Source organism: Arvicola amphibius, chromosome 10, assembly GCF_903992535.2.
Source record: "Arvicola amphibius chromosome 10, mArvAmp1.2, whole genome shotgun sequence".
NCBI lineage: Eukaryota > Metazoa > Chordata > Mammalia > Rodentia > Cricetidae > Arvicola > Arvicola amphibius.
The window spans coordinates 102,502,500-102,790,857 of record NC_052056.1 but is presented as its reverse complement, the minus strand read 5'-3'; the positions used below and the strand labels follow the sequence as shown (position 1 = coordinate 102,790,857).

General features: G+C 45.7%; 5 protein-coding genes across 7 annotated transcripts; 2 read left to right on the top strand and 3 right to left on the bottom strand.

The window, feature by feature from the left end:
- Window positions 1-15,495: 15,495 nt before the first annotated feature.
- Window positions 15,496-106,989, top strand: Baiap2l1 (BAR/IMD domain containing adaptor protein 2 like 1). Its single transcript, XM_038344697.1, has 14 exons — window positions 15,496-15,801; window positions 51,114-51,189; window positions 56,806-56,892; window positions 87,852-87,913; window positions 88,013-88,084; window positions 88,714-88,851; window positions 89,728-89,880; window positions 92,359-92,526; window positions 93,367-93,514; window positions 95,655-95,862; window positions 96,427-96,504; window positions 98,339-98,531; window positions 104,844-104,881; window positions 105,457-106,989. Exons 1-14 carry the CDS (start codon window positions 15,751-15,753, stop codon window positions 105,530-105,532), a joined length of 1,548 nt encoding a protein of 515 aa, XP_038200625.1. The 5' UTR covers window positions 15,496-15,750; the 3' UTR covers window positions 105,533-106,989.
- Window positions 106,990-107,102: 113 nt separating this feature from the next.
- Bri3 (brain protein I3) lies at window positions 107,103-116,424 on the bottom strand. The gene is made up of 3 exons (XM_038344698.2): window positions 116,161-116,424; window positions 115,777-115,879; window positions 107,103-107,504 (listed from the first exon to the last, which is right to left on the bottom strand). The coding sequence occupies exons 1-3, from the start codon at window positions 116,300-116,302 to the stop codon at window positions 107,372-107,374; spliced, it is 378 nt and encodes a 125-aa protein (XP_038200626.1). The 5' UTR covers window positions 116,303-116,424; the 3' UTR covers window positions 107,103-107,371.
- A 42,936-nt stretch (window positions 116,425-159,360) lies between these two features.
- Tecpr1 (tectonin beta-propeller repeat containing 1) lies at window positions 159,361-187,105 on the top strand. 2 transcript variants are annotated; one of them, XM_038345423.1, is made up of 25 exons: window positions 159,361-159,497; window positions 163,412-163,646; window positions 163,753-163,935; window positions 164,163-164,285; window positions 164,790-164,915; window positions 166,796-166,970; window positions 167,060-167,160; window positions 168,540-168,641; window positions 170,701-170,846; window positions 172,736-173,241; window positions 174,103-174,248; window positions 175,270-175,425; window positions 176,077-176,226; window positions 176,316-176,473; window positions 177,801-177,928; window positions 178,930-179,032; window positions 181,378-181,474; window positions 181,559-181,638; window positions 182,529-182,585; window positions 183,403-183,583; window positions 184,012-184,147; window positions 184,979-185,071; window positions 186,307-186,413; window positions 186,504-186,623; window positions 186,752-187,105. In XM_038345423.1, the coding sequence occupies exons 2-25, from the start codon at window positions 163,422-163,424 to the stop codon at window positions 186,851-186,853; spliced, it is 3,501 nt and encodes a 1,166-aa protein (XP_038201351.1). In that variant the 5' UTR covers window positions 159,361-159,497; window positions 163,412-163,421; the 3' UTR covers window positions 186,854-187,105. The 2 variants fall into 2 exon arrangements, with proteins under 2 accessions (XP_038201351.1, XP_038201352.1); XM_038345424.1 differs by lacking the exons at window positions 159,361-159,497; window positions 163,412-163,646; window positions 163,753-163,935; ... (1 more) ...; window positions 164,790-164,915; window positions 166,796-166,970 and having other exon boundaries at window positions 167,121-167,160; window positions 172,736-172,760; window positions 172,871-173,241.
- Window positions 187,106-191,144: 4,039 nt separating this feature from the next.
- On the bottom strand, window positions 191,145-191,750 carry Bhlha15 (basic helix-loop-helix family member a15). Its single transcript, XM_038344369.1, has one exon. The coding sequence runs from the start codon at window positions 191,748-191,750 to the stop codon at window positions 191,145-191,147; it is 606 nt and encodes a 201-aa protein (XP_038200297.1).
- A 4,334-nt stretch (window positions 191,751-196,084) lies between these two features.
- Lmtk2 (lemur tyrosine kinase 2) lies at window positions 196,085-286,716 on the bottom strand. Of its 2 annotated transcripts, none has more exons than XM_038346001.1 (14): window positions 286,337-286,716; window positions 260,237-260,361; window positions 255,180-255,324; window positions 245,504-245,577; window positions 240,889-241,007; window positions 239,755-239,842; window positions 227,331-227,464; window positions 218,803-218,887; window positions 217,288-217,409; window positions 211,101-211,250; window positions 206,627-209,573; window positions 200,140-200,272; window positions 199,508-199,747; window positions 196,085-198,170 (listed from the first exon to the last, which is right to left on the bottom strand). In XM_038346001.1, exons 1-14 carry the CDS (start codon window positions 286,437-286,439, stop codon window positions 198,142-198,144), a joined length of 4,494 nt encoding a protein of 1,497 aa, XP_038201929.1. In that variant the 5' UTR covers window positions 286,440-286,716; the 3' UTR covers window positions 196,085-198,141. The 2 variants fall into 2 exon arrangements, with proteins under 2 accessions (XP_038201929.1, XP_038201930.1); XM_038346002.1 differs by having other exon boundaries at window positions 286,343-286,716.
- Between the last annotated feature and the right edge of the window lie 1,642 nt (window positions 286,717-288,358).

Here is a 288,358-nt window from a genome sequence, read left to right as displayed (position 1 = left end):
AGGGCATGGCTTAGTGGTAGACCACCTGCCTAGAAAACCCCAGTGAGGGGCTGGGGTGTGGTGCAGTGGTAGAGCACCTGCCTAGAATCCCCCAGTGAGGGGCTGGGGTGTGGCTCAGTGGTAGAGCCCCTACCTAGAATCCCCCAGTGAGGGGCTGAGGGCATGGCTTAGTGGTAGAGTGCTTTCATAAATGCACTGGGCCCTGGGTTCAATACCAAGCAATACTGGGTGACAGAACCAGCTCAGCAAAGGAAAGTGTTTTGAGTGGAGGCAGCAAACAAAGAAAGAAAAATAATTCAACTTCAGATACAGCTGCATAGGAGCTGCTTAGCCTGCCAAGAGGGTGGAAATATAAAGAGATTTGATGCTCCAGGCTTGGAGCTTGAAGGTGGGAGGTGGGAGAGAAACACTCAGGAGCTCTTTCTTCGAGTTGTAATCTCTGTTAACAGTGGAGATCAAAGGTAACCTCAGAGGGGACAGGGCAGAGACAGCTGCAGGACCCGTGACCTCCCAGGACCTCCTCCTAGCCAACAACCCCAGCAGTGGCTTGGCTTATTCTGCACATTCCAAGCATGGACTCACACCTGGTAGCCTGGAGCCTGGACAGCTGTAGCTAGAGACCGGCTCTCAAGGGAAATTTGATCTCTCGCTACCCCCTCAGGGTCATTTGAAGTACTGCCCACCCCCACTCCTGGTGATAAGAGACAAGCCTGGGACACGCTGTGACTAGCCCTGGGTCACAAGGTCAACAGGGAGTAGGCATTTGCCAGACCGTCTTCTCCCGAGTAAAGAACACTTGATGTGTGCTCATAGCCTGTTACACTCTGATAGCAGTAGCGTTGTTGTTGGTGGTGGTGGTGCCTGTTTGTGTCTCTGTGTGTGTCCATCCGTGTGTGTGTGTGCATGTGTGTGTGTTCACCATGTCACAAATGGGACAGATTCTGTCAGCCCACACTCCAGGTGGGGGAAAGGTGGTTTCTTTCTTTTTAAGAAATTGTTCTTCACAATTTCATACATAAACACGAAATGCTATATCATTGTATCCCCACCCCCTTATCCATGCTTAGATCTTCTCCTTCTACCTCAACTCTTTCTTCTTGCCAAAAAGTCATCCTTTCTACTATTTTTGGTGCCCCACTGCGTTCAATTGGAGTTGCCTGCATGAGCTTGGGTGGGGGTTATTTACTTGAGCAAGGACAACTTACCTGTAGCTAAACCACTGAGAAAGTAACTAGATAAGCTTCCCTGGGAGGGTGTGGCCTCCTGATCCCCTCCTCCTCTATCTGTGATAGAATGTTGATGGGCCCAGTCTTGTACAGGGACTGCTGTGAGCTCATGGGTACAACTGCCTTGTCATGTCAGAAAGATGGTGTTCCAGGACACTCCTGGGGGAGGTGGCTTCTTCTTGTAGCCATCCTTAACACAAGCTTGGAAAGGATGCAAATGCTAGCCCTTGCTCCCAGAAGCTATGCTTATGTAGAATAACCCACTGATTCTACACCCTGAAGTCTGCTTAATTCACCATCAATTCGGTCAACTCAGGTACAAGGAAATGCAGACACCCAAGTATTTATCACCTTCATGTCAAACATCCGAATGTTCGAGACCTAAGGAGCTCTGAAGGATGTTCCATGTCATAAGTCTTACCTACTGGAGTAGCGAGCTAGCCTAGTGAGTACCGTGTTAGTCATGTAAGCATGAGTACCTGAGTTTGATCCCCAGCACCCACATAAAGCTAGGTGCCGTGTCATGTCCTGTAAGCCTAGCACTGGGGAAGGAGAGATAAGAGGAGTCCCGGAAGCTTGTTGGCCGTTAGTCTAACTGAATTGTTGAGTTCAGGAGAGACCCTGGGTCAAAATATATAGAGAGCAGTTGGGAAGACAGCTAAAGTTGTCCTCTGACTTCTACACACCAAGAGTGTGTGTGTGTGTGTGTGTGTGTGTGTGTGTGTGTGTGTGTGCACGCATATACTTTTTGGTTTCAGTCTGGTCTCCTTTTGTTTTCAGACAAACGTTATTATAGCAAGAGAACTCTTTCTGGGGATCGTGAACTAATATAAGGGGCCAGAGATGTGTCTCATCGTTTCACCAAATATTATGCAAGTATCTTCCCATTTGAGGACTTCTAAAAATAGTATTATTCTTGATGCTAATTCTTGGGAAGTCTCACAGTCCTAATTAGTAAACGACTTGAAGCTAAGTGGGTGGTTTCTCTTTACAAGGATTCTATTTGACAGCTGGGAAAATGGCTCTGAGACCCACTCACTAGAAAACCGGATGTAAAAAGGATGCCCATCGATTGCAATGAAATACAAAGTACTTTTCAGAGAGTGTCTTAAAGATATGAACTCAGGGCCAGTCGATGGCTCAGTGGATCCTCCTGAAAAGCTTGAAGGCTTGAGTTCAATCTCTGGACCCAGCTGGTGGAAAAAGAATCAAGTCGCATAAGTTGTCTTCTGACCTTCACACTCATGCTGTGGAACGCTGTGGAACCTTCACCTAGACACACAAATAAAGAAATCTAAATTGTAAAGAATTATTTTAAACCGGGCAGTGGTGGTGCATGCCTTTAATCCCAGCACTTGAAGGCAGGGGCAGATGGATTTCTGTGAGTTCAAGGCCAGCCTGGTCTACAAGATCTAGTTCCAGGACAGGCTCTAAAGCAACACAGAGAAACTCTGTCTTGAAAAACCAAAACCAAAAAAAAAAAAAAAAAAAAAAGAATTATTTTAAAGTATATGAACTCAGACTGGTGAGGTGGCTAAGATATTTGATGCTAATCCTGGCAACCTGAGTTTGATTCCCTGGAACCCAGGTGGTAGAAGAAAAGAATCAGCTCCCACAAACTGTCCTTCAGCTTCCATCCTTGAGCCATAGTACATGAGTATCCACACAAATAAATAAACAAGTGAAATAAAAATTTTTTAAAGAATATGAACTCATAGACAATACAAGATTTTTCAGGATAGCCTGTTTTGTTTTGTTTTGTTTTAGATCAGATTTATATCAAAACACTGGCTTCAAACTCAAGACCCTCCAGTGTCGGTGTCTATAGGACTGAGGTTACACCAGAGAGCTGTGCCACCAGCCCAAGTCTCTTAGTCAGTGTTCTGTTGCTGTGAAGAGACACCATGACCATGGCTCTTATAAAGGAAAGCATTTCACTGGGACCTGCTGACAGTTTCAAAGGTTTAATCCATTGTTATCATCATGGGGAGCATGGCGGCAAGCAGGCAGGCACGGTACTGGAGAAGTAGCCGAGAGTTCTGCAGGCAGCAAGAACAGAGAGAGCTACCTGACCTGGCTTGGACTTTTGAAAAATCTCAAAGCCCACCCCTCAGTGATATACTTCCTCCAACAAGGTCACACCTCCTAATCCTTTCAAATAGTGCCACGCCCTGGTGACTAAGTATTCAAATCTATGAGCCTTCAGGGGTTGGGGGGGCCATTCTCATTAAAACCACCACACCAAGCTTAAGGCATCTACTTAAAAAAAGAAAATATTTGTTTATTATTTTTTATATGTACGAATGTTTTGTCTACATGCATGTATGGGCACTATGCACATGCTTGGTGCCCAACCACAGTGTCAGAAGAAGTGCTGAATCCCCTGGGATGGAGGTACAGCTGTGAGCTGCTATGTGAGTGCTAGGAATCCAGCCCAGGTCTCTGCGAGAGCTCCAAGTGCTCTTAAGTAGAGCAGTTAACCATAAGCTCTTGTTGCTCATGCAGAGGATCGGGGTTTGATTCCCAGCTCCTGTGTGATGGCTCGCAGCTGTCTATGACTCCAGTTTTCAGGGGGATCAGATGGCCTCTTCTGGCCTCAAAAGGCACCATGCACCCACAAGGTACACATACATACACACATGCAGGCAAAATAGTCGTATATATAAAATAAATCTTCAAAAAATTAATCTACATATGGTGGTATTCATTTGTAACCCCAGCACTTCAGGGTAGAGACAGGAGGATTCCAGGGATTCACTGGTCAGCCAGTCTCTGGGTTCAGAGACTCAAAAAATAAGGTGGAAAGAGATTAAGGAAGACGTCTTGATGTCAACCTCTGCCTTCCACACAAGCCCGCATGTGTACCTGCACACGCATGAACATACACATATCACATGTGTGCTTTCTCTCTCTTTCCTTACTACTGATGCAAAGTTAATAGCTGTCTCAGACTCCTGGCACCCTTGCAATCCCTCCTATGATGATGTACTGTATCCTTGTGCTCCCTCCTATGATGGGCTGTACCCTTGTGTTCCCTCCTATGATGGACTGTACTCTTGTGTTACCTCCTATGATGGGCTGTACCCTTGAACGGTGAGCCAAAATAGCCTCTGTCATGATTAGTATCAGCTTCAACTTAACACACCCTGAGTTACTTATGAAGGAGAAGCCGCCTCATCGGACCAGCCAGGGGCAACATCTGTGGGCCATTTTCTTGATTACAAATGATGAAGAAGGACCCAGCCCACTGTGTCTAGTGCCGCGCCTGTGAAGGTAGGTCTGGGCTGGATAAGAAAGGAAGCGAATGAGCTAAGGGGAAGCCAGCCAGTAAGCAGCATTCCTCCAGGGTCTCTGTTTCAGTTTCTGCCTCCAGCTTCCTGTCTAAGTGTCTGCCTTGATGATGGACTATGGCGTGCAAACGTAAGCCAAATAAACCCTTTCCTCCTAAACTGGCTTTGTGACAGAGAAGCGAACAAAGGCACGCTCCTTCCTTCAGCTGCTTTTGTCAGGGATTACTTCATCACACCAACCAGGAAAATCACGGTTTCACCCTTCTGTACCGTTTGGATATGTTGGAATATTCATGATGTTCATCTGTGTTGATTTCAAGCCAAACACAAATTCTTCCAAATTTTAGGAGCAATACAGATGACCCTTGGAAGCCTTCCATACCCTTGGGTTCAGCCAACCGTGAATTGAAAACACTCCGTACAGAATATGCACAGGCATTTTCCCCATTATTCCCTAGATAGCTCAGTTTCTCTTCCTAGTACTGTGATAAATTTACCATGAGAAAAGCAGCTAAAGGAATAAAATGTCTGCTCTGACCCCCAGTTCAAGGGTGCAGTCCATCATGGTAGGGAAGTCAAGGCAGTAGGGCCATGAGACAGCGGGTCACATCACATCCACAGTCAGGAAGCAGAGAGAGAGAGAGAGAGAGAGAGAGAGAGGCATATTGTTACTCAGTTCCTGTCTGTACTTATAAAATCTAAAATTCCAGCCAGGCAGTAGTTCCAGCCATGGTGAGCAGGTCTTCTTATACCTCAACATGATCAAGATGATCTCTTTAGGCATATAGGCAGACCCAGAGACCCATCTTGTAGGTGATTCTAGATTCTGTCAAATTAGCAATTAACACTAGCATACTAGACAATATAATATGATAAATTTTTACTTAGTATTCACGTCACATTAGGGATTATAAGTTATTTGGAGATCATTTAAAGTATAAAGGAGCAAGCTGAGGCCATAGGGATATAGCTCAGCTAATAGAGTGCTTGCCTAGAATGCCCAAAGCCCTGTGTTCCATCTCAGCACCAAGTGGCACATACCTGCAATCTTAGCACTTGGGAGGTGGATGCAAGGGTGTCAGAAGTTCAAGGTCATCCCTAGCTACGTAGAAAGTAGAATACCAGCCTAGAATACATGAAACACTAACAAAAAAATGGAGAAAACAAAAATGGTGACGATGTCTATAATCCCAGCACTCTGGAAGCCGAAGCTGGAGACTTGTTTGAGGCCAGCCTAAGGTATATAACAAAGAGATAAATAAAAATAAACGAAATACTGCCGATATTAAAGAACAAAGTAAAGCCAGCAAAATGACTCAATGGATAAAACACCTACTGTGTAAGCCTATGGCCTGAGTTCAATCCACAGTAAGAAAGGACTGCCTTCTGAACGCTGTCTTCTGACCTCCACAAATGTGCTGTGGCGCACACACGCTTATAAAGTAAACATTTTATTACTTGTGTAGATATGAGTACCACAGTGTGTGGAGGCCAGAGGAAAACTTTCAGTTGTTTCTCTCCATTCACTGTTTGGATCCAAGGGATCAAACTCAGGATATCAGATTTGGCAGCAAGGGCCCTTACCTGCTGAATCATCTTACTGACCCAACTTAAAAATAATAGTAATAAAACATAAGTTCTATGCAAAGACTATATGCTTTTCTGTATATATATATACATATATATATATATATATATATATATATATATAAAGTTAGAAGCTGAATATACACAAGAATCCTAGAATCAATTTTCACAACTCCAAAGGACAGCAAGGTGTGTCATTGAAGAATGTTTTAGGTGCAAAGAACAGAAAGCTAGGAGCTCACTATGTATGGGACTCTATGGATCCATCTCTCCCATTAGCTAATTAATCTCTCCCTTTTTATTTTTCTGGTACTGGGGACTGAACCCAGAGACTCATGCATGATAAACAAGTACTTATTTCTGAATAAGTCTTCAGCCCCTCACTGGGGGATTCTAGGCAGGGGCTCTACCACTGAGCCACACTCCAGCCCCTCACTGGGGGATCCTAGGCAGGGGCTCTACCACTGACCTGCATCCTACCTTGCTAATCACAACTTGTATTTAACTTTGCTTGTTGCTTGAAGCTTACATAGGGTGACTACTCTTTACAAGCTCATATGTTCTGGAAAGGCACAGAAGCAGATCTCCATTAACTGGTTCTTTGACCAGGATGCATCTTAAAAGCAAAGAGGCAAGAAAAGCACATATTTTCAGCTCTGTAGCAGAAAGGAGGAACTGACCTATGCACCTTATATTCCTGTTTCCAACCTGACTCACGCTACAGCGATAAAGGATTTTTAAAGATTTCAAATGCCACAAATAATGCACAAATTGCATGCCTGCAATTGGCGAATGCATCTTAGTAGTGGATATGGAAATAGTGAAGTTCTTTCCGCCATGAGTTTATTGCTCCTATTTCTGGGCCCGTGGTACTTCCTGACATCATCGCCAAACTCCTGCTAAAACTTTTATGGTGATCAGATACCGATGGGACGATAATTGGCAAAGTCTGCCATTCTGTTCACTCCTACTCAGCAGAGTCTCCATTGATTCCTAAGAATCCTTGCTCTCTTCGGTCAATGTCAATATGTTGGGGACTTTTAAAAAGAAACACATAAATTAAAACTCAAGGTTTTGCTTAATTATTTATAATTGTATGCATTCGCCCTAATGTTTTCTGCTGAATTTCAAGATCCACGAGGTTGTTCTAACTTCTCCCTTTCAGCAGAATGGTCACTTGGTTATTACCCTTCTAGGTTCACAGAAATTTAAAGAGATTTATGAGGGATGGTGGTACTCAGGGCCACAAGTCATGGCGGAATGAATTGCTAGAAATGCCGAGGTCCAGCACGAGAAAGAGTGGCACCTAGGACGCAGACACAAACGTAGGTTTTTGCTCGGGGGAGGGGGTGGTTTGAGATGGTGTCATATGGCTTGAACTTTTGTATCTCATGCCTCCTCTTCTCAAAGCGTTAGGATCACAGACACGTAGACTCACAGGCCACGTACAAACACAGACGAATGGCAAGATGGGTTTCAAATGGAACCTCAGTGTATCTTGCGTCGCTAGCTTTGCTCTCCTTGAAAGAGAACTGAATGGGACTTGGGAAATGGCTCAAAAGGTAAAATGCTTGCCTCGAAAGCCTGAGAACCTGAGGAACCACATAAAGACAGGACAGGGCCATGCGTGTCTATAATCTCAGAACTGTGGGGGTAGGGACAAACAGATCCCAGAATTTGGTGGCCAGTCTAGTAAAGTCAGTAAGCTCCAGGTTCAGAGAGAGACTCCAAATGTCTCCAAAAGTAAGCTAGAACCTGGCGTGGTAGCAATTGCCTTTAATTCTAGCACCCAAAAGGGGAAGATTGGTTGTCTATGTACCTGGCTCAATTTATTTCTGCAAAAATAATTCATGTCAACATTTTCCATGTCCTCTTTCATTAACCATAGTGACATACACCCATAACACACTGCATAAATAATCCAGCAGTCAAGAAGCTGTGTTCTGGCTGGGCAGTGGTAGCGCACACCTTTAATTCCTGCACTAGGGAAGCAGAGGCAGGCAGATCTCTGTGAGTTCAAAGCCAGCCTGGTTTACTAGAGCTAGTTCCAGGACAGGCTCCAAAGCTACTGGGTGACATAGGTAATTCAGAGTCAGCTATGTCAAACAAAGACCCACTGAAAGATACCATGGTTCTAGAACTTCCTGCTCTTGTTTAGCTGGGAAAAATAACAAGCCTGTGTGAGAGACTTGAGGTCCCCATAAGAAAGTTTACAAGAGGGATCCAATCTTTGGAGTTTAGTAAACAGAGAACATACATTCACTTAGTGGGGAAAGTCTAGACCTTTCTCTGCTACTATTTGCCCACAGGGGAGAAAAAGAAAATCTCAAGACAAGGCAATTGAGGTTAGGCCTCAAAGACAGACTTCCTCAAATTCTCTAGACTGTTTCCCTGCAAGATAAAGCGTAGAGGAATTTTCAAGACAGACCAGCGTCTCTTCCTTTCTGACCTTGGAAGAGCACGAAGAATGTTCAGGTTATCTTGCTGACTCTCTTTGTTAGTGCACCTGGAGACAAAGATTTCACATTCAGATCTCTGCACAGGCGACTAATGGGAAAGAAAGGGCCGGAGAGTGAGAGTAACTTGAAGACCAACTCCCCTATTCCAGGAGCGAGAAACTGAAGCCCAAGAAGTGAGGAATGTTCCGCCTGCTGCTGTGTGCTGATAAACACAAACACGAACCCGATCTCTCGGCTTCTTGTCCTGGACTTATCACCCCACACACCATCTCGAGTGAAAACAACAAAGGCCTTTCAGGTTTCCGGCAGGCAGGACGATCCAGAATTTGTCAGGAGACAAAGATTTGAGGTGATGGACAGAATGGCTCAAAATGTTTGAGTACGTGGCTCAGCTTGGAAAAAAAAAACCCAAAGGATAAGCTAGGGAGGTGGTTCAGCCAGCAAAGCACTGACTGCGCACGCGTGAGGACCTGAGTTCAGATCCACTCATGCAAACATTTGAATGCTGCGGAGTACATATGTAATGCTGGTGCTGGGGAGGTAGAGGGGTGAGTATATGGGGCTTGTGAGCCAGTTAGTCCAGCTGGATCAGTGATTCCCAGGTTCAACAATCGAGCCTATCTCAAAAAATAAAGTGGAGAACAATTGAGGAAGATATTTGATGCCAACTCTGGCCTCCACGTGTGCACACATGTTGTGTGCATACCCATGCACCAAACACATACACAGACGTGTACACAAGCATGAGGAACTAACTTTGGGCTCCCAAAATCCATGTAAAAGAGCCAGGCATGGTGGTATGCACCTGTAACCCCAGTGCTGGCAGCAGGGAGAAGAAAGGTAGATTCCTGAATGAACATCATTGGGCAGCCAGCTAGGCAAATTGATAAGCAAATTAATGAAGAAAAAAGTGGACAGCAATTGAGGAAGGACACCTGACCCTAGCATCTTGCAGCTACACAAAAGAACACTCATGTGCATGTGCTCCTATACACACATGAACACACATGTGTACATGCTCCTATACATACATGTGCACACACATGTGCACATGCTCCTATACGCACATGTGCACACACTCATGCTAACAAATACATACAGCACATACACTCCTTAGTCACACTTGCAGAGTGCTTTTTGCCATAGGTGGTAACATTTACAGGTTCCCAGGATTCCTACAAGGACTTCTGGGCAGTGGTGGCACACGCCTTTAATCCCAGCATTCAGGAGACAGAGGCAGGCAGATCCTCGTGAGTTCAGCCTGATCAAGTTCCAAGATAGCCAGGGTTATACAGAAACCCTGTCTCTGAAAAGAAAAAAAAAAGGTGGAGAGAAACTTCTTTGGGGGACCATTTTCACTCAGCCTGTCCCAACCTGAGATGAGTGTCATCAGAATTAAAATAAAATGCTCTGACAGAGAAGACCTAAAATGCTACTTCTGGAAGAGTCTCTCTGAAAGTGCATCTGAGCAGAAATTCAAAAGACCAGAGACAATTAAGGGACCAAGGCCGAGAACATTCCAGGTAAAAAGAAAAACTAGTGAAAACCCTACAAGAGGAACAAGGTTGACATGGGGAAGAAGTGAAATCCCAAAGCTTCCAACTGTGGTTCTTCCCAAGAATACAACAATCTTCAGCTCACCCCTGATGACTGTGCTTGGCAGGGATCTCTCTGGTCATAAAATCATGTGGAATTTTACAGGCACATGCTCCAGAGGCAGAGAGCCTCGGAGCAAAGGCACAGGAAGTTCAAGAGAAGGCCAACCTGCTTGTTTTCATTGGGATCATCAAGGTCTTACTGGCTAGTCTGGAGAAATGGCTCTTTGGTTAAGACTGCTTGCTGCTCTTACAGAGGACCCGAGTTTGATTCCCAGCACCCATATCAGGCTGCTCATACAACCTGTAACTCCAGTTCTAGGGTATGGGAGTTTGAAAGAAAACAGCCCCCAAAGGGAGCGGCACTATTAGGAGGTGTGACCTTGTTAGAGGAAGTGTGTCACTGTGGGGGTGGGCTTTGAGGTCTCTTTTGCTCAAGCTTCCCTCAGTGTGACTGTCAGTCAACTTCCTGTTGCTTGCAAGATGTAAGACTCTGAGTTATTTCTCCAGCACTACATCTGCCTGCACACCGCTATGCTCCCCACCATGATGTTAATAGACTGAACTTCTGAAATCGTAAGTAAGCCCCTTATAAGAGTTTTCACGGTCATGACAACTTCACAGCAATAGAAACCCTAACTAAGACAAAGGGATCTGAAGGTCTCTTCTGGCCTCCAAGGAAAATCCCCCCCACACACACATGTAAATAGAAATAAAGTAAATTACCTTTAATCCCAGCATTCAAGAGGTAGAGGCAGGTGGATCTCTGTGAGTTCAAAGTCAGCCTGATTTACATTGTGAGTTCCAGGACAGTCAGGGCTACCCAGAGAAACTCTGTCTTCAGAAAAAAAGAAAGTGAATAAATAAAGTAAAGCCTTTAAAAATAAACAAAAGGTCGTATTGGCATTACCACTGCCATCTTTTGAGTGAATGTGTGTGTTGTACAGCTGTGTGTGCACTAATATGTGGGTATGTATACCCATGTGTGCGGATGTGGAAGGCAGAGGTTGACGCCAAGTATCTTCTTCAACCACTCCCTACTTTATTTATTTATTTGTTTGTTTGTTTGTTTGTTTGAGAAAGGGTCTCTCTGAACCTGGACTTTGCCATTTTAATTGCTCTAGCTCCCCGGGGAGCCCCACTGATCTCCCTGTCATTCTTCTGACCCAACCCTACTTTCAGCCCTAGGTTTTTTTAGGGGTTGGTGGAGTTTTTGTTGTTGTTTTGCGCTCTCTCTCTCTCTCGCTCTCTCTCTCTCTCTCTCTCTCTCTCTCTCTCTCTCTCTCTCTCTCTCTCTCTCTCTCTCTCTCTCTCTCTCTCTCTGTGTGTGTGTGTGTGTGTGTAGATGCCAGGGATCCTAACTCATGTGTTCAAGTTTGCACGACAAACATTTTACCCACTGAGCCACCTCCAGGTCCTACAATTACACCTTACAAACTATGTCAACATAAACAGGACATTTGATTACTTTAACTGAAGCAAGAGCCATGAGAGGACACAATAGTTCCCTGCCCGTGGGGAAGTGCTTTGCTAACATATTAAGAGGCTGGATGGCTAAGGGTTGGGGGAAGGTGGATTTCTCGGCACTTACTGCACTGAGAAACAAGACGACGGTGGCCAGCCCACCTTACCTTCTACTGAGTCACTCCTTTCTATCGATTGACGTTCTCCCATTCTTGATGAGCACTGTAAAGTCCAAGAACATCTAAGACCTCACGGGTTCTCAAGTGTGCGTGCAATCAGCAAATACCCTTGATGAGTCTAAATGGACTTTTTGAGATTTAGCCCACCTTTTTGCCTATGGCATGATCAGCTGTACCTCTATTACAGCTTTCAGCTCAATCCTTGAATTCTGACTTCTGCACATACATTAAAAATGAGTCCAGTCCAATTCACTCTACCTCCCAACAACCTCCACCCACATACACACATACTCAGAGTACCTGGCACTGAGAAAATAATCAATATCCACTTGCTCCTTTGTTCAACAAAGACCTCCTAGGTTAAATAACTCGTGCCTTGCCTGGAGCTTGGGTTGGAAGCCTTATGCTTGATTTCTAGACAGATTTAAAACTAACCATTCTTTGTTGTTGTTGTTGTTGTTTGGCTGGTTAGCTGGTTGGTTTGGGTTTCTTGTTTGTTTTGTTTTGTTTTTCAAGACAGGGTTTCTTTGTGCAGCTTTATCCTGGAACTTGTTCTGTAGACCAGGATGGCTTCAAACTCAGAGATCTGCCTGCTCCTGTCTCCCAAGCGCTGGGATTAAAGGCATAAGCCACCACTGCCTGGCCAGAAGTCTACCACCTGGCTAAAGCTGACTAGCCCTACTCTAGAGTTATAGTTCAGGGGTTGAGTGCCTGCCTAGAATCCCCCAGTGAGGGTCTAGGGTATGGCTTAGCAGTAGAGCATTTGCCTAGTGTAAGCAAGGCCCCGGATTCCATTTGGGGCACCATTAAAAAAAATACAAAATTGGCCATTCTCAAAAGATTTTCAGGAATCAGAAAGATCATAACGAGGAAGTTATTTCCATAAAGTTGAGTTAAATATGCCCTGATAATCTGTGCAAGGATTTGCATACAATTAAGAACCTGGGTCTCTGATCAAATTCCACCCTTGGCAATCTAACTGGGCCATCTGAGAGCCTCACTGGCTTTATGACGGCTTGTTAATCTGTCCTCTCTGTCTCCGAACTGGTGCTGCCAAGCTGTGGGGTGCTAGAGGTTAAGCTTCTGCTCTCTCTCTCCAGCTCCTGGGATGACTGCCTGGCAGTGGAGGGTGGAATGACCTCATTCATCAGAAGGAAGGCACAGTGAGGCGTTCTGAGACAAAAGTTGACCTGCCAAGGTAAGACAAGGATTCTCAAGTCCAAATAAAAGCCAGCAGACACGCTTGGTGAACCCTAATATGTAATGGGGGTAATTATAGGGTCCTGCTTACCACCCCACACATGGCAAGTGAAGCCCGGTGGCACATTTCCTGAGCCAGGCTGCTGGAGATCCATTAAAGAAACAGGGAGCTTCTCCCCTTGCCCACAACCTAGGTCCGATATGTTATTTCCTCCCACACGCAACACGCATTTTGTTCCCAAGCCAGATATGTTTTATAGCTTGCAAAACGTGATAAGACTGCCCCAGAGTCCAAGTGCTTCTGTCTGTTCTAAGTCCAGAGGAGCTCGTACTTTCCGTTTCCCTCTGGGCCACACAGTGCTCTCTTTGTGTGTATTTCCTGGTGAACTTTATCCCAGAGCAGTTTAGAAGTTTCAGATCCTAAGAGCTCATAGACAAAGCAATCGTACCTGGACAGCTTTTAAAACTAAGATCCCACTCTTATTAAGTGCAAGTCTCAAATGCTAGGCAGTGTTTCCTGCTAAGAGGAGGCGGCTGTGGGTGCCTGGAGTCTGGTTTACCTCAGTCCTAGACGGGTACTCCAGCGCATGCCCACAGTTGGACAGGGTGTGACTGGGTGAAGACAGAACAGGAAGCACCAGGAGGAACTAGAGAGGTGGCTCCGTGGTTAAGAGCGCTGGCGGCTCTTCCAGAGGACCCAGGTTCAATTCCCAGCACCCACATGCTGCTCACCGCCATCTGTAATCTCAGTCTGCTAACCTCTCAGGGCACCAGGCATATACATGTTGTACAGGCAAAGCGCGTGTATACATAAAATAAACACTTTTAAAAAGCCACACACCTCCATAGCCTCTGCAAGGTGAAAGGAGAGCAGACATCCTCAGCACCTCAGCTGACCATAACTTTAAAAAGTGCTGCAACAGGGAATTGAGGTGGGCCAGTCTGGAAAGTGCTGCCATGCAAGCCTAGGGACCTGAGTTCGATGCCCAGAACCCATGCAAAATAAATGAATAAATAAATAAGCTATAAATGGTAGGTTGTAATTCCAGTGGGAAACAGATGGATCCTTGGGTGCTTGTGGAGACTTGATGGCCATCAGTCTAGCCAAACTGACTGCTCCAGTAAGAGACTCTGTCTCAAAAAAAAAAAAATGACGCCTATGGTTGACTTCTTTTTTTAAAAAAATATTCATTTATTTATTATGTATACAATATTCTGTCTGTGCGTGTGTCTGCAGGCCAGAAGAGGGCACCAGACCCCATTACAGATGGTTGTGAGCCACCATGTGGTTGCTGGGAATTGAACTCAGGACCTTTGGAAGAGCAGGCAGCGCTCTTAACCACTGAGCCATCTCTCCAGCCCTATGGTTGACTTCTTGCATAACACACACACACACACACACACACACACACACACACACACACACACTTTTTTAACAATCTTGTGATTTACATAGTTGTAAGGCATGGAATTTTAAGTCATTCTTAATGCTCTGTTATTCCAGGAATCTGAGCTTGGCATCAATTACGTTTTTGACACGTCCCAAGTTTCCAAAATGACAGGTTGGTGACTCCTTTCTTCCATCCATAAGAAGCTGTGTCCTAAGGAACTTGGAGGGGAGCAGACAAGAGTCAATCAGGGAAATCGACACATGTGTGGAACACCCTCTTCTCACAGTCCCCTAAAGGGAAGAGTGCTCCGAGGATTCGCCTGCGAAGGGCGTGGGCCTCGAGCTTTCAGGGCCAGCACCTTGTGTAGAACCCAAGACCAGAGACCTAGTCGCCCTAGGTTCAAGTTTTGCTTAAAAAGTACTGCGAGAGTGAGGGTAGGGGCGTGGCTGGAATCTAGGAGGGCCACCCCGCCAGCCTCTGGAGAGAAGCCCTGGCCCCTTGGGTCCAAGCGCTTAAGGCCCCCTGATGGATCCCCAGGGTCCACTGCACCCACCTCGCCTCGATTCAACCTCGCCCACCAACGACTACCAAGACCCCTCTATCCGCTGCCTGCCTGAGCTGGAGCCTCTCAGCCCAATCCATGCTCGCTTCAGCGCGGTCCATCAGTCTGCAGTCTGAGAGGCAGAGTCCACCGGCTCTCCTCTCTGTCCTACCACTCTGGCGGCCTCAGCTGGGGCTGCAGCCGCCACCCGGGCCCACCTCGTTTCGGCCACGCCCACCCGCCATCCAAGCCACGCCCAGCAGGCCGTTTCGGGCGGGGAAGGGACGCGTCCCCTCCCGCTGGCCTCCCAACGCCACCCCTCCCCACCGCCCCGGCTGAGGCCAATCAGCCCCGAAGGCGGGCTGGGCTCCAGCCCCGCTCTGCAAGCCTCCAGGCCACGCCCACCGAGCTCCACAGGTCTCTTCCCGGTCCCCGCGGCGGCCTTAAGAGAGGCCGCCCCGCCCACTCCGGCCTACCCACCCTAGACCCCGCCCACCTCAGGTGGGGCTGCCCCGCCCCCTGGTCGCCCAGCCCCTCCCATCCCGCCCGCCTCAGGTGGGGCTTGCCCGTCCCTTCGCTCGTCCCAGCCGCGTCAGGCTACGTTTACCTCGCCGCTCCTCGCGGCTCGAAGCGCTGCAAAGTTTTGACATTTTGGCAGCGGAGACGCGCGCTGGCTCTCTCCTGCTGGCGGCTGTGGCGGCGGCCGACTCTCGAGGGCTGCTCGAGTCGCAAGTCCTAGGCGCTCCCGCCGCCCGGAGTCCGGCGGCCACGAGGCCCCGCCGCGTCCTCCCGCGCTCGCCCTCCCGGAGGCTGCAGCCATGTCTCGGGGGCCGGAGGAGGTGAACCGGCTCACGGAGAACACGTACCGGGTAAGCGTGGGACTCTGAGGAGGAGCTCGAGAGCGGTGCAGGGAGGTCTGGGACCCCGTAGAATCGGGGTTCGAGGCTGAGGGCGGAGGCTGGGAGGCCCAGAGACTTGGGGACTCCAGGGTACGAGGCCAGGAAAGTGCGCCCCGCCAAGCAGCTGACCCTTGTCGCCAGCGGGGGTAGGTCGAGATTCTTTCTCACTTTTGAGATAAAGTGGGGACTTTACATGGGAAAGGTCTCTCCTCCCCCGCAGGGCTCTCGCAGACGCCCAGGGGACCCGCACATTTCCCGTGGTGGGAGGAAGGGGGTTGGAGACATGGACGACAATCTGTGGGGTCCTCGGGATCCCCCCCCCCACTTCTCTTTGTGATCAGTGACTGTGCTGGTCTGACCGCTGGGACTAAACCCTTCCCAGATCCAAAAGAGGAGAGAGAGAGAAAAAATAAAAAGACAGGCTCGAGTTTCCGCGAAGAAAAGAAAGCGCTCAAGAATGTAGGGGAGAAACTCCTCCGTAATTAGGAATCCATCGCCAGGTGAGCCTGGCTCCCTCAACTCGGAATTTTCTAGGCTGCCAGCGAAATTGCTCTTGGGGAAGACTTGAGACGCCTTCCCCCCTCTTGGACTCTTTCATACCGTAGCTTTTAAGTTTAATTTGGCTTTTTTTTTGTTGTTACCGTTTTGGCAGTTTTATGCATGTATGCGACGTTAGGATCTTGTTCGGTCGCGTTTGGCTTTTCCTACGTCCATGATTTGGGGAGGTTGTTGGAGTCAGAGAGCACGGAGATTTTAATAAGAATTGACCTAAGCTAGCAGAACGCATGGTGATTGGTCGTTTAACTTGCATGTTATGTGAGAGAATTTTTCCAGAAACAGACATGGGATTAGTGGCCAGTTTAGTAAGTTTAAGTACTTATAAATGAATTCCATTTGAAATAAGATACGCGTTTAATCATATGCTATTAATAGAATACAAAACAACTTTTGTTTTAATTCCACTTAGGCCCATGGAACCCTAGAGATTTAAAGTTCTCTAAATTTACATGTAGCCATGGTTAAAGCCTACTCTTCGGTCATTTCTGTAATTTTTTTTTTTAATCCCTAAAATGGAGTTTCTAGATTTGCAAGGTCTGAGTGAGTTCCTGAAGTGAGAATTTATTGTCTTGTTGGAAAATCATTCTAAAGCAGCATGAAAATATTTTCAAAATTCATTGGCGTTAAAATTTATCAACTCCCTTCATCTGTGTATTATAACACTTAACATGGATTATACTTTATAGGTAGATATTATTTTTATTATTATTATTATTTTGGAGGTCCGCAACTGTAACCAAAACTTGTTCCTACTGGTGTGTTTCCTTAATAAATGGCAATTTTTAGAAAAAAACAGAAATTTGGATGTTAATTTAAAACCTTCTATTTGGGTTGAGATTGTCCATACTTAGATGATCTAAATGACTGGAGGTGTACAGTGCTGATTGAGTATGTAAGTAAACCTGTCTAACACTTTAGCCTCTGGAGAGACGAGTTCCTCAGATGAGAGTTAAGGAAAAAGTGTGACTGAGGGGATGTAGGTAATTGTTTATGTGTGTGATCTGAGTATCTGCTTCAGGTAGAAAGCCCTAAAGTTTCTCAAACACACCGATTGTTTATCTTGCTGGTCTGGAAAGAAAATGTCATCTTGAGACAAGCAATTGGTCACTCTACTGCTCTTTTTCCTCACTTCTGACTGAGAAATCTTTGGTGGGGTGTGCCCAAGCAAATTGCAGTGCCGCAAATGTTAACCACCTTGGCATGTCTTTTTAGCCACAGAACTGGAGCAAGATGAAAATTGTCGATTTCGTTGTTTTAGTTATCCATATTTGTAAACATAAGGCATAGTAAATTCTTCTTAGGATATTTTGTTGTTCTAATTTATTTAGAGACAGGGTCTCACTATGTAGGCCTAACTGGCCTGGAATTTGATATGTAGACTAGGTTGGTCTTAGATTCAGAGCCTCTTTTCTCTGCCTCCTCCCAAGTGCTAGGATTAAAGGGCTAGGTTTTTTGCTTTTGTTTTTTCCTCTTTTTTTTTGGAGCCACTTTTGTTTATGTAGTCTAGGCCAGCCTCACTATGTACCCCAGGCTGACCTCAGCCTCCTCAGAGCTGGGATTTAAAGTGCGTACCGCCACATTGGCTCATGGTTTTTGAAAGGTTATAGTAGATTGAAGATCAGAGACCCGTGTTTTATTGCTCTTCGTTCCCAGGTGTTGAAAACATGTCTCAAGCTTGCTAAATGTCAATTGATTTTAACCAGCTTTTCCTTAAAAATCATAGTACTAGACAGAAGGTTAGATTTTACATTTCCTGGAGTGACTAGACGCCAGAAAAACCTTTTATCATAATCAAAGCTAAAAACAAATAAGTGCAATATTGTCAAAATTCTACTGGCAGTGTTGGTGAATGTTCTTTTAAAAACAGATTTCCCTTTGTGTTACCTAGCAGTCTACAGTATTTTACTAATAGAAACACAACCTATCCAGGTGCGATTACAAAGGCCACCTGCAAATAAGATTTAATGTCTTGCCTGTCTGGGTTTTAGTTGTGTGTATGTTTTTTTTTTAAAATATATACTCAAATATCTCTTAAATAAAGGAATAAATTCTTTGGAGCAATGGGAAGTTGGTAGTGTTATCCTCTATACAGTATCAGATATCCTTAAATATATATTTATACATTGGCTTAGTTTTTTTAAAAACAGTACTTAAACAAATGATTGCTGGATCGTCGTGCTAACTCCCAGAAGGATGTGTGTTTTACTGCCTCATAAACAAATAGCATGATAATGAGCCCTGAAATATGAAATACTGCTGATAATTTGAGTTTAGCCAAAGATCCCAATCCTTTTCCCATGTTAGTCTATAGTGTGCCCATAATTGCTCTCAAAACTTTCTTGTGATTTTGCAGTTTCCTGATGAATTCATGCTTTAATGGATGAGGATGAAATAAAGTTCAAAAAACTTTGCTTAAGAGGAACCACAACCTTCCTAGCAGTTGGAAATTTTGTTTGTTTGTTTGTTTTTGTTTTTGTTTATTTTGTTTTTTCGAAATAGGGTTTCTCTGTACTAACAGTCCTGGCCGTCCTGGAACTTGATTTGTAGACCAGGCTGGCCTTGAATTCACAGAGATCAGCCTGTTTCTGCTGGGATCAAAAGTGTGCACCATCACATCCCCAGCTCTATATGAATCTTCTAGTGAGTGAAGGCGGGAACTGACACGCAACAAAGGAAAGAGGGAAAGGAACGTAGACAAAATCTTTTTCTATTGCCACTAACATAATAAGATTCATTGTATTAAAGAACTGAGGTGCAGTGTATATAGCTTAGGGGAAGAGTGTGTGTGTTTGTGTGTGTGTGTGTGTGTGTGTGTGTGCATATATGCATACATACAAAAGCTGGAGATATGGCTCAGCATTTACTGCTCTTCCAGAGGACTTGAATTTGGTTCCTAAACCCATAGAGGATGACTCACAACTGCCTGTATCTCTTAGTTCAGGAGATATGATGCCTCTGGTCATCAAGGCACCTATGCTTATATGTGCACATACTCATACAACTTAACATAATAAAAAATAAGTCATAAGTCTTTAGAACAAACAAAATCAAATATACAGTACATTTTTAAAAGAACTAACATTAACACCAACTGTAATTTCAAAAGTTCTTAGATTGTAATCCTTTTTAGGTCTTCGCAAAATTATTTATAGTGCCAAGGAATAATTTAGAGTGATGTGTGTGTGCATGTGTGTGAGCGGTGGAGAACAGAGGTCTACAACAAGCATCTTCTTCAATCACTTTCCACCTTGTTTTTGAGACATGATCTCTCAATGAGCATGGAGGTTCAACATATTGGCTAGATTGGCTGGCTAATGAGTCCCAGACATCCTCCTGATTCTTTTTCACCAGTGCTGGGATTTCAGGTGCACACTGCCTCCTTTGACTTTTTATGTGGTCGCTAGGGAGTTTAAACTAAAGTTCTTTTTTGTTTGTTTGTTTTGTTTTGCTTTGCTTTTGAGACAGAGTTTCTCAGTGTCGCTTTGGATCCTGGCCTGGCCTGGCACTCACTGTCACAGAGATCCACCTGCCTCACAGTAAACTAAAGTTCTTATACTTATGCAAAAACAAGTTACCTACCAAGTAATTTCCCAACCCCCAAATTTAGTTTTCAAAATAATTATGCCAGGCATGGTGGCACATACCTCTAGTTCCAGCACTTGGGTGACAGAGAAAGGCAGGTGGATCTCTGTGAGTTCAAGGCCAGCTTGGTCTGGAAAGTGGGTTCAGGCTAGCCAAGGCTACACAGTAAGACCCTCCCTGTCTCAAGGGGAAAGATACAATAAAATGTTTCACATAAAGCAGTCAGTAAATTTCAACTTTTCAAGAAGGCCTGTTTAATTCTCTTAAAATAACCAGTCTATCTCCCCACCCCACCTTAAGCTACTTTACCTTTCCGCCCATAAAATTTACAACTGTAGAATACAGTATGAGATGTGTTTATTCATTATGTTTGTTCATCTGTCTTTCCTCCCCAGCGGGAATGTGAGCTGCACACGGTAAATAACTCTGTTTTGTTGTATTTCAAGCACCTAGAACAGTTCCTGGTTTGAAGGTGTATTTGTTGAACCAGTGCACAGTCAATCAATTTAAGTGTTTAATCCTTTGTTCAGATTTCTGCTCCCTCCCTTGACATTTGCATGAAGTGCTTTGTATCATTATACTACTACCCAAAGGTAGATGTGGAAGTTGTGTTATCATTTCTTAAAGATTTTATTTAACCCAAACCCTCACCAGCTACAGCACTCAGGAGAACGGGCCCTGCTCCTCACTTGGGCAGCACAGTAGAGTTGACCCTGTAGACAGGGGCACTGGTAAGCCAGCCCTGAGAGCCTGAGAGGGGTATAGCTGGTACTGCTTCCCTTGTCTGTGGTGTGGTGGTGGGGGCGAAGGAAAGATGCCCTCCCCCGATGCCGCTACCACCTTCAGCTTTTGAGGGAGCTGACCCTCCCCCGTTTACCAGCTTTACTCAGGAAAGCAGGCTCTGCACCTCGCCTGGGCAGCACAGGGGAACTGACCCTGTTGATGGGGGCACAGGTGAGCTGGCCTAGAGAATATGAGTGTGGGAGGTCTGGTTCTGCCCCATATGGCAGTATGGGCTAGGGAGAGATGTCCTCCTGCCCCTCAACTCCTGAGGCATGTAGGAGAGCCAGTCCTGAGGTCATAAGAGTGGGAGAGATGCCCCTGCCTCCCCCCACCACCACCATCTTGCAGCACTTGGGAGAGTGCAGGCCTGTACCTCTCCTGGGAAAGCTATGAGCATGGGAGAGCTGTGCCCACTACTCATCTGTCATGTCAAGATGTGGGTGGGGGAGAGATGCCCCCCTTTACTCCCCACCCTCACCACTGTGACAGAGGAGGGAACTGACCCTGTTGGCAGAGGCGTGGGTGAGCTGGCCGAGGGTATGAGAGTGAGATAGCTGGCCACACCCTTCTAGTCTGCCCTGTGGTGGTGAGGATGAGGGAAAGATGCCTCCCCCTTTTGCCCCTGCCACCTGTGGTAGGCGTGAGAACTAACCCTCCCCCTTACCGACTGCAGCACTTGGGAGAGTGGGCCCTGCACCTCACCTGGCAACGTAGTAGAGCTGTGTTCAAATGGTGTAAGTGTGAGAGAGCCGACCTTGAGAATGTGAAAGCCAAAATGGGCCTTGCCCCTACTCATTTCTGCAAGGGGTGAACTAGCAAGGGCAATGGTGGAGAGCTCATCTTGGTGGTGTAGACAGGACTGATCAACCCTGCAACTACCCAGGCCCATAACCAGGGTTATGAGTTAGCCCATCCCAACATGTACCCCATCTGTGATCTACTGGAGCACAAGAAGGGGCTGGTCCTGCAGACCCAGTGCTTCAGGATCTTCACAACACAAGACAACAACAGAATATTCAAGAGGAGTCCCAGTAAGGACCCAGCATTGATAGTGTAGCAGAAACCAGAGGTCTCAAACCAGACTCTTTGCAACAAACACTTGCACATAAGGATAAAAGGGCTTACTGTGTGGCTCAACATGTCACACTACAGCTTCTGTGATGAGATTTTTTCCTTTTTTCTTTCTTTGTTTTTTTCTTTTTAATTTAATTCAAATTTTTTTGGGGGGGAGATTACAAGGGCAGAGGGATTATACAAAGGGATGGGAAATGAATAGAATCGAGATGCGTGATGTGAAAAACACAATAAATAAAAAGAAAGTTTAGACAAAGAAACAGAAAAATTTTTTCTTGAACTTTTTATTTTATGTATATGAGTGTTTACCTGAATATATGTGTGTACACCACATGCATACCTGGTATCTGTAGAGCCTAGAAGAAGGCATCACATCCTCTGGAACTGGAGTTACAGGCAGTTTTGAGTTACCTTGAGGGTGCTGGGAGTTGAGTCCCATCCTCTGCAAGAGCAGTGAGTACTCTTAACTGCTGAGCCATCTTCAGCACCAACCATTTTTAAGTTGAGAAACAGACCTGGAGTCTGAGTAACCAGCTTCAGTCATCCCATTGCCTCTGAATAGTGATTGTGTCTGGTGACTAACAAGTATACACACCAAATACATTTTTGTAATTTGGTCATCTAAAATGTCACTGAAATTTTCTCTTTTCTGGAAATTCATCATCATAGACATGTTTTGAACAAACCGTTAAGAAATGGAGATACATTTGTTCTCTTACTGGGTAGAGCAAACCATCTGGGCATGTTGTTCCCTTGTTTATCTTCTCAGCTTGAGTTTAATGGAGGTTATATAAGGGGTCTGCTTGGTTTCCAGAGTGGATAAACAAATCTAGTATATAAAGCTTTATAAGAACCCTGTCTAGGGCTGGAGAGATGGCTCAGAGGTTAAGAGCACTGGCTTCTGGCTGCTCTTCCAGAGGTCCTGAGTTCAATTCCCAGCCAACCACATGGTGACTCACAACCATCTGAAGTGAGGTCTGGTGCCCTCTTCTGGAAGGAGGCATATATGTAGACATAATACTATATATAATAAATAAATCTAAAAAAAAAAGAACCCTGTCTAACTGAGCATACTGGCTTACTCCTTTAATCACAACACTGGGGAAGCTGAGGCAGGAGAATAGCTGTGAGTTAAGAACAGCCTTGGCTACAGAGTAAAACACTGTATCAGAAAAGTGAAAAGCAAGTGCTGGAGAGATGGATGGCTCAGCAGTTAATTAAGAGTGCATAATGTTCCTCCAGAGGACCCAAGTTTGGATCCCAGCACCCTAGTTGGATGGCTCACAACTCCTTGCAACTCCAGCTCCAAGGTATCCCATGTCCTCTTGTGGCCTCTTAGGGCACCTGCATACACATGTTGTGTGCACACAAACACACACAAATAAAAATAAATCTGTTTTAAAAATCCGTAGCTTTTTTTAAAAGTCCAAAAAAAAAAAAAAAGAAAGAAAGAAAGAAGAAAACTGCCCTCTGAGGTGTACTTATTTCTGTTGCTCTGTACTCTATTTGGCATCTCTGTGTTTTCCTAGAACTCTTCTTCCTTCAGGTATCCTAAAGATAAAGTGAGATTTGCAGAAGTCTGAACAACTTGCTCTTAGCTATCCAGTGACTGAAAAGGGGATCTGATATGAGAACCCTGTGCAAGGGAACAATAGGAAGAGTTGCTAGGTATTGAATATGAATGGGAACAGCCCAGTAATTTAGCTTTTTGTTTGGTAAAATAAAAATATTTTTGTTTGGTAAAGTAAAAATAAAGGGAACAAACAATAGTTTGTCTTTTGCTAGCAAAACATGTTTTTGTTTCTAATGAGTTTTACAACTCTGGTAACATGGCTGTGCAGTATCCTTTATTGTGACGTGAGAGAAGGTGGGCCAACTTAGAGCAATGGCATCCTCTGTGAGTTTTAGGTAGCTTTTAAGTTTATATTTGTGACACTTTTCAGTACTTAACATTATGTCTGGCCTTGCATAGACTTGCAAAGGAAACCTAGTGTGCATGGAATTAATTGTGAGGATTTTTTTTTCTTCAGCATTCCATGTGGATGTTTATTCTACAGTTACAAAGTAAAATCTATCACAAAACTGCACTAACATTGACTTAACTTACCTGTGACACAGGTATTCACAAAGTAAACACTATGTAACTGGTACCCAGATCAAGAAGTGAACTAAGACAAGCCCCACTGAACTGCCCTTGTGTTATCTTCTGGTCACTATACAGCATGGGAAGTCACTCTTCTAACCTCTAATGATATTTGTTGTTTTAGCTGTCTTTTATTCAATATTGTTATCAGATTCATCCATGTTGGTACTTTAATTGTCATTGTTCATTCTTGTTGCTGATTGATATTTTACCATCAGAATATATCACAGGCATTTTTGGGTTGTTTTCAGACTTCTCCAGGATGTCACAAATGATGCTTTATAACACTTTATAATGTCTGATAGGCATACACCCTTGTATTTCTTGGGTATGCACACAGGAGTAACTCGACTTAAGTGTGAGGCATTTAGATCTTGAAATTTAGTAGGAAGTACTGAGTTGTTTTCCACAGTGGTTGTACTGGTTGACTCCCCCAACTTCCCTGTATTCAGCCTATGAAAGTTCCAGTAGCTCTGTATGTAACCTTGCCCAAAATCAATATTGTTGTTGGTCTTTCTTCATTTTTGCTCTCTGATTAGTATGTGTAAATGAAAATTTGACATTTAAAATGTTTGCCCCAGGTCTGCTGATGATCTGTTTCTGTGCAAGATCTTATATAGATCTGGTAGGAGACACTTGTCAGAGACAGAGTCAGGACCTATCGTGATTTTGGGTCTTGGGCTCTATTGTTAATAGTTTTCACTATAGTAAAACACTAACTTTATTAGAGACTACATTGTCATAGCTGGATACATTAGAAAGTTTTATTATGAAAGAGATGCCCAAGACCTAGATGAGTTCTATTTAAATACACTTGGATAGAATGTAGAGTTTCAGTCAACTGGATTTTCTTGCTCATTGAATGTTAATGAAGGTACCTTTCTATATAACTTTTCTTGGAAATGTACAAATTTTGTTTGGGTACTGTAAGCTAGTTTTTAAAAGCAGTTTCAGTGAGTTACAGTGTAATCAAGAAATTTCAGTGCTGGTATCTACTAAAGGAAATGTTTTGTGTCTCTGTCTTATCTGATTCATTCTCTCTCTCCCCCTCTCTATGTGTGTAGGAAGAGCATGTGTGTATATATTGTGTGGATGTATACATATGTGTATACATGTATTTGGAGGCCAGATGTCAACATCAGGTGTCATCTTCAGTTACATTTCACTGTATTTTTTCAGACAGGGCTTCTCACTACATCTGGAGCTCACTGATCATGCTAGACTGGCTGACCAATGAGCTCTTGGGATACGCTGTCCTTGGGTTTACAGACTTGGATGCCACACTTGTTGTTTACATACATAGTGTTGAGAGATCTCAACTCAGGTCCTCATGCTTACTTGATAGTTACTATATCCACTAAGCCATCTCTGTAGTCCAGGAAATGTTTTGTTTGGTTGTTTTGTGCTTTTTGTTCTTTGTTGGTTTGTTTTTGAGACACAGTCTCACTATGTAAATTCTAGACTGGCCTGGAATTCACTATGCAGCCTGGCTGACCTTGGGCTTACAGTTTAAAGGCCTGGCCTCACCACACCTGGCCAGAATGTTTCTTTTAATTGGAGTCCTTATCCTGATTGTTTTGTAATTGTATGTACTTGAAAGCAAGTCCTGAAAAGTACACCTTTCTGCATCTCCCACAATGTTTTATGTGTTTGTCAAGTTAAGAGAATTTTAAAACTATTTTTCTCTTCTAGAAGACTATTTTAAAAGTTTCTATGAAAATTCTAAAAATAAGTCATCCAGAATCTCATAATGCATAGATAATACTAGCTGTTGTAGTCAACTCTTTCCAGTACATATTTCCATGTCCGTGTAGCATGAATAATAAAAACCCAGAGACAGATATTGGGACTCAAGCTGAAGATCAGAAAAGCAAAGCAGCCAAGCATTAGAAAGATCTTGCCTCTACCGAGGCTCAGACAAACAAAGGGAAGACCCAGCAATGCTCTCCACCAACCTCAAACTCCACACTCCACCAAGTTCCTGTTTCTTTCCAGCCTCCTCCACTCAGCCATATTGCTCCTGTCTCTACCTCCCTGGTTCTGGGATTAAAAGTGTGTGATCCCAAGTGCTGGGACCACCTTTGTGTGAGCTCTGTTTCTCTTTTAGACTGATTCAGTGGCCTTGAACTAACAGATCTACCTGCCTCCGTTTCCCAAATCCTGAGATTAAAGGTGTGTGCCACTATTCCCTGGTCTGTGTGGCTGACTAGTATGGCTGCCTTGCCCTCTGACCTTCGGGCAACCTTTATTTATTAAAACACAAATAATATACCACTACTGTATTTTTCCTTTTTTGTCTAAAATAAAAAGGCTATAACTAATATAAGAAAAACTATATACAATAAGTACAATAACTTTTTGCAATATATACAGGCAATAAATACATTAACAATGTCTAGTCCGTTTGCATTTGACAAATTGAGAGAAAATACTCCATATCTATCCTATCTTGGCAAGTCCAAAGTCATCATTTTGATGACTCTACAGTATTCTGAAATTCTTCATGATTTATTGATCTAGCTCTGTTGTTAGATATAGATCATTGCCAGTACTTTGCTATTAAGACACTGCAGTAGGCATGGCTGCATATAAACCCCAATCTAGGTTGATCTGAAAGTTAAATTCCCAGAAGGGAGCTGTAGGTCCAAAGGTTGCTGCATTTTAAAGCAAATATGCATCACATAATGTTGTAATATGAGTTGTGTGAGTATACCTTACCCTGAACTCTAGTCAGTTACAGAGATGTTTTAAAACCACTTCCTTTTTAATCCAGAGAGAGACAGAGATTTTATGTGTTTATGGTAGAAAAACACACCTATCAACAATATATAGAATATAGACATTGTCTAGAACACCTGAGATTTCATTTCTACTACAATTAGTGTAATTTGGAACGTATGGTATTTACAGAGTAATCACATGGCATTGTGAACAATCAGACCTCTATGGGCTCTATGCTTCTGTTCTTGTTTTCATCAGTCTTAATTTAGTGTTTTCTGTTTCTCTGCTTTGATTCTCTTTCTGGTTAGTCACTGACTTTAACAGTTACCTCAAATCTTTGTTGATAAAGGCGAAACAAGTGTAAATGAGATAAAATGTTTCAGTTTTCTCTCCCTTTCTGGCAGTGGGATGGGGCTGGGGTTATGTTGTTGGTATGCTCCCAAAACAGGGAGTAAAATAGATGAGCAAACCTTCAAGATCTAAATGGTTGTTTACAGGCTGAAGAATGTGCATATTTGGCGGTGTAACAGCAGGGGGTTGAGATGCCCTCCAGTTTGTTGCTTCAACTGCTTTACTTATTTGCCATCTTGGAGATTGAAAGTCCTAAAGTAGTAACAATCCCTTCACTATAAAATTTACAGTAACAGCTGGAAAGGGGACTCTACTCTAGTTTAGGTTCTAGCACCAAGGACTCAGTTGCCTATAATTCCAATATCTGGTGAGCCAACACCCTCTTCTGTCTTCCACACTCACTGCACTCACATGTATACATGTGCAAACACACACAAAATTTAAAAATAAAATCTTTAAAGTAACAAAAAAGTTAAGTGGAAGGCAGCAGGAAACAAACTTGCCCTTTCTACACTCTTACCTTCTTGAGTATTTACAATTTTTGTATCAAAATTTACTTTTTAAGATTTTCTCTGTGTATGTGACAGCACACCCAAGAAGGTCAGAGAACTAGGAATTGGTTCTTCCACTATGTGAGTTCCAGAGATCAAACTTAGCTTGAGTTAGGGTTGGTTAGCAGGTTAGAAAGCAAGTGCCTTTACCCACTGAACTTCTCTTTGGCCCTGAAATGGTTACTTTTATGTTTCACCAAAAATAAGCAGAAATAGACATATAGATTCCATTTCAATTAAATATATTGTAACTGAGGTAAAACTTGTTGCTTGCTACTTGTTTTGTAAGTTAACCTTTAAACTTTAAAATCTTAAAGTCTTATATTTTTTTCTCTTAAATTTTACGTATAGGGATATTTGAGATGCTTACTAATCTGAAACTACAATTGCAACAGAAATTAAATTGAAAACATTCAAAGTACAATTCTTAAGACTGTTTTTAAAGTTTTTCCCGTTGCCAATAGTTTTCTAGGTTCACCTGTATACTGGACAGGTTCAAAACTAGTGATAACCTGTGAAAAGTATGGGAAGTTCATCTGATAAGAGCACACTGCTTAGGACAGACACAGGGATGATAGGTGTATAGGTTAGGACAGATGACATGTCACAGCCACTCCTCTTAAGTGCAGAGCTGGTCCTGTGACTTACTAAGAAAGAACAGGCAACATTCCTGTCACTTTCAGATGCTTGTCAGAGTCTGGTTCCTGGGACTGCAGGTAATAAACAGTTTATTTCTGACTGAAAAAAATCCTCAAAAAAAAACCCAGGAAAATGATAATTCCTTCTACTTAAGTTGTGTTATGATTATTTTAATGAAATTTTAGTGATTGGGCTGGAGGTATGGCTCCTAGTATAGGGCTCATTTTCCTAGCTTGAGTGAAGGTCTGGGAAAACGGCTCAGTGGGCAAGAAAGCTTGTGAAAGCATGAGAAATTGAGTTCTGATCCGGTGCCCATATAAAAACCCAGGAATGGCCACATGCTTGCACTGTGGAGGGTGAAGACAGGAGCATGGCAGGAACCACTGGCCACTAGCCTAGCTAGCTCTACTACTTGTCTCCAGAAAAGAAGGCAGTGAAAGAGCAGAATACCCCATCCTCCTGGCCTCCATGTGTGCACAGGCACACAAACCACTTACACACAGGTGTTCATACATCACACACACATATGAACATACACAATTAACAAATTTTAATTTGTTAGCATGAGTGTCATTACTTGGAGTAGCTTGAGGTAAAGGATATCAACCATGTTAGTACATTGCATCTCTAAGTGTGCAAAATATTTTAAACATGTAAAACCTGATTTTTTTTCTTCCTTTTCTTGGTGTTTTGTTTGGTTTTGTTTTCAAGACAGGTTTCTCTGTGTAAGAGCCTTGGCTGTCCTGGAACTCGCCTTTGTAGACCAGCTGGCCTCAAACTCACAAAGATCACCCTGCCTCTGCCTCCCAAGTAATGGGATTAAAGGAGTGTGTTACTGGTGTAGGAGGTATTTTGTATTTGTGTTGTTTTTATTAGTTAATAACGAAAACCTGGTTCTTACTAAAGATCTATCAAAATGTTGTGCCCATTAAGAAGATTTCTTCAGTTGACCAATGTATCTATTATGTTATCCCACATTTGACACATTTGATACACTTAATGCCATCTTCCTCTGTTTGCCTTATGCTTCAGTTTTCTCTTCTATAAATAAAGACAATAATGTGCTTCAGGGCTGGAGAGATAAATCAGTGGTTAATAGCACATACTGCTCTTATAGAGAACCCAAGTTCAATTCCCAACACCCATGTCAGGTGACTCACAACCCCTTATAACGCCAGTTCCAGGACAACTGATGGTTTCTCGACTCCACCAGGCACCTGCAGTCACAGGCACACACACATACATAATTTAAAAACAATTTTAAAAATAGTGTCTACTTATGAGGTTACTCCTAGGTTCAAGTGTGGTAGTAAAATAATGTCAGACACGTGGTAGGTGTTCAGTTAATGTTAGCTGTAGAAGTAGTGTGTGTTAACTAGACTGCAATCATCATGCAAACATTGATTTCCTACCTTTTTTACTGATATTCTCAGTATCTAGAGGAGTGAGTGGTGCATGGATTGAGCTAGATAAATATTTGATAAAAGATCAGTGCTGAAATTATCAGCACACATTTCCCCTACGTTAGTTAACTATATACTTCTTCAGCAATCATTTTAATCCTTCACTGTTCTAAGACAGGGTAATACTCAGAGATACCCGTATGTACAGTCTTCAGGATGAATACTGAAGACTGGTACTGATCACATTCTGTAGCACAGTTAAAAACCCAGAGACAGAAACTGAGGTTCAACCTGAAGGTCAGAAAAACAGAACAGCCAACTACTGGCACTTACCACTACCTCAGTCCAATATGGCGATTCTGCCTCCAGGAATCTCAGAATGAGGCTGTGAGTGAGAGCTGTCTCCTCCTGTTTTATATACCTCTCTAGTGCTGGGATTAAAGGGGTGCGCCATTGCCCCCTTGTTTTCACGGAAATCAGTGTGGGTACCGAGATTAAAGGTGTGTGTCACCGCTACCTGGTCTGTAAGGCTGATTAGTACAGCTGTTTTACTCTCTGAACTTCCGGCAAGCTTTATTTATTAAAGTACAAATGAAATATCACTAAAACATTCTGGTGACCTAAATTGTTACTTGCTCCTTAACCAAGGGGACTGAGAAAGTGGCAATAATAACAACTGCCTTGTTTCAAGCACCTGTTGTCTGTTATACTTCTACCAAGCTTACCACAAGCATCCAAGCATCAGCTATTTCCTGAATTACCACAGCTGTGCCCAGGTGCTGTGGTCACCACCAGAAACCACAGTGGAGAGTAAAGCAACAGGGTCTGCATAGCTAATGACAGAACAATACTGCCAAAGCGTCACACTTCCAGCTCTTGCCCTCAGCTTCGAGTGCCAGCGATTGATTGTTTCTTTGACCTGTCCCAGAAGGGTGCTGCCTTTTTATGTTCATTTCTTTATTTTTCTTAACTTTCTTTTTCTTTTTTGTGTTTTACTAGGGATAACATCACAGCCTCCTGCATGCTAGCCTGTTTTCTACTGAGCCATACTCCCAGATGCTCTACCACTTGAGCTACATTCCAGTACTCTTTTTTACTTTCTCTTTTGAGGTAGGGGCTCATTAAATTTCTCAGGCTGACTTTGAACTCAAGTTCTTCTTGCTTCAGCCTCCTGAGTAGCTAGGATCCCCAGACCTAGTCCGAGGCCTTGCTTGTCTGTTCATTTCTTTGGATTTTGTTTCCAAATTGGGCAAAAGGAAATGATTATGCTTGAGAGGGGTGGTGTGTGTTTGTTTGTTTGTAGCAATCTGTAAGAAGTTTTTGAGACAGTGGATATATGAAAGAAGAAGATGAGAAACAAAAATTACATACTTTCTGGGCTGTGGAAATGGCTCCATGGTTAAGACTGTACATAATGCCCTTGCAGAGGACCCAGGTTCAGCTCCCTGCACCCACACTGGTAGCTAACAACCACCTGTAACTCCAGATCCAGGAGATCAAAATTCACAAGTACATACCAACACTCAACACAGTACATACACATGAATCTTAAAAAGCATATATTTAAAATAGATTTTTATTCTCTCATCCTTCAATTTAAGAATATAAGTAAAGATTGTGAGCTGTCTTAAAATTACTTGATTATCAGCTGGGCAGTGGTAATACATGCCTTTAATCCCAGCGCTCAGGAGGCAGAAGCAGGTGGATCTCTGTGAGTTTGAGGCCAGCCTGGTCTTATAAGAGCTAGTTACGGGACAGGCCCCAAAGCTACAGAGAAACCCTGACTTGAAAAATAACAACAACAACAAATTACTTGATTATCTAAAATTTTTTTCTCTTGATTACAAGGGTTGCAATTTTTATGCACATTAGAATGATCAGTCTCTTTCATGGGGACTCATTAGAGTTATTCCACACATTACTGTACTTGGAAGGAACTGGTGAACTTAAAACAACAAACAGTACTTGTATGAAATGAGTGTGCTTTGATCTGATAAAGTTCCTGTTGCTGTTAAGTACTTTGGGGATTTCTAAACAAATTCAGCCTAGCATATGAACCATCCTTTCCTGCAAATCCATTGTTTGCTTTTTTTTTTTTTTTTTTTTTTTTTTTTTTTTTTTTTGTCTTAGTCTGTCACTCTGGCTGGCCTGGAACTCACTATGTAGGCAGACTAATCTGGAATTTATAGAATTCCTCCTGCTTTTGCCCTCCAAGTGCTGGGATTAAAGCTACACCTGACTTATTGCAACTTTTTATACCAGGACATGACCTTTTAAAAACAGCAAGCAGGCACGTAAGATTATTTAACCAGATAATCTAGTGTACTCCTAGACAGTTATTTGAAACCCATGAATTACTCAATTATTATTTCTTTAATGCCTGCCTTCAAAAAAAAATGGGGGTATGTGTGTATGCAATGACACACTTTTAGAGGTTAGAGGACAATATTCTGGAGTTGGTTCTCTCCAGTTTGTGGGTCCCAGGAATCAAACTTAGATTACTAGGCATAGTGGCAAGCCCCTTTACCTGCGGAACCATCTCACTCACCCCCATATAAGACTTTTCTGTGATAAAGTTATCTATTTCAAGTGATATGCAAGTAACATTTAAAATATTTGTATGTATACAGCGTGTGTGTGTGTGTGTGTTTGCATTGCATGGGTATGTGTGAGCATGAATACATGTGAATGAGTGCAGTTGTGTGTCTATCATGACACACATACGGAGATCAGAGGACAGCCTCCCATGTCTGTCCTGACCTTGCTTGGGACAGGTTTCTGTTGTTTTGCTACTGTTTAGGCCAAGCTATCTGTCCTGGAAGCTTCAAGGGATTGTCCTATCTTTACCTTCTGTCTCCCCATAGGAGTGCATTGGGATTGCAGATACTGCACTGCATAGCCAGCTTTCATGTTAGTTCGTGGGGGTTCAAATTCAGGCCTTCTTTCTTGCACTGCAAGTAATAAGCTTATCTTCCTAGCCCAGTATTTTCATTTTTACCCTTTTCCATCTCCTATTTGGATTGCCTTGGTATTTTTTATACCCATTTTTCTATTTGGCCATCAACTGGAATTCTCTTCATTCATCTTATATATGAATGGAGCTAGCATAGGATCACTCTTGATGTGGGCTTCTAATAAAGGTTGTATAAAAGTCTAGTTTTTAGTGTTGTTTTAAATATCTCAATGGGAGGACTTTACAGAGTTAGTAGAATGAAATTTAAGTATACATGTTCTCCAGTTCTTGATATAATCACCTGTACATGAATTATGAAGAAAGGCTTAGAATAATTCTTCCCTGACACAAATATTAAACTCTAATGTTTAAAGTAAAATATAATTTTTTAAATATTTACTTATTTATTATGTATACAATATTCTGTTTGTGTGTATGTCTGCAGGCCAGAAGAGGGCACCAGACCTCATTACAGATGGTTGTGAGCCACCATGTGGTTGCCGGGAATTGAACCCAGGACCTTTGGAAGAGCAGGCAATGCTCTTAACCACTGAGCCATCCAGCCCGTAAAATATAATTTTTATATTTATTTATTTGTTATGTATACAATACTGTCTGTGTGTATGCTTGCATGCCAAAAGAGGGCATCAGACCTCACTACAGATGGTTGTGAGCCACCATGTGGTTGCTGGGAATTGAACTCAGGACCTTTGGAAGAGCAGGCAATAGCTCTTAACCTTTGAGCCATCTCTCCAGCCCAGTAAAATACAATTTTCTAGACTGAACCAGATGGTTGTGAAGTCAGAATACCTATGCATGCCTCTCTAAGTTACTTTGGTTATTTAATTTTTGTTTAGGGGGGCCAATGCCTTGCTAGGCCAGGCTGGAACTCTGATTTTCCTGCCTCAGTCTCCCAAGTATTGTCATTATTGGCATATAATACCACACTTGATTATTTCCTTCCATGTTTTTTGTTTTTGTTGTTGCTCTTTTTTTCATTAAAATCATGTGTGTCAGCAGAAATATGCCAGTGTGTGTGTGTGTGTGTGTGTGTGTGTGTGTGTGTGTGTGTACCAGAAGACACTTCTGGAAGTTCTCTCCATGTACCATGTGTGTTCCAGGGATCAAACTTAAGTCATCAGGCTTGATTACAAGCACCTTTACCTGCTCAGCCGTCTCACCAACCTTTGTTTTTTTGTCCTTAAGTATAGTCTTACAATGTAGCCCTAGCTCCTGGAACTCAGACTATGTAGACTATGTAGCCTTGAACTTGACATGATTCTCTTGGTTTCTTTACTTTCTGGGTGCTGGAATTACAGATGTTCCCTTCCACATCACCTATATTATTCAAAAATAATAATTGAGAACCTAGATTTTCTATGTTAGTAAGATGATTTGGTTGCTCTGAAAAATAATTTTCTTGGCAGCCCTGAAAATTTTACTCAAAAAGTAGGAACAGCTGTAGCTTCCTCATTCCTACCTCTGTGATGGAGGAGACTTTTTGTTTGTGCTTTAACTTCAGACAAGTCTTTGTTGCCTAAACAAGTAGGGAATAGGGGATATATCACAACAATCTGTTTCTTTATTGTTTATTTGAAGTTGGGTCTCATATAGCCCAGGCTGATTCATATAATAGAAGCTAGCCTTGAATTCCAGATCTTCCTGTCTCCACCTCCCAAGTGCTGGAATTGCAGGCCTACACCACTACAACTGTTTTATATGGTGCTGGAAATGAACAAAGCATGGTATGCAAGCACTCTACTAACTGAGCTATATACTCGTCCCCAAAAATTGTTTAGGCAATAGAAGTTCATGGAAGCTGAATTGCACCTGACAATGCAGACCTTGTGTTCTGGGTGATCACACTGGCTTCTGATTTCTTGATTGATTATTGGTAATCTCAGGACATAAGAGGTGCTCCTTTGACTGCTCAAAAATATTCTTCTGAACAGAAAGCCATCCCTGTACTTCCTGTCCACTGTCCCTGTAGCTTCTTTTCACTCAGGCTATGTGGCTAGGGACAGATCCCTGTGAGCCTATGGGACCTCATATGTGACCTTTGCACCTAGAAGAACTATTTTTGCAGAAAGAGTTCTGTGTAACCAAAACTGGATTATGGAAGATGGGAAAATAATGTTGAAGTTATAATGAGTGATCAATGGAGGCTTTTCTCTGGGGGCTGGGTGTTTCCTATGGAAATTCCCTTTATAGAAGGACACAGTAAGGTTATATTTTCTGGAAGAAAATGTTTGCCAAACACCTTCTCCACTCATAGCTGGAAAGACAAATGCTACTCCAGCAGATCTGACTCAAAATGGATTTGTTGACCATTTTCTGCTAATGGGCCAAATTGATTTTTACTGTGGGAGAGGAGGCAGTTGCTGCAGACAGCGACATGAGCATAAACACTTTACAGGCTGAGAGTACTTTCTGCTCATCCTGAACCAGTGTTCAATAAGGACAGTGGGTGACCTTATCTTGAGACATCTCACTTCGACTGGGAAGACAGCTCAATAGGCAAGCATGAGAATCTAGGTTTGATCCCCAGAACACACACTAATAATAATAATAATAATAATAATAATAATAATAATAATAATAATAATAATAATAATAAAAACAGGCATGGTGGTGCACACTTATAATCGCACTGGGGAAGAAAAGGCAAGCAGATCTTGGGGGCTCTTTGGCCAGCTGTCTATTCTAATCATGGGCCCCAGGATAGTGACAGAATGTCTAAATAAATAAATAAGGTGTGCAGTACCTAAGGAATGCCTGAGGTTGTTCTCTGGCCTACACACACACACACACACACACACACCACAGCTAGATCATCTATCTGTATGTGGACTGTTTAGCTACAACCAAGGAATAAGCAAATGCATTGTGCTGTCTCATAGCCTTAAGGATGTAGAGTGAATCTTTAGCAAAGTGATTTTACTTTTCTAAGCTGTCAGTTTCTTTTTTTTTTTTTTTAACATTTGCTTGTTGAGGGAGTCATATGTGCCATGGTGCATATATGGACATCAAAGGACAACTTTCAGGGATTCTTTCTTACCTTCCACCATGTAGGTTCCAGAAATTGAATTCAGGTCATCAGGCTTGGTGGCAAATGCCTTTATTCACTGAACCACTCCCCACCTTTCAAAGGGTTTTTGTGTTTGCATCTTTTTTAATGTGTTGTTTTTTTTAAAGGCTTTATAGAGTTATAATTTACATAGTACAAAATTCACTCATTTAAAACATATACATTCTTCATGCCCGTTTGCTGTGATTCCTCTCCCCCTTCCCTCCAGTTCTAGGCAACCAACACTGTATTTTCCCTCTATAGGCCTATCTTTTCTGACCTGATGGGGTAGCTGTAATCTCAGCACTCTAGAAGCTAAGAGAGGAATTGCAAGTTTGAAGCCATTATGGGTTACCTAATGAGAACCAAGCTAACCTGGGCTGTATAGTGAGACCAGGTCTCAAAATAACAAAAAAGCAATTGTCTTTTCTGATTATTTCTTATAGAGTCTTCATCTCTGGTTATTTTATATACATGGCAATGTCCCTGTCTCCTCCTCTTTCTGGTACTGCAGATTGAAACCAGGGCCTACATACTAGACAAATGTTATACCTTGAAGCTACCTCCTCAGCCCAATTTGTGGTCTTTTGTGATTGGCTTCTTTACTGAGCATAATAGAATTCACCCATGCTGGAGTTTGCGTCTTACTTGATGCCTTTTAATGGTCAAATAATATTTCATTGTATGAATACACCACATTTTGTTTTTATAGTCACTAGTCAATAGACATTTAGATGGTTTCTAATAAGGTACTCTTTTTAAGAGACATGTTATTGGTAATAAGGTGATTTAAATGACAGGAAGGACACAGGGTTTGGAAGCAAAACACAAGGAAAGCCCTGCTATTTTCAGATTTTGCAAGCCTGTTAAACCTTAGTAGATAGAGGACAGAGCCTTGTAGCTTTTATGATTCTCTAGTGAAGCTTTTACTTTGAGTTAATGAAGTTGCAAGCAGTGGCCCCATTATCTCATGCTTGATCTTCATGGCTAATTGGCCCACTGGGCAATTGTGTCTGTAGTGGTTGTGTTCAGATGTGCCTGTGGAGCTGAAAGGACAGCAAGCAGGGGATCCAGCATGAACACATACGTCTGTATATGCTAACTTCTAAAACTGCCACCTCATTCACTGTGAGACATTGAGGGTTGGCACTGCTCCTGTTCCTGATAATAGCTGTGCAGTGGGGGTTAAACTCAGGTCCTTGACCTTAATTCACATGTACTTTCAAATAGGTGACTGGGAATAAACAGATAGGTAATATCATGTAAGTAATGAGGAAGATGCAGGAGTGTAGCGAGGGTGAAGGAGAGGAAGGCTGCAGTTGCTGCTGTCTGTGGGAAGAAGAGAGTCAGGGTAGGTAGCTGAGAGATGAGCCGAGATCCAGTGGGCTGGTCTACAGCCACAGCCCTCATCTGGGAGGAGCAAGTACTGTTCCCCATGGAGGAGTTGATTTGGCACATTAGACTTGCAGCTTATGAAGAACCTGGAGCTCAATTCTGGGGTGGAGTGTGGAATTTCAGTTGCAGGGGATGGCCCAATTTGAAGTATCTCTTCCTCATACCCTGCCGCTAAAATACCAAAAATTAAACTAAGAACTGAAGATAAATCCATCAGATTTTATTATATTATATTGTGTCTCTTCTGTGTAGTTTGGGTTTTTGTTTGTTTCTGTTTTGAGGTACTGGGGATGAAACCCAGGGCCTCATGTATATAAGACAAGCTCTACCAACTGAGATGTAAGTCCAGTCGCCAGATATATAGACTTTTAATACTGACATTGGAAACAGCTTTTGAAATTTTTGTAGCAGTCTTGCCCTTTATCTATCAGGTGGAAAACAGTATGATAATTGAAAATATTGGCAAAGTGTGGCAAAATAGTATTTTGTGTAGCAATTATGGGGTACAAATTGCTGCAGCCAGTTATTTCCAGTTTGGTGGTTTATCACATACTCTGTCTCAGAAATTCTGTTTTTACTTAAGTTCTTATCCCTGCATAGAGGAGTCATACAGTTTATTACTGCATTAATGGTAGCACAAGCTTGCAAGAATCGACTTGCCACTCAGTGAACAAAATGCAATGTTTTTATATGATGAGTATGTGTACATTTGTATGTGTTTCCATTAAAAAGTGCAAAACGTTTTAGGAAGCTGACTTATTCTGGGAGGTGGTGAGTGAGCACTGTAGGGCTGGAAGGTGACGTAGTCTCCAAGTATCACAGTGACAACTCAGTTTTGGTAAGGCCTTTCAGCTGATTAGATGACATCCACCCAGAAGTGCATTTGCCATCTGTTAGTAGATATATTAACCATATCTATAAAATACTTCTGTGGCAATTTCTCAGAGTTAACTATCTGGATACTGTAGCTCATCCAGGGGAACACCTAACACTGTCATAGTGAGATATTGTTTGTAGAAATAAACTCAGTCCACATATATCCACGTGGCCTTGTCTCAGAAGCATAACCTTGAATAAAAAAAAAAAAAAGATGAGTGAAACGAAGTGGATCATACCACAAATTTTTCTCATTCAAGTATTATTTCACTATATAAAACAAAAACATCTCTTATGACTAATATATGTGTATATAAAGGTATAAATGATAGACTAGAAAGTTATCAGTAGTCTTGATTACAGATTCCCTGTGGACTAGCATGGGGTCATTAAAGCACCCAGTGATTTTTGTCTGCAGTAGTGTAGCTTCTAGCAAACAGGACCATGAAGACAATGTTTTAGCCTTTAGTAAATAATTCCTGTCAAGACTAAGTGACTGTGGGGTGTTTTCCTTTTATACCTTTTTAAAAAATATGTGTTTGAGTGTACATGTACATACATGTGTGAGATCAGAGGACAGCTTGCAGGATTCAGTTCTTCCAGCATGTGGGTTCTGGAGACCAAACTCAGGTCAGTGAGCTTAGCTGCAAACACCTCTCTACCTGCTTAGCCTACCTTGCTGGCTCCAGATTCTTTTTTTTTTTCTTCCTTCTTTTGTTCTGTTTTTAAAGGGAAAGAAAAGAAGGAGGAGATTAGAAATACTCACGAATGAGTATGGATCATGATGCTATTAGAAGGTTAATTATAGTCACAAAAAATGGGTAGTAAGAGTCTAAGAAAATATCAAAAAATACTGTAGACTTTTCAATAATTTCTCATAATGCAATGCTCTGACATCATGAAAGCATTTTTATCTCAGTGTTTTTCACAACACACTTGAAGAAACTATTGAGGTACCAGGGTGAAAGGAAAAGTTGGCAGTAAGACCTTCTGCTGCCCACAGAGTGTTTACTAAGATTTAAGATGTAATGCCTCAGAGTTCCTGAATCTCATCTGTGAAGTGGGATAACTAATAACCATGAGGCTGAGATCAAATAAGATCCAAGTCAAATGTTGGGTATAGAGCCAGGAATATAACTCCATGAGTGTTAGCAGCTTTTTCACATGAAAACAATAAATAATCAAAGCTTCCCAGGCTGAGTAAACTAGATAAAGAATACCTCCAACTTTCTGTGATTAGCTCCTTCTCTGGATATTTTGTGATCATGACCTCTCTCACCCTGATAATGACATTTTGAGGTAGGAGAGCTGATGTATTTGTTTCCGTGTTACCTAGATTCCTGACTAAACAGGAATGACCATCTGTTTGAAGATTGACCAATATTTTAGAGCTTTGCTCTTGAAATATTAATTACTATTGGGTCAGTATGTACCAAGCCTTGAGTATTATGAAGAGTGTGTAAGTGCTCTCTAGAGCTGGGGGTGTGGCTTAACGGCACAGTGTTTGCCTAGCTTGCAGGAGGATCTGGGTTTGCTCACAGAACTACAGAAATAGATATGTAACAAAACAAATAAGTGCTCCATGATGTTAGATTATCATTCAGTCTTCATGCTTCTTAGGAAATGAAAATTAATCACTATTTACATTTAGTAAAACAGACTAAGACTCAGAAATTTTAATTATTCAAAGTGTGCCTTGTCCCCAACACTTGCAGTCCCATTCATTGCTCCTATGATGGCATGTTACAGATTACAGACAATGCAAATTGTATATAATGCCATTTGATGGATAATATGATAGGACAGATTTATGGGAGCCAAACGTTATTTATATTTGACAGGGAACATTTATTTATCATGGTTTTTCGAGACAGGTTTCTCTGCGTAACAGCCTTGGCTGTCCTGAAACTTGCTTCATAGACCAGACTGGCCTTGAACTCACAGAAATCCTCCTGCCTCTGCCTCCAGAGTGCTGGGATTAAAGATGTGAGCCACCACAGCCAGCAACAGGGAGCATTTTTGAGTATACCTATTTGAAAAAAGTTTTGTTTGTTTTGTTTTGCTTTTTGAAACAAGATCTTGCTGTGTAGTGGTTGTCCAGCCTGTCCTCCATCTTTCAATCCTCCTGTCTCAGCCTCCTAAGTGTCAGGCATGTATCACCACAGCTGGCTCAAATAAGTACTTCTGGTCTAGCTTAATGCCTTAAAAAGCCCACGTTTCCTTGACTATGCTTGTGTCCCACATCCATGATGGGCATGAACAATGTGACTCTTGTGACATCTGTTGGCCCTCAAGCAGTTGTGTCTGTGCCAAATTTGCTTACTAATACTTTCCCCAAGGCAAAAGAGGTAATCAAATATTGGCAGAGTTAGGACAGGAACAGCAGCTTCCAGCAACACTCAAGGAAGGAGGAAGAAAAGTTTTCTTCAAATGAAGCATTAAGTAACCCTGGTTGATCCCTGTTATAGATATTCTTGCCACACAACCTTAAAATCTGTCTCTATTCATACAAGGGATTGTATAAAATGACATAAAATTCCAAGCTGTAGAACCTGACATTTATTTAGAGATTTGTAAATCCCTTGAAGATTATCTTCTGTAAATATTATTCACATTTTTAACTGCAAATGACAAAGTACTGAAATATTCAACAGTTTTCCCTTTGTCCTGTAGAGATCAGTCTCAGAAACTTAAGAACTGTTTAGCTTCACTACTGAGCAACTCATACTCATGTGTTTTTAAAAATTATCAACTAAGTATCCCTGTTAGTTTGTGCATAGTTCTGTGTTGGTAAAGTTGAGGTCTTTTTTATTCTTTAATTTTATGTGCATTGGTGCTTTGTCTGCATTTGTGTCTGTCTAAGGGTGTTAGGTCCTTGGAACTGAGCTACAAACAGTTGTGAACTGCCATGTGGGTGCTGGGAATTGAACCCAGGTTCTCTGGAAGAGTAGTCAGTGTTCTTAACCACTGAGCCATCTCTACAGCCCCATGGTAAAGTTGAAGTCTTAAAAAGCCAAATGCTGCCAGGCAGTGGTGGCGCACGTCTTTAACCCCAGTACTTGGGAGGCAGAGACTGCCAGATCTCTGTAAGTTTGAGGCCAGCCTGATCTACAGAACAAGTTTCAGGACAGCTAGAGCTATAGAGAAACCCTGTCTGGAGGTGGGGAGAACCAAATGCTAAGGAAATTAAAAATCTTAATATTGAATACTTGTCTTATTGAATTATTATCTGTACCTATGTGAGGCAGGGGAAATGACTTAGTCAGACTAGCAAGAATGGGAATAGGCTCAGCTTATTTCTGGTTTTTGTTTTGTATTGTTTTTTGTTTGTTTTGCTTTGGCTTAGTTTTTAAATTTTGTTTTTATTCATGTGTGTCTGTGTCTGCAGGGGCCAAAAGACAGCATCAGCTCACCTTTGAATTGGAATTACTGATGGTTGTAAGCTGCCCAATATTAGTGCTGGGAACTAAGCGTAGTAAACACTCTTAATCAGTAAGCCTTATCTCCAGCCCCATGGGTTTTTTCATTATATAGCTCTGGCTGACTTTGAACTCACTATGTAGACCAGACTGGCCTCAAATTTCAGTGATCTTTTTGCATCGGATCTATGCCACCACTATACCTACCTGTCTTACTTTATCTGTTTATTAACTTTACAGTGATAATGATTAAGGACTATATGCATGCTAGGCAGATGCTTTACTAGTGAGCTCAATCCCCAGCTCTTTAAATTTTTTTTTTTATTTTGAGACATAGTCTTGCTAAATTTCTCAAGGTATCCTTGAACTCTCCCTGAGTAGCTCAGGCTGCCTCCCACTTTCAGTCCTCCTGCCTCCACCTCCAGAGTAGCTGGGACTGCAGATGTGTGCAGTTACAGCAGTTTATCTTAAATAGCCATCCTTTCTCCAGAGCTACTGAGGTTTTTTGTTTTTGTTTTTTTGTTTTTTTTATGATAGAACCAAACCCCCTTCACATCAGATTTGGCACAAGGAGAATTATATTACCAGTGGATTAGCTAGAATTTATATTGTAACTGTAGGTATTCATACTTTCTGAATGGAAAAGAAACATTCTAGTGGAAACTGATTTGATAAATTATACTAATTGTCAAGTAGTAGTTGTTGAGTACTTACTAAGTTTAAAAAAAAAAAACAAAAGTAGTGTTTCTTGGCTCATTTGTATCTTTTCCATTCACTTTGAAATATCGTCTTATGTATTCCGTTTTTTTCCTCCAAATTTGAAATGGAGTTGGTCGTTCCTGCTAAGAATCCTCCAGTACAGACTTTGCCACAGCTCTTAGCAAACCTGGCTACAACCCTAGCCTTTGACCCATTGACTGCCTTCCTAAAAAACATGGGTTAATTCAACACACAAGTGCACTGGCTGCTGCTGCTGTAACATTTTGCAGATTTCACAGTACAAAGGCAGTGTTGCTTTTTTGTTCTTGGGTTTAAAAATAACTTGTACTTCAGCTAAAATAACTAGATTAATGGCCAAAAGCCAATATAGAAATGGATTTTCCATGGTTGGAAGGGGCCAACATTTCTGTTGTTAACCCTAAATAACAAAGAATTAAAATAAACTACACTTAGCCGGGCGGTGGTGGCGCACGCCTTTAATCCTAGCACTCGGGAGGCAGAGGCAGGCGGATCTCTGTGAGTTCGAGGCCAGCCTGGTCTACAAGAGCTAGTTCCAGGACAGGCTCTAAAAAAGCTGCAGAGAAACCCTGTCTCGAAAAACCAAAAAATAAATAAATAAATAAATAAATAAATAAATAAACTACACTTGTTGAATTTATCCAGCTTAAGAACTCTTGTTTTCTTCAAAGCTGGTTGTGTAGTCTTAAGTTTCAGTTAAAAATCTATGAATTGTTTAGATAGTGATACTTATTTCTTGGCCTTTTAGATAAGATTGTGTGTGTGGATAGTGACTTATGTATGATGTTCACTGTTCATCATAAGATATTAGAGTTAATAAGTATTTGAAGAAATTTTTTGTTTTTGTTTTTCGAGACAGGGTTTCTTTGTAGTTATGGATCCAGTCCTGGAACTAGCTCTTGTAGACCAGGCTGACCTTGAACTCACAGCCTCCTGTGAGTTCCTCACAGTGCTGGAATTCAAGGCATGCACCACCACCGATTGGCTTCAAGAATAATATTTTAAAAAAATCAAATTATGAGCCAAGTGTGGTTATCACACCTTTAATCTCAGTTCTTGAGAAGCAGAGGCAAACAGATCTCAGAGTTCAAGGCTAGCCTGGTTTACATGGTGAGTACCAGGGCCAGCCAAAGCTACGTGGAGAGACAGGACTGGGAGGAATAGGCTTCTTTCTTTCTAGAATTTTCCTGTTCTCATCACCCCGCCTCTACTTCCTGTCTGGTTGACCTGCCTGGCCAGTCAGCATTTATTTAAAACATGATTGACAGAATACAGACAATTATCTTGCACCACTAGGATTACACTTTACACCACTTTGCCCAGTGTATTTGTAGAACTGGAGATGGAACCCAGGGTTTTATGTTTACTAGACAAATGTTCTACCAAGTAAGCCACATCCCCATGAAATTATTAGATTTTAAGAATTATTGAGTTCTCCTAGATTGCTGATGGGATGGCAGAGTGACCTAGCTACTTTGCCGACAGGCCTGGCAGCATCTCATAAAGTTAAACATGCACCTACCCTGTGATGCAGCAGTTGAACTCCTGTGTATTTATCCTAGAGATATAAAAACTTACGTCCATACACAAACCTGTACATGATCATTCATACCAGCTTTAGTTAGAATAACCCCAAACTGGAGACAACCCAAATGCTCTTTGCTATATAAATTGGTAAGGAAAGTGTGATATATCCATACCCTGAAACATAGCTAGCACCTAAAAAACAGAAAAGAGAAATAGGCTATAGATACACCTACGACGTTGTATACTTTTTAAAGGCATTGCACTGAGTGGAAAAACTGCTCTCTCAAAAGGTCACATAATGTATGATTCCATTTACATAGCATTCTCATAAGAGCAGAGTTAGAGGTGGGTGGGGAAGGATGACTAGGAAGGGACACAGATTTTTGCCTGCATTATGATTGAGGTGATGACTGTGCAGATCCATATACATGATAAAATTTTGTACAGATAGTCCTCTCTGAAAACAATAACGAATACAAAGATTGGCCCATAGTGTTGTACAAGTAGCTTTTTAATGGGTTTGAGAATGTACTGTGGTTATAGAAAATGTCATTATGGGAGCTAAGGGAAATTATGTCTAGGAACAATGTGTTTTGTGGTTTTCATAGTGTGTGTATGTGTTTGCATGTGTATGATGCATGAGTGTAAACATGTACATGACATAGCATGTGTCAGAGAATGGCTTTCAAGAGTTGTTTCTCTTCTTCCACCATGAGTTCTAGAAGTCAAACTCAGGTTATCAGGCTTGTGCAGCGAGTGCCTTTATCTGCTGAGCCATTTTACCAACATATATTTGCATATATATTTTTTAATAACTCCTTATGAGGCTTAACCTATACTAGATCAATAGCAGCTGTGTCTACAGATATACAGTACTAGTTACTAAGGGTTCATCTTGAAAAGAACGGAGCCAGAGGCTTTGGGGGCTTCTTGGCCACTTAAAGACCTAGGACAGCTGCCTGCTTCAGTGATACAAGATGGGTGGATTTCCAATTAGGCTAAGCAGAGTCACTATTATGTTTTTCTTTTCCCTCTGATAGAAACACACACACACACACCACATAAATCTACATATAGTGCAGAGATCTAAACAGGACATCTGTTGACAAAAAAAAATCTAAGGAGAATTTGGGCAGTATGGCTGGAGAGATAGCTTAGTTGGTAGAGTGCTAGCATAGCATGCATGAAACATTGAGTTCTATCCCTAGCACTACATAAATTGGACATAGTGATAATATGCACCTGTAATCCCAACACTTGGAAGATCAAGGCAGTGGGATCAGAAGTCCCAGGTTTTCCTTGGCTACATAAAAAATTTGAAGCTTATGCTGGGCGATGGTGGCGCACGCCTTTAATCCCAGCACTCGGGAGGCAGAGGCAGGCGGATCTCTCTGAGTTCGAGACCAACCTGGTCTACAAGAGCTAGTTCCAGGACAGGCTCCAAAGCCACAGAGAAACCCTGTCTCGAAAACAAAAACAAAAACAAAAAAAAAAATTTGAAGCTTATCTAAAGTACATAAGACATGTGAGGGAGGGAGGGAGGGAGGGATGAAGGGTGGAAAGGAAGCAAGCAAGCAAGCATCATGGGAGTAATAGAGTGGTGGCCGGCTTACAGGTACTCAAAGGATCTATAGAGAAGTATTTGGAGTAAGTGAGCCATTCACCCTAGGACCCTAATGGCCAAGAATAGAGACAAGGGCACACAGGGCTGGTATAGAAGTATGTATGCATAAAATGTTGAACTCCCATTCCCTTCCCTATCCCAGCTGACTAGATCTCTTCTGCTTGCAGACCAGAGATTTAATCTGAGGGCATGTTGGAGCTTGGGCCTTAAAAACATCAGAGGTAAAACTCCACAGACGAATTTGGCAGACAGTGATTCGGTATTCTCTGGTTCTCAACCCCCATTCATGACTGTAGAAAGGCTAACTATCTGTTGGATGCTCTCCTTTCTACATGATGACTGGGAATTAGCAATGTCTCTGTAGAAATATCAGCCCTGAGTGCTATCCATGACCAGACTCCCCATGTACTTGCTGTCTAGATACTGTGATTGAAGTCACTCATCAACCCTAATCTTTGCAGCAGCAAGAAGGGCTTTACTTGTAAAGATCAATTGACTTATTTAAAAAGAAGTGTGTGTGTGTGTGTGTGTGTGTGTGTGTGTGTGTGTGTGTGTGTGTTTACCACATGTGCACAGGTGCCCACAGAGTCCAAAAGAGAACATCAGATCCCCTGGGCCTGGAGTTAGTAGCAGTTTTTACCTGCCTGGTATGATCACTGAAAACTGAATCTGAATCCTCTATAAGAGCAATATGTGTTCTTAACCACTGAGCTATTTCTCCAGCCCCCAAACTGACTTTAAAGATCACCAAAAGTAGCCAAGATGGTGGTGCATGCCTTTAATCCCAGCATTCAGGGGACAGAGGCAATCTGGTTTATATAATGAGTTTTAGACCATCCAGGGTGACATAGTGAGACCCTGTCTTTTAAAATAAATAAATCAATCACTAGAAGAGAAGCATGGGTGGCACACACTTATAATCCCAGCACTCTTGAGACTGAGATAGGAGGATTGTGAGTTTGAAGCAGCCTGAGCTAGAGAGAGAAAGAGTGAGAGACTGACCTTGTCTCAAACAAATAGAGGCTAGAAAGATGGTTTAGTAGTTAAGAGCATTGGCTGCTCCTCTAGAGGACTGGGGTTAGGTTCCCAGCACCCACATGGTAGCTCATAACCATTTGTATCTCAAGTTCATGGGATCCAACACTCACTCTTCTGATTTTTGTGAGCACCAGACACACATATGGTACAGAGACATACATTCAGCCAAAATACTCATGCACATAAAACAGTAAAATAGTTTTTAAAATTAAATAAACAAAAAATAACACCAGAAGTTGGATAAAAGCCTTTAGTTGGATTTTTAAAAAAGTAATTAGGAGATGATGCCATGGGGAACTAAGCTAGAATACCAACACCTACAGCTTCTCAGAGAAGACACAGCATCATAAGCCAAAACTGGAATGGTGATTTTAAAAATGGAAAGAGTTAGATACTTAAGAACTCTTAGAAAAATTACATTTATGTACTTTATACATCATCATACATGCATACATATTTAAAAGCACTTTATGACCAAGCAGTTATGACGCACACCTTTAGTCCCAGTACTTGGGAGGCAGAGGCAGGCAGATTTCTGTGGCAGAGTCCAGCCACAGAGTTCCAGGACAGCCAGGGTTATTATACAGAGAAACCCTATATTGAAAAACCATAAACAAACAAACAAGTAAATAAAAAAAGAATATACACATACCTGTAATCCCAGCACTCAGAAGGCTGAGGGAGAAGGATCATGAGTTTGAGGCCAGCCAGGGCTACTAAGCAAGACCTTTTCTCAAAAGAAAACAAAATCAAAAGCTTAAAAAAGAATAAAAGAGTTAGGATGGAAGAAGATACCAGAAAGTGGAAAGTCCAAATGGATTAAAGACCTCAACATAAAGCCAGCCACACTGAACCTTATAGAAGAGAAAGTGGGAAGTACACTTGAACACATTGGCACAGGAGACCACTTCCAAATATAACCCCAGTAGCACAGACACTAAGAGCAACAATTAATAAATGGGGCCTCCTGAAATTGAAAAGCTTCTGTAAAGCAAAGACACAATCAACAAGACAAAACAACACCCTATACAGATTGGGAAAAGATCTTCACTAACCCCACATCAAACAGAAGTCTGATCTCCAAAATATATAAAGAACTCAAGAAATTGGTCATCAAAAGATCACATAATCCAATATAAAAATGGAGTACAGACCTAAACAGAAAACTCTCAACAAGAGGAATCTAAAATGGCTGAAAGACACTTAAGGAAATGCTCAACATCCTTAGCCTTCAGAGAAATGCAAATCAAAACAACTCTGAGATTCCATCTTACACCTGTAAGAATTGCCAAGATCAAAAACACTGATGACAACTTATGCTGGAGAGGTTGTGGGGTAAAAGGAACTCTCCTACATTGCTGGTGGGAGTGCAAGCTAGTACAGCTGCTTTGGATGTCATTGTGGTGATTTCTCAGAAAATTAGGAAACAACCTTCCTCAAGACCCAGTAATACCACTTTTGTGTGTATATCCAAAGGATGCTCAATCGTGCCACAAGGACATGTGCTCAACAATGTTCATAGCAGCATTGTTTGTTATAGCTAGAACCTGGAAACAACCTAAATTCTCCTTGACTGAAAAATAAGGAAAATGTGATACATTTACACAATGGAATACTACACAGCAGAAAAAATAACAACAACTTGAAATTTTCAGGCAAATGGATGGAGCTAGAAAACATCATTTTGAGTGAGGTAACCCAGACACAGAAAGACAATTATCACATGTACTCACTCATAAGTGGTTTTTAAACATAAAGCAAAGAAAACCAGCCCACAAATCACAATCCCAGAGAACCTAGACAACAATGAGGACCCTAAGAGAGACTTACATAGATCTAATCTACATGGGTAGCAGAAAAAGACAAGATCTCCTGAGTAAATTGGGAGCATGGGGACCTTGGGAGAGGGTTGAAGGAGGGGAAGAGGCAGGGAAGGGAGAAGGGAGGAGGAGAGAAAAATGTAGAGCTCAAAAGAAAGAGAGAGAGAGAGAGAGAGAGAGAGAGAGAGAGAGAGAGAGAGAGAGAGAGAGAGAGAGAGAGAGATAGGATGTAAAGTTGAAGATTTTTTCAGGTGAAGAACATAAAGACTGTGAGGAAATAGAGAAAAGGTAATGTTAGATAAATATAGAATGCATAAAACCTTCACCTGGCCAGGTGGTATTGGTGGTGCACGCCTTTAATCCCAGTACTCAGGAGGCAGAAGCAGGTGGATCTCTGTGAGTTTGAGGCCAGCCTGGACTACAAAGTAAGTCCCAGGACAGCTAGTGCTACACAGAGAAACCCTGTCGTCGTCCCACACACACACACAAAAAAAAGGTCATCATCTGGGCTCCAAAAGAAACAAAAAATAAAACAAGCATTTTCCAGATTTGACAGACCTGTTTTCCACATGGCTAGAAGTAATCAAGCATCTCATAAAATAAGTGGGAAAGATACCAAAAATGAAGCAGACCAATGTTTGATTTTACAACATAGGGATAAAGAGTTGGCTTCTAAAACAAAGCTTTAAAGAAGGGGAAGTCTGAAGTCAGGATATGGCTCAGTCAATAAAGTGCTTGCTTGCAACCATGAGTATCTGAATCTGGGTCTCCAGCAGCCACAGAAAACTCAAGCACAGATCCCAGTCCTGTGCAGGCAGAGACAGTTGTGTCTCTGGGTCTTGCTGGCCAGCTAGTCTAGCTGAATAAAAGACCCTGTGTCAAAACTCAAGGTGAGGCATAATAGAGAAAGACACCTGTTATAGTAGCAAAAGTAACAGCAGCATCTTAAACATTCTGAGGAAGACAGGTCAGTATGTCGTATGCTGCCCAGCAATACAGCAAATAGATGTCAAGGTAAAAGTAGTTGCAGGGATAGGAAAGGCACTTGCTACCATGCCTGATGACCTGAGTTTGGTCCCCAGAGTTCACATGGTGTAAGGGGAGAAATGGCAACCATGGATTGTTCTCGGACCTCTATATGTGCTGTGGCACTTGCAGTTCGTCCTCTCCCTCCTCCTCCACACACAATAAAGAAATAATTTTAAATTTTTAAGTAGTTTCAGACATGTGGGGCCACAAATACACCTCTCACATTATTCTTACATCAATTTTGGAGAATAATTCCCAGCAAAATGGAAGAAAGTAGACAGTGTGACTAGAGCTTTTGTTTGTTTGTTTTCAAGACAGGGTCAGGATTTCTCTGTGTATCCCTGGCTGTCCTGGAACTAACTCTATTGACCTCAAACTTGAGATCTGCCTGCCTCAGCCTCCCTAGTGCTGGGATTGAAGGTGTGGGCCACCACCACCCAGCTGAGAATGAGAGCTCCAATTATAGGCAGCCAGATTGGAGCATGCAAGGATAGCAGCCTGGCAGACTTGGGGGAAGTCAGGTAGGGCTGAGAGAGAGGACAGAAAGTCTTTGGAGGTTCCAGGAGGGGAAAATGAGATGGGAAGTCAGCTGGCTATTCTGTATGTTTGAGAAATAAAATTGGTAGGCCTGTGCTTGGCCTGACACTGCATGAGAATGGATTAGGTGGATACATAGAAGCAAGAGGGAAGAGGAGCAAGCCAATTATTAATTCCAGGAAAAACAAAAAAGGCATTACTAAGAAAGGAAATGTGATCTTTAGAACATTCCTTGAATTGTAGGATCCAATATTTACAGCCACAATAAATACGAGTTGTTGGTTACATTGGAAGGGAGTATAGCAGAGAAGTAAGTCCTCCTGAACTGTAAGAGGTTGCCAGAGTCAGTCTGAAATTGAAGATGAGTGAACAGTTAAATGGGGGTATATAAAGGGGAGAGTAACCATGTGATTGGAAGTATTCTTGGGGGTAATAGCAAGGATGGAGAAAGCATGAGGTGTGGGCTTTTTAATTGTGATTTTAATCACTATTCAATTACTATAAGTTGTCATTCATCCTCTATTCCCAATTACTAATGCAGAGCCTTTTTTTTCCCTGAAGGATGTGAAGCTTCTGACTCATTGAGTGTTGACTCATTTTCCATCTTTTATCATTTGGTCCCTACGATACTATATACATGGAAGAAGGGGTGGGGAGACCTGAGTGGTCCATTTGGAATGATGACTATAGGACAGCTTGTTGATCCAAGATGGAACAGATAGCTAAGTCATCATATGATAATGTGTTCTTGGTCATAAAGTCCGCACTCTGGGAGTGGCTTATCGGCTGTACTCTATAGGTTTAGACAAAATGAAAGTAAGATTGAAAGTTTCTAAATACTCGATAACCAAAACATTATCCTTAATTATAAATTAAGTTGAGGTAGCCGTGCAAGCAGACTATTTCGTAATGCTAGAGTGAGAGCCATGAACAATCTACTTGTACCAGAGAGAATTCTTTGGACTCCAGGATCAGAGCCCCCATGGGGTGTGGTAGAGTTGTGAATGTCTGCCGAGTGTGGGCAGTCCTTGGGCAACTGAAAATGCTGGGTTATATCCTCCTTACTGCTTGTCTGTTGGGTCAGAAAATCAAGTTCATTGGGATTCTTACATCTGCATTATTTGTAGGCTAAGAATTTGGCTCAGTTAGCATTTGTGAAGTCCTAGGTTTGATCCCCAAAACTATAACCTAGGCATAGTGGAACACATCTGTAATTCTAACACTTGGGAACTGAAAGCAGGAAGGACAGAAGTTCAAGGTCATCTTTGGATCCCTAACAAGTTCAGGGCAGCCTGGGGATTCCTGAGACCTTGTCTGGAAAGAAAAGAAAAGAGGATTTGAGACTTTATTGTTAGTATGTTGTATCATATAGGAATTCTAGGCCTCATAGTGATAGACTCTAGTCGTCCCTCTTTTGTTTATTGATCTGTTTGTTTTGTGTGTTTGTTTGACAGAATGTTATGGAACAATTCAACCCTGGGCTACGAAACTTAATAAACCTAGGAAAAAATTATGAAAAAGCAGTGAATGGTAAGTCTTTTAATTTTTTTCTAAATTAATGTAAAGCACGTAAAATCTATTAATATTTTATTTATCTTTAAATACTTAACATTGCATTTTAAAAATCTAAGTGGAATTTTTTATAATTTATCTACAGGATTTTTGTAATGGCAATGCAGGATGGTACTAATGTATTTGAAATGAGTTAAGTAATTGTGAAAGTACTATAAGTAACATTTTAACTTTAAAATCATGCTTTCTGATATACAAAATTAGGCTTTATCATTTCCATGAACTTTTCTACTTTTGGTTTTTTTTTTTTCTTGTTTTTTGAGGCAGCGTTTATCTGTATAGCTTTGGAACCTGTCCTGGAACTCGGAACCTGTCCTGGAACTCACTCTGTAGACCAGGCTGGCCTCGAACACACAGAGATCTGCCTGCCTCTGCTTCCCGAGTGCTGGAAATAAAGGCATGTGCCGCCACCACCTAGCTAGAAGAATTTCTTGCCTTTAAATAGATTTCTTTTGTTTGTTTGTTTGTTTGTTTTGAGGCAGAATCTCACTTTGTAACACAGGTTAGCCAGCCTTTGAACTCAGGAAATCCCCATTCCTACCCTCCCAAGTGCCAGGATCGCAACTGTGAGCCACTATAATACCTTGCTGATATATCATTTTTTATAGTAACATGAAAAGTAATATTTTTAACCTCAATAGAAGAACATCTACGTTAAAAGTTGTGCTTAAATTATCATTTCAAAGTAAATTCTTCATTAAAACTGAATTTGAAGGCATAAACTTCAACCGTTGATCTTTGCCTCTCTTCTGGGGCCCAGGTTGTTAGCTTTCTTGAAAAGGTTTTCACTGAGAAGACTGATAAGCAGCTATTGCTGCACTGCTACTAAAAGCGAATGCTATTAGAATACATTGCTAACCACCCTCAACCATGGCCCAGCAAGACAGTGTACTGCCTACGCCCTGAGCTGTGGATGGCAAGGAACATGGTAGTTGCAGTCACTGGAAAAGTAGACTGGATAGCTGTGCATTTTTATCTGCAGTTTTCAGTACCAGGAAATAAAACAGGTCTGGGATCTTGCTTCTCTTCCCAACAATGTCTTTATCTTCTCCAGGCTCCTTCCCTCCTCTGAGAGCAAGAGGCTGGCCTTACTGCTGTCCCTTGGTGATTGCTTAATCACTGGGCCACAAAGTCATCACTGTCTCCAGTCCTCACAGGGAAAGCACTATAACTGTTTTATTTTTTTATTTATTTATTTTTTTACTGTGTAGCCTGAACTGCTTTCCGAGGCAGAGTTATAGACTAAGTGAACTGCTTGCAGCTTAGCTTCCTGTTAACAAGATTTCTCCCCAAAGGGCTCTTACCACTTCACCACCTCCTAGAGATGGTTCCTTACTTGATAAGTATTCCCAGAACTTCTGCAGGCCATCTGGTTTAGTTGCTGAAGCCACTGATAATTTTAGATACATTTATAAAGTGCTTGGTAAGAATTTGTAGTACATATGAGGATGTCAGCCACAAGTGCAGTCAGTAGATTATAAAGGTGGAATGACAAGTGAATGGCTGAGAGAGCAATCTAGACTATTGTCAACAGGGATCTGTTTAGGAGTGATTGGTGTGGATCGGAGCAGGCAGGAAACCTTACAAGAGCTTGAGGTAACTAATAGATAGGAGATATCAGCAGACAGACACTGCTTCAAGCAGAAAAAAATGAGCACTGGGCGCCACACTAAACTGGGGAGAAGTAGGACTGGACAATGTCAGCTTAGCCAAGCATTGCAGTGTTTATAGCACCAGGCACCTACGATTGTACAAAATACTGCAGCCACCCACAGGCTTGGTGGCTTAAGATGCTACTTTCTATTTCCCCTGGAGTCTCAGGACTCCTTCCTCTGCGGGCTTGACTTACTCTGTCCTCGGATGGTCTTCTTCCATCAAAACCACACTGAGCCTTTTCTATAGCAGCACTAGCCTTACTCATTTACTGAGTTCCTGTGTAAACCATGCTTGTTGGTATCACAGTGGCCAAAACAAGTTCCATGGTCAGTGTCTCAGGAAGCCACAGACTGGAAATCTGGAGGGGTATAGTTCATTGAAACTATTACTATAAAAATCTATCATGAACTCGTGGAATGTGGGCTTGTGAGAGATCCATTGAGGCTTTAGTAGAACAATAATCCAATAAAACTATATTTTAAGAAAAATATTATCAGCCAAGCATGGCACATGCCTTGAATGCAAGCACTTGGGTGCCAGAGGCAGGTGGATCTCTGTGAATTCGAAGCCAACCTGGTCTACATAGTATGTTCCGAGGACCACCAGAGCTATAATCACTAAAATAGAATTCATAGGTTTCCTAAAATAGTAAGAAGCAGAAACTCACAAGGTGGGGCAAGTTTATCAAAATACTATTTTATTTATTAGTTCTGGATAAATTTCATGGTTTTTAAGTTAATTTATTATAAAAAAGCTAATATTTTTTTAAATGTGAAAAGGCAAAAAAATTATAAAAGCAAAGCTACGTTGAAAGACTGAGAAGGTTGCATGTTTTTAAATATAAGTCAACAGTTAATGAAAAATAATCTCAACATGTGGGTGTAAACCAGAAATTTTAACTGTTGTGTAATCCTGAATGCAACTCTCCCACTAATGTGCTCTTCGGTTTATCAGTACTTTACAATTTAAACCTCTCATTTGAACTTCATCTATTGACTTGACATTTTGCTGGCAACACACTTGTTTTTAGGTGGAGTTGCTTCTTCCTCGGTTCCAGCTAAAGCACTATGATTTAGAGCTGAGGAAGTGAAGTACCTCAGCGGGAGTGGTGTACACTGTGGCTGACTCACATTGACCTTGGGGACAGCCTGAAGTGTCTCTACTCCACTCCCTTGGCAAAAGGAACTGATAACATTACCCACCAGTGTCTTAACATTGTCAATAGATTAGCTAAGTAATGACTTGAAAAGTCTATATAAATGCTGCCTGTTATTGTTAATTACTCTGTAAGTTCTTCTCCAGTCTTATAAAATAGTAATATAGCAGAACATTGCATTTCTTAAACTTACATGAAGATACAGTAAAAAACCTTAATTTATATTTTTAAAAACTATAGTAAATGCTGAAATATTTAAAAAAAAAAAAACTACAGGAATTTGACCTGTAATACCTTTACCTACACCTATACATGACAAATTATCTGATCTTTTAAAATATTTCCCCATAAAAGTCCACCTTTTAGGTCTGGTGGTGTAGCTTAGTGGTAGAGTGCTTCCTTAGCATCTGAGAATTAAAAATACAAATAGGGGCTGGAGACATAGCTTAGCAATTGAGAATCTTGCTTGTCTTGCAGAGGACCTGAGTTCTGATCCCATCACCATCAGGTAGCTCACAATTGCATTCACCTCCAACTCCAAGGGACTCAGTGTCTTCTTCTGGCGTTTGTGGGTACCCGCATATACATGACATATTTACACACAGACATTCACATACTTATAATTTTCTATCTTAATAAAAAAAATAGGGACTTGGAAGATGGCTTAGACCATCTCAAGAGAACCTGAGTTTGCTCTTCACCATCTATGTAAAAATATCAGGTATAGTGGCACAGCCTTGTAATTCCAACACTTAGGAGGTAGAGACAGGTAGATCACTGGGACTCATTGCTCAGTCAGTCTAGCCTAATTGGTTAGCTCCAGGCCAATGAGAGACCCCGTCTCAAAGGAGGTGGACCATGTTCCCAAGGTTGTCTTCTATCTTCCACATATGCATTCATGAGTGTCTGTAAACATACACAATAAATAAATAACAACCTACTTTTTAGCCTGGCCTGGTGGCATAGGTTTGTAATTCCAGATACTTGGGAGGCTAAATAAAGCCAGGAGTATTACGAGGTCAAGGGTATCTTAGAAAACTTAGTTGAGATCCTGTCTCAAAATGAAAATTACAATAGAAGGACTGAGGATGTATCTCAGTGGTAAAGCACTTACTATTCTGTGGGTAAAGAGAATGGGCCAGGAGGCCCCTTTAGTCCAAGTTCTGTGCTCACCAGAGCTCCAGGGGAAACTGATTTCTGTGTATGAAGGCAATCTCTGAGTTTAGAGGAAGGGTAGAGACTGTTTTCCCTCCAGAGTGACACTGATTTTGGCTGAATCTTGTTAAAATGCTTGCCTGTCATACACCATTCTCAAACTGAATTGCCTGTAAAGCAAAAGAAGCCAGGCTGTCATTTATCCTCCCACTCCAGCTTTATTAGAGAACTTTACAGAAGGGGTAGCCTTCAGCTCCACTGGGGCACATACCCTTCAGAGTCAGTTTGAAGGAGAAAACAGTTTTGAAGTTTTTAATTTGATTATTTTAAATTGTGTATATGTGTGTGAGTTGAGGGTGCCCACAGAGGCTGGAGATGTTGGATCCCTTGGTGCTTGAGTGGTTGTGAGCCTCCCAACATGGGTGCTGGGGGAACCGAACCTGGGTCCTCTGCAAGAATAGTATGTATTCTTAACTGCTAAACTATCTCTCCATTTTAAAAAATATTATTTATTTTTTTAATTATAGAAACATTTTTAGCATGATGAGAACCTAGCTTCTGTTGCAGTAAAACCTTTGCTTGTTTCTGCTGAAAGGAAAAGGAAGGAGAATTATTTTTTTAGATAAGTCTGTAACTTTTTGGTTTTTTAAGACAAGGTTTGTCTGTGAAACAGTCCTGGCTGTCCTGGAACTTGCTTTGTAGAACAGGCTAGCCTCGAACTCACAGAGATCTGCCTGCCTCTGCCTCCTGAGTGCTGGGATTAAAGGTGTGCACCATGATGGCCCGGCAATGCTAATGTATTTCAGATTTCAAAGATTTTTTTTTTTACCACAGTAACAAGAATGTTGGTTAGTTGTGACTCAGATTATTTTTTTTACAGTATTAGGGATTGAGCCTAGGGCATAGTGCATGCTAGGCAAGCTTTCTGCACTGAGCCATGCCTCCAGCCCCTCACCAGGGATTCTAGGCAATCACTCTTTACAAGAGTCCCATCAAGTTCCCCAGGCTGGCCTTGAACTCACTCTGAAGCCTAGCTAGGCTTTGAATTCCTCCTGCCTCAACCTTCTGAGTAGCTGAAATTATTGTCCTATACTACCAGACGTGGCTCTTTTTTATCTTTGTGGGGCTGGGGAGGGGTGTTTGTTTGTTTGTTTTGAGACAGGGTTTCTCTGGAGCTTTGGAGCCTGTCCTGGAACTCACTCTCTATACCAGGCTGGCCTCAAACTCACAGAGATCTGCCTGTCTCTGCCTCCCAAGTGCTAAGATTAAAGGCGTACACTACCACTGCCCGGCATGACCTGGCTCTTTTTTAATAGAAAAAAAATGTGCTTTCATGAGATGGGTTCCTAGGCCACTGTACCAGGACTGCTCGAGCACTGACATGGCTGATCTGTTTGTTCCCAAAATGTTTCTGTCCCAGTGTCTGCTTGATGTCAGGAACACACCCTGGAATTGGCATCAGGATCAGGCAGGGTCTTATAACGTCATCTGCCAAAACAGTCTGGTCTAGAACTTCTTGTAGTCAGAGGCACACTGGGATGTTGAACCTGTGTTACTTCCTCCTTTCCTTTCTGAGTAATGATTTTGTGTATCACATTCCTGTCTAGCTATGATCCTGGCTGGAAAAGCCTACTACGATGGAGTGGCCAAGATTGGTGAGATTGCCACTGGGTCTCCTGTATCAACAGAACTAGGTGAGCTGTCATCCATTTTTACAAAAACCTAGCCTGCTGTCCTAGGAGTTTGATAAGAGTCTTCCAGGGGTGGGCGGTGGTAGCACACACCTTTAATCCCTTTACTCGTGGGGCAGAGGCAGAAGGATCTCTGTGAGCTCAAGGCCAGCCTGGTCGAGAGAGTGAGTTCCAGGATAGACTCCAAAACTACACAGAGAAACCCTGTCTCAAAAAATAAATAAATAAATAAGTATGTCAGGTAGCTCAGACCAGGAACACAAAAGGACTGGTTGGGCACTGTAGTTTGTTTACCCTGGCGCTTGAAAATAGAGGTGTTTTTGGAGGGCAGGCCAAGCCTAGAGGGGCCTAGGGGCAAGGTAGAGGCCCCTTCCCAGGCCTTTTAGAAACTCTGCTCCTGCCTTTGCTGCCTGGGTTCTGGCCTGTCACATCAGGTCCCTGAAGTTTCAACTTGAAGAACGGTGACCTACATTTTGAACCAAGGTGGGTGAGAAAGGCCTCTGACCAGGCCAAGTGCTTCCGGTGACTCACCTTGTGGAAAATGACTCCTTGACTCCTTTATGCTGTGCTCTTGGCTCCCACTCCTTCCACAGTTGCCCTTGGTTGTGATTTTTCCGGTTTTGCTGGTATGAATGGATCCCCTGTGCAGGCAAGGAGGGTAGCCACACCCTGGGCAGCCCCCACCACAGCCAAGGGAAGCTGGGCTTCTATTTACAGAGCTAATGCTGCTGCACTGCGGTCATCTCCTCAGGCAGGGCCATTTTGCCAATAAACCCACGTGTCACTCTCATCTTTAAAATTTATGGACTATGTTTTTCTTGTATGGATGCTAGGAATTTGCTTTAAGGATTCTGAAAAACATAGTGAAGCATGTATGTGTGCCTGAAGTGTGACATGTCCATCTCTACTCGGTGTCTTGAGACTTTTCAAACTTGCCTGAGGAAATCACTGACCCTGCTCAAAGGCTGGAACAAGCTAGAAGCTTGATGCTGATGGCAGGGTGTGGGACAGGCTGGGTTCGTGTTTTCCAACTGCTTTATGCCTAAAAGTTGGTGAGGCAGTAGACAAAAGGCACAGTGTACATCTGCGGTGATGTACATGATGAGGAAAGGCACAGTGTACATCTGCAGTGATGTTACATGATGAGGAGCGACACTGCCGTGTTTCACAGAATCCATCACATGTGGTTTTTGAAACCCCAGCTCGTGTTCTGTGGATGTGGTAACATGATGACCGGTAGCTCTCTGAAGCACCATCAGTTTAATGACACGCAGCTGCCTTATATAGCAGATAGCAATGTTTTAGATATTTGGGGTTCTAGAAACAACTGAGATGATAATAGGTTCCAAAAATAAGCTTAAATTAAAAAGAAGCATCCCATTGTGCCAGGCAGCAGGAGAAAAAAAAAGTATGACCCTCACATTAAAACATATGGTGCTGTGACTCACCACCATTCAGCTTGCCATTTTAATGTTTTATGGGTCTTGCCACTGTTTAAATAAGACTTCTGTTCCACACCTTACTTTATTCAGCTTCAAGTTCATAACATTGAATCAGCTATTTCCACAGTAACAGTGTTGTTATAAACACAGCCTTGAAGCTCCAGTTTCAGGGGAAGCATATTGTGAAGGTGAAGGTCCTTCTGTGAAGAGGAAATGGAAGTAAAGGCCCTTTCTAGTTTACTTTGTTTCAAGTTGTCCTCCTGCTTATGTCTACTGTCTCAGAGTTACTAGTGTTTTGTTTTGGTTTTTTTTTTTTTTTTTTTGGCCTATTTATGGCTTTCCCTAGATAAGAAGTTCACCTCGGCAAGCCTTGTTTTCGGGAACCTAATAACTACTTTTGACTTGCATATTTTCTTTTGATAGTGTTTAAAATACCATCCTTTATCCATTTAATTCCCAGTATGGAAGAGTAGCAGAAAATTTACATATTTTCAAAAAGTAGGTGAGGAAGAAGGAGAAAGAAGGACTAGAGAAATGTGAATAAAATACTTGGCACACGAGCATGAGGACCTAAGTTCAGATCCCTAGCCCTCCTGTAAAAGCAGAGTGTGGCAGCACATACTACAATCCCATCACTAGGAAGGAGGCAGAGACAGGCATCTCCCCTAATAGGTGAACTCCAGATTTGGTGAGAGACCCTGTCTCAAAAATAAAGTGGAAAAGCTTGTAATAAAGACACATGATATCAACCTCTGACCTTCACAGACATGCACACATGCTCCCAGATACCTGTATACACCCCTCTCCCAAAAGAAAGAATAAATAACCAAAGGTAAATTTTGTTTCCCTCATTTTCCTACTATTTTTATGTGATTTGGGTACTGGTACTCATAACCTTATGAAACATAAAGTTTATTTAAAACTGTCTTAGTTTGGTTTCTATTGCTGTGATAAAACACCCTGACCAAAAGCAACTTGGGGAGGAAAAATATATTTTGATTATATTTCTATATCACAGTTCATCATCAAGAGCAGTCATGGCAGAACCTTAAACAAGGCAGGGACCTAGAGGCAGAAGTTGTTACAGATCTGCTTATTGGCTTGCTCTTCATGGTTTGCTCAGCCTAATTTCTTGTACCACCAAAGACCACCAGTCCAGGGATGACACTGCCTGCAGTGAGCTGAGTCTTCCCACATTAATCATCAAGGAAGAAAATATACCACAGGCTTGCCCATAGACCGACCTAGTTGGGGCATATTATTATTATTATTATTATTATTATTATTATTATTATTATTATATTGAGCTCTACATTTTTCTCTACACCCCTCCCTTCTCCCCTCCCCTTCAGCCCTCTCCCAAGGTCCCATGCTCCCAATTTACTCAGGAGATCTTTCTTTTTCTACTTCCCATATAGATTAGATCTATGTATGTCTCTCTTACGGTCCTCATTGTTGTCTAGGTCTCTGGGATTGTGATTTGTGGGCTGGTTTCCTTTGCTTTATGTTTAAAAACCACTTATGAGTGAGTACATGTGATAATTGTCTTTCTGTATCTGGGTTATCTCAGTCAAAAATGATGTTTTCTAGCTCCATCCATTTGCCTGCAAAGTTCAAGGTGTTATTTTTTTCTGCTGTGTAGTACTCCACTGTGTAAATATACCACATTTTCCTTATTCATTCTTCGGTCAAAGGGCATTTAGGTTGTTTCCAGGTTCTGGCTATGACAAACAATTCTGCTATGAACATTGTTGAGCACAGGTCCTTGGGGCATGGTTGAACATCCTTTGGATATATATCCAAAAGTGGTATTACTGGGTCTTGAGGAAGGTTGTTTCCTAATTTTCTGAGAAATCACCACACTGACATTCAAAGGGGTTGTACCAGCTTGCACTCCCACCAGCAATGCAGAAGTGTTCCCTTTACCCCACAACCTCTCCAGCATAAGTTGTCATCAGTGTTTTTGATCTTGGCCATTCTTACAGGTGTAAGATGGAATCTCAGAGTTGTTTTGATTTGCATTTCTCTGAAGGCTAAGGATATTGAACATTTCCTTAAGTGTCTTTCAGCCATTTTAGATTCCTCTGTTGAGAGTTCTCTGTTTAGGTCTGTACTCCATTTTTTTCATTGGATTATGTGATCTTTTGATGACCAATTTCTTGAGTTCTTTATATATTTTGGAGATCAGACTTCTTTCTGATGTGGGGTTAGTAAAGATCTTTTCCCATTCTGTATAGGCTGTCATTTTGTCTTGTTGACCATGACCTTTGCTTCACAGAAGCTTTTCTTAATTGAAGTTCCTTCTTTCCAGATAACTGTGTCAGGTTGACACAAAACAAGCCAGCACAAAGACTAAGGAGAAGCCAGGCATGGGGACACATGCTTGTAATCCCAACACTTTGGAAGCTAAGGCAAAAGGATCACAAAGTCAACCTGGGCTATATAGTGAGTCTCTGTCTCCAAAACAGGGAGAAGAACTGGGGCTGGCAAGATGGCTTAGCAATAATGGTGCTTACTGCTGGCTGACAATCCGAGTTCAATTCCAGGGACCCATATGGTAGAAGAAGAGAACTGACTCCTAAAGGTTGTTCTTTGACCTCCACCTATCCTATGGTCTGTGCCCACCCACCCACCCACCCACACACAATTAATGTAAATTTAGGAAAACTTTAAATGAAGGATTGGAATACAGCTCAGGGATACAGTACTTGGCTAGCACACAGTTTTGTCCCAGCACAGAGACTACAGTATAACTTCAGTGAGACCATGGATCATTTCAAGTTTTTCATTCAGCGAGTCTTTTGAATTAACTTCTGTTGGTAAAGATGGAGTGGATTTTTAACTATAGATGGTTCTGTTTAGGCTGTTGCTATGTGAATAATTTAGTATGCTTTTGCTCAAACATAACAAATGTCCAGCCTACCGTGATTTAAGCAATAGGCATGTTTATTATTTCATGTAGGGCCAGGAGCAGCAAGTTCCTGCTTAGTTAATCATCACCAAGAACTCAGATTCTATCTCTTTTTCTTGTCTTCATACCCATTTCCTCATGGCACCAAGATGGCTACCAGTCTGATTATCATATGTCTTCTCATTGTCTGCAAATACAGGAAGTAAAATGTCTTCTTGGGTGTGTCCTTTTATGAAGGAAGAACCCTTGCCCAGAAGCTCCAGCACACACCCTTCTATGTTCCACAACCCAGGTTAGGTCACACTCATCCATTTCCAGCTGCCAGAGGAGATTCCTTGTTGTGGCTGGCTGAGGACTGCAGAGGAAAGGACACAGCTGTTGGGAGACAGCCCTGATAGCAGGCATCTCTGGCATTAATGATCTGGTTTCAGTAGTTTGGGTGAAGGGGAAGACATTACACAAATGTTTCCGGAAGACATTTGTGGTGCTTTTGCATGTTACATGTGTCTCTGATTGGAATGGAGTTTTTTCCTTCCCATGTGGGCTGGCATGTATTTGCCCAGCAGTTGTATACATCAGACTTTGTCACTTGTTCTCCTAGGTCCATTGCACTTCTTTTTCCATAAGACCACAGCTATCCTTCCCATCTGCTTCTGTTTAGAGACAAGAATCTAAGCAGGAAGGAAGAAGGACATTGGGGATTTTTTGTTTCTTCTACCTACTGAGTTTTATTGCTCACCTTTGACTGCCTTGTGACCATGAACTCCAAGGTATTTTCCTTGCGTCAGCCTCCTGTTCAGTAGCTGCTTTCCTCTGTGATTCCTGCAGCCTTGTGATATGAAAATTAAGGGAATAGAGAAAAGTTAATAACATCACCCATAAAGTTACTGCTGTGCACAACTATCTACCATTACCATATGCCTGTATAGTCTCTTCTAGTGAGTGTGCTGTTGGATACCGTTTTTTTTTTCTAGCCCACTTTTCCCAGTGAGACATATAAGACCTGTCTCCAGTCACGTTGTAGAAGTAATAGCCCATACTAAGGGCTTGCTGTGAGCTAGGCTCATGCCCAGCATTTCACACACAGTTATCAAATGTGGAGGGCATAGGTGCCTTCTATCTTTCACAAGCAAGGCCTAGAAAGTGAGGTGATTTGTCTCAGATCGCTTAGTTAGTTGGCAGTCTGACTTTAGAACCTTTTTTTAATTATTTATTTATTTTTATTTTATGTGTATTAGTGTTTTGCCTATATATATATATATATATATATATATATATATATGTGTGTGTGTGTGTGTCTGTGTGTCTGTGTGTCTGTGTGAGGGTGTCAGATCTTGGAGTTATAGACAGTTGTCACCTGCCATATGGGTGCTAAAAATTGAACCTAGGTCCTCTAGAAGAGTAGTCAATGAATACTCTTAACTACTGAGCCATCATCTTTCTAGCCCAGAATCTGAGTTTTTTTACCTCTCTGTACGGCATTAAAACACATGGGAGAGGAAAGGGCCAGGCCAGGAGCCACTGAATTCTCAACCTTAGGATCCTTTTTGGAAAAGAGGCTAAGCCAAGCACAGTGGCACACAACTGTGATCCCAGCACTCAGGATCCCAAGTTCAAGGTTAGCCTGAGCTACATGGTCATATCCTAACTCAAAATGGGGGTGGGGTGAGGAGTGGGAGCTGGCAAAATGCACTTACCATCAAGTCTGAAGACCTGAGCTTGCTCCCTCGAACTTACATGGTAGAAGGAACAAACCAATTCCTGCAAATTGACTTTTGACAATCATATGCATACACACTGTGGCAAGTACTGCCCATCCCCCAGCCTCTCAAATTTTTATGTAATTTTAAAATTTAAAAAAGGGAGAAAATTGTCAAAGGTAATATTAGTGGCAGAGTAGGCCTGGCCAGTGTATTTAGTAGTGACCAGTTCTCCTGGAAAAGGATGTTTTCCCTCAGGTGTATCTGTTAACAACAGGAGTCAAGGAGTTAGAGACATGTAAATAACAAGTAAGTCACACACATATGCATGCCCAACAGTGTCTTTTACTGTTCACCCAAATTTGGGACTCATAAATTCTCACTGAAAATGTGGGATGGATTCTTCCCCCATCACCCGATGTCCTTAGTCATTCATTCATTCCTGGGTGAGTTTTTTCTGGATGATCTGCAGGTGCAGTGTTCCCTTAGGGGTGGCTGCTAGGCCTAAGAACAAACTTAGAAATGACCTGCTTTGCAGAAGTAAGAGATTACCCACCTCCATGGTGACCACAATGAGTCACTTTCCCTGGAAATGTTCTTTGTAGCCAAACAGAGCAAGACTCAAGAAGCCCAAGATACCTTTGGAGGTGGACAGGTCTAGCTGCCTTCATTGTAGAGTGTACACCATCCAGCTATAGCCTGGGAAAGACCCTGTGTGAAGGACAGTGAAGGCAGGCTTTTATCAAACTGAGACCTCCAGGTGGGAGGCTACCTGTCACTTAGAGACCTCCATAGAGTTTGTGTTGTCAGTTTGCTGCTGTCTATGGGTGCAGCAGAGCTTGAGCAACACTTGACCTTTATGGGTGGATTGGGCGAACTTAAAGGAGGTGAAGGCCATGCTGTGCAGGTTGTTTGAAGAGGAAATGAGATAATGTGCCTCCCAGCCACTAAAGTATCAAAGACTATAAAGATGCCTCTAGTCCCCACTTTACTTCACAAACATTTGGAAACTCAACAGATTTCTAGTGTTTGTCCTTGATATTCTTTTCATCTGTCATGTAATGTGAGTTTGTAAGAATACACATTTTTCCATGATGATGCTTTTTTATGTATTTGCACATTTGCGTACACACACAGAGAGAGAGAGAGAGATTAAAATAAAAAACAAATGGGAAAACAATGGCTTATAACCAAATACCAATGCAATTGATAAGGTATAGCAGACTGAGCCAGTTGCCCTGCTCTCTTTCAGCAGACTCTGCATATGCAACCACAGGAACTAAAAGAAGCCTAGATTTATGGCATAATTGAAGGAAGTGGTTGTGATAAAAAGGATGAAGATGTTTCTGAGAAAATGATGCTAGCAAAATCCCTTCACATGAAAGGAACTCCTCAAGACATTTTGCAACACCATAACCACAAAGGAAGGAGCATTAGAGGCTTTTTGTGATATCTACTGTGAAATATATTTTTGGTCTTTGTTCAGCTTACCAGCACAGACCTTCTTACCTTTTGACTCTCGGTCTCTAGAGGGCTAAGTCTTTGTATGCTAAGGGGCTGGCTTACAACTGGGACTCCTGAGGCTCAAGATGGGGGCTGTTTGCCAGCAAGTGATTTAACCAGTCATAGTTTCTAAAAGAAGGATTAGGTTGAGGATAGCCCTAGATAGGTGAACACAAGTTGGCTCATGGAGCATAGTGCCCAGGGAGGAACTGGGAGCCTGTCCCCTTGCTCTGAGTCTCTCTCCAGGAGTCCTTGCTTTCTTTTTCTTTCTTCTCCTTACTTTCTTTTTTTCTTTTTCCTTCATTTCTTTTTGTTGTTGTTGTTATTGTTTTTGTTTGTTTTTTGAAACAAGTTCTCTGTGTAGCCCTGGCTGTCCTGGAACACACTCTGTAGACTAAACTGGCCTCAAACTCAGAAATCCATCTGCCTCTGCTTCTTGAGTGCTGGGATTAAAGATGTGTGCTACCACTGCCCAGCCAAGAGTCCTTTATAATGAACCAGTAATGTTTACCTGTTCTGGGAGACACCCTCCCCATTGCCAAACCCTTGGAAGACAGGATGGGAACTCCAGTTTATAGCTGGTGGGTGAAAGTGTAAGAGATAATCTGCTTTTTACCAGCTGTGAAATAGGATTAATTTTGTGAGACTGAGCTCTCAGCTGGTGGAATCTGTCGCTGTCTTCAGGTAGACAGTGTCAGAATTGAATTTGAGGCCACACAGTTGTCATCCAGCACAGAACTGCTTTCTGGGTGTGTGTGTGAGAGAGCATCGTCACAAAACATTTTGTGTTTTGAAGATATAAGAAGAATTTGAGTTTGCCTTTCCTACCCTCCCCCCCCCCCATATTGGATATTAAACCCGCAGCTTTGTACATGCCAGGCAAATGTAGCTCTACCTCTGAGCTACATTACCTATCTTTCTCATACATATCTAAGCATATCCAAACTTAGAAAGGGTGTGACAGTTTGTTAAAGCCAGAAAAGATGTTCTAGGTCCATATCTGAAGTTATATGAGAAGACAGCAATTATTCCTGAGTAATTGCTTTTGTTTGTTTTGAGACAGGGTCACACTATGTAGCCCAGGCTTTCCTCAAACTCTTGCCGCTCCTGCCTCAGCCTCTCAAATGCTGAGATTTACAAGTGTGTGCAACCATACCTGGTTTACCCTAAACCAGCTTTGAAACAAGAAATTAACTGGTATGGCGGTACCTACCACCCAAGTACTCAGGAGTCTAAGGCAAGAGGATCACACGTTTAAAAACCACAAGTCTGAGGCCAGCCTGGGCTATATAGTAAGACTCTGCTCAAAAGAACAAAAAATAAAAACAACAAATTAACTTTAGGTCTTAATGTTTCTAGTGATTTAAGTTACATATTAAGACAAAAGAAAAGATACTGGGTACAAAATTGAATTGATAGAATGCTTGCCTAGCACACACACACACAAAGCCCTGGGTTCAGTCCCCAAACAGCATAAAAACAGGCATCGTGGCATATGCCTGTAATCCTAGCACTTTGTTAGGAGGAGAAAGATCATACATTCAAGATTCTTTTTCTTTTGTTTAGATTTATTTACTTATTATATATACAGTGTTCTGCCTGCATATATGCCTGCAGGCAAGAAGAGGGCACCAGATCTCATTAGAGATGTTGTAAGCCAACATGTGGTTGCTGGGAACTGAACTCAGGACCTTTGGAAGAGCAGGGTAGTGCTCTTTACCGCTGAGCCATCTCTCCAGCCCATATCTGGGGTTATTCTTAACTACACAGTGAGTTTTCATACCAGCCTGGGCCACATGAGACTTCATCTCAAAAAACAAAACAAAACAAAACAAAAACCTTAACATCATGCAGGTATTTAAACGTGAGTGATCGTGTCAGAGGTTTGGTAGGAAAAACTGTTTCTTACTGAGTGCCTGGGCTTAACAGACATTAACAATTGAATTCCAGCAACCACAGCACTCTAAGGAAATCAATCCTTAACTACTTGGTGTTGCTGGAACAGACTCAGAGCTCTGTAGTTTTGTAGACAGGATTCAGCAGGTAAAGTGGTCTAATCCATTGTGTTTAATTGTTAAATAATAACTTACAGGGTCAAATTTGTGGCTTCAGGCTGCCAGGGTGTGACCTATAGTCACACAGATAAAACTTGATACCACATCTACTGCTGAAGTTGTACCTTTGTATGTAAGGTATATTAAAGTACCTTTAATACGTAAGAGGGAAGTGCAGTGTAAGACAGCAGGCTTGTCTCTTACGTAAGCAGCACTCATTTTTTTTTTTTACTTTTTTATTCTTCTGTCATATGTTACTTCCTGACTGCAGTTTCTCCTCTTCCCCACCCCACTCCTACCTCCCCTCTCCTCCAGATCTACTCTCCGTCTGTCTCCTCTCAGAAAAGAGAGGTCCTCCCAGGGACAGCAGCCAATCATGGCATAACATACTGCTATAAAACAGGCATATCACATCAAGGCTGGATGAGGCAACCCAGTAGGAGGAAAAGGGTCCCATAGGTAGGAAAAGAGTCGGCAACCACCCTATTCCCATTGTTAGGAATCCCACAAGAACAGCAGGCTATTCAGCTGTAACATATGCAGAGGACATCGGTCAGACTCCTACAGGCTCCCTGATCTCTGCAAGCCCCTATGAGTCCCAATTAGTTGATTCTGTGGGCCATGTTCTCTTGGTGTCGCTGACCCCTCTGGTTCCTCTTATCCTTCCTCCCCTCTGCAGTACTCCCTGAGCTCCACCTAATGTTTGGCTGTGGGACTGTGCATCTGTCCCCATCAATTGCTGGATGAAGTCTCTCTGGTTTCTTTGATGAGGATTCTGCTAGACTCCAGTCCCAGAACACTCTGCAGGCAGGACAAGCTGTAGGTCAAAGGTTTTGTAGCTGGATTGGTATCCCAATCCCTCTACTAAGGCCTTGCCTGGTTACAGAAGATGGCCAGTTTAAATCCTTCATTACGAGGAGTCTTTGCTAGCATTGCTCTCACAGTTTCTGTGGAGTTTCCATTACACTAGATTTCCACCTCACCTCTGAAATGGCCCCAGTTCTAGTCATTTCTCCCAGTATCATACACACACTTGATCCCTCCTGTTCCCAACCCCTCCTGCCCATAGTCCACCCACAAAATCTGTTCTATTTCCCCTTCCTAGGGAGATCCTTTCACACACTCCCCTTAAGTCTCCTTTCAAGTTCCATCCATTTGTCTGCAATTTCATGATGTCATTGTTTTTAACAGCTAAGCAATACTCCATTGTGCTGCATTTTCTTTATTCATTCTTTAGTTGAGGTGCAGCTAAGTCATTTCCAGTTTCTGGCTATTATGAAGAAGTCTGCTATGAACATAGTTGAGCAAATGTCCTTGTGGTAGGATGGAGTGTCCTTGGGTATATGCCTAGGAGTGGTATAGCTGGGTCTTGAGGTAGATGGATTCCCAGTTTTCTGAGAAACTGCCATATTGATTTCACAACACTTATTTTTAAAACTTAGAAAATACTAAAAACATTGAAAGAGAAAATAGAAGATGACCAGGAGAAAGTGTTTTAGAAAATATTTCAAAAAGCATCTGGGTTTTTTTGTTGTTGTTGTTTATTTTTTTATCTTTTAAGTAGAAAAAAAAGTAAAGGTTGTTTGTGCTTATTTAAAATATAAAATCAAAATACAGGCTTCTGGAAATTTATAACCTTGTTTTGATTTTCTTTTTTGGCATCTCACCATTACATAAATTTAGACAGTGTTATTTTGCTCTAATTTAGTAAGCTATTCCATTATTTTGGGTTATGTCTTTAATTTCTTTTTACAGTTTATTTACTTATTTATTTGTGTGTGTGCATGCACTCAAACTTGTGCAATACATGCGTGCTTAGACACATGCTGGTATGGAGAGTAAACGACAATTAGGGAATAAGGGAATCAGTTCTTTCCTTAAACAATGTAGGTTCCAAGGATTGAACCCAGGTTGTCAGGTTTGGTGGCAGGCACTTATAGCCACTGAGCTATCTTCCCAGACCCCAAACCAACTTCTTAAATTGGAAACAAAATAGATTTTTCTTCTAATCAGTATACTGAAAAGCCACAGGCTTCCTCTTTCCTCTTTCCCCCTCTTGACTTTGGAGACGGTCTCATGTAGCTCCAGCTACCCTCCAGCTCAAAATCTTCCCATCTTAACTTTCTGACCGCTGGAAATACAAGCATATACCACTGTACCAGTTTGTGTTTTCTCTTACTGATTTTTAAATTGATAGCCTTTAGTTTTAAAAGATAGAACTAGGAATGATGGCACACACCTAAATCAGGAGCTTACTTACAAAGATTCTTCTGTCTTTGGCTGCTCTCCACATTTCCCCAATGCTAGGGCTGTTATGCAGATGCTGGGAATCTGGATTCAGATCCTCATACTTGCATGGCAAACATTTTATCCACTGAGCCATCTTCCCAACCTGGCATATTTTTTTAAAAATTGTTTCTTCATATTCATTTTCTGCTTTTTTTGTTTTTGCTTTTTGTTTTGTTTGTTTGTTGTTGTTGTTTTCGAGACATGGTTTCTCTGTATAGCCCTAGCTGTCTTGGAACTCACTTTGTAGACCAGGCTGGCCTCGAACTCACAGAGATCCACCTGCCTCTGCCTCCTGAGTGCTGGAATTAAAGGCATGTGCTGCCACCATCACCAATTTAGTTTTTTATTCATCAGAAAGATAGTTTTCTGATGTGACAGTCAGATAATCCTGTCATCATTACTCAGTGAAATAAAGATACTGTTAAGCACACAGCTACCATAGGGCCAGAAACTTTGGGACTATTTAAAGCATGACTACTTATTTCAGCATGTGTGTCACGTGCACATGTGCATGCATAGGAAATTGGAATTCAACTTCAGGTGTTCGGGTGCAGCTATGGTTCCCCTGAACAATTCTTTTTTCTTTTTTGAGACACTATGGAGACCAGGATGGCCTTGAGCTCACAGAGATCCATTTATTTCTATCTCCTAGGGCTAGGATTGAAGATGTGTGCCACTATACCTGGGTATGTTGTTTGAGAGAGGATTATTCACTGAATCGGGAGCTTACTGGCTAGTAAGCCCTCAAGAGTCTTCTGTCTTTGGCTGCTCGCCACATTTCCCCAATTGGAGGTAGATGACACATGCACCATGGCCTGTGAGCAGAGGCCAGAGGACAACTTGCAAGAGTTGATTTCCCACTTCCCATGTGGGTTTGGGTAATTGAACTTGGGTTGTCAGACTTGGCAGCAGGTGGCTTTATCCAGCGTAATAAAACACCTGATATAAGCAACTTAAAGGAGGAAGGGTTTCTTTAGGCTCACGGGCTTTGGTCTCTCATGATCACAGAAGCTGTGGCAGAGTTATAGCAATGCAAAAGTGTGGCAGAGGCTCTTCACCTCTTAGTAGATCAGGAAGCAGTGAGCTTGTGCCAGAACTAGACAAAGCTATATCCTTCCAGACCCACCACCAGAGACCCACTCTACTGGGTAGGTTCCTTATCCAAAAGGTTCCACAGCCTCCCAGAATAGCACCATCAGCTGGGGACTGTGTGTTCAAACACATGCACCTGCAAGAGGTATTAAACATTTGAACCTGACAGGCCACATAGAGGTGAGGTTGTGAGATCCTCAATAGTTTAGCATTTATGCTGCCTGATTCCTCTGACATATATCCTACATTTGAATCTGAAAGACCATCACCTGTCTTTCATTATACTTTATCATTTTGCCCATCCTCTGAGTCTTTGAGTTTGGAAGCACACAAACAGAAAATTACCCTGTTTCAACCCATCTTTCACAATTTGTTAAATTGGTCTTTGGTCTTTTTCTCCTAGAAGACTGCCTCAGGAGGGGGTCAAAGTAATGGCCTATCATGTTGAGGGACACAGTGTTTTAAAAGGTAGTGGATAACAATGTTAGCAAAGATGTAACAAGCCAGGTGTGGTGGTACATGTCTTCAGTCACAATGGTTGGGTGGTAAAAGCAAGCTAATCTCTGAGTTTGAGCAGGCCTAGTCTACACAGTGAGTTCAAGTCAGTCAAAGAAACCTTCTCTCAAAAATAAAATACAGAAAAACCGAAGATCTCATATATTGTTGATAGGTATGTAAAATGGAACAACAATGTTGTAAAAAAGTCTCAGTTCCTTAAATTCTCATGTGACACAACAATTCTGCTTCTTAGATACATATGAGAAATGTAATGTATGGCATCGCATGATCTAAAACATTAATTACAGTTGATGATTAAAAAGTCAATTTGTGATCCATCCCTTAATGAAGTATTATTTAGCCATGAATAAATGGAGAACTGATGCATACTGCCACATGGTTGAGCCTCTAAAACATGCTAAGTCAAAGAAGCCAAATAAAAGGACCATATATTGCATGGTTACATTTATATGACATATCCAAAAACATTCATAAACAAACACAACAGAATTTGAGGTTTCAGATGAGGATTGGTTACCTAATGAGTAGTGGAATTCTTTTGGTGTGGTAAAAATGTTTGTGGACTAGGAAGTGGTGTGGGTTGCACGGCACTGTGAATATACTAAGTGTTACTATTTACATTTTAGGGTACTTTACTGATAGCAACAACAAAAAGTAAGTTAGGTTGGAGAGACGGCTCAGCAACTGAATACACGTGCTACTTCTGTAGAGAACCCAAGTTCAGTTCCCAGCACCCACAGCAGTCAGCTCACAATCACCTGTAACTCCAGCTCCAGGGGATCTGAGACCTCTGACTTCCACAGGCATTTACATTCCCCCCCCACAAGCGTCCACCCGTCCGTATGTCCATGTGTCCGTGTGTGTGTGTGTGTGTGTGTGTGTGTAAAATTGAAAGTGAAAAATTTTAAAAGAGCTGGCAACCTCTGTGCTCATGTCTCAGGAATGGTTGTGAGGCTGGGTGAAGGCATCCTAGGATTCCTTAAGCAAGAACTCCCAGATGGACAGAACAGAGGAGAGCTGGCAGCAGGAACCAACATCTTACACATCTTAACCATCTCTTACCTGGGCTCATTGATAAGCTTTTCGTGAGACAAGGATATAAGAAGAAGAGTTAGAGATAAGCTATAAAAAAAAATGCTTGAGGGCTGGAGAGATGGCTCAGAGGTTAAGAGCATTGCCTGCTCTTCCAAAGGTCCTGAGTTCAATTCCCAGCAACCACATGGTGGCTCACAACCATCTGTAATGGGGTCTGGTGCCCTCTTCTGGCCTGCAGGCATACACGCAGACAGAATATTGTATATATGATAGATAGATAGATAGATAGATAGATAGATAGATAGATAGATAGATACATACATACATACATACATACATACATATTTTTAAAAATGCTTGATTGGCTAAGTGAGTTGACATGGGGTATTGGATTCCTCTCTAGGGATCAGTTTTGTTTTGAAACTGTGGCCATCTTTTGCTGTAGACCTGGTCTTCACCTACAACACTATAAAGGGATTATTAAAATATAGACATACATGATTTGATTTGAGATTGGAGTAAAGAGTAACAAGAGTTACAGAATTTCATGGGAATAGATGATCCCACTTACATGGGAGTGGCAGAGAAACTGAAGTCTGAGGATGTTTAATGGGCTACAGAGTAGTTCAAGAATCTGTGCTTTCTCTTAGGGCAGTCTCCACTTATCTGGGTATTGGAGCTTGTTAAGAGGATCATGGGAAATAATGTGCAAAAGAAAAATGGAACCTTGTTTCTTGGTGATTTTGTATGCATCATCTCAAATTGAGGAATTAGTATTAATGGCACCAAAGGTTGGGAGTTATTAGAAACTGACTCATTTTAGGAGCATGGGTTCAAAGGTACAAATTACTAGATGAGTAAGGAGGCACATTGAATAGCAGACACTTTATAACCATGACCTGCACCTCACAGGCCAGCAATCTACTCCTGTGACTCCGCAGGGCCCCAGGACTGAGGCGTCACTCAGGCACAGCTTCCACTTTGGTCAGGATAGGATTTGTGGCACACCATTACATTAATCAATTCATTGTTTTCTTTCTCTCCTCCCTTTCTCATTATTCTACTCCTGTTTTGTTGTTTTTGTCCTAACACACATATATACACACGTGCACGTGCGTGCATACACACACACTTGCACACACACACACTCAGGACATGGTGGTGCATACCTTTAAGCCCAGCACTTTGGAGGCTGAGACAGCCAGATCTCTGAGATTGAGGCCAGCCTGGTCTACAGAATAAGTTCTTGGTCTACATAGCAAGTTCTAGGACGTCCTACAGGGAGAAACCTTGTCTTGGAAAAAATGAAAACAACCATTGTGCTGCACACCTTTAATACCAGCATTTGGGAGGAAGAGGCAGGCAGATCTCTGAGTTCAAGGCCAGCCTGGTCTACAAAGTAAGTTACAGGACAGCCACAACTATTACACAGAGAAACATTTTCTCAAAAAAACCAAACAAAAACAAAAACCAGGTAGGTAGATCTCATGTAGTTCAGGTTGACTTCAAACTCTTTGTAGCTAAAAATGACCCTGAACTTCTGATCCTTCTGCTTCTACTTCCTGAGAGCTTGGATTACAGGTAAGTGCTACCGTGCCTAGCTAATGTAGTGCTGGCAGTAGACCCTGAGACCTCATATGCTAGGTGAACAGTCTACCAACTGAACTACATCTCCAGCCCTTGCTTTGGTATTTTGTAGCCCAGGCTGGCCTCAAACTTACCGTGTAGCTAAGGATACCCTGGAACTTCTGATCCTCCTCCTTCAGCTTTCTACGTACAAGCACAAAGATTATAGATGTGTACCACGGTGCTTGTTTTATATGCTGCTGGAGGTCTAATTTAGGACCTCGCACATACCCAAGCATCATTCCACCAACTAAGCTCTATCCCCAGCTTTTCTCTAGTTCCTGAGCCAGGGCCTTGCTATGTAGCTCAGCGTGATCTCAAATTCAAAGCCCTCCCACCTCAGTCTCTCCTGAGTCAGCCTGTACCACCATGCCTGGCTCTGATTAAATATTTTAATTTTATCACTTTTATTCTGTACTCAATCCAGCTTAATTTCCCATTCATATTAATGCTGTATAACTTACAAGTCCTCTGGGATGTTGAAAATGACATACTTTGATTTTGTAATGAAAATTAAAACCTACATTCTAAAAAAAAATTTATATCCTGGCTGAAAAATAAACCTAATAAACATCAAATTTAGTTTTTCTCTTTATTATCTTAAAGTGTCTATTTTTACACAATTAAACCCATGGCTATAAATAATTTTGGTCAGCCCTCTTTTTCTAGGGAATCTTCAAAGTTGCTATGTAGTCAAGGATGACCTTGAACTTCTGATTCTTCTGCCTTTACCTCTCAAGTGTTTGGATTACAGGTGTGTGCCACTATGCCCTGTGTATGTGGTTCTAGTACCTGGGACTGACCCCAGAGTTTTATGCATGCTAGGCATGTAGCTCTACCAACTGAGCCACATCCTGGTGCCCTCAAGCCTTTAATGAGAGGTAAGATTCATTCTGACTATTTCTGAAACTTACATTTTTAACATTTTTATTAATTAATTTTTTGGTGCTGGTAAACCCAGGGCCTCACACCTTTACTTGGAGTGATAAACAATTTGTTGCTTTTCTTTTTTTTTTTTTATTTGCCACTACTAAGGATTAAACCTAGGACCTCATGAATGTTGGCCAAATGCTCATCCACTGAGCTATCGTCCCCATTGGTGGTATTCACTATTTTTGATGGCTGTCTATATTTCACTCTAAGTTTTGCTCTGTTGGAGCTGGATGATAGAGAGGAAGAGAAGCGCTGTGGTACTGAGGAGGGGTGGGACTTCTTTGTTCTTGGCTCGTAGAAAAAACTGGACAGAGGAAAATTCATTCTGTGTATTCTGAAAAAAACATAAAACTAAAATACCAGCTGGTAATCAAGTGATAATGGGAGTGTTTTCTTTCCTATTTAGTTTAATAATATTTTAGATATACTTATTTCACTTTATCCATATGAATGTTTTGCCTACACACGTACATGTATGTGTGCCATGTGCATGCTTGTTAGGTCCTTTGGAACAGGAGTCATGGATAGTTGTGAGACATCATATGAGTTCTGGGAATCTGGTCCTCTGAGAAGAATGGACTGCTCTTAACCTAAGTTATCTCTCCAGTGGACAGTAGTAGACACGTGGTGTAACACGTCAGGTGATGGATGAGGAGTATTCAGTGATGGATGAAAGGATGGAGTGGATGCTGGGCGGTGGTGGCGCACGCCTTTAATCCCACCTCTCGGGAGGCAGAGGCAAGCGGATCTCTATGAATTCGAGGCCAGCCTGGTCTACAAGAACTAGTTCCAGAATAGGCTCCAAAGCTACAAAGAAACCCTGTCTCAAGAAAGAAAGGAAGGAAGAAAGGATGGAGTGGAATTGCTTTTGCTGGCAGTAGGCAACCTGTATTAGGGAAGGTATATCGTGAGGTGGATGTCTGACACAAACATTCCAGTGAAAACCTGCAAATATAAAGGTCCTGGGATAGGCCTCTGTCCTTGGGGAAACAAGGAAATCAGGAAGGGGTGAGCTCTGAAGATAAAGAAGGTAAGAAGGTAGACCAGGACATGGGAGTGTGGGCCAAGGTAAGAACTTGGACTTTCAACCTGAGTTGGAGGTATAGGCTCTGAAGGTGATGAACCTGGGAATGAAATGATCAAACTTAGATTTGTAAAGGCTTTTCCTGGCTTCTGAATGAAGAATAAATGGTAAAAGGTAGAAATGAAGAAGCATGGTACAAGACTGATATGCCAGACCAGGTGGGACAGGATGGTGGTTGGGGGTGGAGGTGGAGACAGAGACAGTTGTTTGCTGGTCCACTGATCACCTTAGAAGTTCTGGGTACCTGTTTTACCAGTTGGAGATGCTGAGCCTTTCCCTACAAACCTGAGTCTGGAGACCCTTGTGTGGCCCTGTGACCAGGAGAGCCCTGTTTCACCAGCCCAACAACAGGGATGATAACTAAGCCAGTGTTTAACTTCCCTGGATCTGAAATGTGACCATTCTCGAAGATCACAGTGTAGCACACTCTTTCTTCTTATGGTCTTCCCATTTGATTGTCACTAGGTCCTAGAAGGGGTTTCTGTCAGGTCTCACAGGCTCAGCTGGCTGCATAGGACAAGCTAGAAATAGTGTGCTTCTCAGCCAAGCCCAGGAGCCCAGACATCTTGAAAGTCTGCCCTCTGATGAGAATGTGGGGTAGACAACAGTCATGTACCCTGTTTTTAATCTGTTTCAGGGCTTCTGTATTTGTAGGTGAGCTAGGAAACCAGCAGACTTCAGTGGATTCTTGGAGAGGCAATTCTACCACCTTGGTTGACCTCCATTGCTGTCCATTCACTCAGAGCTGAAACAGCTTCAAGGACCAGTCCAAGCCCTTAGCCTCTGCATGCCTCTATGATACTGCCTAACTTGGTGCAGGACAATTCTATATTCTGTCAATTATATTTTAAATAAACACTGATTGGCCGGTAGCCAGGCAGGACATATAGGCAGGAAAACCAGACAGGAAGTAAAGGTGGGACAATGAGAACAGGAGTATTCTGGAAAGAAGGAAGCTCTTCCCGGAGTCCTGTCTAGACACCGAAGAAGCAGGATGTGACCTGCCCTGCTGAAAAAGGTACTGAGCCATGTGGCTAACATATACAAGATTAATGGGTTAATAGAAGTTACAAGAGCTAATAAGAAGCCTGAGCTAATGGGGCAATCAGTTTATAACTTATATAGACCTCTCTGTGTGATTATTTGGGGGTAAGCTAGCTGGACGGCCAGGGAGACAAGCAGGTCCTCCTGTTACACTAACTTTCCATAGTTCTATTTTTAGACAATAATTCAAATGTTCTAGTATTTTGTTTTGTAAAATTTTATTACATTTTATTTTGTGTACATATATATATATACACACACACACACACACACACACACACACACACACACACAAGCGTGCCATGTATGCATGTAAGAGTCAGAGGACAACTTGTTAGAGTGGTTCTGTTCTCTTATTTTGGGGGTAGGTGTTTTTTTGGTTTTTTGAGACTGGGTTTCTCTTAGCTTTGGAGCCTGTACTGGAACTCGCTCTTGTAGACCAGGCTGGCCCAGAACTCACAGAGATCTGCCTGCCTCTGCTTCCCGAATGCTGGGATTAAAGGCATGTGCCACCACCACCCGGCTGGATCTGTTCTTCTAGTGTGAGTCCTCACATCATCATGCTTGGCGTCAAGTCCCTATGCCCATTGAGCCTTCTCATCATCTCACCAATCCAGAGTATTTTGATGTTGAGACTTTGCCTCCCACATCCTGGGAATGCTGTTCATTCACAGCAGTTCAGCATTAGTTACTGTGCAGCATGTTGCTAAAATCCCTAAAACAATGTAAAGAGAAGGAATTACTGATTTGAGCATGTTTTCAGCAGTGACAGTCATGAAAGAAAAAGCGTGAAAGAGCAGAGTAGGCACATCATGGCAGCCAGAAAGCAGAAAAAAAAAGATTAGAGGAAGTAACCAGGGCAAGATATACACCCCAAACACAGTCCAAAGGACCTTCTTCCATGAGGTAGGACCTACTTTTCATCACTTTCTAGTAATGCCTTCATAGTATGAATCCATCAAGGGATTAATCTGTTAATTAATTCAGAGCCTTCCTGACTTAATACTCTCTGGAAATGTCCTCCTGGACACCCAGAGATGAGTTTTCAATCCAATCAAGTTGACAGTGAAGGTAAACAGTCATAGGAACCCAATAGAGCAAACCTAATTTCCCTTCCCTGTGAGTTCTTGACTCATAATTGAATCAAGGCTACCTAGTGGTCAGAATCACAAACTCAGAGTCCAACATAAGTCTCGCTCTCAGTGAAAATCTTTCAACTTCTCAAAACCTCAGTAAAATCCTCAGGGGTTAGTGAGATGGCTGGACCCAAGTTCAGTTCTAAGCACCCATATTGGCCATTTGTAACTACTGTTTCAAAGGATCTGATGCCTTCTTCTAGCCTTCCCAGGAACCTTCACACATGTGGCACATCCACACACACACACAGACACACACAAATAAAATAAAACAAAAACAGAAATGTGTGCAATTCCAGATGTAGTGTTGTTTAGGCCTTGAATGAAAATGCCTACAGTTAATTGACTTCATCATCCAAAATGGACCATTGTCATCCTCATTCATGATTGATAGCATACCTGTTTTCATTGTTGTCAGCATCACAGTGGATATATTTGAGTAAATAAGGAAAATGAATCATTAATGTTTATTCACCTCATTTGAAATCATTTATAGAGCACACTGCTCTTTTGATGTTGTTGTATTTTACATTAAGATATAAAGAAAACAATTACCATTTCTATATGAAGACAAACTTGATAAATTTCTTCTGTGTGATACACAGTTTATACATTTCAATAAATTTATTTTTCTTTTGGGCCAGCAAGGTGGCTCAGTGGGTAAAAGCACTCTGCATACAAGCCTGGTGACCTGATCCCCAAAACTCACATGAAGGTGGATGGAGAGAACTAACTCCCCAAAATTACCCTCTGACTTCCATATATGTGTCATGGCATGCACACCGATATACCGTGCATGCACAATAATAATAAAAATTTAAAGTATTATTTTGGCTAAAATAAAAATAGTACATTAAATTTTGGCTGGCAAGATGATTCTGTGGATTTGCCATACAAGCATGAGGACTTGAGTTTGGATCCCCAGAATCCAGATAGGCTGGACATGGTAGTGTAGAAAGAGGCAGAAACAAGAGAGTCCCTGGAAGCTCCAGAGCCAGCTAGTCTGGTGTTGCAACTGTGAAGAACACAGACTGTTTCAGAAAAGACAAAAACGGTGAAGCCCTACACTTGAGGCTGTCTCTGGTCGCCACATATGTATGCTAGCACTCACATGAGCACATACACATAGATACATCATACACACAAACATGTTAAATAAGAAATTCACCTTAAGTAATATCACAAGTCTTGTGTGTAGCTTGCTATACTTGTGAACAGCGAGTAGGCTAATTGGCTTAATTGTTAAAGTCAAGTGTGAAATATTCAGTTTGCTTTCAGAATCAGCTTATCAAGCTGTCGTAGCTAGGGTTTCTGTTGCTGTGACAAAACACCATGGCCAAAGAGCAAGTTGGGGAGGAAAGGGTTTATTTGACTTATACTTCCGCATTGCTGTTCATCACTGAAGGAAGTCAGGACAGGAACTTAAAACGGCAGGATCCTGAAAGCAGGAGCTGGTGCAGAGGCCATGGCAGGGAACTGCTTACAGGCTTGCTTCCCATGGCTTGCTCAGCCCACCTTCTTATAGAACCCAGGACCAGAAGCCCAGGGATGGTACCACCCACCATGGACTGGACACTCTGCTATTGATCACTAATTGGGAAAATGCCTTACAGCTGGATCTCATCAAGGCTTTCCCTCAACTGAGGCTCCTTCCTCTGATGACTCTAGCTTGTGTCAAGTTGACACAAAACCAGCCAGTACACAGGCCAGTGACAAAAATGTCACCTAAATCCTGTATCTCTCTTCTGGTTTTGAAAATTTGCTCCTAATTTTTAAACAATACTTGACTGTTAGGTATACCACTAAATCCTACTATTTACTATTCCATTCTGTAGACCTGGTATTGTGTAGCTGTTGTGTTCCATACCTCCCTGAGACTTGATTTTTAAAATACCCAGAGGGGTGTTGTTAACTATTTTTGTTTTTTTTCTTCTTTTCAGCTTATTTTTTAGTGCTTCCACCTTACAGAAAGAATAGATCTTGAATTGTGTCCATATATCCTCTTTACCCTCCACTCAGGCTCCTCATTTTAAACATCTTGCTTTGTATGGTACATTTGTTGAGAGGGTGATTGGTAACAGCACTGGTAAGCTATCATTTGCTAAATGCTTCAGTTTACATTAAGGTTCATGCTACATTCTGTTAATTTGGCTAAGTGTATACTATCATTCTGTCACTACCTACAGCCTCTGATTGCCACTGATCTTTTCACACTGTCTCTGAAGTTTTTGCTTTCCTAGAATGTCATGTAGTTGGGATCATAGAATATTTGAGTTTTGTGGTCTGTGTTCCTCAGCCATCCATGGTCCATCACTAAACAATGCACATTTAAGGTTACTTCATGCACGGTGTTTCCCCTTCTGATTCAACACTGACCCTTCACCACTGTCCCACATCACACGGAAGTACTGTGCCATGTATCACTAGCCCAGCAAAAGATCAAAAGTGAAAGCTCAAAGTGCAGTTTCTATTAAAACATGTTGCACGTTTCTTTCACACCATTAAAAAAAAAAAACAGAAGACAGACTATTTCTATCTAGTAATGAGGCAACAGTGTCTCCTCTTCATCTTGGTGGCATTGCTGTCACCAGTCTCAGTTATCCACAAACTAAAACCACTTGGTACCTTTTTTCTGTTAGGAGTGTGCAGCCATTTTAACTGAAGTTATTTTGAGAGGGTCTTATGTAGCCAAAGGCTGGCCTCATGCTTGCTCTGTAACAGAGATGACTTTGAACTCCTGATCCTCCTGTCTCTACTTCTTTAGTGCTGGGATGATGGGCATGTATCACCATACCCAGTTTTATGTGGTACTGGAGCCCAACCACAAGGCTTCTTGTCCATGTTAAGCAAGCATTCTACCTACTACCAACTGCACTACATCCCCAGTCCCTAAGAATAATTTTTACAAAGCTGGGTATGGCAGACGTGCCTATAATCACAGGCTGACATAGGGGGTTATGAATTCAAGAACAGCCTGGCCAAAGAATGAAACCCTGTCTCCAAAAAAAAAAAAAAAACAAGAAGAAGAAGACAGAAGAAAAAATATTCTATTACCTTTATTTCTTTAACATTATCCTTTTATTAAACGTTCTTTATGTAGTTCTGAATTTCTGACCTACGATGTTTCTCTGAAAAAGGTCTTAACATTTTCTGCAATGAAGCCTACTGGTGACAGATTTTGTCTGAAAAAAATCAGCTGGGCAAAGTGGTGCTCTCCTAATCCCTGCACTCAGGAAGCAAAGGCAGATAGATCGCTGTTAGTTTAAGGTTAGCCTGGTCTACATAGCAAGTTCCAAGCTAACCAGGATAACATAGAGAGACCCTATGTCAACACACACACACATTCATTCTCTCCCCATCCCCCCTGCTCCGTGTGTGTGTGTGTGTGTGTGTGTGTGTGTGTGTGTTTCTTGTGTATTTAGAGGATAATTTTGCTAGACAAATGAATGTTAGGTGGTGAATCTTGGAATTCTTAGATATTTTTTAGTTTGTGAAGCCCTAGCTGCCCTGTTGTTCACTACATAGCCCAGCTAACCTTGAGTTATGGTAGTCCTACTTCAGGTGTTTTGAATCCTGGGATTGCAGGGTTAGGGTTATATGTCACCAGGCTGCTTGCTTTTCTTATACTATATAGACCAAGCTGGGCTAGAATTTGCAATCCTCTTCTCTCTGTCTCTGAGTGCTGATATTCCATGCTTGCACCACCATGGCCCACTTTACACTCTGGTAAGTGGTTTATGAGAGGAAGTCTGATGTAACTGTTATCCTGTTGCTCTCCAGCCTTGGCATTTCCCACCCTCTGGCTTCTTCCAAGAATGTGTGTTTATCTTTGGTATTTAGCAGTTGGTGTGTGATACACTGAGGTGTCCGTATTTCAGTGTCTGTTCTGTGTTCTCTGAGCTTTCTGGGTGTGTGAGTTGATATGTCTTTAGGTTTGGAAAATAGTCTCCAACACCACTGCTTTGATGATTTTTTCACTCCACCCCTTTTTCTCTCTGGCTTTGCCTTTATTGGTGTTTTATCCTTCTAATTGCACACGGCTCTTGGATATTTTGTTCCATTTTTCATTCTTTCCTTTGTATGTCAGTTTTGGAAGGTTGCACCAACATATCTTTAAGCTCATTGGTTCTTTTAAGCTCATGTGTCCAGTCTCCTGGAAAGCCAGAACTTCAGAGGCATTCTATATCTCTGTTTTTATCATTTTCTTTGAGTATTTATTCGAGTTTCGATCTCTGAGTACATTTCTTATCTGTTCTCACACGTCACTCAGTTTTCCCAGTAGAATCCTTGGCATATCAACCATAGTCGTTAGTCGTTTTGTTTTGTTTTGTTTGAGGGTATGTCAGGCTCTTACTGTGTAGCCCAGGTTGGCCTAGAATTTACTGTGTTCCTCAGGCTGTCCTTAAACTGGCAGCCCTGAATACTGAGACTATTGGTGTGCATTGTTACACCCAACTAAGTTAACAGTCTTGCAGTTTCAGAATCACCATATCTAAGTCTGGGTCTGATGTCTGCCTTGTCTCTTCAGATTGTGTTTTTCCTCAGTGTGTTTAGTTTTGTTAATGAAAATTGAATATACCAGGAAATAGGAACAGTGGAAGCTAGGCCTTGGTGGAAAAGTTGTTTATCTGACTAGGAGTTGGGATATATTTAATGTTGGGTGTAGCTATAACTGTATCAAAGGTTTTTTATTTTTCCTCTTCTCATGGTGTCGTTCTTGTGGAGTCCGTGCCTTGCAGCTCTTCAGTTGTACCCAGGAAGGACCCTTTCCTGGGGCCCTATTGATGATGTGTCTTGGGAAAGGAAAACTCCATTCCTTTATCTTCAGTGGTAATCTTGAGTTGTTTTGTGAAAGTTTTGGACAACCTGAATACCTGGAATCTGACTTTTGGAAGCGCTTCTTAGCTTTTCTTTCCTCTCAGTGAGAAAGCTTCATCTTCTTCTTCTTTCTTTTCCTTTCTCCTTCTCCAAAACTAAATAGATAAATGAGAGGCTGGTGAGAGGACCTAGTGGGAAAAGACATGTATGCCTGACTAAGTTTGATATCTAAAACCCACATAGTAAAAGAATGAACTCCAACCAAGTTGTCTTCTGACCTCCACATGGGTGTACACCACACTCCAAATAAATTAATGCAATTTTAAAATCTAAATAGGTGAGTTTCATTCAGTTAAAGTATGGTAGTGTAAACCTCTTATAAATGCTAACTGGGGGTTGAGGGTAGTCAGGACTTTGAGATGTCAGATTTTTATTCTTGTTAGAATACTATTTAGCCATTTTGCATCTGGTGTATATCAAATGTGAGCACACTGGTCATTTTCCTCTCACTTCTGATATAAAGGTACTGTCTGACTTGTAGTTCACTATTGGATTTTTAAAAATATTTCTCTTAGCAAGCAATCTTAGAGGAAAACTTCCAGGCTATGCAATATCTTCTTCCTCATCCTAAGTTTTGCATCTGTTAATGGTTTTTGCTCTATACAGTCTTTACTGTGATGGTGGCAAAATGGTGATTTCCCAAGTCCAGCAGCCTCTCCACTGATTGGTACTTGACATTTTACTTTTGACAGGAGCATTGTTGTCCCTGGACTATCTGTTGATGTGGACTCACAGATTCCTGGTTTTTTTGGGGGGGGGTTTGGTTTTTTGTTTTATTTTTTGGTGATTTATAGTTTATTACCATCCTTACCATCCTTCACTGTTCTGATGCTCAGATTAGGAATATCCCACGTTTGACCAAGCTGACTCTTGTGACATATACCTCCTTGTCATTTATTTGTTTATTTGGGGGAACACTGGAAGAATAATTATATGATGACTACAAGACATTAATTAGAACTGTAGCACTTCAGTTGGTTAAGCCAAGAATGAGACCCATTTAAGCTCTGTTTCACACACATGTTATTTGTGGGGTTTTGTTGCTGTTGTTTGTATGGTTAGTTGGCTGGGATTTTGTTGTTGTTGTTTTGGTTTTGTTTGTTTGTTTCCAGGACAGGGTCTCTCTGAGTAGCCCTGACTGTCCTGGAACTCACTTTGTAGACCAGGGTGACCTTGAACTCAGAGATCCACCTGCCTCTGCCTTCCGAGTGCTGGAATTAAAGGCATGAGCCATCAGGCACAGCTTCATGCTGCTATCTGTATAGCACAGTACTGATCAAAGGGGAGCCACTTGCCTGCCTCCAGGGCCTGAGATTTCTTCTTAGAGGCAGTAGAGCATCTCCAGTATACTCATGTGTTTGTGGTTAAGTATGGGTGATTTGGATCTCCAGCTCACATACCTGTTTCCTTAGCATAATATCTGTGTGCTTTGCTTTTATCTTCATTGTACTGTTAAAATTTTTATTGCATTTTATTTATTTTGTGTGTGGAGGTCAGAAAAGAACCTACATGAGTTCTTTTTTTCCCCTCTACCAACTGGTCCCAGGGCTTGAAGTTGTTGCCAGGCTTGGCAGCAAACACCTGTACCTTCTAAGCCCTCTTTTTAGCTCTCATTGCATTTTCTCCACATCACATTTGCTATCTGTAAAAATGTCAGAAAAACTATCCATTTCCCAGTGACATTTTTTGTCATTTTCAATTCAGTCTGCACAGTATGACTTTAGACCAGTAGTAGGTTGGCTTCCACACGACTGTTTTATTGCCTGATTCCACTTGTAGTAACACGTAGGAAGTGGCCTGTGACTCAGCCATTACTCTGTACTCTCTAGAAATAACAAATGTGTTGTAATTATCTGTGATCAGATATAAATGGAAAGAGTTGGGCTTGGTTTTCTTTTCTTTCTTTTTTTTTAATGTCTGCCTGAATTCAGCATGTGTTCTTTGCCTCTGTCCTTGGCAGGCTCCTTCTGGCTCCTCCACATTCTTACTGTGAATTGGTAAAGACTTATCTCACTGAAACATATTAATAGACCAGCTGGGTGTGGTAGTGCATGTCTGTAATCCCAACACTTGGAAGATAGAGGTAGAAAGATTGCAAATTTGAAGACATTTTGGGCTATATAAATATAACAAGACCCTGTGTCAAAGAAATAACTAACTTCCCAATGGGAGCTGAGTACTTGCCCAACAAGCCAAGCTGTGGGTTCCATCTGCAGTACTACCCAGAAAAAAATATCAATAAAAGTATTTCAAACAGGGGCTGGAGAGATGGCTCAGCAGTTAAGAGCATTGTGGGCTCTTCCAAAGGTCCTGAGTTCAATTCCCGGCAACCACATGGTGGCTCACAACCATCTGTAATTAGGTCTGGTACCCTCTTCTGGCCTGCAGGCATACACACAGACAGAATATTGTATACATAATAAATAAATATTTTTTAAAAAGTATTTCAAACAAAAAGTATCTCATACCAATAAAATTCTTTAAGTTTTGTTATTTAACATTTCAACGCCACATTGCCTACTGGCCACATGAATATCCTTATATAACTTTGTCCAAAATATTGGATACATTTCTTCATAGTTCCTAAAACCTAGAATAATACTGCCATTTGCCATTATTGCTATGAGCATTATCTAAGTTGAGTTTGTGAATGTGAAATGTGTACATATTTTACCTAAATTCCTTTGAGCCAGCGCTGTGGCTCAGTGGTACAGCACTTGCCCAGCATGGGTGAGTACCCCAGTTCCATTTCCAGTGCTGCAAAAATGTTTAATTTTAATAATAAATTCCTTATTATTGCACCCTTAAGAATCTAATTTATTCAGACTGAGTCACATGGCTGTAATGATACGAATTTCTTCCTGAAATATTGGCTCCAAACCTGAAAAGAAGAAGGAATGGATTGGTGCAGCATGCAGCCACAGCTTCCTGTCGGGGCATGTGCTCTGTTCTGCTCTGTTTGAATCTGGGTTGTACTTTCTCAGCTCCTCCCTCAATGTTCTCTGAGTCTTTTCCCTTCTCAAATATAATTCATGAAAAAGTAGGTTAGAAGATGAAGAGTGAATCACCACAGAAACAGAACATTTTCAAACCTGAAGTAAAACTTGTTCATTTGGAGAGTAAACATCTGTGGACTTACTCATTTTATCAATAAACATCTGTGGATTGAACCTAAAGGTAGTTTCGTGTTCTGTTTCAAGGTATGCTTTGGCAGTTTGCACAATCATAGCTAAGGTGTGTTTCAGTCAATCCTTAAAACCAAGGACTCCAGGGTTACCACTGGAAGACCAACTTTGGAATGCCACAAACCATGAGGGATAAGAATAACAAGGTCAGGGGTTCCCGTCCTACCACTGTGAATGGCTCATTTCATTGAACTTGTCTGCAGTGGCAGAAACCAAACAGGAGTTTGGGCAGGGAACCCATGTGTCAGTGGGCTGGATCAGGAAGGCAGAGCACTGAGTTCAGAGCTGTGCTTAACACACAACATGTTGCTCTGAGGTCCACATTTGAGTGGGACTGCGGAAACACAGTTCAGGAAGGGTCATATAAGAAAGAAATGTGACCGCTTTGCTTTCCACCAGAATTCTTCTGATGGGATGGTTTCAGCCAAAATATTTTTAGATTTTTTTTTTTCCTTAAGATTCAGCTTGCCAAGAACTAAGTGCTTAGTTTTCAAATAATTGAACTGGATCTTATTTGGGTTTTTTTCTCTCCAACAAGGAATTGTTTATGGTTCAAAATAGATATAAAGGTAACTATGAATGTTTCCGTATCTGAAATGACATAGTAATGTGGTTATATTCTTGGCCAGCTTGCAGGCTTCTCATTTGTTTTTCATATTAACTTTTGGGAATTTTGATGGCACCATTAGGGTGGGAAGCTAATGAACATGGTAGGTTAAAAAAATCTGAATACTGAGCATGATTCTGCCACAAGTAAGTCTCCTTTATCCAGCACATTGTCTGGCTAGAACTTTAAGTTCACAGAGCTTAGGGAATAATGTATCTCCCCGGATCCTGATGGCTTGTGACCTCTCCAGGTTATATTTCTATAGGCGGTTCTCTGTGCCCACCATACCCAAAGTTTACACAGCACTTGTTCATAGAGGCCTTTGGCTTGTAGCTCATGAGTCTGTTTATCTGGAACACCGTGGGGAGAACAGGGAGGCTGCTTTCTTTGCTTTTAGAAAGATCCCAAGCACCAAATAAAGTTGACCCAGAAGAGAACATACTCCAGAGAAATAAGAGCACAAACAAGTGATGGAGTGAAGGAGGGAGACTCTCCTGAGACGCAGAGCCATCTGGATCTGTGTGGGGACCAAGGAGAATCCTTCCACTTCTGATGAGTGCACTTAGGAAGTATGTCTGTGACTTCATGGTTTGTTTAGTGTGTCTTCTCCTCAGGGTAGGACAAGCATAGTTGTGGCCTAAAAAAGTAGTGTTTGTAAGGTTCATTCATGTTCTTCCCTCAAGGTGGCCCAGTGGATGGCACCAATGCACAATAAGTGACCCTTCATCATGGGCATGACACATGGATGAGAGGTCTTTCACCATGACAGGCTGGCTGGGGACAGGTGGATTAGGAGGCACAGTGAGCTCACTCTTATACATGGAACACCCAAGTCTGGGAGGAGACTGGATTTCTGAGATGGAAGATGAGGGAGGGGCTGGGCTGGCCTGGCAGATCTGAGAAGCAGCTGTCTGCAAATGCTCCTGAAAGCACTTGTACAGTCGTGACAGCTGAGGCCATGAGGTCTCTTCCCTTATTCTATCAGGGCCCTACTGTGCCCTCCTTTCCCATCCACAGCTGTTCAGCTTGCCATAAAAATACCTTTGGATCTTGCTACTGACCTGTAGAGCAATCCACCAGTATATTCTGTAGTATTTTCATAAAGCAGTGGCAGTCATTCCAAATGTGTCCTTCTGTTTTCCTGCTTGTATGCATCAGACTGGTGTGGTTTCTGAGACAGGTAGGTTGACAGAGAGGTCTGCCCTGGAACATTTCTCTGTTGCAGAGACTCTGTCCTCCCAGGAGATCAAAGGTGGAACGCTGTGGCTGCTACAGTTTCCCCTTGTGCTGATATTTTCCAGAACAAATATAGGAACTAAGATGAGAAAAAGAAGATGCCTTTTCTCTGTGATGAGCAGATAATCAGATTACTCTGAGGATTAGATAAAAATAAACCTTCCGTTCCTATAATTAGTTATTGTGTTGACTGAGTTAATCTTTTGTAAGAGAATTCAAACTCAGGGCTGGAGAGACAGCTCCATAGGTAAGAGCGAATACCAGCGCTGCCCTTTCAGAGAACATGAGTTGGAATCTTAGCCCCAGCTATCAGGTCTCCAGATTTGACACCCTAGCCTGTCATCCATGGGCACACACACGTGGCACACATTTACATAATCATATAAACAAAATCGAAAATCTGTTTTAAAAAGTTAAATCTTTATAGGATTTGGCTGAGGGAGTGAGTAAAATAGACCAGCGTGAAACCAAGAACAGAGTAGGTGCTCTTAACCCAGGTAGGAAGTTAGTTCACAGGGTTCCTCTGAACCTTCCTTGGGGAGACATCACACCCTATACTTGTCTTGGGGTTTACTGTTTGGATCCCCTAAGGCAACCTTGTATCGTTTGCTTCCACTATTTTGTTTCTATTTATTTCTTTGCAAAACCATGCCATGGATTCCCCTTATGTGTCTGGTTTTGTTCACAGGCCATGTCCTCATAGAGATTTCCAGCACCCACAAGAAACTCAATGAGACTCTTGATGAAAATGTACGTGGACAGTTGTTATATTTTAAAATGTGTTTTTAAAAATTTTGCTTAAAACTCAAATATGATGTGAATATTTTTAATTTTCATTTTTGTCAACAGTTCAAAAAATTCCATAAGGAGATTATCCATGAGCTGGAGAAGAAGACAGAGCTTGACGTAAAGTATATGAATGTGAGTGCAGTTTTCATCCACCCTGGCTGACACCTGAGCACTCAGCCTAGGAGAACTTTGACACACACCACACACACACACTTTTGAGCAGTTGCACATGTTCACTGTAGGTCTTGAATTGTAAATCATATAACAGCTGTGTGTGTGTGTGTATGTGAGAGAGAGAGAGAGAGAGAGAGAGCAAGAGAGCAAGAGAGAGCGAGTGCATGTGTGCATGTATGCTGGAGATGGAACCCGGGGCTTAACATACACGAGGTAAGCACTCTGCCACTGAGTTAAATCCCCAGATCTTTAGTATTATTTGTGTATTCATCAAAGCACTGACTATCAAGTGTCTAAAAACCTTTGAAAAAAGAGGGAATTAAAAAGACAAGACATTTTTATCTTTAGAGAGAGCTGCTTATAAACAGAAACATTAGAACTAACAACACCTAAGAACGCAAGTGGAATGTGGATCTTCAAGAGTAGATGTAAGAATGGTGTGGACTGGCATTCTTAAGCCCCAGCCAGAATGAAGCCATATGGGTGCGAGGATGTCAAAGCCAGTTAGCTACGCACGGTGAAGTGTGAGCAGAAGTGACTCACGGCAGCTTGCGTGGTGCCACAGTAAAACAACATTTGACTTACAGGCTACTCTGAAAAGATATCAAGCAGAACACAGGAATAAATTAGATTCTTTGGAGAAATCTCAGGCAGAGTTGAAGAAGATCAGAAGAAAAAGTCAAGGAGGACGAAATGCACTCAAATATGAACACAAAGAAAGTGAGGTGAGCTTTTCGGCGATATTTTCCTTTGTCAGTCATTGTATGTACAGTTTAAGGGGAGGCTTACTTCAATCAACTATACCATATCACTCCCTCTGTGCTACTGCTGAGGTGAAATATAAGCATTCCACGCTGAATGGTGGCACATGCCAGTAATCCCAGCTCTCTCAAGGCTGAGCTGGAGAGGACTTAAGTTCTAGTCTAGTCTGTGCTACATGATGAGACCCTGTGTTGAAGAAAAGAAAAACAAAGCATATGTAATCTGACTTAGTATTGCAGGGTTTTCCAGAATTAACATAATAGCATATAGAACTTATTGGCATCTCCCCTTAACTCAGTGAAAAGAAGGGGACCTTTGTGATTAACATGACTATCCCTCCTGTTTGTTTGAGATAGGGTCTCACTGTGTAGCCTGGCTGGCCTAGAACTCACAGAAATCTGCCTGTCTCTGCCTCTCAAATACCCGTATTAAAGGTGTGTACCACCATGCTTGACCTAACTGTCCTCATTTTACCATGGGAAAATGAGGCTTAGGTTAAATCCTATGGTTGGTACCTGGAACTGTGATCAAAACTGAAACTTTCTAGTTCCAATTTATCTTTCAGTAGAAGAGAGTCATTCCTAGAGTAGTTATATGATGCCAGCTGCTCAGTGGGGAATGTAAAACCTTCAGTAACCTTTCTCTACACATGAGTCAGTATCTTAATAACGATGAGTATTTGCTCAGGCCAGGTTACAAGTATTATGTCCCGTGTTTATCTGCATTTAGTGTTTACTCTATAATCAAAGTAAACTGGGTATAAAGATGGCAAGTGATAAATGTTATGCCTTGCAGCAATCTGATGCCTTCTGTCATGCTTCTATTGTTTACTTTCATAGTATGTGGAGACTGTTACTTCTCGCCAGAGTGAAATTCAGAAGTTCATTGCAGATGGCTGCAAAGAAGCCCTGCTTGAGGAAAAAAGGCGCTTCTGCTTTCTGGTGGACAAGCACTGTAGCTTTTCCAATCACATACACTACTATCACCGGCAGGTGAGTGTGCAACAGACTGCACTAAGTGTGGCAGTAACTTTATCTTATACTCAAAAGCCCTGAGATTCCTCTCCATACAGATAAGCACAATATAGAGCAATGGGCCTTTACGGAAACACAGGTGGAATGAATAATCAAATAAATACTTATCATTAATTTCATAATTTATCCATATTTAAAACCCCTTGTAGGAAAAAATGACACATTTGGGGGCCCCAGTTGTAACTCGGTTGGTAGAGTGCTTGCCTAGCATGCACTGGGTTTTATTCCTAGCACACAAGGTCATCCTCAGCTACAGGGTGAGTGAATTGAGGCCAGCCTGGGCTATGACTCCAAAACAATAAAAAGACACATTTTTTAAAAAGTCAACTTTTGGTAGGCTATGCATCTCGAATGTCACTGTTTTGACTGGGTCCAATCTCTGGGTGGTTCTAGATGATCATAGTTTGTTTGTTTTTCCCTCTAATTCTCTTGGGCCTATGTAAGCATCCCTAGCTAGCATGATTGAAGTCAAACATTCACTGTTGTTCATAAGCAAGTGATTTAAGAGAGAGTTCCAGAATATGAGTTCTGCTGTAGTAAAAGGAGCAAGGGCTGCTTCCCGCCGCCCGGCTAGCTTAACCCCGAAATAATTACACAGAAACTGTATTCATTTAAACACTGCCTGGCCCATTATTTCTAGCCTCTTATTGGCTAACTCTTACATATTCATTTAACCCATCTCCATTAATGTTTATCGCCACTTGACTGTGGCTTACCGGCATGAGTCTAACCAGCGTCCATCTGGGAGAGGAGAGCCATGGCGTCTGCCTGACTCTGCTCTTCTTCCCAGCATCCTGTTCTGTCTACTCTGCCCACCTAATTTTCTGCCCTATCAAAAAGCCAAGGCAGTCTCTATATTTAACCAATGAAAGCAACATATAGAAAGAAGACCCTCCTACACCATTCTGCAAGCGCTAGAACGTAAGTCAACTCTTTCTCAAGGGGAGAAACCTGGCCTGAGTGTGCATGTGTCACATTCTGTAAAAGTTTTGTAACTTGAAGGATATGCAACTTCCTAGTCCAAATACTTGAGATCTAAAATGGCTATAATAAAAAAAAAAAGTGCTGTCTCCGGTGCTCATTTTCATGTCTGCCCTAGTGTCGATGCATCTGTGGACACCCACGGTGCATTTACATGAGTAGGTTTAGAAGCATGCGTACTTCCTTGATGAGGGATTCCTGCTGTGGCAGAATGACAAGGTCACAGCTGCAGAGGGATAGAAGCAACCTTGAGTTTCCATCGTATGGCAATGCCCCACTATGTCTGGTAACCTGGGATGTTTTCAGAAAGCTGTAGTTACTGACAAGGTCTTTCTTAGACTTAACCTTGGGTCCCAGTAGTATTCTGTAGAACAACATAGACCAATCCTGCTTCTTTTTTATACCAGAAGCTCCTTCAGCTATTTGAAAACTGCTTTGTGATTTCCCCCTTGTTGCAGATAGTCCTAGTCCTTCCCTTAGCCAGTGCTAGTAAGTGGTCTTCATTATGCCACTCCCCAGCTTGTCAGGATCAGAAGTGGTTGGTGTGAGTTTAAAAAGGAGAACAGTGTTGTTGCCATGCAAATAGCTTCAGGGATGGAACCCTACTTCTTTCTCCATCCAGAATGCTGCCCTGGAGAGGGAGTTCACTGAAAGGTTTTGAGAACCTCTGAGAGTCCTGCTGCAGGAGCAGAGCCTGGTTTATGGGAGCAGGAATGGCTTCTCAGCTTCAGCCTCCAGAGCTGCAGTGTTTAGCTCTGCCTATTTATTTATCTGTCTTTGTGCTGCCACCTAACTACTGTGCAGAATCTGTTAGACAGTGACAAGAGCATCCCTAAGCACATACTCATCCCTGCCTGCTCCCTCCCATCCTCACCACTGAATCTACAAACTCTTCCCCACAGGTGGACTTCCTGGAACAGAGTCTGATTCATTTGCCTGACAGTTTCACTCCTGCGTCTCTTATCGCAAGAGGTGTTGATTTTAGAAGGACTGGTGGGGAGATGGTGATTGTCCTTTCCAGGGCCATCTGGAAAATGAAAGATTCACATATTGGTTGCTCAGCTCCTCCCTTTAGCTTTTGAATGGTTTTATTGTTTTGGTTTTGAGATGTACATAAGCACACACACATCTCATGCATACCAAGCATGTATTCTGCCTCTGAGCTACTCCCAGCCCCAACAGGATTCTTAATCATTTATGGTCCTATGTTAACTGGAAGTTCTGTATTCATGCTGAGAAAGCAGGTAAGTTCCTATTAGGTCCTGAACCTGCCTCCTCAGCAGTCAAGACACAGTAGGTGTTCATAGTTGCTTAAACTGCCTGCTGAATTAGACTCCAAGCCTCCACTCTGGATACAAGTCTTAATACATCAGTAGAGATGATGTTTGAGACAGCTTTTATCAGCAATTCAAACAATGCACTTTTGTCTTTAATTTGTTTCTTCTGGATTAATAGTCTGCAGAATTACTTAATTCCAAGCTGCCCCGGTGGCAGGAAACCTGTTGTGATGCCACAAAAGTACCAGAGAAAATCATGAACATGATAGAAGAGATCAAGACGCCCATCTCCACCCCAGTGTCCGGGACACCACAGCCTTCACCCATGATCGAGAGAAGCAAAATGGTAGGAATCAGTCCCCTTTTGTATGTTTATTAGTATGAGTCATATTGACCTAGGGAGCGGGACTGGTCATGGTGGTAGACACCATGAGCCCTCCTTTCCTATTCCTAGACCCCATTTCCTCACCTTCCCCATCTTCCTTTAGAACTAGAATTGACTGCAAATGTTTTAGACTGTTTAGCACTGTTATGTTCTAGAAATGTTATTGCTGCTGTATTTCAACGTTATAAATTTATTACCAATGAATGCAGTATAGACGTCTGAGAGAATAGACTAAAAAACTCTGATACCACTCAACACCTGGAAGAATGCAGCAGAAGGATCATAAGTTTGAAGCCAGCCTAGACTATATAGTGAGACCTTTATCCAAAAGAAGAAGAAAAGAAATATGTCTGAGAATTGCTTCAAAATAATGCAGACTTTGCTTGGGAATCTGGGTCAGGGCATACATGATACTCAATTGTTATTGAAGCTATGTGTTTAACAAATTAATATAACACATTCAAAATTCTTTCAAAAAAATTGTTTTGAATGTAAACACCTATAGCCAAGTAATGCGCAAAAGGGAGCCTATCTAGACGTGGTGGCTTGCACTTGTAATTCCTCCTTTGTCTTTGGAGGCAGAGACAGGCAGCTTTTCATGAGTTTGAGTACAGCCTGATCAACACACGGAGTTCCAGACTAGCCAGGACCACATAGTAAGACTCTAAAATAGTTTTTTTAATTAATGATACTTTTCAAATAATTCACAACTAAGAGTGGAGGTTTCTGCCATATGATAAAAAGCAATCCTAGAAATCTGTATTGGCCTAATATTAGACTAATAAAGATTTGTTTCTACAGATTGGGAAAGATTATGACACTCTTTCTAAATACTCACCAAAGATGCCCCCTGCTCCTCCAATCAAAGCCTATACCAGCCCTTTGATTGATATGTTCAATAACCCTGCAACAGCTGCACAGAGTTCAGAAAAGATAAGCAACTCAGCAGGTAAGAGATTTAGCTTGATTTCTTTTATGGAAACTTATTCAATTGTTTAATTTTTTAAATATGTTTTTATTTATGTGTATGTGTGGGATAGGAGTGTGTGCCACATGTGTGCTAATACTCTTGGAGGCCAGGAAAGGGTGTTAGATCCCCTGGAGATAGAGTTGCAGGTGATTGTGAGCCACTGAGTACAGATGCTAAAACTAAATCCAGGTCCTCTGCCAAAGCAGGAAGTACTTTTAACCTCTAAACCATCTCTCTAGCTCCCTTTTTACATTTTAAAAATAATTTGTCAAATTTTTTGATAATTGTACTGTGAAGGAAAGGCAGACATACGGGTATAATGGATACATACAGCCGTGGCTTTGAATAACCTACACCTCAAAGAAATAAAGCTGGAGCTGAGAATGGACCTCCACAGCAGGACATTTGTCTAACATGAGTGAAGCCCTAGAGACCATGAGACATTTGATAAGTGATGTTTTTATCACACTAATTCTATCTACTGATAGATGTCTACAGAGTAAATATATTGTTGAGAAGTGTTTTAGGTTTTTATTTTAATGAGAACTTTCATTTTACTTTATACGCTCTTCTCATCACACAGAACCTAGGCAATTTTTTTTCTTAATTTTTATTTTTTTACATATAGGTGTTTTGCCATGGGTGTCAGGTGCCCTGGAACTGTAATTACAGACAGTTCTGAGCTGCCATGTGGGTGCTAGGAATTGAACTCAGGTACCTCTGGACCTGTTCTTAACTACTAAGCCATCTCTCGTGCCCCCCAAAATTTTTTTAATCATGTGTGTCTGTGTGGGGATATGCACATGAGCACAGTGCTTATGGAAGCCAGAAGAGGGGTAGGATCTCTTGGAACTGGAGTAAGAGGCAGTTTGAGCTGCTTGCCATGGGTGCAAGGGACTTAATTCAGATTCTCTGCAAGTGCAATATTTGTTCTTAACCAACAAGTCATCTCTCCAGTCTAAGAAGTGTTGTATTTAAAAATAAACAGGATAGATGATGATAATTTAGTTTCACACAGTGTTGCATATCTGATAATTCCCTCAGTACAAATCTGACGGCAGTCAGGCTGCACCTGGAGAGAACCGAACCCACAGACTGTACTCTTCAGTTGTAGGGAGGATGAGAGGTTGAGACAAAAGATTTCTACAAAGACAACCAGGATTGCTCAGCAAGGGAAAATAATAACTTGTAGTTATTTGCTTTTGAAGAAAGTTAAAGTATATAATTCATTCAAATAACTGATTCTTTTTGGTAAAAAGCCAAATGAAAATCCCTGGCAGATTTAGTTCTGAGATAATAGAGACATGTTAAGGAATAGCAAAATTTGTGTTGTAATTGTTACAAAGATACAATAATAAAGCAGGTATTTAAAATCCCCATGCCAGTTTCCCATTTTCTGGGGTGGTACATACCAGCCTATGTTTAAGTTTAGAGACAGTAGTGGCATAGTGCCCAAGTATAGGTGCTTATAGACTCAGCTGCCCCCAGTGGCTATAGCTGCCATTTGCCAGTTGTGAGCTGGACGGACCAGTCTTGGAACTCTTTTGGCCTCAATTCCCTAGTCTGTCAATATCAGCAGACTCAGAGCCTTCTTCTGGAGGCTGGCTAGTGGCTGTATAGCACTGAGATTCTTGACATATTCTCAACCAAGGGAACTCAGCAGCTCACATGTATGTGCTCAGGTGAGAAGCCAGAACACCAGCATTTCCAACTCACTCCTTTTTTCTTGTAGCACAAAAGAAAGGCAGTGGGTCTAAGCTGTTGCCTCAGCTGTCTCTGTGTTCCACACTGAAAGAGCATGAAGTGTGGGCATTCACCAGTGAAAAAGTGGGCCTGGCTGCCATGGTGTAGGTGAAGCTAGCGTGCTGTGCTGGCTTCTCCTCTTACAAGTGCTCTGGGCTGCAGGGCTCCTCTGACCTCTACAAAGGCCTCCAGGCTTGAGGCATACCTGTTTCCTCCTCGTGGGCAATGTGAAAGGCCTGGAAATAGGCCAGAATTTATGTTTCCATAAAAGGATCGTGTGGGCACGATACAGAAACAAATGGTTCCCGGGGATACTCTTCGAACTTGCCTGCTGACATTCTCTGAATTATCATCATTCCCATGCTCACTTCAACAGACACTTCAGAAGATCCCAGTTTACAAAGATCGGTTTCTGTTGCAACTGGACTGAACATGATGAAGAAGCAAAAAGTGAAGACCATCTTCCCTCACACTGCTGGCAATAACAAGACTTTACTTAGCTTTTCCCAGGGGGACATCATCACACTGCTCATCCCTGATGAGAAGGACGGCTGGCTCTATGGAGAGCATGACACCACCAAAGCGTGAGTTGGCACGAACCTATCTGCACCAGGTTCAAATGGCCCTCACGTCTGAGAACCACTGTCGTTCCTGTAAACTACAAGTTGTCTGTGGGTGTAGTTGTCTGTGTGTATAGTTTGGGCAGCTGCTGTTATTACATCACAAGCTAGTTTGTGCATGTATAGGTGAACTCGATGCAAGAATAGATTATCAAATCATATTATGTCACTGCTGACAAAAGGCATATTTTTATATATATTTGTGTGCACGTGCATGTGTACACAAATATATGTGTGTGTGTGTATATATATATATATATATATATATATATATATATATATATATATATATATATATGTATGTAGAGGTAGGAGAACAACTTCCAGGAATCTGTTCTCTTCCTCCAGCGTGTGGATTTCAGAGATCAGATCATCAAGCTATTACGACACCTGTAAAAGCTTCCATTTCATTCAGCCCATTTGTGAGTGGCTAGCCTACCCGAGCTGCCATCAGGATGTCCCCAAATATAAGTACTACTTATGTGCCTGCCTCAAGTATCACAGATGGGTCTCTTTCTTTACCTTTAGGAGGGGTTGGTTCCCATCATCATATACAAAGTTGCTGGACGAAAATGTGAAGGAATCAGTGTCTGTGCCTACACCAAGGTAGGGGACTATGGCCCAGCTCTCCGAGAATCTGAAAACTTAGAGCTACAACCTAGATGTGCAGCCACGTTGGAATTAACCTTCAACACGTAACAGGACATCTGCTTCTCCCCTGTTTCTTTGGTCCATGAGCTTCCCTGGCTGTCTGCTGTGACAAGCTCCTCAGCCACCAGCTCCTCCGCCCTCCCTGTCCCCACCAGATGCAGAGCTACATCCCCAGCTCCCGTCTGCTGTTTCTCAGCAGCAGCCCTGACACTGTGCAGTTCTTGACCCGTGCTGTCTCTCCTCTGTGGGTCCTTTCTCCGTTCACCACATAGGCACTCGTGCTCCTCGGAATCCATCCTCAGTCCTCCTGTGTTCCCTGGGCTATTTCATCTACTTCTTTTTTCCACATTTCATTTATTAATTTTTGTGGGAGAAGCTGGTGCTACATACAGCACATGTGTAGAAGTCAGAAGACAACCTGCAGGAAGGAGTCAGTTCTTTCCTTCCATGATGTGGGCTCTAGGGCTCAGACTCAGGTTGTCCAGCTTGGCACTGGCCTCACTGAACAACTCACTAGCCATGTTTCATTTACCTTTACACTTGCAACTACACCAATGGACCTCCCTTGTCACCTCCATGCTGATAAACCCCAATTCTTCAGTCTAGGTTGTGACAACTAAAAATAGGCGTCTTGGAGCTGGAGAGACGGCTCAGCGTTTAAGAATGCATTCTACTGCTGTAGAGGACCCAAGTTTAGTTCTCAGTCAGGTGGCTCACAACTGATAAACATACATTTAAAATCTTAAAAAAAAAAAAAAGCCATCTTTTAGAGACAATCCCAAGTGCTTTAAATTGCTTACCACAGTGAATTCTCTCAACCCTGTAAAATAGGGCTCTACTTTAAAAGTAAGGAAACTAAGGCACAAGAAAGTTTTAAGAACTGGCTCAAAGCCAGGTGGTGATAGCACATGCTTCCCTTTAATCCCAGCACTCGGAAGGCAGAGGCAGGCGGATCTCTGTGAGTTCGAGACCAGCCTGGTCTACAAGAGCTAGTTCCAGAACAGGCTCCAAAGCTACAGAGAAACCCTGTCTTGAAAAACAAACAAACAAAAAAGAACTGACTCAGGGACATCCAGCTAAGAGTACAGGACCAAGACTGAAACTCAGTCATAACTCACCCAGATTGAAATGTGGCTATTTCTAGCTGGCTGCCCATGGACTCTCAGAAATAACACGTCCACACTGAACTTTACCATAACTCCCTCGTGTATACTACTCTCCAGCCTCTGGACCCTCAGATGCCATGCTCAGCATCCCTCAGGCCCTCTCCGCATAAACCATCTCCATATGTTCCCCTCTAGCAGAGTCTAAAAATGCCATTGTACCAAGAAGGAAAAACTATCCTTTTAGGAAGGAGGTAAGAGTTGTCTTTTGAGACAGTCTCAATACCGAGCAAATGTATATAAGCATGCACACTTAATGCATATAAACCACTACGTATGTATATAGTGCTGTGCTGTAATTCCCTCTTCACTTTTTTTCATATGAATGGATGTTTTGATTTCATGTATGTTTGTGCACCATATCTGTGCACAGTGCCTTCAGAGGCTAGAAGAAGCTCCAGATCCCTGGAACTGGAGTTACAGATAGTTGTGATCCACCATGAGGATGCTGGGAATCAAACTGGAGTCATCTGGAAGAACAGCCAGTGTTCTTAACTGCTGAGCCATTTCTCCAGCCCTGACACATCCTTACTACGGTTAATAGTCTTGGCCATGGGATGTTTGGGTCACAGGGGTGCAAGCTGCATGACCTCATCTAACTTGACTTCCTAACCTTTGTCTTTAAGCCCTGCTCCAGTGAGAAGCATCAGTACTGTGGACCTGACTGAGAAGAGCAGTGTTGCCATCCCACCTCCTGACTACCAGGAGAGCCCGACCATGGGAGCCACCTCAAACAAGAGAGCAGATGCTCCCAGGACGACTACTACTTCTACTTTCAAAGCCCCAGTGTCCAGACCAGATGCCACACCCACGTCTCCTGTGAGTGCTGACGAGAGGCCCTAGCTCTGTTCATAGTTGATGGGGGATGAGAGCATGGGGTTCTCTTCTTCAAAGACACATGCTCTCCCTAACTCCCCAACTCTAAGCCTGCTTTCTTGCCTTTTTACTTTATCTTGTGCAGGACAATTGAATTGTTTGCTTGCTGGGTCTTGTTGGAACTTTCATGTCTCCTTGCTTTTGCCTTAGTCTTTTATTTTCAATCCTCTTCCTCTGCATTTTTTTCCTTTCCTGTTGTTTTCTGAAAAGGAGAGTGGCTAAGCTTTAAAATAGGGACTTTGTGCTGGCCGATGTGCAAACACTGTCTTTAATCCTTAACTGATCCTGAGAAGGAACGTGCAGGGTTTGGTCTCCTAGCCACCTCTTTGCCCTTGGCAACTGCAGGTGGAGTGTCTACAGAGCACCTGGCACAGTGTGGGCTCTAGACAAACAGGTGAGGGCCCTGCTCCTTTGGAGGTTAGATCCTAGTGCTTGGGAGCAAATAAAAAACCCAAACAGGTTAAAAGCCATGCTGAGAATGAGAATAGGGGGAGGTACTAATGGATAGGGTGACATCCTGGATGGATGTGACAGGTTAAATTTGTTTAGTTCAGCATCACAAGATAGAGCCCTGAGAAAGGCGGAAAAAGAAGAATCATTCAGAGTGGGGAGCTGGGCCTAGGCCTCCGGGGATTCCACTGAGAGCAGCATGCTGGGATGGCCTTCAAACTGCCTGGAGAGAGCTAGCAAGACCTTCAGCCAGAGCTTGTTGAGAAGCAAAGGCAGCTTACTAGATGCATTCCTGCATCTGAGAATCAGCCCTTCTGTCCCAAATGCAGGATACTTCCAGGACAACAGGCATCATGGGGCTATGGTATATGTGGCTATGGTCTCTCTGAAGTGACATTCAAGCTGTGACAGGAAAGAACCACTGTGCAGAAGTTCCTGGAGATGTCTGTGAGGCAGAGAGCAGAAAGTTTAAACATTGTGTGTGATGTACATACACAGGGAATGTAGCTAGGGGTGGTGACTGGACTTCCCCTGATGTTCCTCTCCAGTGGAAGTAGAAGAGGAAAAGATGGAGAAAGGATGGCTGAGAGTCAGATGCATCCAGGCTAAGAGCTTGTACATCCTCAGTGTCCAGTCTGAGAAGACAGGGCAGGCATTGTCTTGGCCAGTGTGTCCTACCTAAGTTTCTGGTTGCTTACTTAATTATCATCAGCTGCTGTGGTGGGTCCAGGTATCAAGCAGGTTGACAAACTAAGAGTGAGTTCGTGTACACCACAGGAAAGCAGGAGGTGGGCCATACCATGCACCCATTAAAGCTGCTGGCAGTGATTGGAAATTGTCACTGTGCTTCTCAGCTGCTCAAGCTCAGAAGTATGATAATGAGTAGAATCATGTGTAGCTTATTGATGGCCTTCATTCTGAGAAATGTATCATTGGAAGTCTTACTGACTGCAAACTCAGGACATCATACACAGTCTGGTGCTTCTCACCATACAGTCTATCGTCACAGGAGAGGCCTCAAGCATGACCGAATGGTTGGGGATTAACTGAGGTCATAGTACTGGAGTGGGAGGATTGGGGACTCGGGGGTGTTTGTGAAGGCATGGCTATGGTTGCTGAGACTGTGATCCATACCGGCTAAAGAGGTTCCATGGGATGTGAATGGGATGGGGTAGTAGCAGGTATCTCTTTGAGAACAGCATGGAGAAAACTGGAAGGAGGCTGAGGAGTGAGTGGCAGAGAATAGGAAACAGAGCTAGACTCTTGGGAGAATGAGCAGCTGAAAGTGTGCGCACCGCTGCAGCACAGCCAGGTGTGGACAGAGCCAGGGGGAACCAGAGCCTCCGCCGCTTGTGTTCACCACGGCTTCCTCACTGACCCTTCCCCAGTGTTCCTCTTGCAGCAGGTACAACTGAGTCCACGCCACTGTCTACTGCTTGTCTTCCTGTTAGGTTTTACAATCGTAGGATCCTTTCTATAGAGCAAGTGTATACTCCCCATTCCTCAGAAGGGGTGCAATTCCACAGTTCGTTGACAGCAAACACCAATTACAAGGTAACTTTTGTTCAGCAGTACATGGTGCTCAAGTGCGGATCTCTCAGCACCACTCAAAAATATAAAAGGATGAATTCTGTTTGGTTTTCTGAAAGCTAGAAAAATATTAAAGAAAAAGTTTTAGTAATATGTATATTTCCAGGATATGATTAGCATTCAATTATATTTATTCTTGATACAGATTTAAGTAAATATAGATACAAGGATGGATGATAGCTATTTTCACCTCCTGACCCAACCTGACACCCACACATAATGGAATCACAGCATTTCTCCTCCCGCAACCAATTGAGCTGCTGCTCCTGGACCCAGCTGTGAGCTGGCCTGGCCAGACACAATGGTGAAACGGGTTACAGGGCCGTGGGAAATGGAGGAAACTGGGAGGACAGAAGAATGACAACCACTTCCTAGGTCTGCAGTGGATTGAGAAACAGAGCTGTAAAGTCTCTAGCTCTGTTTATCAGTACAAGGAGGGGAAGGGAGCTGGGAGCTCTGACTGATAAGGCACATTCCACTTCTCCGCTGTTTACCAAGGACCTGATAGGGTGCAGGATTGCCTTTCTGATCCAAAGGATAATGGAAAATACCAGCTAGTAAAAGTCAAGTCACTAGAAAATAATGGGGAGGTGGCTCGGTTGTTAGAGAGCTTGCGTGGACTGAATAAAGCTGTGGGTTCCATCTCCAGCATGGTTAGCCTGGGTTGCTGGTTGGGGGGAGGGGGGGCGGTAGGCACTAGGCTTTCAAAATCCAAAGGTGGAAATACTTCAGAGTCTCCCTACCCAGGCTTAAATCCCACTAAGGATGTTTACAGTAACCCCTACATAAATGCAAAGTGCTTCACAGTTACAGGGCGAGATTAGATGATGGGTTTGTACTGCGTTTTTACCACTCACAGAAAGAACAGACACTTCTTGAATATTCCAAGCTCCTATGCATACCATAGAGAGAACTGCCAATCTTCCACTGACACTGCTACCAACTCAAATCAGGAGTCCTAGGAGCACAGCTAGGGAAGCAAAAGGACCCCCTGCCATCAGCAACAGAACAGTGCTGCTTCAAAGAGGGCGACTAAGGGGCAAGTGCAGTGGAGAAGCTTCCTGAATACACCCTGTTCAGATGTTCCTGGATTTTTGCTATGGTGGTGATGTCCTGCATCACCTAATTTATGGCACATCCTAGCTTAGTGAGCCAGCATACTGCAGAGTGCCTGAAGCTGCATCTCAGCAGTAACTCCAGGATCCCAGTACAGGAAAAAACTGTATCCCAAATTCACTGTAGTTTTCATGCCATTTAAAGCAATCACGCCAAACCACCTTAAGTCTGGCCTTGTCTATGTTTGATTTCCAAGTAAACACTTTATTTTTTTTTAATTTCCTCTGCTCCCCTCCCCCCTCTATCCTCTCCCATGGTCACCATGCTCTCAATTTACTCAGGAGATCTTGTCTTTTTCTACTTCCCATGTAGTTAGATCCATGTATGTCTCTCTTAGGGTCCTCTTTGTTGTCTAGGTTCTCTGGGATTGTGAATTGTAGGCTGTTTTTTCCTTGCTTTATGTCTAAAAGCTACTTATGAGTGAGTAATATGATAATTGTCTTTCTGGGTCTGGTTACTTCACTCAATATAAGTAAAACACTGTATTAAAGGATAACATACACATGTGCATGAACACACAAGAATAACACATAGAATATACAACATTGTTTTTCGTTTTTTTTTTTTTTTTTTAAAAAAAGAGTCATAGAGCCCACACTAGCCTCAAACTTGTTGTGTAGCCAAGAATGACCTTTAATTTCCGATCCTCTTGCCTCCACCTCCAGTGCTGAGGTTACAACTTGGTGCCACCATGGCCAGTTATACAGTGCTAGTAATGGCTCCCTGGGTCTAGTGCATGACAAATACTCTACCACCTGAACAGTATTCCTAGATCTTTTTGGGGGGAGTGGGTAGGGGAATTGAGGTATGATCTCATTATGTGGCCCAGGGTGGCCTTGAGCTCTTCTTTCTTAGCTTTTCAAGTACTAGGCATATGGGTGTTGGATACCACACCTGCCCTTAAAATGAATTTTCTCGAAGTGATTATCCAATCAGCAACAGATTAACAAACAACATTCTCAGATCCTCTGTGCATTCCCCACACAGTTACTGGTTTTACTCCAAGACCAGGATCCCCATGTCCTGGCACTGAGGTCTCATAAGGACAGAATGGATGAAAGTCAAGAGCTATTCTGTTGGACTTTTGGGCATTTTTACTTGGGGCTACGAGAGGCCTGTCCAGAGTATGCTGTTCTCTGGGGCCACATGGACACACTTTACTTTCAAGGATTTGCTGTGTTGTTTCTCCGACTTAGTGTGCTGAGTACTGAAGCATCCTGGCTCCTTAAAAGGCCACTGAACTGGTAGTTCTAGGAGGGCTAAGCGCAGGCGATGTCAGGAAGAGAGCTTTCTGGTTTCCAGTCGAAGTTATGATGCTGTCCTCCTCACGGTCACACAGGATAGGACAGTGTTTTGTACAGGAGTGTCCAATGGGAAAGTTAGGTAGCCTGGCTGCTCTTCTGGTCTGACTTCTGGGCGCCAAGAGGCCCCTTGCAGACCGGCTGTTGCCTGGATTGCTGCTCCAGGCAGTCCAATCATGCCAGCAATTTGAGCAGGCAACTGGCAGGACCTCCTGATGCTCTTTAAAAAGAAATCATAAGTCGGCTCTTAATCATCCCTATCATAAGAAGTTACATCAGAAATGACTATCCAGAGGCCTGCTAAAGAAGCTGAGTGCTCTGCAGGAAGAAATCACTTTTACGGCACTTCAAGCCTGATTAAGATGTGCCAAGCCAGGCAGTCGCTTTGTGCTTGTGATGAGTATACACTGAGTCCTGAGCTAGATGACTGTGCTAGAGAAGCCCAGGGGCTGAGGTCACACAGCCCACGGCCTGCAGCCTGCCCCTGTCTGATAGTATATCGGCTCACTGTGAAAGCGATCCTGCCCTGCAGGAGACCTGGCCCAGGACCTCAGCCTCAGAACTCGCATTAGAAAATGAGTTGTTTGCTTTGAACCTACATGTGCCCAAGACTGCCTGGGAAGCTTTCTAGGCACGTGAAGACAGCTCTGGTGCTTAAGATGGTATTCTACTGCCCTCTGCTGGGCGGTGCTCAGCCAGCGCTCTCTTAGAGGAACGACAGGTGATTTGAGACTGCAAGATTTTTAGAATTCTGGAAAAGAGGTACAGACACACCAGTTCCAAAGATGTTGGAGGGAGGTGGAAGCTCAGAGCCACACCCCTGCAGGATTTTGACAGATCCTTGATTCAGAATCCCCAACCCTTGTCTCCCTGCTTCCCTGGGATTGAGCCCAGACCTCTTACAAACTAGGTTAAGTGTGCTACAAAGCCACACCCCAGGTTGTCAGATGACCGGCTCTAGCAGTTAGCATCAGTCTCCCAAACCAATTTGCTATTACTTTCATGTCATCATTGAGGATTCCACTCCAAAAATAAAGGCATGGGGCAGGGGAGGTAAGTGGAGGGGGAGCCCACAGTCACTAATACCATACTATAGCTTGGGTCTGAAACACATCTGTGTTTTCCTTTCGTGCCATAGTGCTGTTGCTCAGTTTAATTTGGTATAATTTGGTAAGATCTGAGTTCCTGTGAGCATTCAGGATGTTCCATGCTGACCTGCATGAGCACTGCTGCCATATTTCAAGGCACCTCTTTATTCCACCTTCTGATACACAAAAGGCCCTTGACAATCTAAAACATTTTCTCTTCTTCACTTCTTTGGAAATAATTTAGACGTCAGGAGATGCTTTTAAACATGAATAGCTTTAAAGATTTACTTTTATGTGTCTACATGTATGTTTGAACACATGAGTACAAATTCAAGAAGTCTGATGCCCTGGAGGTGCAGGTGCGTGTGAGCATTTGTATAGGGACTGGGAGCTGACCTCAGGTCCTCTACAAAAACAGCGTCCTTCAAGGTGGTGGTGGCCCACACCTTTAATTCCAGCATTCGGGAGGCAGAGGCAGGGGGATGGATCTCTGTGAGTTTGAGGCCAGCCTGGTCTACAAGATCTAGTTCCAGGACAGGCTCCAAAGCCACAGAGAAACCTTGTCTCGGGGGGAAAAAAAAAAAAAAGTAGCATCCTTCACTGAACTCTCCAGCTCCACCAGAGGCTTTAAATCTAATTTTGCATGTCTTTATCTTTGGGTCTTATAAAAATGTTCCAATTTCAATCCTTCCATAATCTGTCTTTTCCAGAGTGATGCAAATGGGACCGCAAAGCCACCATTCCTCAGGTATGTATAACCTAGTAATGGAGTCAATGTAATGTGGCTTGCTCTGCTAAGGAAGTGGCCAGTATTATCCCCCAACGGCCCTTCATGGAGACTGAGGAAACTGGTTTTAGACAGTGGGGTGTAGAGCAGCATGGTTCAGCTCTAACCCATTCCATGGGGCTCCTTCCATCAGACTCTTGTGTGGCCTGCTCTCTAGATACCTGTGTATTCAAGTCCAGGATTTGAATGTAGTGGGAAGATGGCTCAACGAGTAGAGTCCTTGCTGCACAAGCATAAAAAGGACCTGAGTTCAAATCCCCAACACACATAGAAAAGCAGGATATCACAGTAAACATATGTAACCGCAGTACCATAGAGGAAGACAGGCAGATTCTGGGTACTCGATACCAACCCATAAAACAGTGAATTCCGGTCTCAAAATAGAAAGTGGAGTATGATAAAACACCTAATAATGACATTGGCCTGCACATGTGGGCAAGCACACTGTTGTGTGCATACACCCCCATATACATAACATCTAATTCCTGTTCTAAAGCAGTACTTATATTCTTTCTTCCTCCTTTCCTCCCCTATAGTGGAGAAAACCCCTTCGCTACTGTGAAACTCCGGCCAACAGTGACAAACGACCGATCAGCACCAATCATTCGATGAAGATGGAAAGGATCCTCTAGTCCCTCTAGCTGAGTTCTCACCTAAGATGATAGGTTCCTAAACGGGTGCAGGCACTGTCCAAGTTTCAGACGGTGCCTGATTTCAATGAACCCCACTTGAGCAAATCAATGTATTTTCTCAGTTTAAGAGAACTGGATTTACACTTTTTGTCTTTAAGGTAAATGAGTAGCTTAGTGAACAGATCAATCATTTGAAATATTTCCTTCCTTTTCTATTCAAAAAGCAGTAAATTTGGTTCAAGTTCTTTTAATTTTTATTTTTAAGGAAATAGCCAGAATAAGGGATAGTCTTATCTATGCTTTTGTGCCTGGCTTTCTGTAGCTGAATGCAAAAAAGACCAGAGTTTTATTTCATAAAGCCTGTGCTTTTAAGTAGCATTATGATGCTCATCTAAGGAAAATATGTAAGTTTGCATCAGAGCATGCAAATATAGTAAGCAATATAAATTATAAAGCTGTATTAAATATAATTTTTAAATGACTTAATTTTAAACCTTTTTGATTAAACAAATGTGTAACAATTGAGAATTCCGACCTCAATTGACAGGCATTGCTGCAGAATGCTGAGATAGTCTGCCCACCTCATTGGTACTTGTAAAATTATCTTCAGGAGCTACTAAGTTCAGTGGTTAACAGCAAGGGTCTAAGTACATCTCTAAAGCTTGGTGACACATCTGAGGGTCAAGTTTCTCCATTTTTCAATCAGGTACTGGCCTGTAAACAGCACTTGTGAAGCCTGGTGACTGGTGGTCAGGAGGGCCAGGGCACTATTGCAGCCTGACACTGTCCCACACTCAAGACTTCTGGCTGAGACCACTGCACAGTCTTGAGTCCAGGATCAGAGTCTGTCCCTACCTGCCCAAGATGTAGACCTATTCTGGAATGGCAATTAAAACCCACATCCAGGCAAGTCACTATGGACCGGAGCTTGCTGCTTACCAGATTCTTGAATCTCATAGAAATCATTTTTCCCAAGCTGGAATTGGGTTTGTGTATATATGAAACTCTTTCCAGCTGGGCCAAGCAGTGCCCGGCTCACGTGGAAGGAGAAACCTGCTGGTCCCCATGAAGGGCAAGTGGTTGGGCCTGCCCATGCCAACACTCTCCCTAGATCACAAAGTCAGGGTCATGCCCTGTCGTGTCTGTATTAGGCAGGTATCCCAGCCTGATGGGGAAAAGGCCAGATTTCAAACACAGTCCCTGTGATCAACACGTAAGTAAAGATTAAGGTAGAAAGCCCTGTGTTTTCACCAATAGAGAACAAGCCAAGTGTGGCTTTTGGACATTTGAAGAAGGGAGTGCACTGAGAACTCACACCCTTCCTCTGAGGTGTGCTCTCCCTCACAGGGTCACTTACCTTGGGACTCACGCTCCAGCTCTGCAAACACCAAGGTGACTATTGTTTGATGCTGATAATAAAGGAGAGTCTGAAACACATGTTCTGAGCCATAAGTGTTACCTTAGGACTGGAAGATAGCCACGGGTGGCCTTTGCAAGTGTGAAGAGGGGCAGTGTGTAAAAACACTGGGCAAGCAGAGCAAGCTACACAATGGTATGAATCTCATTTATTTAAAACAGTATCTCTCACCATTCTCAAATTGAAGACTGCAAAAAATAGAAGCAGTGCTTTCTTGAGTTATCCTTAACCTCGGGAGCAGTTTGCTGCCTTCTTCCACCTCTGCGAGTCAGCACAAAAGCCAAGTCTATCCCACCACACTTTACAAAACAGTCCTGAAGCTTAATCAAATAAAACTATTGTACACAACATTTACATTAGAAAAGATAGCTGAATGTAGGAAAACTGGTTGTGTTGTTCCCTTTAAGTAAAGACTGCTCCACAGTTGGGGCATCTTCGCTTCCTCAATGCAAAGCAGCAGATGAACCCAAAAGGAAACAGGACAATGGCCAAGAAGATGCCCAGGCAGGTGAAGCAGTACTCCAGGACACCAACCCTGCAGAGAGAAGCACCAAGTTAGGACCCCAAGCCTGATAACCCATGAGACGTCACCCCCCCCCCAATACACACACACACAATCTACACTGGGTGCCTGCCTGACTTGCAGGGGTAATGTGCTGGGAATGGCGCGCACACACACCCAGTGACAGCCCAGGGCTGGACTGTTCAGAACTGGCTGGAGCCAGTATAAACTGCCACTGCTACTGAGGGCATCCTGGGCAAACTCAAAGAACACAGTGAAAGGTATCACCTAATGCAAATACAGGCAAGAACTTTCCATTGGTCACAGTCTTACAAAAAGGGGTAAGCTGGGGCTGGTGAGGTGGCTCAGCTGTAAAGGCACTTGCCACAAAAACCTGATGACCCAAGTTCGATCCCCTCAATCCCTGGGACCCACATAAAGGTAGAAGGAGAGAACCAACTCCATGAAGTTGTTCTCTGACTTTTGTCTTCATGATACAACAGAAAAACAAGAGTGAAGCAAATGAGTCTACACCTCTGGAAAATAAGACACCCCGAAAATGAAACCTACCCTAGAGTATCTGCTGTGCTGGGAACAGAAGCCAGCCAGAGCCTCCTGAGTAGCCAAGTGCTCTGTCCCCAGACCCAGAGTGTTTCCAGTGCTGAAATGCTATAGGTCTCTTTGCTGTCCTCTAAGGGACACTGTTAAAAGTGATCATTTGGTTGGTGTAAAGACCAGACTCAGGTCAGCTGTAAGTCTACGGGGCTGAGGTGATGGCTCAGTGGTTCAGAGCACTGGCTCCTCCTCTAAAGGACCTGGGCTCAGGTCCCAGCATCCACATGGCAGTTCACAACTGTCTATAAATCCAGTTCAGGGGATCCAACACCTTCACACAGATGTACATGCAGGTAAAAAAATGCCAATGTACATAAAAATCAATTAATCCTTTAAAAATACAGAAAGACAAAGGACATGAAAAACCTGTATCAAGCATGAAAACAGGTCCAGTGACCTGATGCTGTCTCAGTCACATGTCACCTTTTCTCCCCGTGACCCAGACTGGCCTGAAACTCTGGCTCCTCCTGCCTCAGCCTATTAGGATTCCAGGTCTTTGTCACCATAGGTAGCTCAAGGGCCTTCTCTCCATTCCCAAAGGTAAGAAGCAGAGCTCCAAAGGCTCCTCTGAAAAGTTCTAGACACCAAGTCTCACTTCTACCAAACAGACTCCCACACACTTCTCCCAACAGGGACCCCCATCCAGTGCTCTAGGCACAAGTCCATGAGCAGGGCACACTGCTGGGACAGAGAAGGAATTGAGCCAAGACCAAGATGATAACACGACGAAGAGGGGGGCTGCTGAAGAGACACTGGGTGATACGGGAGCTGCAAAGGTCACAGGGTTCATCAGGGCTATCACAGGGACAGCAAGCTGCCTGGCTGACCCTGCCTACTCCGTTCCCACTGGGTAGGAATGGTGGAGGAGTTAGCGAGGAGTCCCTCCCAGCATCCTCTTATCTCTCCCCATGGTTTTAGACACAGCAAACTGTCCTTTAGACCACATTGGCTACTCCTTTCACTACTCATGGGGAGAGTAGGAAAGTGACAGCTTAAACAAAAGACCAAACAGATGAGAGCCAAAACTGAGGGCTTCCTAGGGCCATGGCAAATAGATCCAGATACTTTGAGAATTTTGTTTTCAACTGCTTAGAAGACAAGGCAAACTCCATGCCAGCCTCCCCTATCTATCAAGAGAAGCCTCCAGAAACAAACCTTTGGTGGGGACAGTAAGCCCCAAAGCACTTTGCACACACAGCACCTGAACCCTGAGAAGCTCTGCAGGTAAGGAGCTCTGGACAGGCAGGTTTGGAAAACAACCTTCCTCTCCACTTCTGGGAGCTTTCCACTCCAACTCATTCAGAGTTTCCAATACCTTTGAGCTAGTTAACACTCCTGCTGCTGGGCTAGCCCAGAGCACAGGGGAAACCAAACCCTGTTCTAAGGCAGCATCAATCAGGATATGCCTACATTTGTGTCAGCAAAGCTACCTCTTGTGTAATTTGGGGGTGGGGGCATTAAAACAGGGTCTCTGAAACTCCTTATATAACTGAGGATGACTTTGAGCCCCCACCTCCCTCCACCTCCCAAGTTCTGTGCCACCAAGGTCTGTCCTCATATGACTCTTACAAAAGTGTCTCTTCCTATCACAAGTTCACCACGTCACCACACTTCCTTAGCCTATCCAAAGACTGGGCAGGTCTTCTCCACCAGAATGCTGCTACATTCGCCAATGGTGAGACTGGCGAAAGACCCAGCTGAAAACTACCTGAGGCTGCTGTGCTGCCCTTTGACGGCAGCTGTCCCGAGGCACAGGTGGCTAGGGCCCTGGGCCTAGACATGTTCTGGCTGGTAGACGACCATTTGGTCCTGACCCATAAGGGCATTCCTGTCAGGGTCTCGTCCTTCTATTTTTCCTAGTACCTTCACAACTGTCCAATCGCTAGGTAAAGTTCCAAGAAATACTGGTCTGCATATTCCAGTTAGAAAATATATCATGAAATTGGGTATAGTTGTGTGTATTCATAATCCCAGCAGTCAGGAGGTAAAGGCAGGAGGATCGAAGTCCAAGGTTATCCTCACACAGCAAGTTAGAGGCCAGCCTGAGCTACATAACACATTGTCTCAAAAGGTTAAGAAGGAAAGAGAAAAAAGAAAATTCCCACAAAAGAGCATTGGGTCACAGGAAGCAAATCTTGCTTTCTGATTGGGTCACCAGGAGCTCTGAAAGAAACCAGGGACCTCAAGACCTTCAATACTCAAGAAAAGAGACAGGCGCACCTGCCAAGTAACTCCCAAGGAAGGTGCAGAGCTCAGAAGGTGCCAGTGGCTGGGCACTGTAAGATCATGCCGGGGGTAAGGGACTGGGGTGGGCTCTCATGTTGCCCTGCATCTCATCTACATGAGTGTCCCAGCTGTAAGTTACTGCTGTATTTTGGGGTAAGCCTTCTAGAGTAGCAGCATACCCCAACCCTGTTGTCCCTTCCTCTTAATGCTCCATCCAGACCACAAGCCAGTGACTCAGATGCAGAACTAGGAGCCAGGATGGCAGGTCACTCTTCTGAGCACTCTGTCATGGCTCTTACTGCCTGATGCACAATTACCAGAAGTAGCCAGGTCCAGACCCCTCTCATCTTCTGAACCCTTTAACTGTGCTAACTTCACCAACAAGAGAGCGCCACAGCAGATCCAGCTGACTTGTTGCTGTTGGGCCTCCAGGCACTGAGAAAATTCAAAGCATTAGTCTTCACATACTTGGGGGTCCCTGCAAGCCCCACACTTTCTGTCAGAGACTCAGAGCTGGGAAGCAATGCCACCTTCTGCTGACTCCATCCATAGTCAGGAGTGCCAGACTTGGTACTACCGAGAACCTCATGCTCCCTAGGGAGCCTTCCCCTCAGCTTGCTCAGGGATGCTCAGCTATGCCTCTAGGAAAAGTGAGGATGTTCCTTCAGCCACACCATGTGAGGACCAGTCACCTAAGGATTTTTTTTGCACATCTGCCAGCAACCAAGAGTCTGACTGGAGACTCACATATCTTCATCCCACAAAAACCAACCTGAACCCAAATTCTAAGCAGGCTTCAATGGACTAGAGGGATGGGGAAGAGAGACCTGTCCCGGCCTTCTATCTTTAGCAGTGAGCAAGAGAGCACACGCCCCAAGATCCCAAGCTCTCAACCCACAATTCCAAATGACCAAAGCTCTGGAAACAGAGCTTTTCCTAAAGCAGGAGCAAGCCCAACCTAGATGCAGCTGACCTGAACGTCTGAGGTAATTTATTCTGTTTCGTTGTTTGCTCTCCATAGCCCTGACTCTTCATGTAGACCAGGCTGGCCTCAAACTCACAGAGATTCACCTGCCTCTGCCTCGCAAGTGCACCACTGTCCAGGCTATTTATAGTCTTACTATATCCACTTAACAGGAAGAGTCATGTCTTACTGCAAAAACACTAACATTCTAACTTCAGTTCTGCCCCAGATCTCAAACGGAACATTGGCAAAAGTTTTAGTTCTAAAAGCCAACACCTGACTCCAGAAACACAGTATGGCCTCTAAGCCAACCTATATTCGGCAAAATGCTACAGGCTCCTGAGGTGGCAATAGCACTAAGTGAAGACCCTGTGCAAGAGAATAGCTGCTGCCTTCCAGCTTGCCTGTCCCCAACAGCCTCACCTTCTCTACAACCTCCAAAAGGCTCTACCAGAACAAGTTTCAACTCTTTCAACTGGCTCAGAATCCAAGCCACGCCTCCTGGCAGCACCTGGACCGCCCCTCCCCCACCCATAACCAGTCACATGGAAAGGGGAGGAAATAGCACAGCTAATTAGGAAAATAACTTTGAAAGCCTTTACTTCTTTAACCCCTAACTGGAGCCTCCACAAACAAGGGGCCACTCAACCCTGACACCTGCCAGATAGGTTGGCTGCAGGAGGGAAGTGGACAGAGGAGGGAGGGAGCCCTGAGCTGCAGGAAGATATGCAACCCTGGAGGGTCCCAAGGGCCAGGTACCTAGCAAGAAAGAGCTACCCTGACCCCTCCCCTGTGTCCTTACAGCACCCCACCCCACTCCACAGGTACAACCTGGCCCCATCTTACAGGCTGATGAGGTCAGAGCTGCACCTGAGGTCAGCTGTGGCCGTGTGGCAGGGATCCAAGCGCAGTCAGGATCCCTGGGTCTGGCTTCAAGAGTTCAAGTAAAACTCCAAGCCCAGTAGCCCTGAGGCACCCTTTAGCCCTGGGAACCACCTGCAACATTCCTAGAACTAGAAGGACAACATCCCAGGAAAAGGGATGCCAAGGTTTCCTCCACCAGCTACTGACTGGTGAGAGCTCCCAACAGAGCCACCAGACAATATAGTCTCCACTCCAGAGAGCAGCACCCTGATGTGGGCAGTTCACCAGGACCTCCCCCAAAATATCCTGCCACCTAGACACATGCCTCAAAGCCCAACTGTCAGGCATAGCCTTGAGTGTTCACAGTAAGAGAAAAGAAGGCTAGGGCATGTTCCCTCGGGCTCCCAAGACTCAGATTTGTACCATTCACACCGCCAGAGCTGGTAGGCCCCAGACAGGACTGGGAGACAAAGCGGGTCTCCCTCAGACTTTATACCTTGTCCAGCACTCAGCCAGGACACCAGCCTCCACCTCCTGTCAGGCATGGCCAGCCCCTTCACCTCCTTCCTCAGCCACAGGTGGGGCAGAGCAGGTCTTCCGCCACCCACTATTATTAGAAACCCAAGATTGCCGCTACCCCATCTTCTCCAGATTCTCTGCCACCTCATGTTCTCTCCAACACCCAAACCCACATCAACCCGCAGGGGCTTTCATATCAGCCGCCCTTATACCAGTGACCCAGGGCTGTATCCAGACTCCGCTCTCCCCTGGATTTCTTCCTGCCTCTCTGGTCACCTCCAAAGCTAAATACCCAATAACAGCTCAGCCAGTATGCACGAGGAGTCTGTGCCTGCCAGGCTGTGAACTCACAGCCCTGCCACTCACCCCTGTGCATGCCCGTTCCCGTTGTGACCAGCACTCCCAGGGCACGCTGATCAGCTTCACCTGCCTGCATCTAGGGACAACCCCAGCCCTAGGAGCGGAAAGGCGACTGCCTCAAGAGAGCCAGGACCTTTGTAGATACATGGTAGGCTGCAGGTGGGGCAGGAAAACCTAGGAGGGCTGGAAGCAGCCCAGATGGGGATGAGAGAATCACTTCTTACAAATGTCTATAAAGGGAAGATGGAGTCAGGCTGCTTAACTGCAACTCAGACAGAATGGCAAAGTGACAAGCGACACCGGCTTCTTATGCCAAGTCTCACTCAGAGGGAATCACAGACGTGTGACTTGGACAAATTCCTGCCAAGCCACTAGGGAGAGAAGGGACAGGGCCTGGCAAGCTACATCTGGAAGAACGAAAGCTTGGTCACATGAGATGTGTCCTATCTCTCAGCCCTAACAAGCTAGGCAGGAGCAGACTCAACCTTTACAGCCTGGATGTCCCAATCCCAGGAACACACATACTCTCTCCCTAAACCAAAGGCAAAGTTGGCCACCCCATCTTGTGTTGCCCATCCTGCTGACCTCTACCCCCTGCTCAGGAGAGGGAGCCCCCACTCCCTGCATGCCTGCTTTTGTAATGATAGGAATCAGCCTTGGAGCCAGAGGCTAGCAGTACTATGAGCAGCCTGCAGGGATTCCAGGGGTACATAACAGCCTGTTCCTCCCAGCCAAGACACAAATGGTCTGGGATGATCCAAGAGTGGTCACTGTTTTAAGGGTCAGGCACCCCCAAACTTGTCCTCAAAGAACCCAGCTTCCTTAATGCTGAATGCCTCCACCCAGAGGCACAGAGGAGTTCCCAATTCCCAAAGAAGGGAGCCCTCACAAGAGCCCAAGACCTTCCTGAGAGGGCAGTGGACACAGCCCAACCTTGTCCCACACTCTGCAGGACTGAAGAGCCCCACGAGTAGAAGCCACAAGCACGCAGAACACCACAACTCATGTCCCAGGGAGAGAAAGTGCTCTACCCAGCAGGAACCCAGTCTGCAGCTGGGTACTCCACAGTTCTCAGTTTGGATTACCCTGGCTCCAGAGGCTCTAGCAGCCATACTGCCCTGCTGCTGGTCTCCCTGCTCCCCTTCTCCAAGCTCAGACATCTGGGCCAAGCAGAGCCTCATGGGAACACCCCTGTCCACTGAGGGAGAAAAAACCAGCTGCACGTGGTAGGGCCAGTATCTGGATCCAGTTCCTCAACCAGCTGGTGGCTGGACAAAGCACAGACATGAAATCCTTGAGAGGCCCCCTCCACTGCCACACCTCTCCCCATTGCCTTCCTTCTGCTGGACAGCCAGCCTAACACCTCCTTAAACTTGAGGATCGTCTAGTATTTGCCATCCTTAGGGCTCTGAGGCCCCCAGGGACTAGACTCAACACCAACAGGAAGGCTTCCCATTTCCCACCTCCGTGCAACTGCAACTCCCCCTGTTCCCAATGGCTCTCTGCACAGGGGACCCCTTATTGATTCCCTTGCTCAACAAACCAGGAGCATCTCCCGATCCATGATTCCTCTTGTCTACCTGGTGTGCCTCAAGCCGGAAGGTGAAACTCTTGCAGAGAACTGCCCTCTGGAGGCAGCCAGCAAGACTAAACTATCAGGGTGCCCACCTACTGTTGGAGGGAGCAACTGATTCCTACCCCGTTGCCCTTCTCCTCCACCATCTCCAAAAGCCAGAAGTCAGCCGGGTTAACGACCCCATCAACAGTGCCAGGCAGACACCCCACCTTGAGTCTGCACTTGGGTTGCCGAATGAGGACTCTAACCAGCCTGCCCTCTCCTTCCCCAGGCACATGATCATCCCTGAGGGTCGGTCCAGTGTCTTCCACCCTCAGTCATCTGTGAAGCCACTCTCGAGTTTCTAAAATCATTAACTTCCCCATGGCTCCACTCTCCGCCTCTGAAACACACTTTTGAAATGATGTCTAAGTCCAAACAAGGGTTTCTTAATCCCGTCTCGCAGACTTGAACTTCCTCCTCCCAGACAAAGGCTGAAGCCCTGCCCTGCGCATCTAAGGGAGAGGCCAAGTCTTACTTGGAAGCCGACTCCTCAATGCCGGCCTCCAACGAGCCTGGCTGCATCTCTCGCCTTACATAAAAGTCCTCACAAAGTTTCTGTCCGCTCCAGTGTGGGGATATGGAAAAACAAAAACACAATCCAGGCCTGAACAAAGAAGCACCGGGTTTCCTCCTGGGCCAGCTGGTGGCCCGGAGTTGTTAAGTCCTGGTCTGCATTCTGCACCCTCTCAGCCTGGCTACTTGGCTCCCCCAAGTCCTTAGGCATACAAGCCAGCGGACTCAAGTCCCAACACCTCCTTAATAGGATTCAACTGTAACAGTACACTAGCGGAAATTGGGGGGAAACCAAAATAAACCTTGATTCGCTGCGGATCCCAGAACCAGGGAGGAAAGACCATCAGCCTCCATTGTTAACATTCCTGCGTCCCACGCACTAGGGGTGCCATGCCTCCCAAATGCACTCAACTCCCCACAGGAAAAGGGAACCCATCCTTTTGCCGCATAAAGTAAATTCAGAGCCAGGGGTGTGTGACCCCACCTTCTCCCACGGCAGTCCCTCGCCTGCGGGACTCCCTCGCAGACGGGATCCCGGCTGTGACCCCACCCCATCCCACCCCCGCTGGTCTTTTGCAAGATCCCGGCACGTGCGTCGTCCGCCACCCCCAGGCTTAAGGACTTACCTGCAGACAGGGCAGCCTCCGACCACGACGATGGAGTTGGCAGGATACCGGGTGACCGTTCGACTGTGGATGTTATAGACCCGGGGGTGGCTGGTGGGGATCCCTGTGGGAGCGGAGCGCAGATGAGCACCGGGCGTTCTTGGCCCTCCTCCTCCTCCCTCCCCCTAAGACCCCGTCCTCCCCGCCTCCAGCAGGGCCGAGCGCGCCTGCGGGTGGGCTCTAGAAGCCAAGTGCAAACCCTTCGACACAAAGTTCACGGCCACCCGGGCAGGGCCTGGCCGGGCAGGGCGCTCTGGGTAGCAGCTGCCCCTGCAGGCCCGCGCCGGGACAGCGCGCCGCTCAGCCAGCAGGCCGCTCGGGGACCCCGCCGAGTCGCGGGCCCACCTGTAACGAGGTAGGGGTAGGGCGGCGGCGGGGGTGCGGTGGGGATGGCCCCGTAACCGTGCGGGCCGCACGCGTAGTCGCCCTGGCCGGCCTCCAGGTTGTAGGCGGGCGGGCGCTCCTGCAACAGGGGCTTGTGGTCCATGGCGGCCCCAGGGGCCGCGCGCCCGCCAGCTCCGGCCCGGCTCGCTTCCTTCGGCCCGGCGGGGATGGCGGCGGGAGCAGCGACGGCTGTGTCCCGAGCAGCTCGGCCCAGTGAGGCGCGCGCCGGGCGGGGCGGGCGCGCCAAGGGTTCCCCGCCCTCCCGCCGGTCACAAGACCGGGGTCACGTGGGCGGGGTGGGGCGGGGATGTGGGCGGGGTTTGGGGGAGGGCGTCTTAAAGACGCCTCGCTCGGCGGCGGGTGGTGGGGTGTTGTCCTCGTTCGGTCCCGCCCATCTCGTAGGATCTTAGGCTTCCAGAGCAGTTCTGACACCCTGCCACGGCTGGATACCCAATAAGATCCTGGTCATTTTTATATGTTTGTTTAAAAAAAAATATTGGTTACATTTATTTGTGTGTGTGTGTGTGTGTGTGTGTGTGTATGTGTGTGTTTATAAGAGTGGGCACGCATTTGGAAATCAGAGAATAACTTTCGAGAGTGGGTTCCTGCTTTCCATAGCTTTCCACTGTATGGGTCCTGGGATAGATAGGCTGTCAGGTTCAGCGGCAGGCACACTGTCCTTCACCCACTGGGCCACTTTGCCACCGCCGCCCCCATCCGCTTCCCCCCCCCCTTTGGACTTGGGCTCATGCATCTCAGGCTGGTCCCGATCTCACTACTATGTAGCTCAGGCCTCTGTCTCCCAAAGTCTGGGCAACCTTGCGGGTTCCTGATCACCATTTTAAACCCTCAATTCTCCTCCCCACCCCCTCCCCGGACCCAGCGCTGGGGTCACCACCCACTGGGAGGGGCCAGGTGAGCCCCACCCAAGTCACGCCCCTGCAGTGTAGCTACGGTGCAAACACACTCTCGGTGGAGGTGAGAGCTCACCTGAGTACACGCCCACTAAAGCCTACTCAAACGCAGAGTGTTGTTCCTCTCCCATTTTGATTAATTAAGTCATTTTCAGGGGCTGTGGCCACTAATTAGAAATAACTACCCCGCTTGGAAGCACCCTAAACTATGCACCTGCCGTGTGTCCTTCAAGTTCTCTAATCTTTTCTGGCAGCCTGCCCAGGTACATGCTGGGTTTAAGTGGAAATGTGGCTCCCTACAAGAGGACAGTGGCCTGACGCAGGCCCGTGCTCGGGTGCAGTCTCTGTACATGGCCGTTGTCATGCCTCTAGCTGAAGTATTCCCAAACATGGTACTTGGTTGGTTGGTTAGTTAGGAAGACTGGGAGCTGTGCCTATACCTTAGTTGACAGAGTGCTTGCCTAGCATGAATGAAGCCATGGGTTCCATTTCCAGCACTACATAAACCAGATACGGTGGTGCATGCTTGTAATCCCAGCACCTGGGAGATGATGCAAGAGGACCAGAAATTCAGTGACGCCCTCTACTACACGCAAGTTCAAGGCCAGCCTGAGCTACAGAAGACCACGGCTTCAAAACCAACCAAACCAAAAAGGAATATTGGAACATTTAGAACCCTTCCCATTTGCTGAGTGTTTCCAGGGTCTTGCTTTGGCAACACTTCCCACTTCCTGTTCTTTTTTTATGTGATCCATGTTTGGATCCACGGTTGGGATAACTACAACTTCTCAGAGATTCATTTTGTATTTATTTATTTCAGACTTGTGATACTGCTGTAATCTGCCCAGAATGGGATTAGAAACCTGTGCTGCTATACTTTAATTACTTTTTTTGTTTTTGTTTTTTAAGGCAGGGTTTCTCTGTAGCTTTGAAGCCTGTCCTGGAACTTGCTCTGTAGACCAGGTTGGCCTCGAACTCACAGAGATCCGCCTGCCTCTGCCTCCAGAGTGCTGGGATTAAAGGCGTGCGCCACCACTGCCTGTCTCACTTTAATTACTTTTATGTTAGCAAATTAACAGAAGGAGCTTCTCCACTTAGGGCCTCTGACATCCCTAGCCATGGCTTTGACCCAGTTATGGCACCAGTGAGGAGTCCTTCCCCTGGAGCAGGCCTCAGAGAGCATCTGGTTCCCCCTGTAACAGACTTGCTGCTCTTGGACCACTGAGAACATCTTGCCAGCCCTGTTCTGGGTGCTGTGTGCACACAGGATCCATATCTGGGGAACTCAGAAGAAACTCGCATCCCCTTATAACATGTTCTTCCAAACCCATTCCCATTTCCCTCCCTGTTCTGTATGGGTCATTTTGCCCATCATCTCATGAGAACTGAGAGGCCAGCCAATCCCTTGACCAATAAACAGAGAGGACATCAAATTTGAGCAGTGGTGGTGCTCGCCTTTAATCCCAGCACTCAGGAGGCAGAGACAGGTGGATCTCTGTGAGTTCGAGGCCAGCCTGGTCTACAAGAACTAGTTCCAGGACAGGCTCCAAAAGCTACAGAGAAACCCTGTCTCAAAAAAAGCAAAACAAAATAAAAAAAAAAATGAAGTTGTGTCTGTCTGTCGTCTGTCTGTCTGTCTGGTGGAGAATTGGGAGTTCAGAGCCATCTGTCTGTTTGTCTCAAAAGACACCCAATGCGTCTTTTGACCAAAAAACTTCATGTTTGCTAGGTGAGTGCTCTACCAACTGAGCAACACATCCAGCCCTGGGATCCATCCCCAACACTGGATTAACCAGGCAAGATAGGTCAAGCCTCTAATCCCCTCACTCTAGAGTGGAGGCTGGAGGGTCAAAACTTCCAAAGCCATCCCTGGCTAAACAGCAAGCTCAGAGCCAGCCTAAGCTACTGGAGACTGTGTCTCGACAACAGAAGAATTTGGCTGATGGAGCATGGCTAAGAGCTTTAGAAGAAGCAGAGCTGATGCTTGGGGTGGGGGTGGGGGCGGCAGTTAGAGACCAAAGGCTTGAGCAGTGTAACCCCCTCTCCAGAGGAGCCTGGGATGCAGCACCAACCCTATCGTCATGAGAAGTGGGTTCATCCCAGGCTGCTCCACTGTGACCTCCCGGATGGTGACTTTGCTTCAAGGAAGGAAGGAAGGAAGGAAGGAAGGAAGGAAGGAAGGAAGGAAGGAAGGAAGGAAAGAATCTATATTCATTATTGTTGTGTGAATGACGGGAGGGTGCATGCCCCATGATATGTATGTCAGTCAAAGGTCAAAGAACTAGCTGTGGACATTTCTTTCCTTTTACTTTTTTTTTTTTTTTTTTTTTTTTTTTTTTGGTTTTTCGAGACAGAGTTTCTCTGTGGCTTTGGAGCCTGTCCTGGAACTAGCTCTTGTAGACCAGGCTGGCCTCGAACTCATAGAGATCTGTCTGCCTCTGCCTCCCGAGTGCTGGGATTAAAGGCGTGCGCCACCACCGCCCGGCTTTCCTTTTACTTTTAAGTGTGTTCCAGGGACTAAATTCAGGCCACCAGGCTTGCTCAGCAAATGCCTTTATTCACGGAGCTATCCGGTCAGCCTGAGATACTCCTTATTTATTGTCCCTGCCTTTGGAAAGCTTTCCTATCAGACACTATATACATTAGTAGACTTCAATTTAAAAGTCAGTTTCCTTTTGTCTCAGGCCCGTGTTTGCTGATCAAACCCCAGAGAAAACCACAGGTTCTGGTTCCCTAAGAACGCTTCTACGTAAGGGTTCCATCCCATGAATGCTGGAGATGGGGTGGAGGGTGTTGGTATTTCCCAGTGTAGCCTTGAAGAAAGTCACTCACCAACAGAACCCTCACGAATGTTTACATACTGGGGCCACATTCACGCCTGAGGGGACAAAGATGCCGCTGAATGGGGACACAAAACAGCGTCAGGTAGGGAGTCAGAGAGTAAAATGAAAACTGCAGGAGTGAAGGGATAGGAACAGCCACAGGCAGCAATGAGCCTGGGCGTCCTAGGACTCTGGGGCTCAGTGTCTAGCATAGAAGCCATGGGGAGTGACCCTAGGGACCAGAGCAAGAACTTCCCAGGCAAGGACAAGAGCTTCCCAAGAAGCACAAGGTACAATCCCAAAATGTGAACAGCAGGCAGTTCCATGCTATGCCTCTGAGTCTCTTGGGGTGGGTGGCCTGAAAGCGTCCCCAAGAGACAAAAGGGAAGTGGACGAAGACACTAGAGTGAAGAAAGCACCTTGAAGGTTCTGACTGACCGCAGGACTGCACGGGTTTGTTTTGTTGTTGTTTGTTTTGTTTTCAAGACAGGGTTTCTCTGTGTCGCTCTCGTGGTCCTGAAACTCGCTTCGTAGACTGGACTGGCCTCAAACTCACAGAGATCCGCCTGCCTTTGTCTTCCAAGTGCTGGGATTAAAGGTGTGCAACACCACCACCACCACCACCTCCCCCCCTCCCGGCAATTACATGGGTTTCAACAGCGGTGAGCATCAGTTTTGCATATCGGAAGATGAGCAACCAGTGCCTACAGCCATCGCCGTCCTGAAGTCACCTAGTCTCTGAAGCTGAGCAGAGTCAAGCCTGGTAATGGATGGGTGAGAAAAATGGCAGGCAGCAACAAAGGTCAGGGAAATTGAGAAGAAAGGAAAATGAAAAATTCCTATTAAAACTGACCTTTCCAGGGGTAGCAGCACGCACCTGAAATCCCGGCGATCAGGAGGCTGAGGCAGGAGGATCTAGATGAGTTCCAGGCCAACAAAACCCCACCTGAAACAAAAAGACTGGGAACTGCCTAGGAAAGCCACCAAACTGGCGACTGGGATGCTCATCAGGATTGAGGCTAGATGGTGGGAGATAGGTGGCTGGCGCCTGGCTGTGCACAGCAGGGAAGCTGTGCTGGGGGAAGAACCAGACAGATCCCCGGGTCTGTGAACTTGAGCTGAGCAGTTCCCTAAGAGACACCTAAAAAAAGCTGGGAGTGGCTTTTGTTTGAGCAGGCGCTGGGAACATCCCCCTCCTTTTATGGCATTTTGGTTTGTTTTGGTCTAGATATGTATTTATGCGTAGGAGTATTTCCCTTGCATGTGTGCCTGTGTTCTGTGTGCCTGTGTTCTGTATGTGTACCTGGTGCCTGTAAAGGCCAAAAGAGTGTGAGGTCCCCTAGAACTGGAATTATAGATGGTGGTGAGCCACCATATGGTTGCTGAACTAGGAACTCGACCCAAGTCCTCTGCAAGAGCAGCCAGTGCTCTTAAGCACTGGGTCATCTCTCCATCTCTCCAACCAGTCTCTCTTGCTCTCTCTCTCTCTCTCTCTCTCTCTCTCTCTCTCTCTCTCTCCTCTCTCTCTCTCTCTCTCTCTCTCTCTGTGTGTGTGTGTGTGTGTGTGTGTGTGTGTGTGTGTGTGTGTGTGTGTGTGAGTTGGGGGTAGTAGTTTGGAGACAGGGTCTTCTGTAGCCCAGGCTGACCTGAACTCACCCTGTAACATAACAAAGGATGACCTTGACCTCCCTATCTTCCTGTCTCCACTGCCCCAGTGCTGGGATTACAGGCACACGACACTATGCCTGGTTTAATATCATCCTTGCTGAAAGGGCTGGAACATTTCATAGTCAGAGTCACTCGAGCGCATACACATAGCATAGTGTTGGTGTATCCAGCATGAAATGAGACCGTCACCTGCTTTGGGCACTGACGATGTAACAACCTGCAGATGAAGTTACTAAGAAGTGATGCCAAGGGAATGAACAGGCTCGAGGAGATGGGAGGCAGTGAGAATGGGGGAGTGGCTTGCAGCTGTCCTCCAGTGTTTGGAGTAGCTAGTTCAAAAGGGGACATTTGACCAAAGACAGACTAGAGAGAGTAGCCGTGTACGGCGGTGCCACATCAGACCTCTGATCCCAGCATGTGGGAGGTAGGGGCATGAGAAGCAAGAGTTCAAGACCATCCTTAGCAACATAGAAAGTGTGAGGATAACCTGGGCTACAAAGACCTTGTTACCAAAATAAATAAATAGGTAAATAAACAGATAAAGGAGGAGGTGCTGCTGGATCCGCCAGTAAAGGGAGGATTTGAGTCTGCATCCTCACACCCACATAAAAGCCAGAAAAATGTGGTGTGCGCCTGCGATCCCAGCACTAGAGAGGCAGAAACGGAGCAGGATGGGGGTGGGCAGGTGGGCAGGCGGGGAATTCCTGGAGCTCACTGGCCAGCCAGCCTGGCCAAATGGATGAGACCCTGGTTAAACCAGAGACTGTGTCTTAAAAAATAGATGGAGCTGGGTGGTAGTGATGCAAGTCTTTAATTCCAGCAGCCAGGAGGCAGAGGCAGGAGGATCACTGAGTTCAAGGCCAGCCTGGTCTACAGAGCAAGTTCCAGGGCAGCTAGGACTACTCAGAGAGACCCTGTCTAGAAGAGAGAGAGAGAGAGAGAGAGAGAGAGAGAGGGAGAGCAATCAAGGAAGACACCTGACTTCAACCTCTCTTCTCCACATTGACACTTGGGTAAGGGCAAACATATAGACACAGATATAGACACAGATACACACACACACACACACGCACACACACTTAAAACAAGAAAATGAAACCATCAGGTGGTGGTGGGGCACACATTTAGTTCCAGCAATCGAGAGGCAGAGGCAGGTGGATCTCTGTGAGTTCAAGGCCAGCCTGGTCTACAGAGCTAGTTCCAGGACAGGCCCCAAAGCTACAGAGAAGCCCTGTCTCAGAAAAGAAAGGAAGAAAGAGAGATAGGGGGGAAGAGAAGGAAGGAGGGAAGGAGGGAGGGAGGGAGGGAGGGAGGGAGGGAGGGAGGGAGGGAGGGAGGGAGGGAAGGAAGGAAGGAAAAATAAAATGAAACCATTGGCCATGTAGAGATGGAAGAGTTTAAGCTTGCTCACTTGTTTGATGTGGGCAAACAACAGATCACTTGGAAAGTGATAGGATTCAGCAGGGCAAGGAGGGGAATGATGGGTAAGGGGATAGAGTCCTGTACACAGCAGGGACAGTCCCCTGAAGGGTGGACTGTTTTCCCACAGAAGGGTACGTAAAGGTGCTAGGACAGATATCACTCCCTCTCTAACCCTTCCCTCTTATCCCACCCCCTTTCTTCCCTTGCTCTCCTCCCTCTCCCTCCTACTGGGTGCTAGGTAAGCACTCTACCCTGAACAACATCCCCAGCATGGGAGAGCTCTCCCAAGTGCTGCTAAATCCTCCACGAAGTTGGGAACAAAGCCAGAAGCTGAGTCTGAGACCAGAGGGGGAAATGTAAGAAGCAGACGGTTATGGGATGCCCCAGAATAGGAGTCTGCGCAGGCAAGAGGAAGAATTACAGCGTAATCATGGAACCACATGAGGCAGTAATGTAGCCATCCAGGTAGACGGGGAAAAGTTCCCAAGACACCTGTGCCCCTCCTTCCCGGCCATCATGCTGGTGAATCAATGGATCTTAAAGAATTGGAATTTCGCAGGAAACCTCATACTGAGGCATTGTGAAAAATGCCCCCCATAGGTGCATAAGTTTGAATACATGGTCCCCAGTAGGTGGAACTGTTTGGGAAGGATTAGGAGGTGTGGCCTTGTCAGAGGAGCTGTGTCCCTAGGGGTGGGCTCTGAGGTTTCCAAAGCCCGCACCATTCCTAGTTAGCTCTCTGCCTTGTCCTTGTGGATCAGAAGTGACCTCTCGGCTGCTGCTCCAGCACCATGCCTGCCTGCCTGCCGCCATGCTCCCCACCGTGATGGTCATGGGTCATGGACACACCCTCTGACACTGTAAGCTTCCAATAAATGCTGTCCTCTGTAAATAGCCTTAGTGTCTCTTCACAGCAATAGAGAAGTTAACTAAGCCACTGGAGAAAGAAAAGGCTGAAGCCCGGGAGACTGAGGTGGCGCAGTCTTCCTGAAGGATGCACATCGCTGCGGAGGGGCTTGGAACTAAAAAGCCTTGCCTCCTTCCCATTTGCTCTCTCTGATTCCTGCTGGCAGTTAAGGGCGTGAACTCTCAGCTTCCTGCTCCAGCTGCCACTCCTGCCACTGGCTGCCACACTTCTCTATCACAATGGAACCCGCTTATCGCCCCGGAACCATAAGCCAAATACAGTCTTCTCTGTGTTGCCTTGGTCATGCTGTTGTTGCCATAGCAACAGGGAGTAACTAATGCAACTTCTTAAGGGGGACACATTAACTGTCATGTCATTAGCCATGTTTATCATCTTGGGGACTTTCAAGTTACATCTCAAAGACTTGCTAAAGGCTTTCCTTCCTCCCCCCCCCCTCTCTCTCTCCTCTTTCTTCTCTCTTCTCCCATTATCGTCTCTTTCTCTCTCTCCCTTTCTCTCTTTCTCCTCCCTTTCCTCTTTCTCTGAGACAAGGTGTCACGTGGCCTTCTAAGTAGCCAAAGATGACCTTGAACTTCTAACCTTCCTGCCTTCACCCCCAAGTGGTGGGATTATCGCTGTGCACCACCACACACGGGTTTTGGTATTGAAACCTGGACTCAGGGCTTCGTGATGGTGGCAGCCAAACACGCTACCAACTGAGCACATCCCCACCCCCTTCTTTCTGACAAGTGAGATGACAGAGCAGCTGCGGAGGTGACTTGCATGGAGTCATGATCTGATAAAGAAAAACCAGGAGGCCCTAGGCTTGCACAAGGCTTAGGGCTGATCTTCTCCTGCACTGGGGTTTCTGGTGGGAGTCCTAGAAAGTTGCAAGGTCCAGCTGGGGAGGGAGAAAGGCTTTAAGGAAACGTGACTAATTGTGCTGGAATCTTTACCTTTTAGCTGGAGAGAGCATTCAAGCAGGCACCTGGATGAGGCTCCTTTCCATTCACGTCCCCATAATACCCTTGTCTTTCCAACCCGTCTCATTGGAGACCAGAAGTCAACCATCCAGGTGTGGGCTGGGCTTCTTTCCCTTCAGAGGTCTTAGGAACAACCCTTCCCATCATTTCTAGTACCTGCTGACTCCAGATTCCGTGGCACACAATAATTGCAAATGCCTTTAAGCCCTAGCCTCAGGCCTCTCTGGGCCCCTCCTCCTATAATGACACCAGGCATTGTTTGCATTCAGGGCTCAAGCTTGACATAGAATGGCCTTGTCGTGTCCACGCACACGTGCCCAAGCCTTACCCCTCCCAGGGAGCGTCCTCATATAGCCGGGATCCCACTGCCCTGTGTCACTGGCGCGGCTGAAGTCAAGGTATACTAAAGAGAGCCATTAGTGTCCTCCCTTCAGCTGTGGGGTTATAGAAACAATGGTCTCCAGGGAATTGGGACTTCCCCACAGGGTCTCAGAATGAGGAGAGGGAAAGGCTGAAACCCCAGGTGCCAGCCGGAGGGGGGGGGGCTTACCCTAACACTTGTTAACCACCCTGAACGGGACAATGATGGGTCCGTGACAAACAGGGGCACGCCTTGACCAGGATTTCTTGGCTATGCATAATTCTTGACCCCTATTTAGACATAAACCTCAGAAACTGGAGAGATGGCTCAGTGGTTAAGAGCACTGGTTGCTCTTGAAGAGAACTTGGGGACAATTGCCAGCACCCACAAGGCAGCTCACAGCCATTTCTAACTCCAGTCCCAGAGGATCTGATGCCCTCTTCTGGCCTCTGCGAGAACTGTATGCATGTGGTACACAGAGGTACATGAAGGCAGGACACCTTTTCACATAACATAAAAATAATTAAAACAAAAAAATGAAAATGTCCCTGAAAGTGGAGCTTGGGGTCCCCAGACCTCTTCATTTGTTCCTTTTCCCAATGTGGCCGTACCGGATAACTCTCTTCTCTGCTTTTCATGATTATCTAATTAGCTAGTGCATCTTGTTAGCTGGTATTGAGGCTGGGTCACTTATCAGGACTTCTTTAACCCTAAAAACCCCAGTAACCGTGATTTGGGTATGTTGGGAACTGTTCACAGCATGTCCTGTGATTTATGTTTTCTGGCCTCTTTCAGGATCATCTCATGGAAGTAAACATCAGCGCCCCCTAGCTGTTTGCAAAGGAAGCTCAGGCACAGACAGCTGTTGCTGTTTCAAGGAACCCTTACCTAAGACTACACCATGTTGCTCTGTACCATCAAATGTGCAATATGGAAACACTGGTGACTGTGTGGGGTGGTGTGGTGTGTGTGTGTGTGTGTGTGTGTGTGTGTGTGTGTGTGTGTGTGTGTGCGCCTGCCCTTGCATTACTAGGGAATGAACCCTGGGCCTCATGCCCGCCAGCTAAATTACCACTGAGCTATACACGGCCAGCCCTCTTCCTAGCTGGTATTACCTGTAAGTCCAAGAAGCTAGCCTACCCTTTTTACTACTTTGAGACAGGGTCTCACTAAGTGGCCCAGGTTGTGGTCTTGATCTTACTCCGTAGCCCAGCCAGGCCTTAAACCGTGATCCTCCTGCCTCAGCCTTCTGAGTAGCTGAGATTACAAGTCTGTTTCACCAGACTGGCTGGCCACTGGTTCTACGAGAAATGCATTCTTATAGGATAAGATGGGATTTGCTTCATTTCATTGAATCTTCTTTGGGCTGGGGACGTCACTTAGGGATAGGGTGTTTGCGGAGCACGCAAAAGGACTCCGCACCAAAAGGAAAATCAAAATCAAAATAAGGGCTAGAGATGTCACTGAGTTGACACAGTGACTGCCTAGACTTCATCAAGCTACCCTCAGCACCTGTCGAGCCTTGTGTGGTGGCATGCAGCCATAATGCCAGCGCTCAGGAAGTAGAGGCAGGCCGAGGAGAAGGTCAGGTCATCCTCTCCCGAGTAGCCTGCCACCTAGTGGATCGGAAGCCAGCCTGGGGTACATGAGACCCTGCCATTCGTAAGGCCTATGTATATTTTTCTGATAACTTTAATTCTATTCTTTATCCATTTATATTACCTGTCACACAAATTTATTTTTTTTTTAGTATTGCCATTTCTACTAAAAACAAATGCAACTTTGATTTTGAGCAGTGCATATAAATGTTTTCTAAGAAGGGCAGCAAGAGGGGATCTGTACAGATGGAGGATGTGCTGGGGGCTGGGGGCTGTCATCCTCCAGACCTGGACAGTCACTGTGACTGTCCTCACAAAGATCATGCCCTTCCCTTGCATGCTCTTGAGGAAGCGCTGATAACCCATCACGTGGACTTCTTGGCACATACAGGAACTGGGTACCTCACATGGCTGGGACTGTGACCAAAAGAGAAAAAAAAAAAAAGGAGAAGGAGGAAGCCTAACGTCAAAAGCCAGCACTGGAACCAATTACAAGTGCCTGGCTTGGGGAAGGACATTACCAAATATTTGCTGAATAGCAGCTAAATGTTTATCTTAGATAAACACTTCGGGGTTTTATGATAAGCTTGGTGTGAGCTTTACAATTGTACTGGGCAAATATTTCCAAGTATTTTATAAATTAAGCATATTGGCTTCTACACGACACACAAAAGTGTCTTTTTGCTGTCGGGTGGTAAATCTTCCATAAGTCAAGGAGCCAGGGACGTGGCTCCAGAGGTGAAGCGCTTGCTCTCCCAGCATGACGACCTGCCTTTGACCCCAGGATACACATGAAAAGGCCAGGCATGGAGGCCAAGGCTTGAACTACCAGCACTGGGGAGACAGAGACAGGCAGATCCCAGCCAGCCTAACCTATGAGACAAGACCCAGGCTAGTAAAGGACCTCGTCAGAAAACACAAGAGCAATCCTGAGGAACACCACAACACAAGGTTAACATCCAGCCACACATGCTTGCATCCCCCATATATAACTGTACCCATATGCACACACATGCATGCACAAACACATTTACAATCTTTTCCAAGTCACATATATACATATTCAAATGTACATAATGCCCTTTGTTGTTCCCCTTTCTCTGTGGGCATTAAATCCAAGGCCTTGGCACCCTGGGCAAGCACTCTACCCACTGAGCTGTGCCCCGATCTTCCCAGATTTCTTGATTGAGGGACAGAGAAGGTCCAAGGACATTTCAACCAAATTTAGATGTTGAGGCAGGTAAGGTGGAGGGAGAGATCCGGAACTGACATACAATGGGTTCTCGTCAAGAATGTTCTAGGGGGGCTGGAGAGATGGCTCAGAGGTTAAGAGCATTGCCTGCTCTTCCAAAGGTCCTGAGTTCAATTCCCAGCAACCACATGGTGGTTCACAACCATCTGTAATGGGGTCTGGTGCCCTCTTCTGGCCTGCAGGCATACACACAGACAGAATATTGTATATATAATAAATAAATAAATATTAAAAAAGAATGTTCTAGGCTAGCGGTCTCCTGTATAATTTGGGCAAGCAACTGAGCTCCCTAAACTGGAGATATCAAATCCTTTGAGTATTAGAACAGTTTCCTGGGCTGGGAGAGGGCTCATCAGTAAAGAGCCTGCCATGATGACCTGAGTATAGTTACCTAGGACACATGTTAAAAGCCAGGCATGGGGTACAAACCTGTATTCCCAGGCTCATTGATCAGCCAGACTAGCTAGACAAACTCAAGACCAGTGAGTGCCTGTCTCAAAAAAAAGGTCTGAGGCTTGAGAGGAAGCTGAGAGGTTGAGAGCACCTGCTATACAATCATGATGATCAGACTTTGGATTCCTGCACCCATGTTACAGGCCAGGTATCCCATGTATGCCTTCACCCCAGCTCTGATGAGAGGATATCTGGGCTTGCTGGAGCTCCTGCCCAGAATCCCCCAGTGAGGGGCTGGGGTGTGGCTCTGTGGTAGAGCATCTGCCTGGAGTCCCCCAGTGAGGGGCTGGGGTGTGGCTCAGTGGTAGAGCACCTGCCTAGGATCCCCCAGTGAGGGGTTGGGGTGTGGCTCAGTGGTAGAGCACCTGCCTAGAATCCCCAGTGAGGGACTGGGGTGTGGCTCAGTGGTAGAGAACCTGCCTAGAATCCCCCAGTGAGGGGCTGGGGTGTATCTCAGTGGTAGAGCACCTGCCTAGAATTCCCCAGTGAGGGGCTGGGATGTGGCTCAGTGGTAGAGCCCCTGCCTAGAATCCCCCAGTGAGGGGCTGAGGTGTGGCTCAGTGGTAGAGAACCTGCCTAGGATCCCCCAGTGAGGGGCTGGGGTGTGGCTCAGTGGTAGAGCCCCTGCCTAGAATCCCCCAGTGAGGGGCTGGGGTGTGGCTCAGTGGTAGAGCCCCTGCCTAGAATCCCCCAGTGAGGGGCTGGGTGTGGTCATCAGTAGAATGTTTGCTCAGCATATGTTAGGCCCTGGGTTGATGCAGAGTGCTACAAGAGGTTTCTTTGTGTTTAATTTACAGTAGTAGCAGGAAACCTGAAGGGGCACACTGTGACCAATTACTGATTTTGGTGACAAACATGGATCCTCTTTGTTTGGGGAAAGCAGACAAGGGACCAGTTCCCATGAGACAAATAACTCATGACTTTAGGTCCATAAGGATGTCAAGGACCCAACCTGAAAATTCATACAAGATTCTTCAAGGGTGGGTGTGGCTAAAGATCCTGATGTCTTTCTCACAGCCATTTCTTAAGATTGCAGAGCCACCCAGAACTAATCCCCAAAGTCAGGGGATCTGAGATGGTGCTGGCATGGGGCCTTAGCTTTGGGAAACAAGTGAGCTTGGGGAATCCTTGTGGGAGGGTCTTTGACAGGAGAGGATGCCACAGGCTCGGGTGGTGACTCAGCAGGAAAGAGCACTTAACTCTACAAGCATGAGGACCTGAGTTCAAATCCCCATATTCCTACATTAAGTCAGGCATGTCGCTGTGCATGCTTGTCACCACGGTGCTGTGACGAGCAGAGACTGGAGGATCACTGTAATGGTCTGGGTGAGACGTCCCTCCTAGTGTCAGGCGTTTGGACCCTAGGTCCCTAGTGGTGGTGCTGTTTGGGACATGTGGCCTTGCTGAAGGAAACACATATCTGGGGGCAGGCTACGAGGCTTCAAAGACTCAGTTTCCCAGTTTGCTCTACTTCCTTCTTGTGCTTTTGAGATGTGAGCTCTAGGCTGTTCCTATAGGATGCCACGTCTACTGCCTACTACCACGTCAATGCCACGATGGACTCTCGTCCCTCTGGAACCAAAACCCCAAATAAACTCTCCCTTCGATCAGCTGCTTTGGTCATGTTTTTGTTGTTGTTGTTGTTGTTGTTGTTGTTGTTTTGTTTTGTTTTGTTTTGTTGTTCTTTCAAGACAGGGTTTTTTCTGTGTAACAGACCTGGCTGTCCTGAAACTCACTCTGTAGACCAGGCTGGCCTCGAACTCACAGAGATCCACCTGCCTCTGCCTCCCGAGTGCTGGGATTAAAGGCGTGCGCCACCACCGCCACATGGTGTTTTATCATAACAGTAGAAAAGTCACTAAGACAATCCCCGCGGCTCGCTGGCCCCTAGCCTAGCTCCGGGTGAGAGACCCTGTCTCGAGAAAATGAGGTGGAGAATGTTAGATTAGGTCACCCAAAGTCCTCTGGCCTCTGTGGCTGACACAGATACATGTGCATACACTACACATATGTAACACACACACACGCACACTAGAGGGGGGGTACCATGATAAAGGGACTGAGAAAAAAAAACACCTGCTTTTCCTGTCCCTTCTCACTCCCACCAAGTGTCTTCCCCAACCAGGCCTCCCGAGCCTCAGCCCAGGGCCTCATACCTGCTTCCTGCACTGTGGTGCTCATGGCTAGTCCCCGTAAGATGCCCAGGAGTGGCCAGAGGAAGTCTGAGGTTGGGCCAGGAAAAGCTCCCTTATGTTCCAGCAGCTGACCGGCAGTGACCAACATGAAGGAATGACCCCAAAGGCCAGGGAGGCAGAGTCATATCATTGAGAATGCGGGGGAGGCAGGGAGGAACTGGGCAGGCCGGGCCTCGCAGGGGACAGAATGTGGCCTCACAATCCTGCTCTGTGCCAAGGTTCTTAGGTTCTGAGCTCGCTCCGGTGCGCAGGGGGTGACAGCAGCTCAGATATTTCATCCCTCTGCCAAGAGATGTGATACAACCCATGATTCAGGCGGGGACCGTGGAGCCATCATGTGATAAGCTGCCTCCATGCAGTAGAGACAGGGTCCAGTGTCAGCCTTTAGTCCCGGAAAGGTCAGAGTGAAAGGTAAGAGCTGCAGCCTTATGCACAAGGAGGCAGAAATAGCCCTGAGGTTCCATGAACGGAACCAACAATACAACATTATATAACAATTTCATGAGGCCCAGCAAGGTGGTGCGCACCTCCAAATGCAGCACTCAGGAGGCAGGAAGAGAAAGATTTCAACCTTCAGAGCAGCTAAGGCTTTATGAAGGGACTATCTCCGAATAAATAAACACACACACACACACACACACACACACACACACAATTACAGTCACACATACACACACACCATACACATACATACCCTGACACACATATACCCGCATATACACGCACTCACACACACAAACACACATCTTTCCTTCTGAAGATCTGATAATTGCGTTTATGAAAATATAGCGAGAAAAGGCAGACTAAGAAGAAAAAAAAGGCTCATTTCTCTCCACGTACACAGCCCTGGGAACCATGCAAAATAGAAAGCTCAAATGAAGGGGTGGGGCGCAGGGGGTGTGTCTCAGCCAGCAGCATTTCCCAAGTCTTGGGTTCCATCCCCAGCACCATGCAAACCTGACAGAGTGGCACAAGCCTGTCATCCCAGTCTTTTGCGAAGTGGAGGCCAAAGGATGCAAAGTTCAAGGTCATCCTTGCTCACACAGTGGGTCTGAGGTCGGTCTGAACTATATGAGACTGTATTTTAAAGGAGGGGGGAGACAGATGTTTAAAGCTTAACCGCACTCTTCAAAGGGGTTATGGTAGTTGGAAGGAGCAATCAATTTTCCCTGGGGGCTGTGCTGGTTGGTTTTGTGTGGACACAATCTGGAGTCAGCAGAGAGGAAGGAGCCTCAGCTGAGGAGATGCCTCCATGATATCCAGCTGTAAAGCATTTTCTCAATTAGTAATTGATGAGGAGAGCCCAGCCCATGGTGGGTGGTGCCATCCCTGGGCTGCTGGTCCTGGGTTCTATAAGAAGGTGAGCTGAGCAAGCCATGGGAAGCAAGCCTGTAAGCAGCTCCCTACCATGGCCTCTGCATCAGCTCCTGCTTTCAGGATCCTGCCCCGTTTGAGTTCCCGTCCTGATTTCCTTCAGTGGTGAACAGCAATGCTGAAGTGTAAGCCAAATAAATAAGCCCTTTCCTCCCCAACTTGCTCTTTGGCCATGGTGTTTTGTTGCAGCAACAGAAACCCTAGCTAAGACAGGGGAGAGTGTGCCCAGAGAACAGACAACGGTTGGGACAAATCTCCCGGGGTGAGGACGGCTCCAGATGGGTTGGTTTTCAGAGTTTCCTTGTCGGCTCTAGCTTTTTTTTTTTTTTTTGGTTTTTCAAGACAGGGTTTCTCTGTAGCTTTGGAGCCTGTCCTGGAACTAGCTCTTGTAGACCAGGCTGGTCTCGAACTCACAGAGATCCGCCTGCCTCTGCCTCCCAAGTGCTGGGATTAAAGGTGTGCGCCACTGCTGCCCGGCTCGGCTCTAGCTTTATCTTCTTCATTGACTGAGGAAATTTTAGGAAGTCAACTGGAGACAGTTATGTGTTCTGTGGTCTTGTTTCCCTTGCAGATTCTTTTTGTTTTGTTTTTGTACCCTGGGCTGCCCTCAAATTTACAATGTAGCCCAGGATGACTCTGCAGTCCTGATCCTCCTATTTCCATCTCCCAATGGCACCACCGTGTCTGAATCATACGGAGCAGCTGATGGAACACAGGGCTTTGTGCATGCTAGGCAAGCGCTCTACCCGAGCTCCCGTCTCAAGAGCACCTGGAGAACTTCACAGCGCCACAGACACAATGTCTACCTTCTGCCATATGACAGTGTGCGTACCTGTTCTCTAGACGGTGGGCTGCACGCGGTGGTGGAGCCTGATACTCCCTCCTTGCTTTGATGAGGTTATTGACTGTGTTAGTTACTGTAACCAAAACACCCAAGAACAACTTACAGGGAAGAACCATGTCAGAGGTATCATTCTGTGTTAGTTACTTTTCTCCTGGCTGTGACCAAATGTAGTGGGGAGCAGTGGGCCGTGTTCCCACGGCCCTGCTCCTGGCCCCCTGACTAGCTTATGCCCTGAAATAACAACACACAAATTGTATTCTTTTAAACACTGCCTGGCCCATTAGTTTCAGCTTCTTACTCACATCTTGATTAACCCATATCTAATAATCTGTGTAGCACCACGAAGTGGTGCCTTACTGGGAAGATTCTAGCGTATGTCCATCTTGGGCCGGAACTTCATCGCATCTGGCTCAGAGAGGAGAGGCATGGCATCTGACTAACTTCCCAGCATTCTGTTCCGTCTACTCCACCCACCTAAGGGCCGGCCTATCAAATGAGCCAGGCAGTTTCTTTATTAACCAATGAAATCAACTCAAACAGAAGACCCTCCCACATCAACCAAATACCTCACAAGAAGCACTTTAAAGAAAGGGATGTTTGGGGCTGGAGAGATGGCTCAGCAGTTGAGTGCTGACCTTTCTTCCAAAGGACCCAGGTTCAATTCCCAGCACCGACACAGCAGCCCACAACCAGAGCAAAACCCCAATGAACATTAAAAAAAAAAAAAAAAAACAAGAAAGGGGTGACAGAGAAGGCATGGCTCTGTCATGGTGCAGTGGCAGGAGCAGAGACAGCGGTCACACTGCAACCACGGGGGAAGGGGAGAAGTGGGGGGAGGCTGGTACTCACTATTTTCTCCTTTTCATCCCACAGGATGGTGCCACCTGTATCCAGCTTTGGTCTTTCTCTTTACTGTTTCTGGAAATACCCTCATAGTCACGCTCAAAGGAGTGTTTCCGTAGAGATTCTAAATCCCCTCAAGTTGAGAACCAAGGGACTGGTGAGATGGCTCTGTGTACCCAGTTGGTGCCAGGCCTGGGGTCCTTGGGATCACATGGATGAAGGAAACTTCAACTCTGAGAGTTATCCTGTGATGCCTCACACACACACACACACACACACACACACACACACACACATTTTTTTTTTAATTTATGTAGAATTTAAAGTCGACAACCAAGATGAAGGATCACATAACCGTGGTGGGGCAGCACAGCAGAGGGGAGCAGCCAACAGCAGGGGGATAGGGACAGCCAGAAAGCAGAGGGTGGGGAGAAAGCAAAGGCGCGGGGTGACACACAGACCCAAGCACAAGCCCTGAGTGACCCTCTTCATCCTGCCAGACTTTCTGAAGTTCCATAGTTATCTACCTCGTTTTAACACTTGCCGGGAGAAGACACCTTGGCAACAAGGATGTAAGGGAAGAAACATGTTTTTGTTCACAGTCCCAGGTTTCTGTCCATCAGGTTGGAATTTATTTGCTTGTTTGTTTGTTTGCTTATTTGTTTTTGAGATAAAGTCTTATGATCTCCTGGTTGTCCTGGAGCTTACTGCGTAGACCAGGCTGGCCTAAACATTCACAGAGATCCACCTGCTTCTGCCTGCCTGGTGTTGGGACTAAAGGTGTGAACCCATTTTTATACAACCCAAGACTCAAGCCCAAAGAATGATATCACCGTCCTTTGGGGTGGGACCTTCCCACCTCAATCAATGGCGTCACGGCCAGCTCAACCTTATCTAGAGACCCACTCACAGGTGTTCCTAGAGCCTTGCCTCCTTGGTGACTTAAGTTGACAGTGGAGATTACACATCCATCACACAGCCTCTCAAAATGGTGCCCGCGCATGGGGACCAAATGCAACAGGAGCCCGGGAAGGACACTGCAAATTCAAACCACAACACTGCTCCATCTCTCATCCTTTTCTTTTCAGTTGTTTTTACTGAACTATATCTTTTCCTCGCTCCCCTCCCCTCCCATCCCTTCCCCTTCTACCCTCTCCCGTGGTCCTCATGCTCCCAATTTACTCAGGCCATCTCTCATCTTGACTGTGGCTGCAACATGACCAGAGGCTTCCAGCTCCTAGTGCCTGATTTCCATGCAACGATGGGCTGCATCCTCACACTGTGTAGGAGACCTTGTCCTGAGGATGACTCTGAAGCAACAGTGAGTTAGCGGGACCCCTAGGCAGGTCACCAAAGACATCAGGAATGGTGAAGGCACAGCCCAGCCCTGCCACCAGCAGCACTAGAGCTGGGTCCCTGAGGACCACAGGAAGGATGAGTCAGCTTGGAGTAGATGTATTTCTTCTATAAATACTGGTACTAGAGGTGGAGAGGGCTCAGCAGTGGAGGACATGTTCTGTTCTTACATTGGACCTGAGTTGCTTTCTCAGCACCCGCGTCAGGCAGCTCAGAACCACTTGACACCCCAGCTCCAGGGGATCCAACACCCTTCATAGCCTTTGAGGGCAGCTACACTCAAATGCACATCCTCACACAGACACACACACACACACACACACACACACACACACACACACAGAGAGAGAGAGAGAGAGAGAGAGAGAGAGAGAGAGAGAGAGAAACATAATTGCAAGTAAAAATCTTTTAAAAAAAAAACTGCATCTAATCCCAGCACTTGGGAGGCAGAGGCAGGTGGATCTCTGTGAGTTCAAGGCCAGCGTGGCCTACAGAGTGAGTTCCAGAACAGCCAGGGCTACACAGAGAAACCCTGTTTCAAAAGACCAAAACACAAACAACAACAACAACAAAACCTTGTCTTACAGGCCAATTTTTAAAAACCATTATTTCTGGCACATCTAAAGTCTGTAAGACTATTAAATTATTTCTCTTCAACAGTTTAACCTGCAGCAATACATGTGGTATAAACACAACACTTGTTACATAACCAAATAAAGGCATGTGCTGACATTAAAACCACAAAACCAAATCCCAGGTTTAAATCTCAATTAAAGAGCTAGAGAGATGGTTCGGTTGTTAAGAGCACTGGCTGCTCTTCTGGAGGACCCAAGTTTAATTCCTAACACCCACAGCGCAACTCACAACTGTCTGTAACCCTAGTATAGTGGATCTAACACCGTCTTCTGGCCTGAGGGCACAAGGCACAAAAGTGGTACATAGACATACAGCAGGCCACACCCAAAGGGGGCTGGGGAAACAGTTCAGTGGTTAGCAGTTGCTGCTGTCCCAGAGGTCCCAAGTTGGGACCCCAGATATGGGTCCCAGCACCTATATCAGGCAGCTAGCTCATCACTGCCAGCTCCAGGAGCACCTACATACAACTGGCTAGCAGGCAAAGGTGGATAGGCAGATATACAGATACACACACTAAATGTGGGGGACTTATTTTTGTTTCTGAGACACAGTCTCACTGTGTAGTCTTGGCTATCCTGGAACTCTCTATGTAGACTGGTCTAGCCTTAAACTCACAGTGATCCACCTGCTTCTACCTCCTAAATGCTGGGATTAAAGGCATGTGCCACCACAAACCAGGGGGAAGAGGGACTCTTCATTGAGAATGTATTTCCATAAGGTTAGCCTGTAGGCAGATCTGAGGGATATGATCTTGATTAATAATTGCTGTGGGAGGGCCGAGCCCACTGTAGGCTGGTCTTGTTCCCATGGTCCTGGGTGGTATAAGAGAGCAGGCTGAGCAAGTCATGAAGAGCAAGCCAGGGAGCAGTGTTCCTCCATGACCTGCTTCAGTTCCTGCCTCCAGGTCCCTGCCTCAGGCTCTTGCCCCGACTTCCTTCAGTGACGACTGTGACCTGAGAATTCTAAGATGAAGTAAACCCCATTCCCCCCAAGCTGCTTTTGATCGTAGTGGCATTTTATCACAGCAACAGAAATGCTAATTAAGACAAGTAGTGGCCGGAGACCATAACACAAACCCAAACCGACATACTGAGGAAGATTCACCACACCTGACCCAATTCCCTTTTCTCCAAATCACTTTGACTACCGACCCCATCTCTGAACACTCAGCAGTGTGTGGGAACTTCCCTTTAACCTCAGTTCTCAGGACTGTGCTGACAAGGGACTAAGAGGGGACAAGACACACAAGTGTATTGTGTGCACAGCGGGGAGTATGATCACCCGTGAACCCCAGTGAAGCTCGGAGCTCATGTCTTCCTGAATGGGGAAGAGAGAGGAACAATGGTGAGTAAATGGACCGAGAATAAAGAACGAGGGGGCCCAGGAAACGGAAATGAACTTGTAAATGGTTTTCTTGAATGTGTGTGTGTGTGTGTGTGTGTGTGTGTGTGTGTGTGTGTGTACATATGGGGGGGAGAAGTGAGCACTGAGTATCAAGTGCTGAGTGATTGATGGAGGATTCTCATTGGCTAATAAACTGCCTTGGCTTTTTGATAGAGCAAAATTTAGATAGGCAGAGTAGACAGAACAGGAAGAAGGAAGTGAGGTAGATGGCTCAGTCAGATGCTACGCCTCTCCTAAGTTAGACAGACTGCCGTGCCTCTGCTCAGTGAGACAGATGCCACATGCGATGAAGCCAGCCACCAGGTCAGGCGTGCTGAATCTTTCCCGGTAAGACACCACTTTGTGGTGCTACACAGATTATTAGATATGGGTTAGTCAAGATGTGAGTAAGAGGCTGAACCTAATGGGCCAGGCAGTATTTAAAAGAATACAGCTTCCGTGTAATTATTTCGGGTAAAGCTAGTCTGGCATCACGGGAGCCGGGCAGGAATGCAGCCCTCCGCTCCCATTACTACAAGTGAAGCTAGGGTTTGCTGGCCAGTGTGCACTTTGATATATTAATAGGCACCTCAGTTAGCCATCTGTCCCAGGTCTCTGAGACATAAGTATGTAAGCACACGTGGCCTGGTGAGGCCAGAGGACAACCTCAAGTGTCATCCGCAGAAACACTGCCCACCTCCTTTGAGACAGGGTCTCTCACTGATCTGGAGCTCACCCACTTGGCTAGGCTGGCTCATCAGCAAGTCCCTAGTCCTTCCTGTCCCCACCTATCCCGCACAGGGATTGTAAGAATGTGCCACCATGCCCGGCTTTTTACACTGATACTGGGAATCCACACTTGGGTCTTCATACTTGTGTACACTTTACCAAGGGAGCCCGCTCCCCAGCACCTATAAATTGTTACCTTTGGCATCCGAAGGAGTCTAAGATGGGCATTATCTTTTGACAAATCTGCCTGGGCCCAGCTGCAGCCTTAAGGCCTTTTCCATGACCATGAGACTTCAGAGGGAGAGGACTGTGTCTGCTTTGACAGATGGAGCCTCAAGGCCGAGAAAGGAATTGCGGAGACCTTCCTTCACTTGTCCTGTAGGAGACAAAGGATCAAAAGACAAAGAGCTGGGGAGGCAGTTCAGTGGGTGACAGCACTTGCTTGGCAAGCATAAAGATCCAAGTTCAAATCCCCGTCACACACATGACCAAATAAAAAAGTCAGGCATGGCCACAGAAACCTGTAACGCCAATGCTAGGGGGCAGAGATAGGATCGCTGGAACTTGCTGACTCTAAATTCAGCAGGAGACCTGATCTAAAGGGAATAGGGCAAAGAGAGACAGAACAGGGCTCCCGACACCCTCCTCTAGCTCCATGCGCACACGCATGTGAATGTACACAGAAGTGGGAGGTTAGAGTGTCATGAGTTCTAAGACGACTGCCCCAGCCAGCATGTCAAAGTCCTCCATCTGGGCCATGACCTCCAAGACCCAGCGCTAGCAATTACAGAGCACCAGAAGTACCTGAAGGGCTATGCCATGGATAAGCATGGTGAAGCTTGCCTACGACTCCAGCACTTCAGGGACTGAGGCAGGATCATGTCAAGTCGAAGACCAACCTAGGATATATTGTGAGACCCTGTCCCACAGGGAGCTGAGAAGCGAAGTAGCAACAAGCTATCCTGAAGTGGACATTCCTACACTTCCCCTTAACAGATGATTATTACCACCTGGAAGGAAGGGCAGTGACAGGAAGTATAAAAGAGAAATTAGGGAACATGCCAGGCGTGGTAGTGCACATCTTTAATCCCAGCACTTGAGAAGAGAAGGCAGATCTCTGTGAGTTCCAGGTCTGCTTTACATACCAAGTTCCAGGACAGCCAGGATTGCAGAGTAGGACCCTGTCTCAAGAAGAGAGAGAGAGAGAGAGAGAGAGAGAGAGAGAGAGAGAGAGAGAGAGAGAGAGAGAGAGGGAGGAGAGACAGAGAGAGAGAGAGAGAGAGAGAGAGAGAGGAGAGAGAGAGAGAGGAGAAAGAAGAGGGAGTGAGGAGGGAAGAAGGAAGGGGGAAGAGGGAGGGAGAGAGGGAGGGAGGCAAAAGGAAAGAATGAGGGGAAAATATCTCACAAGGGCCCCTTTACTCCTAAAACATACATTCAAGGGGCTGAGGAGATGCTTAGCAGAGAAGTGTCTGCCATGCAAACATGAGGATCTGAGGTGGAGGTCCCTGAATGCACTGCGGGGAAGGGGCAAGCGCTTGTAATCCCAACACTGGGTAGGCAAGACAGGTGGACCCCTGGGGCACACTGGCCAGCCAGCTTACCCTATTCAGTGAGTTCCAGGTCAGTGAGAGATCCTGCCTCCAGAACTAAGAGAGCATTCCTGAGGAACAAGAGCCTAAGTCAGCTTCTGGCTTCCACATGGACAGGCACATACATGCAGCTGTACCCACCCCCCACCCCCACACCCAGATAAACCATATACGTGATGACAACAGAAGGCTCAAGGAGAAGGTATTAGTCACCTTTTGACAAAATGGCTGAGCAAAGGTTTAGTCTGTGCTGGGCTGCTTCACCGCTAAAGGCCTGTGGGGAGGGTGTGGCAAAGTAAAGCTCTCACCTCACCTCAGGAACCCCGGATTCTGAGGGATGGAGATCGGGCAAGGAAGAACAGGGACAAGACAGTCCTGAGGGCTGGAGAGATGGTCTGGTAGCTACGAGTGTTTATTGCTCGCACAGAGGGGTCAGGGTTCAGCTCCCAGCACCCTTAACTGCTGCTTTATTAAGGGAACGGGCTCTGAAGAGCCCAAGAAGAATATAGAAATGTAGATTCCAGAAATAAGAATGTTGAAATAGAGAAATATAAAGTTGTCAGCTTAGGAGAATGAGAGCAGACTGTCAGCAGAGCTTAAGGATTAACTATTAACAGTGGGTTACTCCACTTTACAACCCATAGTTCTATTTGCGAGGCTGAAGTGGCCCTCTGCAAACTCAGGCTTGCTCTGCAAACTGAGGATCGGCTTTTAGATAAGCCCCCATCACTCATGACCAGAAATTGTGAGCTGAGTTAACTTTCAAATGATGGGATGTACGTGACTTTTGACTTTTTGGTGTTATATTGTCCCATACGCTTTCCTGTTATGCGAAACTGGCAGTGTCAGGGGAGGTGCAGAGCCTTGGTAAACACTATCAAGGAATGACAGGGGAAACGATGGGCTAAATACAAACACTAGCTTAACTGAAAAACTCTGTTAATGGAAATTGCAAAGAAGGGCAATTTTTATCTGAGTTTTATCTTGAGATTGTAAAATTCTTTTGTTATTACCCAATGCTTGCTATAAAAGAAGGAGCTCAAAAACCAGCCTTTGCCACAGCCTTACAAGTCCATCTCTGGCTGTGGTGTCAGCTAGCTGATAAGTTTTTCGTGCCCCATGGAGATTTGTTTTTTTTTATTTTTATTTTTTTTTCCGGAATAAAGTTTGCTTCTGGTTTACTAGATTTTGGTGGCCTGTCCCCATCTTTGTGTGACCCAGCAACTCTTCTCTGGCCTCCACAGATATGTGCACACACGGTGCATATAAACTCATACAAGCACATACACATATACTGTTGGGGACTGTGGACCCCACACCCTGAATTTTCTGTAACCCCCTGACTGCCAGAGTAAACAACTTGTTTTCCTATGCTTGCAGCAGCTGCGGAAGGTACTGGTCTCTCTGTCTGTGTGTTTTAATCTCCAGCTCCTTGCCTGACTCGTGAACCGTACATTGGGCATTGAACAGGCATTGTGCTACAAATGGAGACACCCCCCTTCCAGCGAGATCAGGAACTAGGGATCCCTGAGAGATCACCCTCGGGAATGGTAAGGGTAAACTGAAGATGGGTACCTGTTTCTTCATCCCGACTCTTGCCTGATAGCGGTTCCAGGTGGTGCAGGGCGCCACAGGAGGCACAGCTGAGATGGGGAACTAGCGACTCTGAGGGACGCCCTCCCTCCAGAAGACTGGCCAGCAGGAAAGTAATTAAGAGGAGGCGGGAGAGTGAATTGAAGGCCTCGAAAAGATGGAATGTGCACAGAGAGTCTGGATTATGAATATTATTATGTTTTCTTTTAATTTTTTTTTTTTTTTTTTTTTTTTACTGGAGAGAGACATTTGATTCTGGGGACTGCTAAAAATGAGGTAGCTTGATTTCAAAATATGGGACTAAGGATTTGTTGCTTTGGAAAGGAAGTTCTGCTTTTGTTTCCACAGAAGATGAGAATCTGTGGAATCCTTCCAGGCTAATGTTGTTTGTGGACCAAGACCCCCATCAAGGGTTGCTATGAATACCCTCAAAAAAATTACTTTGCCCAACTAACAGCAGGAAGTAGTTTAGAGAGAATGATGCCCAAATTCCCTAAATGATTGTTTACTGGAGGTTGTGGGGCCAAGGGGGATGCCATAGGTGGCAGCAGTGCCAGGAACCATGGCGGGAGCAAGGCATCTCGACAAATGCTGGAGCCAAGGTGAGCCGGAACGGCCTAGACCCCGCTGGAATGCCGGTCGGTGCTCAGCTTATGGAGAAGGCGGTTCTGTGTGCCTAAGAGTTTGCGGCGCCAGCAGCACCCAAGAGTTTGCAGCGTAAGCAGCCAGCTTTCCTGCAGGACCCGAGGGACTTGCGCAGGAGCCCAAGCCGTGGAAGGCCGGCTCCCAGCAGCGGCAGGAGGCACATCATCCTGGCCCAGTCAGTGCCTGGCCTGGCGGAGCTGCCCTGGCCAGTAGCGGTGGCGCACACAGGTAGGATTTGCTGAAGGAGGCAGAGGCAGGAGGATCTGGAGTTCGAGGATGACCCCCTTTCCCTGCGGGGCTTCCTCTTCTCCTCTAACCTTATTTGGAGAGTGTCCCTAAACTCAGGTGCCTGACCTTATTTGGGGGATGACAGAGCTCCCTGCAAACGCTGCAAGACTTAGCACTTAAGACTCCATCTTCCCTCCCACCCAGATGATAATCAGGTGCTGTATTATGACCAACCAACCCTTCCCACCTGTGACTCTAAATTCTTCCCATCATACTCGCGGCCATCCAAGCCCTGCTCATCCCTCCACTCCCTTTGCCCTCGTGGGCCGGTGGCCAACAACCCCGAGGAAAGGGGACTCATAGTCTAGCTGGGCAGTGGTGGCGCACATCTTTAATCCCAGTACTTGAGAGGCAGAGGCAGGCAGATCTCTGGGTTTGAGGCCATCCTGGTCTACAGAGTGAGTTCCAGGATAACCAGGACTACACAGAGAAACCTTGTTTTGAAAACCCCAAATAATAAATACGTAAATAATAAAAAATATAGTTTTCGATGGCCCATCTCTCGGCAGCCTCCAAGAACTTACCTTCCACAGTTTCTCCCATTTCTCAGCAGTCTATCCGTTCCGAAACCATCAACGGCTGCTAATCCACCGATTAGATCTGCACTCTTCTAACCCAAGCATGTGCCCAAAGTCTCACTTCTGAACACCACATTGAAGACCGAGCCTTCAATATAATACTTCATAGCTAAGCCCTAACAGAAATTCAATCATCTTATCTTTAAAACACGGGGGCCGGGGAGACAGCAAGTCAGCAAAGCACTTGGCTTGATAAGGACCTGAGGGTGACCTTGGATTTGTGACCCTCCTTCCTCCATTTCCGGAGTGCCGGGGTTATAAATGTGGGTCACATAGTATGTGCTAGACAATGAGCTGGAGCATAGGGGTGAGAACTCCAGCAATGGAGCTACGACCCCAGCTCCTCGTGCCTTGGGGAGAAAAAGCAACCTACCTTCTGGGGCTGGCGAGATGGCTTAGTGGTTATGAGCACAAGCCGCTTCCCCAGAGGACCCGGGGTTCAGTTCCCAGCACCCACAAGGCAGCTCACAACCATCTGTGACTCCAGTTCCAGAGGATCCAATGTCCTCTTCTGGCCTCCGGGGCACTGAACTCACCTGGGGTACATACATACAGGAACCCGGAGGGTGTGGGGGGGGAAGGCAGCTCACAACCATCTGTGACTTCAGTTCCAGAGGATCCAATGCCCTCTCTGGCCTCTGGGGCACTGAACTCACCTGGGGTACATACATACAGGAACCCGGGGGGCGGGAGGGGGAGGACTTCTTCCAGTGACACCTGATGGATGGATGTTTGGAAATAAGCTCCTAGACAGCGTATGGAAGCCCAACGCCAATCCGTATCCTGCTCTGTGTCTTCTGCTGGCCGTTTCTCAGCAGCATCCTTCACGACGCACGAATCAACCGTGGAAAGAAAACCTATGACAAAAGCAACTCTTAGAGGGGATTTTAGAACGGATTGGTGGGTTAAGGAAGGACTCGGACACTATGCATCGGCTGCCTAGGAACGGGTGCTTTGGTCATGACCTTCACTTTAATGCCTGGCAGCTGGAACAAAGGGAACAACCAATATCATCGCTAGCTGGATTCAGCTGTCAACTTGACACAAACCTAGAGTAACCTGGAAGAGGGAACTTCAACTTATGAATTAATGCCAGCAGATTGGCTTGTGACCTTATCTGACCTTATCTCCCCCCCCACCCACCCCGAGACAGGGTTTCTCTGTGTAACAGCTCTGGCTGTTCTGGAACTTGCTTTGTAGACCAGGCTGACCTCGAACTCACAGAGATCCACCTGCCTCCACCTCCCAAATGCTAGGATTGGAGGTGCCCAGCTTTGGGGTCTTTTCTTAATTGCTAATAAATGTAGGAGGGCCCAGCCCACTATGGGTGTTCTCTAGGCTGTGGGACCTGGGCTGTGTAAGTAGCTAAGCAAGTCAAAAGATGGTATACAGTGTTCCTCTGCAATTTCTGCTTCAAGTTCTTGCCTTGGGTTCAGGTCTTGGCATCCTTCGATGATGGACTGTATAACCTACAAGCCAAATGGCATTCTCCATCTCTGGAGTTGCTTTTGGTCATGGCGTTTATCACAGCACGAGAAGTAAATCAGGAGAACCAGTCAATGACACTGTGCCCAGAGGATGCTGGCACACCAAGGCTCCGATCTGCCCCTGCTGTCTTCATCTCTCCTTCACAGCAGGTACACATTGATTTAGAGCTACTGGCACTGCGAGGGCAGCCTAAGGGAATAACACAGGGCAGGGTTCTGAGTTACACTTGTCCAGCACATGCCAGGCTCTGGGTTGATGCCCAGCATGGCAAAAAAAAAAAAAAAAAGACAGGATAGAGAGATGGCTGTTAGTGATGTGCTTGCCTTGCAAGCATGAGGACTCGACTTCAATTCCTAGAACCCACGTAAAATAACAGGTACAAAGAAGCACATGTGTGATCCCAGCCCTGGAGCAGCAGAGGCGGGGATCCTCAGAGATAACTGGATGCACATGTGTGATCCTCGCCCTGGGGCAGCAGAGGCAGGACCCTCGGAGCTCACTGGGTGCACAGCTGTGATCCCAGCGCTGGAGCAGCAGAGGCGGGAATCTTCCATCCAGCCAGTCTACCCTAATCAGTAAGTGAGAGATACTGCCTTAAAACATAAAGTGAAGGGTGACTGAAATACTTGGTGTTGAGCTCTGACCACCCCCCACACACAATCAGACACACACACACACACACACACACACACACACACACACGGAAGTGATTCTCAGCCAAGTATGACGCTACACACCTGTTATCTCAGCAGTTAGGAGGCTGAGACAGGAGGATTACCAGTTTGAGGTCAGCCTAATGTACATAGTAAAGTTTATGACAGGGGCTGGAGAGATGGCTCAGTGGTTAAGAGCATTGCCTGCCCTTCCAAAGGTCCTGAGTTCAATTCCCAGCAACCACATGGTGGCTCACAACCATCTGAAATGAGATCTGATGCCCTCTTCTGGCTTGCAGGCAGACACACAGACAGAATATTGTACACATAATAAATAAATAAAATATTTAAAAACAAAAAGTTTATGACAGTCTGGGCTACAGGGTAAGACCCCCACGAGAAAATGAAGCGTGGCTGGGCTGTGGAGGCACGTACCTCTAATTCCAGCACTCAGGAGGCAGAGGTAGTTAGGTCTCTGTGAGTTTGAGGCCAGCCCGGTCTACAGAGAGTTCCAGGACAGCCAGGACTACACAAAAAAACTCTGACTCGAGAAACAGAAAGAAAGAAAGAAAGAAAGAAAGAAAGAAAGAAAGAAAGAAAGAAAGAAAGAAAGAAAGAAAGAGAAAGAAAAAGTGAAGTGTGAAGGGAAGAAGGGAGCTAGAGATGAGCTCAATTTGCAGAGTTCTTGCCTAGTGTGCATGAAGCCCCCATTACACACCTGTGATCAGAACACTTGGGAGGAAGGGCAGGAGGATCAGAAGTCATCATTGACTATCGGTGAATTCCGTTGTTCAACCTTGATTTCTACATGTACAAGTGTGTGTGTATTTAACAACGTCTACTTCTTGGGTGGAAATCCTCCCACCTACAGGGTTATAGCCAAGGCACTCAGTAAAACACCACCCACAAAGATTATCCTTTCTTAGGGAGGTTTGAATGAGAACGGCTCCCATAGGCTCATCTATTTGAATGCTTAGTCACAGGGAGCGGCACTATTTGAAAGGATTAAAAGGATTAGGAGGTGTGGCCTTGTTGGAGGAAATGTGTCACTGGGGATGGGTTCTGAGGTTTCAAAAACCCATGCCAAGCCTCGTCTTTCTCTCTCTGCCCACGAATCAGGACGCAGCCCTTAGCTAGAGCTCCAGTGCCTGCCTGCTTCCCGCCAGGAATGGACTGACCCCGAACCCTGGCAGCAAACCCCCAGGAGATATTTTCTCCTACAGTAGGGGCCTTGGACAGGGTGTCTCTTCACAGGGACAGTGACTGGGAATGAGAAAGGGAGTAACCTAGCTGCATACTGATGGGGGATCTACTATACTTGACAACTTCTCAGCCTGTTTGCAAAATCTGGCCCGCATTCCAACGTGTCCATTTTGCATTGTTCTTGAGACAGATGGCATGTGCTAATTCAAATGATGAAACTATTGAGAAACTTTCATTTTCCTTAGTTTAGGACGACCACAGTGCTGCGTAATCACAGATCTTCAGCTCCTCCAGCTAAAAGCTGTCACTGTTTAAACCACCAGCTGCCTCTCATGAGATGAGATAAAGGACTGCCCTCTCGTTTCTTTCCTGTTGCTGTCATTCTTTAAAAAAAAAACTCTCACAACTAAATCTGTGAATAAACAAACAAACAAACAACCAAGCCTGGCGGTGGTGCACATGCCTTTAATCCCAGCACACTCAGAGGGCAGAGACAAGCAGATCTCTGTGAATTCGAGGCCAGCCTGGTCTACAGAGTAAGTTCCAGGACAGACTCCAAAGTTACAGAGAAACCCTGTCTGGAAAAAACAAAAATGTCAACAAAACAAAACAACAACAACAACAAAAACAACAGAAAAACAAAAAAGTATTATCCATCATGGTGGGAAAGTGAAGGTCGCAGGAGCTTGAAGCAGCCTGTCACACCGCAGCCTGTCACACCCCCATCCAGTCAGGGAGCAGAGAGGTGAATCCATACGATGCTCAACTCTTCTGCTCCAACCGTACAGGACCCCAGCCAGGGGATGGCACCACCCACAGTGGGCAGGTCTTCCCACCTCAGCACAATCGAAACAATCCCCTACAGGCACACCCAGAGGTCTAGCTCCCAAGTGATCTTTTATAAAAAAAGATTTATTTATTTATTTTCTACATATCATTCTGCCTGCCTGTATGCCTGTGCACCAGAAGAGGGCACCAGATCCCATTATAGATAACTGTGAGCCACCATGTGGTTGCTGGGAATTGAACTCAGGTCCTCTGGAAGAGCGGCCAGTGTTCTTAACCTCTGAGTCATCTCTCCAATGTCCCAAGTGGTTCTTTATTCTGCCAAACTGACATTTAGGGCTGGAGAGATGGCTCAGTGGTTAAGAACACTGCCTGCTCTGCCAAAGGTCCTGAGTTCAATTCCCAGCAACCGCATGGTGGCTCACAATCACCTGTAATGAGATCTGGTACCCTCTTCTGGCCTGCAGGCATACATGCAGACAGAATACTGATAATACTGTATACATACTAAATAAATAAATCTTCAAACTGACATTTAACGCCAAATGCACATGTACATAAGTCCCCTATGCTCACAGGGACTTATTGATAAATTATAATAACAAAAGCTCCTACACTGAATCCCACAGCCTATAGAACTACCCGTTTACAGCGCACTGTTGGGAGATGAAATATACCATTATGTGATCCTCTACTCTGTGATCATTTATACTGGAAACGTCTTCATAAAAGCCCTTTCATCCTCATAGACCACATTATGAACTCTTTTTTTTTCAAATAATTTACTTTTACTTTTTGTGCATTGGTCTTTTTCCTGCATATGTGTCTGTGTGATGGTGTCAGGTCCCCTGGAACTGGAGTTACAGACATATGTCTGCCATGTGGGGGCTGGGAATTGAACCCCGGCCCCCTGGAAGAACAGCCAGCACTCTTAACTGCTGAGCCATCTCTCCAGCCCCCACATTAGGAATTCTTAACTATCCCTTGTGCCCCGAAAGTAATGAGACAGACCTACAGATCTATGTCTCACTTAAAGAACACTGTCCTAGGGGCCCACAAGCAGGAAGACCTGAACTGAGATTCCAGTACCCACAAAACATCTGAATGTGGCAGTGTGTGCCTGTAACCCCAGCTCTGGGGAGGCAGAAACAAGAGGATTCTGGGGGCTTGTTACCCATCAATCTGGCAAAATAGCAAGTTCCAGGTTCAACGCCTCAAAAGATAAGGTGGAGAAAAACAGAGCAAGCTATCCAAAATTGACCTCGGGCCTCTTCTAGCAATCCCTCCACATGCAGACATAAGTGTGTAACACACATACACACACACATACACACTCACACACACACATGAGACTGTCCCAGTGTGAGTGGTTCACCAAAGCCCCTGGAGAGTCCAGGTTAAAACCACTACACGTGTGGCCAATACATGACCATCCCTGAAAAAAAAATAAGGCTGTGGAAGTAGGCCGCTCTCTCAAGACAGGAGAGAGAACTGTAACAATCCTTCCCATTACCTCTGTATGACCAAGTGCTCACAGGGCTCCTGTCTTCTGTTGTACTCTTTATTAGATCCGATACATTGTCTCTTTATTAGGTCCAATACATTATGTAACCATCTCTCTTGGCGAGGTGATAACTAAATGACAATGGTGTTTGTTGGACAGCCCTCCCTGATGGGCACCAAGGCTAAGACCTGACCTTCCCCGGCCCTGACTCCTGGCTGCTCATTATATTATTTGGACTTTGTGTTTCTGCAACGGATATCTGAGGACAGTAGTTTACTTACTTACTTACTTTCTTTCTTTTTTTAAGACAGGGTTTCTCTGTGTAGCTCTGACTGTCCTGAACTCTCTCTGTAGACCAGGCTAGCCTTGAACTCACAGAGATCCTCCTGCCTCTGCCTCCCAAGTGCAGAGAGTACCACCCCTATGTATGAGGAGAGTAACAAAACAAGTGGAGATTTTTTTTTAAAAAATTATTATGTATACAGTGTTCTGCCTGCATGTATGCCTGCAGGCCAGAAAAGGGCACCAGATCTCATTATTGATGGTTGTGAGCCACCATGTGGTTGCTGGGAATTGAACTCAGGACCTCTGGAAGAGCAGCCGGTGCTCTTAACCACTGAGCCATCTCTCCAGCCCCAACAGGTAGAGATTTTTATTCCAGCTCACAGGTTTGGTGGGTTCAGTCCAAGGTTTGTGGCAGATTGCATTGGACCTGGGGTGCAAGGAGCAACACAGTGGCAGGAAGAAGCTGTTCACATCGTGGCAGGAAGAAGCTGTTCACATCACAGCAGTCAGGAAACAGACAAACAGGCAGGGTCCAGGGCAAGATCTACCCTTCAAAAATACATCCCTGGAGCCGGGCGGTGGTGGCGCACACCTTTAATCCCAGCACTCGGGAGGCAGAGGCAGGCGGAGCTCTGTAAGTTCGAGGCCAGCCTGGTCTACAAGAGCTAGTTCCAGGACAGGCTCTAAAAAAGCTGCAGAGAAACCCTGTCTCGAAAAACCACAAAAAAAAAAAAAAAAAAAAAAAAAAAGGGACAAAAATACATCCCTGTAACCTACTCCCTCCAGACAGGTCCCACTGCCTAAAAAGTATCTTTTGCTTCTTGGTACTGTGTCACAGCCAGGCAATGTGGTGACACACCTAGCACGCAGGAGGCAGAGGCAGGCAGATCTCTAAATTCAAGGTCAGCCTGGACTAGAGAGTGAGTTCCAGGACAATCAGAACTACACAGAGAAATCCTGGGGCGGGGAGATTATGTCACTATATAGCCCAGACTGGCCTTAACTCAAGATCCTCCTGCCCCAGCCTCCCCAAGTGCTAAGATTACAAATGTGTGCTACCATGTGTAGTTCTATGAGCCCTGATGTGAAGTCGGTGCCTTATGAGTTCATCTCTAATAGCGCCACCTGCTGGGAAACATGCGCCAATACAGGGCCTTTTTGTAGGGACATCATAGCCACAGGTTAGCAACTCTCCATTTAGTCATTTCTTTCTTCCAGCTTTAAAAAACTTACTGGAGCCAGCGGTGGTGGCGCACGCCTTTAATCAAAGCACTCAGAGGCAGAGGCAGGCAGATCTCTGAGTTCGAGGCCATCCTGGTCTACAGAGTGAGTTCCAGGACTGCCAGGGCTACACAGGGAAACCCTATCTTGAGAGAGAGAGAGAGAGAGAGAGAGAGAGAGAGAGAGAGAGGGAGGGACGGAGGGACGGAGGGAGGGACGGAGGGAGGGAGGGAAGGGAGAGAGGGAGGGAGGGAGAGAGAGGGGGACGGAGAGAGAGGGGGACGGAGGGAGGGAGGGAAGAAAAGAAGGAAAGGAGGGAAGAAGAAAGAAAAAAAGAAAATAAAAACTCCTTGGAAATGATCCTTTCTACCTCTACAAGCCAAGGGACCTAAAAAACAAAAAAAAAAAAAACAAAAACAAAAATACAACACAAGGGCTGGGCATGTTGGCTCCTGCCTGCAATTCCAGTACTCAGGAAGCCTACAGGAAGCTCGCCACATACTTAATCCTAAGAAAAGCAAAGCAGCCGGGCGGTGGTGGCGCACGCCTTTAATCCCAGCACTCGGGAGGCAGAGGCAGGCGGATCTCTGTGAGTTCGAGACCAGCCTGGTCTACAAGAGCTAGTTCCAGGACAGGCTCCAAAGCCACAGAGAAACCCTGTCTCGAAAAAAAAAAAAAAAAAAAAAAGAAAAGCAAAGCAAACAAGTTAACTAATCAAACACATACATGGGGCTGGGACATAGATCAGCACCGGCCTAGGATGTGCAAAGTCAGGGGCTGTCTCCAACACAACACACACACACCACGCTAACCAAAATTTGATCTTTGATGTTTCCCATATTAGCAGAAAAGACTACAAGTGAGGTTTGGGGAGACGGCTCGGTTAAGTGCTTGCCATGCAGATACAAGGACCAGGGACTGGATCCCCAGCGCCCAGGGGAAAAAGCCAGTGCCGCCTCGTGCCTGTGATGCTAGTGTGAGTGCCGTGGGAAGAGGAGGGCCCTCGAGCTGCTAGCCGGTCAGGGCAGCCATGGGATGAGCTCCAGGTTTAGTGAGACCCTGTCTCAAAAAATATGGTGGAGTGGGCTGGAGAGATGGCTCAGCAGTTAAGAGCACTGCCTGCTCTTCCAAAGGTTCTGAGTTCAATTCCCAGCAACCACATGGTGGCTCACAACCATCTGTAATGAGGTCTGGTGCCCTCTTCTGGCCTGCAGGCATACACACAGACAGAACATTGTATACATAATAAATAAATAAATATTTTAAAAAAAATATGTGGTGGAGTAATTGAAGAGGCCACCTGACATTTGATGTCTGGTCTCCAAACACATGCATACACAGGCACGGTTTCTTTGACGCCTACCTGGGGATAAAGAGTTAGCTCAGCTTGCACGAAGTTCAGGGCTCCATCCCCAGCACTGCATAACCGCCTGCAATCCAGCACCCAGGAGGTGGAGGCAGGAGGATGAGGAGCTAACAGTCATCCTGAAGCATGGAGTGAGTTTGGGGTCAGCCTTGGGCTACATGAAACAGCACTTCAAAGTCTTGTGGGGAGGGAACCCGGGAGATGGCTTGGTCAGTAAAGTGCTTGTCACGCAAGCCTGAAGACCCAAGTTAGAGCCCCAGCATCTACATAAAAAGCCAGATGCTGCACTGTAATCCCAGTACTGGGAGGCAGAGGCAAGACACCCAATGCAAACCACTGCCTTACGCACACACACAACCGCCACACACATATAATGCACACAAAAAAAAAATTTTCCAGAGTGTTCTTATGAACTGTAGAGAAAGTTATATCCCCAGGGTAGGGAGTGACAAAAGCCCCAGTTCTCTCAACAGCCCAGTCCCTAAAATAAGGAAAAAGGTCTGGATGTAGGCCAATCAGACACTCGAGGCTTTGACTTGAGATGTGGCTCAGCAGGGTCCAAACACACGAGCCAATGGGGGCCATGCTCGTTGACACCGCCACAGGGACCACGTCTAGACTCATGCACTCTGATGTCTCCTCCAGTTGCATTCTTCTGCTCTCCCATGTGTCTGTAAGATTTCTTTTAAGTTTTTCCTCTTCCCAAAAACGACTACTATGTTGCTGACCTCAAGACCTGCCTTGGGAAGTGTGGAGGCTCACAATGGATCATTGTGGAAACGCTCACCTGCTGGCTGGGTGACACAGATCCGGAGTGTCCTGCCTGCCTAAAATTGCTGTCTGAGGCTCAGCAGGGCAGAAACCAGGGTTTCATCAGCCTCCATGGAGGTGCGTCCTGCCCGCAGCAGCAGTCAATGGGACTCCATTTCTGTGCTGGAGTTTGGGATTGAAAAAAAAAAATCACCGTTTAAGTCAATGACACGAAGTAAAGCTTGTGCCGGAGGCTGGGGAGATGGCAAGCTTGCTGCGCAAACATGAAGATCCGAGTTTGGATCCCCAGCACCCACGTATAGACTCAGGTGTGTCAGCGCAGATCCATAATTGTAGTACAAGGGCAGTTGAGAAAGGAGGATCCCTAGCGCTGGCCAGCCAGTCAAGCTGGGTTGCTGAGATTCAGTGAGAGACCTTTGCTGAAATGCTAAGGTGGAGGGTTGGTGAGATGAAGAGTAACATCAAGACAAAACCAAACCTCGGATATGACAGCATGTGCCTAAAAATCTCGGTGCTCTTAACAGAGGTGGGAGGTAGGCAGAGCAGATTCCTCCAAGTCAGCTAGCCTGGTGTCCAAAGTACAGAACCAGAGGTTGCCTCAGAGTGAAAGGCAAAGATGAACACCTAGCAGTGCTCTCTGATCTCCACAAGGGTGCTGTAGTATGTCCCGTGTTCCCAGAATGCACACAAGATTTAAAAGAGGTAGTGAGCCAGGCATGGTGGTACACGTCCTCGATTCCAGCACTCAGGAGACAAAGACAGGCAGATGTCTATGAGCTTAAGGATAGTGCGGTCTACAGAGCAAGTTCCAGGCCAGCAGAGACAGTGAGACCCTGCCTCACAAATAAAATAAAAGTAAGTTGCTGAAGGGTTGGCTCAGTGATGAACATTTGCTGCTCTCGCAGAAGATCTGGGTTTGGTTCCTAGCACCCACATGGTAGCTGTCTTACTTCCTTTACTATTGCTGTGACCAAGGCAATTTAGAAAGGCAAGCATTTAATTTGGGGCTTGCTTACAGTTTCAGAGGGTGAGTCCATGATCTTCCTAGAAGGAAGCATGCCCACAGGCATGCATGGTACTGGAGTGAAGAGATTACATCCTGATCCAAACGTGGGAGGCAGAGACAGCTAACTGGAATGGCACAGGCTTTTGAAACCTTAAAGCCCACTCCCAGTGACACACCTCCTCTAACATTAAGGCCACACCTTCTGATCTTTACCAAACAGTCCCACCAACTGCAGATCAAGCATTCAAAGATATGCACCTATGGGGGCCATTCTCATTCCAACCACCACAGCGGCTCACAACCACCTATACTCCAGGTGCAGAGGATCTGACACCTTTTTCTTTTCTATTTCCCAACTCTTTTTAAAAATGATTATCAAGTCAGGCAGCGGTGGTGCATGCCTTTAATCCCAGCACTTGGGAGGCAGAGGCAGGCAGATCTCTGTGAGTTCGATTCCAACCTGGTCTACAGAGTGAGTTCCAGGACAGCCAGGGCCACACAGAGAAACCTCGTATTGAAAAACCAAAAGGCAAGCAAGCAAACAAGCAATCACCATTTAGGTCAATAACACGAAGTAAAACTTGTGCAGGAGGCTGGGGAGATGGTAAAGTCTGCCATGCAGACACGAAGATCTGAGTTTGGATCCCCAGCATCCACACACACTGGGGTGTGTCGGCGCAGACCTATAATCGTAGTACAAGGGAGCCTCCCCCAACCCCTCAAAGATCCTCCCCACTTCCTGACCGATCAAACTTCATGTTCTTTCTCTTAAAAAAAAAAAAACAAACAAACAAAAATCAAAACAAACAAAATAGGACAAAATGAAACAAAAACTCCACACACACAAAAAAAGCACAGCATCCGTCTTGTGTTGGTCAACTGCCCCGTGCGTGGGGGCCTGCGCTGGAATGTGGTTGATAGTGAATGGACTTTCTCTTCCCAGCAGTATCAACGGCAAATCGCTTCTTGGTTAGGAATGGGACTCTGTGTCCACTCGCCCTTCCTTCTCAGAGCTGGGACTTCTGATCCCCTTTTCTGACCTCCACAGGCACCAGACACAGCACGCACACGGTGCACACAGTTAAAATATAAAAAAAACACAACTGAAAAACAACAAGATCTAAGAAGTATTGGAAGCCAGCTGATGTCCACGAACGCTGCCCTCACACACGTGCGTGTACACACCACAAACACACAAACGCTTGTGCAAACGATTATAGGAAACCACAAAAGAAACTCAGTTCCAAAACCTGGTTTATTTGACAAATTACATTTCTTGTGTAAAAACAGAATACAGATGTTTGCATGTTCTGTTTCTTTACCCTGTGAACAACGAGGCATCAAAGCCAGGGTCCTCAGACCAGACAGACAAGGGCTGCACCGCTGAGCTCCATGCCCAGCCCCAGAGAGGCTGTCTAGGTAAGTATACCACAGCTGGAGATGCGGTTCAGTGGCAGGACACTGCCTAGTCCGTGTGCAAGGACCTGGACTGGATCCCCAGCATTGCCAGAAAACAAAAGCAGCAAAAACTGTTTCATGAACTACAGCTTGGTGTTGAGTACACTGGCATGCTGTAAGAATCAAACCACAAGAGCGAGCTTTAGCCTCCAAGTGAACGCACAGGGATGGGCGGCAGCTGGTGCACACACACCGGGAGCCCCAGTTAAGGGCGAGTGCAAGTTTTATTTCCCTCCCATAGAGTAATTTAACCTCCTACTCCTGACCCTTGTACTTCCAGCACAGACCTGATCGGTTATCCTTCTTAACCCTTCACTGGCCCGTCTTTATTCACACAGCTCAAGCCCTTACAGTTGCCTTCCTTCCTTCTTGCCTCCTCTCATTTCTTTCTTTTCCCGCTGCACCTTTTCAGCTCTTGGTGAAAGATCTCTTGGCCAATTCGAATAAGGCACTGTGCTAATACAGAATCTGTAAATCCTGTCAATGCATGCTCCATTCACCATTCTTGAGGGACTTGGTAATGAGGTAGGGAAGGTCCTGCACGTTCTCATGCACCCTGAGTGGCTACTATTGACTTCCAGGCTTGGCCCGCTGTTGTCTGTATGTTAGAAGGTTTGTGGTTTAATTTTTTTAATTATTATTTTTAGAAATAAAAAAATTAATTCTTTTGTTTTTCTCTTCCTCTTTTTCCCCAGGGTGGGGACCAGGGATTAAGCCCAGGGCCCTGTGGGTTGTAGGCTATATCACCAGTCAAAACTACCACGTTTTACCTGGGTATAGTGGTGCATGCCTTTAATCCTAGCACCTGGGAGGCAGAGGCAGGCGATCTCTGCAAGTTCTAAGCCAGCCTGGTCTACATGGCGAGCTCCGGGACAGCCAGAGCTACATACTCAGAGCCTATCTCAAAACAACAAACACAAAATCCCTTCCTCGGGGTGTTCTGATCACATTAGATGTGCCGATGTGGGTGCACACACACACTGTGTCTGTAACCCTCTCTGTGAGCTTTCCCCAGCCAAGGACAGACGGACACACACTTTCAATCTCGTTTTATTTATTTTTCATGTTGTTTGTATGTTCTCACACATATGTGGGGGGGGGGTCCATTTAGAGGCCAGAGCAGAGGGTGTATTTGGACTCATACTTCAAGAGTACAGTCCACATTGGCAGAGAAGTGCCAGTTACCAGTTCTGGGAGAGGGCGATGAGCCAGTGTTTCCCCTAAAGTATTTCTAGAACTCTCACTAGGCAATAAGCAATGACGGCCAAGTGACCAGAACCTGATTACACAGAAAAGTTAGGAAGGGAGTTTGGTGGCGGAATACTTGCCTAGCATGTGCAACACCCTGGGTTTAATCCCCGACACTGTAAGAAAATCATAGATCCAGGAGGCATAGCGACATTCTGGATGCCACCACAGACCTTCCTCCGCCATCCTCTCAACAAGAGGCAAGCGATAATGTGCCTTTACAGCACAGACTCAGAGCCTGAGCGACTCACGACGTAAGTGACCGAGCTGCAACTTGATTAAGCAGAGAAGTGGCGAGATTCAAACGGAGAAGAACAAAAAAAGTATGGAGAAAGTTAAGAGACTCCGGAGGGTTGGGGCGTGGCTAACGGCACTTGCTGGGCAAGCTTAGAGACCAAAGTTTGATCTCCAGAATGCACGTAACGGTAGAGGGAGAGAAACCAGCTCTACAGTTATTCTCTGACCTCTACACAGGCACTGTGGGATATCATGCACACACACAATAATAATAAAATAAAAATGTCAAAATATAGAAACATGTCAGATGTCATGGTGCAGCCTGGAATCACGGCACTCCTGGGGCTGAGCCAGGAAGACTGCAAGCTCAAGGCGAACCCGAGCTATACAGTAAAGTCCATCCCACCCTGGGCGAACCCAGTGAGATCCTGCGTCAAAAAACTAACTAGGCAAGCCAGCAAGATGGCCCAGAACTTAAAGGGACTAACAACCTGAATTCGATCCCACGTGAGATCCACATGGTGGAAGGAGACCCAAGTCTGCTAAGCTTTGACCTCCACACCTGTGCCGTGGTACGTGTGTGATGTAGGTGTGTCTTCTATCTATCTGATGATTTCATTGGTTAATTAATAAAGAAACTGCTTGGCCTGATAGGTTAGAACATAGGTGGGTGGAGTAGACAGAACAGAATGCTGGGACTGAGGCAGATGCCTCGGGCAATCACTATGCCTCTCCTCTCTGAGCCAGATGAGATGGAGCCAGCCACCAGGTCAGACATGCTGAATCTTTCCCAGTAAGACACCACTCATGGTGCTACACAGATTATTAGATATGGGTTAGTCAAGATGTGAGTAAGAGGCTGAAACTAATGGGCCAGGCAGTGTTTAAATGAATACAATTTGTGTGTTGTTATTTCAGGGCATAAGCTAGCCAGGTGGCCAGGAGCTGGGTGGCAGGAACGCAGCCTGCTGCTCCTACTACATGTGTGCATGTGTACACAGACATACACATATAAAATAAATCATGTTATAAGGGGAAGAAAAGGACCCTAAAACTAGCCAGGGGCTGAAGAGGCGGCTCTGACATTAAGAGCATGGGCTTTGCAGTCATGAGACCCAGAATTCAGAGCCAACGCTCACTTAGCAAGCCAGGTGTCTCTGCAAATGCCCGTTAACTCCAACCCCAAGGTGAGTAGAGACATGAGAATCTCTGGGGCTTACTGGCTTCCAGCCTGAGACAGTGAGTCAGTCCTAGATTCAGGCAAGGCCCTTGTCAGAAGACAGGCAGAAGGTGACAACAGAGGACACTTGATGCCCTCTTCAGGCCTGTGTGAGCTATATAGAAGTGCACACCTGCCCCCCACCTGTGTGAGCTATACACAAATGCACACCCGCCCCCCCCACCCATGTGAGCTATATGCAAGTGCACATCCCCACACACATCTGCATACATTCTCTCACACATAAACAAAATTAGATCTAAACACTAATTTAAAAATAGAGAATTAAAAGCGACAACTATGCTTTCTGATGAAGGCTAGAACAGACTTCTGACAAACTTCTGAGAAAATCAACTCTGCAAAATTCGAAAACCCAGGGAGTGGAGGGGGTGTGGACCCATAGGTCAGGAAACAGCACACAAGCACTGCCAGGGGTCCTTGGTGATCTCACCAGTGCAAACTGGGGACAAAGAAGAAGACTACAAGTGTCACAGACAATAGGACCCAGGTCTTCCTAGGACCACGCTAATGCTTGTGCGGTGCAGCAGACAGTAGCCTAGTCTCAGAGGAACCACCCCCTCTGCCTCTGAGACCTTATGATTTGAAAGAATTCTCCCCATATCTCCACGCTGAATCCTCCATCTCGGCGGTACAGGGCAGACGCCACCAACCAACTCAGTATTCGCAAGGAGCCTGTGCTTTTCCTCCCCTGGAGTTGTCTGTCTCAGCTTCCCGCACATGACATCTGCTTCCTTGGAAACGGGGCAGAGGCCTGGAGAGAAGGCATGGTGGTTCAAAGAGCACTGTTGCTCTTGCAGAGGACCTAGGTTCGTTCCCAGCACCCTCAGAGCGGCTCACAGCACCAGTTCCAGGGGATCCAGTGCCGGTTTTTGACCTCTTCAGGCACTGCATGCAGGCACACGGTGCACAGACATACATGCCGAGAAAAACTCTCATACACATAAAAGTTTTTGGAAGAATCAAGAAAGAAGGAGGGCGTATGGTCAACCTTCCAGTGCTGCAGCAAACACCTGAGATAACTGACAGAGGAAAGGTTGCTAGGGGTGATGGTGCGCGCCTGTGATCCTAGAACTCGGGAGGCTGAGGTAGGATGACCCTGGGTTCAAGGTCAGCGTGGGCTACGTAGCAAAACTCTGTCTCAAAAGCAAATGCATAAATGCTTGTTTGGGCTCACAATTTTGTGAGCCCATGGCTCACAGTGTTGCTCTTAAGTCCCTAGCAAGGCAGCATACCATGGCAGAAGCACATGACAGAGCAGAACCGGGCTGAAGCTCTTGGCTTGTTTGGATTACTGGGGAGGTCAAAGTGTGTTGCAGAATGAGGTCCTCGGAGGAAAGCAGCTGCCATGGTCATCAGATGCACGCTAGAGGAGACGGCTGACGCTCCCTCAGAGGCGATGGGGTCACAGGACCTGAGCTTTCGGTTGCCTCCCGGCCCCGCCCCCAGGCATTTATAAGCCATTCTGCCCTAACTGCACGGGATCTTAGGAGGTGCTAGAGTACACAGGGTATAGGGAAGCAAGCTATCAGCTGTGATGCATAGAGACTATCAGGGGCCCAGCTTCAGGGTCACTCGCTCTCATCCACGCTCTGTAAGTAAGCCCCATGAACTCCCTGGTTCCACAGGATGAACTTGCGTGCAATCGGTTTGGTCGGTCATTGGGACCTTACCGGGAATAGGAAGGCATTTTTTGACCTCTCTCCTGGGAAGGAATTCTTGCAACAAAGTGGGAAGACATCAACACATCCAGGGAACAACACTCACACATCGACATTAACTTTATGCTCCATCGATCTAGATTATCAACGGCAAACGCAAGAGACGGAGCAATAAATACTCTGATGCCACGGTACAGTCATAAAAGTCACGTTTCCAGTCTGTACTCAGAGCTACTTTCTAGTTCCGAGGGCTCCATCGAGTCACGTGCCCTTCTCTGCCGGTCTCGGGCCAGGCGCGCCCGCACACGCCCGCGATCCTCAGGTCACCTTACACTCTGCGCTCCAACATGCTACCGGCCTGCCTCTCCTTCTCGCCTGAGGTACTCGCGTCTACACCGGCCTGTTCCGCTACCGCAGCCGGGGCTTGAGAGACAGAGAACGCAGCAACCCGCACCTAGTCTCATCAGACGTCGCTCGCAGCCAGCCGGCCGGCCGGACCAAGCGCGACCTCTGGAGTGCGCATGCGTGCGACCCAGCGCCGGTGAGCTCGCCGCTGAGCGCAGCGGTCTACCGAGGGCTCCCTGGCAGTTGCGTCACTGTGAGTTTGACCAATCAGAGCTGAACTGACCATTGCTTCCGGCCCGCCCTCTCGCCTGAGGCCGGGGGAGGACCCGGCGGTAGCTATATCCTAGGAGTTCTGGAGCAGCCGCTAGGAACCCGCCCCGCCGGGCGTGGGCCCAGGTAAGTGCAGCGCGGTGTCCCCGAAGCATCGGTGACAGGACCCTGGGGACTCCTATTCGGGGAGATTGGGGCGGCTCAGAGCAGAGGAGCCTCCGGTTTCCCGCTCCCCCTCCTCCATTGGCTGCGTTTGCTGGGACGATCGATAGAGGGAGAGGGACTGTACCTGTGTTCTCTGCTGCACGCCTGCAGGGCACCACCCCATCCTTGCCTCGAACCCCCAAACGCCAGCCCCGGGACCCGGTTTACAGCACGCCCCCACTGCAGCCTTAGGACCGCAGCGATCTAAAGGAGCCGGTCGCTGAAGCCTGAATGATTTAGAGAAATAGAGCGTCCAGGGGCCTGTCTGTCTTCTCTCTTGACGTTGTTGGGAGCAAATCTGCTTGTCCTGGGATTAGTGTAGGCAGATGGTCAGGGCCCTATAGCTCCGTCATACGCTCCTGACGGCAGTGCGGGGACCCACCTGTCGCCCAAGTGCAGGAACTGGATACAAGCCAGGTTGCCTCCTGCCCGCTGGGGCTGGGCTCACTCTATTTATTCTCCAGGGAGGGCTCCCACTCCCATACAAGCTCTGCTATTTCCTGTCTTCTCCTTTCATCCTAATGTCGCTTTGGAGCCAGCAAACAACTTTAATAGCCAGTGCACACCAGATAGGAGTGGGGGTGTAATAGAAAAAGAGGGAGCCCTAAGGTAGATTTGGGAGAAGTAAACATGTGCATGCTTCCTTGTGCAGTGTTGTGGCTTCTAGGGCATCTACCCCTACTTACCCTGGGCGCTCGCTCTCTCTCTCTCTCTCTCTCTCTCTCTCTCTCTCTCTCTCTCTCTCTCTCTCTCTCTCTCTCTCTCTCTCTCTCTCTCTCTCTCTCTCTCTCTTGTCTGTGCGGATGCACACGTGGAAGTGGAGGCCAGAGGTCAACCTGCACCTCCTACCTTGCTGTTTTATAGACAGGGTTTCTCGTTAGCCTGGGGCAGCTGATTAGGCTAGGCTGATGGGCCAGGGAGCCCCAGGGATCCATCTCTCCAGCTCTGGGATTATAGGCAAGTATCATTATGCCTCACTTAAAATTTTATTTTACATTTATTTAGTGTGTGTGTGTGTGTGTGTGTGTGTGTGAGAGAGAGAGAGAGAGAGAGAGAGAGAGAGAGAGAGAGAGAGAGAGCGCACGCTCGCGTGCATGCGCGCGCACGCTCGCCATGTCTCACATGTGGAAACCGGAAGAGAACTTGCAGGTGTGGATTCTCCTCTTTCACCTTGTGAGTCCCAGGGTTCAAACTTAGGTTGTTCAGTTTGACAGAAAGTAACTGACCCAATCAGCCATCTGGCTGACCACGCCTCCCCCGCCCCCAGGACACACTTTAAAAAAAAAAACCATGAGTTGAACTCAGGTCTTCCTTCTTACAAGGCACTTGACCAACTCAGCCATCTTCCCAGCCCTCATTGTTTTTGTTTTTTTGAGACTTGGGACTCACTATGTAGGCCAGGCTAGCCTTCCAGGTGCTGAGAGTATGGCAATGCCAGGCTTTTTTTTGTCTCCGAAAGGATCTGGGAAGAAACTAACCCAGAAAGGCAAATGGCTTTTGTGGTGAGTCCTTTTAACCAAGTTACAGCTGCTTTCAGAGGTTTGTGGTGAAGTAGAGCTTGCGTCCATGGGAGATGTTCCCTCTCCCCATCCCTTCTCTTCTGCGAAAACAATGATGGTATCTTAGGATCCCAGGATCACAAGACCTCCACACACCCACGTCAAGAGTCCTGTGACCTAGTGACCCAAGCCAGGTTGCATGGTGATCTCACAGGAAGTGGCATGTGACAAGTTGGGAGAGCATCCTGTGGAGGCAGACAGGAGTTGTGGTTGGCCACGGATGTTTACCCGGTGTGGCCTTTAGCTCTGCTGTGACTGGTGCCTGAGTTCCCACTCGGAAGGGAGTTCATGACTACAGCCCCCACTCCATCCTGGTTCTACAGCCAAGTGTTCTTCCATTAGCTGCCCAGAAGGCTCAATTATGTCTGGAAGAAAATTAGTGCTTAGTCATTTCTCTGAAGGAAAATGTTTCAAATATAGCTTTACCTTTTGAGCTCAACCTTCAGGCTCAGCTTGCCTTAATTGGTTGCTTATACATTGAATTGGGAATTGTTTTTGGAGGAGGGGGCATTGAGACAGAATCCTACTATGTAGATTCCAGGCTGGCCTGGAAGTCCTCATCCTATTTCTACTGCTTGTGTGCTGAACTACAGGAATGTACTGTCTTGGCTGGCTTGAATTTTATTTTCTTATTTATTTAGGTTTTTCTAGACAGGGTTTCTCTGTGTAGATTTGGAGTCTGCCTTGGAACTCTCTCTGTAAACCAGGCTGGCCTCAAACTCACTGAGATCCACTTGCCTCTGCCTTCCGAGCGCTGGAATTAAAGACATGCACCACCATTGCCCGACCCGACTTAATTATTTTCTGGGTTTTTTTTTTTTTTTTTTTTTGAGATAGGGTTTCTCTGTAGCTTTGGTGCCTATCCTGGAACTAGGTCTTGTAGACGAGGCTGGCCTCAAACTCACAGAGATCCACCTGCCTCTGCCTCCCAAGTGCTGGGATTAAAGGCATGTGTACCACCACCCAGATTTACTTTCTTTCTTAAAAAAATTACTTTTTAAATTTACTTGTTAATATTTTGTGTGTACGCGTGCATATACTTATAGTCAGAGGGTAACTTTTGTATAGTTGGTTCTCTACTTCTGCCTTTATGTGGGTTCGGGAAGTTAAACCCACATTGCCAGCCTTGTGTGGCAAATGGCCTTTACCTACAGAGCCATGTTGCCCACCTCTGGCTTGACTTTCCTCCTCAAGAGACTGAAACCTGGTGAGACAGCAAACACCAGTAATCCCAGCACAAGGGAGGCTGAGGTAGAAAGATTGTGGGGTACAGGCCAGTCTGGACTATGTAGTGAGACCTTGACTCACATGTATCAACAAAAACTCAGATGAGCGATTAGTGGTTGTATATCAAGGGCCATCAGTGGCAGTCACAGAGGTCATACTGGGTCCTGAACAGTGTTTACCATACATTCTCTGTCTTTGTTACCTCGTTTAGTTCTTAGGAAGTAGGTCCCCCTCCTGAAGTCTCTCTCTGCTTCAGGTCATGGGTGTTCCTCAGAATTTGTCCCTGCCTGCCTCTGGGCTTCCTGTTCCGTATCCCTGCCACTTCCTTTGCAACCTGTATCCTCCTTTGTCTGTGAGGCTCGCTGGGTTCCAAAAGAGCCGGTCTTGCCTGAGGCAGATGCTCCTATTTTCAGATTTGTTCTATCTCCAGTCCTCAGTACACTGGCAGTTCCTTCTGGAGCGCCCCCGTGCCTGCAGCAGAGTAGAGCAGCTTGGCACAGCCTGGAGGTCCCTAAATAACCTTACCTACTTTCCCAGTACTCTCTCGACAGGGTCTCAGGTAGCCCAGGCGGGCCTTCAGCTCGACTTTCTGAGTGTTGCGATTACAGGGATGCGCCACTGCGTGTAGCCTGTAGGATGCTGGGGATAAACCCCGCTCTTTGTGCGTGCTAGGAAGTACCGCATAAACCGGGTGTGGTGGGGCACACCTGTAACCTCAGTGCTTGGGAAGCACTGAGGAGGATCAGAAGTCAAGATCATCCTTGCTACAGAGAAAATCTGAGAACCCTGAGATCAACCCTAGGGTACGTGAGATCCTGTCTCAAATGTAAAGAGGCAGAGCATCCCTAAAATGAGAAAGAGGCGAAGAGAGAAGTTTATACTGGGAGACACGCTTTGCTTTTGGTTGCTATGGGGACTGCTTGCTTGTCTCTTGGGACCTCATTTTGCCATGTGTAGCACGATACAGCCACCGCACAAGGTTCTCGTGATGTCCCTGGTCCAGGAGTCAGAACACTGATACCTTTTCTCTTGTCCCTGTCTTCCCCACAGCGCTGCAACCATGCCCGCCTCTGTGCTGTGGGCAGTGGACCTCTTCGGGAGAGTGTACACCTTGTCCACGGCTGGCCAGTACTGGGAGCTTTGCAAGGATGTCCAGATGGAGTTCAAGCGGGTCAGTGCAGCCACCCAGTGCTGCTGGGGCATCGCCTGTGACAACCAGGTCTACTTGTACGTGTGTTCCAGTGATGTACCCATCCGCCACCGAGAGGAGGCCTATGAGAATCAGGTAGGGGTGTGTGTTGTGTGTGTGTGTGTGTGTGTGTGTGGTTGCTGAGGTGGTCCACCCCCATCTGGCTTGTTCCTAATACCATCTCCGTGTCCCCTGGCCTCAGCGTTGGAACCCCATGGGAGGCTTCTGTGAGAAGCTCCTGCCGAGTGACCGCTGGTCGTGGAGTGACGTGAGTGGGCTCCAGCATCGGCCGCTGGATGGGGTAGCACTGCCCTCACCACACTGGGAATGGGAATCGGACTGGTACGTGGATGAGAACTTTGGAGGGGAGCCCACCGAGAAAGGGGTAGGTGAACTCAGAACCCTCCGTGGATGCCTCTCGGGCTCAGCTTGTCCCCCAGTGCCACCCTCCCTGCTGGTGTCCAACTTCTAGCTATGGGTGTCTAATCTGCTAGCTATGGGATTGGACACCCTGTCCCCTCCTTCCCTCCCTTTATCCCTCCACCTTCCCATTCCTCAGAATCCACCCCCTCCCCCGCCAAGCCAGCTAAGGCTCCAACCTTGGTATTTCAGGGGTGGACATACGCTATGGACTTCCCTGCCACCTATACTAAAGACAAGAAATGGAATTCATGTGTGCGGAGGCGAAAGTGGATCCGGTATAGGAGATACAAATCCCGGGACACCTGGGCCAAGGTCTTTCTGCCTCAATGGGGCATGGGGGTGGAGCATAGGGTCTCTGGTAGGAGGGTTACAAGGATTGGCATCTTCATTCATCCCCCCATCGGGGCAGAAGGGGACACCATACCCACCCTAGGACCTGGGTTTTGATTTGTTTGCTGCCACAGAGCCTTGTAGCCCTACAAGTCCCCTCATTTGGGAGACGGCCACATAGGGGCCAAAGTTAGCACAGAACTTGTCCTTTCTTAGGCTTCCCATCCCTGACCAGGGCTCTAGTCTTGGTCCCATGACCCAGCTCAATAGCAGTGGCTCAGGTCTGGCGTCTGATGAAGGGGACAGAATAGAGGGTACCCATGGCCAGCTCCACAGGCCTGCAGGCTTATGGTTGTCTTTTTCATGGAGTCAGGCAGCATGGACCACGCTGAGGATAGAAAGACTTGGGGAGAGGCAGGAGAGAGAGGGGGACACAGTACAGGTCACCAGGTGATGACAGCCATTGCTTCTCACCCTTTGTTTCAGATCCCCTCAAAGGATGACCCCAAGGAACTCCCCGACCCCTTCAATGACCTGTCTGTGGGAGGGTGGGAGATCACAGAGGAACCTGTGGGCCGCCTGTCTGTGTGGGCCGTGTCCCTGCAGGGAAAGGTAAGTCACTACCACTGTGCCCAAGATCTGACATGGCAAAGGAGGCTGGCTGCTGTTTGGACTGGTGCCGGGGTTTCCCAAGGTAGGGGAAGAGAGCTCATTGCCTCCTGTCCTTGGAACTGGGACTTCCTGCACAGGCAGAGAGTTTCCAGACTCCACAATACCCTGGAAGCCTTGGGACCTGTCCCTCATCCTAGCTCACTTCAGGCTCAGATGTAATCAATTCTGTCTCTTTGGACGGATTCTGGGCTCCCTGCCAGCTCCTTCCTCCAGTCTCCAGGAGGGTTGTGGATATGTGGATGGGTGAGGGTGTGTAGCTCGATGGATAGGGGTGGGTATATGGATGGAGGGGTGATGGATGGATGGATGGTAGGTAGATGTGAATAGACGGCAGAAAACTCGTGGGTGGGTGGATAGATGACAGGTAGATGGATAGGCTAGTGGCAGGACAAATGGATGGGAAGTGAGTAGGGGGATGAGGAGTGGGTCGAGTGTTGATTGGCTGGATATGGGCGGTTGGATGCATGGTGTGTGGGTTGGGGTAGATTGATGGTAGGTGGGTGGATGCATGGATGAGTGGGTGGGTAGATGAATGGATGGACAGATGGATGTATGGATGGGTAGATGGTAGATGTGAAGATTGGTAGGTGATGGATAGATGCATATTTAGAGAGAATTCTTTTCTCAGAGAGTTTCTGAGAAACGCCAAGCCTGGATGGCAGCAGGAACACAGATGGTCCCAAGCATAGGGGTCTGATGCCTTCCTTGTAGTTTTAGGTCTTGTTTTAGGATTGTTCAGTAACTCCTGCATTAACCAGATTAACCACAAGTCACCACTGACTTTGGAACAGTCAAAGCGGATTATTTTTAGCAGGTTTAACTTTGGCTGGGGTCATGCTCTCTCAGGTTTAGGGGAAGCACAATCATTTCCTCTGAGCCCTTCTGGAGGGTGGTGGAGAGGGCCCAAGCAGGGTGAGAACCCTAGCTCAGGACTTCCACCCGGATGCAAAGAGAAGGTAGAATAGGGGCCACACACCTGTGTTTGTGTTCCCGAGTGTCAGCTGCGAGCCAGTATCACCCAGTACCACTCTTGTGCTCCAGAAGAGGTGACCCCAGGACCCTGTGCTCCGCAAGGGAGAGGCTTGTTCCATGAAGCTGCCTACTTGGTAGCAAAAGAGAGGCTTCCCAGGGCTGATCCTGCAGAGCCCATCCTAAGGGTAGATTGGCAAGAACAGAGAAGTTAGAGCCCCGAGTCCAAAGATGGCTCTGTGGACCCGTTCTTCCCTCACCTCCTTTACCTGAACTGAATCAATGATGTAGTTCTGTGCTGTCATCCCCAGCTACACGTCCTATTCTGTAGGCCCTGTTCATACATGACCATGCACAAACAATAGCATGCATACATACACACACACATACACACATACAACACTACTTTTGAGAGTCCCTCTCTCCGGAGTCGGGGTAACTATTATCAAGAAAGTAACGGACAGCAATCCTTGGCAGAGATATGGGGAAAGAGGAATTTCATTGTTTTGGTTGAAGAAGAAAAGAAGTGGACATTTTAGACATTGGGCTTCCCTGAGCTTAAACCACCAAGACCCTGCCTTGGCTTGTGACAGGTGTCCTGGGAGCACATAGCCACTAGGGGGCACAGGTGTCATGGACTGCCTGGGAGCTGCTGAGCGCCCCATGCTGACACTGAAATCTGCTTATAGACCATCTCACAGGTCTGCCTCTCTAGACCCGCCACAGCCCAGGCTGTGCACTTTCTCACAGAGGTGTGTTTGTGAAGGGAGGGTGTGAGTTTGTCAGAGACCCCATGTGCGGCCTGTGCAGGTTTAGCCATGTAAATACCATGTTTTCTTCTCCTCTCCCAGGTGTGGTACCGAGAGGATGTCAGCCACCCCAACCCAGAAGGCTCCTCCTGGTCTCTTGTGGACACCCCAGGGGAGGTGGTCCAGATAAGCTGTGGGCCCCACGACCTTATATGGGCCACCCTCTGGGAAGGGCAGGCCCTGGTCAGAGAAGGAATCTGCAGGAACAACCCAAAAGGTAGCCAGTCCCATCACAGGAAGCGGGGCGGTTTCTGTCCAGAATCTTGGCTGACTGGGGCTACCTGGGGTCTCTTTGGGAACTGGCAGGAAGTTCCTGGTCCATAGTGGAGCCTCCTGGGTCTGAAAATGGTATCATGCACGTCTCCGTGGGAGTCAGTGTGGTCTGGGCCATCACGAAGGACCGCAAAGTAAGAGCTGAGGGCTGGAACTGGGCTATATAATGGTGCCATTTAATACCAAGGGTTTCTGTTCCTGTGAGGTCGTCTAAACCCACTGCATAAATCCTGTGAGTTTGCCTTTTCCCTTTGAGATGGTATCCTAAACTTAGTATGTAGCAGAGGCTGGCCTTCAGCTCCCACCCCTCCCGCTCAGATTATAGACATGTACCATCATACCTGACTGTGGCAGTGCGGGGACCAAACTCTGGGCTTCATGCATACCAAGCAACCTCTCTACCATTTGAGCCTCTCCCGCAGCCCCTGCTGTGAGCTTTTCCTGCTGTTGAAATCATCACCCATCTCCAGGGTATTTGATGCTATGGTACCCACACTCACATCCCTGGACTAAAATGCTGAACAACCATGTTTATTGTTCCATAGGTCAACCATTTCAGATAATTAGAAGCCAATATGTCACCCCATTAACCTCAGCCAATTAAATGTCTTTCTCTTCTCCTTTGTCACATTATCAGAGGCAGGTCCAGTCAAATTAGCCAGTTGTATATGCTTTTGTGAAATCTATGTGTCCATCTATCATCTCTGCCTGTCGTGGTGCTGGGAAGGAAGCTAGGGCCTTGTACATTGTGGGTTCATTCTAACTAAATGTAGGGGCCATTCCTGTCAACCAGGACCTTAAAAGGGTTTTCTGGAATGAGCCAGTAAGGTGATTCGGTGGGTAAAGATGCCTGCTACCAAGCCCGTCGACCTGAGCTCAGTCCCCAGGATGCCCATGGTAGAAGGAGAGAACCAACCTCCACGTGCAAGCTACGATGCATGTCCCTCTCTGTCCCCTGTCCAAGTAAATAAGTAAAAACACAATGAAAAGCTCCCCTCGGATTCTGAGGTGGCTCAGTTGGTAAAAACTTGCTTTGCTATCATGAGGACCTGAGCTCCAGCCCTAGAACCAATGTTAAAGTGCTGGGCTTGCTGATGTGTTAGTGTGTGCCTGCGATCGCAGTGCTGGGTGGGCTGGTGTGTTAGTGTGTGCCTGCGATCCCAGTGCTGGGCGTGCTAGTGTGTGCTAGTGTGTGCCTGCGATCCCAGTGCTGGGCGGGCTGGTGTGTGCCTGCGATCGATTGCAGTGCTGGGAGGTGGGAACAGATGGATCCCAGAGCTTACAGACCAGTCAGTCAAGCTTCCTTGGCAAGGTCTAGGCTGGTGAGAGACCCTGTCTCAAAAAAGCAAGGTGGATGGCACCTGTGGAATAACAGATGTGGTTGTTCTCTGCCCTGCACACATGCCTGCATGCTCGAAGACACACACACACACACACACACACACACACACACAGACACGGACTTCTGTCTCCAAAGGTCTCCAGGGATACATGCATCTTTCTGATTTTGCAGGTGTGGTTCCGGAGGGGCGTCAACTCTCACAACCCCTGTGGCACCAGCTGGATCGAGATGGTTGGGGAGATGACAATGCTGAACGTGGGGTTGAATGACCAGGTGGGTGTGCACATGGCTCATGGGACTCCTAGCACAGCCTGTCCGCCTGCCACCCTACTGTCCCTGCTTCCCCCTCAAGGGTTCCAGATGGGCACAGTGAGGAGTCTGAGGGTTCAATGGGGCCTGGGGGACTGGTGTGCTATAGTCCTGGCTTCTCTGTTTGGCTCAGGGTCACTTCACTTAGGACCCTCGAGGGCAGTCTGCTGGTGAGGAAGGGTGGGGCAAGCACCCTAGATATAAGAAGGTAGCATGAGGGGACATTGAACATTGGGTTTCTCCTCTTTGACTCAGCGATGCCATGTTCTTCTCATGGATGTCAGTATGACAACGTTTCCTTCCTCCTAACGAAATGCAGTTTGGGGCTGGAGAGAATACTTAGTGGTTAAGATCACTGGCCGCTCTTCTGCTGGACCCAGGTTTGATTCCCAGCACTGTGTGGCTCACGGCTGTCTATCTCCAGCTCTGAGGGGTCCAGCCACTTCTTGTGACCTCTGCAGTCACTAGACACATATGTGGTTGGTACACAGACATACATTCAGACAAAATAGACACGTAAAATAAAATAATGGGCGCTGGAAATGGCTCAGAGGTTAAGAGCACTGACTGCTCTCCCAGAGGTCCTGAGTTCAATTCCCAGCAACCACATGGTGGCTCACAACCATCTGTAATGAGATCTGGTGTCCTTCTCTGGCCTGCAGGCCATACGTGCAGGTAGAACATTGTATACATAATAAATAAATAAATCTTTAAAAAAACAATAAAAACAAAAACCAAACAGTAAAATAATGGTTTTTTTGTTTGTTTTTGTTTTTGAAGACAGGGTTTCTCTGTATAACCCTGGCTGTCCTGAAACTCGCTCTGTAGACCAGGCTGGCCTCTTAATTCAGAGATCCTCCTGCCTCTGCTTCCCAAGTGCTGGGTTTAAGGGTGTGCACTACCACCACCCAGACAGAAAATAATTTTTAAAAAGATAATGAGGTGTTGGAGTAGTGGCTCAGTGGTAAAGAGTTCTTACTTAGTACTCTCCCAGAGGACCCTGGTTGAGTTCCCAGCACCCACATTGGGCAGCTCATAACTGTCTATAACTCCAGTTCCTGGGGATCACCACATTCTTCTGGCCTCTGCAGTCATGCGCACTCCTGTGGTGCACAGAAACCCATTCAGGGACACGCATACTTATAAATCAATAATTTTTTACACATCCCTAATACCACATAAAACCGGGTGTTGTGCACACCTGCAATCCCAGCACTAGGGAGGTAGAGGTAGGAGGATCAAAAGTTCCAGGTCATCCTTGGTGACCTAGCAAGTTCCAGCCCAGCCTGGGCTATGTGAGGTCCTGTCTCAAAGAATAAAACAAGAGCCTGGAGAGATGACTGAGCAGCCCAAGTTCTGTTCCCTGCCCATTTGGGGGCAGCTCACAACCACCTGTAACCAAGGGATCCAATGCCTTCTTCTGGCCTCCATGGGCCCCTGCATTCATATGCACATACCTACACATATACACACAAAAAACACACATACCTACACATATACACATAGTACACACATACCTACACATATACACACAAAAAACACACATACCTACACATATACACACAGTACACACATACCTACACATATACACACAAAATACACATAATTAAAATTGTCTTAACTAAGACAAAGCACTGAGTGGACTTTGTCCCAGCTCAGCATCTGTCACCCCGCTGTCTACTCTGTATCCCATAGCCCCACTCTTTAGGGACCTAGAGCCAGGCTCTGACTCTCCTGGATTGGCTGCAACCCCTCCCTTCCCCCAGCCCTGCCAACCTTTCCTGTCTGGATTTCTGGATTTCTGCATCTCCTGGATATCTTCAGTCATTTACTAATCCCCACCAGACATCCCTAGCCCTGGCAAACACTCACACATGCCCCCAATGTCACCATAAGAGAACTCCTGCCTGCTTTAGCATACCTGTCCTACAGCCCTGCTGAGCACTCCTGGACCCTGGCAGAAGGGATGAGAGGTCCAGGTGTGTGCCCAGCTGCCTCTCAGCAGCACCCCTATCTGTTCTAGGTCTGGGGGATCAGCTGTGAGGACCGAGCTGTGTACTTCCGACAGGGTGTCACCCCCAGTGAGCTCAGCGGGAAGACATGGAAGGCCATCATTGTGGGCCGAGAAAATGACCGGTCACATTCTGGCAGCTCATCCAGTCTCCTCAGGTGACACGGGGCAGCCGAGCGCAGAGGAGCTGGGTGGGACAGACTGTCTGTGGCCCCATGGGGTACAAGGCCAATGACCTGCAAGAGATCAGTCTTTACCAGACGATTGTGAGTTCTAGACCAGCCCGAGCTGCATAGTAAGACTTTGTTCCAACAAAAACAAAAAGAGAAAAGAGAAACTTCTGTAACTAGGTGTCCTAATTGTATCTCCATTGCTGTGATAAAGCACTTTTACCAGAAGCGGTTTCGTGGAGGAAAGGGTTTATTTCATCTTACAGGCCATGGTCCATCATTGAGAGAGTCAAGACAGGAACTCGAAGGCAGGCCTGTTTGCTGGGCCACATATTGAACATTACCTCTGAGTAAAGAAGTGACAGCCGAGCGACGAGTTACAGCCTGAACCGTGTAGGAACGCTGCTTGCCAGCTGGCCTATTCGCACATGCCTATATAATAGCCCAGGACCACTTGCCCGGGGAGTGGTGCTGCCCAGAGTGGGCTGGACCTTCCTATATCAATTAATAGTCAAGACTCCTCCACAGCCTTGCTCACAGCCCGGTATGATCTAGGCAGTTCTTCAGCTGAGAGTCACCTCCCAAATGACTGATTCTAGGCTTCTCAGGTTGACAGGTAGAGAGAACCAAGACAGTAGGTAATGGGAACAGTTGCACAAATTTTAAAGTAGTCAGTGCATCCCAGAGATGGTAGAACACACCTGTAATCCCAGCGCTTGGGGATGCGGAGGCTGGAGGGTCACATTCAAGGTCATCCTTGGCTATGTAGTGACTACGAAGCTAACGCCCTGTTTCAAAACAGCGACTAGAAGAAAGGGCAGCTTTAGCTGGGCGCAGTAGCATGGGCCTTGTAATCCCAGCACTCAGAGGTAACTTAGCTAGGTCATCTTAAAATAGAAAAGTACAGCAGGGCGGTGGTAGCACATGCCTTTAGTCCCAACACTCAGGAGGCAGCCTGGTCTACAGAGCAAGTTCCAGGACAGCCAGGGCTACACAGAGAAATCCTGTCTCAAAAAACCTAAATAAATAAATAGAGAGGGCTGGAGGTGTAGCTCTTTGGCAGACCACTTTCCTAGCCCTGGATTTAACCCTCACTTCTACAACAATAATACCACCAACAAAAGCAGCAGAAGAAAAACCCTCAGATGTATTTGACCCTAATCAAAAAGATACCAGAGAGCTGGTGATGTCACTCAGCTGGAGCAGTGCTTGTCTGTCCTGCACTAAGGCCATGCTCAACACCACGTGACTGGGTGGGTGTGGTGGTACACACCTGTAATCCCAGCATTTGGAAGGTGGAGGCAGGAGAATCAGGAGTGTAAGCTCATCCATCGTTACATAATGAGTTTGAGACCAACCCCGGGATACATGAGACGCTGTCTCCCAAACAAAACAAAGCAACAAGGTACTCCGGTTGAGTGTGGTGGTATATCCCTGTGATCCTAGCATTTGGGATTGCTATAAATTCAAGGGGAGCTTGGGCTACTGAGTGAGTTCCAGGCAACGTGGAATATAGCCTGTCTGTGTACTGGAGGATGACCTTGATCCTCCTACCTCTACCTCCCTTGCGCCCAGTTTTATGGGGTGCTGCTGAAGATCAAACTCAGGGCTTCACCCATTCCAGGCAAGCACTTTGCCTGCTGATCTACATCCCCAGCCCATCTAGAAACAACAGTAAACACACACACGTCTCAACCCTTTGATCTGGGATGGGATGGGATCTTCAGACCCTGGGAAGCACAGTCCACGTGTGCTGTACAGGGGCGGTAGACAAGAGCTCAGTGGGCTTGTGACTTGACTCGATTCACCCAGTTACATTAGTTGCGGTAGTGAAACATCTTCCACCAGAAAGTGAGTTTGTCCTGTTTCGTCCCCAGTGCCGGCTGCTTCTTCGGGGATGAGGTGAGGGGCAGTGGTACAGAATCTGCACCCAGCGATACCGATGCCTCCTCGGAAGTCGAGAGACAGGGCCCTGAACAACCTTTCCCCAAAGAATCTTTGGACAATTCCAGGAACCTTAAAGGGAGCTTGTCCAAGGGCCCCGAGGTCAGCAGGAACCCTGAGCAGAGCATGGAGAACACCTGCCCGGCTGAAAGTGAAGGGAAGGCCCCTCAGGCCTCTAGCGCTGATGAATGCCATGGCCCAGCCTCCACACCAGCCGAGCTGCCCTGGACCAACATTGACCTCAAGGAGCCCAAGAGAGTGTCTAACCAGCCAGCTGCAGGCTTTCCTGAGACGACCGGCCTCTCCTCCCTGGGGCCCTTCCCACTGGGCATGGAGGAGCCATATGGAGCAGATGACCATCCCCTGTGGGCCTGGGTGTCTGGAGGTGGATGCGCAGTGGAGGCAGGCTCTGTGCTCAAGTGGTTCACTGTCCAATCAGGTAAGGGGGCTCATGGGACTAGTGTATCCAAAGCATCCCTGCGGGTGTCTGTGGGTGCCTGGGGTATAGGTTAGCCTGAGAACCGCAGCGGGCTCACCAACCTACCTGGAGCCTCTGTGTTCAACCTTACCCAAGGCATTGGGCCAGTCTTTGGCCTTCTGAGGCGCCAAGGAGGAAGGCTCACACAACAGTTTGTAAGTTGGAACTTTCTAGCAAAGACAGGTAGATTGGAGCCGGGAAGATGTTTTAGTGCGGGCATGAGGACCTGAGTTCGGATCCCTAGAGCCCTTATAAAAGTGGAGGATAGCAGTGTATGCCTGTAACCCCAGTGCTGGGGGCTCACTGGCCAGGCAAGTAAAATAGTGAGCGATCTGGTCTCCAAAATAAAAAAGGTAAGGCAGAGAAATTATTGAAAAAAGAGAGAGAAAAGATACTCTACCATCAGCACACACACAAAAAGAAGGAAGGAAAGAAAAACAACATTTTTAAAGGCTGATTTTGGGATTGTGGTAGTTCCCTTTCTCACTGCTGGGCAAAACACCCACCAGGGAGGGTTTAGGAGGGACGGTTTATTTTGGCTCATGGTTCAGGGATACAGCCCATCTTGGTGAGGGGGTCACATTGCTTCCACAGTCAAGAAACAGGGATGGATGCTATTTCTCCTTCTTACTCAGGCTGGGGCCCCAGCTCATGGACCCACACTCAAGGTGGGTCCGCCCATCACAGTTAACCCTGGCTGGGGCTGGGTCCTGTCAGGATGGACCATCATAGGGACAGGGGTACAGGGAGCCGGAGCCACATTAGCCTCCCGTCCAGCTGCAGGCAGGATGATACCCGGCCTGAGGCTCTGGCCTCTTGCAGGCCTGTCCCCCTCAGTGCAGACGCTGTCCCTGTCCATCACACCCGCCCAGACCGCTGCCTGGAGGAAGCAGATCTTCCAGCAGCTCACGGAGAGGACCAAGCGGGAGCTGGAGAGCTTCAGACACTACGAGCAGGCTGTGGAGCAGGTAGGCCCAGCTGGCCCTGCCACACTCTCCCTGTGTGTTTAGAGACAGGGTCTCCCTCTGCCCCCCCGCGCTAGCCTAGAACACATCCTTTAGCCCAGGTTCGTGTCCCATTGGTCATCCAACTGCCTCAGCCTCCTGAGTGCTGGGGTCACAGACACTCGCTGCCACACTGGCCCCCGCTCCTTTAGTGATTGCTTCTTGGCTGTGTGCCAGCCCCGATGTGGGGTGTTAAGAGTGGACACTTGGCTGTATGCCAGCCCCGATGTGGGTGTTAAGAGTGGTCACTTGTCCCACATGCCCAGCAGTGCTTCCAGGCCCCAAGGATAAGGAATCCAGCTGCTGGTTCATTCACCCATCCTGAAGGACCTGTCTTGGGGTCCCACCACCTTCAGGACACCCTGTGGGTCCTGGGAAGCCAGCATCCTCAGAAGGCGATGGACAGGGAGGAGACAGGCAAACCGTGTCAATTTGCCTGTCCCCCCACAGGAACCTAAACTTCCAGTTGGGGTATTTTGATGAATTGGATCAGGATGGAGTTGTAGACAGTCACTGCCATCCCAGGGTCACCCTTCTTGGCATACCCCATGCCCTCAGAAGCAGAGACCCAATCTCGGATGCCATAGTCAGGCCAGGGAAAGAGAAATTAAATAGAACACAAGAAGTCTTGGGTAGGCTGGCCCAGAAGCTTGGGGTCTGACCCAGGCAGCCTGAGACTTTGATCACCAGCATTGACTCCCTTTCAGACTTTGGCCAGATGTGACTTCTTCCTTGAGCCTCAGTTTCCCTAACCAGACGGTGGGCTAAAGATGTGTCCACTCTGGGAGACTGATGAGACAGCTGCGTATCTGGCGCCACCTAGTGTCCAATTGTGGCACTGACATTAATGGACGAGAAGCTGGGAGGGTGGACTCAGAACATGGGGAAATGGGGAGACCCAGGGCTAGAATAGCTAGCTAGCTCTAGGGCTCTGGGAAAGAGCTGCCTGTGACCTCTCCCCTGCCCCCGGTTGTCTGTGCCACAGTCGGTGTGGGTGAAGACTGGGTCCCTGCAGTGGTGGTGTGACTGGAAGCCCCACAAATGGGTGGACGTCCGTGTGGCCCTGGAGCAATTCACAGGGCATGACGGGGCTCGAGACAGCATCCTCTTCATCTATTACATGGTCCATGAGGAAAAGAAGGTACGGGGTGGGACGCCCTTGTCAGGGGAGGAGGGCCATCAAGAGCCGGTTTTCCATAGAGGGCATGTGGAGTAGGCCCTTGAAGCGTTTACTGCAGAACCTGTCCTCACTGGCAAAGCCCGGTGTGGGCACATGTGGCCTCGCCAAACCAGCACCCCTCTGACAACAGCCGATTTTATTTTTTAATCCAAACACCACTGTATATTTTCCTAGTCCTTTGTGTTTTGAAACAGAGCCTCACTAGGTTAACTAACTAGGCTGGCTTGGAACTCACCAGGTAGCCCAGGATGGCCTTGAACTCACCATCCTTCAACAGCACCCTCCCAGGCGCTAGAGTCACATGATTGACTCATGCTTGGTCAGACTTGGCCTCTGAGTTGAGACTGGAGGTTGAGGAGACGAATCCTAGGCTCACGTGTGCCAGGCAGCCAACTTAGAGCATGCTTTAGGAGGGGTGGGTGGGAAACGGCTCTTACGCACCCCCATGCCTGGTCTGTGCGGTGCTGGGGATTGAACTTGGTGCGTGCTAGCCCTCTCTGCACTGAGCCACAGCTTCAGCACTAGCAAAGGGGTCATGGGACCCAAGAACGAGGACTAGATGAGGGTCCCCGCCTAGGATGGCAGCCTCACCGTGCTCCCCCATCCCAACAGTACCTACACGTGTTCCTGAATGAGGTGACCGTGCTGGTGCCCGTGCTTAATGAAGCCAAGCACTCCTTTGCCCTCTACACCCCCGAGAGGACGCGGCAGAGGTGGCCTGTGCGCCTGGCTGCCGCCACCGAGCAAGACATGAACGACTGGGTGAGTGATGGGATCCAGTAGGGCTTAGTGAGAAGAAAGCACCCAGGCCTCAGCATGCCCAGCAGTGACCAGCTGTGTGCCCACGCCAGCTCGCCCTGCTCAGCCTGTCGTGCTGTGAGAGCCGGAAGGTCCACGGACGCCCGTCCCCACAGGCCATCTGGTCTGTCACCTGCAAGGGTGACATCTTTGTGAGCGAACCCAGCCCAGACCTGGAAGCCCGTGAGCACCTGCTGCCCTGCGACCAGATGTGAGTGGGCTGTGCCCTGAATGGACCCGGTGCCTGGCCTCTCACACCCCCACCCAGTCCTGAGGCCCCAGATCCTGTGTTTCTAGAAAGGGCTCCCCTAGCTGGGCCTGAACCAACATAGTGCAGCTTCTTATTGACCAGCCAGAATAGTGGTTAGCTATTTTCCTGGGCCCTGAGACCCGCTGGGCCTGTTCAAGGCTGGGCTCGGAGCTCAGTGGTAGCCTGGGGTACTTGGAGTGTGGTGAATGGGATCTGGTCCCACCCAACGGGCTTCCGAGGCAGAGAAACCACATCTCCCTCACCAGACCTGAACCTGGTGGCTCAGTCCCTTCCCAGTCTGCTGAGACCCTGTAGTGTGAACGCCCTGGAAGCAGAGAGGACAGGGAGGAGCTTGGAGTGTCTAAGGGTGGAAGTCTTGGGGGTGGGGCAGAGAGAGACTCCTGGAAGAGTGAGGATGAGCTCCCATTGCCTTTAGATATACAGGACCCCAGAGCAGGGGTTTCTCTGTTGGGGTCTTTTAAGCTATGGAGAGGGGTAGGACACTGAGTATTTCAGTTGTCAGAGTATTTGCCTCGAATGTAGGAACCTCGGGCTCAACCCTCAGTACCCCATACACTGAGTATAGCCACACATGCCTTTAGCCCCAGCACTCAGAGGTAGAAGCAGGAGGATCAAAAGTCCAGGCTTATACTTGGCTGCATAGTGAGTCTGCGGCCAGCCTGGTATCCATGAGAAATGATGCAGAGGTTCTGAAGGGACAGGTAGGACAAGACTCTGGGGAGGAAGAGGATGGGTGAGGACTGCTGGGGAAGCCCCGGACTCCCTTCTCAGTGACCACAGCCCTATCCCGGAATCATAGACCGAATGTCCCATGGGTAGCCAATGCAGAAAACCAACCCACCTTCCTGCTTTGGAGGCAGCTGTCCCCAGGTAGCCTCCCTAGGATGGCTTGGAAGCCAGCTGGCCACACTGTTCCTTGCACAGAGGATTAAATGGCACATTCCCTGCTCTTTGCCATGACATTTAAGCCTGGCTGCATCTAGCACACTGTGACCAACCCCAACTCCACTTCCCAACTCCGAGAAGGGAGCGTTGTGAATTAGATTACTGAGGCCTGTCCCATGGCCAGTGTGGCCCAGGGGTGAGGGGGACAAACTCTTAGGGACACCCTGTCTCTTGTATGCCACTCCGTGCCCTCTCTAGAATTGGTTAACTCAAACAACCGAGTGGTTGTCTGTTGTACTGCATGGAGGCCTCAGACCTGTAGTGTCTGGCCAAGCGAGAGCTGCTGGGTAATCGGGCTGAGTGGCTTTTATCACCCTTACAGGTTCTGGCGGCAGATGGGAGGCCACCTGCGGATTATAGAGGCCAACAGCCGAGGTGTGGTGTGGGGCATTGGCTATGACCACACAGCGTGGGTATACACAGGCGGCTACGGCGGAGGTTGCTTCCAAGGTGAGGGTAACCCAGAGCGCCCGAGGCTGGCAAGATTAGCTCCCCAAACCTCTGACCATAACCTCCCCTAATCCCATCTGGCTACCCTTTCCAGTGCCCAGAGCTGCTGTCCCCCCAGGCCAATCTCTGGCACTTGAGAACCTAGAGAGTAGGCCTGGCCTCTGAGATGCCCTCTGGGACTCCACCAGCAGAGCAGACGAACTTGAAGGTTCTGGAACAGCAGCTGTCAAGGTCCTCTAGTGTGCTCAGCACCTCATTCCATAGGTGAACTCACAGAGTACTTTGGGGTAGCCCCAGAACCCACGCTCCCTGATTGTGCCAAATTCCAGAGTACTTAGAGAACGTGGGCCATCCCCACCACTGGTGTCACCAAGTTGAGACAAAAGAGAATTCTGAGGGCATTTTCTATGCCACAGCCCTGACACCCCATGGTAGAGAAGCAGCTGACCCTGGAGAACTGTGGTTCACCAAGACCACAGAAACCTCCAACCTCACAGGCCAAAGAACGTCCCTGAGCTTGAGGCAGGGACGACTCTGGTCTCTGCTCTGTCTTTGAGGTCATCCGGACTCACAGAGGTCGTCTACGTGGGCCAAGGTAGCTTTGCTAGTAAGGTGAGCTGGGCAGGAACCTACTTGGCACGAGACAGGAAGACAACAGGGCAACAGGGACTCTAAGGATGGAGGGGGCCGGGTGTGCTGTGGCCCTACTGTGGGAAGGAGAGGCCAGCAGATCTCTGTGCGTTCGAGGCCGGTCTGGGACATACAGCGAGGCCCTGTCGCAGATCTCTCCCATGGAAGCTATGCGGTCCCAGAGGAATTGGGAACACACAGGAGATAGAAACCCAAGCGAGGCTGGACTCTTTGAGATCAGATAACCCAGCTCAGCCTCCCTGGCTCTGATCTGTCCTCCTGACTGGTTTCAGACAGAAAGGCCAAGTCCCTGGCTGCAGCCTCAGGGCTAATGTGGCCTGGGCCCCAGCAGCCTCTTCTGTCTTCTCCAGGCCTGGCCAGCAGCACCAGCAACATTTACACACAGTCAGACGTGAAGAGTGTCTACATCTATGAGAACCAGCGTTGGAACCCTGTCACGGGCTATACCAGCAGGTGAGTGCATTATGGAGGCTGGCGGAAGGTGCTGTCTGGCCCAGGCCACAGCCCTGACAAAAGCTGAGTAGCAAAGTTCGGCATAGCCTGGAGCTGTGGTCAAAGCCTCCAGCCTGGAAGTTACTCGATGGTGTGTCCTGTTTAGATGTGTGAGCGAGTGAGCGCATGTGTGTGCACATGTGTTCATGCAGAGCGTGCACATGTTTGTGTGGGCACACGTGTATGTGAAAGCCACCAAGCTCAGGTGTCATCTGCACCTCCCAGTGCTGGGATTTCAAGTATGGACCGCCGTACCCAGGGTTGGGGTTTTTTTTTTCCTCTCAGATTTATTTTACTTTTAAATGTGTGTGCGTGCATGTGCACGTGCATGTGCAAACACGCACAAGTTTGTGCACATGAGTGCAGGTGTCCATAGAGGCCAGAAGAGTGCTGAACTCCTAGAGCAGGACTTGCAGGCTGTTGTGACCTCCTAACGTGGGTGCTGGGAACTAAACTCAGAGCCTCAGCCAGAGCAATAGGAGCTCATAATCCCTGAGCCATTTCAGCCCCTGCACAACTTTATATATGGGTTCTGTGGGCTGAAATTGAGTCCTCGGGCTTGCAAGGAAGTCTTTTACCAACTGTTTCCACGGACTCTTCCTTTCTTCTCAAACCCTGTCTCTATAGAAAGATGGCTCGGGGGAGGGGGAGGAGTGCATCTTGCCAAAGACCTGAGTTTGTTTACTACATGAACGGCTACTAACGTGGTCTCCTTTAACTCCAGCTCCAGGGGATCTGACACTCTCTTCTGGCCCTTGGAGGCACCTGCACCTACACAACTACATGGCACATTCACACATAGACACACACAGATACACATACACAACTGCACGGCACATTCACACACAGACACACACAGATACACATACATAACTATTTCTTGGTTTTTCAAGACAGGGTTTCTCTGTGTAGCTCTGGCTGTCCTGGAACTCACTCTGCAGACCAGGCTGGCTTTGAACTCACAGAGCTTCACCTGCCTCTGCCTCCCGAGTGCTGGGATTAAAGGTGTGTGCCACCACACCTGACTAGGGATACATTTTTTTTTACATTTTTACCTTAAACCTTTGGAACTGGGTACAGTGAGTGACTGTGCCTTGTAGTCCAGAGCTCAGGAAGCTGAGGCAGAAGGATCTTTGTAAGTTCAAGACAGCTTTGGCCACCTCGTGTGGTCCAGGACTATAAAGTGAGAGGCCGTCTCACAAAACAACCAAACCAAAACCCTTTTGGGAAATCCTAGTAGTGGGCGGTCACAGCTACCCAGATCACTCAGTTTGGTGATTGTCACACCAAAGCCGGCACAGGCAGCTTATGAATGAAGGGACACCAATAGGTCTCTATAAGACTCATAAGTGGGCACTGAAATTTGAAGTCCCAGGGAACTGGAATTACAAATGTGTGCCACTGCCCAGCTTTTTTTTTTTTCCTTGGGGCTCAATTCCTTATGCTTTCAGGGTGCATTCTTCGCTGGCTGAGCCATTATGTGCCCTCCAGCCCTAAAGTTCCTCTCCTTGTGAGGATGCCAACTTTATTAGCTTAATGGTCATTCTAATGACATCACAAAGTACCTGAAAGAAAGAAGAGAGAGCCAGGCAGTGGCGGCATACGCCTTTAATCCCAGCACTCAGGAGGCAGAGGCAGGCGGATCTCTGAGTTCGAGGCCAGCCTGGTCTACAAGAGCCAGGTCCAGGACAGGCTCCAAAGCTACAGAGAAACCCTGTCTCAAAAAAAAAAAAAAAAAGAAAAAAGAAAAGAAAAAATAGATCTTGACTCTGACTGCACATTAGGTTAGAGCCTTCATGGCCTAAGTAAACCGGAGATGCTCAGAAGGGCTTTGATTACTCTCTTCGGTGTCTCTCAGTGTAAGCAAGGTAGCAAGATTAATCATCATCAGCCAGGGCTACACAGAGAAACCAACAGAAAAGATTAGCCATCATCTCCATCTAAGGTCCCATCCATGGGTACTGACTGAGGGCTGCAACATCTCGTGGTTTGGGGCACACCTATTAAGGCCATAACCTAAGGGAAAGAGCCAACTCCCAGGCCACACGGTGAGCCATAGCCTCAGTAGATGGCTAGGCTGTTATGACCCAGGCCCTGTGGTGGACACAAGGTTTAGTCTCCCTGCTCTGGGACAATTCTGGTTTTGTCCGTCATCCTGTTATGTGAGTGGGTCTAGAGGTGGCTTGTTCAGGGGGTTCTGCCATGTCCCCAGCTGGAGTGCGGTATGAGCCCATTACGAGGAACATCTGCGCAGAGCGGCTGTTGGGAGTCCTCTCTCATCACCCTACATCTGTGTCCTGCTGCAGGGGTCTGCCCACCGACCGGTACATGTGGAGTGACGCCACGGGGCTGCAGGAGTGTACCAAGGCTGGCACGAAGCCGCCATCCCTGCAGTGGACGTGGGTGAGTCCTGCCTCCCTGTGTCTGCAGGGTCTGTGGGTCTTGAGGGAGGGAGTCTCCGGTTCACCCTGACTCACTCTTCTCCAGGTCTCTGACTGGTCTGTGGACTTCAGTGTCCCCGGCGGCACCGATCAGGAAGGATGGCAGTATGCCAGCGACTTTCCTGCGTAAGCATCTGAGCCGTGAGCCTCTGGGGCTGGGACCCTCTGCCCAAGCCTGGAGGAGTAGCAGAACCCACCCCAATGTTGTTATCTCACCTGCTTCAGGGTCAGGGTGGGAGGGCCCATGGGAAGCGCTGCCTGTACCCCTGGTTGTAGTCCATGGCTTGAAGGTTCAGACAAGGCCCAAGAGTCTCATGGAGGGCAAGGCGAACCTTGGGAGCCCCCTGGGGAATCTGGGGAGCTGTAGGCCAGGCCCTGAATGATGGGTGATGGGAGGGGCAGCATGAGGGGGAGCAGGAGTCCTGGGAAGCCAGGTGGTCTGTTAGGCTTGGGGGTGCCTCAGGTGGTAAAGGGCTTGCCTTGCCAACACGGGACCTGGGTTTGACCCCTACAACCCACTCACATACAGGTAATTCCAGCTCTGGGGAGGCGAGACAGGAGGGTCCCCGGGGCCCACTAGTGAGCCTACCCTATCTCAAAGATGTCAGGGTTGCGGGGAGTAGAAAGTGCCCAGTGAATGACAGCCAAGGTTATCCTCCGGCCTCCGTGTGTATCAGGAGCCTCTGAGGCTGGCTCAGGCCCCTCAGTACAGATGTCCAAACAGAACAGTGAACCAGAAAAACCTAAGCCAGGGCCCCAGCGGGATGGCTTCTGAGCAGACTTGGGGTGAGAACAGGCTCAGAGCTGCTGAGCCCACCCTCTAGACCGCTGCTGCCCTGCCCAGGCTTCGGGGGGCCCCCCCAAAAGCTGCGTTTCAGACCCAGCACACTGAGGCAGCTGGAGAACTATCTGGCTGCTCCTCTGCTTATGTGACCTAGAGTTGGGGGTGTGTGCAGTGTCACTTTCTAGAAAGTTCCACGAAGTGATCGTGATTGCACCATTTCTTCCTCTTGCAGCTCTTACCATGGCTACAAAACCATGAAGGATTTTGTCAGGAGAAGGTGCTGGGCCAGGTGAGAGACAGAACTGCAGGGTAGTGGGTTCAGGCCCCCTTTCTGCCTCTAGGCCTAGGGAAGGGGACGCTGGCTTCTCTCGAGCCAGATCTGCTGGCCTCTGACTTGAGGCCCCAGGAAAGAAGCAAGGAGGGAGGGAGGAAACCAGAGTCAAAGTAAATGTCAACCCAGGAAATGCCCCGGGCTCCCTGCGCTCTGCTTTCTGAAGTGTGCTCTGAAGAACAAATAAGAGAAATGTCACTGGCTGGGCTCTGCCGTAGGTTGGAGGGAGAGCTGGGAGGAAGGGCAGGGGACAGATAGGAGCCCATCATTGCCACCCACTGGGTGCTCCACCCCTCTGCTAAGCCCAGGAGTCTGTAGTTTACCCCTAGCCCTGTCTGGGTCGTTCGTCTCGGCTTCTGCGTGCTGGGTTGTGCCTGTGTCAGCTGCAGGCAGTGATGAGCGGTGGTGTGGCTGGGGGCCTGCTGTCACACGGGCAGTGATGGGCAGGGACGTGGCCTGGGGCCTGCTGTCACACGGGCAGTGATGGGCAAGGACGTGGCCCAGGGTCTGCTGTCACACGGGCAGTGATGGGCAGGGACGTGGCCTGGGGCCTGCTGTCACACGGGCAGTGATGGGCGGTGACGTGGCCCAGGGTCTGCTGTCACATGGGCAGTGATGGGCAGGGACATGGCCTGGGGCCTGCTGTCACACGGGCAGTGATGGGCGGTGACGTGGCCCAGGGTCTGCTGTCACACGGGCAGTGGTGGGCAGTGATGTGCCCCAGGACCTGCTGTCTCAATGATCCCTTGACTCAGGCTCGTATTTCCCTGAACAGAAAATGCAAGCTGGTGACCAGTGGGCCGTGGCTGGAGGTGGCCCCTATTGCCCTTGGCGATGTGTCCATCATCCCAGAGAGTGCGGATGCGGGTGGGCGAGGCCACAGCATTGCACTGTGGGCTGTCAGTGACAAGGGGGATGTCCTGTGCCGCCTGGGCGTATCCGAACTCAACCCCGCGGTGAGCACCGGCCTTCTGGACATCAGGATTCCCTCTGGAGAGGCACCTGGCCTGAGGTTTCCCCAGACCTGCCCAGAACGGGTCTCCATAGTGGGAAGATGTCATATGTAATCCAAATAAGGCAGGCAGTGCCAAGCATACGGCTGGCATGGAGAGTCGCCATCTCTCCAGGCCTGGGAGTAAGGGGGGCGGGCAGCAGGGTCCGGGTGACACAATGGCTCCTCAGCACCCTTGATGACATGCACATGCTGTCGTCTTTCCTTTTAGAGGCCTGGGTCCAGGGGCTCAGCAGTAGACCAAGGCAGACTGTAGCTAGGCGAGGTCAGACCACCCTGGACACCTCCTGGGCAGGCTTAGGTGCCTCAGAGGAGGAGGCCAAGGTGGTCCCGCTGGCCCCTGAGCCGTCTCCCTTGCCCTTCCATCTCCAGGGTTCCTCCTGGCTACACGTTGGCACTGACCAGCCCTTCGCCTCTGTCTCCATCGGGGCCTGCTATCAGGTGTGGGCTGTGGCCAGGGATGGCTCTGCATTCTACCGGGGTTCTGTGTCTCCCTCTCAGCCAGCTGGTGAGTGGCACCTACCTCCTACCTCTAGCCCCATTCCGATGGAGTATGGGAAGGAAGTTTTCCGTTAAGATGGTGGGTGGGGGGCTGGAGAGATGGCTCAAAGGTTAAGAACACTGCTCTTCCAGAGGTCCTGAGTTCAATTCCCAGCAACCACATGGTGACTCACAACCATCTGTAATGAGATCTGGTGCCCTCTTTTAGTCTGCAGGCATACACGCAGACAGAATACAGTATACACAATTTTTTTTTAAAAAAAGGAAAACTTTTAAAAAATTTTAAAAAAAGATGGTAGGTAGGTCTCTTATTTAATTCAGAGGGCTTCCTCTGGATCAGGCCCAGGTGTGAGTTGGGCTCCTCACTCAGAGGCCACCTCACCCACACAGGGACAGTCTGGAATAGCACCTCTGGTGAGGGCTCCTGAGCTGTGGGACCATCCTTATTATCTGGGGGCATGAGCCATGCTGGCCTTTTCTTTGCTGGGTTTTGCAGGGGGTTGAAGGGTGGCCACTGAGTTCATCTCCCAACTGTGTGCCAGGCTAGGCACCTTTGTGTCCCATGGATGAGGTGGGCTTGGTATCAGAGCCTAGGTTGGACCCCAGAGGACTCTGAGCAAACCTGGGATACTGGGTGAGTGGCAGAGCCTGAGGTGGCCTTCTGTGACCCCCAGCTTACACACTGAACCCCAGCCACACATTTGTTTAGCTGGAGTTGAAGGCTGGCTGCAAGGTCTCAGCCTGCTGTGAGCTTCGGGGCACTAGACAAGCCTGGGCCTGGGCTCACAGGTGTGGGGGGGTCTTCCAATAACCTCCTGAGTCAGCTTTCCCCTCACAGGTGACTGCTGGTACCACATCCCCTCTCCTCCCAAACAGAAGCTGACACAGGTGTCCGTGGGCCAGACATCAGTATATGCCTTGGATGAAAACGGCAAGTCATTTGAGAGGCTGCATGGTCAGTGGGGAGGATGGGGTCCCAAGAGGGCCCCGCTATGATCACAACCAGGCCACCAGTATGCTGGAGTGACATCCCTTCTCAAAGACCCATTGGAAGTGTCCAGACCTGTGTTGTTTCCCTAGGGACAAGGAATTTTAGCTATTATGTTACCCTCCTGCACTGTGGTTACCATGGAGACAGGGCACTGGAGCTCTGCCCAGTCTTCACCCCCAGGAGTCATGCAGGCAGGGTCTGGACCAAGGCAATCAGTAAAGCCCCTCGGACCCTGCATGAGGCCAGAAATGTCAGCTCAGAGCCAGTCTTGGTCCCCTCCCCGACTTACTCCGATGTGTGAGCAGCCCCAGATGCATCTAGAGCATCATCTAGCCATGCCTGGGTGTGGAACAAGGAGCCCCATAGGCAGCACAGGGCCATTTCTGATCCCTGTGTCCCCTCTGACAGGGCCCTAGCTCATTCTTCTCAAGATCTTACTGATTGTCTTGATGAGACGGGTAGGAAAGGCAGAATCAAGACTTTGGAGCCATGGTAGCACTGGGAGGCAAGAGGAGCAGAGTTCAGGCCATCCTCAGTAAATTCAGGGCCAGCCTAGAACACATGAGACCCCATCTCGAAAGCATGAAGGCAGGCGTGGTAGAGCATGTCTTAGAAGCTCTGTCCCGGAAAGGCTGTGTCAAAAGGATCATTTAGAGGGTGTCCTGAGCTACATAGTACGATCCCCTCTCTCAAACCCTGGAGAAAACGCACAGCTCAGTCGGTAGGGCACCTGCCTTGCACACACAAAGTACCACACACCCTGGGTGTGGTTTGCACACCAGTGATCTCAGGATTCGGAGATGGAGGCAACAGGATCGGGAGTTCAAAGCCAGCCTGGGCTACATGAGGCTCTGAAAAAGAAAAGAAAACAAAAACAGTCTTGGAGCCCAGGAGTTAGATCCAGATCCGGTTTTCTTTTTATTTGCTTAAAACATTCTTTGTCCTTGGCTTCTCCCTCAGAGCGGCTGAGGCTGTCAGCTCCAAGAGGCACAATGAGACGATTATGAAGCCTAGCACACAGAGAGACAGGGCTGGCTATGGCCCAGGTGCCTGGCTGTGGGTCATCAAGAGCCCTTGGGTGTGAGGGATTCGAGGGGGAGTTGGGGTTGACCCCACAGCATGCCAAGATGGGCCAAAAAGACCTTGCTGATGACCTTGGTTGCTTCTCCGTCCAGGGAACCTGTGGTATCGAGCAGGGATCACCCCCAGCTATCCGCAAGGCTCCAGTTGGGAGCACGTGTCCAACAATGTGCGCAAAGTGTCTGTGGGCCCGCTGGACCAGGTGAGGGGCACAGCGGGCGACTGGCGGCAGGGACAAGGGTGCTCCTCCCTCTACAGCTGGGCCAGGAGCTCCAACCAAGTTCTGTTCCAGGTCTGGGTGATAGCCAACAAAGTCCAGGGGAGCCATGGCCTGAGCCGGGGGACAGTGTGTCGTCGCATGGGTGTCCAGCCTCGGGAACCCAAGGGGCAGGGCTGGGACTATGGCATTGGAGTGAGTACACTGGCCATCTGGGACGGTTTTGTGGCACCGTGTGCACCAGACTCGACTTGCGGGTTGGTGGGAAAATTTTGGGGAGAAAGAATACTTGGGTTCTAAGTGACATGACTTTCTGCTTGTAGGGAGGCTGGGACCACATCTCTGTCCGGGCCAATGCCACCATGGTACCCAGGAACGTGTCCAGGGAACAGGAGGCCCATGGTCAAGGTCCCGTTTACTGCTGAGGCCTCTCCTCACCCAGAGGCAAGGATGGTTGGAGCCTGAAGGACCAGAACCGAGCCTTTCTTGTGTCGTATGAGAGGGCGTCACCCAGGCCCACACACGTTCAGGGAGTCAGGCCCAAGTGGGCTATTTCTGAAGCACTGACAGAATGCCCGAAGATGTGAAACCGCGAGCACACCCACGCGTGTTCCAGTCTGTGAAGGATGCTGTGGGGGAAGAGTGGAGACAACTACTGCCTGGGCCCTCAACCCTGGTCCCTCTGTGTTAGGCCTCCCAGCTTTCCAGGCCAGAAGCACAGAGCCCTCCAGAAATTCTGGCCCTTGAGAGGCAGATCTGGGGAGGGGCCCTCCTCATCACCCCCAAGTCACCCCCAGGAGAAACAGCTGTAAGGTTCAGTTCTACAGGTCTCTCAGTCTGCGGTCATCCCTTAGCAGGTTTCCAAATGGGGTTTTTGCTTCAAAAGTTAAGCAAAGGAGTTGGGCTTGGTGGCTGATGCCTAAATGCCTGGCACTCAGGAGACTCAGGCAGGAAGACTGTTGAGTTTGAGACTGCCTAGGACTACATAGCAAGACTGTCACAAGTAAACAAACATCTAGATAAGCAAAGCAGGCATGGTGGTGCATGCCTGTAATCCCAGGACTCAAAAGGCAGAGGCAAGATCAGGAGCCTGGGCTACATGAGATCCTGCCTCAGGAACCAGGTGGGTCCTATCCTGATTTGGGATGCCTCCTGGGGTGCACTGTAAGGTAGTTTCCATGTCGAGAATCACCACCATGAACCCCAATTTAGCCCCTCTTTCAGATGTGGGGGCAGGGCCTCCTGGCCCAGGACTTGTTGCAGGGCAACCAGGCCTGGGTAAAGCATCTTGCACCCTAAGACTTGGGTGCAATCCTGTGCTTTGTGGAGGGGTGTGGCCAGAGCCTCGGGCTGTCCTGTGACCCAGGGCCGGGCAGAAGGCCCCTGCTGACCTGTGACAGGAGTTCCAGACTTCCCGGCATGGCCTAGCGCTGGCCCCGGCACGAGTGTGTGCCCGCAGGTGGTGTCTCGTGTTTCAGACACTGCCCAGAAGGTGCCAGAGCCCCATCTCTGTTCATTTTGAGCCAGGACAGGCTGACCCCTAACCAGTTTACCCTGGAATCCTCCGTGTGATGTCATGGTCAAGAAGGGTTACATTCTGCATGAGGGGTGTCCCCAGAAGCTAAGAGGAAACTACACCGGGGCCCCATCCCAAGGACACCTGAGGAGCCCCATGTCCTCAGCACTTCCAGAGGTGGGAACAGACACACCCCTGTGTAGAGAGGTGTTCGAGGGGTCACCTTCCCGTCTGCATGCCAGTGTCAGGGTTCCCAGTGTGTTCCCCAGCAGCTGTGACCTGGGTGTCCTCCTGCAGATGTCTCTCACCAGAGTACCACACGGGTGCCTGCCACTCTGCCCTTTAGCCAGGGTGACACATCCTTTCGCTGCTCAGCACCAGCTGTTCACCCCCTCAGTGACACCAAATTGTCTCAGCTCCTCAGATGTTCTATTTAATAAAAATTTATACAACGGCATGACTGACGTCTTTTTATTAGGATCTGGATTAAAAGGCACAGGTCTCCAGGCCCCTGTGCCAAGGACCGAAGCACGGTGGCAGCGGGATCTTTTCAGTGAAGATACGGCTGGCGATTTCATTAGTACTTCAAGGGAAACATTAGGGGAAAAAGCCAGTTCAGGTCACTTACAGAGTATTTCACCGCAGTGATGGGCAGGGTGCAGGCCGTTCTCTTCATCTTGGCTTTTTCCAGACAGGTCACATTCCGCGTTTCTCTGCCAGTGTTGATGGGACGCTGGTCAGTTCTGGTGGATCCACAGTCCAGGTGACCCAGTTGGGGACGGCTCCATCCCTCTTGTCCAGGGGTTTGAGTAAAATTAGCTTCATTACCCAGCAGGGATGAAGAGACCAGGCCGGGGGTGTCGATCATTTTGGTAGAAAGCTTGCCAAAGATGCCCCAAGCCCTGGGTTCAGTCCCCAGGGCTGCCCAAACTGGGTGCAGGGGGTACATGTCTGTAGTCAATCCCAACGCAAGAGGTAGAGGCAGGAGGATCAAAAGTTCATCTTCCTTCACTACATAGCAAGTTGGAGGTCAACCTAGACTACATGAGACCTGTCTTAAAAACAAACAAACAAAAAACAGACAAGCCTGGGTTTGAGACAGAGAGACAGACCAACGGACCTTACTGGCAACACAGACTTGCCCCCTAGCCTCCCAAGGGACACATAGGTCCTGTCTGTCACCGGTAAAGAACTGGACAGCTAGGCCCATGCCATCCTCTGGGAAGCAGGGGTGGTGCAAGTGCCAGCTCGTGGGACACAAAGCCACCAGGCTGTAGCCCTGCAAGGCAGTGTCCCTGGACAGCCCTAGGCTGTAGGCAGGCCTGAGGGCAGAAGTTTGGCCAGACATCTTCCCTTCCTTGCTGTACTTCCAGGCAAGGGCCAGCAAAATGAGCTGCACTCTGGCCTTGGCTCATCTGGAAGCCAGCCACTGGGTTTGTAGTGCTGTCCTGTCGGCAGAGGCCTTTTGTGTTCCACAGGGCAGGTCCCCCCAGAGCAAGGGATATCTGGGCTCTGTCTTTCCAACTTGGAGTTGTGCCTGGCCTCGGCTCACACTGGCAAACTCCCTAACTATTGACCTTTCCCAGTAACCATCCCTGAATCACAGACACAAAGGCCTTCAGTCTACCCGACCTATGATCTGTGAAGAGGCCAGACCTTCAAGTCTCACAGGGATGGAGAAATCAACACCCCCAGGCCCAGTGTCACTATTAATTGTTTCTTGGGGTACCAGAGCTGTCCCTCTATACCTGTGTTCACAGTTCTTGGGAGGCTGAAGCAGAAGGATGGACCAAGCGCAAGTTCAAAACCAGCCTGGACTGCATAATTTGCGACCAACCTGAGTACATATTATAGTGAGATTCCTGTCACTCTAAAGAAAGGGGGGCGGGCAAGGGCCCCAAGGAACTCCAGGACAGTTCTGGGCAGAGAGACAAGAGAGGAAGGAGAAGCCAGCAAGCAGTTGACAGCAAAGTAGTGAAGCCTGGCAGAGCCAGTGGGGCAGGAACGCCCCACAGAAGGAAGCTGGGTTTGAGGCAGCTAGGTTGCCAACCACCCAGTCCTGGTTATTAGTGATCAGGCTGGGGGAGGGGCAAGCCTGTCACTCCAGCTTCCGCCTCAGAGAAAACACCAAGAGTACCAAGAGCTATGTTCCATGAGCCTGTGAGAAAACGCGTGGCTAGCCATACATCAGGGGCAAAGGCAAGAGAATGATACTTATTAAGCATGGTGGTCCACCCCTGGAATAGGGGGGTGCGGGTGTGGGAAGCCTGCAGAAGGCCCAGGGCAGGTCTATCCCTGTATAGAGGCTCAAGGGTCCTCTTCATAAAGACCCTACCTGGTCCCCACACAGGGCCTCAGGTCCCAGGCCCCACTCAGGCTGTGGTCAGTCACGGCCTAGGGCACTGGAACCTTTCCAGAAGTCTCCATTTGGGGGGAGGGAGAGAACCCACTTATTCACTTAAAGTCCCATGAAGCCTTTCTAAGCCCAGTTGTTAAGTTGAGCCCAGAACATCTGGGGCTTTCAAGACAGCTTGTGCAGAAAAAGCTGCCATCTTGGCTCTGCTATATTCCCTGATGAATTGTGGGTGACGCTTTGGGCCCAGCCTCCATGAAGACCCACAATACAAGAGGGATCTTGGACTCAGCAGTAGCAGGGACACTTGAAAGTAATGTTCTTTCTGGAATCGCCCCGCGGCCACCACACATAGAGAGAACTGTGAGGAAGGATAGTGCCTTCCCATCCTGCCTGTTCTGTGGAAAGAGTTGCAGGGACTAGGCAGGCTTTCCTCAGAGATTTGGGCCTCAATATGCCTTGATGCTGTCCCCCTGGCTGGCTAGGAAAAACTTCCCCATGTTGATGGCTGAGCCAACGTTCAAGGAAAATGGAGTCACCAGAGATTCAACCTTGGGCTGCAGGATGTAGCTCAGTAGGCCCAGAGCTGGTTTAGTCTGCACAGAGCCCTTTTTCAGTTCCTAGCACCGCACCATGCGGCGATGCGTGCCTGTAATCTCAGCCATAGAGAAGGTGAAGGCAAGAGGATGAGGAGTTCCAGGCCAGCATGGGTCTCACGAGAGACTCTGGTCAACAACAAAATACCCACAGTGTCATCATCAGTCCGGCCTGTGGCATGGAGGGACCAGAGCTGAGCTGAGCAGACCAGGTCAGCACTGTGAACCCAGCCCAGAGCCCAGAGCGGGTGCTAGCTGCCCTCTCTGAAGCTGTGGATCTGTGTAGAGTACCGTTGCAAGTGGCCCTGGGGCTGGTCCTCCGTGGCACCTAGCGTGGCCCCAGCCACCTGCTGCTGCTGCTGTTGCTGCTGCTGCTGCTGCTGTTGCTGGTGATGGTAGTGCTGGTAGAGTTTAGGACCTGGCGCAGGACCAGGCCCCTCCAGCCCTGGGAGGCGACTGCTGGACATAGTAAGTATGGTGGCGGTCAGCGACTTGATATAGTTCTTGGCCAGCGTGAGGGTCTCAATCTTGGAGAGTTTCTTGTCGGCCCGCACGTGCGGGATGACCTCACGCAGCGCTTGGAAGGCGTTGTTGAGTTTATGCATCCGTTGTCGCTCCCGCTCATTACTCTCCAGTCGCCTCTGGATACTATTCTCCCTGCGGCCACCAGACCCCTGTCGCCGGCGGCTGACCTCTGCTCGCGGTCCACCTGCACGGGCCGTCCTACTCCGAAGACCCTTCGTCAGCTCAGATCCCCCGGAGCCTGACTGGGGTCTGTCGGGACTCTGCTCTCCTGGGGTGGCTTCTGTGTCCTGCATGGATGTCTGGCGCCGAGGAGGTCGGTTCTTGGTCTTCATGGCTTGTTTTCCCAGGAAGGTGGTGGCTGGAAAAGGCCCTTCGAACTGAAATCGAGAACACAGCCCCTCTGCAGTCATTCAGTGTGGCCCGGGAGCAGGCAGCACGGCTGTCTCCTTGCTGTTTTCCAATGCAATGCTATCAATAGCCAGTGCAGCTGAGCGCAGGTGCACAGTGACACCTCTGCACTTCCCATTCACGCGAGCCCTATGTTGACTCAGCCATGGTCCTCCCTGATCTCACACATTTTCCCCCTACTTGCAGTCTCCCTCTTCTTACTGATCTGGGAACCCTTTCCAGGTCTCATGCCTCTTATTATTGTCATGTACCTCCTGAACCTAGGTGACCCTTGACAATTTATTCTAACCACCCAGGAAGCGGTCCCAACCTTGGCTTATAGGGTCCCCACCACCACCACCACCACCACCACCACCACCACTGTCATTTGTCCCAGGACAGGCAACACTCATTAGACAGCATGTCTATCTACAGCTCTCCTGGACATGACACAGGCCCAGACACTCTCAGAACCAGAACAGCTCCCAGGTCAGACTGACAGTTGCCAAGGCCCTGAAGCAGCCCCCAGTTCCACCACGTGGATGGCACCAGCCAGTCTGAGTGGGAGCCACCATCTGTGCTTTCCTCCCACCCTGAGTCAGACGTCCATCTGGTCCTGCCTCTGGGTCCTCTCCCAGGAGTCCCATCCAGTCCCCCCAACCCCTTGGTTTACCTGGGGATCCGATCCGAGGCCGCACGCGCTGAGGCTGCCCACGGGGGACAAGGACACGTAGCTTTAGCCACCACGGGCGGGGCCGCGGGAAGCATGTAAATGAGTTCGCTGGGCGGGGCCAGGGCGGCACCTGCAGCCACGCCCCCCGCTCTGGGGAACCGTGCAGACCAGCTTCCCCTCTCTATCTGGGTCTGAGAGCCCGCGGTCTCCGCGGACCCGCTGGGGCGGGGGAACCCCCAGACTGCACCTGGCCAGTGCACCTGGCCTGGGGTTAAGGCTCAGAACAGAATCTAGGATAAGCCACCCCGCGTAATCTTACAGGAACCGCAGCCACATCCCTGAACAAAGCGGGCACGATCTCTCCTTCCCTGCCCCAGAACACCCTGAATTTTCCAGCGGACCCTGCGGGTCCTAAGAACTCGAGGACACAGCTTCTCCCCGCTTCGGTCTCTCCAGGAATGTGGTGGGTCAGGGAAGCTCCCCAGGTCACTAGATCTCCAAGTGGCAAGGTGTCAGTCTTCAAGAGTCAGAAAATTGGGCTACAAAACAACAAACACACCCGCTGCCTCCCTGCTCTAATTGATGGCACTGCCTGCCTCGATTTCTCCAGGTTACAAGAGAATTACAATATAAAAGGTTATGTGGCAGGGAGGTGGCTCTGTGGGTGGAGACAGACACCTGACATCAAATCTGATGACTGAGTCTGGGACCCACATGGTGGAAGGAGAAAGCTAACTCCCCCAAGCTGTCCATGAGTATCATGGTGCTCACAGGAAACAGGTTTTCCTGCTGGCCTTTAACAAAAATTTTTTTGGTTGTTTGGTTTTGTTTTGTATGTGTGTGTGTGTGCTCACAGGTCAGAGGACAACTTGCAGGAGTCTGTTCTCTACTTCTCCCAGGAGTTCTGGGGCTGAAGACGTCATTAGGTTTGGCTACAAGTGACTGAGCCATTTTGTTGGCTGTAGCAGCCATGGCTGCCATGAGCTCCTGATCCTCCAGCCTCTGCCTCCCGAGTGCTAGAATTAAAAGCCGGTACTGACACACTCAGCTCAACTTCTGTGTTTTGGACTCAACTGTTGACAAAAATGTGCTGAGAATTATCTATATATTCTTTAATCCAGTGAGTGCTGGTTACAGGTGTGTGCTGTGGCAGTGTGGTATTGGCTCCCTTTCTTTTTGTTTGAGACAGAGACTCCACAGCCTAGGCTGTCTTCAGACTCACGGCAATCCTCCTGTCTCAGCCTCCCAGTACAAGGATTCTAAGTGTAGTTGGTCACTATGCTCAGCTAAGCAGCTTTTCCCCCCATGGGCTGATAGGACATGTCAAAATGCAGCCAGTAGACTCTGGGTGAGGTCTCATGTTTGGCAGACTTGGGTGTCATTACCTGTGAACCAGCCTGTCCATGGGCAATGCCACTTGGCCTTCAAGGAGAAAACAGGAAAGAGGAGTCAGGGGTCAAGGTGACACCCGACTATTGCATAGGACAGCTATTGTTTCTGAGACTAGACTTCATTCATACCATAGCCCAGACTCGTGGCAATTCTCCTGCCTCAGTATCCCAGGTGCTGGGGTTAAAGGCAATGTACCATATCTAAGATGAGCCAAAGGCTATGATGTTTAATGTGCTGGTGCATGTGTGGTGCGGGTGCACGTGCACATGCATGGAGTATGAAGGTCAGAGGTCAACATCAACTGTTATTCCTCAGGTGCGCCACCATTTTGTTTGCTTGAGAGGCTCTCTCAGTGGCCTGGAACAGGATAGGATGCTAGGCTGACCAGTGAGCCCCAGGAATCTGCTGCCTGTCTCCCCAGAACTGGATGACAAGTGTGCAGGCTCTACCTTACCCAGCCTTTCCTTTTTCAGATATCATGGGTTTAAAATTGAACATGGGTCTTAGCAAATAAGCCATTTTCCAGCCTGAAGGGCCAGTTGTGAGCTTCTTGGAGCCATACCTGGGGGCCAGGCCAAGCCAAGGCCTCATAAAACAAATCTCACCTGAACTCCTCAGAAAGAAGAAATGCTTGGATCACAGAAATCACAGCCACACGTGCAGGCTCTACAGTACTCTGTGACCCATCCTTATGCCGTCAGGACTGTGGGGGGCTCAGAGACCCAAAAGCACCACACTAATCCCCCACATGGAAAGAACAAGGAATAAACGTAGCAACGGAGTTTATAAATATATAACTATATTTATTTTGAATATTAAATAGTTTTTAAATTACAAGCAATTTATTGAATCACACTAAGCTTCAATATACAGTAAAAATCTTACAATTTAAAAATGTACACAATTTAAACTCCAAGGTCATTAACTGTTATTTTGCTGTGAACCTTCTGACTGTGTGAAGTACAACCCAGTAGGTGGCAGGCCTGGAGGGTGTGACTGCCCCACCCAGGTCTCAAGCTGTGGACATGATCAAACAGTGGGCACATGCACAAGTCTGGTCGTCAAGACCCAGCTTCTCCTGTGCAGGCTTCAGTAACCAAACACCACATGTTCAGCCACTGGGATGGCTGTGGGTGACGCAATACTGTCAGAGCATCTTAAGAACCTATTTAGAAGTTAAACGGATTTTCCTTACGGCTAAACGGTGCCACCCTGTTCGCTACTTAAGGAATATTGAGATGTATGTTTGAAGTAACCGTGTCTGCCCAGTCTCTCAATGTGGGTGCTCTGAGGTGTAGCACACAGAACCTGACACTTGGTTACACCTGAGATTTCAGGCTATGGGCTGAGGGGCGGGAGGTTGAGGCACTGCCTGCTTTCTTCCCCAGCCCTGGGGACAGACATGCAATAGGTCACTAATTCTATAAATACCCTATGAGAAATATGAAGGAAAAAAAAGAGAAAGGTTTAAAAGGGCATTTCACAGCAGGGAGACAGACCTCCTTAGATAAAGCCATCTTCCTAAAAACAGTCAGGTCTGGACAGCTGGAAACAGAGGCCGCTGGCAACTGTAGCTTTTCAGTGACTGACTCTGGCCAGGCAGAGTCTGAGTCTCATGGGGGGGGGGACCACATTTTTCTTTCTGACTTATGATCAGTCTTCATATAACAAATGGAGGATAGCAAAGAAAGACATGGAGGGCTCATCATTATTTTAGTTTTTAAGAGAACTTCAAAGGTCAGTTTCCAGTCTGATAGGTGGAAGATGGGCACTTAGGAAAGAACCACTGGGTCCAACCCCGTGCCAGCTACAGGGACCACTGATTTCACTGCATATGTGAATGAGCAAGTTTGGAAAGCCCACCAACAGCAACCAAATTATCATTGAAAAAAAAACCCAGCTGGGTGTGGTGGCAGCACTTGGGAGGCAGAGGCAGGCAGATCTCTGTGTGTTTGAGGCCAGCCTGGTCTACAAAGCATGTTCCAGGGCAGTCAGGACTACACGGAAAAACCCTGTCTTGAAAAAGCCAAAAACAAAAAAAAACAAAACAAGACAAACCCATATTGGATGGCAAAGCACATGCTCACTTTTCAAAAATGGGCAGGAATTTAATCTATGGAGATGTCTGTATATTGCTTTGGGCTCTGGGAGGGTGCACTGACAAGTGTTACACATTAGTCTTCCCTTCCATGCGATGCCACAGAAAGACCCACCCACCCCCACCCAACTCAAGATATAAAATGCTTTTGTTTTGGCAATTAACCATGAGAGTGATATAGATATAAATATAAATGGGATTGTATTGTTAAAATCCCCTCAACACGGTGAAAGATGGCCAGCCCTCAGCCATCAATAAATCCACCTCGGGCTGGCTGTGTAAGAAGGCTATATATAGAGTCTATGGATCCCCGTGATTGTAATCAGTGAATCTGAACTTCTTAAACCTATAATTTGAAAAGAAAAAAATCTTAATATAACTGCTTCTCTCCTTCTCAACTAAGACTGGTAGATAGAGGTAAAAAAAAATCAGAAATTCCATACAGCAAAAAATTCAGTTATGACAGTTTTGGCAAAATTACTTTCAAATGCCCTGTTTGTAATATACATGTCACAAGATCCAGTGCTTTCTATGGAGCCCCGGCATGCTAGGCCTGCACCAAGTACGGGAAAAGGAGACTCTCTCTTCTTAATTGTCTTCTGTTGATTGTAAAGTTATTGCTTAGTATAAAAAAAAAAATTCATGGATCGAATCAAGAGTTGATAATAAAGATCATAATTTGCTACGTAAACGGACGCCAACATCCACACTTGCACTCTGTAGGAGGGCCCAAGTCCCTCTGATTGACATCACCATGTCCCAGTCAGGGCCTGGAGACTCGCCCCAATGTCACACTGGAGTCTGGAGTGGGGTCAGCACCGGGAAATATTGGGGGTGATCAGCCCATGTAAGAGCCACCCCAACAGGTGCAGTTCCCGCTCAACATGGCATTGCCACGGCACTGGCCACAAACACTTCCTTACGTCAAAGCAGGACTCCTGGCCAGCAGAGCGAGGCCAGCCTTGTGTTGGGGATACCAGATCCTTCGATGCTGAGGCGATGCTGGAGACTTGAGATCCCTTTCAGAACAAGAGGAGAGCAGAGTGCTTGAAACAGAAGGGGAGGTATGTGTGGGTTCCCCAGGGCTGTGGCCTGGAATGGGAAGCCCCAGCCACAGCCGTTCTCAAACAGCTCTCTCAGCATCTGTACTGGACAAACTGCTCTTTGCGCCCACAGTTCCTCGTGGGGCCTCAGAGGTCCTCGCCTGCCTGCAGGACATATGAGAACTCTTGCAGGCTAGCCTCTGTGGAGAGGAAGTAGTGGGGCCTCATCTGCCACAGCAGAAAATGGCCCTGGGCACTGAGAGCACCGAGTTCTGGGTGCATCTCTTACTGGATTTTTACCAAAAGGATTTAAAGCACAAGAGGCAGGACAGGCTGCTCAGAGAGAATCCACCTTATAAAGAAACATGCTTGATGCAATCAACGAAACTAAGTAGCAGTTCTGAACTCATCAAAAATATTTCCTCTAGGAACATAGAACACAAACACCCAGAGTCAGCATGGCCTGGGAAAGAGTACCTGTGTACACTTCCCACAGGTCTGAAGACAGAACACTCAAAATATTGAAGCTTTACAGTACCATGCAGGGCAAATACACGAGAAGACAGGAAAAAGAAAAAGAAAAAGAAACAAAAGCCAAAAACAAAACAAAACAAAAAAAAACACCTAAAAAACAGTGGACAGCACCATCTTGGCCTGCCATGTTTTCCTTGTATAATTTACGATGCTGTACAATATTGGGAGTTCAAACACTCACCCACAGTGCAGTCAGAGAGCAATTAGTGATTTCCTTAAAAAACAATAAATATGGCTCACTTGTGACCATTCCCCTGCTGTACCACTTTGTGGCACCTGTGCCCAAACTAGAAGCTCAGATGTGGTGGGGAAGACACCCACAGAAAACAGACCCAGGACCTGAGATGCACAGGTCCCCAACACTCATGCGCCAAAGCCATGTGGAAGTGCAGCCACCTCAACAGGATGCCCAGCACAGAGCACGTCTAATGCATGAGCAGTACAGGCGAGGGCTGCAGAGGGAGCTGGCTTCCTGGTGTGGTGGCCCGGCTCCCCATCATTCCTGAGCCTTATGTCAGCCACCAAGGAGTCGATGTCGTCGCTCAGGCGGACATGCAGAAACGCTGCTTGGGCCAGGAGAGTGTGTCCACAGCTGCCTAATCTTTCTCTCCATCTTCACTGCTGCCTATTTCCCAAAAAGAAGCAACATGATAAAGGTCAGCTTTAAGAATTGACTACCCAGATACTAACGGCATGGAGGTGACCAGATCAGACCGGTAGAAAAAGGAGCTGAAGCTGGTGCCTGGCTGCTTCACGCCTTCTTGTGCTGCCTGTCTGTCCCTCCTTCCCACAGCCTGCAGGCTTCTGCACACACAGCTGCTTGGCTCCCACAGTGGCTCCATGGCCACAGTCAGGGGCACTGCAGTAACCTAGTCTGACCTGTGCACCTGCCCCACAGAGATCCTTAGGCACAGGCATTATCTCATCGGCACAGGTGAAAACTATGTAAACAAATAAAAGCACTTTATATCCTACATTTATTATTTGATCTGTAAACTTCAAATAAAAAATGTACCTATTAACATTTATCTTTCGATCTTGGTATAGGGAAAGAGGCCCATATGTTCAGGTATTGCTACTTCAAATTGGTCCCTGCTGTGAGTTCCCAGCTTGCCCTCTGGTATCGCACAGAGACCAAGACTTAATGGTAAAATCAACACTGCCAGGGAAGAGATGGAGAGCCTGGGCTCCAGTCCAAACCACAGGTCAAGCGTGCCCGGAGCGGGTGCCTGTGCAGGGCGCTCCTCTGGAGAGAAGTGTGACCCGAGGAAGCAGGGCTGGCAGAAAGGGGAAAGAAAACAGAGCCCTCTCCAGGACCTCCAAGACCTCTATGGCCAGGCTAGCAGGGCTATACAGAAATGAGCATAGGGAGAGATTCTGAATGTGGGAAGCATGGCCACATATGCACTGTCAAGCTTGTGAGAGATACACCAGGCCAGTTATTTCAGCTACTTGGGAATCTGAGGAAAAAGGATTCAAAGTTCAAAGCCAAACTAGATACAAGATAGGCAGGGTGACTTGGTGAGACCTTGTCTCAAAAACAGAACAAAATAGAGTAAGAAGAGACCTGGGATGAAGTTTAGTGGTAAAGGAGTGAGGGGCTAGGGTATGGTTCAGTGGTAGAGCCCCTGCCTAGAATCCCCCAGTGAGGGGCTGGGGTGTGGCTCAGTGGTAGAGCCCCTGCCTAGAATCTCCCAGTGAGGGGCTGGGGTGTGGCTCAGTGGTAGAGCACCTGCCTAGAAACCCTAGTAAGGGGATGTACCTTAACGTTGGAACAACATGCTGAGGAACCACACCCCACCACAAACTGAGATTTTCAAGCAAATGAATAATCTACACAGAAAAGACTAAATAGCGTCAAATCATCATTCCTTTGGGTCTAGGGTAGATGAGCATTCCTGGCTGGAAGCCATCAAGCTTCTGCCATGGTCCCACCCCCAGCACATGCAGGGCTCCTCTCACCTCCTTGTTCAATGTCTGAGTCTGTGAGGTGTGTGAGAGAGAAGCTGGCAATGTTGGCAGGAGAGATGGAGAACCTCGAGCAGGGGGACACATGTGGCCAGTTCTGCTCCGCACTCCTGGCCGGTGGTGGGGGAGAAAAGTATTTGGAGGTTTGCAGAGAAGGCTTGGAACCCAGAAGGCTTGTTGTTTTGGACATGAAAGGATCTGGGGAGAAGTCATCATCCCATTCAAAGCCTCCACCTGCAGAAAGAACATCCCCTTGTTATCACCTTCTGCAATCAATTCACGATAAGCAGAGGGAGCCCAGGGCATGCGGCACAATCAGCCAACAGATGGCAGAGCAGAAACACAGAGGGAGTGTGTTTCTTCAGGGGACATTTAAAAACAAGTTATGTTTCTTTCCAACAATGTTAGCATTAGCCAGGCGTGGTGGCACACATCTTTAATCCCAGCACTTTAGAGGCAAAGAGGGGCATCTTGCTTATATTCTAGGCTGGCCTGGTCTACAGAGTGAGGCTCTGTCTCAGAGACCAGCAAAAAAAAAAAAAAAAAAAAAAAAACCCAACAAAACTCCCCAAATAATGTTCCTTTCCCCAGCTTTTGCAACTGATCAACACAGCACAGAAGAATACCTTCTTCATCCGTGGAGCTCTCCGAATTCATACACCTGCCCAGGTAGGGTGAGCCTGCTGCTGCTGCTGGGCTGCTGGGCCCAGGACCATGCGCTTCTCCTCCGCAGTGCCCCAGTTCTTTGGTGGGAGTTTCCTGAAAAAGCCAGACAAATATTCTAGTTTTCAGAGCCCACTCTCTAACCACACCCAGGCTGACAGACTCATCAGATGAGGTGTCCTAAAAAGAGTCATTTACTTTACGTGAGGAAGAAGGCCTCAGGCCTTCAGGATTTGGAGTTACGATGATTATGAGCTGCCAAATGGATGCTGGGAACCCAGGTCCTACACAAAAGGACCCAGGAACCATCTCTCCAGTCCCGACCCCCACCACCCTTTTGACACAGTCTCCCTATGTGGACCAGGCTGGCTTCAAACTCTAGACATGTGCCCACCTCTCAGCCTCCTCCAGTCGCTGGGATTAAAGGTGTGCACCAGCAAGACAAGTTCTTTCCAGCACCATTTTTCTTTTCTTCCTTCTTTCCTCCCCGCCACCCAAAACAAGGCTTCTCTATGTAGCCCCGGCTGTCCTGGAACTTGCTCTGTAGTGAGTCCCTGGCTAGCCCAAACTCATAGGGATCCACCTGCCTCCGCCTCCTGAGTGCTGGAATTTAAGGTATATGCTACCATCACTTGGCCTCTTCCTTTCTTCAAAAGACAGTATCTTACTATGTAACCCCAGGGTCTTAAACTTGCTATCTAGCTCACGCTGGAGTCAATCTCTTGATCCTTTCAGCCTCCTGAATGATGGGAATATAGGCCTGTGCCACTATATATGGCAAAGTCCTGCCATACATGGTTCCTCGAATGTAGCTCAGGCATCTGTATAAGGCATGTGAAACAGTCCTAAAACCTCTGAGAAGAACACAAACAAGCAGATGCAGGAGAGAAGAGGCCCAGACTTCAGAGTGGCACCAAGCTGGCACTGCAAGGCAGACATGTTGCCTTTGGAATGCCCTGGCCTGGACAGGGTTGCTGGAGAAGCCTTTGGTTCTGATTCTAGTACAGGAAGGGCCCTTCTAACCCTCAGAGCAGGACAACTCAAGGGTCCTTTCTCTCCTTGTCCTGTCACACCATCTCCATGCAATCCGATGGCTGGTTCTGAAGAGGACCCCTGGTGTTTTATGCGATTTCCCTTCTTCTGTGGCAGACTAGGGCACCAGCTTTCTGCCTGGAGGACCAAGAGGGTGGACAAGGCTGGGATTACAGGGCTATCATCAAGGGGAGGAGCCTAGAAAAGCAACTAGACAAGTATTAAGGAGTTTCTGGCCTACCCTTGAGCTGACCCCAAACAACAAGCAAAGTTGTGAAAACTGGACGGTCCAAGATGAGAGGGTGCCGCCAAGCTCCAGCCTGGCCAGGGGCACAGCACCAGGCCGCAGAGTCGAAAGAGGAACTAGTACTGATACCAAAGCTCACAGGAGGCTAGCTGGTGCTTGTGGCCTGAAGCCAGCTGTGAAGGCCTAAGACAAACATATCAACACTCTCCATCAGCCTGAAATGACAGATGCCTTGTGCATGCCGGGAAGACACAAAATCTAAAGTGACCCAGCCTTCAAGGAGCCAGGGCAACCTCACTTCACAGAAGAAATGATCCACACGGGTACCAAAGGTCACAAGCACTGAGACTATCTGAAGAGAATTTAGACAGTGTGGTCAAGAGCTGCTGGGCAAGAGCTGTCGACTCAGAATCTGTGCTCAGGGAAAACATCCTCAGGAGTAAGGATGTGATGAAGAAACGGCTCTCAGTGGATGCAGGTGAAAGAGAAGCTGAGAAAAGATGAATGAACTTCTGCAAGTAGAACAAGACACAGACAGGAACCCGGGAACCAGCGCTGAAGACAGAACAAAAGGAGACAGAATCGAATATAAAACCGTCTGCCTTGAGTTTTTTCTTTCTTTTCACAAAAACTATCAGATTGCTTTTGTATACTTATTTATTTACTCTGTGGGAGGCACGGGACTGCATATGCCATGGCACACATGTGGAGGTCAGAGGACCACTTGTGGGAGTCACTTCTCTCCTTCCTCAGTGTAGGACCCAGGGACTGAACTTGGGTTGCTGGGCTTGGGAGCAAGCACTTTTCCTTAGTGAGCTATCTTGCTAGCCTTTGAGTGCATCCCACTGTGTGTGTGTGTGTGTGTGTGTGTGTGTGTGTGTGTGTGTGTGTGTTAATTAAGGCAAGGTCTCACGTAACCCAGGCCGGCCTCCAACTAGCTGTGTAGCCAGGATGACCTTTAGCATCTGATCCTCTTGTCTCCACTTCCTTAGTGCTAAGATTATAGTTTGTGGACCACCATGCCCATTTTATGGGGTGCTGGTATTTATGCATGCTAGGCAAGTACTCTACCAACCAAGCTTCACCCCTAGCTCAAACTCATGAATTTCTTAAAATGTTTGACGACTGAAAGTAAAACACACTGCACTATTTTTTGTTTGTTTGTTTGGTCATGGCGTCTTAGCCAAGCAAGTGTTCTACCACTGAGCTACATCCCCAGATCCTGACGAGATTTTTCAGTGGATGGAGATATAAAGTACACAACACAGTCAGGAATGAGGGACAGTAAGCAACACTCAGAAGGAAAGACTCTACACTTTAGCTGAAGAGGAGAAACACTGATTCTAAGCCCACCCAAATATACGTGATGAACTCCCTGGAAGTATAACACCAGGGTACACTAACACCGCCAACACTCTGTTCTGGAGGAAGGAAGTAGACTGAATGTGAAGAGCAGAGGAGAGGCAAGTGACACACCTAAGCCCAAGCACAGCACTGAAAACAGACTTTCTGGGGCTGGGAAGATGGTTTAGTCCATACAGTGCTGCCACATAAGCATGAAGATGGGAGTTCAGATCCTGGGCACCTATATTAGCCAGGCATGGAGGCAAACACCTATAATCTTAGCAATCGCCTCACTAGCCCCCATAAATGAATTAGCCCCCATAAATAGAATTAGTTCATACCAGAAAGATATAAGAAAATTTCCAACTAGAGCCAGCCAGCTGGCTCGGTAGGTAAAGGTGCCGGCTGCCAAGGCTGATGGCCTAGAGACCCACAAAGTGGAAGGAGAGAACCAACTCTCCCAAGCTGTCCTCTGACCTCCACATGTACACTGTGGCGTAAGTGCACATATACTGAATAAATAAAAGTGTAATAAATGTATAAAATAAATGCAATAACAATTATAAAAAAGAAAAATCTCCAAGTCTTAGAAATTACATAATATACATATAAGTCTCTGATAGGTCGAAGATGAAATCTTAAAGAAAATGGGAAAACGATCTGAGCTGGATGCAAATAAAAGTATAATGTATTTAAAATTTGTGGAAAGTGGCCATAGCAGCAAAAAGAAAATTATACCATTAAAGTGTAATAGACAAAAAAAGTCTCAAGTCCCAAGTTTTTACCTTAAGAATCTAAAAAAGGGGGCTGGAGATCACTGGCTGTTCTTCCAGAGAACCTGGATTTGGTTCCCAGCACCCACATGGAATCTCACAACCATCTGTAACTACAGTACCTGGGGATCTAATGTCCTCTTCTGGCCTCTATGGACACTGTGTGCGTGCGGTACACAGACATACATGCAGATAAAACACCCATACTCATTAAAAACAAAACAAAATTAGAAAACGAAAAGCAAAATGAACCCAAGCGAGTAGAAGGAAATAGTAAAGATGAGGTAGGAATCGATGAAACTGAAAAGGGAGAACAATAAAGAAGAAAACCATCACGAAAGCAAAGCCATTCTTTGGAGAGACTAACACATCTTCCAGTGTCTCCAGACACTCCCTGAGGAAGAAGGCACTTCCCTAGTCATCCATCGAGCCCTGCCCTGAAATCCCAGCCAAAGACAGCACCCAACAGTAAAGCTAAACAAAGCAACCAGAGAGCCCCAAACCTCACCAACTCTACAAATCAAAGAGGCAGGTTCTCTTCTGGTCTAAGGAGCCATCTTGGCTGGATGGTTCTGGAGGTGAGGCTTGGGGAGAACCCTGGAAGCCACAGGAGGTAGACAGGCAGGCACCTGCCCCCCAGGAGCCAAGCTCAGTCAGGTGTGTTTCTTTTTCTCACCATCACCCAATCCCACGTGCAGCAGTAAATGGGAGGGCTTTGTTTGCTCACTTTTGATCTGCTGCTGGCCACCTAGGGTTCAGCAAGCTGGGCACACTATGGCTGGCCTGTAGCCCAAGCCCTGAGAAGCTTGGTAAGAAGGAAGGTGATAGCGCTGCATCTTCGGGACGAAGGCCGACAGTGGGAACTGGACGCCTCCACTGTAGGACCCTAAGAAGCTACCTCCCAGGGGCCAAGATGAAGCCGAGGACTTAGCTCTGAGAACTGAGCAAAAACAAAAAAACAAAACAAAACAAAACGAAACAAAAAAAACAGTACAAGCAGTATCAGAGATACCACGGACCCTATACCTTCTGGCATACAGTGGGAACTACTCTTGGGTGCTATGACTTGAAAGCTTAATCATAATCTGATTCAAGAAACAAATTCAGGGCCCACACGTGATGGTTAACATCTATAACCCCAGCACTAAGGAGACCAAGGCAGCAGCACTGTTAGTTCAAGAACAGCCTGAGCTACATACCTGTCTCAAAAACAAAGACTAGGGATGGATGGTAGTGACAGTATACTACCAGCCCAAGGTTCTGGATCCATTAACATCCACATAAACTAGTAATTCAAAGTTTACAAAGACCAACAAACAAAGAACACAGAGAAAGGAAGGGGCTGGGGAGATGGTTCAGTTGGTAAAGTGCTTGCATGAAAGCCTGAGGACCCAAGTTCAATCCCCAACACCCATATAAAAAGTTAGGTGTCTGGGGCTCAGTAGTTAAAAGTACTAGCTGCTCTTCCAGTAGACCTGGGTTTGATTCCCAGCACCCACGCATGGTAGCTCACAACCATCTGTAGCTCCAGTTCTAGGGGATTCCTCTTCTGACCTCTTTGGGATCCGGGCTTGTAAGTGGTGCACAGAAGTTTTTGTTTTTAATTAAAGCTGGGTTCTTAAAACAGGGAGCTCCTGATTCAATTAGATACCTAGTCTCAAAAAATAAGATAGACAGCAGTCAAGGAAAACATGAGACATGGACCTCTGACTTTTACTTGTGAGCAGACACAAGTATATGCAGAGAGAGAATAAGAGAGAGAGACAGAGAAAGACAGAGGCAGAAACAGAGAAGAAAGAGAGCTCTCCAGTTATAAGCTGTTCATTTTCAAGAAGCCTGTCTACCCACAAAGCCACCAAGGATCAAAGCAGAAAGGCTGTCCTATTCTCCAGACTCACCCTGCAGGGGCTGGCCATCATCTCTAGAGTTCTCTGCCAGCAACTGTTCTAGGCCTGCACCCAAGTGTTGGGTGTTAGTGCCAATTGTCAGATTCTAAAATTTGGTCAACTAATTTCAGTGGAATTCTGTTAGGAGATCCAGGAAGAATGCCCAGGACTCTCCCTTAACTGAATGCAAATAAATGCCCTGTACAAAATTAATCTCTGCTATTCTTGGAACATCACCAGTCTCAGATGACTTCCACATTACCATAGTCTGCTGTCTCAACAGCAGTTAAAAGACAAGACCACAAAGCTAGGCATAGTGGACACCTTTGGTCCCAGCACTCAGGAGACAGAGGAAAGTGTATTTCTGAGTTCAAGGCCAGCCTGCTCTGGTGAGTTCCAGTCAGGGCCATACAGAGAAACCCTGTCTTGGAAAAATAAATAACAATCAATAAAATAAAATAAACAAGACCACAGCTGTGATGACATGAATAATGCCCTCCTGGGGAGCCTAGTGTGCTTGTCCTGAACTCACGGCATGCTGAGGGCTTTGCTTTCACTGCCTGCCTTGAGTGTGACAAGACCAGCTGAAGCCCAGTCACATCCCAGGGGGCAGTCATTAGGGAAAGGCTTAGAATCTCAGCGCCATGACATGAGAGCCAAGACACGGGTTTCTCATCAAAGGCATGGACACTGCTCCAAGGTGGAAGGTGATAATACAGGTGGATTGGATTAGTGAGAGGAAATCGGCACGAAGAAAATGGAACCAAAAGGATGGATGTCTTGTGGAGCCAGAAAACAAAACCAGTGGTAAAGAACCTGCCAAGCAAGCAAGAGGACTGGAGTGCAAGTCCCCAGCACCCAGGTAAATGCCAAGAAGGATGTACCTGTCATCCCAGGGCTCTCCAGAGCAAGCTGGCTGAGATGAGCTGAAGCAGTGAGTTCTGAGTTAGGTGAGAGAACCGGCCTCTCTATCATGTGGAAAGTGAACAAGGAAGACACCGACACCAACCTTGTCCCCCACACACATGCAAACGCATATACCCAAACACTACATACATAAAAGGAGAGAAAATTCTGAATTTTTAAAAACAGTACCAAATCAGGCCACAGTTAGCTTCACACCTTCTTGAAATTCTTTACAATATATAGAGACAGAAGTCTGAGATACCTGGTCAAACAGGTAAACGGTGACATCATCAAAAAATGTCACTGCCTTCTTTTCCTTCTTCCAGTCATCTGGCAGCTGCTCAATGGCCTCCGCAGCTGAGGGTTTCAACAAACTCCGCAAGTGCCTGCCGTCATCATTACTAACTATAATGGGCACCGGGTGCTCTGTGTCGTCTTCTGACTCGGAGCTAAGGCTGTGCAAGTTGAAGGCCCGCAGGTCCTCGTCCGAGTCGTCACTGTTCTCGTCTTCCTCATCAGCATCCATCCCATCCTCTGAGAGGTCCAGCACCCCAGACACGCAGAGTTTGCCGAGGTACTTCCCTTCGATGTCTGGCTCCTTCAGCTTCGGGCCCTCAAAGTGGCTGGACATGGACTTATCCAGTGTGGAACTTGTGTATGCAAGGAGTTCATTAGTGTTGGTGCCGGTAGAGGCCAGGGTGCATGGGCGATCTTCCTGTGTCTCCAGGTCATCACAGCTGCTAAGTTCTGAATTCAGCAAACTAAAGGGGCTGCTGGCCTCATCATCTACAGAAAATGTCTCTTTGGAAGCATCAGCTGGTATGGGCTGCAACATTTCTTGTAGTTCTGAGTGACAAGAATTCTGCAAAGCAGACACCTGACTTTGATCTGGCTGGCTCTGTGAGGCTTCCAAACAGCTATCTCCGACGTCAGAACTTTCCTCTGGAACAACAGGCTCGGGTGGGGACTGGCCTTTTACCAAGGCTGGGGCAGAGGCAGAGGCAGAGGCAGAGGCAGAGGTCACTGGGACCTCCTCAGACTTTTTATCTGGCTCTGAGTCATTGTCTGAGAAGTATGCAGAGTCTCGATATGAACTCTGGGTGCCTAGTGTGAAGCTCTGAGGGTGACCTTCAGCACCCCTGTGGCCATCACCTGCATCTGAGATGACAATGACTGGATTGGGAGGCAAACTGTTCTGACCACTGTCCCCTGCGGCAGCCGTGTCTGAATCAGCAGTGCCTTCAGGTGCAGGGTGCAGGGTCCACTCAGGAGACTCCAGGTTCTCTGTTTCATAGCCACTGTCTGCGGGCTTATCAGGGGGCAAGAGTTTCTGCGGGGTGTGGGAGCCCAGGGACTCTAGCAAGGCCTCGTGGACATCCACCGAGTCCAGGGAATCTGGTGTCTCCACAGACTGCTCTGAGGTGGGGATGGGTGTTGACAAACTGTCTTCTAAGAGGCTATCTTGGCTGGTGGAGTCTGAGGAGAGGGCAGACGCCAAGGCTGCATCTTTTGGGGCAGCCTTATAATTAATCTGATTTAAAGCCTCCACAGCTTCCGAGCTTTTCTCCAGTAAGCTGCCACTAAGAAGGTCTTCTGAAAATGGCTGATTTTGCAAATCCTGTCTGGATTCTGGAAGACTAGTCTCCATACTACCCTGACCAGCAAGACCATCATTCACAAAAGTTGAGTCTCTTTTGGTTAGATGCAAGGTCTCCTTGTTTTGGCAAGTGATGTCTGGGGGTCCATCTCCCTCATCATGAGTTTTGGCATCAGTAAGAGTTTCATCTGGGGCAGTCATAGGGCTGGGGCTTACAGCCAGGCAGATGGAGTCCTCAGGGACTCTGACATCTATAAAAGATTTGGTTTCTCCTGGCCTCAGAATTGAATCTAAGGGGCCATTAGAAGGTGCTTCTTCTGTGAGTGAGGCCGGAGGTGTCTGCACTTCTGGGCAGGCTTGTGGTGATGTACTGTCCTGAAGCAGGACACCTGTACTTCCATTCTCTCTGCTCATGTTTTCCTGTGACAGAGGAAAGCCCAGTGTCTTCTCAGGAAACTCAACTTCAGAACTCACAGAGTCTCTCTGGGGTGAACCTAACAGTGCTGAGGTAAAACCTGCATTCTTAAGTTCTGTTTGAAGATCATTCACTGGCTCCTTGCTAGGCAGCGAGTCTTTCAGAAGGTTTTTCTCCTGAAGAAATAAAAAGTTTTTTGATAATTCTTGAACACTCAGTGGATCAAAGTGATCTTGGTGCAAAAGACTTTCTGATAAGCACAGAGAGTCCTGGTCGAGCAGTTTGAGGGACTTTTCTTTGTCGGGGTGGCAAGTGTCTTTGGGGTCATCCAGGCTCGAACTCAAGGTGGCTGGATTAAAGTCAGTTTGGACCCCATTTTGTTCCATTAGATCAAATATTTTTTGGTGACTGGGCAGGTCATCTGCTCTGTCAAGGTCACTGGAAATGTTGAAAGGGCTCCCAGGGAGGCTGGCTGCATGCGAGTCCTCAGCAGAGCTGGGTTCTTTAGGGTGGGCACTGCTCTGGAAGAAATCGTCATCTGTACTGGGCTCCTCGGACACAAGATTCTTGAGGGTCGTAAGCTGGGGTGCCTCAGTGCCAACCCTTTCTGGATTATCCACTTCAGTTGTGAGCAGTGCAGGCGGATAATCCAGCCCTAAATTGCTACTGCTTTTCTCTTCCAATTGGATGTAATAGTCACTTCCAACAGAGAGGTTGTGGGCATCAAACACAGGAACCACCCCAGGGGCCCTCAGGGGTACCTCTTGGCCACTGTCATCTTGTTTGCCAGGGCCAGGATCTGAAAGTGAATTCTCAAACACTTCAACTGGGAAGAACATGCTGGAGAACGACAAGGCTTCGTCTGGGTGACTTCGACCTCGCTCATCAAAATGGTCATGCTTGGCAGCTTCCCACACATACTCAAAGCTCAGCCCCTGGCTGGTCTCAGTCACTGTGAGGACCTCTTCCATCTCCCGACCTAGCCGGTCCCGGGCAAAGTGGTCTAGGATGGGGAAGGCCGCACTACTTGACGTGTCCCTGCTGGTGGTGTTTGGCTTGAGAGCGGTCCACTGCTGTTCAAAGTCGACCTCTGAGTCCCGCTGGCTCTGCATCCGCAGGTAAGTGAGTAGTCGGTGCACATCTTCTGCGGCTGGCCTCTTGTCAGGAGACAGCCAGCAGAACTGTAACACTTCATACCTGAGAGCCACACAATGGACAATAAATGAACGCAACACACTGACTGAAAGTAAGGAATAACCCTACCTCAGAGCCAACTCAACATGCCCTTCCCCACCAATATTTCTAGACCTCAGCCACTGCCAGCCATGTTAAGGGCTTACCTCAGAGTGACTATGGTGCAAGAGGAAAGGGAAGAACACGTGATGCACACATTCTTTTTTGGTTTTATTTGCAGGACACTTCACAGTTTACAGTTACAAGCTGTCTGCCAGATCACATGTTCTTGTAATAACCTCATAAAAAATATAATTTTTGGTTGCTGTTCTAAATCTTTTTTGTTAAGGTTTTGATAGCATTCTAAGAACATGCACAATTTTTTTTAAAAAAGCATGATTCATGCTCTAGCTTGCATATGTTTAGTTTTAATGTTTCATTAGCATATATCAACTTTTTTCCTTTTATTTTCCAGACAAGGATTCTCTATGTAACAGCTCTGGATGTCCTGGAACTTACTCTGTGGACCAGCCTGGCCTTGAACTCACAGTGATCTTCCTGCCTCTACCTCCCGAATGAATGCTGGGATTAAAGGCGTGCATGCAACACCACCACCCGGCTAGTACATATTAATTATGCACAATAATGGATTTCATTATGACATTTCATACAGGCACATACTGTATTAGGATCATATTCAAATAGCCACCCCTCACCCTTTCTTGCCCTTTCCCACTCCCACAAATCCCATTCTTCCCAACTAGCCTCCCCTCTATTTTCATGTGTGCGTTTGTGGGTGGGTGTGACCCAAAGGTGTTCATTAGGGCTGCTTACAGGACTGTGTGTACCTTATTAGTGGCTATACCACTGAGAACTGCCTCTCCCTGCGTCACCAATCCTATGTGTATCAACATTTAAGGAGGGTCAGGACCCCATGAGCACCCCATCGCAGGGTGCTGACAAGTCCAATCTTGTAGACCACTGAATTCTGAAATGGTTCTGCCACATTCCCGCCTTCAGTTTTCCTAAATATTTACTTATTTAGTCAGGAGCGGGATACACCATGGCACTTATTTGGTTCAGAGGGCCCTTTGGAGAAGTTGGTCTCTCCTTCCCCATGTGGTTCCAGGGACCAAATGCTTGCTGGTTTGGTGGTACATACCTTTACCCCGAGCCATCTTGGTAGCCCCACATTCTCCTCTATTTAGCAGGGATGTGTTTAACACTTTCTGTCAAGCACTAGGAACGGAAGCCAGGGCCTTGTGTGTGCTGGCCAGGGCTCTTCGCGCACTACACTCACACTCACAGTCCTACCCTGAGTTTCTATTTACTATTACTTTAAAGATTTTAAGTGTGTGTGCAATGCAAGTGAAGGTGACAACGAGATAGGCTAACGCAGAGATGACACTTGCATGATCAACCATGAATAATATAAAAATGAGGCTGTGAACTCGGATCCTCCTGCTTGCGCGGCAGGCACTGCCCTGACTGAGCCATCTCCCCACTCCTTCCTTGTTTTTGTAGATTACAAATCAGAAGGAAGCTACCAACCATCTATCAGAATAAGGCTGCTCCAGGTGGGGTTTTGGGAGTTTCATGTCCCTCTCTCTAATGACTTGATTGAGAACATCCAGGTCGGAAAGATTTGCGTAAGGCTGAGCAGCATTACTGAAGAGTTCCCAAAGTGTCACACCCAATGACCTGTGGAAAGCAAGAGGGTCATGTTGTGGTCTCATTTTTATTTGTAGCATCAGCAACTGTATGAACAAGATATGCATGGAAGTAATTATTTATTAGTAAGATCAGGATAAGACAGCTCTTAAATAATATCCCAATGGCAAAAAAAAAGCTATTTGAATGACCAGAAGGCCTTCTCATATTTATTTCATCACTATAATAGAGCATAATATAATTGCAAGAATATGATCCCTTGTGATTCTAAAACTTAAAGGAACCAGGCAGTGGTGGTGCACACCTTTAAACACAGCATTTGGGAGGCAGAGGCAAGTGGGATCTCTGTGAGTTCAAGGCCAGTCTGGTCTACAGAACAAGTTCAAGGGCAGCCAGGGGTGTTGCAGAAAGAAACCCTGGTCTCAAAAAAAACAAAAACAAAAACAAAACAAAACAAACAAAAAACCAACAATGCTGTGGAATAACCCTCTGTGCACTGTCAATATGTATGACCATCACTGGTTACTAAAGAAGCTCATGGTCTGTAACAAGGCAGGATAAAGTTGGGCACAACAATCAAACTGAGAGTACTAGGATGAAGAAGGGTGGAGTCAGAGGAGACGCCAGGAGACACAGAGAGAGCAGGATATGCTTAAGGAAAGGCAGAGCCACGACCTACCTGGCAGAATGTAGATTAATAGAAATAGGTTAATTTAAGTTATAAGAACTAGTTAGTAATAAGCCTGAGCTATCAGCCAAGTATTTATAATTTATATTCAGCCTCTGAGTCAGTATTTGGGACCAGGCAGTCAGAACAGGAAAACTGCACCTACAAAGCGACAACAAAAAGATCCCCCACAAAACACAACACAAAACAAAAAACAAACAAACAAACAAAGGAATTAGTTGAAAGACTGACAGGACGTGTTAAAGCTTGACAAAGTGGTTAAACAATACAAATACTCTGAACTCTGAGATGGGGAATCCTACTGAGTAACTATAAACACTATAAAATAATTCCAAGAAACTTTGACGTGAGTAAAACCTCACTTCACAGACCTGTCACCTGTTGCTTTGGTTACTCCTTAGCCTTCTAGCTTGTGGCAGGTGTCACGCTATCTCAGGGTCTATCCAACTAGCTCTTTTGTTATTGGTGCTATCTGTAGACAAGTTCTCACTGTGTAGACTACGCTAAAAAGGAACGCCTAGCTTGGTTTCTAATCACAGTGGTCCTCCTGCCTCAACCAGTCAAGTGCTAGGTTTATAAACATGTGATGAACACCCATCTCCCCACTCCCCCGCCAACTTGTCCTTGCACCCTAGAGCTCTGTCCCCTAGAAAGGCTTCTGCTGCTTAGTTCAAAGGAAGGCCTTTCCTTCCCTTTCCTTCAGAGCCTTCTATTGCTGCCTTCCACTCTTACTGCAATACGGGAATCTCCTGGGACAGGCTCAGGGAACCAGGAATGTCATCTGCGAAGTTTACATTTTTAAAAATTGTATTATTTTATGTAGAGGGGTATTTTTCCTGCATGCATGTCTGTGCACCATTTGTAGGCCTGGTGCCATGGAACCCCTTGGAATTGGAGTTAAAGATGGAATGTGAGCTGCCGTGCTGGTGCTGGGAATCCAACTCGGGTCTTCTGCAGGAGCAGCCAGTACTCTTGACCACTGAGCCATCTTTTAAAGGGGCGTGGTCGATAGGCAGTTAGAATTAACCAGACTAGCTTTAAAAGCCAGGGTTCCAGCGATTCAGGAGCGCAGGAAACCAAAGAGAAAAAACAAGGGCACATAGATGGTTTTATAGCTATTTGGGGTGGTGGGGGGGGGAGACACACCTTATACAGCATGCGATTGGCTGAAGTCCCCCATCAATCTTTTTTTAGATTCTTCTGGGAGAATTCTAAATAAGTTGGTTCTTAGGATCCATATCACCCTTTTTTGTTTTTAAATAAAAGTCAAGGTCTCACTATGTAGCCCAGGCTGGCCTGGAACACACTACATAAACTAGGCAGGCCATGAATGCAAAAAGATTTGCCTGCCTCTGCTTCCCAGTGCTGGAATTAAGGGTGTTTGCCACCACACATGGCCTGTATCTAACATTCAGTGACAGAGCCAGGTTTGGCCCGGAAAAGTGGAGTTTTTCAAAAGCTCCCTGTGATTTACAATTCTGTCTTCTTCCAGATTTGGGGTGTGGTTATGAGACTGTGGAGATATTTTGTTTGTGTCTTAACAACTGAAGCTTTCCTGAAGATCAGAATGCAGAGTTAAGCCACTAGAGGCCAGGCAGTGGTGGTGCACATCTTTAATCCTAGGACTCAGGAGGCAGGGGCAGAGGGATCTCCGTTAGTTCAAGGCCACACTGGACTACACAAAATTGATCCAGTCTAAAAGAGAAACAGAGCCCACACAAAGGTGATCCCAGCACTTAGGAGTCACAGCCCTTTAATCCCAGCACTAGGGAGGTGGAGACAGGAGTGATATGGCTGGGCGGAGAGAGGAGTATAAGGCGGGAGGAGACAGGAGCTCAGTGAGTCTGAGGATGCAGTCTGAGGACAGGATGACCCCTATGGTCTGAGCACTGATAGAGGTAAGAACTCTAGTGGCTGCTGCTCTGCTTCTCCGATCCTTCAGCTTTCACTCTCTGATAGCTAACTCGGAGTTTTTATTATTAACAACTAGAATTTTAAATTATTAAAATATTAAATTATTAACAATTAGAATTTGTGCTACATGAGACTGTTCAATACCCACTAGGAACCTGTGAGTAACAATAGCACAGAGTGGCTTTCTTTGCTGTTTTGCAGCCTGGTATTCAGTTTCCTGTTGCTACTGTACAAGTGACTGAGTAGAGTCAGCATGTCCCACGTCCACAGAGGTCATTTCTCCTAAAGGAGGGAAAAGGATGAAAGCCCTCACTCCAGGCCAGAAGGCAACACCTTCTCCCTGGCAAAGAATCCTCAGAGGTGTATGATCACTTTCAGTACAAAAATGTTTAAAACACTGGCTATTGACTTTAGAGAGTTTCCAATTTTATTGAAGAAAATAAAGGATCCATGTGAAATGCTAAAAACCAAAAGGTTTGTTTGGCTGTTTGGCAAGAGACAGAATTAGCCGCATTGCCTATCTCCTGCCTCAGGCTTCCACAGTCCTCACTCACCTCACTTCCTTCTCTTCCAGTAAGACATTCTCAGACCAAAGCGCCAGGCTCTGCCACCCCCCCAACTCTTCAGAGGGCATGAAAGGAAGCATAGGCTCCCCAGCTCCATAGGCCCACAAGTCTTATTCTTTTGGGAAGAAATGTGTCCTGCTTCTTTCCCCACCTCTACTCTAACTCTACTCTAAATTCTGCATGAGGTTCCCTCATCCACCATGGCATGAGCAGGATGGCGGGACCTGCCAACAACTGTTTTGATAGTCAGGAACAGTGCCAACTTTGCCTTGGGGAACACAGGCTCCATTTTCATGTCAATCATCCTGCTAAATACAATAAAAATGCCAGTGAAGCATAAAAAAAACATCTTGAAGAATCTAAGGTAGGTAAGAAGGCAGGAACTTCCAGGGTGAAGCTAGTTTTGAGAACTGAGCATACAAAAGCCACCTTTGAGCCCTGGGGCACCTATGCAAGCACTTAGGCTTCTTTGTCTAACGCTCCATGGAGGAAGGCAATGCTGAGCAGGCCAAAGCCCTGGGTCTACCCAGGTAAAGCGTCCCACAGAAAGACTTTACTTCTGGGCAGATACAAGCCAGCTCCTGAAAGGCAAGCTGCCAGACAGGGAGAAAGAAGAGTGACTAATGGGGATGACTTACAAATAACCAGAGTCAGCCTTGAACAATCCTTATCTGAGAAACATTTTAAGCTCACTCTGCAATGCCCTGTATGTGGCAAGGCACCCAAGTACCCATAAGAGGCAAATTCAGGTCCTCTGTGGGGGAGTGAATCTCAGTCTAGATGTCATGCAGTCTCACCATAAGGAGAGAAGTGGAAGGTATTATTTATTGCAATAATTTGACACAGATCACAATTCAGTTATAAAAAAACTCTGATAATTTAAAAAAAAAGCAGAGAGATTTAACAAAAAAAGACATAGCTGAAAAGAATTTAAAATAGAGAATTAGAGGCTGGAAAGATGGCTCAACAGTTAAGAATAATGGCTGCTCTTCCAAAGGACCCGGGTTCAATTCTCTGAATCCACATAGCAGCTTACAACTGTGTATATAATGCCAGTTCCAGAGGATCTGACTCCCTCACAAAGATACACATGCAAAACACCAATGCACATAAAATAAACCCTTAAAAATAGAAAATTAGTGGGTGAAATGTGTTCTAAAATCAAAAGGGTGGAATGCAAAGGATCAATTAAGATAGAGTAGGAAGCAACCATACATGTTCAATTAGCCTTCCCAAAGGAAGAAACATAAACAGAGGCAATATTTAAAGGATAAGGGCTAAAATTTTTCTAGAACCAATGCACTGTATCAACCTATAGATTTAGAAAGTCAAATAAATAACAAGCAGGGCTGGGTTTATCAATTCAAACCCACATAATTAACACTGACAAACATCACAAGAAAATAAAAAATAGAAGAGAAAAAAAAAAGTCAGAGAAGAATGTTAAGCCAGCCAGAGAGAAAATGTCATATTACCTTCAAAGACTTACAGCTGACTTCACAAAAGCAACAATGGAAGCCAGAGGACAGTAGAATGACATCTTCAACACGCTGGGAGGAAATAACTGTTATTAAGTAAAAACAGTTTAAGAGACGAGAACAAAGCAGGCAAGTGTGAGCAGTCTGTTACCAGTAGGCCTCACTGAATCAAACCAGGAAGGACACACTGTAGTAGAAAGTAGCATAACCACAGTGGAAGGTCTGAGATCAAACACAAAAATAAATAAAGGAAACACAAGGAAAGCAGTTTGTTATGTGGATAAATCTAAATGGATATTGATGTTAAGAAGTAACACGTTAGCCAGGCACGGTAGTACACCCTTTTAATGTTTGCACTCAGGAAGTAGAGGTAGGCAGATCTCTGAGAGTTTGAGGTCATCATGTTGTACAAAGTGAGTTCCAGGACAACCAGGGCTACAGAGAGAGAGAAACTGTGTCTTGAAAAACCAAAACCAAAACCAAAGAGACAAACAAACAAAAAAAGTTACATTTTTCTGTTTGGGGGTAGGGGTAAAAGAAAAAATTAGAATATCCAACAATGGCACATAACCGTGTGTGTGCATGTGCATGTCCATGTGGAGGAGGGTACACTGCTAAAGAGAAATGGAATGCTCTAAGTCCTGTATAGTCAAGAAAGAGGGTTAGAAAATGACGTTAGATTAAGTCTGTGAAGTTCACACATACTGTCTGTCATTTCTAGGATAACTGATTAAAAGTACAGGTGCAGAAAGCATAGCTCCCAAATGAAGAGGAAAACAGCTAAAAAAGGAAACCAATCCAAAGCGAAGGTAAGAAAAGGAAAACTAAAAATAAACATGAAAATGACACCCCAAAATGTAGCTGTCATTAATAAAACCACAACACTGTCTAGTCTAAGATTTGGAGACATCATTTTAGCACCATCTGAAATGACCCTTCAAAATCAGTCTTACAGGCCGGGCGGTGGTGGCGCACGCCTTTAATCCCAGCACTCGGGAGGCAGAGACAGGTGGATCTCTGAGTTCGAGGCCAGCCTGGTCTACAAGAGCTAGTTCCAGGACAGGCTCTAGAAACTACAGGGAAACCCTGTCTCGAAAAAAAAAAAACAAAAACAAACAAACAAAAAAAATCAGTCTTACATAACAGCCCAAACTCTCTTCAGCTTTCCATTCACTCAGTAAAGATCAAGCATCCACTATATTCCAGGCCCTGTGTAGGTACAAAATGTAAAACAGATGTGGTTCTTGTTTTTAGTAGAAGAAAATGGACAGAGGAGCAGTATTCAAAATTGTCATCATGGCTATGGCACATGATATGTCTTTCTGCCTCCTACATCCTAACATAATTACTTCTATACTCAGAGAGAAGGGAGTCGGGCCTTTGCTAAGGAAATCAAATAAAATGGCATATCAGATACCTACCAGATATTACTGTATTTAGTCTGCTCTGCAGTCAGGAGTCTGTCTTGAAAGCTGGTCACTAATTCTGGAGCAGTCCACCTCAGAGGGAAAATTTTTTTGTCATCTGTCTCAATGTAATCCTCCTGCATGATCACAAGCACAGCATTCAGAGGAATTCCATGTGAGGGGAGCTTGACAGCTTAAGAGCAAAACATTTTCAATCAAAAAGACAGCAGGGGAGGAGGGGAAGCCGGCACAAAGAGAGACTTCTGGATGGAAGGAAGAGACGTGGGATGTTCCTCTGAAGTCTGAAGGTTTTGTAGACCGATCTCTAAAGCACTACATCTGCTTGGTCACCTTTAGCACAAGCTGGCCTTCTGCACTGAGGACTGTGGGGGTCACCACAGCTGATGTTACAGGCTGCTCTCCCAGCACTGACCAGCAGCGAAGTGACGGGTGAGCTACAGACACTAGAAGCCTTCTTCTTTAGCTGTAAATTACGACTGCACAAAGCCAACCACCTTTGTAAGGGGTTGGAAAGGTAATGCTAGCAACAACTTCATGGTATGCAGTAAGAGCTTCAAACACTACAGCTACTGCTTGACAGGACACCAACCTAAATGTGCACGTTTTGAAAGTATCACATCTCGGGTCCTCACAAGAACCCCCTAAATCACAGATAAATGGTCTATTTCTATTGCTGCTTAGAAAACAACGGGGGTAACAGCAATAAAATTCCTTTTAAAAAATACAATTATTTGAGCCGGGCGGTGGTGGCGCACGCCTTTAATCCCAGCACTCGGGAGGCAGAGGCAGGCGGATCTCTGTGAGTTGGAGGCCAGCCTGGTCTACAAGAGCTAGGTCCAGGACAGGCTCTAAAAAAAGCTGCAGAGAAACCCTGTCTCGAAAAACCAAAACAAAAAAAAAAAAAACCACAATTATTTTATATGTATATTTTATCTGAACGTATGTATGTATGTACACCATGTATATGTCCAAAGCCCAAGGAGGAGGTCAGAAAAGATCCCCTGGAACTAGAGTTACAAACTGGTGTGAGCCTCCATGTGGGTGCAGGGAATTGAACCTATGTCCTCTGCTGCAAGAACAGCAAGTGCTTTAACCTCTAAACCAACTCTCTCCAGCCTCAGCCATATCTCTGCCATCTGTAAGTTGCCCTCTAACTTCCACACGCATGTCCTTGGCATGTACATGCTCACAAACATACATGTCCACATGAAATAAGCACAAAGTTGAAGTATTTTTTAAATTTTTTATATCATTCAGTCAAATTGAATCAATTGAATCAATTGCAAATGTCTTTAAATGAAGTCTTTCGAAAGTTGTCATAAAACCTTTCACAAAGCCACTGAATGAGAAAAAACAGAAGTCAGTGGTACCATTCAAAGGCCTGTGACAGACCCTGCTGTTATGAAGACTGACTCTCACCCCTTCTTCAAGCATGAGTAGCATTTTTCAACTTAGTGTCCATGGCTGACACTAAGCAGGTTAAGGGGATGGAGGCAGAGCTTTGCTTACCTTGTATCTGCTGAATCCTATTCCATAGTCGCCCACTTTGACATTTAAGTCGGAGGTGAGAAAACAATTCCGTAGGGCCAGATCACTGCAAACAGAAGGAGTAAGGCCAGAATAAGAACAAACAGGATCTGCAGCCAGGACCTCACCTCAGGGAACTGCTGCAGGTTAGAGGCTTCCTTTAGAAACCAGCGTGTCTTCAGCTCTCTGCTTAGTAATTAGTGCCCTGATTTTTGTTATAGTTTAAGTTAAATAGCACATTCCTAACTGCATTTTAGACACATAACTAAGATCACTGGTTAAGTATGAACACACCTACATCAGTGGCCTGGATCACAGTACGTAAAGAGTAACTCAGAAAGACCTTTAGAATATTGAAATTGCCTGAATCTTCTTTACAGTCTGAGGGTAGGAACAGTCTCTTCATCTGTTAATAAAGGTGCAACTCCAAAGGTTCAAAAGCCACTCTGTGCCCCCACCCCACGCGCCCTCATTTTTCAAAGTTACGTAGGCCCTGGCGCTGGGCCCTCTCCAAGAACTCCGTCTTTTCCCTCTACCTTCCTGAGGGGAAGAGAAGAGTATACAGTCATGATGTACAATTTACAGACAGTGTTCACTTGAAGAACAAGTTTATTTTTATAAAACTGGTACTTTTTTTCTTTTTTTAATTTTTATTTATTATGTATACAGTGTTCTGTCTGCATATATGCCTACTCGCCAGAGAGGGCAACAGATCTCATTACAGATGGTTGTGAGCCACCATGTGGTTGCTGGGAATTGAACTCAGGACCTCAGGAAGAGCAGTCAGTGCTCTTAACCTCTAAGCCATCTCTCCAGCCCCCTAAAACTGGTACTTTGAAGGGTGGGAAGATAGCTCAGTACCTAATATGCTTGTCTTGCAATCCTAAGGATTTGTGTTTAGTCGCTGGAGCCCACATAAAAAGGCTGGACATGGTGGCGTACACTTGCTGGGGAGGCAGAGACAGGAGGCCAGTCTAGCCTACTTAACAAGTTCCAGGCTAGCAAGAGACACTGTCTCAAATAAAATGGACAAGAAAAACAACACAGGAGATTGTCTTCTAGTCTGTACACACATATCAAACAAAAGACATACTTCAGTAAGTAAAAAACTTCCCCTTTTTTGTTGTTTTGATTTTCAAAAAAACTTTAAAACATTTAATTTATATTATTATTATTTTTAAATTATGCATATGAGTGTCTGTGTGTGGGCTAGTGCACATGAGTTTAGATGCTCAGAGTTCAGAAGTGGGTGTTTGGTCCCCTAGAGCTGGAGTTAGAGGTGGTCGTGAGTTGTCCAATGCGGCTACAATGTTCTCGCTACCCAGGTGTTTCTCTAAGACCCCCTTTTCCCCAAGTGACTCAGTTTTCTCACTTATTAGCTGGAAGACAAAACAGTGCCCACTAGTGAGCAGAGGCTGGAAGTGGCTTTGCTAGCAGGTGGAGTTTCATGCTCTCACCATCAACAGCTACAAGGGGCAGCAGTGGGTGGGAGCAACTCTGGCCCTTGCATTGTTGGGTCTCAATGGGCACTCTTAGTGTAATGCTGACTTGGTTGCAGTTAAGTGGCTCTGTATGCTGCATATGTGTGGTGATTTGCATGGCACTCTATCGCAAAGCCTTCCAGCCTTTGGTAAAACCTTGGACACTTTCTGACTTTGCTATCATTAACAAAATAGAAACCTACAATCTTATTTTTTTTAAATTTGGTTTATTGTGTGTACAGAAACAGGGGATTACAGAAGTACAATAAAAATGTACACAGAATGTTTTTAAATGTCAGGACTGCTATCTAGATTCAAGGTAGTGATGTAATCAGCCTAAAACGCTAACACTAAGTAGTCTCTGCACCATTAATGTGCAAAGTTATGGAACAGAAAAAACACAAGGTGCTAGTGTGCAACCTGACGTCAAGACTGCTCAGGTCAGGAAACACAAATGCAGCCAGCCTTCTCTTTGAAGCTGAAAAACAGGTCTGGTGACGAGGCTGCCCAAGCTCCAGCCCTGCCTGGCTCTCAGAAGGCACTGGCTGGTCATTCCACTTGGCAGCAGGCCCAAGGGTTCTAAGTCACATTTCATCACCATTTGTTTTTAACCTGGGTAGCTACACATCACAGTCTGCCCACCTGTAGAAGGATTCTCTAGTGCAGATAGCTTAAGATGACCAAGGTCAGCTCCAAATTAACCTATGGCAAGTTTCTATCTATAGGCAGCCGAGTGACCAAGCTCCTGATAGAGTGAGACAGGAGCCAGTCGCCTGAAAGTCACTGAATACTCTTCCGGGAGTTTTGCTTCTGCTATCTTATTCAATCTTGGTAACTGTGTTTCTGGGTAAAACAGATCTCTAACTCTACAGAAGAAATACACTCAGAGGGAGCAAATAAAGCTGAGGAGAGGAGAATTAACCACCCCAGCTGACCCTCACTGTCCCCCTGACTACCTGACTGCAGCAGCCACAAACATTGAGGCTCTGAAGGGCCATGTCCATCACGCTGCGGAACTCAGATGTGCCAGCATTATATCAAGAAACCGGGTGAGGGGGTAGGGGGTAGGGCACAAGCTTTCCTAGAGTGTTAATGGTCTTTTTCCTGCTTATTAGGTCCATCCTTGCTGGCTGAGCAATACCACATTACTGAGTACCTACCACATACCAGCCACCCATGGGGCTCTGGGAATGTAGAATTCTTCCACTGTGAAATCCTGACTAGACAGAGAGGACAGTGCCTACAGGACTTTTGGGACTGGTGATGGGATGGGATAAGGACTCATGGGTGGCTTTTTCCTTGGGATCGTCCAACACCAAGGCTGAGCTGGACAGCCAGGACTCTAATGGGTCTCTACAGACTCCAGCTTAGTCTCACATTGTACACACCACAAAGCAAGGTGGAATACTCAAACAGTCTCTGGCTACTAGACACCAACTTATCCAGGGCTCTAACCCTGAAGGAGTATGAGAGCAGAGATAAGTACTAGGGGCCATACTCCATGCCCACCCAGTTCAGAGTCTAAGCCCAGGGAATAAAACTTCCTAGTGGACTCCAGAGTGGAGGCCAAACCTCAACACACAGGGAAAGAAGGATGCTCTGGCAATGTCTATCTAACACCCAGGTTAGGTTGCAGGCATGGCTCAGTTATAAAATCCCTACCTAGAGTGCCTCAGTGGGCGCGAGAGAAACAGCTCAGTGGCATACAGGAGGCACCGAGTCCCATCCTCAGCAATGACAAAACGCAAAATGAGCCAAACCTTAACAAAACTAAAAATGTTACCTAAAACCAAGGCCAACCTGAGTTTTTTTTTTTTTTTTTTTTTTTTTTGGTTTTTCGAGACAGGGTTTCTCTGTAGCTTTGGAGCCTGTCCTTGAGCTAGCTCTTGTAGACCAGGCTGGTCTCGAACTCACAGAGATCCGACTGCCTCTGCCTCCCGAGTGCTGGGATTAAAGGCGTGCGCCACCGCCGCCCGGCTCCCAACCTGAATTTTTAAGGAACTATCTATCTTTAGGGAAGGCTTTGATGGTTCTCACCACCAAATGCGTGCTAGAATCACTCAGGGGCCCCACTTTCCTACCCCTAAACAAAAGACAGCAGGCAGCAGACCAGGGGCATATCCTAGGAGCCAGTGCATATGTGTTGAGCCTCTCTGGGATGAGCTGAGCCTTTCCTTCTGAGAGGGACCTGAGGTTTCTGGCCTGTTCCCTCAGGTCCCGTACCTAGGACCTGCACCATAACCAGCACTTGTACTACAGTGCGGTGTCACCAGGATTAACTATCATGAGACAACCTTCCCAGAGCCAGGTCTAGACTAGAAGTCACACTGGATCAGAATCAAAGAAAGCTGGTATATTTTCTGTGTGCACATTTGTAATCAGTGGCCCAAGTGCTAGTTAAGAAGGGAATTTGCACTTTCCACCTGGAATACTAATTTTTTCAGGGGGCCTGTCCTGGACCAGCCTAGAAAGATGTAGCATTTGGTGCTATATACCCAAGTGATTTTCTACAGAGGGCTGTTAACTTGTAAGACACAGGCATACCAGTAGATGGTGTGTGCCTTGATTTACTGAGTCTCATGTGGTCTAGAAAGGCCTCAAATTTTCTAAGTAGCTTTATCTGCCTCCACCTCCCAAACCTTAGAATTCCAGACATGCATATCCATACTTAGTTTACTTGGGGTTTGGGATAAATCCAAGGCCTGGAGTGTAGCAGGCCAGTGTTGTACCTACTGAGCTACATAAACATGCCACATTAACTGGGAAGTAAGGGTGCTGGGCTCCTTCTGTGCCCTCCTAAAGTATAAAGTTTGTTTTGTTTTTAAAGTCTTCCTCTGTTCCCTCTACCCTTCCAGGTGGTACAGATTAACAAACTAGAAGGTACAGTCTTTCTACAAAGTATGTACACCAAAACAAATATACAAAGAAGAGTATACACTTTTATGACTATTAAATTGAACTTTCATACTTTAAGATATCACAGTATAGACATTCTTCCTGTAAACCAGCCTAGTCATCCTCAGCCATTACTATAACACTCAACAGTACAATTGGAGCTTACACTAGCTCCCTTATGAATGTCTGTCTCTCCCATTTGCCAACACTTCAAGTAATACTGGAATAATTACTTTGTTTGTCTGTTTGAGGCTAGCCTTTAACTTGTAATTCTCTTGCCTTACAGTGGCCTACTGACCACTGGGTACATTATATTTTTTGTTTTTCTTGTAAAGAATCTTTTTTAGCTGGTGTGGTGGTGTACATCTTTAATCAGCTCATGAGGCAGAAGATCTATGTGAGTTCCAGGTCACCCAGGACTACACAATGAGACCCTGTCTTAAAAAAAGGAAGGGAGAGAAAGAAAAAGCAAAACACACACACAAGCGCACACACACACACAAAAACAAAAAACAAACAAAAAAAACAAAAACAACAACAACAACAACAAAAAACACCCAACAACCAAAAAACTAGACCAGTCCAGAAAAGGCTCTCTGGTTTGCTATCATCTCTTGGGTGGACATTCCTGTTGCTTAATAAGTCAGTTACTTAGCCAGCTTGAGCATATACACTGCCCACCAAAGTAACCTGATAGTACCCTGCTGCTCAGGAAACCTTGAAAGTGGAGGGCAGGGGACCCTAGGTCCTGGGTCACCCGTGGGAAGGTAACAGCAGCATGTGCTGTTCACACGGCCTTCAGCAATGCTGTGTATGCCACCTCTGAAATGCAGGTTGTCTGAGACCCTGAGATAAGGTTCTTTTTTAAACATTATGTAAAAGCAAATTTTAACTAGGGTGATTTACTAGATCATTTTCCAACATAAGGACAACTTCGGGTTAGACAGGTGGACTGGTCTATTTCAACCAAGTCCTCTGAGTCAACCAATATTCTAAATCTCAGTTTTAAAATAATGCCATATGGAAGGCTACCCACACAAGAAGAATTTATAAAGAACAGAAGTTTGCCCCACACGAGACTATACCACACAGCCTGTGTGTGAGCGTGCATGTATGTGGTGTGTATATAGGCACCTGTGTAGTTATGCATGCACATGTGTGTGGAGGCCAGAGGATGACCTCAGGAGCTGTTCCTCAGAAAATATCTTACAATGCCACTCCCCCACGCACATCTGCCTGCCTAGCACTGGGATTACAAGTTTGCAATGCCACACTGGCTTTTGTTTGGTTTGTTTTGTTTTGGTTTGTCGAGACAGAGTTTCTCTATGTAATTGTAACAGTCCTGGCTGTCCTGGAACTCACTCTGCATATCAGGCTGGCCTTGAACTCAGATCCACCCGCATCTGCCTCTGGAGTGCTAGGATTAATGGTGCACGTCACCACTGCCCAGCTCACACTTGCCTTTTTGAAAAAAAGGAAAAAATAATAAAATCGCGGACTGGGACTGGAAAGGTGGGTCAGTGGATAAAAAGTCCTTGCTGCTGTTGCAAAGGAACAGGGTTTCTTTCCATCATTGATATGGTGGCTCACAACTGTCTGTAACTGTAGTTCCAGGGACTTAATGCCCTCTCTGAACTCTAAAGCCAACGCATGTGTGTGGTACGCTTACATACACACAGGTAAACACTCATACACATTACAAAAAATAAAAAGACAGATAAATCTTTTGGACAATAAAGAAATAAAAACTATAAGTCAAACTTGGTCCTATAAGCTCTTTACCAACCAAGCTATGTATCACCTACCTAGTCCAAAGCAGTTACTTTACAAAGCAGAGTGTAACAGCTGTCAGTGGTTCCAGGGCTCTTCTGTACCCTGGGCCTTTGTTCTTGAATATCATCCAAATCATATGATTTATCTTTATTTGTTTTCAAGTCTCTTAAGACTTTTCTTTAAGGAAGCATGGGAAAACACTACTGGCTATGACAGCTTTGTCATCTTTAAGAACATGGTGGTAAGCCGGGTAATGGTGGCGCACGCCTTTAATTCCAGCACTCGGGAGGCAAAGGCAGTCGGATCTCTGTGAGTCTGAGGCCAGCCTGGTCTACAAGAGCTAGTTCCAGGACAGGCTTCAAAGTTACAGCAAAACCCTGTCTTGAAACCTCCCCCCCCCCAAAAAAAAAAAAACCCAAAATAAAACCACACACCACCACAGTGGTGAACAGGTTTAAAGCACACTTTCTAGCCATCTCTGAGAACTTTGTGTTGCTGATTTTGATGGGATACTTTAAAACTTCATGTTCTAATTATGTTTGTGTGTGTATGTTTGTGTGTGTGTCAATGTGTGTGAAGCTGCCATCGAGGCCAGAAGAGGGCACTGGATTCTCTGAAGGTAATGTTACAGGTGCTGATGAGCTGCCTGCCATGGGTGCTTGGAACTGAGTTGGTCCTCTGCACAGTTAGCCAATGTGCCTTCTCTCTACTCTCACCTTGCACAATTTAGAAATACTTTATCAAAATAATTTGTTTACCAATGCAAGTCAATCAAGAAACAGATGTGGAGGAAAAAGGTAACCACTTCCCTTTTCTGTCAATCCTGAAGTAATGAGCATCTAAAAGAAACAACCCTTTAATTGCTCATCATATTCCCCAAATACAACCAGGTGTTTTCTCATAAATGAATAAATAAAAGAACTTATACTAAAAATAAATTATTCTTAAACTTGTCTTTTATTTAAAAGTTTTAAATAATATATATATATATAGATATATATTATTATAGATATATAGATATATATATCGGTTTTTTGAGACAGGGTTTCTCTGTGTATCTTTGGCTGTCCTAGAACTCACAGAGATCTACCTGACTCTGCCTCCCCAAGCTGGGATTAAAGGCATGTACCATCATGGCTGGCAAGATTTACTGTATAAAACTGTGTATGTGTGTGGATCACATGTGTGTGGTGCCTGCTGCTGACAGAAGAAGAAAGTAACACTGTATCCACAAACATTTGGCTGCAAAGATGGCTTGTGGTTAAGAGCACTAAGCTAGAGGAATGGAACTATGATCTCAATCCCGGCACCCCACTCACCCTGTAGCCCCAGCTTTGAGGGGAGGTAGAGACAGGAGAATCACTGGGGACTGTGGGCTTTCAGCCTGGTTGAGAAAATGCCAGCTCAGAAGAGCTCCTACCTCAAAGGCATTCTCACTCAAAATGGAGAGTGATCAAGAAGGAATCTGACCCCCTCCTTCTGACAGGGGTTATTGACTCTACATACACACAAATAAAAAAATAAATCTATTTTGAAAAGTTGGAACTCAAAAGCCTAAAGGCAAAAGGAGAATAAAAGCAGGACCAGTCACCTGTGCTAGGACAAAAGGAAGACTATGGTGTACAAATGGGAAATGGCCTCTTCAGACCCAGTTCTGACACTTTTAAGCCAGCCTGTTCATTAGCCAGAAACCAAAGCCACCACCTAGTGCAAAGTGGTACTGCTAGCCTTAGTGAGTGCTTCCTCAGGACTGCGAAGACACATAAGGAGATCTCGTGGGTATAACCAGAAGCCTAAAGTACACTCACTCCTACCCTGACGCTTGCAGACTTCTCATGCTGCTCATTTTCTAGGCTCAGACCACATTCATGCTATTCCCTGGTGTTGGTTTAAGTGGAGTCCAACTCTGCCTTTATTTACCAATACTTCTTTAAGCAGAGAGCTCACACTACAACCTCATCTCTTTGGTTTCTTCCTTCCTTCCTTCCTTCCTTCCTTCCTTCCTTCCTTCCTTCCTCCCTCCCTCCCTCCCTCCCTCCCTCCCTCCCTCCCTCCCTCCATTTTTGCCTTTTTTGTTTTGGTGTTTTTGAGATAGAGTCTCATGTATCACAGGTTGGTCTCAAACTCACTATTTAGTTGAGAATGTCCTTGAATTTCTTTTTGATGCTCCTGCCTTCTGAGTGTTGGGATTATATATGTGCATTACTATGCCCAGTTTATCATGCCCACTTTTAGGAATGTTAGCAGTCTACCAACTAAGCTGCATCCCATCCCCAGCCCCTCTTCCCAAACCTCACAACCTCTTCAGTTAGCTGTAAGAACAGCAATGTGAAGAGTGTGCCTGTCCCCAGGCTGACCTACCTGTGCAGGAAGTGCAGCTTGTGCATGGCTGCCAACCCTGCAGCAATCTCACACGCCATCCTCTGCAGCAGCATGGTCTGTGAATCGCCCCGCACATGCTCTTGCTCATTGCGCAGGTAAGCCTTCAGGTCGCCCTGTGAAAACCAGCCCGCATGAGTGACAAGTGCAGCACCTAGACAAGCACTGTAGTTGATCTGAACTATTAGGATGACTTAATAAATGACTTAAAGGTAATTCCAACCAACCCAAAGTATATGATATTTTGCTTTAAGAATCATTCTCATTAGTTATTATACAAAAACATACAGGACAAAATAGTAAGTGAAATATAGTTGTATAATGATGCACAATTAAATTAAGTGTAGTGAAGATACCTAGGAACCTCCAGGTTACAAAGAGATGATGTGGAGAGCTAAAGAAAGTGTGCTATTCACACCACCTAACTTTCATTTCCAGGATACACGGGGTCAGTAAGTGCTTTATCACGAGGTTCCACGGCCACCATTTATGCTGGAGTGAGCCATGGAGTAGAGACTGAAAAAGGAACAGAGGTGGAGGAGGTGGTGAAAATCACTGAGCGCTAGCGACTCAGGCTCACCCAGCTTCCTCCCCAGAGACCAGCATGGGAGAGAACATTCCAGCCACTTGTAGACACTCGCCACTTCAATTCAATAAGCCTAGGAAGAGGATGGTAGCCTGGGCAGGAACATACCCTAGCCAGACATACTGGCATTCATCTCCCTAGCTACTCCCATGAGTGCTCTGGGCTACCTGTCTAAGGGGCGCGTGCGTGAGGAAATAACACATTATATTCTCCTTACACAAGAAAAGACAGCTACTGAAGTGATCTAATCCAAGCAAAAGCTTTCTGGGGAGAGGAATGTGTACATCCATGTTCAAGAGTGTATACGTATTTGGAGGACAGAGGTCAATCCTGGCACATTCCTCCATCACTCCCTACCTTAGTTTTGGGGCGGTGTCTCCTACTGGTCTGGAGCTTGCTTACCAGGCCTTGACTGGCTGGCTAGTTCCAGGGATCCTCCTGTCTTTCTCTCCAAGGCTGAGACTACAAACACAGACACCCCGTCCCTGGCTTTTCTTACTTGGGTTTTGGTAACTGAAACCAGGTATTCATTTATATGGTAAGCATTTCACTGACTGCACCATCTCCCCGACCCCAAAATGAAGACTTTTATGATCTGCTAGTAAAGTAGAAAACAACTCAAGAACTTTCAGTTTTCTTTAAATCCGACTCAAGAAAAGACTCAGAAGTTCTCCTTGGCCAACTTTCGTGTAACTTACTGAAGACGCGAAATTGTCAGACTCCACCCACGATAAAATTTTCAAACTTAATATTCCTCCCCAGACAGATGTCCATGTTTAATTCTTGGTACACAATAACGCAGAGTCTAGGCCTCACCCAGAACCTGCATTTGTTTCTATTACTAGTGTTAGGGATCTACAGCAGGAGGCTTTGTAACTGTTACCCATGGTGCATAAACTTCAGGCATTCTGCAGATACAAAACTGCTGCTTAGGAGAGTTAAGAAATTTGCTCAAGATAATGCCTGTCTCTCATACTTGAAAGAAAGAAGCAAGCGGATGAGGAATTGAAGGTCACTCTTGGTTATAAAATGACTTAAAGCCAACCTGTAATACATGAAACCCTGTCGAAAGAAAGAAAAAAGGAAGGACAGAGGAAGGGAGAGAAAAAAAATTTGTTCTAATAAACTGTGCTTACATTTTTTAGTTTACTATCTAGCCAAGAAAATTCTAGTCAGCTAACAAGTAAATTAAACCAATATGCAGATGAAATCAATTTATTCCACAAGAATAAATGTGAACTAACTTAAGGTCTATCACACACACCTGTGGAATCCCAAATCCCACCCACAGGTCACATTTGCTATACAAGGAAACAGCATCCTTCTCCAGTATACTACAGACACTCAGTCACCACCGTCACTGTGCACTTCCAACCACCCAATATTAGCACGCACACCCAAGCACCCAGAACCACACTCACCCCCAGTCACCCAGCACCACTATGCACACCCAAGCACTCAACCAGATCACCAATATCACACACAGGCAACACCACTGATCACCATCAGCACTGCCAAGCACACTCATACCCTGCCATGCAGACTCATACCAAACACAGAAAACTTTCTCCCTTTGTCCCTGCTAGAATTCCTCACCCCAATACAAACAGCTCTTCATAAAGGCTAGGCTCTTTCCAGCTGTGCAAATTGGGGGCATGATGAAAGATTTGAATAACAAACTAATTCTGAGAAGTTCTAGCAGGAAACTCCAGGACTATAGGCAAATGGGCTTTCCCTAAGGCAGCCCCTGTAAAAACAAAACACAGAAATAGCATTTAAATGCACTGAGGCTTCCAATCAAATGGATTTTTTTTCCCTTAGCCTCATTGCTGCAGCATACCCAAATAAAGAAAAACCTACTGGCCAGGCAGTAGTGGTGCATGCCTTTAATCCTAGCACTCAGAAGTTCAAGACCAACCTAGTATGCAGATCAAGTTCCAGGACAGTCAGGGTTACACAGAGAAATCCTGTTTTTTGGGGGAGAGGGGGAAGTGGGGAAGAGAGAAAAACCTACTTTCACACAATTATGCTCCCTCTTGCCAATTTGCAAAGCAAGCGGCAGCTCTTGGTCAAAAGTTTACAAATGACTATGGCTGTGAAATGGAGCTGTTTTTCAAGATCACCTGAAGTATGTTCACTGCCACTCCTATTCTTAAATTGCCTTTTCCAGGTGGTATCCCTGAGTGACTCTCAAGATCCCTAAGGGGCCCAGCCACACCCCTCCTGAGGAAGACTTGTGTTGTGTGCGCAGGACTCACAGTTAGGTCTATGATCCAGCGGTACTCTGGAACTCTCCTGACACCAGTTTAAAACAACAAACAACTGGAGGCACATGGTGGACACCTTTTTAGTCTCAGCACTTGGGAGGTAAAAGCAGGATCTCTGTGAATTCAAGGCAGGCCTGGCCTACACAACAAGTCCCAGAATAGACAGAAAGACACCCTGCCTCAAAATCAATCAACCAATCAGTCAATCAATCAACAATAGCTTTCAATTACAGTAAAGGAATTTTTACCTCAAGAAAAGTTCTATAAAGATTCATTCTATCTAAAACAGACAAACGAATATTTAGATATTTGAGGAGGTGTGTGCAGAGAGAGAAAGAGAGCAAGACAGAGAAATGAGAACAACTGAACCCAGGGCACTCCATTCCCAGTCCTTTTTTGGTTTTTTATTATGAGGCAATGTTTCACTGTGTTGCCTAGGCTGAACCTGAATTTGTGATCCTCTTGACTCAGACTCCTGAGTAGCTAAGAGTACAGGCCTATGCCCATAGGGCCCAGCTTGTCTTACTTATATTTTAATTGTGCTTACTGAGTAGACATGGACAATCTCTACTGTGTATTCTTTAAGGGAAAAAAATTTAAAAAAAATTCGCCAAGAACCTCAGTGTGTTTTTAATTAAATTCCCTTTATTCAGGTTTTAAAATGTAAGGAAACTCAAGAAAGACAATTTACGGACACTAGATGGCAACAGAGAGCTACACCCAGAATTAGGAACAGAAGCACCTTGCAAGGACTTGGAATTCTGAGTACTCAAAGGCCCTGGTAAACTCCAACACAAAGGTCCAGTGGCCCCTTATACGGGGTTTTGGCAGATCACTGAGCCCAATGAATTAATTTTTAATATATTTTAAGTTACTGTTAACACAATGTAACAGAAGCAGTAAATAGCCCTATAACTGAAACACAGGTTATTTGTAAAGAACTTTGAGACAAAATCTCATGTAGCCCAGGCTGGCCTTGAATTCAGGTAGGGATAACCCTGAATTTCTCTTACCTTCTCGACTGAAGTGTGCCCCAGCATGACCCTTAATGAAATGGGCGTGCCCCAGCTGAAGCACACGGAGGCCCGTATCTGGATGCCATCCTAACATCACCTGCCTCTTCGTTGTGGCCCTCGACACCATCTCCTCAGGAGTCTTCTTCCAGCTCTACTACTCCATCAGCTCTCAGGGAAAAGCAACACAAACCAAACCTTTCTGGCTTCTCCTCCTCCTAGCCAGCTCTTGCTACTTTCCTGTTTCTGCCAACCTTCCTGAACAGACTCCTCACATGGCTGCATCTTCTGACCTCCTTCCTTGCATAAGCGTCTCTGCCCTCAACATACCTGCACCCACTATTCATCTACAGCGGCTGAACACCCCCTGCCATCCCCACAGCTAGCAGCTCTGCCAAAAGCTAGCAAAAACAAAACAAAACCAAACAAACAAACAAACAAAGAAAAAAACCAAGGGGTCTCGTTCTCCCTTCAAATCTAACCTTTCCATGGGGCGGCATGATAGCTTACTGAGTAAAGGTGTTTAAAACCATGCCTGGCAACCTGAGCTCCATCCCCATACCCCACATGGTAGAAAAGAACCCACTCAAAGATGGTTTCCCTATGGCACACATGTGCTTCCCCCACCCTGCCCCACACAAAATAAATAAATGTTGTGTTTTTACGGCTGTGAGCTGAACCCAGGTCTTGTTCATGCTAGACAGGGGCTCTACCACTGAGCTACACCCCAGCCCATCACTGGTGGATTCTTGGCAAATACTCTATTGCTGATCCAAAGTCCTAGCCTTTAATATTTGTATTATTATTTTATTCTCATGCATGTCTATGCGCTGCAGGTGTGCAGTGCTTGTGGATGTCAGAAAAGGGAAATAGAGTTACAGTGGGCTGTGAGCAGCCAAGTGGGTGTAGGGGATTAAACCCAGCTCCTCTGAAAAAGCAGCAAGTGTCCTTAACTGCTTAGCCATTTCTCTAACCCCCAGTTCCAACCTTTTAAGCCCACATTTAAAACGTAAGCCATGTTGCAACGCCCCCCCCACACACACACACACAACACACTGTTGTTTGCAGATGACCATTTTCTTTGTTTATTCGACTAGAAAAAGCTGTGGCTGGGTGGTGGTGGCGCACGCCTTTAATCACAGCACTTGGGAGGCAGAGGCAGGCAGATCTCTTGTGAGTTTGAAGCCAGCCTGGTCTGCAGAGTGGGTTCCTGGACAGCCAGGGCTACAATGAGAAACCCTGTCTCAGGAATAAAAAATAAAAATAAAAAAAGCTGTGAGCACAGCTATGTCTTCACCTGTTTCCTACTGTCCCTAAGCCCCACAACACTGGACACAGATATGTTTAACATACCTGTTTGATGAGCAGGAGAAGGCAGAAAATTTTTGGAGAAGCTCCAAATGGTGTGCTCCAAGTTCAAGCTGAGCCAGTCACATTCCCATGCCACGCCATGCCAGCATTTCATTAACAGTCTAATAATGATGAACTTAGGAGTAAATCTATAATTTCAGATTTTTATTGGGCTTATAAATTTATGGCCTCGTTACTTTGTACATAAAACATAGTCAAAGATAGCTACTCATGGGAAATATTTTCCTTTCTTTTTCTTTTCCACCTGCACTACAGAAATTGGCACCAGATCTCAATACAGATGGTTGTGAGCCACCATGTGGTTGCTGGGAATTGAACTCAGGACCTCTGGAAGAGCAGCAAGTGTTTTTAACCACTAAGCTATCTCTCCAGCCCCACTTTTTCTTTTTTTATACAGAGTCTCACTTTGAAACACAGCCTGGCCTAGAAGTTCCTGTGTGTAGAAGCAGGCAGCCTCTTGGCTCAGCCTCCTGAGTGATGGGATCACAGGCCTGAGCCACTGTACCCAGCAGGCAGCAGAGACTGGACACTGAGAGCAGAAGCTGAGGGCTCAGATCCTGATCCACAAGCATAAGCAGAGAGAGCACAATGAGAATAGCACAGGCTTTATAATTCCCAGCCCACCTCTAATAACATACTTCTTCCACTAAGGCCACAACCTCTTCCATACAGTATCACCAACTGAAGAACATCCAAACGTCCAAGACTACAGAGACATCTTATTCAAACCATCACTTTGGCACACCATCTGGATGATCCCAATAACATATAACTGATTTTTTTCTATGGAAAGTTTCACCACTGTATAGTAAATGCTATTGATTTTACTTCTAGCGGAGGATCTGTATTACTGTAAAGCTCACTTAAATATGGTCTTTGTTTTTGAAAGGCACAGCTCCAGAGTCCTTCCTCAGAGATAATGACAGCTCGGTGGGATGTCAAAAAGACACATGAAATCAATAACAAAGGCCAGTCAATGCCCAAAAGGAGGCTGGCACTGGCTGGGACCCTCTCTTCCTATGCCCACCTCCAGGTCTAAGAGCGATGACAGTGCCCTGAACTTTGTCTAGCTAGGTCACCTGTTCTCCCACAGAGCAATGTGCTACCTCTCTTCAGAAACCCACTTTCTGAAGAGTTGAGAGTGCTCCCCTAGCAAGCAGGAAGCCCTGAGTTCCATCTCTAGCACAGCATAAACTGCGTGCAGTGGTGCTTGCCTGTAATCCCAACACTGAGAGTTGGTAAGAGGATTGGGAGTTCAAGGTCACCCTGAGCAACACTGAAATCCACCTGCTGTCTTAGTGGCCTGGCCGGACATTCAGGAGCACCACTTGAAGTGCCCAGCACCCCTGCTCTGGAGGCAGCGAGGGACGTGGAAGCACAAGCGAATGTGAGGACGTGCGCTCTCTACCCTTCAGCATCTCAGCTCCCAGCCTGGCCTCAAGCATGCTCGTAAACCTACCTTCCTCCCAGCAGGTCTAGCCTGCCTCGCCCCCTTCAGCACTATCATTTACCTGACCTGTGGCCATGCTTCCAGGCCTGGGCCGGCCATTCCCACGTGAAGAAAACCTATCTACTCACTCTGTAAATTTCACTTCCAGGTGAAGCCTCTCTTAAGATCCCAATATGAATTTCCATACTTCTCTGGGGGTGTGGCTCAGTGGCAGGTCTCTTACCTAGCATGTTCAAGATCCCTGGTTGCAACCCTAATACAGCAAACATTCCAGGGGAAAAAGGTAGGCTGACAAGATAGCTCATTAGGTAAAGGTGCTTGACACCAAGCCTGATGATCTGAGTTTGACTCTTGGAATCTACATACTGGAAGGATAGAATTGACTCCTGAAAGTTTTCCTCTGACTTTTACATGTATGTATGCCATCCATCACATGTGCACACTCCCAAACACATACAACATACGCACAAATAAAATTAAATTACAACTTTAAAAATAAAACAAAACCTATTCATCTTAAATTTTCTCCCAGCACATCACCATGTTTACCTGAGGTTGAGCAACTTGGGTCTCAGCAGCACTGTCATTAGCCACTTAAATCTTTATTTAATTAGCAGTTAGATTTATTTAAGAAAGTGAAAATAATTACTGGGCTGAGGAAATGGCTCAGCTGGTAAAGTGCTCTGCTGTGTAAACATGATGATCTGAAGTTGGATCCCAAATATCTACATAAAAACCAGGAGCCTGGAATTCCACCACATCAGGGAGGGGTTGGGGCAGGGCACACAAAGACAGATCCCTGGAGTTCACTGGCCAGTGAGGGATCTTGGCCACAAAAAAAAAGTGGAGAGTGATTTAAGAATACATTTTATGTCAACCTCTGGTTTTCATATGCATATGTGTGCACCTGGAACTGACAGGCCAGGTGAGTCACCTGCAGGCACCCTGGGCAGGGCAGCCTTATCATGCTGGAATTCCCTGAGTACTACACAGCTCTCAGAGCTCCACACACATTCAGTACATTTTTGTTGGATGAGCAATCCTCAACTGGAACACTCTCACTGCCTTGGTATCCTGAGAGAGCATATGTATCCACTACGGTGCTAGGGCAAGTTACATAAAACCCTGCAGTAATCTTTCAAGTTGTGTTCCATGCACGGCCACCATCAAGCATTATAAGCTGGCCATTGAGGACCTGCCACAAACTCACTCAGCAGAGCTGTCGCATGCTTTCAGAAGTGTTCTAAAGTAATACTGGTAACTGTATATGGATTACTTAGATGCAAAATTATTCTCCCTTGATTATGCAGGAGATGCTACCAGCGAGCACGAGTGCTGTTTGGTGACGACTAAAAAGGTGAGTGTCCATCCAGGCTTATGACCTAAGAGCAGATGGAGACAGCCATTCTTTTGTGGCTACAGTGGCTTAGGACCAGATTTAGGACCAAAGGGTGGCTCCTGCCTTTGGATGACATTCTTCCATTCAATATGGCCTGTTTCTGGAAAAGCCATGAATAAGCATGTAGGGAACAGGGCTCCACATACACTTGAGGCTACTGGGCCCAGGGGATATCCCTGTAGTCTGTGCAGGTGGACATCATGTTTAGCTCCCTAGGCCTCCTAGCTCCTGAGGCCACCTGACACCTACTACAGTACAGTCTGCACAAACTGAGCTTAGGGTAGCCAGACTTCAGAACCCAGTGAGGGCCCAATCTGCTGAAGAACCAATCTGGAGGTTTTCTAGGATCAGAAGGGTGAGCACAAAGCTGGCCTGTAGGGACGAATGTCACTTCATCTGAACAGCCTTAATCTTGGTATGATACTAACCACTCTAACACACCAAGCAATGACAGCACTTGATTTGTGTCAGTTTTGGATTCTCCTGTTTCTACCTCCCATTCACTCAAGGAACACCGGGGTTACAGACTACATTCTACCATACAGCTTTGCATGGTTCTAGGGACTGAACTCAGTTCTTAATGCACTCAGAGCAAATGCTTTTACCCACTAAACCCCAGAGAGCAGGTTTCTGATGAACCCTCAAATGCAGGTACAGGTGTTCATTTACTGGCCCTGAACTCTCCAGTCTTGTTAGTCACACTCAGCTAGAGGAAAAGGAAGTGAAATTCAAACTGACAGGGGAAATTGAAACAATATTAATCAAAAATCCAAAAGAAGGGGCTGGAGACACAGCTCAGAAGGGTGCTTCCTGTTCTCCAGGACTGGAGTCACCCCACCTCCCACTGCAGCTCACAACTACCTCTAATTCCAGTTCTACAGTGATATTTTACTTATGTTTTAATAAATAAAGCTTGCCTAAAGATTAGAAGTGTAAAGCTAAGCCACTAGAGCTTTCTGGTTTTCTGGTTGAACCCCCATATCCAACTCTGGGCTTTTATTATTCATGCTACACAGATCTAGGGAATCCACTCCCCCTTTAGGCCTCCATGGGCACCAAGCACACATGCAGTACACATAGACATAAGCAAAACACCCAGAGGTGTAAAATAAAATTGGAGGCAGGGTCCAAAAGAAGGTAGAAAGAAATTTCCAAAGACTGTACTAACTAGGATAAGCATTGTAGTCCACATGGTCCAGATTAGCACTGCAGGTTAGCAATCATTTAAGCAGAGAAGAATGAATGAGGTACGCTTGGCCAAAAAACTTAAGTCCTAACTACAGGAAAGTCACTTTGACCAGATTATTATCATAGTGCTTTACTGTTATAAATGCTTTGTTTTGAGGGGCGGGGGTTGAGACAGGGTTTTCTCTGTATAATAGCACTAGCTGTCCTGGAACTAGCTCTGTAGACCAGGCTAGCCTAGAACTCACAGAGATCTGACTGCCTCTGCCTCCTAAGTGCTGGGATTAAAGGTGTGCGCCACCACTACATGGCTATTATCAATGCTTTTAGTCTTCAAGAGAACCCTTTCACAATGACAAACAGGTTAAGTTTTATTAAGTCACACCAAGTCTGTATCTATATCTCTCACATAAGGCATCAAGAAGTATAAAGGAAAACCACTAGAATTATCAGGAGAAATCAAGAAAATGCATAACCAGCATGCAAGGTTCTTTTAACTATTATGTTGTGGTTTTATGTGTGTGGTATGTGCATGTACCTAGATGTAAATAGACCAGAGGAGGATATCAGGAGCCCCCTCCTCTATTGCTGTATACCTTATTTCTATGAAACAGGGTCTCTCAATGAACCTGGAGCTTGACATTTCTTATCTAGTCTGGTAGCCTGAGAGCCACAAGATCCTTACGTTATAGTGATGGCGTTAAAGACATGGAACACCAGACTGATTGTACTTTTATGTTGGCACAGGGGATTTGAAGTCAGGTTTTCATGCTTGGACAGCAAATGTTCCTATCTACTAAGCTATCTCCCAGGTCCTGGGGCAGTAGATTTTAATGTACCTCTTTCAACAATGTTAGAACACTTCACAACCCTCACCCTAAATTGAGGAGGATAAAGATTTGAACAAAGGTATAGACTAACTCAAAAGCTTATAAAACACACATGAAATAATGTTAGAATACTGACTGATGTTTGTGTGTTTATGAATTCGTGCATGCATGTGCTATCATATATAGAGAAAAAAAACAAAAAGCAAGGGACTGGAGAGATGGCTCAGAGTTAAGAGCACTGACTGCTTTTCCAGAGGCTTAGAGTAAAGATGAATGCAACTTAGAAACTAGCTGCAGTTGGCTGGGTGGCAGTGGTGTGCATTCTTCTAATCCCAGTACTTGGGAGGCAGAGGCAGGCAGATCTTTGTGAGTTCAAGGCCAGCCTGGTCTACAGAGTGAGTTCCAGGCCAGCTGGTACTGTTACACAGAGAAACCCTGTCTCAAAGCAAGCCCCCACATCCCCTGACACAAAGACAGCTTCGGCATCAACTGACCCAATGTTTAAACAGTAAAGCAGAAAAACATCTTTGCGGCTATAAACCAAGCCATAGGGATCTAGGGTCACACTATGAAGGAATCCAACTAAAGCTAATATCAAACTTATTAATTAACTTCTTTGATTAACTGATTAATTCCTTGGGATTTAACCACCTCTGCTAAGGACAGAAATATCTGAAGTATATTTAGGAGTTAAAGCTAAATGCACAGCATAGTCTGCTTTCTTTTTTAGCAGCAGAATGTTATCTGTGTGAACTGGGATTTATTTGGGGGCACTCCCACTTCTCTGTACACAGTCAAGGAAGTTTTAATGTTCTGAAAACTGAGAAAACAATTAAAATCTGGCAAATTAAATCACATTCTTACCACTCGTTTTTGAAAATAACAAATTATGTGTTAAAAATAGGCTTAAAAGATGAAGTATTCTGTCATCGGGGAAAATTGTTTATTTAAAACTTTCACATAGAAATTGTTATTAAAAGTATTCATATACCTGCATGAAGAATAATCTTTCCAACTATCAATATCCATAGGTTATATGCCTAGAAAAAAAGTCCTTTTTTTTTTTTTTTTTTTTTGGAGGGAGTGTCTCACACAGCTCCAGCTGGCCTCAAATTCATTCTGTAGCTGAGGATGACCTTGAATCCTGATCATCTAATTTGACAATATAAATGCATACATTTACTGTTTTCAAAATCTGAAAGGGGCTGGAGAGATGGCTTAGTGGATCAAGTGTAAAGACCAGAGTTTGGATCCCCACTACCCCTATAAATGCTGAGTAGGTGTGACAGCCTGTCTGAAATTCCAGTGTGTGGAAGGTTGAGACAGCTTATCTCTAGAGCAAAATGGCCAGCTAGATTAGCTCTATGTGTGATGTGGGATTCCCCTCTGTATGCTATGAATGTTTTATTACTATTGGTTATTAAAGAAGCTGTTTCAACCAATGGCTTAGTAAAGTCAGGTGGAAAATCCGAACAGAGACATGGAAAGAAAGCAGGCAGAGTCGGAGAGATGCTATGTAGCTGCCAGAGACAGACGCCTATCCTTACCAATAAGCCACAGCCTCGTGCTGATACACAAATGAATAGAAATGGGTTAATTTAAGATATGAGATAGCTAGAAATATGAATGAACCATTGGCCAAACAGTATTGTAATTAATATAGTTTCTGTGTGATTATTCGGGTCTGTTTGGTCAGAAAATGAACAAGCAGTCTCCAACTACATATGTGAACACTCAAGACTTTTTGCCTTCATGACTAATATTCTAGAGAGAGACTGCGGAAGACAACTGACATCAAACTTCAGGTCTCCATGTGCACATGCACATACACACAAATACATAAGCAAAAAAGAATCTGAATGACTAGTGGTATTCCGTTGGTAAGAGTTTTCATGGGTTACCCTGATGAGTGAAAAATCAATTTCAAAACGCTTGGCTGGTGTGAAGACCTTGGGCCCTCAGGAAGGGTATGGAGGATCCACATTCTAGGTCGCCCATATAGTGCTACCTAGTATATGCTTAAACTCCATGAGCCTTCTTTTCAGTCATTATGTACAATACCGACAAATATTAAAAGCTTAATCACAGCCTGTAGGATTCAATATGGTAGTAACAGTAAACACCTCAGGTTGGGGTTGGGTGCACTGAACACTAGAAAGGTAACAAAGATGACGAGCTAACACATCACAAAGTACTTCAATGGGTGGACATTAGTGCCCCATCCACTATTTCTGGGTGAAAAAGAAATTAAAAACTGCAACTAACCCTTGAACACTTTAAACTGGAATTTCTACTAAAAACTTACCAGGTCGCAGAACTCAAACACCAGAAGGTAGGGAATTGCTTCCACGCACTGCCCCACACACTGAAGAACATTCGGATGCTGAAGAATGCTGATAAAAATAAAAGCCACAGCACTGTTCACCAAGAAATATGCTAGTGCTTCGCATCTTAACATCACAATGATTTCAACTACAGCACGACAAGCGCAAAAGGTCACATCACAACCGAGGCTGGCAACATAAGCCTTTAAATTCTAGCATTCAGGAGGTAAAGTTCAAGGTCAGTCTGGTTTACAAAGCAAGTTCTAGGTCAGCAAGGACTATACAGGAGGATGCTTTCTCAGGGCCTCCTGCATGCTGGGCAAGCACTCTTCCACTGAACCACACTTTTTGCCCAAAGTGACTCTTGCACATTGATCCTGTATCTTGCAACCTTGGTGAATTTATTATTTTTCCTAGATTTTTTTTAGTAGATTCCTTGGGATTTTCTTTTTCTTTCTTTTTTTTTTTAAAGATTTATTTATTTATTATGTATACAACATTTCTTCCATGTATGCTTGCATGCCAGAAGAGGGTGCCAGATCTCATTATAGATGGCTGTGAGCCACCATGTGGTTGCTGGGAATTGAACTCAGGACCTCTGAAAGAGCAGTCAGTGCTCTGAACTTCTGAGCCATCTCTCCAGCCCTCCTTGGGATTTTCTACATAAACTTGTATTTCCCTATCATATCAAGTGTGCAGCACATGTTCAGTGAAGTGTCTATGTGATGACTGCCTTGAAATCCGTGACAGACAGCTCAAGCATCCCAGTGTCATTGCCCTTTCTTTCTTTCTTTTTTCTTTTTCATGACAAGATTTCTTTGTGTATACCTGCTGTCCTGGAACTCATTCTGTAGGCCAAGCTGGCCTTGAACTCACAGAGATCCACTAGCCTCTGCCTCCCAAGTGCTGAGATTAAAGGTGTGCACAACCACCACAGGCGCAGGCTTGCTGTCTTTTCTTATCCAAGCGAAGTGATTAAACAGTTCTGAACTGACTCTTGGGCACTGGTGGGTCTAATGAGACAGGATTTTCTGGCAGAAGTCTCAAAGTAGTTTTACAAATTTAATTTTCAGAATCGCAAACTGCTTATAGAACACATACAAAGGCTTACTTACTAATAAGGCTCTCCATTTTTTAGGAAAGTATCTTGTTCCTTTGGGCTTGCACTTGCTTTTAACTCCTTCACTATGACTCTTGCTACGCTGGTGCCGGTGTACGTCTCTCCCAGGAGGACCTAAAAGCAAACAATGATTTTCCTTGTCACTTCTACCAAAATGAGAAAGAAATACGCTTCACACTGAGTAGGAAATATGAAGGAGACAAGTAACAATTAAATGGCCTGTTACCTTGCACACCAACTGACAAAGCTTAGGAAACTCAAACCCTTATCTGGGTATGTTAGTGTATGCATGGAACCCCACTCTGTGGAGGCTGGTAAAGGAAGCTACAGAGTTCATAAAAGGCTAGGCTGGGCTATACAGAGACATCCTGTTGAAAGGACAGAAAGGGGGGGAAAAGGGAGAAAGGGAAGGAAACAGAAAAAAAGGGAGGGGAGAAGAGGAAGAAAAGAAAGAAAGGGAGGGCTGTAACAGAAGGGCCACTTTAAAGCATTCACCAGGTATTTAAACATTAATGTTATATATCTTTTCTGTTTTCCTGGAAATACCTTTTTCATGGAAATGAAAACACAGCAGCCCCAGCTCTCCTCACGAGCACTTCAGGTGCACTGCTGTTGGTCTACACAAGGGGTCGGGTGACAAACAGCCAACAAGCCATCATCACAAGACACTTAAAAACCCATGGTGTTCTGACGACATCAGGCCTTTGACTTGTCACAAAACTTCAGCCAAACCACAGAAAAATACCACTCCCCTGAATTAGAAGATGAAATGAGCACCCTAAGAACTGCTACAACGAAAAGGTTACATATAGGGCAGTACAAAACATTTCCAACACAGCTCATCTCAGGGTGATGGTTAGTGAAGATTATTTAACTAGAAAATGGTCAAGATTGGCTGACTTCTTTTTGAAACAGTTTCTGAAGAGATGAATCGGGTGGTAAAGTGTTTGCTCTATAAGCATGAGGGCCTAGTTCAATCCTCAAAACCACCTAAAGAAGCCAGGTGTGGAGGGTGCACCTGTGTAATCAATCACGGGTCTGAGAATGCAGTGACAGGAAGCTCCCTGGAGCTTACAGGCAGCCAGTCTAGCTTAATGTAGCCTAACTGATGAGCTCCAGGTACAGTGAAAGAAATAAAGTGGACAGCGACTGAGAAGTCAGTGTTAACCTCTGGTCTCCCTCCATGCATGCATAGGAAATATACACCATACATGGAGAAAAAAGAGAGACAGATCGAGAGACAGACAGACAGAAAGATCATTTAGACATTTGTATAAGGTAGATTAATTTTAATGCCAGAGATAAGAAAAAAGACCTCGACAAAATTAAGTGGCTTTACCAGGAGTCTAAGGGCAGAACTTTGAAGAGAACAGTAAATTCTGAATATCAACTAAATCACAGTCTTTGCTAATTAACTAGCCTGATATATACAATAAGCATCGTTTCCACCAAGCGGGGGAACAATGGTAGGCTACTACATCTGCCTGACTCATTTTGTTTCTCTCTGTCACTGTTAGCATTCAGTGTCTGCAAAGACCAGACAACCTCTCCATACCTTTAAAATTTATTTAATGTATGTGGGAATGAGAAGCACAAGCACACTCACATGCACACATACATAGGCATACATACCACAGCACTTGAGAGGTTGGAGAACAACCTGTATTTCTCCTACCATGTAGGTTCCAGGAACTAAATACAGATTATGAGGTTCAGTGGCAAGCATTCTTGCCTGCTGAGCCAAAGCACTGGATTTCTTTTTTTAACTTGTATGTTTGTGAACGTACATGTGGAGTGTGTGGGTTGCATGTGCCTGTAGATGAGCAGAGGCCAGAGGAGGGTGTTCTCTATCCTCTCCACCTTACTTCTTCAAGGCAGGATCTACCCCTGAACCTAGAGCTAGCATTTTTTAGGTAGGATGGCAGCCAGCAAGCACCCTCCCCTTCAGTGCTGGGGTGCTGGGGTACAAGTGTGCATAGGACCATGTCTGGTATGTTGTGTGGGTGCTGGGATTTGAACTCAGGTCCTCATGCTTGTGCAGCAAGCACTCTTACCAGCTGAAGCACTCCTCCAACAGACCTTCCCATCCTCATCTTACTTGCAAACATCGTTCCTATAATCCTAGCCACTACTCCTACAGATCCAGACCTTGCTAGTAAATAAATATCTTACATTCCAAACCCTAAATTTTGGCCTTCCCTTCCCCACAAGTCTCTTTATCTCAAACTTATCTCAGCAATCTAACTCTACCTAGTGGAGCCAACTGCCTTGTAAATCCACTAGCCTCCCACCTCCAACTCGTCCCTTTTCCTTCTCTAAAATACACCAACTTAGTTGGACTTCGGTGCCTGCTAAGTTCAACTACTATAAAACATATCAAAAGGAGAGGAAAACTACAGGTGATGACTGCTGCCATTCTAAATGTTTAGGGTTTCTGAGCACCCTACCCTCTAAGCTGAGCCATTCTCCCCAATGACTCACACCTTCTACTCAAACTTCCACACATCCTTCCCCTGTTCCCGCCTGGAGAAAACTGGCCTCTCCAATGAAGATAACAGAAGTGAACTTTCTCACTCTGACATCCATGGGTACACCCATACTCAGACCTATACCATCTGCTTCTGCCCCAGTGCAAGAACAACACCGCCTCTACTTCTAAGACCTAATTTTCAAATGTGCTACTGACCCCTACACCTCCTGCTCACCAAGGACTTTGCTCTCACAACTGCCCCCTTCTCTCCAAAACCCTGACACAGAAACAGGTTGAAGTTGCTTCTCAGCCTCCAAAATAAAGCACATCTGGATGTGATGGGGCACCCCTTTTCATGCCAATACTTGGGAAGCTGAGGCAGAAAGATCAAGAGGCCGGATACACAGCAAAACTCTTGTCTAAAAATATTATACAAAAGGGGGAAAGCTCACAATGCCTCAACCCTAGACAAAGAACTAAAGGGAACTCAGGAATGCTGAGAGAGAGAAGTAGTCTTCTGCAGGAAGGAGCATACCAATGGGTTATCTAACACCAAATGATCAGCCCTGAAAATACACATACAAGGAACACACAGATTGATGCTTGCAACAGATATGACCAATTCCCCTGCTTTCATTTTGGCTCTATGCAGTGTAACTGCCAGGCAGATCCCTTGATTAGGTCATGGCTTGACTTCCAAGAAAACCCAAGTCAAAGCCTTTGGATGTATCCAATGTCAGTGGTCACAATCTAAACTAGTTTAGGTGCTATGTAGGGAAGAGAGAGAGAAAGAGGTGAGACAGAAGAAAGAAAATAATTAAACTTAAAGATAAAAAAGTATCTAAAAAGCAATGCCTTTTCTTTTCTTCCAGTTCTTCAGCTAATAATTAAATGTTTTTAAAGCTTATGTATCCCCCATCATTATTCATATGCTGACAACTAACCACCACCATGACACATCAGAAGGTGGGCAGTTTAGGACAGAAAAGGATCCTTATAAAAGGGGTTCCAAGCTAGGTACAGTAATAACCACGTGTAGCCCCAGCTACTTAGAAGACTGAGGCAGGAGGATCACCTGAGCCTAGGAGTTCAGGACAACCTGGCCAATATAAAATGAGAGTCTCAATCCACATACATCCCTTCCCTCACCATCTCCAGAAAAAATAAACACAGGACCCAGGCTCAGGGCTGGCAAGAAGGTTCAGCAGTTAAGAGCACTGGCTGCTCTACCAAAGGTCCTGAGTTTAATTCCCAGCACCCACACGGTAGCTCACAACCATCTGCAATGGGATCTGATATATTCTTTTTTTTTTTTTTTTTTTTTTTTTTTTTTTTTTTTTTTTTTTTTTTTGGTTTTTCGAGACAGGGTTTCTCTGTAGCTTTGGAGCCTGTCCTGGAACTAGCTCTTGTAGACCAGGCTGGTCTCGAACTCACAGAGATCCGCCTGCCTCTGCCTCCCGAGTGCTGGGATTAAAGGCGTGCGCCACCACCGCCCGGCAATCTGATATATTCTTCTGGCATAAAATCAAACATGAAGAGAGAGCACCATATACATAAAATAAATACATACATCTTTACAAAAAAAAAAAAAAAAAAGAACCAGGCTTAAAGGCAAACTCCTTTAATCTCAGCACTTGGGAGGCAGAAGCAGGTAGGTCTCTGTGAGTTTGAGGTCAGTCTGATCTACACTGTGCATTAAAGGATAGCCAAGGAAACACAGTGAGACCCTGTCTCAAACAAACAAACAAAACCCACAACAAATCAAAGAGAATATCCATCAAAGATCATTCTGTCATGTGAGAAAATGGCCAGAAGGTGTCATTTAAAAACCTTCATCAGATGCCTAATCAACTGGTACCTAGTCTCCAGCACTGCAAGAAATAAAGTTTTGTTTCTTAAAGTTACCAGTTTATGGTATTTTGTTATAGCAGTCTGAACGGAGTAAGACAACCTCCTGGAAAGTTATGAACCCAGCACAGCTGAGCTCAGGCCTCCTCACAGTTGCAAGGGATGATGAGAAAACTTTTGCTAACACTATAGTATCTACAGACAATATTTACTGTCATATAACCCAATTCCTAATTAGCTTCAAAATGTGAACTGTGTAATCAGGAGTTAAAGAAAATAAGGAGCACATTACCTTTCCAAACCAGCCACTTCCGATTTCTTGTATATAGTTTAGACTGTGCCGGGCAACTTGAGACTTGAAACCTTCTGGTGGAAAAAAAATAAAAAGAGAGTATTAAAAATATAAGCATCTAGGAGGGTCAGGAAGAGTCATGGTGGTGCAGGTTTCTGACTCCAGACCTTGGGAAAACTGAGGCAGGAGGATCACAAGTGTGAAAGCAGCCTGGGCTCCATGATGAAACCTTTTCTCAAAGCAACATCAATACATACATACATATAGACACACAGATACATATACACAGAGACACACACAGACATACACACATGTATGTAACTAAAATAAAATAAGTAAGGGTTGGAGAAATGGCTCAGTGGTTAAGAGAGTTTACTGCTCTTCCTAAGGACCCAAGTTTGATTCCTAGCACTCACATCAAGTTGCTCCCAATCACCTGTAACTCCATCTCCATGGGATATGATGCTCTCATCTGGAACTGTGGCACTCCATACAGGACACACACACAAGATAATGAAAATAAATCTTTACAATAAATGCCAAATACATAACCTATAAAGTAAAAAATATTGGCATAAATTTAATATTTGTGCTAATAGTGTAAAAACAAATACATTAGCAACTTTTTCAAACACAGAGTCTCAAATTTAATGTTGATAACTTTTTTTTATATCTTTTTTTTTTTTTGGTTTTTCGAGACAGAGTTTCTCTGTGGCTTTGGAGCCTGTCCTGGAACTAGCTCTTGTAGACCAGGCTGGTCTCGAACTCACAGAGATCCGCCTGCCTCTGCCTCCCGAGTGCTGGGATTAAAGGCGTGCGCCACCACCGCCCGGCCTATATCTTATTTTTTTAACACTGTCTTATACTGTTGGTTTCATTTTGTTTTCTTCTTCTTAATACAGTAACTCTGTCATGGGGACACTATCAAGCAGACCAATATAGACATAAGGGGAATCCCAGAAGGAAAAAAAAAAAAAGACAAAGGTAGAAAATAGCCTGCTACTGCTATAGGACATGTATTTCCATATCCAAAATGTTCAGCAAACTCCAGTAACACCAGGTTCAGAGACCACACCAAGACCCTAACAATCAAACTGCAAAGAGCCAAAGAATCCTGGAGGGCAGAAATAACTCACTGTGTATACAGGACCCTAAAATAAGACTAAGAGCCGATTAGTCGTCAGAAATGGAAGACAGAAGGAAGTGGGCTCCCACGATAAAGGGCTGGGAGAAAAAGACCTTCAAACTAAGAATGCTACATCTGGCAAAACCACATTTCAAAAACGAAGACCTCTCAGATAAGCAATGCTAGAGCTTGCTACCAACACGAATGCCCTGCAATAAATAAATGTTAATGGAAGCCCTCCAGTGTGTGATGGAAAGATAATGAGCAGAAACTCAGAACCGTGAAAGGTGGTGGCGCACGCCTTTAATCTCAGCACTTGGGAGGCAGAGGCAGGCAGATCTCTGAGTTAGAGGCCAGCATGGTCTACAGAGTGAGTTCCAGGACTGTTACACAGAAAAACCCTGTCTCAGGAGGAAAAAAAGAAAGAAAAGAAAAGAAACTCAGAACATTATGAAGAATATAGGTCCCCACAAGCACAACTGAAGAGTTAAGTACAAAACTAACTCCACTCCATTACTGGATGGAACACAGTTCCTCTTTATTTCTGTAGACCAGACTGGCCTCGTACCCAGATCCACTTGCTTCTGCCTCTTGAGTACTAGGATTAAAGGTGTGTGCCACCACCACCTGGGACTTATTTCTTATATGACTTAAAGCATGAATGTTTTAAAAAGTTATAAATGTATGTTAACAGACATAAAATGTATAAAGACGTAATGTGTGACAAATTTTACTTGTTTTTAAGACAGGATCTCATGTACCCTAGGCTGGCCTTCAATTCTGTAGCCAAGGATGGCCCTTGGATTCATTCTTCTACCTCTACCTCCTGAGCACTGAGATTATAGGCATGCATGACTACATTCAGTTTTATAGTTTTACGAGGTGATGGGGATTAAACCTAGGTCCTCACACATGCTAGGCAAGCGCTCTACAAACTGAGCCACCTTCCCAGTCCAATTTGTGAAACTGCCATCAATTAAAGCTAAATTGTTATAAATGTACAATGTTAATTGTAGTCTTCATTGCAATCATCAATATTAAAAAATAAACACAAAAGCAAAGAGAGGGGCTGAAGAGACGGCTCAGTGGTTAAAACTGTTTGCTGCTCTTCTGGATCTGGGTTCTACTCCATCCACATGATGGCTCCAGCTCTAAGGGATCGATTCTTCTGCCCTCCAATGGCATCTGCACTCACATGCACATAAACAAAATTAAAAATCACAAAGAGAAATCTTTTCTAAAAGAAAAAATGTTAAAGTTAAGATTTAAAAAGCAATCCAAACAAATGTGAAGTGATCTTCTTTAAAACAGGTGTCAAGGTTGACAAGATGGATCACTGGGTAAAGGTAGCTACTTGCCAAACCTAATGACCTAAATTTGACCCGTGGAACCCATATGGTAGAAGCAATGAAAAAATTCCCATGAGCTGTTCTCAGACCTCCACACATGCACCATGCCACCCACATACATACACTAAATAAATAAATACATAAATGTAATGTTGGTGCCATGGTGGGCTGGCGAGACGGCTCAGCAGTTAAAAGCACTTGCTACTCTTCCAGAGGACTCAGATTTGCTTTATATTTATTTATTTATTATTTGTGTGTGTACACACCTGCTTGTTTGTATGTGCACCATCAGATCTTCTAGAATTGGAGTTACAGGCAGTTGTGAGCTTTCCAACATGGGTACTGGGAGCCAGACCTGAGCAAGACAGCTCAGCGATTAAGAGCACCCACAAAAGACTCAGGTTTGGCTCCCAGCATGGTGGCTCACAACAGTTCTTAACTCCAGTTCCAGGGGAGCCAGCACCTTCTTCTGGATTCCATGGGTACCAGAAACCCATGCAGTGCACATACACACAGTTAAAAATAACAAAAAATCTTTTTTAAAAAAATGTTAAGGTGCCATTGCAATTCAATGGTAGAAAAGGGAGAGATTCAGACATTGCTCTTGGTACAGCTAGATAACCACATGTTATTAATTAAACTCTAAAATCTTATCCTTAGGTTTGGGAACTAAATCAGTCAGCAGAGTTCTTGCTTAGTCTACTGAAAGCTGCGGGCTCCAACCGCATAAAATCAGGTATGGTGGGACACACCTGTAATCCAAGCACTGGGGGGTGGGGCGGGGATAGGAGGGCCAAGAGTTCAAGATTGACTACAAGAGTTGAAGGGCTCAGGAGACCACAGATAGCTTAAAAAAAAAAATCAACAAACAAATAAAAAATGCCTTTCTCTATACTATATAAAAATTATATATACAATTTATATAATTTAAAAAATATAAATTATATATTAAAAAATTACCTTAAAACTGATCAGAGGGGCCAGCATAATGACTCAATGGTGAAAGATGCCTGCTAACAAGACTAATTACCAGAGTTGAATGCCCAGAACCTGCATACCTGCATGAGTGAGCTATCTCTAAATAAATAAATAAGGTGGAGAGCAATAGAGGAAGACACCAACATCAACCTCTGGCCTCATTACCCACAGGCATGTATGAACTAGCTCGCGCTCTCTCTCTCTCTCTCTCTCTCTCTCTCTCTCTCTCTCTCTCTCTCTCTCTCTCTCTCTCTCTGTGTGTGTGTGTGTGTGTGTGTGTGTGTGTGTTTCTCAAAAAAAAAAAAAAAACCTAAAAACTTAAATGTATAAAGTAGATAAAACCAGGAGCCATGTTCCTCAGAGTCTTTTTCTTGTATTTGTCGGGGTTTTTTAATGAAGCACTTTGATATCCCTTACTGGATTTTATTTTAGTGGTTACCATGGAGATTATAGTTAGCATACTAAGTTTATAACATTCTAATATAATAGGAATTCACACTACCTTAGCTTAACAATAACATAAAAATCCCCTCCTGACTAGCAGGAATATACAACTCTTGAAGAGTAAGCTGGCAACATCTATCAAAGGTGTGAGCACAGATACTTAGTTCTAAGAAGGAACTCCTCCACAAGTGAGGAATTGTTAAACTTCATCTGTTTGCTTGTTTACTGCAGGGAGAGTGGTAGGTTTGTACAGACCACAGCAAGCATGCCGAGGTCAGAGGACCATGAGTGTGAGTTGGTTCCAAGGGTTGAACTCGTGTTGTCCATCAAACTTTGCAGCAAGCACCTTTACACACTGAGCCATCTTGCCTGCCCACCTACTTACTCTTTAGTTATGTGTCTATCGGGGTTGCCCTCAGAATCCAGGGATATGAGATGTCCTGGATCCAAAATTATAGGCAGTAGTAAGTCACCCAACATAGGTGCGAGCAACCAAGTTCAGGTCCTCTGCAAGAATAGCAGGTGCTCTTAACCACTGAGCTATCTCTTTGGCCACCCACAAGATTTTTTAATAGTTTGAGATTAAAAACAACAAAAATAACTACCAATTGGAGACTGGCTAGATAAACTATGCTAAGAGTATACAAAAATACAAGTACTACAAACTATAAGCAAGAATAAACAAGATGTTTTTATTGATAAGGAAAGCTCTTCAGGGTATACTGGTGTGAGGGTTGATCTTCACTGTCAAGCTGACCAGCTTTGGACTCACCTGGGAGACACGTGCCAAGACATGTCTCTGACACATTTCCAGAAAGGTTAAGTTAAGGAGAGAAAACTCTGAATGTGGGCTGACTGAATCCAAAGGGAAGGGAACTGAGCTCCAGCTTTTATCACTTTCCTAATTTGGAACAGTGTGAGCAGCTGCCGCCTCACTCCTGCTGCTGGACCTTTCCCACCATGATGGGCTGAACCCTCAAACTGAACTCAAATAAATCCTTCCTTCCTCACACTGCTTTTGCCAGACACTTTGTCATAGTAATGAGAAAAGCACTACCCAACTGGCAAATTTGTAAAGAAGTACAGTGTGAAGCTGGAAGAGACAGCTCAGTGAGAACACTTGCTGCACAAGCTTGAGGACTTGAATTCAAATCCCCAGCACCCACACAAAAATCCAGGCATGACCCCAATGTGCCCAGCGCTATAAGAACAAAAACAGTAAGAGCAATGGGCTTGCTGGTTGTCAGCTTGGCTCCAGGTCTCAAGGGGTAGGTCAGAGAGTGATACAACGGGACACTTGACATTCTCCTCTGCCCTCTGTACATGCATGGATTTGTGATTCTCCGCACATAGGGGAGCATATACTATAGCTAAACCCACTGCACATATACTACACACACAAAGACAGACAGACAAACACACAAACATACGCATAACACAGCACAATACCAAACAGTACATTTATCATGGTAACTAACAAAGAGTGGGGTTATACAAGTGGGCAAGAAGAGCTATACCAGAGACCATTATAGCTCCTCGATTTGCTATTATCCTGAAACTAGTCTTCTACACCAGGAAGTGGTAGCACATGCCTTTAATACCAGCAGGAGGTAGAGGCAGGCAGATCTCTGAGTTCCAGGACAGCCTACAGAGTGAATTCCAGGACAGCCAGGGCTAGATAGAAAAACCCTTCCTCAAAAAACAAAAACAAAACAATAAACAAAACAAAACAACAAACAACACACACAAAAGCATTCTAAAAAGGAAACAAAATACTTGCTTTGTAAAGTGGGATTAGAAAGAATACTAGAAGTCAGGCAGTGGTGGGGCATGCCTTTAATTCCAGCACTTAGGAGGCTAAAGCAAAAGAACAGCCTGGGTCACAAAGTGAAATCTTGTTGTTATTGTTCCCTATATTCCTCACTCCACTGCCCGCTCCCCAGAAAAACTTCTGGAAAGATATATAAGAAACAAAGAAGAACATTTCATTATAAATGCTTTTCTATGCTTTGATTTCAGGACCAAGAGAATATATTTTGGGTTTACATGGCCAGGTGTGATGGTGCACACCTTTATTTAATTCCAGCATTCAGAAGACAGGTGCACACTGATATCTTCAAGATGGAGGCCAGCTAAATCATTAAACTCCCATTCCCACACTACAGAGGAAAAAATAGGTAATGCTTCTAAACTTGCTTGTGAACAGGTACACACCTTTCATATTTCACAAATTATCTCTCACAACCAGACACAGTTCACCTATAAAACAGACACCAGACACTGCTGGTATTTCCGGTAGGTAACTTAGCGAACTACTACCCAATACTTCCATCTGCACTGCCCAACAGTGACGCACCTTGCACATCTTGCACTGAACTTACCCAGTTGTTCTTAAAGATAAGCACTAGAGGTGGACCTGCTGGGTGAAGATAAAGGACGTCCACACTCAGATGCACTATCAGGAAGCTCCCCTCTCTGCCTGCACTGACAGTGAGGAGCTGGGACAACCAGGGTCCTTTCCCTTACTCGCCAAACTACCTAGGACACCCTCTTCCTCCTCCTGGTTACCATCTTTCCAAAAGTCGATATTCCATCATTAATGATGTTCTCTCTGTGTGCAAGCGCATGCTTCAATTCTATTCCACCACCATCTCCTTCACACCCAGCTTACTTGTTCTAGTGGCACAGCACTTTTTTATGGTTACTTTGTGTGCACGTCTGGGTGAGCACATAAGTGTGAAAGTGGAAGTCAAAGAACACCTTCTGGTATCGTTCTGTAGGTATCTTGTAGTTTGAGAGTCTCACTAATCTAAAGCTTGTCAAGTAGACCAGGCTGACTGGCCAGTGAACCCCAGGGATCTGTTCACTTGTGTGAACGTTTTTTTCCCTACCATCTCAAACTGACTAAATATTTCATTGTATGAACCAGATTTGGCAATGCTTTCATTCGTGGCATCTAGACTTAGTGCCGAGCATGGTAAGTCCTTTTATATCCCAAGTGATAAAAAAAACTTGTGAGTATTCTAAGTAAAGAAACATAAAATAATTTCTTGCTATTTGAAGTTTATTTACTGATATATCTGAGGGGAGCTGTCTATAGCACACACCTGTATTTGTGTTTGCATGCACGCCCATGTGCATGTGCTGTGTGTAGGTCAAAGGCCAATGCCAGGTGTTTTCCTCTGTTGTGCTCAACCTCAGTTTTTGAAACAGAATCTCTCAATGACCCCAGGGCTAACAGGGCTGTCCCTATCTTTTACATCCGACCCTGTCTTTTACATGGAAGTGGGAGACCCAACCTCAGGTCCATACTTGTACAGCAGTGAGCCATTTCCCTACTGGGTCATCTCCACAGCTCCAAGAAGGACATCAAGGAGGCTTCAAGAAAGAAAAGGTATGGCTGCCTGGCTCACTGTACTTTCTTTCATGCCCGTGTCTGTTTGTGCTCCTAATCATCCCTACAGCTTGAAGGGAAGCTGTTGGTCTCTTATCTGTCTCCACTCTCCAAAGTGGTGTTTTTGCGTGTGGTTGAAGACACCCAGAATGCCTTTCTAAGGTGGTTCTTTCTGGTCCCTAAAGAGTGAAACTGCAAAGATACGGATCTGGAATTCTCAGCAGTCATCCTGAGAGATGGAACTGACAGGCAAAGACGATAAAACTCTGACTGGATCCGGAGGCCCTGGATTAGGCGATTTCCAAGATCACCTCCATCGTCTTTCCTCCCATAGTCTGGTCTCTCTTCCACCAGTGTTCATCTGAGTTAGGATTCTACTGCCTGAAACTAAGATGTACTGAGTAACCCATGGCTTTCCTTAGTAGAAAAAAGTGAACAATGACATAAACAAGCTGAAGCGTTTCTATTTAAGCTTAAGCTATCCAAGGAATCCCTGGAGTCCTTTCCAACACCATTTTGATTGATGCCTACAGTTAAGTATTACTAGAGAACTTAAATATACTATATGCCATTTAAAAGTTGTTTTGAATTATTTATTTATGTATCTGAGTGTTTTGCCTGCATGTATGTATGTGCACCACAAGGATGCCTGGTGCCTCTGGATATCCAAAGAGGCCATTGGATCCTCTGCAACTCTCCACTTTTATTTTCTGAAACAGGCTCTCTCACTGAACCTGAAGCTCACTGACTTGGCTAGGCTGGAGAGCCAGCAAGCTCCAAACCCCACGCCTGGCTTTTATGTGGTGCTGTGGAACCTGCTCTTAGGTCTTTATTTTTCCACAATAAGCACTTTGCTCACTGAGCCATCTCCCCTGAGTGCCATGTTTTAGCTTACTTTCTTTATTCCTCCCCTCCCTTCCTTTCTTTCTTTTGATGTCCTGGAACTCACAAGACCACGACCACACTTGTCTTGAACTCAGAGATTCCCTTGCCTCTGCCTCCAGAGGGCTGGTATTAAAGATGTGCGTCACCAGCTCTACCTAGCTTACTTTTTCTTTTAGTCACCACATGCTGTGGTGGTCTGAACGAGAATGTCCCCACCCCCACTCCACAGGCTCCTATGTTTGAATGACTGAGCCCCAGTTGGTGGAACTGTTTTGGAAAAAAATAGCAGGTGTGGCCTTGCTGAAGGAGGTTTGACATTGGAGGTGGGCTCCGAGGTTTCAAAAGTCTATGTGAGGCCCAATCTCTCTCCTCTCTTTGCCTCCAACTTTCTTTTAGATCAGGATATAATTTCATAATTACTGTTTCTGTCTGTTGCCATGCTCCCATGATGATCATGGACTCACCCTCTGAAACTGCAGGCAAGCCCCAAATTAAACACCGTGATTTGGTCACAGTGTCTCTTCAAGGCAATAGAATAGTAACTAAAACAAATGCCTGCAGGAGGATAAACCTGGGTTTATACTGCCCTAAACATATCCCACAGTGCAATGGGTACCACAAAAGGCAGGGTTAGTAGCTGCACAGACTTAAACAATCTTCCTTTTACAGTTTTGGAAAACCCTACTTCTTGAAAATAGGGAAAACCCTACATTATAACAGGAAATAAAATTTCATCAAATCATTCTATCTAAAGAACCCTATGAAAAAAAGCCAGTCCAATTAGTACATCTCAAGATGGCCCTCCTAAATCAGGCAGCACCCTTTCCTCGTCAAGATTAAGTAGTGTTGGTTAGAGAAACCAGCCTACCAGAGACAGCACATGAGCCTTTTTGCTTTTTATGTATTTTTGTTTTGTTTGTTCAAGACAGGGTTTCTCTGTATAAAGTCTTAGCTGTTCTGAAACTCTCTTTGTAGATCAGACTAGCCTTGAACTCACTGAGATCCACCGTCTCTGCCTCCCAAGTACTGGAATTGAAGGCACATGCCACCACTGCCTGGTGCTTTTCACATTTTTTTAAAGAAAGGGTTTTGTGTAGCCTATGATGACTCCTGATCTTCCTGCCTCCACCTCCCAAGTGCCAGGATCATAGGCACTTGCTACGCCTACCTAGTTATACAGTGCTGGAGATAGAACCCAGGGTTTTGTGTATGCTAAGCAAGCACTCTAACAATTGAGCTGCACCCCCAGCCACCATTCCAATATTTCAGGAAGAATTCAGAAAGCAACAGCTTTTGCAGGATGAGTCTGACTATGACGATGCAGTGTCACCAGGAGAAGAAGAAAAACAGACAAGCAGAAGAAGAGATGGGCAGCATGCACGCGCACACACACACACACACAAACACACACGTGTGCACACGCGCACAGCATGGCTTCTATACACTCAAAGCCTAGAAACAGCTCTCATGGACATCTGGCACGAAGACAGAAGGTCTTACCCACAGAAGACTGGAACTGGGATGGAGCTGGAAGTGAAATATTTGGCACTGAGAGTGTGAAGACCTCTGCTGGGGACTGGACAGAGGGGGTGTCTTCTGCTGGTGGTGTGAAATCTATCTCATCATCAAAATTATCTTCAAATTCCTAAAATCAAAAAAAAAAAAAAAAAAGAGCATATGAAAGCAGGCTTTGAAAGCTGAAACAAGGAGCATTTTACTAACTCATTTGGAATACGCTGCCATAGTTTTATCCAATTTATATTTACTTCTAGTAAAAAGCACAAGTAATTATGCTCACTAACTCAAAAAGACAGAATAATAAGATGCTTTCCTTCTTGTTCTGCTTAGTTTTTCAGTCTGGTCTCTTGTGTCCTGGCTATCCTACAGCTCCTGATACTCCCGCTCTACTCCCCAAGTGCTAGGACAGCAGGCATGCACCTCCATATCTGGAACAATAAGTAAAATTTTAAAGAAATAAATATTTTATGTAATTTTCTAAACTGACAGTTTAAAGTTAAAAACAAAAATTTCTAAAGATGCCCACAGACCTTAACATGGAAATTCTTGCCCAGGCTTAAAAGTTTCAAGGACTGAAAAGACCAAAAATTGTTAAGAGATTAAACAATTTTTTTTAAAAAAAATCATTATTTACTTTCACAAATCTCTTTACAAACTGGATCAAAGTTAATTTTATTCGAAAATTTTCTAATTGCACTTCTAATTGCAATGTGATTCCTACTAAAATAAAGAGCTAGAAAACTCAGATATTTAAGTGAATGAGGATATGGTTAAGTAGGGGTTAAAAGCATTTGTTCTTTTCTTCCCTCCCTCCCCCTCAAGTTTTTGGACACAGAGAGTTTCTCTGTAGCTTTGGAGCCTGCCCTAGAACTCTCTCTGTAGACCAGGCTGGTCTTGAACTCACAGAGAGTCACCTGTCTCTGCCTTCTGAGTTCTGGAATTAAAGGTGTGCACCACCACCGCCCAGCAAGAGCACTTGTTCTTGTAGGGAATCTGGGTTCGGTTCTCAGTCCCCACAGCATTAACAGCTGGCTTTTCAAATGTGCTTGTGCACGCACGCACGCGCGCGCGCGCGCGCGCGCACACACACACACACACTGTTAAAAATAAAAGTACCCTGATTTAAAAAAAAAATGACACCAGAAGGTGGGTGTGGTAGCACATGCCTTGTGATCCCAGTTACTCAGGAGACCTAGGCAGAATCTGAAAGTTCAAGGCCAGTCTCCATTATGGAGTAAATTCAAGGCCAGTCTGGCCAACTTAATAAGTCTCAGAATAAATGAATACCATACAGTAAAAAAAAGAGGGGGGGGGGGCTTGAGTCAGTGGTACTGCACTAGCCTAGCATGTGGCAGAGGTTGGGTTTCATCCCAGCACCACAAAACAAAACCAGCTGAGACTACACCTACCAAGCTTCAAGAACCTGCAGTGACTTGGATGGGCTATCTTGACCCTTCCTATTTTCATCCCTGTGGCTGGGTGCCCTTTGGCGGCCCAGAAGAATTTAACAAGCCAATACTTGCTTCAGATAATTATCAAGTGGCGTCCCTTGAAGCACCAGAACAGAAACAGAACAGACCCGTGAACAAAACTCTTCCATTTTTCTGCTCTCACCCTTCTCACTTTCCTTTTCTGTCACATTCCCTTAGCGACCCACCCACTACGAGAAAAACTACAAATAGTAAAGGGAGACTTCTGACGTGAGCAGACACTCTCAGGCACTGGACATCGCTGCTGCCTGCATGCAGGAAAATGAGGCTCTGAACGTTCAATATGTGAGAGTCAGCGTCGGGTGTGGTGTTGCAGCATTGGTTGAGCCAGCGCATCTTTAGTCAAGGCCAGCCTCAGGTGCAGGCTGAGACAGACACAGGCTCAAAAGGGAAAGAAAGCTGGGTGTGATGACTTACAACACTTGGGAAGTGGGAGGAGGGGCAGGAGCTCAAGACCACTAGGGGTTACATGAGATTTCATTCAAAAGGAAGGAAGGAAGGGAGGGAGGGAGGGAGGGAGGGAGGGAGGGAGGGAGGGAGGGAGGAAGGAAGGAAGGAAGGAAGGAAGGAAGGAAGGAAGGAAGGAAGGAAGGTAAATAAAGGAAAAGAGGAAGAAAAAACTGTCCCATTTTTGTGTCTGTGGCAGGTGGGTCAGGACAAGCTTGGGTGTTGGCCTTTGCCTTCTATTGCTGAGACAGGGTCTCTGCTGTCCTCTACTGTATACGCCAGGCTAGCTGGTCCTCTATCTCCCCATAGGGACACGGGGATCACAGACACATGTATTAGTGTATTTGGCTTTACACAAGTTCTGATGATTTGAACTCAGGTCCTCATGCTTACACAGCAGCTGCTTTACCCACCAAACCGTCTTCCCAGTTCCCAGTTCATAAACCCTCTCTTATTAAAAGGCCTTCATCCATCATACTTTAAAAATGCCACTTAAAATTTGGCAGCAATTATGATATACCAATAGATATGCCAGTAGACTCTAAAGATTCAGAGAGATGATACTGTGTAATAATAATAATAATAAAATACTGAGATAAGGCCAAATTGCTTCCTGATCTGTAAATGCCTTCCCCAGGGCTACTCAGCCCCTGCAACTGAGGGGCTCTAAGTCTAAAAGATACCAACCAACATGCTATCAAAATCAATAAATACTCATTCAGTCACAGACTCTGAAGCTGGAGAGCTCAACACACTGCAGTCTTGCATCAGTCATGGGGCAGCTGCAAAGTGATGTACATTCCCAGACTCTGAGCTGCATCACAATTGGCTCCCTTGTGAATACTCACATTCAAAAACCCAGATCAATCTAAGGCGAGGATGAGGTATCTGGAAACATAAGACGCCAGACTTCAGTATCAGCAACCCCATCAGACTTTTATCTTTGTCCCCAAGTGGCCAGGTTTCTGTGCAAAGTCCAATGGCAGGACTGATGGCCAGGGGATACAGATTCTCTGTCTATTGCTGTGCTCTCAACAGGGAAGTCAGGAAGTTCCCACAGAAATGTGTGCATTGACGTGAGCCTTGGGGGCAGGGTGTTGATGCAGAAAGCCCACAGGTGTCCACAGGCCACTACTACCGCAGACTGTGGTCTGGACTGAGGATTCTCTACAGGTCTCCCCTGCATTTAGTTTTCTGTGCAAGGCAAAGCATTGAGCCAGGAAAACAATGTACTTCCCTATCTCCTCAGAGGCACCATAGACTCCAAGTGAAGAAAGCACAGAATAAAAATGACATGTGGGGGTCTGGAGAGAGAGCTCAGTCCATAAATTTAGTGCTGGCTGTGAAAGTGTTTTGAGACAGGCTGTCCTAGAACTAGCAATCCTCCCCTTCAGCTTCCCATGTGCTGGGATTACATTCGTGCAACCATCATACTTAGCTTATATACTCTTGTAAACAAATGTTGTGAGGCCCTAATGTGTCAACACATGGGCAATAATTTCTAGAAAGAGTTCCCAGTTGATCTGCTGGTAAATCCCATCCATCTGTCACTACTATGCCAGATCCTCTGTTACACTGACTATAGATAGGAAGTATCCTAGTAGGAAGTGCTGTTCTCTTTAGGGAATCAAGGTTTAGAGACAAACTTGAGGTTTCCAGTACCCTTCCTCATATACAAAACACTGAGGAAACCCCTTTGCTTTGGTGATCTGATGATCACAAATTTGCCAGCTTATACAAAAGCCTGAAAGAAACCAAAACCTGCTTGATCTTCTGTGCAGACAGACTATAAATAAATAAATTCGAGCACCACACACTGTTCTTTATTTAAGCAAAAACCCAAGAAACACCACCAATAAGTGTCGAAGAGGTTCCAAGAAGGCTGGGAAGATAGCTTGGTTGGTAAACTGCTTGCTTTGCAAAAGCATAAAGACCTGAGTTCAATTCCCAGTGCTTATGTAGAAAGCCAGATATAAACCTGGCAGTGGTGGTGCACACCTTTAGTCCCAGCACTCGGGAGGCAGAAGTAGGCAAATCTCTGCGTTCAAGGTCAGCCTGGTCTATGTAGTGAGTTCCAGGAGAGTCAGGGCAACACAGAGAAACCTTGTCTTGAAAAACCAAAAACCAAAACCAAACCAAAACAAAACCAAGACATGGTGGTGCACACTTATAATCCTACTGGTAAGGAAGTGAAGACAGGCAGAATCCTGGGAGTCACTAGCTAGTCACCCTAGCCTTATCCATGAGCTCCAGTTCCAATAAGAGACCCTGTCTCAAAAAAACAAAACAAAACAAAACAAAACAAACAACAACTTGGGATGGCTCCCAAAAAACAACCTATAAGGTTGACTTCTGGCCTCTATATATACATGCACACATAGGAAAATGTACTTGCACATACATGTACACACACACACACACACACACACACACACACACACACACACACAGACTCCCTAAGGCAGGGCTGGCAAACTATATAGTTGATAGGCCAATTCCAAGCCAGCTACTTTTGTCAATCAAATTCTGTTGGCACAAAACCAGGTCCATTTGTTAACAAAGCACCTGTCATTGATACAGCACTACAATGGCAGGGTGGAGGATGAAAAGGTATAACAGATTGTGTGGCCCACAATGTTTTGTTATATACAGAGCAGGAAAAGAAGAGTCCAGTGACCCTTGCTCCCAAGAAAATGTGATTCATAGCAATGTATCAGATGTTTTAAGGCTGGGGAAATGACTCAGTCAGTAGATTGCTTGCCTTATACACATGAAGAGGACCTGAGTTCAGTCTCCCAACATGTAAAAATACTGGATGTGGCTGCAAGGTCCAGCACTAGGGAGGTAAAAGACAGACTCCTGGGGTTTGATGGCCATTCCTTCTACACCAGCCAATCCAGGCTACTCAGCCAACTCTAGGCCAGTGAGAGATCCTGTCTCAAAAGGGTGTTAATGAGGCGGTACCTTAGGTTGTAGTCTGGCTTCCAGGTATACTCACCTGTGCATGTGAACACATGCTTGTACATGCTTATACACACACACACACACACATCATTTTAAAATCAGCAAATGATTTTAAATGTTCACGCCATCTATGCTCACCTTAAAGTCTATTTCTGGGTCCTTACAGCAGGAAACACAGTTTGCAATTAACACTATCAGTATCATTAAACTGCACACCGACAGGATCAGAAACAGGGAAGGAACTTCTGCAACAGGTGCTTCCCCTGAAAAGACAGAAATTATGTTAAATAGAATTCCTAAGTCAGCATTAATTGACTAAACCAACTCCTTTCTTCTAGATATAAATGAAACCAAGGCTCACAAAAAATATTGCTTCACCACTCTAGGAGAAGCCAAGTACTGGCCAAGCCAACTTTGTATTTTAAAACAACAGTAGATTTGGAGAGGCACTACAGAGAAAACAGTTCCAGCCCTTTTGCTGAGCTTCACTGATGCTCAGATCTTACATCTGCATGGCACTGTCCCAGTCAGAGGACAAAACTGGTAGATAGGTTGAGTCGAGCTTCAATTTTCTTTGAATTGTCTCCTAGTCTCTTCCAATTTCTGACAGTTTCTCAGTCTTCCTGACACTTTTGGAGAGTAGATCAGTTATGTGTGGTATGTCTCTCAACCTGGGTGGCCTAATGTTCCCAAGCCCATGGAATGATTACAGATATTTGGGAAGAATCTAAAACAGCACAGAATCGGGAATGCCTCGACTCCTACACTTGCAGCACATCAGAGGCACAGGACTTGTTCCGGGTGGCATAAACTTTGGGCATGTGATCCAGGGTGTCTTGTCACCATGTGGCCCCTTCTAGTCTACATGCCTTCTGAGTAGATCGAAAGCCCAGTGCATATCCATTGATGAAAATCTGAGGTCTAAAATGAACTGCAAACAGGGACTAAGTTCATTTTCAATAACCAAAGTCTATTTGTAAAAGCAATACTGATGCCCCCTCCCAGCCAGGACGTGCTTAGGAATTGGTGTATCATCAAGGTTTGTCGAGAATCTACTATAAAGGCTGGAGGAAGGACTCAGGGGATTAAGAACACTGACTACCCTTCCAGAAGTCCTGAGTTCAATTCCCAGCAATCACATGCACCCGTAATAAAATGTGATGCCCTGTTCCGGCCTATAAGACACATGCAGACAGAACACTGTTAAATAAATAAATAAATAAATAAATAAATAAATAAATAAATAAATAATTCTTTAAGAAAGAAAACTGGCTTTTTTTTTTTTTTTTTTTTTTTTTTGCCAAAGAACTGGGTTTGATTCCTAGGACCTAATGGAGGCTAACAACCATCTAGTTCCAGGGGATCCTCTGAGGCATTGCATCCACACAGTCTACATATACACATTCAGGTAGAACACCCATACAAATAAAATAAAAATAAATCCTTTTTTTTTTCCAAATAGGCATCAATTATGCCCTGGAACTCACTGAAAATAGATCAAACTGACTTCGAACTCACAGAAATCCTGCCTCTGCCTACTGAGTATTAAGACTAAAGGCATGTGCTATCAGGTTCAGCCTTTAACCATATATATTTTGACACAAGATCTCTCTCTGAACCTGGATCCCACTAAGTTCTGGAATGGCTGGTCAGCAAGCCCCAGTGATCTACCTACTTCTGCCACCCCAGCACTGGCACTGTTCTGTGTAGCACAGCATCTAGCTTTGGTGCATAGGTACTAGGGGTCAAATCCAGGTCCTTAATGCTCACTCAGAAAGCATTTTACTGACTGAGCCAATTCCCCATACACGCCAGTGATTATTTATTCTTAATAACTCCATCTCATCCCTTGGATGCACATAATAAAGATCATATATAACCCTAGAGAATTGTACAGCTGTCAATTATGTCATTATGTCAGATTTTACTGATTTTAAAAACATGGTTTGTCAACTGGGGGTGGTGGCACCTTTAATCCCAGTACTTGGGAGGCAGAGGCAAGTGGATCTATGAGTCCAGTCTACAAAGCAAGCTCCAGAACAGCTAGTGCTGTTACACAGAGAAACTCCGTCAAAACACCCCCCCCCCCGCAAAACACATGGTTTGTCCACCATTTGTTTGTTTGTTTTTTTTCAAGCCAGGGTTTCTCTGTAGCTTCTGGGACCTGTCCCAGAACTCCCTCTGTAGACCAGATTGGCCTCGAACTCACAAGAGATCCGCTTGTCTCTGACTCCCAAGTGCTGGGATTAAAGGTGTGCACCACCACTGCCCAACCCACATTTTTTTTCTGCGTAAGCATGTGCAGGTTCTTGTGTGTGTACACGTGCTAGTGAAGGTCGGAGGCTAACATCAGCAATCTCCCTCCATCACCTTTTCATCTCATCCTTTCACAGAAGGATCTCTCAATCAAACCCAGAGCTCACTGACATGGCTAGTTACCTCAACCCACCTTGAGGTCTGCTTGATGAACACCTGGTGCTCACATGGATTCAGGAAATCCAAACTCCAGGCCTCTTTCTTGAGTTCTTTAAACAAGTGCTTTAAAAGCTACTGGACCATCTTCCCTGCCACCCTCCCCTTTTTGTCCAGATAGGGTCTTACAAAATAACCAAGGCTGACCTCAAGCTTTCAATCCTTCTTCCTCAGCATCCTGGGTGTCAGAATTATAGATTTGCACTATTATGTCCAGCTTGCCCACTACATTTGAACATCTCTGAATTTTGAGTACATTACACCTGAAACCAAGTTGGTTTAACCGGCAGCATTCTTTGTAACAGTACAAAAGGAAAGGTGTGGTTTGTAATTGACTGCATCTGAGATTTGATAAAACACAGCATTATTTCATCTGATTGGCACAACACCTGATGTAACTGGACCAGCTCCTCATCTTAGATAAGGAAACTGATATGCCCAGAGCCTGTGGTGGGAAAGCAGCACTGGAGGCCAAGTGTTAAGAACATGTCCCCACCCTTCCTAGACACCACAGATCTAAAGCCTCCATGAGGTTAAATTTCTTTGGGTTTTTATGCCAGTATATGGCCCTGGCTGGTCTAGAACTCACAGAGCTCTGCCTGCCTCTGTGTGGTACTACGGTGTGTGCCGCCATGCCTGGCACAAGGTTTACCATTTACACTTACAAAATCCTGGTGTACTTTAACCTGAGCTCACCACCGCCTAAGGGTTTCTAAACTCCACAAAGATGGTATCATTATCTTCTCTTTTAATTTTCAAACACTAACCTATTTCTTATAAAACTGGATCACAGGGCTGCCTGAAGGCTGGCCCAATGATTTGATTCACACACTGGTCTTCTGTGAGTCATTAAGCAGGCATGAAAAGACGTACTCATGTTAACAAGTCCTGCCCTACCTCACCTACCTTCTTATGGACTTTCTTGTTTTCCTTTCCTTTTTGGGGTGTGTGTGTGTACATGTTATTGGTCGGTGCACAAATGTATGCCAGTGTACATGTGCATGTGTGTGTGCAGGTTATCTCGGTGATCCTCAAACTCTCCCTTACCTAGAACTTCACCAAGTAAGACAGGCTAGCTGCCCAGGGAGCTCCAGGAATAGAGTCTCCAGGTCCCAACTTGCCATTACTGGGATTACACTGGTTCAATGCTGTACTCCACTTTATATAGATTCTGGGGATCAAGCTCAGGCCTTCCACCCTCATACTGGTAAAGGAAAAAACTCCCATAAAATGAGGAAATGAAGCCTTAGACTAGAAGGTGAGCTGGGTTTGCTCAAACCACAGAGAGGAAGTAAATTCTAGAAGCAAGAACCACAACTGAAATCCCCAGGCCCTAGTGGTTAAACCAGAAACCCAGCCTCAAAAAGGCTTCTGGCTGCAACTGTCAGGAAACTATTAAGCCAGTTTCTCTTTAACATGATCTGCCTACAGCAATGCACAATTCAGCAATCATCTGCTATAATAAAAAAAAAAAAAAAAAAAAAACATCAACAGTGACAGGCATGTCACCATACCCTCAGACAGCTCCCTCGGCTCCACAGAGGAAGATAATGAGGGGCTTGGGTTCCTTAATGTACTTCCCCCAAGACACTATTTAAAAACACCTGGTATCTCGAAAGCACATTCCACTGCGTTTGATTCCACAGTTTTCAAAGCACTCTAATAGCTATCTAGTACTTGACTTACTAAGCAGAAAACCTGAGGAACTCTATGAGGTAGATGGGTACCTACTATTTGCTTTAGAGACAGGTAATTTGAGAAGGGCGGTAATTTCCCAGTAATGACTTATAGTAGGTCAGGAGCTGCTACCTGCCTATTAATTTAGCCATTATAAATCCAGCCAATTATCCGATCATGGTGCCCAGAACCTCCAATGAAACCTGTGCGCTTGTGTAATTAACTAGAATTGCCTGGGAGTCAGTTTTAAAGGGTCACAGGTAAAAAGAAATTGATGACCAATGTCCAAATCCCTGGGGCTCATACAGATTCTCTTTCTGTCACTCCTCCTTTGGTTCCCAGCTGATAGAATTCTATAAGGAGAATTTCCTCATATTTGCCAGGTAGTTAACAGGCTAGATGCTGTTTACAACCCAGGAAGGGCAATCAACACACAATCACAGAATTCCCTCACTCAAGTCGAGCTTGAGAAAACCAATGAATTGTCTTAAAAAAAAATTTGTGTGTACACAAATGATGTATCTCTGTGGGGTACACCTATGGAGGTTAGTAGCATAACTTGACAGAGTCAGTTTCTCTCCACCTTACATGTTCCTGGGAAAAATTCAGGTCACCCAGGCTTGAGCAGTAAGCAATTACCTGCTGAGCCAGTAAAAAAAGGCTCCCACTGAGTTCCTTGGGATTATTTTCACAATTACGGGTGACTCACGCTGCTTCATCAAAAGCCCACCCTGGCATGGGTGACTACTCAGAGAAGCTGCTTCACCAGCCCCTAAACTCTAAACAGACATATCCCAACCCAAAATCTGCAGCCACATGCATCCCAATATAGTTTACCAACATAGCCCAACACAAAATCAAACTTAATTAAAATACTGAGACCTAATTTTTTAAATTTATTATTATGTGTATCTGTGTGGGAGGCCTTTTGGGAGTTTGTTCTCTTCTTCTTCACTGTGAGTTCTAGGGATCAAACTCAGACTGTTAAGAGTTGTATGGAGAAAGCCCTTACTCAATGCATCATCACCAGCCTTTATTAAAGATTTGAAAAGCTGGCATGTGATGGTGCACGCCTTAATCCCAGCATGGGAAGGCAGAGGCAGGCGGATCTCTGTGAGCTGGAGGCCAGCTTGGTCTACAGAGTGAGTTTCAGGACGTTAGGGATGTTACACAGAGAAACCCTGTCTTGAAAAACCAAAAAGAAAAAAAAAAAAGAAAGAAAAAGAATTGATAAGTTTCTTTTGTTTTGTTTCTTGGTAACTCAACTGTAGAGTTCTCAAATGTGAACTTGTAGATGACAATGTCTGTTGCGCTGTCAAAGGATTGGGTACATCTGTGGGCTAATGCCTCCTAAGAGAAACCACGGTGCAGCTAGGGCAAGAGTGAGGACCTAAAGACCTTCCTCCAAGTCCTCCAAACAGAACATTATTAGTGAGGGTTTCCTGTGGCTCATCACAGAGGCTCTGATTTAAGACAGCAATGGCAATGTCATGCCCACGGACAACCTCGTCTTCCTTTTCCAGTTTATATTTAAAATGAGTTGGTTAGATAGCATTCTCTAGTGGTTACCAGGTTAGGAGGAATACTGTTGTTCTTTGGAGAGACTTATGACTAGTGGGCTTAAAATGCCTGGCATGCCCAATCCACTGTAGTTTCTTCTTTTCTTTCCTCTTCTCTCTCCTCTCCTTCCTTTCTTTTGTGAGAACAGGGTCCTCTCTGTATAGGCCCTGGCTGTACCTGGAAACTAGATATATAGACCAGGCTTACTTGGAGGAAACGCTCAGAGATTTCATGTGTCTGCCTATCAAGGCTGGGATTAAAGGAGTGAACTCAGACAATGCCTTGCTTATAGTATTCTTAAAGATGCTATCACCTTTCCCACAGGCCAGCAGGCACTCTGAAGAAGTCCGCATCCTCAGCCCCGCTGCCAAGATCTCAGCAGCCTTGCGTTGCTGTTTTCTGCTATGTTCCAGGCTTACCTTTTAGACATATGTTGTTTCAGACCTCTGGCCAATCAGTACTCCAAGAGTCAATGGCTTATTTATTTAAATCACAGCCTAAGGCTGGGTATGTAATTCAATGGTGATGTGCTGGCCTGTGTTGGCCTAGCATGTGGGAGGTCCTGGATTCAATCTACAGTGGTGGTGGTGGCTGTAGCAATGGTGGCAGTAGTAATAGTAATACTAAAGACAGCCTTCTCCCTATCCCCCACCAGTCTTAGGCAACTGAACTGCTTTTTCACGTATTCACTACTGACATTACAACTACTTTAGAAAACAAATTGCCACTGTTTTATACTGTTGTTGGTTTCTGCCACATGGGTCCTGGGAGCTGAGCTGTCAGGCATGCCAACATCAGCCCTTCTCTACTCTTTTTTTTTAATTTATTTATTTATTTATTATGTATACAACATTCCTTCCCTGTATGCTTGCATGCCAGAAGAGGGCACCAGATCTCATTATAGATGGTTGTGAGCCACCATGTGGTTGCTGGGAATTGAACTCAGGACCTCTAGAAGAGCAGTCAGTGCTCTTAACCTCTGAGCCATCTCTCCAGCCCCCCTTCTCTACTCTTGAACTAGTGTTTTGTATGACAGGACTACAGCAACAAAGAATCACAAGCTGGGTGACCAAACAACCAGAAAGCATTACTTTCCAAGTTCCAAGCTCAAAATCCAGGTGTTGGCAGGACAGTCCAAAGGGCTTGTCCAGCGTCCTCTGACTCCCATCACCTTCGCAGTCTAGGCTCTGGCTGAGCTGCCCTTGCTCTCCACTTGAGAGCCATGGGTCCCTCTCCTTGATCAGATCAATCTTCTTTTACTGCCTTATAGTCCACCACCAGGAAACTCTACCTTGCCCATCAGTGGGAGTCATCTCTAAGGTCCCAAGGATCTACCTTTGGACACCCAATTCCCTGCATTTCCCCATTACAGAATAGATCACTCAATCTTAAAGGCTCCCTAGATAGATGGGGTTAGGGACAAGGTTTATATATAATCTACTATTCACTCCCCAGGTCCTAGTAAAAAGACTGTCTCAAAAAATAAGATGCATGGCTCTTAAGGAACAAGACTGACCTCTGGCCTCAACACACAAACATACAACATACATGTGCACCTGCAAAGACTTGCATGGGACACACACACAGATGGGAGGGGCTCAGCTAATGCTTCTACAATGTGATCATTACTTTTCTCTGAGATCTGTGTAAGCTGACTGAGGGACTTCAATACCAGAAAATGATTCTGCAGGCTGAAGCTCAAGGTGGCAGCAGGTTGGCTTCTCCTGCAGCCTCTTGCTTTTGTCTTGGAGGTGCTGCAATCTCATCACACCCTCCATGGGCTTCTGTGTGCATATATATCCCTGCTGTCTCCTTGACCTAACTTCCTATTCCTGAGGATATTAGTCAGGCTGCATTGAGTCTGCCATGATGACCTCATTTGAACTTAGTCACCTCTTCAAAGGCCCTAGGTCCAAATACAGTCAGTTTTAGGTGCTGGTGAGGTGTGCACAATTCAAACCCATAATACTGCAATTGTGGGAATGTGCATATACGTGCATGTTCATGTATATATAGGCACATTTGTGTATGCAACCGCATGTGCATATGTACAGAGGCCAGAGGACAACCTCAGCTGTCACTCCTCAGGTGCCATCCACCTTTTTTTTTTTTTTTTTGAGACAAGGTCTTCATTGGCCTGAAACTTGCCAAGTAGACTGGGCTGGCTGGCAAAGGAGTTCAAAGATCTACGTGTTTCTGCCTCTCTAGTGCTGGAATTATAAGCATATCTTATCACGCCCAGCTTCTTTTACATGGGTTGTGGGGACTAAACTCAGGTCCTCACTTGCAAGGCAATCAGCTTGTTGAGTTATCACTCCAGACCCAATTGCCGTTGTCACTGTTTTGTTTTTTTGAGGCGAGTCATGCCATGTAGTTTTGACTAGCTTTAAAGTCACAGTAATCTTCATGCCCTAACTTACTGAGTGCTGGGGCTACAGATGTTTAGACCATCTTCTGCTCTGTTTCCCCAGGACCCAGGGGCTTAGGTCAGACTACCTGACCAGCAAAGAGAACAAGGCAAGCAAAGCTCCTGGGAGGCACTGCTTTTTATAATTCATCTACTTCCTGCTTTCCCAGACCCTCTCATCTTGGGAAGTTGACACAAGAGAAATATGAGCCTGTTTGAGAACTGAAACTCAGGGAAACTGGGCTGGCCTGATGAAGGAGACCTAAAGCCAAGCACCAACAATCCTCCAAACTGATCTTGCCATAAAGCCTACATCTAAAATATATAGCTTTGGCTTTTCTTTTCTTTTTCTTTTACTTTTCTAATTATATGTATCAGGAAGAGTGGTATATGCACATGAGGGCAGGTACCTGTGGAGGCCAAAAGAGAGTACTGGATCCCCTGAGCTGGAGTATATAGGCAGATATGAGCTACCCAAGGTGGGTGCTGAACCAAAGGTCCTCTGGAAGAACGAGAAGCACCATTAACTGCAAAGCTATCTCTCCAGCCCTGCTTTTCTTTTTAAGCAAGTCAGGACCAAGAAAACCATCGTCCTCTTCCAAATCAAACAAGCAGCTCTGCATCCCAGAGACTTGGTAATGTGAGTCACCCTCACACGGCTTATGGGAAAATGTGGACAATCACTGTGGATCCCACATTTCTGCTTTATACCTCAAAACTACAAGCCTATCTATCTCTCATAAAGGCTTTCTATACACAGAACCTTAAGTCACTAAATGTTTTCTGGGCTCCTAACATAATAATACATCTATTTATAATAGCACTAGGCAATCTAGACTCCCCCAGTGGGTTCTAATATTAGAAAGGGGAAATGAAACAGTGCTAAATACACTCAGTCACACACTGAAGGCCAGTGATGAATCAGATTCCACAAGGACCCCTAAGAGGAAAACCAGTGGCCTAGGAACACAAAATGAATGTTCAAAAGTGAGCATTAAGGTCACTTTCGCTGACAGAGGATGACATAATTTGAGAGCTGACTGAATACCTGCAAAAGAGATCACTTTAAAAGGAAACTGCTGGTTTCTCTCAGCCTAACCCATTAAAACCTATTACTAAGACATCAACTCACCCCTACTTCAAGAACACTAACAAAGGATGTGGAATACACAGAATTACTGCATGGTGGCCTGGTCTGGTCAAAAGAGTATCAAAAGGTGACTTATGTCAGTCTACAATGCCCTGACCCCCTTCTAACTCAGAAGTAACAGGATGGATATTCTGCTAACAAGGATTTCTTTTTGGGACAGAATGTCACTATGCAGCCCAGGCTATAACTGAACTCTCATCTCAATGCTGGGATTACAGGTGTGTACCACCATGCTAAGCCTATAGTTTACCATCCTGAGTAGAAACAAGTAAATTCAAACAACCTGAGAGGTGAGATGCACTATGAAATAGCAAAGCAAAAATCAAGACACTGTTACTGTATATGGAATGATTGGGGAACATACAGTCGTGTGTGTGTGTGTGTGTGTGTGTGTGTACGCACGTGTACACACACACTATCAAAGGACAACTTGTATGAGTAGATTCTCTTCCATCATATGCCCCAAGAACTGAACTCAGATCCTCAGGCTTGTCAGCAGGAATATTTACCCACTGAGTCATCTCACTAGGTCCAATTTTGTCTTTTTTAACAGGGTCTCTCAGTGGTTTGGGGCTAGCTAATTACATCAGTCTAGTTCGAGAAATCTGCCTGTCTTTGCCTTGCTAGTGCTGGGGTTACAAGCATGCACCACCATGCCCTTAACATGGGTTCTGGAAGTCAAACTCGGGTTCTCATGATTGTGCAGCAAGCACTGTACTGAGCCATCTCCCCAGTCCCAGGGAATGTATGTTTGCTATTAGACTAATCCACACAGGAAATGGTGGTGACTTGATATTGTGAAATATCAATACTTAAACAGCACCTACTACATGCCAGACACTACACTAAACTCAAGCAACCCTACAACAACCTCAAAAGCAGGTAGACATTTTCAAATGAAAAAACTGAGTAACTAAGAGACAGAGATGTGTAGTCATAGCCACTGCTCTGTAAACTACCTCAGCACTCCCTGACAGGATGGAACAGGGTGGAGCCAGCAGTGCCAGGCGGTGGATGTAAGGCAGAGAAAAAAGGAAAAAATGGTCAGGGAGATCTCAGGATGTTTTAATCTCTTGTTCAGGAGCAAAGATCACCTGACATTTGAAAAAATAGTATTTATGCAAAGACAGCAACTTACACAGCAAATAAAAACAGAATGCAAAGAACAGCTACGAAAGCAAACAACTCCAATCAATATTTCCAGAATTCTAGAGGAGACACTATATTCACGAGAAGATGCTATTTAAAAAGTAGGGGAGCCAGTCATAGCAGTGCATGCCTGTAATCACAGTGTGAGAGAAGCTGAGGCAGGAGACTTCCAAGAATAGCTAACCTGGGTCATATAGGGAGACCAGGTCTGAGAGGGGAGGGGGAGAATAATAGAAATAGATCCAGGTATGTGTCAGTATCCCAGCTATTTAGGAGGCTGTGGCAAGAGGATTTCCTGAGCCCATGAGTTCAATAGCCTAGGTTGCATTCTTGAATAAATGAATGGGGAAGAAGCCCCTGAAAACTATGTTATAGAAAAATAATAAAAAGACTCAAACCCAGCAGAACATTAAGACAAAAAGTTCAACAGAAGTGAGGCTGGAGAGATGGCTCCAAGACTAAGAGCACTTGTTGCTGTTGCAGAGACCCAGGTTCAGTTCCCAGCACCCACATGGTGGCTCCCAACCATCCATAACTGCAGCTCCAAGGTATCCAGGGCACTCTTCTGGCCTCTGAGGGTACCAGTTACCCATGTGTTGCACATACATACATGTAGCCAAACACACACATAAAGACAATAAATCAAAAAATATTTAAATAAACGTTTTCTTTCATCAACAGAAGTAAATCAGAGGCTTGTCCCAAGAGTTTCAAAAGAAAGACAGTACTTGGAAGGCAGAGGGAAGAAGATCTCTATGTAGAGGTCAACCTAGTCTACACGCACAAGAAGTCAAATTAAATTTTAAAAAGAACAGGACAAACAGGTAAATCTTCCAAAAGTATATGTGGGTAAGCGAATATGAGAATTTTCCAGAACCAAAGCAAAGAAGTGTTAAGATTCAAAGGGCTGGATGAATACTCATGTTAATGAAGGAAATGAACAGGGTGGATGTCCCCTTACACTCATATGTTCCAACATTTGGTCCTAGGTGCTAAGGCTGTTTTGGGAAGTGTTGCATCTTTGAGACAAGAGGCCTAGCAAGCAGACATTAGCCACTGGGGTAGATCCTGAGGCTAAAAGCCTAACCCTGTTTAGTATTCTAGTCCACTTTCCTGATCTGTCAAGATATGATGGTCCTGGTACACACACTGCCTGCATGAAGTCCACCATGATGGCCCCAGCAGGACATAGCCAAACTATGAGCCAGAATATATCCTTCTTCCCTTAGGTTGTTTCTATCTGGTATTTTGTCACAATGATGGGGGAAAAAAACTAACTAATAAAGTAAGAGAAGAGAGGTTACACAGGAAAGGAATAGGTCAGACTGCCTTAGAGTTCTCAATGGAGACTGAAGGCTGCCAGAGTGCTCTAAGTACAGAACAGAGGATCCTGGGAGATCCAGGACAGTAGGATAAGTGAAGAATGAGTAAATGACGATTATATAAAAACTAAACCATGGCAACAAAGGGGAAAATAAAAGCTGTCAAAGTAACTTAATAAATCCGTAGTCAGCTATGAATATTTGCGGCCACAGTATAATTGCCAAGGGGCCCAGGAAGTGGGTCAGGGAGTAGGTCCCTTGCTGAGCCTGACTACCTGAGGGTGTTTGTGTGTGCATGTGCTCTGACTGTGTGTATGTGCAGGTGCGCTCACTCATGCAGCTGCATCTGGAGGTCAGAGGTCAAGACAGAGATGCCTTCCCTGACTGCTTTTCACCTTATATTCTGAAAGGCTATCTCACTGATTCTGGTGTTCACTGGTTAGCTAGACGAGCTGGTCAGCCAGCAAGAGAGACAGCATGCCTGTCTCCATGCCCCTTTTGCCGTCTCCCCCATCTGATCTCCAGCCCCTCCAGAGGCTTTTTAAACATCTATCTTGCACCTGGGAAAGATAAACTAAACATTTGCAATAAGCATACTCTTGGAACCCACAGTAGTCAGCAGATTCTTAAAGGGGCCCAGGCCCTTACAGAAGCCCGCAGGTCTGTGATGTTTAAAGGATTTTCATGTTTACAAATGAACATTTACAAGTTTATCATCATGTTTCTTAAAAGGCAGAAACATTCTTATCCTTTTAATTAACTGGTGCAACTTCATTTCAGAGGTGGAAACTACAGTTGTTCTTTCAGGGGGCTCAGCTGTGTCTGCTGGGCACACAGATCTGGGCTCTAATCTCAGCACTGCATAAACCAGCTATTGTGATGCACACCTGTAACCCCAGCACTCAGATGGAGTAAGAAAGATCACAAGTTCAAGGTCATTCTCAGTACTTACACAGAGTTCAAGGCCAGCATGGGCTACAGTATGAGAACACGTAGCAAAATAAAAAATAAAAAATTCTAAACCTGGTGGTGGTGGCGCACGCCTTTGATCCCAGCACTCGGGAGGCAGAGGCAGACGGATCTCTGTGAGTTCAACCTAATCTATAAAACTAGTTCCAGGACAGCCAGGGCTACACAGAGAAACCTTGTCTCAAAAAAACAAAACAAAAAAAGTTCTGGAGGGAAGGACTAGAGAGATGGTTTAAGTAGTTAAGAGAGTGAGCTACTTTTGCAGAGGACCAGGTTTGGTTCCCAGCACCCATGTTTGACAACTGCAGCTGCCAGAAGCTCAAGCTCCAGGTGATCCAATAACTCTAGCTTCACAAGTCCACAAACACACTCTCTTCCTCTCTCCCCACCTCCTCTCCTTTGGGAGCTGGAAAGATGGCTCATTGGTTAATAAAATAGGATGTCTTCCCAGATGTCGGAGTTTGGTTCCAAGCACCCATATTGGGCAGCCCACAACCAATTCCAGTTTCGGGGATCCAATACTCTCTTCTGGCCTCTGAGGGAACCTACACACATGTGGTACATAACTCACATACATTTACAAAAATAAAAACTAGAATTTTAATTAAGTTATTCTTTTTCCATTCTGGTTTCCTGATTTCCAGTACTGCTTTTCTTTCATCATCTATGAAATTGTGATAGGCTGGACATGCGGCACACACTTGTACTCCCAGCGTTCATTAAGAGATTCTGATAGGCTGGACATGCGGCACACACTTGTACTCCCAGCATTCATTAAGAGATTCTGATAGGCTGGACATGCGGCACACACTTGTACTCCCAGCATTCATTAAGAGATTCTGATAGGCTGGACATGCGGCACACACTTGTACTCCCAGCATTCATTAAGAAATTCTGATAGGCTGGACACGCGGCACACACTTGTACTCCCAGCATTCATTAAGAAATTCTGATAGGCTGGACACGCGGCACACACTTGTACTCCCAGCATTCATTAAGAGATTCTGATAGGCTGGACATGCGGCACACACTTGTACTCCCAGCATTCATTAAGAGATTCTGATAGGCTGGACATGCGGCACACACTTGTACTCCCAGCATTCATTAAGAGATTCTGATAGGCTGGACATGCGGCACACACTTGTACTCCCAGCATTCATTAAGAGATTCTGATAGGCTGGACATGCGGCACACACTTGTACTCCCAGCATTCATTAAGAAATTCTGATAGGCTGGACATGCGGCACACACTTGTACTCCCAGCATTCATTAAGAGACAGACTTTCTAAGTCTAAGGACAGCATGGTCTACACAGAGAGTTCATACATTAAAATTTCAAGAAAGCAGGAGGGAGGGAGGGAGGAAGGGAGGGAGGGAGGGAGGGAGTACACGCAACAGCTTAAACTCCCACTTCAGTGCTTTTGGGTGGTAACTGCAAGTCAATGCTAGAGGATGTGGCTGGAGTTAGATTATGTCATACTAAACGAGCATGTTGCTCAAAGCACAAGGCAGCTCCCTTACCCTAGTGAACAGGGTGATCTGAGTGTCAAGAGTCACACAGGTAAAATCAGCATTGAATTTCCAACTTCAATCCTTGGCTCTTCTATCTGTAAACTGAAATCTCAATCTTAAAGTTCTAAAGGACTCAACACTTCAAAACCTTCTCAGTCTTCTGAGTACTTATGGTTCATATCAGCTATGGGATATTCGGTTACATTTTCTCTAGTGTGTGTTTAAGTTCCTGTGTGTGCATGTACACATGGAGTTAAGAGCTATGGAATGTCTCAATTCATTTTTTACTTTATTTTTAGAGACAGAGTCTCTCTCTCTCTCCCCCAGCCCCCTCTTCCTTCCTAGCTCCGCCTCCTAGCACTGGGATTATCGGTACCTATCCGAGATTCTGATTTTTCACATGGAGTCTGAGGGTCAAACCTGGGTCCCCTTGCAGCAAGCACTCTGAGTCATCTCCCATCTCTTTAAGTTTTATTTTCTGTAAAGAAAACTAAGCTGAATTACAGATTTCTGGGTAGTCCCGCTGCAACGATCCTTGGGTAGCATTTCTAGGGGGATATTTTGGTAGCTTTGTTATTTTTTTCACTGCCTTACTAGCAATCAGCATCTGGGTGTTGGCTTTAATAACAGTCTGAGGTAAAAGTCAAGTGAGGCTCTGCTGGGTAACAGACAGGCTGCATCTCTGGAAGGAACAGTTGCTGCCTAAAGTGAGCCAAGTTACAGAGGGGAATTCTGGGCAGAATACAGAGAGGAAGAGAATTTCCTTTCTAAAGCAGCACAGGTTGGATTTATTGAGAACCTGGAAAAAGAATCTGTAATTTGTACAATACTTTAAACTTAGCAACTTTTTTTTTTTTTAAACAGGGTCTCAAGTCTGTTGCTTAGGCTGGCCTGGAATTACTGGGTTTATGCAAATCTCTCAGCAAATCAACCTTGTGAGAACATAGGGCTAGAGCTGCTGGATTACACCACAATGCCTGGCTTTTGTGGGTCATCTCAGAGGTGATCAACAGTTCACAACACCTCAGTGTTGCAATAAAAAGCTGAAGGTTGTCCACTATGGTGACACATGCCTGCTAATTCCAGCACATAGAAGGCAGGAACAGTATGATTGGTGCAAGTTTGAGGCCAGCCTGTTCTACACAGTGAGCTCCAGGCTAGCCTGGAATACAGAAAGATAGATCCTTCTCTATCAAAGCTTACTATAAATGTCTGTCAGCATATACTCCTATTCAAGGTATGTATTTTGCTTTGAAAAAATTCATGAGCCTATGATGTTCTTTTAATTGCATCCAAATAATTACACAATCATCTTTCTTTTAGCTTATGAGAATATTTTGCAGCCGGGTGCACGCCTTTAATCTCAGCACTCAGAAGGCAGAAGCAGGTGGATATCTGTGAGTTCGAGGCCAGCCTGGTCTACAAGAGCTAGCTCCAGGACAGGCTCTAAAAAGCTGCAGAGAAACCCTGTCTCGAAAAACAAACAAACAAACAAAAAAGTACAGAAAATAAACTAACTTAAACACAAACATTTTGGGGTTTGGGGGGTGTTTGTTTATTTTGTTTTTCAAGACAGGGTTTCAAAGTAGCTGTGAAGCCAGTTCTGGAACTCATTCTGTAGACCAGGCTGGCCTTGAACTCACAGATATCCACCTGCCTCTGCCTCCCAAGTGCTGGGATTAAAGGTGCGCCACTACTGCCCAGCTAACTTAAACATTTTTAAATTCAAGTTTTTCTCTTGCTTCCTTCAATCTCATCAGTTCAAACAAGTCCCAAATCTCTATTTAAATAACTCGTGTGTTTTTATATCTACGTAGAATATCTGTGCTAGGATGGGGGTGAGGAGGGGCAGCAGAAAGTACTTTAAGTACAGGGTTTTAAGAAAACCTACAGAATTATGATTTCATGTTGTTGGTTACCCGGGGTCCCCAACATCTGCAATTCTACAAATAAGTAGGTGACTCTGGTGCAAGCAGGATCCTGTTTTATAAAAACACCCTCAGCTCCAACTGAACCAATCTAAAGCCAGAGTTTACATAAAAATAAAACAATTCTAGTAGTGGGAAGGGCACAGGTGAAACAAGACTAACCATAAATTTCAATATGTTGCTGTGGTTCAGATACTATTTACCCTACTTTTGTATATGTTTGACATTTTCCATTAATAAATATGAAAAGCTCCAAAACCAGATTGAAGGCTTGGGATGTAGCTGAGTTGGAATAGTGTCTGCCTCGTGCACGTGAAGTCCTGGGTTCCATCCTAGCACATCTGCAATCCTAGGACTGAATAGGTGCAAACAGGAAGGTCAGAAGAAGTTCAAGGTCTCAGCACTACTCTGAGCAGCTCATAGGTGCCAGTAACCTGGGAATCCAACTCTAGGCGCTCACGAGATCATCTCTCTCTCTCTCTCCTCCCTCTCCTCTCTCACACACACACACACACACCTAAAAATAAAAATAAAATCTTAAAATTAATCTAGAGATACTTGACGTTACGAGGGGGTGGAACATAAATTAACTCTACACAGAATAAACGTGGACTGAGCACTTGGGGAAAAGTAACTACAGTGGGAAAGGACCACCACTGGCAGGTGATCAGTGAGGGTTACAATGCATGTATGTGGCATCTTTGACCTGGTAAGAATGCCACTTTAATCTCTGCAATCTTCCTCCTAGTCCATAATCCTACCCTAATCAAAAAAGGATGAAGAAGAAAAAAAACAAAACAAAACAACAACAACAACAACAAAACACCTCAAACCAAGAACTGTGCAGTGAGCCTGTAATCCTAGCACAGGACCTAAGGTTCAAGGTCATCCTGCACTACAGAGTGAATTTGAGATCCTTTCTCATAAAAACACAGAAAGATCAGACAAACCAGTTATAGGGCATTTTACAAAATACCTGTTCTTATACATGTCAAAACTATCAATGCCATCACAAACAAGAAATATACTGGAGAAGCCTAAAAGACATGACATCTAAATGTAATGTTGGAGGCCACTAGAGACACAAAGCTCAATAGCACAGAACTTGCCTAGGGTGTGCAGTGAAGGTCCTATGTCCAATCTCCAGTAAGGGGACGGGAGGCAGGAATGTGCTGTCTGAGGAAATACTAAGAAGCTTGAGTTAAATGCACACCTTCACTATACTAGCACATTAATAATGACTCTTGGTTGGTATAAATATACTAATGAAAGGTGCTAACGATAAGAAAAAGGGGAGAGAAGTGTACCTCAGTAGCAAATACAAGGCCCTGGGGTCCATTCCTAGCACTTGAAAACCAACCAACCAACAACCAACCACACAAAGCCCTTCCCATAATCCACATTTAAAAAGTAATAAAAAATAAAATAAAAAGTAATAAAAGCTAGGTGAGGTAACATGCAACTGTAATCCAAGTACTGAGGCAGGTTGAGATGAGGGTTGCTAACCAGCCAGCTTAACCTACATGCTAATTCCAGGCCAATGAGAAACCCTGTCTCAAATGAAAAACATGGACAGTGCCTGAGAAACATCTGAGGTTGTCTTCTGGCCTGCACATGCAGACGTATATACACGCAGGTATACCCGCAAACAAATGTATCCTCATATATATCAGCATATGTACACATATACACAAAACAAAAGCAAAACACCATGCTATAAATGATCTCACTCCGGTTGAAAGTCAATGGCTGCATGAAAAATCAAGTGTAAAAAGAAGATTCTGACCTCCACCACCTCCTGTTATGTATGAACGTTCTGTTGTGGTTTGGGTAATTTAGGACTATCCTCATCATCCTCACCTACACATTGGACTGAGTACCTACAACCTGGGACATGCTATACAAACCACCAGGCACAGCCCTTGCAAGCCAATTGAAAGGACTTAATAATAGGAAGGTCTACGCTAAGCGGATGTGGTAGACAGGTTGAAGGAATCTATGCTCTCATTTCATCATGCAGACTACCAGTAAACTTTCCTCGCTGCCTTCCATTTCATGTAAATTTACAGCTTTTCAGTGTACAATTCATTTACTTTAAAATGTTTTGATGTACAAATGTGCTCTATACCTTCAAGTGTCATTTAAATTAAAAATTTTAAAGGAAAAAAATCAAAACCAGGGACAGCGTCCTTGGAATCCCCTCCTTACTGGGAGTCTGTCTCTTTGTGTGCTGTGGAGTGAATGCTTGCCGTGTTTCTGTGCTGCAGGGTGCATGCTTGCATGAATGCGTGCATGCATGTGTGTGCGTGCTGTGCTTCTTCCATTTTCAATAAAACTTGGCTGAGTGCTAAGAAAAATAATCAAATCCTAAATTGCAATGTTTTCAACCAGCAACACATGGTTACTGGGGTAGGAATCTCTAAGCCATGGACCAGAACAAAGGATTTAGGAGGAAGTGGGGTTTACGAAGAGCTTTAAAAAGGAAGATGAGAATTTGCACAGAGTATTTCGTAAACTAGCAAGTCAACCGAGCTCTTAAGAAAGTGCTGGGGAGAAGGCTCAGTTGGTAAATGCTTATTGCACAAGTAGAAGAACCTGAGCTTGATCTTTAGCACTCATGCAGAACAGCCAGGCACTTGCAATACCAGCACCAAGGAGGCCCCTGAGGCTCACTGGCCAGTCTAGCCTACTTGGCAAGCTCCAGGCCAGTGAAAGATCGTGTCTCAAACACAAGGTGGACAGCTCCTGAGGAACAACACTGGGGGTTGACCCCTGCTTACACAAACACACACACACACACACACCACAGAGCGGGGGAGGAGGGAGGTGCTGTGCACACAACCACCAGCCACAGAAGGTGTAGAGTGCAGACTGGAAGAGCTCATAGCACACCAGATGGGTATCTACCAAAATTAGGGCCAGATACAAGGAGCAAGGAGTTATTACAGCCACACTGCACAGACCTGGCATGTTTATTTGAATTGACAGTACCTTAAGCTTTTTAAAATAGTAAAACAAATACACATTACATAACAAAATGCAAAATCTGCCAGCCAAACTGTCAAAATTGAAGTGTCATGCATCCCTCCACTCCAGCCAAGGCCCTGGAGGATACAGAAGTGGCCAGAGGAAAAAAAAATGGCCGCATTCAGGTGGGATGGGACTGAGAGAGGCCCACCATCCTCTTAGGTGTCTGGCCCCTTTACAATGCTCTCATTTCCCACTTGAGTCATAATAAAATCAAATGAGATTTCAGACTGCTGCACTGTGCTAACCCTTGCCAACAAAATTTTTAAAATACTGAGGTTATTTTCTGATATGCCTGTTTTTTTTTTTTTTTTGTGGCAAATAATTGAAATGCCAAGGCATGGTTCCAAGTGAGTCACAATTTTAAAATACAAGCATCACGCAATATTTTTGTTCTGCCAACACAGTGATTTTAACCATATTTTCCTGGCTTTTTTGTTTTGTTGCCCTCTCTTTAGTTGTTCTGGAGATTGAACTTCAGTGGCTTAGACTCTACCAGTGAGCTATATTTCTAGCCCTTAGTTTTGAGTATGAGGGTCTTAACTATGCAGCTAGGCTGGCTGGACCTCTCTACAGTCCAGACTGGACTCCAATTCATGAGCCCTCAGCCTCACCTCGTGGGTGGTAAAATTGTAAGTGTGCCATGACTACGGTCTGGTTTCTCTAGTTTTTTTTTCTTCTTTTATTTTTATTATGCTATGTATGAGCGTGTGACTACATGCAGGTATGTGCACATGAGTGCAGACACAGCAGAGGCCAGGGATACTAACTGCCCTGGAGCTGGAGTTAACAAACAGTTGAGGAGAGCCACCTGATGTGGGTGCGGGCACTGAACTCAAGTCCTCTGAAAGAACAGCAGGTTTTCCCCTAGCTTGCTCTTAAAACATATCTTTACTTGAAGACCAGTCACTTGAAGATCTGCATCCTGAACAGGCAGTAGTAATTCCAGATCAGAACCACCAGTGCAACTTCTTTACGGACCACACCTTTCTTCACAACTAAGTAAATAATTTTATCACATTTATTTACTTTTTAATTTTGCAGCGAGGGAAGGGATGTTAGTAAGTAAAGGGCAACTGTGGGAGTTTGTTTTCTCTTTTCCATCATGTGGGTCCTGGGGAGTGACCGTGGTCATTAGGCTTGGTGGCAGCACCTTCACCAACTGAGCCATCTTGCCTGGCCCACAAATAAAATTTTTAAAGAGTAAAGCCATTGCCAGTAACTGCAAAGATACACGATGCGGGGGAGGGGAACGACGACACACGACACTGATTTAAAATAGAAAACATTAGACCCAGGCTGGTTATTCCTCAGTCGGGCTGAACCATGCAGCCTTTGGGGACAGTTCAAGAAAATATGCAACTGTTTTGGGATTAAGAAATTTAGATTGTTTCATGGTTCCTTTAAGTAAATTAAAACCAGCAATTGTTCACTTGCAAGAGCTTTAGTCATCACGGAGCTTAAAAACAGGTTTATTACATAAAAGCAGACTAATTTAGATCATCCTAAAAATTTCTAGCATAGTTACCCAACAGAATAACCTGAAGAAGTAACTATGCCAGCTCACAGAGCCTGCATAAATCTATCAGATTGATTTTTTTTCTTACAGGGTCTCCATCCACCAAATAGCAAGTTATTTTGAGCAAAGGATTTTTCAAATCCGGTAAAAATAAATATTCCATGTTGAGCAACCACCACTTAAGAGCTCCTTCTTTGAGGGCTGGGAATGTAGTTCATTTGGTAGAGTACTTGCTTAGCATTCATGAGACCTCGGGTTCAGGCTCCAGCATACAAAACTGAAGGCATATACCTCCAACCCCAGAGGCAAAGGAGGATCAGAAGCTCAACGTCGTCCTCCACTACACAGCAAGTTTGAGGTCAGCATGGGCTAAATGAGATCCTGTCTCAAAAAAAAAAAACCCAAAAAGTTTTGTTTCATTTGTAATTAAAGACACCTGAGGCAATGAAGAACTCTACGTCACAAAGAACAACATAGAGCAGACATAGGTACACAATTATAACGCTACCATCCACCTTCCAACAACCATTTTCATAGATTTTATTATTGTTTTTCAAGATTTATTTTATTTTTTATGTGCATGTGCACTATGTGCCCACAGAAGCCAGAAGAGAGGACAGAATCCCATGGCACTAGAGTTACAGATGATTGTGAGCCACCACGAGGGTGCTGGGAATAGAATCCAGGTCCTCTGCAAGAGCTAACAACAAGCAACAGCTAAGCCATCTCTCCAGGTCCTGTTTTTTCCTATTGTTTTGTTTAAAGTGTTGAGTTCTGGGAAACCAAGAGAGGGCAGATAAACTGGTCCAAGATTCTTTGCTTCCCTTTGTCTTTAAGGTAGTACAGACTGAAGCTAGGGTCTCCTGAAGCTTGGTGCAAATACTAAACTATATACCCACCTCTACTCAGTTCCTTCTTTTCTGAGACAGCACTCTGGGCTGGTCTGAAACTCACTGTATAGACAAGAGTGGCTTGGAACTAACAGAAATCAGCTCCCAGCCCTTACTTTACTTCTCCAATTTTAAGACTGGTTCTTAAGTTGCTCAAGCTGGTTTGAACTTGGGAGCTTGCTGTCTCAGACTGACCCACGACTTTAAAATTACTGAAACAGAAGAGGAAGACCTCACACCCAGGTTTGACTCAATCCCACCTTCTATCTAGAATATCATATTCCCTCTACAAATGTTTCGTGAATTTACTTTCAACTGGACTGAAAAGTTCAATTCTTTTTTTCGTATGTCCATCCAGAAAGACTTTTTTGTTTGTTTTGTTTTCTCAAGACAGAGTTTCTCTCTGTAGCCCTGGCTGTCCTGGGAATCTGTAGACCAGGCTGGCCTCAAACTCAGAGATCCATCTGCCTCTACCTCCCAGTGCTGAGATTAAGGCGTGTGCCACCAACCACGCACCACTGCCACCGTAGCCACAAAGATGTTTTTGGGGACATCTTTTAAACTGTTTCAGAACTGGATATTCCCTTTCTAACATGACAATGTCCTAGTTATTATTATTATTAGGTAGTATAGTAGTTAGTAGTAGTAGTATTATATGTTACAGGCTGTTATCAAAGGTGACACAGCCCACAGGGGACAGAGAGGACCCAAGGACTCTCCAATTGAAGCGAAGTACATAAACAGTCAGCACACTGAATAACAGCAAGCTTAAGATTGGGTAAGCCTCATTGTGCCTGAGGGGCAGCTACAAAAGCTGGACAGGCTTCTGATTACAGTGCAAAAAGTGTATTTAGTGGCACAAAAAATGTCACCAAGTGAAAGGAATTAGAGCAATCCTAACCTAAATCCATTTGCAAGCCCAAAGAATCTACTCGAGAAAACGATTTCAGAAGCTGTGAAAATTAATCATAAAAATTCAAACTTTGGAAAGTATTCCTATATGGTAGAAATCTTGTTTGAGATACAAGTCTGTCTCCTTCAATCTAAACTGAGAGCGCCAGATTCAGAAGCCACGTTTACTCGGCTGCTGAGTCCCCACCGGCTTCCGTGAGGGCCTTTATCTGGAACTGCTAAAAGCTTCCTCTGTACTCTGTGACCTAATATGCCGCAGAACAATAGAAGTGGGTTTCCCCTGTCTAACCACTATCCTAATATTAACAAGGCAAATGTAGCCTCGGAGGAGTGCGTTCACAGACATCACTATAGGAATCTTTTTCTTCCCGTCCAGATTTGCTATAACTCCACAGGCTCTTGTAAGTACACACACATTTCCTAAAAATGATCTGAGAACCATACAGAAAAGAAATGAGCTATAATCTTAGTTTGATCACTTAGCAGCATTTGAGGAAACTGTATTTTCTTCCTTCCCCTAAGCTTCCTAGTGAGGCCCAAGTTTCTCAGTTTTATGTAATAAGGGCTCATACAGCAGAAAATAGGGATCTTCAGGAAAAAGGGACTCATAGTAACGAGATAAAAAGGACATCCTTCAGACACAAAGCGGCCCCAATAAAATTCAACGGCAACAAAATGCCTCTCTGTCACCAAGCACCAGGAAAAGCCGGACACTGGTCATCTCTGCATTCACACTCCAGGGGCTGAGGTAGAGGATCCAGATTTGGTGGACAGCCTTTGCTAACCAGCAAGACTGCCTCAAAAAATAAAAAGGAAAATCTTCCACGAACAAGGCACCCATATATTTACATAGTTTTACTGTGAGCCAAGAAGTAAACACCTTTCAACTTCCAATCCTGAGAATGAGTTCTGAATAACAAAGTCATCTTTCGTAGTCAATTTCAATTTTAAAGTTTATACATAAAGGAAGATGCCTTAATGAAGTCCATTCCTTTTGTTGTTGCTGTTTTGGTTTTGGGTTCCATTCCTAACAACCCACAAGGCTGTTCACAATCTATGAATACAGTTTCCAGAAGTCCTGAACACCTTTCTGAGACCTTCTCAGGGACAGAGAACCCACTTGGTGTACAGTCGTACCTGCAGGCAAACACCCACACATAAATAAATAAACAAACAAATAAAAAGGAAAGGCTGAACTTTTAAGTCACAGCTCCCTTGTTCCCATGCAAACAGACAAGCAAAGGATAAAATGTCTCGTGTTTGTTATTGTTGTTTTGTCTTTTTAAGACAGTCTCAGCACGTAGCCTTCACTGGCCTTGAACCCACTTTGTAGCCTGTGTTGGTTGACCCTGATCCTAGCATTGATCCTCCTGCCTCTGCCTCCTGAGTGCTCAGATTACACCGATGCACCTCTAGACCTGATTCAAATATATTCCCCCAGCAAGGCACATCCAACCTTTTTCTGAGAATGGTGCTTACTCTAAGGCACCAGTAAACAGTCTGACCTTTCCAAAGAACAAAAGCAAGGAAGCAGAGGGTTTTATGTCACGGGCGTACCCTTACTGAGGAAGGCTAGCCTTATCTTGTACAGGTCCCTAGATCATCAGACACCCAGTTATGTTTTCAACACATGCTGCTTCTTATCTACATGGATGTCCAAGGCCAGAGTCTTCTTTTATAACTAGTGACTCACTAAATGGGATTAATTCAAAAAGTTACTTTACGTGATCAAAGATCTCGTGGTGGCGTATACAGGATGTGTGAGACCCTGGGTTTCACTTCCTAGTACAGGGGAGAGAGAGATAGGAGGAAAAAAAAAACTATCCCAGTTGCAATATCAATAAGCTTTTAGATGGAGGAACAATCCCCACAAATATATGTCTGACATTTGATAAATACACTATTTCCACACAGTTAAGCTTCAGATACCTTCTTAATACCCTTGCCACACAATTTAAAGCTATATAGCTAACCTCCACAGGATCGAAAATATGAAAGAAAAATCTGCAAAAGTTGATACAAATCACCTGGGTTTTATTTATGTCAAAAGCCTGTTTAATTTCTATTCAAATGAGTTCATAATTTTTTCTGGTTGCTTTGTTTTACAAGACCTCAACAAAACTCAGGCTCTCTGAAATTCCAGTATAAAATATGAGAATAGAAGGCAAGCAGACACACTTCTCACACACACACACACCACACACAAAATTTGTCAAATGCATAAAAAAATGATAGGCACAAAATCTTTTGGAAGCTTCTGGAATCCCCTTGACATACACTCTATCCAATATGCTACTCTAGTGTTAATTTTCTATTTAAATGTCAATATCTTTACATAGCAACATCACTACCTTCCCATATAATCTTTCCCAGCTTCCCTGGTATTTTCTGCAGCACCCATCCTGGCTGATTATCTACTTCTGATGACATTCAGTTACCTTATCCATTGGATCAGAACAGAGAACTCTCCAAAAAGATTTGATTCTAAGGTGACAGCAGAAACACAGTGCTACATCTATATAGTATGACATCACTTAATGTCTCAACTGAAGGGCACTCAAGGCATAATAACCTAGTGTGGTTCTGGAGAAACCACTACATCTCTGTCATTGTAGATTTGTTTGAAACACCTGTACTGACTGGAGGCAGTTCTGCATTCACTATTATTCCAAAATAACTCCTGACCTGAGATGCATTCCACAGACAGTTACAAGACAGGAAGAGATCCGGGGGGGGCTAAGGAGGGGAGATTACACAACAAGGTGAATCTAAGACCTGGGTTTGGCTGTGTCACCTTTAGTATCTCTTTTGATCACCAGGGTTCCAGTCTCCTCAAAGCAAAAGATGAAGAAATTGGACTAAATTCTCTCTACAGTTTCTTCCAACCTCTAAAGTTCTTTGAGATTCCAGTATCTCCCCCTTCACTAAAAAGATGGGAAGTTAGTCTAGATTTTTTTTCCCCTTAAATTTTCTGAGATGTTTTCTTTGGCTGAAGTTTTTTAAAAATAAACTCCAAATCAAAACTATATGCAGAAAATATGGAAGAGCTGAGGGCTGGAAAAGAGAATCACTCACTGATGCCACTAAAAGAAATTTCAAATACCCTCAGGCCAATTTGTCAATAGTTACTCAAAAGCTGCTACTCCGATCACTGGTTTCCTAAAGCAAAATTATGCATCGTCGCTCCCTTCACATCCCCAGAGAGTCATTCCGAATAATAAATAAATAAATAAATAAATAAACCAACAACCACAGCATCTAAAATCAATTTACAACTTTAAAACAAGTTTCAGGAGCCAAGGAAACTCCACACAGCTTCCCCGAGTCATAGGTTTCATTTAAGGAATGACAGGAGATAAGAAACGGCTCTTATTATAAGACGCGAGAAAAGCGACAACAGGCAGGTGACATCTGGAAAAAGGAAGCAGTGTCGAGGACAGAAGCTTGAGGGTCTTTGAGGCAACAAGTTTAGAGTGCAGGAAAAGAGTCCCCCAGGGACGTGGGGGAATCCGCCGCTGCCACCCCTCCCAGTCGTCTTCCCCACCCCCCACCATGTCGCCGCGCCCCCGCCCCCCATCCCACGCCCCTGCGGCAAGAAATCTCCCTAGGATCGCTCGTTTCCCGCGGCCTCCTGCCCCCGGCAGGCCTCCGATCCATCGCAGAAGCAGCCAGACCCCGCAGGCCCGCTGTCGCCGCCGCCGCCCCGCAAGACGCAGCAGCCCCGCAGCCCCCGGCCCCGCTCACCTGCACCTGTTTGCGGAAGTGGCGCGGCCCGGGCACTGCCGACGGCCAGGAGCAGCAGCAGCAGCAGCACCGGCGGCGGAGAGGACACCGGCGGCCCCGGCATCTCGTAAACCGCACGGTCCCCTGGGGCCGGCTCTCGGGCCGCCTTCAGTCAGTCGGTCAGTCAGTCCTCCGCGCTGCCTCAGCGACACTGGCGCCGGCTGCTTCGGGACACACGTCTCTTCGGCCAAATGTCAACCTCGTTCCCGGTCTGCATCCGCCGCTCTGGCCGCGGAACCATCATCATCCTTCCCGCCCGTCTGCGCCGCCGCCGCCCCTCAATAGCAGCAACGGCAGCCACCCTGCGGAGCCGCGGGCCCAGGCAGCCGCGCTCCCGCCGCCATGATGGGCTGCGTCATGTGACGTAGGGCGGAGGCGGGACACAGTAATCGACACCTGGGTCAGCCAATCGTCAATCGATGCTGGCTTCGGAGGCTCCGCCCCCTCAGCCGGAGGAGGCGAGTGAGAGATCGCTGCGCCCCCTGCAGACCGAGGACTGCGGCGTGGCAGCAGGTAACCCCGATAATTACTTTAAAATTTTAAATTATAGGACGCCATAAAGAAGACCATAAAAATCCACTTATATTTTAATATGGGACTTTTTTCTCTATTTTTCTTACTTATCTTTTTTATTTTTTTTCTTTGCTTGTTTTTATCAACATAGTTCTCGGTATTTTATCACCCAAAACATAGACCGATTTTGCCTCCTTCAATTTTACTAGGCAGAACTTTTCTAGCCTCTTCACCTTAGGTTGATCCTCGCATCCTATCAGCTTTCGAGGAGCTTTGAACGTTTTAAAATTCAACTAAACAAGAACAGAATGTTTCTGACTTCATCACCCAGTGACGTAGCTAGTAAATTCAAGCTGGTCCCTCAGCCAGGACAGCCCTTCCTGTCCCCTCTTGTTCACCTGGCAGATACACTCCCTTTCATTCGGCAAGACACACCTGGAACATGACTTCATCGGTGAGGGCTTCGCACCAATCCCCCAAACAATTGAATATTTATGGCCCCGCCTAACCCGACCCTGGACCAAAAGCCATGTTTTTTTGTTCTGTGGCTGTCAGCCCCTTGAGGACAGTCACCTCTCTTAACCTGAAGTAGGTGTCTTCTAAAGGAACTATGCTAGATATTTGGTGCTGGGGGGGGGGGGGGAGGGGGAGCAGCTTCCGGGTGGAGAAAAAGATACCTAGAGAGATTGCTTGCCTTGCTAACATGGGGACCTAAATTTGATCATTAGAAGCCCACTAAAGAAAAACCCGTCTTGGTTGGTGGCCTGTGCTTGCTGGGGAGGCAGAACAAGATGGATCACTGGGGCTTGCTGACAAGCCTAACAAGTCTGCTAGGCAAGTCCCAGGCCAAGAAGAGACCCTACCTCAAGAAACAGGGGGGGCCCTAAGGAATGACACCCAAAGTTGTCTTCTGCCCTCTGCACATACACAGAAAGAAATAAAGGTGCACACACATACATGAATTCTCATGCAAACACAAAAGGCATGGAGAAAGTATTTTCAGTATATACAGGTCTGAGGCCGCTTTGTTGGGGGTGGGGAGACCACCATCTCTGACTGATGGTCCAGTGTGTGAGTGAGGAACTGATTTGCATCTTATCAGAGGACCTCAGCAGCCTGCAAAGATAGCTCTTCCCGCCCCCCCCCCCCCATTCTCCAGACTCCCTGCAGCTACCGGCTGTCCGTGGTGCTAACTCAGCAGGATGTCTGGGGAACATTTGTTGCCAATGATTGAGGCAAGCCACACTAAGCACCTGAAGAAACTGGCAGCTGGTGTGTGGCACTCCCAGCTCAGCCTCCACTTTATGCTGCTCTTTCTGTGGGAAAGAGAAGGAAGACAAAGGTCTGGAGAGGAGGCATAATTGCCCTGTTGTGCTCTGTGGTCCATCGGGAAGCTCAGCCGCTGTATTCAAGGAAGATGGGAATTCGTGCTACAACCTGACAAGAGACTCTGTGAGGAGCAGAACTGGC

Excerpts from the sequence above, each read along its gene's own strand:
- Baiap2l1 (XM_038344697.1), top strand. The coding sequence starts at position 15,751 with ATGTCTCGGGGGCCGGAGGAGGTGAACCGGCTCACGGAGAACACGTAC. Across the intron at positions 87,914-88,012 it reads ATGAGACTCTTGATGAAAAT|TTCAAAAAATTCCATAAGGA; the intron begins GTACGTGGACAG and ends TTTTGTCAACAG. Across the intron at positions 88,085-88,713 it reads TTGACGTAAAGTATATGAAT|GCTACTCTGAAAAGATATCA; the intron begins GTGAGTGCAGTT and ends TTTGACTTACAG.
- Bri3 (XM_038344698.2), bottom strand. The coding sequence starts at position 116,302 with ATGGACCACAAGCCCCTGTTGCAGGAGCGCCCGCCCGCCTACAACCTG. Across the intron at positions 115,880-116,160 it reads CTACCCCTACCTCGTTACAG|GGATCCCCACCAGCCACCCC; the intron begins GTGGGCCCGCGA and ends CCGCTCCCACAG. Across the intron at positions 107,505-115,776 it reads GGAGGCTGCCCTGTCTGCAG|GGTTGGTGTCCTGGAGTACT; the intron begins GTAAGTCCTTAA and ends TTCTCTCTGCAG.
- Tecpr1 (XM_038345423.1), top strand. The coding sequence starts at position 163,422 with ATGCCCGCCTCTGTGCTGTGGGCAGTGGACCTCTTCGGGAGAGTGTAC. Across the intron at positions 168,642-170,700 it reads ACGTGGGGTTGAATGACCAG|GTCTGGGGGATCAGCTGTGA; the intron begins GTGGGTGTGCAC and ends TATCTGTTCTAG. Across the intron at positions 181,475-181,558 it reads CATCCCTGCAGTGGACGTGG|GTCTCTGACTGGTCTGTGGA; the intron begins GTGAGTCCTGCC and ends ACTCTTCTCCAG.
- Bhlha15 (XM_038344369.1), bottom strand. The coding sequence starts at position 191,750 with ATGAAGACCAAGAACCGACCTCCTCGGCGCCAGACATCCATGCAGGAC.
- Lmtk2 (XM_038346001.1), bottom strand. The coding sequence starts at position 286,439 with ATGCCGGGGCCGCCGGTGTCCTCTCCGCCGCCGGTGCTGCTGCTGCTG. Across the intron at positions 241,008-245,503 it reads GAAGTGGCTGGTTTGGAAAG|GTCCTCCTGGGAGAGACGTA; the intron begins GTAATGTGCTCC and ends GTTTGCTTTTAG. Across the intron at positions 209,574-211,100 it reads CAGCCTTATTCTGATAGATG|GTATGAAGTGTTACAGTTCT; the intron begins GTTGGTAGCTTC and ends TGTGGCTCTCAG.